Source organism: Alligator mississippiensis, chromosome 5, assembly GCF_030867095.1.
Source record: "Alligator mississippiensis isolate rAllMis1 chromosome 5, rAllMis1, whole genome shotgun sequence".
NCBI classification, from domain to species: Eukaryota; Metazoa; Chordata; order Crocodylia; family Alligatoridae; genus Alligator; species Alligator mississippiensis.
In genome coordinates, this window is record NC_081828.1 from 51,943,807 (window position 1) to 52,183,202 (window position 239,396).

The following is a 239,396-nucleotide window of genomic DNA, read 5'->3' on the forward strand; positions in this document are numbered from 1 at the left end:
GTACCATGGGCTAGATGACATTGCTCCACATGCCTGATCTGGGTTGAGCACCCCTGCCCTGGAGAAAAACTGAGCACTTGATTGTCACAGAGGACTTGATATGGGATCTACACTGCAGCCTAAGAAGTGGCATTAAAGCAACCTGACAGTTTCACTGAATCTGGAGAATTAATCATAGAAGGAGAGATTGTATTGGTCAGACAGGTTAGACTAGATTCTACCCTGACAGTGTTGCAGATGCTAGAAATGGCAGCCATAAACAGTTGTTAATTTCGGTAGAAATCTTTCTAGAAGTGGGAGCAGTATAGGCATTCCAACCTGCAGCCACCCATGCGCCTCATGCCTTTTCCAGATGGGGAAGCAGCATTCTCCACTCTATTCCCAGTCTCTGGGAGTAGGGTAGAGGAAGTGGTAAGGCAACTCCCCCAGCCTGTTCCCCAAACTGGCCATTCTCTGATTTGGGGATGAGGAGGGGGCTTCCTTCCCCTCTTGGACCAGGCTGGTGGGAGTAGTAGGGCAAAGCCCCCAGTCAGTTCCCCAAACAGGGATCAGGACCCCTATTTAGGGAGAGGGCAGTGGGCAGCTGCTCCTACCCTCCTCTCCTGGTCTATGGGAGGGGTGGGAGCAGCAGGGCAATGCTCCCCACCCTGCTCCCTGTGTCTTCTCCACAGACTGGAGTCATGGCCATTCTGGTTTACTGCTGGGCAAAGGCACTGGCACAGCAGCCATGAGGAGTAAAAACTGCTGTGTTAATCCAATAGTTGCAGCAAAAGTGGTGACCTTTCATCCTCTGTAGCTACTGTCTCTTCCCTGTCTCCTGAACAGTTTCAGGGGTACGTGGGCAAGTTAGACTCCCTGCCAATGCAAGTCTTGGCTTCTCTTGCTGAGACTGCCAGCTAGTGCTAGTTGTAACGGCGTAACTACATGAGATGCTTAATGTGCAGCAGCCTAATTCTACTGTGCATTAGCACAGCAGGCAAAAACCATGCCAATGCACAATAGAATTAGTCTACTATGCATTAGCATCACACAAAAGTGCGCTCCAGTGCTACTGTACAGTAGCGCCGGTTACTGTGCACTGCATTAGTACCTGTTATTACAGGTACTAAAGATAATGCACAATAAATACAGCACATTAATACACATGGAGATGTGGCCACTTTGTGGGCACTTGTCCCCTAGAGAGTGGACTAAGAACAATTTACTCCTTTTGCTGAAGCTACCAAACAGTTGCAAGGTGCCTGTTTGCATTCATTGCTGACCTGGGCTGGACATGAGCCAGTAACCTGAAAAGGAAAGTCTCCATAGTCTACTGCCAACCCTTTGAGTCATTCACTCTCCATTGTCAGAGTTGGCTGAAGCTTTGGATGGGTCTATGCAGAAGCGGAGACAGGATTTAGAGGCTCTGTAGGCGTGTGCCGGGGTGGATTCTGAAGGAGAATGGAAAAAACATGGTGTCACAGAAAAAGTGTGAGCTCAGCACTGCCAGGCAGGTCTGCTCAGATTAGCATCATTGACAGGCAGAGCAGAGAGATTTACAGAGTGAGGGAGATAAAGTGTATGCAGAAAAAAGAGAGTCCAATAAACAGACTTTCTGTAATCCTATTTGATGCCTTCCCAATCCTTCTGAGAATCTGGCCCAGGCTTTCCTCAAGGCAAAAGCAACTTGCCTGACTCAACCAAATTCTCCCCCCCACATGGAACCCCAACTTTCAGACACAGGATGTTCCCATCCTTGCTTATCGGCACACCCCAGTCCCACCCACAATTCTCTGAATCGAACTTACTCTCAATTTCCCTCTGTTCTCCCAGCAACCAACCCTTATTTAATATGAATGAAGCAGTGGCAAAAGCCCCTTTCATTGGCTCCCTCAGTAGATCCCTGCTGCTTCTCTTTCCTATTAGGTGCCTGAGCTATCTCTTCTTCCTTCTCCCATAGGATTGGAGAAGGGGGGCATCAACTCCATCATCAACACCATCCAGCCACCTTTGTGAGCAGTGTTGGGATCTGGCAGTGAGAACCACTCTTGCTTACTGCCACTGCAGTCACTTGACACATGTAATGGCCCTGAGCCCAGAGATCTTGGCTAGGGGGTTCACAGAGGCTGATGGGCTTACAGACTGGCAATCTCTGCAGTAGCTCTCCAGATGGGGTCAAGTCTTCCTTTCTTGAGACCCCAGAACAGAACAAAGGAATCAGGGAGTTTTGCCCATGGCCCAAAACTTGTTAGTTTGGGCTCATGTTGCATGACAGCATAGACCAGATGAGGAAAGAAAGGAATTTTTGTGCATCAAACAGGTCAGGTCAGAGTGTGGTGGCTGAGTGGTTAAAACCTTGTGCTGCCAATGCAGAGAGGTGAATTTGCCCCTGATCTGAACATCTTCAAGAGGAGACTGGACAGTCACCTTGCTGGGGTCACCTAACCCCCAGTTATCTTGGTGCAAGGGGCTGGACCCAATGATCTTCCAAGGTCCCTTCCAGCCTTACAATCTATGAATGTGTCTAAACGGTGCTTGCCTTTGACCCAGCTGTAAATGGATACCTGGTCATTAGGCATAGTCAAAGGTGGCCAACTAAGAATGCTAGCCATTGGCTAAAGAAACAGGTGTAAATTAATTATGTTAGCCCAATAGGCTGCTAGGCTTGGGAGCAGGTTTGGCCCTGTTGACAAAGGTCAGGCACAAGTTGAGATAAAAGAAGAGGTGGGTGTGACAGGGAGGAATTTGGGTCTGCCATAAGGCACAAATGAGAAGGATACAGCGATTAATGCTATCTCCAGGTCTATGCAAATTCAGAGCTCCAGTGAGGTGTGAGAGAGTGCAGTGTAACAGCAGACCTGTGCAGGATCTGGGCTTCGACAAAGCCTGGGTGGGAAGCAGGAGCATAGCTGGGCAGATCTGCACCCTGACAGTCATGTGATGCCCAGGGCAGCGCTGGCTACCACAGTGCTCATTGCAGCAGGATGGTAAGCTGTAAATGCAGTTGCAGCTATTTTTGTTCCCACTCCTCAACAGAAGTAATGCCCAGGGCTGCTGACCCAGTCACTACCCCCTCATTTACACTGCTGGTGAGAAGCAAGTCAGAGCAGGATCTTGGCATGTCTGCATGAGTCCCCTCCAACTTGTGTGCTGCAGGCGAAACACCCCAGAACAACTCCTGGAGGGAGCTTTCTGGCCTGCAACTAATTACCTAAATGGACACAGGCTGTTGAGAGAGTTGCTATTCCCTAATAGAATTTGCCCTCAAGTGCAATTTAATTTTCTCTGAGGTTGTTTTCCAGCCCCCACTCCTCCCCTGACACACACAGAGTCACTTTCTCAGCTCCAGACTGGGATCAAAGTACCTTCTCTTCAGGGAGACCTGCCACCTTCATCTCTCCCTTCTACTTTCTTCCTCATTTTTTTTCCTATTTACCTTAGTTTCTTTGGTTGGTTTTGAGGGTGGGGCATTTATTTAAGCTGCTAAATAATTTGTTTAAATGAAATCAGTTCCCTCTATGTGCTTTGGTTTGAGAAAATACTGTGGGTTCAGTTAACATTTAACTTTTTTCCCCTTAAAATAACCATTGTCTCTTCTACAATTCCTGAAATGGAAGACGATTTCTTCTACCCCTGGTAAGTACACAAGCTCCTCCTTTTTTTGCAGATCCTCTGTACCTGTCCCTAGCCTTAATTTCTTCCCTCTAGTTAGACAGATCTCTCCCTGGATAGACAAAGGGTAGATTCACTCTTCGTGTATCTCTATGTGAGTGGGGGAGGGTATTGCCACGTTCTGTACAGACATCAGTTTTATCTGTCACTTATGGGATGGCTAAGTCACAGCATGAATACATACCTGTGTACTCAAAGAAGGGGCCTGAGCTGGGCCAGCAAAAGCTGGGAGGCTGCACACATGGCAAATCCTGTTTCTACAGTCAGCAGAGTCCTTATTTCAAAACTGTCCCCCATGCAATTTCACTCTTAAAGGGATAAGGGGTAGAGGCTGCTTGTTTTTGGCATCTCTTTAGCTCTGACCTTTGAGGATGTTCTTCTCTGGGCTAGCAGGTCTTTCTCCTTAGTTCTGAGCTTCTGTCTTTTGGTGTTGGTTTGGTTTTTCAGCTGATTGCTTATCCCCTAAGCTCCTCTTAAAAGAAAAGTTTCTCCTTACAAAAGGCTTTGTGTGTGTGTGTGTGTGTGTGTGTAGTAAACCCAAGGGCCATTGCACTGACTACCCTCTTTGCTCTCAGCATCACTGGGAGCTCTGGTTTGGCTTGAAAACATTTAATGGGCTTCCCTGATTTCTAGGTATCTGGAGACAGAGGAGAGAGAGGCTGAAAGCCCAAGGGGATGTGTGCATGGGGGTCCTTCAGGCATCTTGGCCCAGCTTTGGCTTTAGAATTGAACTGATTTAAAGCTGGTGTAAGGAGATAAGCTGACAGCCCTGGTGGCTAAGTTCTGTATATATCACCAAACCAGATGCAGCCCTGGTGCTGGCTCTCTGTGCTTCTCAACACTGCCCCACCAGTGTGTCTCAAGCACAGCGTGGAGAGGAACCTCATGAACAGATTGAATTTTATTAGTGGATGTTAAGAGTCATGAACCAAAAAAATGACAAAGCCAGCAGGGAAATACAGAGTGTCCGAGCGAGGGACTGACATAAGAGGGATGGGGGTGAGGAGGGGAACCAACTAGGTTACAGAAGATACAGTGTTAGCCAACTAAGCCTTGGGGGGTGGGAGGGAGAATTGGGTTTCCAGAGGTGTGGACAGTTGTCAGTCTACTGTTTTGCCAATCACATCATACCTCTTGGAGGTGCTAAATTAGTTCACATAGGGCAGAAAATAGCTATTGATGATGTGGAATCTTTTGACTCAGCCTGATCTGGCAGCAAAAGGGGAGTCTGTCTTAGCCTTTCTGCAATGGAGAGAAGGCCCTGATTTCTCTTCAGCGGTGTGTGACAATATACCCTTTGTGTGGCAGTGGGATATTTACAGGAATGCAAAGCCTCATGTCTCCTGCTTGTTCCCCACCAGAAGATACAATCTCTGCTTGTATTCTCATAATCCTCCCTTTGTAATATCACCTCCTTAGGAGGAGATTTGACCTTTTTGATAAATGTCAGGCATGGCTTGAGATAAAAGCAGATCTTTTGGTTTGTGATGTCACAGGGAGAGCTGGATGAGATCACAAGCAGAAGACTGAAACTTTTGGTGGGAGAATAGACAGGAAGAGCCAGTGAAGTCCTAATAGTAGGTCATGTTCTGATACAAACCTTCTTAGCAATTTCCAAAAATGTGAAGGAAGGGAATTCCCCTAGGACTTGTACCTGAAAATGGGTATGTTTGCCCCTTTCCTAAGAGTCAAGGTCTATGCACCACTTCAATCTCACTTGGTCCTAATTTTGAGGCATTTGGATAGAAGCTTGTGTAAATTATCTTAAATCCCCAATGAAAGCCACTCTTTGCAGAGATCAGCACTATGGATCTTCCCCATAGTGCTGGTTTCCTGAAAAGAGTGGCTTTCATCTTAAGTGGTTTTATAGTAATGCAGTATATCCTTTAGGTTATACACATACCTGGGGTATCATTATGTACTCCTCCACACAGTGCACTCTTGGAGAACACCTCCTAAAGAAAGCTACTTGAAATGGGTGTCCTCCCTTTTGGGGAGCAGAGTTGGCTATAAGATACCAATTTTACTTTTACAACTATTTGTATGCAAAACAGGAGATACTGATACCACTTTGCTAATGAGGCAGCAGGTTAAATGTTCTGCTGGTTTATTTCTCTTTTCGATGGATAAGAATCTCACATGCTTGACAAGTATTTAAAATCATCATCAGTACAGACAGAAAGGAACCAGCAAAAATCCTGAAAAGTACAGGGACTGCCCTGGCTCTGCTCTTGAGGTTTGACCAGATGCTGATGACTGTTACAAACCCACTAAAACTAAACAAAGAGCAAAACTCCGAATGTACAGGGTGCTTTCTCTGGGGGAAAACCAGTATGGTGTTTGATGGGAGGGACAGATTTCCACTTTTAAAATCTGCCCTTTGGCTTTCATATCTTCCTCACTTTGATGTTTCTAAAAACAAAACAAAAATCCTTACAAAAAATGCAGTCTTCCCAGTATTCTCTCTTTCTCATATATTTTGTTACATATAGATAGCTACACATGTATATTTGTTACATATATATACACACACATATTATATAATAATATATACATATATAATATATATGTATATATTATTGTTATATATATTGTATATGTATATACTATTATATAAAATATATATGTAACTATATATGTGTGTAACAAAATACATATATGTAAATATATATGTAACAAATATATATGTGTAGCTATATTTATATGTAACAAAATATATATATATGGGAGAGAGAGATTACTGGGGAGATTGCATTTTTGTAAGGATTTTTATTTTGTTTTTAGAAACAATATGTGTGTGTGTGTGTGTGTGTGTGTGTGTGTGTGTGTGACTTTGTTGACAGGGGTCAGATGAGATGGACTGGAGGGAAGAGAGACATGGCCAAAAGGCCATTTTTGCTAGGGGACTTTCTTTCCTCCAGGAGAACTATATTATATCTATGTATGTGTAGATATATAAACCATACATATACATGTATCCCCAGTACATACATACATACAAATATCTATACATATAAATATGAGCACTGGGAATACATGCTGTATATTATATTATATTATATTATATTATATTATATTAGACTGCATGTATTCCCAGTGCTCATATTTATATGTATGTATGTACTGGGGATACATGTATGATTTATATATCTACACATACACAGATATAATACAGTTCTCCTGGAGGAAAGAAAGTCCCCTAGCAAAAATGGCCTTTTGGCCATGTCTCTCTTCCCTTCAGCCCATCTCATTTGACCCCTGTCAACAAAGTCATATATTTTCTGTGTCCTGGCACCAGGATTATTCCAGAAAGACTTTGAGGAAACAAGGGCACAAACAGCAGAGGAACAGAGGGAAAGTAAAGAGACAAAAGCAGTGATCGTCAGGCAGGGCGAAAAAAAAAGGATGACTGATGACTGGAAAGAGTCAGAGAGCAAGAGAGCAAAGAGATCCTGCTCTTTCTCTGGGAAGCACCTTGCTGCTCCCCCTGCTAGAGGGAGGATCCCTTGAGGTTTGGCTCTGTGTTGCGCTCTCCGGGTTTTCTTTTCTGCAGTGAGTAATATGGGCCAGGGCAGAGGGTGCATATCCATCTAGCAAAGCAGAAAAATGAAAGAAGATTCAGTGAGGAGAAAGGGGTGGGGGAAGCTGCTACCCGCACAGAAAGATAAATCAGAGGGTGCAGGAAGGGAAGAATGAACTGGCTTCCAACAGCAGGGGAATCATTAGGGAAATAGCTTCAAAATGCAAAGAGGAAGGCTGCAGTAGAGGCAGCCCTGATGTGCAGAGAGAGGAGGAGGGAGGTCCCGGTCTTGTGTGTGCCTATTCGGCTCTGCTTTGATACAGGACACTTGGCTGTAAAGCTGCCGTGTGAAACTGCCTGTCCCCGTCCCAGCAGCCTGACTCGTCCTGGAGCCGCCCTCCAGAGACCGCGCTGGCAGGGCCGTGCTGGAAGGGCACGAAGCCTGCCCCCGGCGCGGCGATCTCCCGCCCCTGGGTGCTGCCCGGCCCGCCTGCCGGCCGCTGCGCTTCAGTGCTCCGGCAGGGATGTGCTTGCCTTGGGCAGCCGGGGGCTTGATTCCCACGTGTTGATTAGAAGACACGAGAAGGGAAAGCTCCAGCGAGCAGAGATAATTCCTCAGAGAGCGATTAAATAGAGATCCAGCGGACGTGGGCGAGTGCACGTGTGTGTGCGCATTAGCGGGCAGCAAGCGGCTGGCGGGGGCCCTCGGAGGGGTTGTGCTGGTGCCCCCGGGGCTGGGCTGGTTGTGCCGCACGTGCCCCTGCATGGCCTTCGCGCGGGCACGGGGCGGCCGAGATGGAGCCGATCGGGGGGAGCCGACAAAAGGCTCTGACGTTGTCAAGCGCCTCGTTTCGGTGTGTCCTGGGGGGAGACGGCGTGTGCGCGGGGCGCCGGGGGCTGCCAGGGCACGAAGGAAGGGTGTAAGCGCGGACGTGTGCGTCAGGAGGGCCGAAATGAAACGAGATATTCATTAATCTGAACCCGGGTTAATTTTTGGATCTTCGATTGGTGATGGTTTGAGATCCCGACTTTTCATCTCAGGTCGGGAGAGTGTGTGTGTGTGTGTGTGTGTACACATATATGTATATATGTCTATGTATATATACGTGTGTATACACATGTATGTATGTATGTATGTGTGTGTGTATGTGTGTGTGTTACAAGGATATATATAGCCTCTCTCGAACTGGAGAGGATAATATTATATAGTATACAATATTATATATTATAATATGTAGTAGACTACAATAATATTGCACAGAATTAATAATATACTGTTAATATAACAGTTCTATTCTATAATATGTAATAATATTGTATCTATATAGTGTATGCCTGTGTGTATATATTATATGCAGTTATATTATATTTCATATTTATCTATTATATAATATTAATATATCTCCTTGTAACACGTGCGGACATATATCACGCACTTCTGTTTCACACACGCACATTTTTTTTCAGTGTGTGTGTGTACATGCATGTGTGTGTGTGCGGACGTGCGTGTAGCGGACAAGAGAACTCGTGCCAGTGTCAGGTGCACCAGGCGAAGACACCGAGTTCCGCTTTCCCTTGCCGGCCCTCCCGCGCTTCCTCCCCTCCGCCCAGCAAGGTCCTCAAGGTTTCGGGAGAAACCCACCGGTCCTCTGCGAGGCGCGGAGCCGGCGGGCACGGCGGGGCCGGCGATCAGGATGTGCCGGGAGTGCCGCCGGTCCCGGAGCTGCTCTCGGCGCGGGGTCCAGCCCGGAGCGGAGCGCTCGCCGCTCTCCCCGGCCTGGGCAGGCCGTGCGGGCCCGCGCTCTGCCTCCCGCGGGTGCCAGCCCCCGGCTCTGCGCCCCATGACGCACTGGTGCGGCGGCTTCTTACTCCCTGTCTCTTACGGCCCGAGTGTTTTATCTGCCACACTTTGAGGGACTCCATCTCCACCCAGTAGCTAACTGGAGCTGTCCCGGGAAGCGTGGGGGTGCATCCTGCCTCCCCCCCCCCCCCGCTCTCGCTGTGACGATCACACAGAGCTGCGTGTGTACATTGCATCTTCCCCCGCGATTAGCTGCCCGGGGTGAGCGGGGTTTCGGAGCAGAGGAGCGATCTGTCTGGACTGGCCGTGTTCCTGTTCCCGGGCTCCGTGAGGAAGAGCGGACCCTGCTGCCCCGGACAGACCGTCCAGGTGTTTGGGGACCCCCGTCCAACCCACTTAAACCCCCGCAGCGCGCGAGCCGTGGCATCGTGGGGAATGGGGCTGCAGACCCGTGCCGTGGCAGAGCACAGGGAGAGTCGTGATCAGAGGCACCGGCCAAGGGAGATCAGCCCTGTGCCTCAGCGCCTCATCTTTAAAGTGAGGACCACGATCCGCTTATTGGATCCACCTATCGCCCTGCCTCCCGGCGGCGTGGCGAGAATAACCGCGCTGCCCGTTGTGGAGCCCTGGGTTAGGTGGCGATGGAGCTATCGAAGCAGAGCGATGCAGGAGATAGATTTGTTTGATCTCCGTTGCTCCTGCTTTGAGTTTAGGGGAAAACAGGAGTATGGACGGACGCCCGCAGCCTCGGAAGCCCTGTCTGGAGGCAACGAGGTTGAATAACAGCGCAGCCAAAGAGCAAGTGCTCTTGCAGGCTAGCGCTTGTCGCGGTTCTTCGCAGTCCTTTCCTCGCCTTGGTCTCATCGCCGCCTATCTCACCTCGGCTGGGGTTGTTCCTTAAAATCCGTTGCATCTCTCTCCATGCATACACCCCTTTTCTCTCCCTCCGTGCCCGGCTTTCTGCTCAGCCTTTGCCAGTCCGAAATCACCCGAAGTGACCTGACACCCTCCCAGCTGAGAGAAGTGCCAATGCCCATATTTCTGTGTGGATCCGTAAGTCTGCTCCTCTAGAAATCTGGACACCCCGCTCCACCCCTCCCCCCCCACACACACACAAACCTCCCTTCTGAAATCTTCCCCACCCGTGGCCTAGGAATCTAAAATCAAGATTTTAGATCCCTAATGTATCGAGTTTGCATTTCGCCATGATCATCTCTCCCCAACACCAGTTGAACGTGATCACTACATTTGTGTGTAGAACTGGTATGCGATAAAGAGAGAGAAGTTATGTAGGTATAGAAACGGAGTCGTTGTCTGCAATGAAGACTCTCCTTGGGTTCCTTTCTTGCGATCTTCGGCAGTTGGTTTGCTCTCATTTGCTCCAGAAAAGATGATTTCGTAGAGGAATCGTTCAACCATCTATGTCCTCTTCCATGGAGAAGATTGCACTGAAGATTGCACATCCACCCATCCATCCACCCATGCATCCATCTATCCATCCATCTCTCCACCCACCCACCCTTTCACTGGTGTGCGCGCGTGTGAAATTTTGGGGGAAAAAATATGGGTAGCGCCGGGCAGTAAGTGCCAGTGTGAAGGGGCAGCTCGCCTGCCTTGGCTCGGAGGCACCAAGGCGGTGGCAGGAGGTGCCCGTCCCGTGATTTCTTCTGCCCAGTTACTCTCTCCGCAGGGCTCCTGGCGGCTGATCCCGCCGCTGTCTGCCAGGAAACATTCTTACCCGCTGCTCTTTGCTGGGTGGGTGGATGGATGGATTCACCCATCTCAGACACGCGAATGTCAGGATCTTCCTCCCTCTAGCCCCTGCAAGTCCTGCAGGATGTGGGAGCATTGCTGATGTGGACAGTGTCTGCCTTGTCCCCACGTGCAGGCTCTTTCTTTAAAGCTGCGGGGCCGGATTCACCCTCGGGCATACCTGGCTTGCTCAGTTGCACGGGGTTACTCTGGCTCCAGCGGTGGGTAGGAGCACCCGGCAAAGTGCTTCTCTTGCCCGGCTACAAAACGAGCCCCGTCGCTTCTTCCCAACTCACTGCTCCGGAGTCCTTTCCCCTTCTCCCCTTTGCGCTGGATCTTGTCCTCCGCAAATGATTCCTGTTAATGGCTTTCATGATCGCTTGGTGCCCAGTGGGGGCATCCCTGCAGCCCCGGTTAAGTGACCGGCTTAGACCCCCCCAGCGGTTTGTCACTGATGCGCCTTGTCACCAACAGCGGGTCACTTCACTGTGTCCTGCTTCGATTTCTCCAGTGGCCAGTTGCAGTGCCACCTCCTCTCCCGTGTAAAACGCCTTGGCCAAAAAGACAGACGGTGGATTTCTCTCGGGACAAAGCCTGGGAGCCTAACAGATCCCCCCCCTCCCCCCGGAGGGCAGGTGCTATGGGTACGCCCCCAGATTGCGGCCGTCCTTGCTGGGGTCCTGATTAAAGACCCCCTACAATCAAGCAGGATTCGATGAAAGGAAACAAAACGCCTACAACAAAAAGCTGCAGGTGCTCGGGGGAGGGGGGGTCTCGGCCGGTGCAAGTGCTTGTCTAGGTTCTCGTCGCCCCCATGGCGGGGTTGGGGTCTAAGGCACTTTCCCCCGTGGATTTGATTTGTTGCCCCCTTTGCTCCTGTCTCGTGTGTCGGGGCCGGGGCCGCCGCTGCCGGCTGCTCGTGTTCAGCCTTCGGGGGGCTTGCATTACTCGCTCATTGAAGCCCCCCGCCTCCGAGCCGAGGTGCGGGTCGGATCGGTGCGATCAAGGCAGGAATAATTCAAGGGGGTGGAGGGAGACGCCCCTGACCTTGTTGTGACCGTTTGGAAACTCGCCCCAGCTCGGAAGCGAGGCACAAGCGGGGCGCTACAGTGGTAACGAAGGTCGGTGGCTGGGGTGAAACTGACACGGGTGAGTGGCGGGTAGCGAGCGGGCAGGGGCGCGCCCCGATGGGGAGCTCCCGCCGCCTGGGGCCGTGCTTGCGGCGGCTGCGGGCGGCATCACGCGGCAGATGCGCGGCTGGCGCTGGCGGAGGTGAGGACCCGCCGCCGAGAGCTCGCCCCGTGCGCGCTGCCCGCGGTGGGGGCTGATCGCTCCGGCCGCGGGGCATTTCTCAGGGCAGCGCCCTGGCCGGGAGCCCCCGCGCCGCGGGGTTTGCAGGCAGAGGAGGCAGCTCGGAGGAGCTGCAGGTGCCGGCAAGAATCGCCCCCACGATCGCGGAGCGGCGCAGGGACAGCGCCAACGCGGGGCGTGCAGACAGCGGCCGGGGACAGGACGGGTCTCCCCGGCCCGGAGCAAGGCGAAGCGGCGGAGCAGGGGGAGGGGGCGGCCCGGCCCAGGTCGACGGCGCAGGGCGATCCCAAGGGTGATATTCCCCGTCCCGCCGGCAGACGCGGACGACCCGCAGTCGCTTTGCACGCCAGCAGGCCGGGCTGGCCCTGCAGCGTGGGCGGCCACCGAAACAACGGCAAGGACTTGGCTCGGGGGAGCTCGGCAGGAGAGCGCGTGACCAGCCCGGAGAGAAGGAGGCTGTCACAGGGCCGGGCCGGGCCGGGCCGGGCCGGGCCCCAGCTGCCACGTGGGGCTGGCCCGTGTCTTGTCCTAGCAGGGCTGGCTGCCCCGGCGCAGAGCACCCGGCTGGGTCCCTGCCCGGAGCGGCGCCGGGGCAGTGGTGGCTGAGGACGAAACAAGACATCCGCGCGGGCTGGGGGGAGCCAGGCTCGGCGGGATGCAGAGGGGAGGGAAGGGGCCAGGAGGGGGAGCCCGGGGGCCTTGGGGCCAAGACCGGGGTGCGGCTGGACTCAGGGCATCTGCCGGGCTAGAGAGCCACGGCCGCAGCTAAAACGGGTCGAGGCCACGGGCAGCAGGCAGAGAAAAGCCGCTCGCTGCCACCTGCTGCTGCCGCCTTTATAGGCCTCTGCCGGGCGGGGAAAGCAGAGTGGCCCCGCCCAGGAGGGGCAGGCCCCGCCCCCCACCCGGCGGCCCCGCCCCCTCCGCCGTACCTGGGCCCTGTCCTCTGCGTGTCCCCGCCCCAGGGGCCGAAATGATATAAGGGGATTGGCTGGAGGGGGCGGGGCCTCCCTGCGGAAAGTGACGTCACGATCACTCCCTGCAGTGTGAATGAATCAAACCTGCCTTCCGCGCAGCGGCACTCGGGCGAGCAGAGCTGCTGCAGCCTCCCTTAGCCCAGGATACACTAACCCGGGATAGCGGGCTCTCAGGGACAGGGAAGGGAGCAGGGCTCCAGCAGGGCCGCGCCTGCAAGGATCAGCCTTGTCTGCCCTTTCCTTTCCCGAGTCCTGGTGGTTTTCTTTTCCTTTGCTCCAGAGAGACAAGAAGAGCCGCTTTGCTTGGCTTTGCTCTGATTTGAATTCTTTTGCTGTCGATTGAAATAAAATGATGCAGAGCTCAGCACTGGCGGCCGAAGGCTCTGTCAAGGGGCTTCCAGAGATTCTCGGTGTGCCAATGCAACGTAAGGAAAAAAAATTTTTTTTTCTCCCTCATTGATTTAATCATAAAGAAAACGGGCAGCCTTAAAAGCGTAACTGCTGCAGGGAGGATGGTTCACTGCACAGTGAGAGGTGGAAAGGAGGAAAAAGAGCCACCCTGTGCCTGGGAGAGGCTGCATAAATGTAAGCTGGACGGGTGTTTTTTAGGGCTAGCTGGGATCTGCAGGGCTGATGGATGGGGCGTGCTGTCTGCCTTGGAGAAGTGCCTGGGAGGGACAGGCAAGCGTGGGGTGGGAGAAGGGGGAAGCGAGGCAGAGATCCCCGGCAGGATGCGGGGCTGGTGGGGAAAGGCGAGGGATAGGGAAGTAAAGAAGCTCCCAGCTGGGAGCGGGAGGCCGGGCCAGCTCTGCCCAACTTTCCAGCTTCTTGCAGGAAGTTGGAGACCTCCCAAGTGGGCGCCCAGCTCGGAGACCCTGTTGCTGGAGGGCCATGGGGCAGTCTCGGGGCAAGGCGGGGGGGGGGGCATGTGCCATGTGCCAGATGTCATGTGCCATGGTGCCATGTGCCAGGAGAGCGAGGGCCCGATTATATGCGCGGCCTTTCCCCACTCCCCCTGAAACACCCTCCTTGGCACTGCAGGGCAGCAGGGGGACGTCTCTGTGCGCTGCCCGGCTCCGGCTGGGGGGCGGGGGTAGGACGGGACGTGCTTTGTTTGGACACGCGTGTGCCGAGGAACGTGAGCCACAGCCGCCGCGTGTGCATCGCGCGTGGCTGTGCGGGAGCGGCGGTCGCGTGCCAGCGTGTGCGTGTGCCTGCTGCTGTGTGCCCGCCCGGCCTGGGCTATGCTGGGTTGCCCGGCGCGTGTACACAGCGCGCGTGTGTACACGGACGGTGTGGGAGGCACGTCCCCCGGGAGCGGCGGGGCCCGGGCTTGGCTGCCCCGGGGTCGGGCCGCGAGTGTCCGCCCGCCGCTGCCTGCCCGCATCGCCCGCGGCCTCCCTCTGCGGTGGGGGCGTCCAGGCCTCCGGGGCACAAGCCGGGGCGTGGGCCCTGCTTTGGACGGGAACAAACCCCGAGACCTGCCTGGCCTGTAGCTGCCCCAGCCCCGCGCCCCGGCTTGTGCACCGCGGGGCAGGCAGAGCGCACGTGTGTACGCGCGTGTCCCCGCGCGGGCGAGATGGCAGCGGGTGCGAGGCGGCAGGAGGCGAGGCGGGCGGCCGGAGGGAAGGGTCGGGGGGTGTGTACGCGTGGGAGTATGCATATGTGTCTGTGTGCGCATATGTTGATATGTATGTGTGTGTGTGTGGCGCGTGTGTATCATATGTATACACACACATATATGTGTGTATGTGTGTGTCCGTGTGTATGTGTTCGCGTGTGCATTTATATATATATGTGTGTGTGCGTGCGAGTATGCATATTTGTGTGTGCGCATGTGTACGTGTGTATATATATGTATACATACACACGTGTATATGTGTGCGTGTGCCTCCGTGCGTGCGTGTGGCCCCAGGCCCGGCGGCAGGGCTCGGCCGCGGCCAGGCCGGGCGGTCGGACCGGATCCCGCGGGCCCCGGCTCTCGCTCTCCTTGGCTTTGGGGCCTCGGCCCCCCGGGCCGGCCCGGTCGCTGTGCGCCGGGCGCGGTGCTGGCCCCGACCGCCCGCCACAAGGTCACGGTCACCGCTGGCCCGGGCGGGGCGGGGCGGGCCGGGGGCGGCCCCGGGGCTCCGCGATCGCCGCTGCGGGGTGCCGTGGCCGCGCGGCGCCCCGTCGGGGCCCTGCTTCCAAGGGCAGGAGTTGCCGTGGGGTGGCCCCAGGGCCGGGTGCGAGTGGAGGCCTGGCAGCGCCCACGGGCAGGCGGCAGGGGGCACCTCGTGGCCCGGTCCAGCACAAACAGCCGAGGAGGTGAGCCCGAGCCCGAGCCCGAGTCCGCGGGAGCCCGTGGTGCCTCGCCGTGCCCGGTCAGCTCTGTGCGCCCTGCCTGCCCCTGCACCTACTGCTGTAGCTGTAGCCGCGTGTGCGCCTCTGCGCACATCTGTGTACACGTACCTGCATATATACGTACACAGAGAGACGGATAAATACAGACAGACAGACTTGCATATACCGTATATCCAGATAGATATCTGTAGATAGCTAAATAGACACATATACATATATCGTATATACAGAGAGAGAGAGATTTGCATATACCGTATATACGGATAGATAGGTAGATAGATACACACACTTTCATACACAGTATATACCGATAGATATGTAGATAGCTAAATTGATACACATACATATACCACATATACAGAGACAGAGACGCACACCTGCATATACTGTATGCACAGATACTTAGAAACACATACATATACCGTATAGACAGACAGACAGATAGATACACCTACACGTATGGTATATATAGATAGATACGTAGATATATATGCATCCATATACCGTATTTATAGACAGATACACACCGTCATATATGTTATATACCGATAGATAGCTAAATAGATACACATCTATATCTATATCTATGGATATATTGATATCTATCTATCTATCTATCTATCTATCTAGATATATACACCTGCATATATCGTATATATAAATAGATACTTAGATACATACATATACATATACCAGATAGATAGATAGACAGACAGATAGATAGATAGATACGCCTACATATACGGCATATACAGATAGATACTCAGGTAGATAAATATATACACATACATATACCGTATATGCAGACATAAAAAGAGAGATAGGTACACTTACATATACCGATGGGTAGATAGACAGATACGTAGATAGCTAGAAAGATACACAGATATATATACCGTACGATACTGATAGATAGATAGATAGATAGATAGATAGATAGATAGATAGATAGATAGATAGATAGACGCACACTTTAGGCAGTCTATAACGTGTACATCTCCTCTGCCTTCTTCACAAGGACTCCGTGTGAATGGGCACGTGGGACAGTCACAGTGAATGACCCCGGAGCCGGGCTCTGCACGTGCAGGCAGGGCAGGGGCAGGGGCACTGGCCTCCCCCTGCGCCGCAGCCCCGGGCGGTGGCAGAGCCCTTGGCCGGGTACTGGCCTCCTCCCTGCAGAGCCCGGTGCGCTCCTCCTCCCACCGCGATCCTTTCTTCGGAGACACGTCCGTCCAGCCCATCCAGCTTCCCAAATAATCCCGGCGTTTAGGAGACCCTGCCATAGTTCAACCTCAGGTGGTCTATGCGGCCAGGGATCGCAGATCATTTCAAAGTCCTGGCTAATCCCACGCGTGATGGGGGAGCCTGTACCCTAGGTATTTATACAGGGGTTGGAGAATTAAACGGATTTGTTCTCAATCCATGTCAGCTAGCGGTGGGCAAAGTCTGACTCTGCCCTTGCCCCTGTTTCCTACCCCGATCACAGCCTCGTAGTGCTGTGGTGCTGCTGGCCGCGCTCGGCCGTGCTGACAGTGAAGCTCCAGCCCTTCGTACGTGGCCGCGGGGCGGTCACAGCAGCCTGCGGCTTGGAGCCCGTGAGTTCCCGCACAACCAACGTCGCCCCCATTTCTACATGCGGGTGCTGTTCGGTGGCAGGGCACCCGCGGGACCTCACCTGCCTTTCCCAGCCCTGCTTTACCGCCCGAGTTAATCCCGATCCCGCCCTGAACAGTGTCCACTTGAGGCAGACGCACAGTATTCATGCAAGGATCGGGAATCCGGTTGCACAAGGAGCTTTTCTCTTGTCTTCTCCTTTATATTTATGCTTATTTTTTTCTCTCTATAAGATTGTCCTTTTGTCTGTGTTCTGGTGCTAAGGACATACCTAGGGCTATTTGAAGATCGTTTGGAGCAATATAGGAACTGGAATTAGCTTTAAAAATGCAGCCAAATCTGAGCATAGTGTAAATCAGCGTATCTCTATTTATATTGACCGAATTTCTGTAGTTCACCGCGGTTGAGGGTTTGAGTCATTAGCTTTAATCCTGCCTTCACCTCTGGTAACAGCGTAGGGCTCGTTCTGCCACAAAACTCTCCTACCTTTTAATTCGGATGTCACTAAGGTCTGCCTATACAAATGACATCACTGTTTCCATAGTAACTAATGTACTTTAAGGAGGAAATAGCAAATCAGTTTTTTTTTTTTTAAAGGACAAAAATTAGTGGCATAAACAAAATATGTGATGGCAGTGATGCTATAAAGTTTTCATTGCTGCTTATTTGGGAAAAGCCTCATAATTCATTCACAGAAGTAGAATGGTCACTGCAAACTCATGGCAATAAATTCTTTATAGTGGCCCACCTGATGGGCCCAGTCCTGCATTAATTAGGTGCACACAGTTCTCTCTGCAGTGAGCAGGAGTTCAGTTCTGGGGATGGAGGTTTGGACTCAGCTGTACCTGTGAGGGTATCTTTCAGTATGGTGTTAAAAACTATTCCTGTCTGTTCTTCATGAATATTAGAGTCCCAAACACTGTCCTTGCTTTTCTTTTTGTTTTCTTTTTTTTTATGTCCACCCCTCTGTTCCTGTACAGTGCTCTGTGCACCAGTCAGCCAGGGCTCTCTACCCCTGAGGCGGTTGCATTCCAGTGGTGCTGCATGTGTGTAGTCTGTGAAACTCTTTGGTATAAAATAAATAATGTAAAATATGTGAATGTAATATCATATTCATAAAGACTGATCATTTTGACCCAGATATTTTGGGTCTAATGTCTAGGTTCAGAGCAGGTGGGATTAGTTGGCACTTATTTTATTTAAAAAAAAGTGACAGTGCAAATTGATACTTGTCTTTAAATACTGTTGGCAGACAAGATTCTTTGGGTAAATGTGATATCTTTTATTAGACCAACTAAATAGTTGGAAAAATTTAAACACTGTTGATATTTGACTGAACCCTTCCCCCTGCAGGAACTATGTCTTCTGGCAACCAGCACAATGGGACCATGATCCTCATTTTCAGGGTGATATTATCATGTTCATGCTGAATAACCAAGCTTCCCAGAAGAGCTGAGCCACAGCTCACTGAGTAGATGGAAAGTCTTCAAGGGGCTCTGTAGTAGGTTTGGAGTTAACTTCAGTGTACGAGTGATGTTGTAGCTGATGGTCCAGAAATTACAGACATCCAGAAATGATGTAGCTGTGATGGTCCAGGAATGTGTGGGGCAATGATTTCTTAGGGTGATCTGCTTTATTGGACCAACTATGTGGTTGGGATAAAGCTTTCAAATGCAAGTCATTCTCCCGGTCAGGTCTCTGATCACAGGGAGCCAAGCAAGTTATTTCACCCCCCCCCATCCCCTTCCTTTGGAGACTGATTTTGCAGTTCTCACTCAAGCGAAACTTTCATTGGAACTTGTGGGAAAAGACTGAGCAAAAGATCCAGGAAAGCAAATTGCACTTTGTGATGTAATAAAACAATGTGGGGCTTTGTCTGCTTCAGCTGGAGTTACCTTTTTATATCCCCATAAAGGCTTTTTATTTATTTTTAAAGGAGCAGCTCCATTAGCTGGTACTGTCATTATATCTGTGCTCACTAAAAGCAGGTTCCATTGCCTATGTGTTCCATGTGTGTGGTTGTGCTACAAATGTGAGATGCAGGATGAGAAAGGAGCATGGCTGGAAATGCATTCTTGCTCCAAAACTAAGATCCCCAAATCTGAGAAATGTTTGAATTTGAAGGATTTGTTTTCATCTTGTCTTAAAAAAAAAAGTAAGGACCATCTGGAAAATTCACATTTGGATGTTGTACTTCCTTGAAGATTAGGGGGCCAGGCTCTGAGATTTGCCTTGGGACCACATCCATTCAGGGGTCTCTTGGATTATGTCTGCATTTTCATTTCTGACATTCTTGGTGACAAACTGATATTAAGAATTTTCTGCAGTCTTTCAGAATCCGTTTTGTTTCAATAATTATTTTTTTCTGACGGGAGATGGTGATCTAAAGATGAAGCTGGGTGTGATAAATCATTCTAACCACTGATCTGATATCAGATGTGCTGCCGGCAAGTGGCATTGATACAGACCACAGAGAATCTGTCAATCCATCATTTCAAAACCCTAGTGGGCAGGGCAAGGAGTAGTACCGAACCTGAAGTGTGAGCTACATTTTTTTTTAAATTTTAATAGTACAGTAGTTATAGAGAGAGCAGGGATGCACACGCAGCAGGGTATCCTTGACTCCCAAAAGCCTGATCCCATGCAGCCAACAAGGCTGGGGGAATTCTGGAACCAGGCACAACTTATTGCTTGCCTGAAAAGCAGCATCATGTACCCCTGGTTTTTAAATGCTGTACATCACAGCATGTGTAAAATTCAGCTGAGGTTTAGTCATATATTACTTCTTAGCCAGAGCTTTTTTAATGTCCTGGTGTATAAGTCTGTTCAGAAAATCTGATGATGCTCTAAAGCTCTTTCCTGCATACCGAGAGGGATCTTGTTTTGCTGTATGCACTGGGGGATGTCTCTCCGGTTTTTCTTTCACTCTTGAATGAAGCCACACACAGAGGGGGTACAGCCTAGCCTTTAGATGCACTTAAGTTAGTAATAGATTTTCAGATGTGATAGGTTTTTACAGTGCCTGGTTTGAGGCATTTTCAAACTGTTTCATTTTCAGGGCAGTGAGTTCTCAGTATCTTCTGTAAATCAGGCATGTGTCTGCAAAAATCAAAACACCCCAGATCCCTTTTTGCTTTTGAGAATCCTGATCAGAAACTAATTGGTAGCTAATATTTGGAGTCAAACATTATATCCCACTATTTTATATTTTTTTCTGAACAGTAGTTGAAAATCATACCTGAAAACAATTGGGCACAGAGGAATTTTAAGATTATTTTTATTATAAAATGTTGTGTTTTTTCCCTCTCCAAGTTAATGTCCATGATTAAAATAGCTAAAATCAGTAAGAAGCTTCAGTGTGTAGATTTTAATGTTATCATGGTGTAATGCTACCTATGTGGGTTGCTCTGAACAAGGGCTTTTAGCAGTAAAAATGGGTACCTTTAGCACTTGTTGCAAACAGTAGTAGACTCTAATCCCTTCATATGGTCCAGCTGCTAAAGGAAGATAAAGGAAAGCACCATGCAAGTAAGATATGGCTCTGATGTGTGTTTAGTGAGTGCCCGGTGCAAAAGCATTCTGTAACCCAAGCCCTGTGGTGTGGTATCCTACGATTCATTGTATTTAAGGCTGATTTTTCCATATAGGATCTAAATTATTTTGTCCTATCATTTGGCTGACCCTTTTGTAGATTGCAAGCTCACGTGGTCCTATCTCATCCTGTAGTTGTGGCCAGTAGTAATTCCCTCTAAAAACAATTGATCATGTATAGTGGAAAAGTGACAGGGCAAGAATATTCTAAAGATATTAAGAATAAGAAAAGACATATATCTCTCTTTTCTTATTGGACTGTATTTTCTGTACATGTTAGATATTCATGTAGGTAGAGGCATAAGAACAAATGGGGAATGAATTTGTACAGATAGATATGCAGTCAATTAAGCAGGACCACTAATCTAATTACTTATTGTGCTGGATAGCTGTCATTGAAAGACAAATGCTGAGGTAAAGTATTTATCAAAAATACTGCAAGCAGAGAGGTGAAGCTGAGACATTTGTTGTTAAAAAGCTAGACAGTAATCTAGTCACAGTGTATAATTCCATTAACATTATTCTTATTATACCAAATAATTTAGTTAAAATAAATTAAATAAATGAAAGCCATTCTGCAGGCATATGACAGTAGTGGGAGAGCTGACCCAAACAAAGACAATTCCATTTTAAAAGACAAAGCAGGCATATTGATTATATTTAATATCTTTCTCTTATTCTTTCATCTTTGATGAGAAGGACAATTTTCCATCTGATCCTCATTGCCTTGTGTCATGTGGATTTTGGAGGTGGCTGGGTAGGATGCTCTTTGGAACCCATCAGTGATTCTCCTTAGCTAGTCACTGGGTCACTAAAGGAGAAAGAGACTGAGATGAAGGAAGTATGCTCTAGCTGTAATCACCATCAGGTCAGGACACATGTAGTTGAAAAATTGCTTTCAGAGAATAGTTATCAGTAGTCCCCTGTCAAATATGGAGGGCATTTCAAGTGAGATCCCAAAGGGGTCTATCCTGGATTCAGCTCTATTCAATATTTTCATTAACAATGTGAACAATGGTGCAGAGAGCCTACTTTCAAAATATGCCGCTGACATCAAGCTGGCGAGAGGGGAGTTGCAAGTGCCTGCAAGGACAGGATCTAAATTCAAAATGATCATGAAAAATTGGAGAAATGGTCTGAAATCGACGAGGTGAAACTCAATAAAGACAAGTGAAAAGCACTTAGAAAAGAAAAGCAAAATGGGGACTATCTGGTTAGGCAGCAATACTACAGAAAAGGTTCTGGGGTTTATAATGGATCAAAAAATAAATATGAGTCAACAATGTGATGCTGTTATAAAAAGACAAATCTAATTCAGGGATATATTAACAGGAGTGTCATATATGAGACATCAGAGGTAAATTACTCTGTTCAATGTGTACCAAGGATGCCTCAGCTGGCATGCTGTACTGAGAGAGAAAAAAATTTGAGGAGGGTTCAGAGAGGAGCAATACAAATGCTACAAAGTTTGGGGAACATGAACTGTGAAGAAAGCTTGAAGGAACGGGATTTGTTTAGTCTAGGAAAGAGTGGACAGAGGAAGGACATGATTACAATCCTCCAATATGTAAAAGTTTGTCATAAAGAGGACAGTGATCAATTTGTCTCACCAGCCATTTGGGAAAGGACAAGGTAAAATCATCTTAATTTGCAGCAAAGAAGATGTTAGGCTGGATATTAGGAAAACAACTTTCTGTTAGCATGGTAAGACACAGTACCAGACTACCTGGGGAGGTTGAAGAGCAGGTTAGACAAACATCTGTCAGAGGTGGTCTAAGCAGGTTTGATTCTGCCTCAGTGCAGCAGGATGAGCTAGATGATTTCTCAAAGTTCCTTCCGGCCCTACATTACTATGAAGAATTTAAAAAAGAGCTTTGTATTAGTGTTGCTATTATGATAGAGCCATGCAGGCTGCACCCCTCAAGATTGTGCTACAAGCTCTACATACAAATAGAATGATGCAGTCCCTGTATGAAAAGCTTAGAAGCTCCAAAGACAAAAAAAATATCTTTTTTTTGAAAGGAGTTGGTACAGGAAGCTGTTAAGTGGCTTGCCCATGGTTACACATGTGGTCAGTGGCAGAGCCTATCCAGCTCTAGTCTAATGTCTTGCCTGCAAGAGCTGCCCTCCTTCCCAGACAGCATTGCTCCAAACCAGAGCTGAAGACAAATTGGAGGGTCCACTTGACCACATCAGAGAAGCCATACTTTGCTTGGCCCAGAAGCTGATTACCTGCTTCTGCCAATCAGGAAATGGCTTTAAGAGGTATAGGGTTGATTTTTTTGTGTTAGTGAAGTCTATTTCAGAGGGTATACTGGCTTCAGACTGGCTGATGCCCATGAGTTTTAAAACACTTATCAATAAGCCAATCAGCTTGGCTATACCATTTTGCTAAAATAGGGTAACTCCTGATCATTATCAGGATTTGTGGCAGCATGAAAATGCCCAAATATTTACTACCAGTCAGTCTCCTGATACCACCAAATTATCCAATAGGAGTCTGAGAGAAAGGAAGACCTGATGCATAAACATCTTCAGTGATATTACATTCCTGCTATGGGGCATGTTTCTTCAGAAATCAATCTTTTTTCATGCATGCATGTCAGCATTATGTGCATTGCTTTTACTGGGCAATCTTCTCCTGCAGACTTTTACAGCGCGTTCCATTTATTCTGAACTATAGTCAGATAGAAATAGAGATAAATATCTGGCAATCTAGATCTATATAAGCTGCCTATCTATAGACAGACATCTTATATGAATCTAGATAGCTAGATATATATCTTGCATTTATATAGACTCTCTCACCCCAAAGCATCTTAAAAGCCCTTTACAAAGCATAAATACTGTACCAGTGGGATCATTTCAGACGCCAGTGAAATGCAACCACCTTTGGCGGGGAACAAGGTAGCAATTTAACAGGGCTCAGGAACACGGCACAGCAGTTTAGGAGGGAAAGCAAAGTAGTTACCCAGTATCCAAATGAAACTGCAGAGGACGTGAAATGAATGAATAAACAGCGCACAGACTCCATGATCTGACTTGGTGGCTGTTTTTGGATTGCTATACAGGCCTAGGTGGTAGAGGAGAATTTTTGCAAGCCAGACCCCTGGAACAGCCACTTCTACTGATAAACAAGGATGGGGGGTGCATAGGGGAAAGATGGGAAGAGAGGAGACCAGTCAGTTTGACTGGAGTCAGTAAGACAACGAGCCATATGACCTTGCTCCTCGTACTAGTTTTGCTCTTCTGCTGTCACTTCACTCTTTTTTTCACATACCACATCACATACTCTGTAGATGCCTTTACGCTCATCAGCTGGTCATGTACTCTGTAATAGCATAGTGTGTATTTTAGTGACTCCTTGGTCTGCTAAGGAGGGAAAGAAGCTTCCACAGCTGCCAGCTGAAGGTGCTAGTATTTTATTTAAGCCAGGGTTGGCCAACCTATGGCATGCATAGGCAACCTATGGCATGCACAGGGCAGCCTGTGCGTGTGGCACGTGGCAGGTTGGGGAGGGAGCAGGCAGCACATAGGGCAAGGAGCAGAAAAAAGATCAGCAGATGGGGCAGGGAGCGCAGGGTAGAAAGTAGAAAGCAGAGCAGCAGATTGCACAAGGAGCACAGAAGGGAGCAGAAAGTAGAGCAGCAAACTAGGCAAGGGAAGGGGACTAGAGTGGTACTTGGGGAGGGTGTGGGGCTTAATTTGTGGCATGCCCGCCAAAAAAGGTTGGTGCTGATTTAAACAGCAGAGGCTCTAACTTTTACCAGAACTTCTCCCAGATTCTTCTGTTTCAGGTATTATCTTACCTAGTCCTACTCCTTGCAGGCTGTGGTATTAGAAGTGGGACTGGTAACACTGCCTATTATTAAGGTTTCTGGACCCTTCCTAACATGTGCCCCAGCTTTCAGTAGCTTACCATCATGCCAGAATTTAACGGCTTGGATTGTCCTTAGTGCATCTACCTTTTCTTGGAAAATTTAAGCAAAAAAGAAAAATCTGTTTCTTAAGACAAGGCTAAGAAAAACATCCTTATGCTTTTGCTCAGGTTAAAAAATGTTGGCAAATGTTCTTTGAGCAGTCTTTGTGACCTCATGCTTTGGAGCTGGGACTTGCAATCTAACATGAGGGATGACCTTAGGGTCACAGGCACACTTTTTCCTTTCCCCTTGGAAATGCACCCAGCTTTGGCCAGGCTATAAACCTTTGAGCAATTACAGTTCACTTCTTCACAGTGAAGATTTTGCAGAACTTGGAGACTTAATCCCCTGCAAATTTCATGCCTCAGCCTGGGGCTGCTGGGGGCTGTGCCAGATTTCCCTGTAACTGCAGTTCCTTGTTGGGCCAGGCTGCTGCTTGGTCTAAGTATCCAAACCAAGAGCAGGGAGCTCTCTTTGGGAGTCTGAGTGCTTCTGCGTCTGGACCCAAGCAGCATGGAGGAAGAATATGTCTGGATCTAATGCAGATGGGACAAGAGCTGGATATGGTGGGACTGGAGCAACTATATTGATACAAACTAGAAGAATGAACATGCAGGCTGGTGGAGAGTGGAAAGGTTAAACTGGGATGGGGAGCTGGTGGGGAAGACTGGGAAAGGAACCAAGGAATGGAGAAAAGGTTGTAATTGACTAGGCAAGGAAATTGGAGCCCTTTGGGCAAGGGGCCTAGGAATCAGTAGGCTGGGAAAAAAGATGGGAGAGTAGTGGAAATGGCTCTGCTAAGAAGTCAGAGGGTTGAGAGGGTCCTGGAACTGGCTGAGCAAAGAGACTGATGAAGAAAGTGGGTGAAGGGGGTAGGACACTGAAATCAGACAAGAAGCCCAGCTAGAGACTGGGAGTGAGGGGCAACAGGGATGGGGAAATTAGATGAGAGATTTACTAGGGTTAGAAAGATAATTTCCTAGATTTACTAGGGGTAGAAAGTTCATTTCCATTTTCTGAGTGCTTTATTTTTGCAACCATAATAATGTCCTTTTGCACAGTGTTGTATGCATGGTCTGGATATGTGCAACCTGACCTATGCTTGTATGTCAAATTCAATACAAAGACACAGTAACTGCAAGGGGGAGTAGTTAGGTGGGGTATTGGCATTGGGATGAACATTTGACCAGGACACGAGACAGGCGCTCCTCTTGATATGGGAGTTTTGCTGACCACAGAAAATTAGGACCACTTAGCCCATTCAGAAGCTATCATTTCCAGCAGCATGAGCCATTTCTAACAGAACCTTTTGTAGTGCAACCCGCAATTTAGCATTAGCTGCTCTCCATCGCCTAAATGCCTCATATTCCTCACACACTTCACCAGGGTTGGCCAGGGATGGTGTGCAATCTGCTCCCTCTTCCATTTATTGGGCACAGGAAGCCAAAGAGAGAGCAAGAGGAAAGGGAAGTTGAGAGGGTGAAGTTGTGCAGGTCCTTGAGGATGACATCAGTGAGGAAGGGGAGATGAAGCACTGAAGGGGTGTCTCTCACTAGGTGGCACAACAGGGTCCTGATACCTCCGTATCTGGTTGACAATGAGTTATAACAAATAATACTGTGCCGAGGGAAGTGGGTGATATTGCTGGAGCAGCAGAAGAGGGCCATCAGCAGGGGGAAGTGGGAGTGTGAAGTGCTCACACTGAGGGTACAGGGCCACAACATGAGCTTAGCTTCATGGATATTAGACCTTCAGTCAGTGGCCTGTTCCCATCCACATATCTTCACCAGGTACAGCAAAGGACTCTGAGTCCTCACTTGCTGCTGATTTCTTCCTCAAAGGGTGCTGTGTTCACTGACGCTGCTCTTCTCCTTTCTTTCTTCCAATTGCTGCCCCTTCAGAGATTCCCCAGTGTGCTGGCTGCAACCAGCACATCCTGGATAAATTCATCCTGAAAGTCCTAGACAGGCACTGGCACAGCTCCTGCCTCAAGTGTGCGGACTGCCAAATGCAGCTGGCAGACAGGTGCTTCTCCAGAGCTGGCAGCGTCTACTGCAAGGAAGACTTCTTCAAGTAAGTACAACTGTCTCCTTTGTTTTGGGAGAGGCAGGAGGCAATGCTCAGCCTTTTCTGGGAGCTCACGCCAGGCTCTTGATAAAGCTCCCAACAGCCTACCCAACCTGATTTTGAATCCTGTTTTAGCTTAATTTTTCTCCGAATCAAATCCCAGCCTGTCCCAGGCACAGTTAGAGTTAGATAAAACCAGCACGTGGCTCATTTTGAACTCCTCTCCTAGGGTCATCTAGGAGTAACTTGATTGCCCAGATCACAAGAGGTACCAGGCTGAAGAGGCTGGTTAATCCCATGGTGCTTTAATTCTGGGAGACATCAGAAGGGGAACTGTTTGGCCTGGTAGACATGCTAGCCGCTCAGGGCCTCAGCGCATGCTGAGATGGATGGAAATGGAGAAGAAAGGGGGAGACAGATGATAATTGTGAAAATGCAGACATGAGGGTCTTAAGCAGGCACCGCTACAGACAGACATGGGAACAATCGGACAGTTTTTAAGCATAATTTCTCTGAAATCTTCTTATAATTTTTTTTTAAGCTCAAGTGTTTAAATAAAGGGAATTTTGCTGGTTTAGAGCTGCCACAGGCTGAAGGCTATTTGTGGGGATTTAACCTTCTTAGAGACCCAAATCTCTCTAATACTCCCCTGCCCCCACAGCCTCCCGTCCTATTACATTTTTAAACCCAAATTGGACTAAAGATTCGTCTTGTTAATCACCCTGCATGCACATCTGTTCAGATCAGAGCTAGAGGGCAGGAGAAACCCACACAAACACACAGACTCCAACTCCCTGCTGCTGTTCAAGGGCTCTTCTGTTTGTTTGTATTTCCCTGTCATCTTTGTGTTTTTTTTCCTGGTAGTGTAAAACCTTATTTAATTTGCACTCTGGTTGTTTGTCATATACTCATTAGCCTCTAAGCTATCTGCTATACCAGAAATAGCACAATCTTTGGCTTGCCTGTGGACTTTAGCAGCACATTTTGTTCCATGGCTGCTGGCAAAATTCTGTCATTTTATAAAAGCTAGATGATACTGGGCCACATCCTCAGCTGGTGTAAATGGGTGTAACTTCATGGGAGTCAACAGAACGGTGCTTACTTACACTGAGGATCTGTCTAGGTGTGTATGGGCCATATCCTTGATGTAAATTGCTGTAAGTCCATCAAAATCTATGAATTGAAGTTTATTGGTACAAGGTGGGGATTTGGCCCAGTACATCTTTTATGACTTAAAGAAAAAAGAGTTAATGAGGGGCGTTTGGAGGACAGAGCCATTGTAATTTAGGACTTTCAGTGTGTTTCCTGAGGAGGCACAAGGGCTGTGTAATATAAATGGCTTCCCCTCACTGTTGCTGCATGTTACCATTCTCTGTTTTACCTGGTCCCAGACAGGACCATTCTGTAGCATCCTGACACCACTGGTAGTTGAGATAGTCCCCTTGCTTTGTAAGAGCCCCAGGTCACACCGTTCTTTTCCAGCCCACCGCCAAGGTACTTATAAAAATCTCCCTTCTAAAGTAATCCTGGATAAGGCTGCAGTAGGGGATTGGCAACAGATCTATCCTTTTCTACAGGAGTCTCACAGACAGCAGTCAGGAATGTTTGACTTGAAAAATGCAAGAAGCTCCAAGTGCTATGCTCATTGCCCAACTCAGCTGGGGTATCACAAAGCCAATGCTTGTTTAGCATTCATCTCCCAAATACTGTGGCATTGGTCAAATGCACTGTGAAATTATTCATTCAGCTTTTCCCAGCATAGGACTTGCCTGCCACCCAGTGCATTCAGTTTAACAGGGCGTGGAGTGTTGGTTTTGTCTTCTGGTTTCTCTAAACACAGGTGACTGGTAGGGGGTGCACAGGGGTGCACGTGCCTCCCTGAAGAGGCTGGTGCCCCCCCTGACAGCCAACATGGATGCTGTCAGTAGGGCTGGTGCCCCGCCCCCCCCACAGGGCTGCCACCAGCAGCAGCTTCTGCGGTTGCTCCCCTAGATTCAGGAGGCACCAGTCACTCATGTCTCTAAAGATGAGAGACTAATCATAGATTCACCTCTAGTGAATCCATTGTCCCCACCACCATGAACGTTGTGTGCCTCCTGTGGCTGGGGGGGCACAGTGAGCTCCCGCAGGCGGCCACAGCAGTGTCAGTGGTGGGGGAGTGGTGGCGGTGACTGGGGAGCTCCTGCATGCAGCTGCGGTGGTGTCAGCGGCAGGGGTGGGCCGAGTGGGGCGCTCCCGCAGGCAGCCGTGGCAGTGGAAGCGGTGGGGAGGGGGTGCCGGGTGGTGAAAAATAGAGGACATAAAGGCATCTAATTTCATATCAATAGAGGACAGAGGACCAGAAAACTGGACTGTCCTCTCTAAAACTGGATGAATGGCCACCCTATTTTAGACACAGGTTTTCAGATCCACAGGGATGCAGACAATGGACAGCCCCTGCTTTGTTATGCCAGACAGTTCTCTGATTTTTGTATAGTTCTGCTGGTGTTGCTATTCCCATGCCAGATGCTCCAGGCCTAATTTTCACAGCAGGGCGGTATAGTAGGTGCTGTGAACTATTGTGTGAGAAGCTTCAGTGCCTCAGCATGGGGACAGGCTCTTCAGAAAAGAACTGGGGGAAAGGATGAGGCTGGTGAGAGGCTGTCTCTGCCCCAACCCATTAGGCATGCTTGCATCCTTTGCTCCATTGGTTAAAGCAGATGAAGATGTGGTAAGGAGGGCATCCATTTTAATAGCTGTTGCTGTGGCTTTTGAGTGGAGAGACACAAGGAGGCACCATGTTCCCACAGTGAGAGTATACAACAAGGGGAGGAGAATGGGGATGAGAAGAAAACTGTCCAAGCAGCATACCAGCCAAGCATGTGCAGTGATGAAGAAGGCTGGTGAGGGGCATGTCCCCCAGCCCCCTATTCCAGTCTTTATCAGGCAGAAGAAATGACAAAACACATTCAAAGCAACCACACGGTCTTCTGACTTCTAGAGAATATTAAGGCTTCTGCACAGAATTGCTATAAACCCTGCCCAGAGGAAAAGCATGGGGAGTGAGGTAAGGAGAGCATCCCCTCCCTCCTGAAGGAGGGGCTGTGTGTGACTTGGGGTGAGGAAGGGCACAGAGGAAGCGCTGGGAGTGGGGACAAAAGGGGCTGCCCCTTCTCCCCCCACAAGTGCAGCATTGCAGGACTTGCTGGTCTGCTTGGGTTTTTTTTGTTGACAATGTAACAGCTCAGAGCAGTGTTGTGGCACTGTAAGGCACCCATTGTTATTAACTGAGCTGCTCAGATGCGCCACCCTATCTTGTAGGAGTAGCACGCTTGTGTTCAGACATAGGGAGCATGAGAAATGCGGGAGTTAGGACACCTGGGTTCTTGTCCCAACTCTATCTTAAGGCAAGAAACTTAATTTTTCTGTCTTCATTTGCCTGGCTTTAGAATAGGGGCGAAACTCTGCCTTGCAGGATTATCTTGACGTGCAATGAATTAACGTCTGTGGTGTGTTCAGAGCTCCTCAGATGGAAGGTGTCAGGGTGCTAACTGTTAGTGCCAGTACCTTTAAGTGAGGCTCTTAAATCTCCATTGTGCTGCCATAACACTGTGGCCAGCTGTCTGCTGGTGCAAATCCACAGCCTCCTATCTCTCATCTTTTAATTTTTAAGCATGAGCCTGGTGAGTAGCTGAGCATTTTTCACTGCTGTTGCTGGATCTGGATAGCTTGGCTGATTCATCATCACTCTGTATTTCAGCATCTGGTTTTGTGAATGCAGCCTGTCAGACAGCTGCCTTTGTTACAAAGTACAGTCACCATCATCAGTATAGGCAACATCCTCTGCTTCAAAAGTGACTTGGGTTTGCTTCAGGTGTTACCCATTTTCATAGGACATAAATCCATCATGCCTCTCTAGTAATTGTTCCCAATTGTTTTAATTGCATTAATAGGCTTCCCTCAGTGATCCATGGTAGCAGCTTTACTCTCTTGCTTCTGTAAGGACAATGACTGTAATATTAGAACCCCCACGGTCTATGCAGGAATGAAAACTCCATTGTGCAAGGCATCACGAGCACACTTGTCAGTAAGTCAGGCTGTGCTTGGAGAGTTGAGGTCAGAAGACACCTACTGGACAGGACAAGACAATTCAGGGAAGGGAAGAGGTGGAGGATGAGGTAGTGGTGAATCAAGTGCGGTGTGTATTACTCCTGTCTTACTACATGCCTGCCATTGGCAATGACTTAATAGCCCTTCTCTTTTTTTCCTTTGCCTTATCATTCTCTTAATTCCTGCTAAATCCTTTACCATAGGTAATAACAACTATCCACTGGCACTTGGCAGCAGTACCCAGCTATCTTTGCAGTTTCAAGCTCCACATTTCATCCCACAACACATTTCTGTAGACCACCAGGGTCAAATAAGGATCTTTTTTTTTTTTTACCCACTTTTAAAAGCAATTTTCCAGCTCACTGCAAACAGGAGTCTCCAGGAGTTTACAGGCAAGATAGGGGATGAGTGAGGGAACACAGATGTGGTGACTTGCCAAGGTTCCCCAGCCTATCAGCAGCAAAGCCAGGAGTTTAGTACAGGTGTGCTGAGTCCAACTGCATGCCCCCATTGCAGGGCTGTGGTGCTTTTTTTTTGTCATAAACTAGCATTTCTCTGTAAAAGTAATTTCTATTGCTAGCCCTGCAACGGACTAACTGCCTATCTTGGACAAGTCTCTTAACTATGCTATACCTCATTAAGCTAGGTACAAATGGAGCTAATGCTTACCTACTCTGCAGGCATGTTGTGAGGCATGTAGTTTATTAATATTTGCTCTGGCACCATGATGTAAAATATTATTAACATAACTATATTCATATTAGAAAACCCACAGACTTCAAAAAATTAATATGGGATTCTGTGATTATTCACCTGGTAAAAGCATTTCATTTCTGATATTTTCCAAACTATTCATCTCAAAGTAATTTCAGCAGTCGTCAAGAAGGTTCAAGTTATCAGTGTTAATTAGAGTTGAAAAAGCAGTGGTTTCCTTAGATTACAGGTGGTCTGGGTTACTGTGTGATGACCATTAGCTTTAGGGTATTCACTCAGTCATTTCTCTTATCTTTATTTCAGATTATTTCAATCATCCGTTCATTGCTCTTATTACATTAAATATATATAACATGCAGAAAATGTGATGATTCAGAAATTAATTCAGTGCTGAGTTCTAGATTTGCAGGATAAGACACAGGTTAACATTTTGTAACAAAGATGCATGCCTGTAATTCAGATCAAGATTTAAAAAAACAAATGCCTTATGATTTTTGGTGTCTCAGTCTTTGGATTATCATCTTGAGACACCTTCAAAGGGACCCTGCTTTTCAGAAAACACTTGAGTTTCTGCCCTCTGTATGAGGAGACTGTTTTACAGAGAGGTTCAAGACAAGCACCTTAAAATGAAGACACAGAATATCACAAGTCACTATGGAAAATCTTGGCTTCCAACCATTTCTTTCAACCTAGCAAACAAATTTGATGCTTGATTGAGAATCAGTCTGGCAGTGTATAGACCTAAGGAGGGTGATGCTGCAAGGGTGGAAAATTATGGGACAACTGTAAATAAAGAGGCTATGAATTTTGACACCATACTTGCACTGGATCCTGCATCTTCAGAGTCATTTATCCATATTCTTTTTGTTGGTTGCCTTGTGTTATGAATAAAAAGATCCCAGTGGAATGAGAGGGAATTGCAGAAAGGCTAAGCTGGGAGTATCTTGTATCCTTTTCTCTCACCTTTTGTCTCTCTTGCCTACTTAGAGCTTAGCATCCCCAGGTTAAAGATGATCTCAGTCAGAGATGTATATGCAGTGCCTAGCAGAGTGGGCACCAGCTGTTTGGTATGTCTGCACATGACTGTAACACAGTCGATAACCATGCAGCACTGATAGGCAATGAGCATCTTTGTGGAATGAAAGGCAGGTCTCAGGCTGACTGGTTAGGAGAAACCTATGGTGGCCTGTCGCAGGAAGCTGAAAAGCCAGTTTATAGTTCATCACAGAGAAGTAAGGTTGGAAGGGACCTCAAGAGATCATGTAGTCCAACCTGGGATCAAGCCAAGTTCCTTATCCCCTTTCCATTGCACTGCAAGACAGGCCAGACAAGTCATGCCATGCCATAACCATAACTCCTCTTCACCATGCAGCTGTGTGACATGCACATTATGCTCACCAATGTCACAAAGGTGCCTTGGCCTCCTCTCTCTAACCAGCCCTGGCACCCCCTGCCAGGCAGATAGCATAGTCACATAACCTGTCATTTCTCTGCAGGGGACAGTTTCAAAACATACTACAGTTGGGGATAGGGAAGAATTACGCACAGTGCTGGCTTCAAGTACCTCCTCCTTCTGCATGTTGTACTTCCTCCTGTTTCTTTCTTCAAGCTTACAATTAGAGGGAAAATATCAAGCTTTACAAACTGGAACTCCCAGGACTTTCAGGAGGAAGGGACAGGGTTTCACGGAGGTTTGTGTTGATTTGGCAGCTCAAGGCTGAGAGTCTGAGAGGCAAGACACTTTCTTGGAAACCTTTAAAAATACGCAAACCCCGAGTCGCATCCTTTCACTAGCTGCCCCTTCCACAGCCCCCTCTTCTTCACTAGCTGAGTCTGCTTTGTGTTGTTGCATTCAAAATGGAGGAAAGAGCTTCAGAGCACAAGTCCCAGCTCCCTATATAAATCATATAAGTCCAGGGGAGAAAGGCCTTAGGGGCTGAGAGCCTGGGTATCAGTAGAGAAGTGCCAGCAGGATCAAGTTTGATTTTTCTGATGGCTCTGCTAGGCTCTCTCTGTGAGCCTGTGCAGGGCCTGTGATCTTTCTGCCACAGAAGATGGTGGCCAAAATTTCACTTCATATATTCCCAGACTGTCTCAACAAGTTGGTGGTAAATCAGCACCCTGCACTAGAGGACACCTGCTGTGGGTTTCCAGTGCCAGTCTCCTCCACATAGTGCCCACTGAGCAGTGATCCAAACAGTGGACTGTGATCAGCTTATGGCTGTGCCAAAAGGAGAAGGGGCTTAATGGCTTAAGAGGTGGGCTGTGAATGGGTCATGTAGCTACAGTAATGGTTGAAACAGGGAAGCAGAGCCAATGTGGGGCGTGGCTTTCAGCTAGTTGCATTGCCATGACTTCATGGAGCAGAAGCACGTTTGAGGCTTTGGAGAGTTTATAATTTTGGCCAAGCAGAGGGTGGGGAATTTGCAAAGAAGAGTGTGGCTCCTATCACAGTCTAGTGGGGTTTTAGGAAAATGGGATTTTGCAAGCATGTAAAATTGTTCCTGAAGATCTTCACCTCAGTCAAAGCCTCTTGCTTCTTGTATCACTCAGATACCCCAGCTGCCTATAAGCCAGCTACCTTGGGTATGCTAACAGCGTAGCTGCAACAGTATAGAGCTCAGTGTGAGCAGTTTTGCAGCCAACACTGAGCTCCATGCTGCTACATGCTGCCATGGGTACTTAAGTATACTTGCGTATAGCTACATGAACTGCAGTCACCTTGACTGTAGACTTTGTAGATGTACCATTAATCTAAGGTGGTCTTCACAATGGCTGCAGCATTCTTTGTGCATATGTTCAAGGCCTTGCTAGAGACAGATGAATAGGTGAACGTGCAGGAGGCATTCCTAGATGGAGGAAAATGGTGTTGGACATCTTCTGACAGTTGGCCACTCTCAGAGTCAGGACATGGGCTTACATGTGTCACTGTTTTGTTCACGTGTGGTAAGTAATGTGTTGCTTGATGTGGTGGTAGACAGACATGGGCATGGCTTATTTCTCATTGCTGGTGGCCATGTCACTTTGGGCTGTTGGGAGATCAAGATAAACCCAAACTGTGGCAGAGTGAAAATGATGGTGATATTGCTTATGCCCCCTCCTTTGTGGGTTTGTAATGAGCAATGCCCCTGTGTATTAGTGGGTTACTTAGCTGTCAGAAGTGCCATCTTTACATGGCACTGGGGTCCTGACCATGTTGTGTCATTAAGGGTATATTTACCCAGTGCAATGACTGCTGGGCAGAGATACCCATTCTGGCTCTAAGTCATGTTAGTACAGCCTGCATGGACCGCAGAGATGCAGGAGCTGTTTTTGCAAGAAAAAGGCTGTGCACCTTGCTGTTGCGGCTGAACCCAAGCTCAGGTGGTCTCATTCTGGATCCCCAAGTTTCTTGGTCACAGAAAACAGTCACCACATTTTAATGAATTGCTTGCATGTTGTGGTGTTGTGGTGCAAGTGAATGTGGCTGGCGTGGCTGAATGCTGGTGATGGGTGAGCCTCTGTTGTGTCCTGTGATACAGCGATGATTTATTAATAAATAGATTTTTTATTCTGTACCTCACCTGATGGGTGAGAAATATACTGTATAAATCATTCACAGATAATATGAGACAAGGCCATTGGGTGCAAATTCATGTAGGAATTGCTCTGTGAATGTGAGTTCAAGAGCACTGTGAACCCTTTGTACAGTGGACATTATGGGCTGACTGTGTAGGGCAGTTCTGCTAAACACAGGGGCCAGCAGAAGAAGGGACAGTGGTGAGGTGGGTGTCTGTACAAAGGTGAGGCCAGGGCAGAGTGCTGCGAAGGAAGTGATTGTTGCAGGACATGCTTGTGTATGAAAATGGAGGCACTGCCATATGGATGTGACAATGGGGTAGAGCATCCTGCTACATTGTGCATGGTAGGATGATCTGTTCCCATGTGTGCAAGCAGTTTATTGCTTCCCAGGCTTGTGTTAGGAATCCTCGTGTGCCTGCAGCACTGAGTATTACAGACAGTCAGCAAAACTGATACCCCACCAGGTTATTCTCTTCCAGAAGGGGCAGCATATCTTAATTTCTTGTGCTCAACAAGAAATCTGTGTTAACCAATGTCGTGGAAACACACACAGAGTACTTTTGGGTCAGGTCAGCAGAAGCTTTTATTCAAAAGAAACTACAGCTGTAGGGGGAGTTCCAAAGTGACATGGATTTCCCAAGCACTTGGAAGGGGTCCCCCCCCAAGAGCAAAATCAGGAGGCTTATATACTTTTTAACAGTCGCTTACAACTCACGTGATCATATAGTGAAATTAGCATGAAAAGCGGCTATAATATTACTTCATTATTTCTTTGCTGTTATCAGGATGGGAATTATGGGGGAGATAGGGTTAGTTCACAAACCTCCTTCTTGCACCTGGAAATCTACTTTGTACATACTTTTTTTTTTTTTTTTTCTACCTTCAAGGCCGCGGTGAGCGAAGCATTTGCAGAAGAGTTACAAAGAACAAACACTTGCCCTTATCTGTTCTACTGTACCGAGCCAGCAATTCTACACAAAGCGGTTATGTCATCTTATAACTAAAATAATCAAAGTTTAAGGCATATATTTTTTCTGATTCCACAGCCCCCCCCTTTGAGACTATTTAGTCTCACTTTAGCCTTAAATTTCCATTCTCATGAGCCCCTCTATTTCATCATGCAGCCTTTCATGTTTTCTTTCAATCTGCTCACACTTTTGTAACACCATTATTCTAGACTCTGCTGTGGGTTTTCTTGCCTTGCTAAAGCTTCCCCTGCTGGCTTTCACGCAGCAGAGGATCAGTTGCATTAAGACATAGAACATTATCAGAACTATCAAGACAAACAATATTCCATACAGGATTTTCTTGCCAAGGGCCCCGAAATCTGGGAGCCAGGAGGTTAGCCAAGACCACATTTCTTCTAGACCCCAGTCAGTATTTTCTGAGGCCACTTGATGTAGGACCCTTAACTGATTTCGGATTTTGCGAATGTCAGTTTCGATTCGCATGTCCTGATTGACATAGACACAACAGGTGGAGTTTACTAAGGCACATACTCCTCCCTGGGATACCAATAGGTAATCTAGGGCTATGCGGTGTTGTATAGTTACTTGTGAGATCTGGGAGATCTCTTTTTGCAGAGCCTGAATTGCATCCGCAGTGGCATTTCCCATAGCTTCCATTGTGGCTGAAATGTTAATTATGGCTAGTTCCAATTCTCTTACTCCAAGCCACGGTATGAAGGTTCTCACAAATCGATGGAACCCTGTGTTTCTGGTAGCTAAGGGGTTAACCGCCCTTTTCATGTGATGGTTGAAATTTTTTACTTGTTCCAGATATATTGCACTATGCATTTCGAAACCAGGGATAACACGTCCAAGAGTGCATGCCCCCACCCAATTCCAGGGCAAGATTTTATGAGCCCTGTTTCCGCAGAGCCAGTAAAGGCCTGGGGCAGAAAGGGTACTCAAATCTCGGCAGTTGTTGTGCCCTATCCGGCACTTTCGATTGATATGCATCGTATAGGACGGTCCACGTTCAGCTGTTATTCTGCTGGACCGAGATATATTACAAGAAGTAAAATTGGAGTGAATGTAAAATTCTGATCTGTTTGCAATGAGAGCAACATGAGGTTCCTTAGAAAAGTTGTAGACCATGAATCCTGTACAATTGAGAGAGGGTACGTTACCCAACAGGATTCCACTGGTGCTACTAGGGCTATAATCTAGAGTAGTTAGGCAATGAGGGTAGTGTCCTACAGGTGTGGCTTTATTATAAGCTCCGGTGTTGTTGGATCTGTAACAGAAAGGCGCCTCTACTCTTGGGGAGATTATCCAGTTAGCAGGGGCGGCCCTCCATTCTTTAGGAGCGGATCGATGGGCAGCTAACGAGTAGTGTCTAACGAAGCCGCCGTTTATTGTTCCCCATTGCTGGAGGGATATTGGTACTCCGATCATTGGGATTCCTTGGTGTAGGTGTGCTGGGCTGTGAGAGCATATCCAGCAGTCACTTTTATTTCCAGCTTGAGCCACCGCATGGGAGATCTGCAAATACAAATTTTTCTCCCACCCCCCTTGGGTGATACTGAGATACCCAAGTGTGATATATAAGGATATCAGTGCCATTTTTAGATACAGGAGGGACAAAGAATCTTAACAACAAACATAACCAGCACCAGTAAGAAAAAGAACACTACCAGCCAAACCCAGGATGGCAGCCAAAGTCTTTCTTCGTCCTCTGGGCTCAAGTTACCTAAAGGACTGATAATGTCGGCTCTTGGTCTTGATCGAGGTGGTGATCTTCCGAATGGGAGCATTCACTTTCTTCGAGGCCGAAGATGATATCTTCGTTCTTCAACTGATGAATCCGGCTGGGCTGAGGTGTTGGGTGCAGGGGAGAGGTTACTAGCACTTGCACCCTGATGCTCCTCACTTGCCTGAGTGAGGTCCTGAGGGTCTTTGTCCTTGGCCTCAGGGAAAGATCCCAACCTTGGTTGGAATACAGCTGCTTCGGGGTCCAATGGAGGTGATACCTTCTTGCAGTGCGAGGCGTGAGTCCACGTTTGGTGACCTTGGCAACGAACAGCAGAATTAGTGGTCAGAAGTACCTGGAAAGGTCCTTTCCATCTGGGTTGAAGTGCGTTTTTCCGTTGATAGACCTTTACGTAGATCCAATCCCCTGGTTCGAGGTTGTGACAGGGAACATCCGGTGGTTGAGGTAAGGCTTCTTGGACCTGTGAATGAACAGACCTGGCATACTTCATTAATGCCTTGCAATAATTTAGTACAGTTTCATCAGTTAATTGTAGGTCTGTTTGGTGAGGGGCAACAGGTGGTGTAGCTGGCATCCTCATGGGTCGTGCCATGAGTATTTCATAAGGGGTTAGGCCATGTTTTCTGTTAACAGTGTTTCTAATGTGCATAAGAGCAATGGGCAGTGCATCAGGCCATTTGAGGCCTGTTTCAGCACAAATCTTCGAAATGCGCGTTTTTAAATCAGAGTTTTTACGTTCTACAGCACCACTTGACTGTGGATGATAACTACAGTGTAGGTGTTGCTGTATGTTGAGTGCTTGGCAGATGTTTTTTACTATCTGTCCTGTGAAATGGGTGCCACGGTCACTATCTATTGTGAGAGGCAATCCAAATCTAGGGATGAATTCTTTGAGCAATTTCTTTGCTACAGTGATGGAATCAGCACGTACGCATGGGTAGGCTTCCACCCATCCAGAGAACACATCAATAATAACAAGAATGTATTCATAAGAACAGCACTTAGGTAGCTGCACAAAATCAATTTGCAGATTTACAAACGGTCCCCATGGAGGGGGATGGGCTGCGGGTGTCGTTTTTACCCGTTGCCCAATGTTGTGAGCTAAGCAGATGGGACAGGAGCTACAGTACTGTTGTGCCATGGAAGGAAAATTTGGGGCAAACCAATTTCTTTGTACTGTAGCAATCATTCCTCCTTTGCTCGTATGGGCCACAGAGTGGGTTAAACGAGCAAGATGTGGCAAAAGCTCTCTAGGCGCCACCAGGCGGCCGTCCGGGGAGCGCCAGAGAGAGTCGGGGTGCAGTGAACATCCTGCACGCAGCCAGTCATTTATTTCCTTTTTTGGGGCCTGATTTTGAAGAAGGGCCAGACTTGAAAGGCTAGCCAAAGGAGACTGGTCTGCTGAAAAACAAACAAAAACAGAGTTAGGAGCCTGTGGGCCAGAAAGGGCCGCATTTCTGGCAGAACGGTCTGCCAGATCATTTCCTCGTGTGACATCATCAAACGGTTTCTCATGAGCTTTACATTTAACAATAGCAATAGCAAGAGGCAATTGAACAGCTTCTAAGAGCGCTTTTACATAACAACCATGACTGATTTGGGTCCCTGATGAAGTGAGGAACCCTCTTTGTTTCCAGATTTGTCCAAAATCATGAACAACACCAAAAGCATACTTAGAGTCAGTATAAATGGTTGTGGTTTGATTTTTTGCAAGAATGCAAGCACGTGTTAAAGCAATGAGTTCAGCAACTTGAGCAGAACGAGCTTGGGGTAAAGAATAGGCTTCCAAAACAGCATACTGAGTGCATACTGCATATCCCGCAACTAATTTGCCTGCATCATTTCTAAGACAGGAACCATCAACAAACAAAACAAGGTCAGAGTTCGGGATAGGAATGTCCTTGAGGTCAGTTCGAGGGGTTAACAATTGAGTTGTGATAGACAGGCAATCATGAGGCTCACCATCAGAGGCAATAGGCAGAAGTGACGCAGGATTCAGAATTGAACAGCGATTTAAGGTTACATTTGCAGCTGACAGTAGAAGTTTCTCATATTTAGTAAGACGGGAATTGGAAATGTGCTGAGTTTTGCCCTTGAGCAGAAGGGCCATCACAGCATGTGGAACTGCAACGGTTAAAGAGTGTCCCAAAACTAGAGAATCTGCCTTTTCAACCAACAAGGCAGCAGCTGCAACTGAACGGAGGCAAGGAGGAAGTCCCGCAGCTACGGGATCAAGGGCAGAGCTGTAATATGCAATTGGGCGATGCTTTTCACCATGCAGCTGAGTGAGTACTCCTAAAGCGATTCCTTCCCGTTCATGACAAAACAAGGTAAAGGGTTTCTTATAATTAGGAAGTCCAAGAGCAGGAGCAAGAGTGAGGGCTTGCTTAAGGACCACAAATGCTTGTTCGGCTTCAGGAGTCCAAGGGAGGGGTTCCGGGGTGGTATCATGAGTGAATGCTTGCAAGGGTTTTGCGAAAGCAGCATAACCCAGGATCCACTGTCTACAATAACCCGTTGCACCTAAGAATCCCCTCATCTGTTTTCTAGTCATAGGTTTGGGAATGTTGAGGATAGCTTCAACTCTACTAGGGGAAAGGTGTCGTTCTCCTGCTGAGATATCATGCCCTAAATAATGTACCTTAGACTTGCAGAGCTGCAATTTAGATTTTGAGGCCTTGTGGCCTTTCTGAGCTAAAGCTGTGAGGAGTGTCAAAGTATCTTGCTCACAGGCCTCTAAAGTGGGCGAGGCTAACAATAGATCATCAACGTACTGAACAAGGGTGGACCCCCCTTTGAACGTGATAGGATCCAAATCTTTTTTTAGGATCTGGGAAAACAGGGTTGGGGACTCTGTATATCCCTGAGGGAGTCTTGTCCAGGTATATTGAAATCCCTGATAAGTAAATGCAAACAGATACTGGCTATCCTTATGAACGGGGATAGAGAAAAAAGCAGAACAAAGATCCACTACTGTGAAATATGTAGCATCTGAAGGGATACAGGAAAGAATAGTGGCAGGGTTAGGGACCACGGGGAAAGCGGGTAACACAGCGGCATTTACAGCTCGAAGATCTTGCACAAAGCGATACGTATCTTTACCAGGTTTTTTGACAGGTAGGATAGGTGTGTTGCAAGGGGAGCGTATTGGGACAATAATCCCTTGCTCAAGGAGTGAGGAAATGACAGGCTTGATCCCTTCCTCAGCTTCCTTTGAGATGGGGTACTGCGGGACACGAGGAAGTGGCTTGGCAGGGTTCAGGATGATACGCACTGGTTCAGCACTCAGCATGTGCCCCACTTCATTCGCATGGGTGGACCACAGCTGTGGAGGTACTCGTGCCAACAGTTCCTCTTGCAAGAAGGAAGTGTCAGAATCAGAGTACTCCTGGGTTAGCAAAGCCACAAGCTCGGTTTCCCTATGTTCCGGTACCTCAAGGTAAACACCATCTGGGCTACAATAAATCACGCATCCCAGTTTACACAGCAAGTCCTTACCAAGAAGGTTGACAGGTGCACAGGGGCTAAGAAGAAAGGCATGATTTTCAGACAAAGGGCCAATAGAGATGGAGACAGGTTCAGAGACGGGATGTGGGATAGGTTGTCCGCCTATACCGACAGCATTTACAGTTTCAGGAGAATAAGGTAGAAAAGGAAACTCAGCAGCCTTTAGTGTGGAGCGGGACGCTCCGGTGTCGACCAGACAGGAGACAGGTTTACCAGAAATAAGGCATTCAACAAACGGACCAGATTGGTCAGTAGCAAGCAAAGGAGCAATGATGTCACTGTCCCTCAGGCTGTCCTATTCAACACTGGGAAAATTGACAGGAAGTGGAGGTGGGGGCTGGGGTCTGGGTCCTTGGCCGGGGCGGTTGGGGCATTCTGATTTCCAATGTCCTTCTTGCTTGCAATAATGACATTGGTTCCCATAGCCTGGGTTTTGTGGGCTCAAGGATCTATCTCTTCCCCTGAATCTACCCGGGCCTCCCCTTCCCCGTCCTCGTCCCCTTCCTCTACCTGGACCCTGCAACTGAGAAATCTGTAAGGCCATTAACTTAAACTCGGCACTGTCTTTAGACCGTTCCAATTTGTTATGAAAATGGTTAGCCGCAGCAAGGACTTCGGTCAAATCTTTAGTTTCCCAGCCAATAATTACTGTTTGAATTTTCTCAGCAATTTTAGGGTTAAGTCCCTGGACGAATGCTGCCACTATTGCTTGTTTAGCATTTCCGACTGGGTTATCCATTCCTGAGTATCGTTCAAATGCCTGTTTGAGGCGTTCTAAATAGTCACTGGGGTGTTCATTTTTGTTTTGTTTACAGGTATTTATTTTGGTCCAGTCTGCCTTTTTTGGGCAAATTGTGAGAACTGCCTGAACCAAAGCATTTCTCTTGTCAATAAAGTCTTGGCCAATCCCTGGGTTTTGATCTGGCCAAGTACAGGCAGCGTACAGACGTAGCATAGTCTCCTTGGGCAAAATGGATCGCATGAGCTGATTAATGTCAGCCCATGTTGGATTATAACAATTTATAACAGTCTGCAATTCTTCCTGAAATTTTTCTGGGTCTTCCCTGATTTTTGGGAACTTTTGAGTTAAATTGTAGAGATCACCTGGAGTCCAGGGTGCATGCACAGTTACTATATTTTGTCCATCGTTGCCAATGCCTGGCATTTGTCTTAGGGGGTAAACTTGTGCAGTTCGGGATCTCAGATTGATGGGAGATCTTTCCATGCCTATTCCCATTCTTCTAAATACACCTGTGGTGGGTTGTGACCCAGGAGTAAATTGCCACACTGGTGATGATTGAGTGGCAGATATGGTGGATGAGTCCGGACTATTAAGCTCCGTGGATGGATTTACTGAAGGAGCTTCAGCTAATGGGTCACTAGCCTGGGCTGCAGCCTGATGTTGAACCGGTTGTTGCTGATGTGGGAGTCCCAGGAGAGCCGGGTTCGAACAAAGGTCAAGGATATCCTCTGCTGGCTCCGGTGGTGGGGGCGCCCCGGGCAATGCTGGATACATTGGAGCGGTGGCCAGCGTGTAATTTGGGGGAGCAGCCAATTTCTCCCGAACAGCTTTTAACTGCTGTTTTAATTTTTCTTGAGAGTCTTTTAGGCTCCTAGTTTGAGATTCTGTCCGCCTTTTGGACATTTCATCATACCAATAAAAGAACGCGTCCCACTGGTTTTGTGGTGTTTTGGATCCACGGGACTCTAACGCCCCTCTCAAGTGCACTATTTTATCCTGATCAAATGTTCCTTCCTGTGGAAAATGTTTCACAGGATCATCCCTAGTATACCAGTTCCACTTATCCAGGTACTTGCAAGTCTCGGGAGAATAGTGTGTGTACATAAAGTACGCCGGAGTCCCCTTAGGGGGGACAGGAATCTGTTTAGACTGACTTGTTCCCATTTTCAGTCACACAGGGAGACGTAGGAGAGGCTTATTTAGGATGTCCGGGCCGCTCAGTGCCTTGCCTCGCAGTTTTTCACTGCCCAGACAAAAGGCTTCTGACCCGACACCGGCTCATAAAATGGAAATGGGGAGGGAAACACTAGAGGGATCCTTTCACTCCTGCTTTCGGCAGAAGCTACTGGGACGAGGGGTTTGGAAAAGACAAAATCACTCAGACGCCCTGTCCACTGGGTCACGAGGTTCCAGTTGGGTCCCCTTGCTTTCAAAACTGCCCTGTCAGGCAGAATTGGGGCGGCTGAACCCAACCGTAGTCTCAGTCCTGGTCAGTGGCTCATATTTCTAAATACACACACACATTCATTCAATAAGCCCTGTCCACTGGGTCACGAGGTTCCAGTTGGGCCCCCTTGCTTTCAAAACTGCCCTGTCAGGCAGAATTGGGGCGGCTGAGCCCAACCGTAGTCTCAGTCCTGGTCAGTGGCTCATATTTCTAAATACACACACACATGCACATTTATTCAGTCAGCCAGACCTCCTACCCCACACCGCCTTAGTTAATTAACTACAAGCCCGATGTGCTGTTGGATGAAGGTGCCTCAAACAGTTTCTCCCTAAAACGTACGTTACCAGACACAAAATGGGATCCTTTACCAGACAGAAAATTTTAGCCGGCAGTAAGGTTCAGACTGACCTGTTTTAACAAGGTTCAGATCCAGTTACCACGGCCAAGTTGGGAGCCTACAGGCAGTCCTCCTCCGAAACCCCAATAGAGATTTTGAATTAGGTCTCTTACCTCTCAAGTTTGGCGCCTCAGGGTTCGGGGGGGGGTAGCCTGCGGTCCTCCTTCCTCAGCCTGTGTTCTGGATCCGAGTCACGGCACCAGGAATTGTCGTGGAAACACACACAGAGTACTTTTGGGTCAGGTCAGCAGAAGCTTTTATTCAAAAGAAACTACAGCTGTAGGGGGAGTTCCAAAGTGACATGGATTTCCCAAGCACTTGGAAGGGGTCCCCCCCCAAGAGCAAAATCAGGAGGCTTATATACTTTTTAACAGTCGCTTACAACTCACGTGATCATATAGTGAAATTAGCATGAAAAGCGGCTATAATATTACTTCATTATTTCTTTGCTGTTATCAGGATGGGAATTATGGGGGAGATAGGGTTAGTTCACAAACCTCCTTCTTGCACCTGGAAATCTACTTTGTACATACTTTTTTTTTTTTTTTTTCTACCTTCAAGGCCGCGGTGAGCGAAGCATTTGCAGAAGAGTTACAAAGAACAAACACTTGCCCTTATCTGTTCTACTGTACCGAGCCAGCAATTCTACACAAAGCGGTTATGTCATCTTATAACTAAAATAATCAAAGTTTAAGGCATATATTTTTTCTGATTCCACACCAACATGATACTGGGTCATACCCCCAATGCATTCTGAAGTGTTTCACACAGCTTGAGGTCAGCCTGGATAGAAAATCATTTTGCCCGGTCCTGAAATGTAGCCACCCCTGAGGTGGAATCTGGCAGCTGTTCAGCGGCACACAACCATACTTCAGCACAGCCAGTGAACAGTGAAATATCCAACCGCAACGTCAAGGAGAGTTTAGGGAAGCAGAATGCATTTGCTCAACATAGGGTTTGTGCAAGACACCAGAGCTAGCACTTTCACCCTGGTGGGACTACTGTTGAATGTGCATTTCTAGTAGTTACCCTTTGCTGAAGCCACTGAATACACTCTAGGTCATGAACGCTTTACTTCCCATTGTTATTTCACCTGTCTGGGGTCTTGTGAACCCAGCATTCATTCCTGCCTGTGGCAGGGGGTCAGGCTAGATGATCTGTTCAGGTCTCTCCTGACCCTACCTACTATGAAACTGTTATTGTTAAGTATAGCTGGGGCTTTCTTGTTAAGCAAGAGAGTGAAAGCAGAGTAAGCACTCTCCAAGCCGTGGCTCTTACAAATGGGGCATTGTCCTGTTTCAACAAGGAGCTCTAGTGTCACCCCAAAGCATTGTCAGCACAAGCTGGCTTGTCATTCATAGCGGGCAGGGCTGGAGCAGGAGCAGGTTGAGTCATCCTGGTACTTCTCTCTGATGCTGGAGGGGCAGAGCCTCTGAATGCCAAGGAACTGCCAGCCACTGCAAGTAAAGCCATTTGGCAAGCACCACACCTGCAGTTTGTGCCTGTGCCGGGCTGATGTAAAGGCTGTGAATTGCTGAGCTGAGTGGAGGCGGGGGGTGGAATCTATTCAAGTTGCTTCTCCTACATTTTGTGTGATAGTCCAGAGCCCATGTGGCGGGCTTAGCTTATAGATCCTAGCCAGATAAATAAGAATCCCTTTAGTTTTATCTTATTTCCTCCTAACTAGAAGCTCACTATACTTTCCGTCTGCACTGTGTGTGCATTAACCAGGGAGTTAAGTGTCCCCCTCAATCCACCAGCTGCTTGCATCTCTTCCCAGGGGATCACATAAATGGCCATGCAATCTGCCTTGCAGAAATACCAGCCAGTGTTTTGTTTGCTTCAAATCTCTTTAACGGTGTTACGTAAAGAGGGTTTTAATGAAGCATTTGAGATGCTCAGTGTGCTCATCCCAGGCGTATGAGGCCAGACTCTACTGAAAAGATGTTCCACTTAGGTGTTGCGATACCTAAGATGTAGGTGCCTTGTTTTAATTAACAAGGTTAGGCATTTACTAGCAGCTCATCAGAGAGGCACCAATTGCTCACCAGCAGGAAGCCTAGGTGCAGGTGGGTCTGCATTTTAGCTTCTCCTGCCTCAGGACTTCAAGTGAAGTCCATTATGTCAGGTCCCAGGCTGCTCAGCGGGTCTGAATCAGAATGCTCTAATGGACAATTTCTTTTCGTCTTGCAGAGGCTTCTCAGGGGCCTTTGATGGTGTTGTAGGCACCTCTTTGAGAGACAGTTTGAATGATCATAGAGGTCAAGCAGGAGTTAGGTGCTGTAGTACACCTAGGTACACCATGTAGGTCACTTCTGTGTGTGAGCAGAAACGTCAGGTAGATGCCCCAGGAACCTTGCAGTCCAAAACTGAGCTCTCTGATGAATTCAGGCATCTTATGAACTTTGTGGCTGCTGGTATGGGGCTAGTTTGAATTGGTCTTTGGACTTAGGTACCTAAACTCCACCTTCCCCAAGAGTGCTATAGCTCCAAGTCATTCCAGCAGTAGTGGGTCCCAGGATCCTAGCCTTGTGCCACTGCCTGTTACAGGCTTCAGTTTGGGTGTTATTTTCCCAAACAGTAGGGATATTAATGGTGACACGGTGGCTGTTGGACCCGGCTTGCCATTGATGTCTTGGCTCGTGATGCCAAGCCCAGATTTCAAGGGCATGGACATGTGTCTAGTTTAAATGCTGTCTTAGTCATGCCAAGATGGCATTTGAAAATGTAGTGCCTCCAGAAGAGTGAAGGGTGGGTGAGAGGCCTCTTAAGGTGGAATGACCATGAACTGAGGCACTCTGGGCTGCATGCTTCATAATATCACTGAGCAGAATGGGGGCACGAGGGCTGGACCCAGTGATTTCATGAGGTCTCTTCCAGCCCTAAACTTCTGTGAATCTGTGACAGCAGTGAGGGCTCCTGACAGCCTTGCGACTAAGATGCTGGGCTGGGTCTCAGTAGGGGAGGCTTCCACTCATGGTGCTGCCGTGGGCTCGGCCTGTCCTTTCAATGAAAGCTTTCTGGCTACCCCATGTATTTTACTTTTTTTCTTCACCTTAAACTGCAAGGCGTAGATCCAGCTCTCCCTTTGGCTGGGAAGTGGCACTAACACAGCTAACCTGAGCCACATAGGCAGATTTTTAGACCTTACTCCCCACAACACAGATCACTAGATTTTTCTGAACAGTTTTCAAAGGCCCTTATGCATTGGTGCTATCCACCCAGGAAGGTGTGCAAACTCTCTGCATGTCTCTGAAATGTTAAGTACAAAGAAGCCTTGGCCAGAAACTGTTTAGTGATGTTGGCAACAGTGGCAGGATGTGGCCTCTTATCTTTTAGCCCAGAGCCCTAGTGGTGAAGTCACCTGCCAAGGGATTCATAGATGTTAGGGTGTTAGATGTTAGGGTCAGAAGGGACCTCAATAGATCATCGAGTCCAACCCCCTGCATAGACAGGAAAGAGTGCTGGGTTTAGATGATCTCAGCTATGTGCCTATCTAACCTCCTCTTGAAGACCCCCAGGGTAGGGGAGAGCACCACCTCCCTTGGGAGCCCGTTCCAGACCTTGGCTACTCTAACTGTGAAGAAGTTCTTCCTAATGTCCAGTCTAAATCTGCTCTCTGCTAGGTTATGGCCATTATTTCTTGTAACCCCTGGGGGTGTCTTGGTGAATAAATCCTCACCAATTCCCTTCTGTGCCCCCGTGATGAACTTATAGGCAGCCACAAGGTTGCCTCTCAACCTTGTCTTGCGGAGGCTGAAGAGGTCCAGGTGACCCAGTCTCTCCTCATAGGGCTTGGCCTGCAAGCCCTTAACCATATGAGTAGCCCTTCTCTGGACCCTCTCCAGGTTATCCACATCCCTCTTGAAGTGCGGTGCCCAAAATTGCACACAGTATTCCAACTGCAGTCTGACCAGCGCCTGATAGAGGGGAAGTATCACCTCCTTGGATCTGTTCATCATGCATCTGCTGATGCACGATGAAGTGCTATTAGCTTTTCTGATGACTTCGTCACACTGACGACTCATGTTCATCTTGGAGTCCACTAGGACTCCAAGATCCCTTTCCGCTTCCGTGCCTCCAAGCAGGTCATTTCCTAGGCAGTAGGTATGCTGGACATTTTTCCTCCCTAGGTGCAGCACTTTGCATTTCTCCTTGTTGAACTGCATTCTGTTGTTTTCCGCCCATATGTCCAACCTGTCCAGGTCTGCTTGCAGCTGTTCCCTGCCCTCCGGTGTGTCCACTTCTCCCCACAGTTTTGTGTCATCCGCAAACTTGGGCAGAATACACTTCACACCCTCGTCCAAGTCGCTGATGAAGACATTAAAGAGTATCGGTCCAAGGACCGAGCCCTGCGGGACCCCACTGCCCACACCCTTCCAGGTCGATACTGACCCATCCACCACGACTCTCTGGGTGCGACCCTCTAGCCAATTCGCCACCCACCGGACTGTGCAGTCATCCAAGTCACAGCTTCTTAACTTGTTCACCAGTATGGGGTGGGATACCATATCGAAGGCCTTCCTGAAGTCTAAGCAAACGACGTCAACCCCTACTCCTGCGTCCAGGTGTTTTGTAACCTGGTCATAAAAAGAGACTAGATTAGTCAGGCATGATCTACCTGCTACGAACCCATGCTGGTTTCCCCTCAGCATAATTTGTCCTGCCGGGCTCTCGCAAATGTGAGCCTTGATAATTTTTTCAAAGACTTTGCCTAGGATGTAGGTGAGACTGACTGGCCTATAGTTGCCCAGGTCCTCCTTCCTCCCCTTCTTGAAAATGGGGACCACATTGGTCCTTTTCCAGTCCTCTGGGACCTGGCCCGTGCACTACGAGTGTTCAAATATTCCTGCCAATGGCTGTGCAATGACGTCAGCCAGTGCCTTCAGCACCCTCGGATGGGGTGGAAGACTCAGGTTCTGGGGTCCAGAGGGGATCAGAGTCTGCATCTCCCACTTAGCAAAGTCTTCTAGTCAGCAGGTCATAGGTTAGACATGGTCAAAAGCACCCTTCACCCCTACATTTGAAGCTGGCTCACTTGTACAGGCAAGAAGGGAAAGTGTATGAGGCCAGAAGGAGAGCATTGTGGAGGGACTGTTAACACTTCAGTGAAATGGGCATTGTCTTGGTAAGGAAAGGGTCTTGGGTTCTGGCCTCTGCCCCTAAATGGACAGGAGCTGCCCTGGTGCTGTCTAACCATTGTATCCAATAACTCCTAAATGCAACAGCACCCCTAGGGGCAGAACCAAATCCCTTTTCGGGTAGGGGTGGCAAACCTCCGGCCCATGGACCTAATCTGGCATGCAGAGCCATGGCATCCAATCTGTGGGACTCCCCATGGGTTGGGAAATTTGATGGAAGAGAGTGGCTGCAATTAATAGCACCATTCTCCACACTGCTGAATTCCCAAGTCCTGTGTGGCATGTTGGAGCTGGACCATGCCCTCTCCCCCTGCACGGCCAGATCAGAATCAGGCCGCACCCCCTCCCTTTGCATGGCTGAATCAGGGTCAGTTTTCCTCCCATCTTCGTCTGCACGGCTAGATGGAGCTCTGCTGCATCCCCGGGTGCTAGATTGAGACCCCCAGCTGGATCTAGCTCACAGATGGCCTGAGCACTGCCCATTTGGCCCACTGGGTAAAAATGTTGAGCACCACTGGTCTAGGACATTACCCATCTTATGGAGCCACACTGCTCCATAGGAGTGTGGGGTGCTCTGGATAATCCCTGCTTGTAGTCTGGTGGCTGGAGCACTTTGCTGGAAAGGAGAAGATACAGGTTCAGCTCCCCTAAGGTGGGAGGGGTGCCTAGAACCTGGGCATCCCACTCCCTGGGTACATGCTCAAAGCAATAGGATATTGGAATAAAGGGTGGGAGACTCAAAAGGGGGAGCGATCGCGCCACTGCACCCCCTCTGGATCCATCCCTGCTCTTGGACAGTTCTGCAGTTATAGCAACACATCTTTAGGGGAAATCCAAAATCAGGCATTTCTCAGGATTGATTAATGGCAGGACTGATTATCTGCTTGTGAACTGGCCTATCTATATTATACACAACCCAAGTGAGACCAGAGACCTATTGTGCAAGGAATGTCCCCCTTCTCCTTGTTATGTTGATGAAATTGCTCACCTTCCCAGGGGAATAGGATCTTACATGGCTAATCTAGCTGTGTAAATGTGACTTCCTATCTAAAGGTGGCATTGGATTTGAGTCTAGCCACTTTGGGGCTGGGGGCTGTTTCTCGTTCTGTAAGGGTACAGCACCTAGCACAGTCGGCTTGCAGCCTTGGCTGCAGCCTTGGTTCTACCACAGTAGGACTACCAGTGCTGTTAGTATGGCACAGACAGGTTTTGTTGCTGCTCCAGAGTGGCCATCTGCTGTTACCTCTGCATCTCTTGTAGCAACACAAGTGAACTAAATCCCTGTAATCTCAACCCTGAATGAAGCCCGTATGGGTTACATCCAGCCATTTATACCAGTATCCTGGACAGGACTGACCTGTTACTGCTGTTGATAACCACAGTGGTGTAAGGCACACTGGGGATGGTCTCTTGCTCTGTGTAGGTAGAGCACCTAGTGCAATAGGTTTCTGACCTTGGCTATGGCCTTGGTACCACCACAGTAAAACTGCTGCTAGTGTGAGGCAGGCGATACTATAAGGGAAGCTCTGTGCTATATGTAGGCTCACACTGACACACGGGGAAAGGAAGAGGACACAGAATGAAATCTCCAGGTTTATATCACGTCCCCATTGTTCATTCTCCTTTTTAAAACCAGTCAGATCTGGTGTCAGGTGCTTATCGCTGCATATGATTGCTTAGCAGGGTTTTCCCACCATTTGATATACTCCAACAAGTGCTATTAAAGGGCATAATTATTTAATAGGTTAGAAAAAGTGCTTGTGTGTGGTGCAAACAGGGCAGTAGTATAACTTGGGGTGGGGAGAGGAAACCTTTGGTGGGGGGACAATGCTGAAGCTTCCTTGTTATGCCTCTGAAACAGAGGCAAGAAGATACAGTCAAGGGAAATTGTGGTCTGTGTTTTCTGGCTTTTCACCACACCAAATGGAAGATCTGGGCCTTTGCGATACTCCTAGAAACCAGTTCTGAGCATGGGCACAGGGCATTAGCTTGAGAGGAGAGGAACTGGAAATTGTTGTCATAGCTCATGGGCAGGCTGCAGAGGAGAGAGGGGACTTGAGCATATAAGAAGCTCATCTACAGTCAGGGAGCAAAGCTGTGAACATCTCCATTATTTCTGGCTTATTGTCTCAATGTTGCAACCTACTGATATCATCTTTTGTAAGGCTCCATATCACCTATTCTGCTTCCCCTGTCTTGGGCATGTCTTCCACTTTTCTCCTTCATTGCACTTCTGGCCCAAAAAGGCAAACACCAGCATTTCCTACTGCCCATCAGGGACAATATGGACCCAAGAATAAGTTCCTTCCTGATCTTTGTGTTTCAAATTTATCAGGTTTCTGCAGGTCTTTCACTTGTACCAACACCTGCAGTGCCTGACCTGTGTGCTGTGCTTGGCATGGTATTATCACCAGGCTGCCTTTCATGGGCAAAACCCAAAACTAATGGCTGAGACTTCCCCTGCTTTGTGCAGCAGGGCAGCTTCAGCCCAGACACCACTTAACATCCACATCAGTGGGTGGAGCCCTCGGCATGAGGGTAAGTATCAGCCTGAGCCCCTCTCCCATGAGCCGCTGTTCATCTGCTCAGACCTGCAGTGCTTGCTTTTTTATCTTTATTTGCCATGAGCTAAGCCAGCCAGAGTTCTCTGTGACTTCCAAGGGGGTGGTTGTAACTTAGAGTTTCTATGACATCGCCAGGCATTCCTGTAGATACTAGGGGTGTACGAAATGGATCCTATTCAATTTGGATTCGGCCCGAACTGGGGACAGCGATTCGATTTGTTGATTCGGATCACTGTCCCCAATTCAATTTGGCTGAATCCGAATCTGAGGATTCAATGCTGATTCAGAGAATCAGTGATTCGGACACAGACACAGCTTTAAATGTTTTTTTCTACATACCTCGTGGTACCAGGCAAGGCTTGTGAATGCTGCAATGGTGGGGCGGATGGAGCGTCCCACAGGAGTGCAAGGGTGGGGAGCCTCCACATGCTTGGCAACGAACCTGGAACTGGACCGGAAGTACTTTCGAATCGGAGGGTTCCGATTCAATGTGGAGAGATTAAAGGGTTCTCTGGTTTGATTCAGATTCAGAGATTCAGCCACTGAATTGGTTGAATCTTCACACTGCCCTAGTAGGTACCATTTGCCTAATAAACCATCAGGCTGCCAAGAAACCAGACTACTTCCTATTTGGACTGTTCAGGGTTATGATGACCCATGGAGTCATGTGTGCTTGGAGGGCAACATATTGTCATCGACAGGTTCTGTTTTGAAATGGTTGCTACCTGTGGTCCGAGAGCACAAGTCAGAAGAGTGAGGTGAAACATGCTATGTGTGGTCTGACACAGCTCAGATGTGACATGCTATGGTTATTTCCTATATGGCCCAGGTCAGTGTGTGTGTGTGTGTGGGGGGGGGGGCAACCTTCTAGACAGACATAATTAGCCCTGCACCCTCCCCACATGTCACTCCAGTCCCCTTCTCTTGCCTAAACTGCTGCTCTGCTTTCTGCTCCCTGCCTGATGTGCTGTCCTGTTTTTCTGCTTCTTGCTCAGTCTGCCACCATGCTGCCTGTCCCCTACCTGATTGCAGGTAGGCTGCCCCTGGCCTAGATCACCTAGACTAATACCAGAGTGATGCAGAGACTGCAACTCTGAAAGGAAAAGGGCTGTGGAGGTGCAGTTAGCTAAAATCGAGGGTGTGTCCAGAACGGGTGCAGTGACAACCCCTTTTCATTTGATGCTGTCAGGGGAGCAGCAGCCAAGGACTTCTGATGTCTTTGAATTGGGTAAGAATTCACCCCTTCCCTTCTCCTCCATAGTCAGAGCCACTTTCCCTCCCCTTCCCTCCTCCCACTGCCCACCACTGCCACTGTCTCTGGCTTCCCAGAGCCAGGGGCAGAGGGAGGCTCCACAACTGCTCCTGCTCTGCTTTAGCTGGGCTTTGTGAGGAGCTGGGCTCAGCCCCGACAGTGACAGCAGCAGGCGGGTTCCTCCTCCCTGCCTGATCCTCTCGCTCCCCCCACCCCCAGTGTTGCCCACCAGATCAGACACTGCAGCCAACTTTGTAGCAATGCTTGCTTCTCCTGCCCCTTCCCCTGCCCCACTTTTCAACAACTTGGATCTGTAATTTGTGGCTTGCTTTTGCCATTATGGGAATCAGCTTTGTAGGGCCTTCTTCCTGCCTGCAGTTGCTTACCTTTGTGGGTGTAAAATCCTATCCAGGCAGCAAGGTGTAAGCGACTAAGCAACCTGGGGAGAAGCCAGTCTGCAGTGTCAGGCACAAAGGGGCAGAATGTCCTTTACAGAGGCTGCTTTTGCCATTGCAAGCATCAAGGGAAGCTGTTTGGTGCAGAGTCAGTTTTCTAACTCTGAATTTTGGTGGCAGGAGAGAGGAGTGTTTTAGCACCTTAATACGGCTAATCCCTGTACAGCTTCATAGTGAAGAGAAGAGGCACTCGGGGACAGGGCAGAGTTTTATGGCCTAGGAGCACATTACAGGTTGGGCGTAGATGGGAAGATGATGGCTACGTCAGTGTACATGCACCCCACATGGTTTGGCTCCCTGCTATCTACAAGATGAGTGACTCTGGTGATCTGACCAGTCACAAACATTCGATCCAGCTCAGTGGACTCAGGGAAGGCTGTCTGCTGGGGGTAGGCAACCTAAATGGAGTCCTTTACACAATTGCATTGCATCTCTGTGGACTTTGGTGGGGGGGGTTGCATTGCTGTCCATGGTATCCTGCTCTCAGCCAGCAATCAGAGACCTGCTGCTGCTGCTGCTACCCCTTCTGACTACCTCTGGCTGAATTCCTAGGAGCCAGCAGGGTCTTAAACTCTGTCTTGGACCAGCTGTAATGTCTCAGCTTTTCCATAGTGGAGGAGCAATAAATCTGGTTTCTATGTAGCTCATGGTGTTCAGACACTGGAACAACGAGGTGAGTGCTATATCCAGCAAAAAATGTGCTATAAATTTTAAGTAGGTCTTTGTCTTTTGAATAATGCAGCCCAGAAAACCCCTGGATCATCTGATGCCCCATGGTATGGGATACTTAGGAGTGGCATCCAGCAAGCTGGGTTTGGTCCAGAGCCCACAAGCTCAATAGAAAGGCTGAGCTTGACTTCAAAATGGGTGTGAGAACCTACGAGGCAGGACTCCCCTGTTGTGCAGGGGAGTGCTTGCTGGGGCAGCTCACTGCACACTGCAAGGCTATAAGAGGAGGGAGAGCTGACTGCACAGATGTGGTGGCATGGTGACAAGTGCCTATGCACAGCAGCATACCCTAGTGCTTCACCAATGGTAGAGGCATAGCTGTGTGCCAGACTAGCAACTGGCTGGGGGTGGGGGCTGAATCACCAGCTAGTACCTGCTAATTGACAGGTGACTGTGTGTCACCCACCCTGTGGCACAGCAAGCTGGTGCTGTGTAGCTGGGTCTAGAGGCAGAGCAGGTGGGGATTGAGAGGAGACAGCCATTTCAGTGACAGTTGTGTCTGTGGAGCATCCTGCAGCCATTCACTGGGTCACTGACCATTCTGCATTGCAGTGCGCCGTGGCTCAGGGGTCTAATTCACTTGCTTTTTCTCCACTGCAGAGCTGAGTTCAAAGTGTTCCTGTTGTCAGAAGCTAAAAGACGTCTGGCATTTCATCCTCTTAGACATTTGCTGACAGCCCACAAGTCTGACACAGGTCAGCCCAGCTGGCAGCCTCCAATGCAGGGAAGTGTTCGTGGCTGGGAATGAGCCGGAAAGGGGAAGGGAGGGGCTGCAGGTCTGGAACAACCTGCACTAGCAGGGCTGGGGGGAGGCCGAGGGCTGGCACTGCAATTGTTGCTGCTGGGCAGAGTTTAAATGCCTTGGCAGAGCTATGTGGGGAGATGGGCTTATTTCCCACCCACACAAAGGCTTGCTCTGGTCCCTTCCACCTGCTTGTCAGCTTCCTGAGCATCTCTCCCCTTCTTTCTTATACAACACTGTCTTGCTCTCACTAGCCACCTCAGGAAACAGAAATAAGCCAAATGCCTCACTCTAGCTATGAGGAAGTTACCCCAGACACTTTATAAGCCAACAATTAGACCACAGCCCCAACTAAATGCTATGGTCCATGGACAGGGACAGTAAGTGCCTCACAATACGGGGTTACTGAAAAGGATTTCTCTGGGGGTTGCAGTGAGTTTATTTCAGTGAAGCTATAACTGGACACTTTGCCTGAGACCAAGGGTTTGCTTTATTTATTTATAAGCCTCTTTAAGAACATCCGGGGCTTGGGAGCTGGTATCCCCAGGAGTGCTGCACCCCCATTATCATGTCTTCATCATGCACACTCTGCTATCCTTATCTCTCTGTCAATGCATGGGGTTTGATGTTTGTCTGAGCAGCAGCCTTCTTAATCTTTCTCTATGCTAGCTGTCTTATAAGGTGCCACAGCTATAGTATTTAAGTACTGGGTATCTCTTTGTTACTGTCAGGCAGCAGCTGTTGCTGCTGTTACTGAAGATTGCTATTGTGGTGGATACTATGCAAACACATGTGAATGCAGAGAAGCATCCTGTGGAGTGTGTAACATGCTGGAAGTTACAACCTAGCCCAGGGGCCTGTACCACGCAGCATCACCTGGTAGAGTGCAATGGAGAGGGTATTCCAGGCACTGACTGAGCACCTTCTCCCATGAGAGCTTCCTGATGCCCAAGTGTGGAGAATGGGCATGTGCCCCCACCTCACTGCCAGCCCCCAGAGCACGGGGCGGCTGTTCTACGTGGCCCCCACTGAACCATTCAAGTGAGGATCCATAAGAATTTTCCACCTGGATTGGAACCACGATCCAGCTAATTTAGTGGTGGACACTGACTACTGCCTCAGGGAAAGGTGAACGAAGAAACTTTAGAGTAGGTTGCTGAAGGGCGATCTGTCCCTCTGGGAGATCTCAGCTAAACTGTTAGCAGTTATGGATTGGCTTATGTCCTGGGGTAGACAATTTTGTTTCCCTTCCAAAATCTCTTAGCACCAACTATGGAAGCTCTGGGTACCATGGTCTCTGCATCCAAACCCTCTCTGCAGGAGAGGAGACTAAATTTTTAAACACATTGTTCCCTTCTTAGGGCTAATCACTGGCACAGGTAACCCCAGGGACAGGGCTGCACTGCCCTTTTATCTCCTGCAATGCTTATTAAATGTAGCGCTGCATCAATATGACTGAGCATATAGAGCATAAATGCTGAGAGGAGTAGCTCAGCAACAGAGAGACAAGCCAGACTGCACATCCACCCAAAGCATGGTCCCAGATCAGGCAGTGCCACCCAAGGCCAAGGTCTGCGCAGGCAGGAGTCAGATGTCAATAATGCAAAAAAAAAAAAAGCATGTGAACATAAAGCACGCTGGCTGTGAGGGAGTCCAGCTCTTGCTTTCCCCATCTATCTCCTCTGTCTCTTTAATGCCACCCGCTCAATTGGGCCTGGTAAGAGATTTTTCTGCAGTCTGCAATACAACACAGGTTTTGCTGAGTTGAGTAAAATTCCTCCCATGTCACTCTCTCTTCCTGTCCCATGATCTTAGCCATAACTAAGGGAGAGATAGAGTCACGCAACCCAAGCTTTTCTTTCTCCCTTCCAAATGGTACATGGTTCCCTTTGTGCCTGTTGGCATTCAGGTTATAATAGCACTGAGATAACCCAGATGAGCATGTGGTTATTTTGGTAAAGTGCTGTCCAAACACACGAGAGACGCTGGGAAGCTTACAGTCATATCAGAGAAGAATGCGAGGGGAAACAGAGAGGCAAAGAGAAGCAAAGGGATCTGGCCATGGTCACCCAGCAGGTCAGTGGCAGAGCTGGGAAGTCAGATTTCTCCACTCCCCTATGGATTTAGGAACCTAATTGTACATGTGCAAATTTGTCCAGTGTGGAGTGGAACTTTCAATTAAACAAGAATATAGTCCTCATGGTGCCTTTGCTGAGTTGGGGGGGGGAGTGTTTAATTAATTAAAATGAAAAGTAAATTAATGATTGAAGACTGTTCCTTTTGGTGAGATTCTGTGGAGATTATTGAGAGAGAGGAATGGGCCTATAAGACTTAGCTGAAGACACCAGGCTTGTTATTAACAGGCTAGCTATAAGTAACCCACTGAAATGCACAATTGAGGAGGAACCTCCTTCCCCCAAGCTTGCAGTAAGGGAATTAAATTCATAACCTACATTAGCATGATGTAGCATTTGCACAGACAACATTTTATCTGTAAGGTTCCAACAGCAACACAAAGGCGCTGTGTGCAGGCAGGGGCTGTTATCTGGTCCAGCAGCTCAGTACCTCCTGTTTTATGTTGTTGAAACCACTAGGACCTATGCAACAGGGCTGAGTTACTGTTGCTGTTGAAACCTTAAATGTGTGTTTCCTGACTTCTGATTCTTTCAAGGGTTGCAAAACTGAAGTTGCATTACTTCCACTTTACATGGATATGACACCTAGAAGAAAAGTATTTAATTCACACCTGCTGCTATAGAAGGGGAATAAGAACAACTCTTGTGTAAACTTTCCACCAGTGGGGGCATTCCCTCTTCCCGAGTCCACCCCCCTTTTTGTTGGGCAGGAGGAGAGGGTACCTTTACATGGAGATGAGAACCGTAGAAGCTCTGCTGTCTGACATTGCCTGGGGGAGGTATCGACCCAGCACTCATCTTCCATGTGCCTTGGCCTGTATGGGCCTGGCTCACTCTCTAGGCTCTGTTTATCTGTCGGTTCTGGAACTAAAGGCAGGACTGTAGAGGGGTAAGTGTCTCTTGTCCCTCACTTGAAACTGGATTTAGTGTGTGTGTGTGAGACTGGTTTTAGGGGTGGGGTGGGGTGTGTGTGTGTGTGTGTGTGTGTGTGTGTGTTGAAAACAGTGGCCTTCCTCACACAGCAGCTGCAGTAAGGGTACACTGAGAAAGAGAGAGAGCACCCTGTTTGCAGGTGGGACATGAAAGACAACATAGAGCTGCTTTCATTAGTCCCTGGTGTGAATCCCACAATCAGGGAAATTGCTGCTATTACTAAAAACCGTGGCAGAGAAGTCCATTTATTTTTCATTTTTCTTGGGCACTTGCAACCCAGCAGCATGAATCACTGTCCGTATGTAGAATAAATTTACGCCACACATTAGCTTTCATGTCTCTAGTGCATGTATGTCAGCTAGGGCTCCTGGCCAGTAAAATTCAATAGCAGAGTGACTGTTGCATGCTGCAGCTAGGACAACATTAGCTCTCATGAGAGAACATCCCTTTGCTATAGAATATCTCCCTGGACATGAATAATGTGTGATGTCTGTGAGTGCCTTGAGCCGTGGATCTCAGCACTCTTTGGTAATGCCTAGTGCTAGAGATCAGAAGGACTAGAAGGTATAAGACAGTATTTCCTTGTATCAGGCTGATTTGTTCATGCATATGGGAAAGGTTTGGGTTTGTCCATTGGTTATTTATTTAAAAACAATATGGGCAGCTGTGCATCTGTATGCAGATAAGAGGTATTATGGTCTCGTGGACATGGTGCTGGGCTGTGAGGCAGGAGACCGGGGTCTAAGTTTACCTCTGCTACTTACTTGCTGTGGGACCTGTGGCAAGTTGTGTCACCTCCAGTTTTTCATCTTCATGTCTGTTAGAGTGTTCATTCCTTAAGGCAGGTCTGTCTGATTAAGTATATGTCAATTCCTTGCACAATAGGTCTCTGGTCTCACTTGGGTTGTGTGTAATAGATAGGCCAGTTCACAAGCTGATAATCAGTCCTGCCATTAATCAATCCTGAGAAATGCCTGATTTTGGATTTCCCCTAAAGATGTGTTGCTACAACTGCAGAACTGTCCAAGAGCAGGGATGGATCCAGAGGGGGTGCAGTGGTGCGATCACTCCCCCTTTTGAGTCTCTAAGTCTCTGAAACAGGTAAGATCTCCTCCTCTTCCCTCTGTGCTCAGCAGCACATCCTTCCCCTCCTCTGCCCACTTCTGCCACCATCCCTACTGACCCAGGGGCAGGGAGATCTCCAGACCTGCTCCTGACCCGCTCCAGCTAGGTTGCACAGGGATCTAGGCTCAGCCAGGAACAGTGGCAGTGATGGTGGTGAGCGGGTTCCTCCTCACTGCCCGGTCCCCCCTGGTGTTCCCTGCCAGCTTGGGAGCAGACATGGGGAGCGGGGATGCACCCACTGCTGTCATTACCGATGCTGTCCCTAGCTGATCAGGCTCCTGTTCACCTGACTGGAGCAGGGCAGGAGCATCTCTGGGCCCCCCCCACCCCCAAGGTAGCCAGGGACTGTGGGGACAGTGGCAGTTGTAGGTGGGGAAGGAACAAGATGGGAGGGTGGCAAAATATTTACCTGCTTTGGGGACTTAAAAATAAGTCCCTGGCTGCAGCTCCCATAGTGCAGTCTGCCCAGCAGGGGGGTATGCAGGGAAGCTGGGAGCACAGGTGCAATCACCTCTGCAGTGCTGGTAGCTGTTCCTGCACCCCCCTTTACAAAATCCTAGATCCACCCATGGCCAAGAGGGTGTTGTTTTGAGTTTATTTTAGAACGTGCCTCTGAGATCATGATTCATCTCACTAATTCTCATGTAAACAGGGAACAGATCCCATGATGTCAGGGATCTGACGTTATGCATTGGAATGGCATAACAGTGATCTGGGGAATGTAATCATCTTGAAATTAAGTGATTGAACATGTGAATAACAAACTGCCTTGAACAATGTTCTGTCCCAGGTAATACAAAAGACATACCCAAGTAATGCATATCTGCATGGTACTGAATTTGAAGCGCTCTGGGATTCAGAGCACTTCAAATGCATGTCTGTCCAGACCTTCAGAGCCGTATACTTTACAGGAACACGCAGACATACACGCACACATTAAAACAGACTTGCTCTCAGGCAGGAAAACACAAATACATTGTACAAAGGACATGCGCACACACAAATGCATTTTATACCGGGGCTTACAAATACACACAGGTACTTGCTCTCAGACACACAGAGATGCAAGCTGTCACGTGTATACCCCGCTGCACACTTGCAGAGCTCTGCTTAGCATGCCTACTCCCTTAGCTGCCCTCTGCTGTGCACTGAGGCAAGGATGCTTATCTGCACACTCATTCAGTCCCACCTGCAAGGAGCTCACTCATTATGATACATTCCAGCCTCAAGATTAGTACATTACATAGCTGTGTGCTGTCAGTAGCACAGCTACTCAGAAGCACACACTGGGAGGTGTACGCTTATAGTTGGGTATACTCAGTATTTCAGATACATTTGCCCACCCTTAGACACCCGTCAGTGTGGCAGATGCATACTGCCAGCTATCATTACTGTGTAAGAGCCCTATCATTTTGAATTAATCTGGGATTCATCATGCTAGCAGTGAGTGTAATTAATTTATTTGGTATTAATGTGGATGAAATATGTACTGTCCTTGCAGGGGAAATCACACTGCCTCTAAGCATTAGTTAAAAGGACCATTAAAATCAAACCTTTCTGAGAGCCATTAAGCCAGTCTTTCATGCTGAAGAAGATAAAGCCCTGCTGTGTGAAATGTCATGCATAATTAGGTTGATTGCTGTTTTAAACTCTGCCCCTTCTTCCCTGCTCCCCCACCCTCATCCCCAGTCCTTGCCTCCTGGCAGCACACACTCACCTGCTCAAGAGATTCCCATCGGCTCTAGCAGTTTATTTCTCACCATTACTCCATCCATGTCAGAGCTGCTGCTTGTCCTCTTTGCAGGCGTTTTGGTACCAAATGCACGGCCTGCCAGCAGGGAATTCCTCCAACCCAGGTGGTACGGAAAGCCCAGGACTTTGTCTATCATCTGCATTGCTTTGCCTGTATCATCTGCAACCGTCAACTGGCCACGGGTGATGAATTCTACCTCATGGAAGACGGGCGCCTGGTCTGCAAAGAGGACTACGAGACAGCCAAACAGAATGGTAGGTGTTGAGCAATTAGCTAGCTACACCAAAAAAGGTAGGGGGGGTGGGGTCCATGCCTGGAAGATGCCATATGTAAAACTGAGTTTCAGATTATGACCCATCATAAGGAAAGTCTGGGTAATAAGGATGTTGATGGTTGCTTAAAGCATGCAAGTGTTTAGTGGGCCTGCCCAGGATTTGCTGTGAAAATTCTGGGAAATGTGGATCTAAATTCTGGACTAGATAATGCTTACAGGGTGGTTGGATCTTGGTTATGCTTGGCCTCTCATCCAGGTCTGAGTGTGTTTATCCCCTTGCTCTGCTGTGTCCCTTAGTACATGCATAACATCGAGTACACAAATAGTCTCACTGGCACGACTAGGATTGCTCACATGTATAAAGTTGAACCTGTCCTTAAGGGCTGGGCTGTCTTGGGGTTAGGCCGTATATTTCCCTTTTTCCTTTTCTTTTTTTGTATTCGTCTTCCTCCATTTTTTGTTCCTGAGATCACCAGCAAGAGACCAGGATCTCCTTGCAGCTTTTCAGCTGTCTGTTGCCCACCTGACATTGCACTCTTCTGTGAGAGTGAACATCCTGTTGAAAGGATTAATCCACCAACCTCATGTGGGAAATAAACAGCTGAAGCAGGCGGACCCTTAGGAAAAAAGATGCTGTTTCACAAAGAAATGCACCTATGACCAGGTTTCCAAAGAGGTTTAAACACCAACAGGTTCAAGTAATTGTGAGTTAGGCACCTAAATGCTTCTGAAAATCCCACTAGACACCTATCTTCACCTTTAAAAATATCTTTAAAACTCAATCCCTAGTACAGTAGAGTCAATTATCCAGACTAAATGGGACCAAAGCCCATTTATAAAATCAATATTTGGTTAATGCATTAAATGAGCATTTATGTACATAATATATGCAAACTTTCTTCAGTTTGTTAATTATTTCCCAGTCTTTTCCTCAGTCATCAAAATGGTTCTCTTTTTTCTTTTAGTCTCCCTTGCTCTCACTTCTACCACACACTGTGCAGATCAGTGGCATGTCCTGGGTTTGGAAAACTGAGTGGTCTGGATAATTGGTGTTTGGATGATTAACACTGAATTAAAATTTAAGAATACTGGGGAATAGAAATATGGCGGGGGGCGGGGGGGACCATGAAAAAGGAATTTCTGGCACAGGAGGTTAGGAAAAGGTGATGCCAGGAAGATAGGTAACTCCCTTCTAGTCAGGCCAGGCATTCCTGAGAGGCATTAGAGTGGAGATCCACATCACAAACCTAGTTGTCACCACCATGATTCCTTGCTAGTAGCCTCCAAGGAAGCACTAGCCCCCTCCTGCCCATACCTGCCACCTAGGGTAGGATGAGGCAGATCAGTAGTCCAGTATGAGGGAAGCTTTTCTTGCCACTCCTTTTGCTGTACCTGTTCTGCAGAGATGTGAATCACAAAGCTTGTCCATCCAGCTCTCTTTCACAACCATTAAGGAAAGAAAGGATAAAGTATCTAATTGGCATGAGCTTGTATAGGATGCAAGAAAAGCTATGGCAGTTTTTATAGCAGTTTCTTTATCATGTCTTGTTGTTAGTTCAGCTTCACTGGAAATTAGAAGGTTTCTAACCAGCAGAGCAAGGAGGCTCTGCAACAGTCTTCTAAAAGCAGTAGGGACAAGTACCCAGACATGTGTTAGGATGGAGTTTGGTATGTCACACAGCCCTGGTCATGATATGGTACCTGCGATAAAAGCACACTGGTTTTGATAAGCTGGAAGGTCTCTTCCAGTTCTTTGTCCCTAGGCTCCTATTATTTCTATATTATCATCTTGTTTCTATTGTAATTTGAGATTGGCCCATATAGGAATCTGGGTCCAAATTTTGCATACTATGGGAAGGTTGGAATCCAGATCTGATCAGCACTTCAGCTTAGATTAATTGGACGGGTCTATATGTGATGCTACGTTGCTGTTATGGTGTGCTATGGTAGCTTAGCATCCACCAGTGTCTACACGTGACCAGCAGCTACTTTGCCGTAGTGGCATCCTCTCCCATTATAGCACACTGCTACAGCGAAGTAGCTGCTAAAAATAACTGTGCTACATGTGTGGTGCAGTATGGGTGGTTACCATGCTGTGCTTTCATACTTCCAAAAGGAAGTACGAAAGCACAGCGCAGTAATAAAGTCACCATAGGGCGACGTGTAGATGTGCCCATTATTTAGTAGTAGTAGTAGGAAGTGAACTGATTTTCAGTCTCCCATTAAAAACAATATGTGTTTCTCTGTTATGGGATGGTTGAGATGAGAATATTCCATCAGTTCCTCTGGGTCTGCCCTTCCATAGAAAAACTAGCTCAGAAAGGCCGTGTCAGAATAAAGTGAAAGGGCTTTACCCTGCTCCCATTGGAGGCAATAGAAATTTTGCCATTGACTTCACTGAGAGCAGGACAGAGCTCTTCCTGCTCTTCTACTACAGTAAGTTTATTCCAACCTGGATCAATCTACGCAGAAATTGAATGAACTTGGAGAATGAATATCCATTCATAGAAAGTGGCTGTCACTACACAAGACACTGACTATGTAGTTGTTACTGCACAGTCATTTAGTACTTGCGTTAGTGTACAGTAGCTTCCCCGCATGGCTTCCAGGGGACATTTACTGTGCTGTAACTCATTACTACTGTGCAGTAGCTTGTTACTGCTGCACAGCAGTGTCACATCATGGTTCATGCCCTGCAACTCTTCTGCACAGTACTAACAAGCTACTACACAGTAGTAATTTGCTACGGCGCAGTAAGCACCTTGTTTAGACATGGCCAGGGACTATTCCAGGGCTGGAATATCAGAGTGTGTTAGTGACAGAGGATTCACCAGACTCATAGAACTAAGTGCCCCCTCTCCAGAGGATATTGGTTCTTCCAGGTCAGATCCATATGTATCTTGCATTTTCCCAAACTAACATGTTCGAGCCTAACCATTAATTTGAGGGAACATGTTCAAGGAGAAGCTACTTCTTGTACAAAGCAGAGCTGGTGTGATTTACTTCAGTCCAGGGGTGGCAAAGATTCAGCCTGTGGAACCCTGTCATCTGGCCCACAGTGCTGCCTAGGTCTCAGACTGGATCCACACACTGCATGTTGTGTGCCCCACACCAGGCCACATGCCACATGTAGGGCACAGGCCTGGGCTCCCACACTGAGTGCAGTACATGGAGCTGGTCCAGGGTGTGTGGTATACATGGCCCTCATGATTGGACCCGACCCACATGCTGGACTCAGCATGTGGGGCTGGTCTGACCCATGGGACCCCCTGTTCTAACTCATAATAGAGCCAACCCTTAACAGGGTGGTAAGAGGTGCTGGGATGCTGTCCACGAAGCCTACTGCATGAGATGTATCATGAGTCTCAACTAGTTGTGGCCAGTACAGGCCCCATAACACTTTGACCTCCTGGCCAAAACTCCACTAAAGGGTAGTGACAGTTTGCATCTCTGAATTCTCCTTGCCTGATGTGGGTGTAGTTTTCTGACTCATTCCCTATGCCTAGACAGTTCTCTATTATGCAGTGTTAAAGAGCTGCTACATTTCACTCAGCACCTGCTGAACTGCACTGCTTAGAGAAGTTATTTTTTCATGTAGGTAAAGGCCAAATCCTGGCCATTAGTTATCTTCATGCAAATATGCTCAAGTCAGCAAGTTTCCCTGGAAGTAACCAGGGGAGAATTTGTCAATTATTGTTGAAGTTTGTAAAATAAAATAATAGTTAGTTCACTGAGATCCCAATTCCCTGTCCTCTGCTCCCCTCCCATCTTGTGGCAAGTGATCTGTCTAGAGCAGAACTGAGGTATGTTGTCAGTAGACCAATACATACAAGATTCAGTTTTAGCATTGACAGGACTGTGATAAAAAAACAACATAAATGAAATTCTGCCCTGGTGTAGGCAGGCTTAGCTCTACTAAAGGGGATGTGTTGCACCTTACATTGGTGCTGGACATGGCCCTCAGTTCACAAAGTGTGTGTAGAGGAGCCAAATGGGGACCTAAATAGCCAATACAGAATAATCTGAAAAACAAGGATGAAGGGAGGGAGAGGAAGAGACTATAGATCAGAAAACAGTAATGAATCCACAGAGACTTCCCAACTGCGCCTGACTGAAATTAAAACCCGAACAGGTCTTTAATGGATTTCATGTTGACAAGCCCTGACTTCTCATTAATTAAGGACTCTATTTTGACCTAATCAATTTGGTTAGGGTGATGCAATGCCTATTTGTGCTGTGGGGAGGGGGAGGGGGGGCATGGATTTAATATTACTCAAATTCCATTATTGACTCCCAGAGCTATTGATGGCCTTAGTGTCATGGCATCTGACAGGCCAGAGAGCCAGTTGGAAAGAGATGAGCACAAATTTTCCTCTCTGTGATAAAGGTGCATCAGAACTGATTTCAGTGGCAATTTGCTTGTGCAACTGAAAGGATGGCTTAGCCAGATGTGGAAGTGATTTTGTTGAGAAAGTGAGGCTGAAAACAATTCATGCCACAGCGCAGTTTCAAACAAGTTCTGCCAAGACCAAGCCACTGATTTCACCAGAGTTGAGTCTTACAATCCGCCCCCACCCCCAGCTCTTCAGGTAGAAGGCTTGTTTGGGCTGCTGTCAGTTAAGGTACCTAAATGCTAGTCCCTGCCAGCTGCGCAGGTCCACAGGCCACTTATGAATGGTTTTACAGACAAAACTAAATACAGCCTCTCCCAGCTTGCAAATTGACTTCTGGAGGCTTCAGGGGTGCTCTCTTTGAAGAATGTGTAGCTGAGCTTTAAGAATGAAGCCTTTAAATGGCGGGGCTCAGGGGGCTGAACAGGGACTGAACTCCCTGCTTGTCACAGGCAAGTCCCTTTATGACCTCAGGCACTTCATGTAGACTGAGTTTTTGGTTTTTCTTTTCAAATCAGTGGAAATTAAACACAGGAATACATTTAAATATCTGGCATTTAATGTCTGTATTTAAGTTCCTCTTTGTGAAATGGCTGCTACAGCACTGATCACCATCCTTGCCCTCCTCTCCCCCCCAGAAGGTACAATGACAAGAAATTAATTGCTAACTGTAAGGAACTCAGGTAGTCTAGTAATGTTGACCCCCAGACTATTTTGAGGAGGCAGCACTGTCCCACCTCAGTACAGTTTCTACCAAGGTCTACCAGGACAGAGCCACTGATTACACCAGGGCTGAGTCTTGCAAACACTCTTCTTTCCTTGCTCCTCAGAGCCAATGTATCATACTTTAGATTTTGACAGAGCTTCTGTGCTGCTCGTTGGCAGGTCTGCATTTCATGCTGTCTGTTCCAAAATGGTAAGAAATTGTTCTATTGCAGATGATTCAGAAGCTGGAGCTAAGCGGCCACGAACCACCATCACAGCCAAACAGTTGGAAACGTTAAAAAATGCCTATAAGAACTCCCCCAAACCTGCCAGGCACGTACGGGAGCAGTTGTCCTCAGAAACAGGTCTGGACATGAGGGTGGTGCAGGTGAGAGAACTGCAGGCTGAATGATTGCTTTCATTTCCTCCTCTTCCCACCAAGCAGAATGGTGCCATGCAACGTAAGCGATCCCGGAGCTGTTGCGCATACCGCCCATGAGTCAACTGTCTTGCATAGGCCCGTTCCACCCCAAAACATAGGTCGATGGGTAACCAGGGTTTTTACCCAAACATGAGCAAATACGGGCTAACCCCCATAGCATCACTTTGGGTGGAGTTGTGTGTACCAGATACGCTGTGTGCTGGCTTCAGGTGGCCTTCTGCTCATGCTGAAGTGTGCCCAGCATGTTCAAGCGTGTTCAGTTGAAACACTCTGGTTGTAGGTCCCCTTGGGGGTGGTAGGGCATAGTCCAAGATTTCTTTATCCCCACCAGGGTTAGTACTTCCCACAGTAGCCGGCTTTCAAAATCTCACCCTTGATCGGAATGGATTCTAGCCAGCAGGCCGAATACAGAGAAATATTTCTCCCACAGTACCTTGGCAACCATCTGCACCGTCTGGTCTTGCATAGGAAAGGCTTGGGGATACTGGGTGAGGTGATCTGTCACCACCAGCACATTCCCTTCCGGTGCCCCTCTCCTTCTATGGATAGGAAGTCCATGCACACGAGCTCCAGGGGTTTGGAGCTCTGAATGGTGTGTAGGCAGGCGGTTCAAGTGGGCAAAGTTATTCGTCGCACACATCAGTCACAAGTCAGGCACTTGGCCTTTACATCTTCAGCCATCTTTGGCCAAAAGGACCGCTTATGCACCAAGGCCAAGGTGTGGTCCACCCCCATATGCCCAAAGTCATCATGTAGTATCCGTAATACAAGGGCCCTATACTTCTGATATCACTACTTCCTCTTGTACCACACAAGCCCTGCACTTCATGCATGGAGTAGTGAGTGCAGTGTTTCCATGTCAAAGAAACCAGGGCAGGAAAATCTGGGAAGCATTAAGGCCCTCATTCTGTTACTAATGGGAATGACTAGGCAGCTGAGTCTCTGCAGAGCCTTACTGACTTCCATGAAGCTGCCTTGGGTGTTGCCATCCACCCACATGGATCACAGTGCAGGATCCAGACCTGAGGTTTTAAATTTTTCTTTTTATGATCTAGGAGTGCATTAGACGTGAGTATGCAATGGCAGAAAGATAAATTAGGCTGCATGTTTGGGGTGTTAATGCCAAGACAGTGTATCCTGGAACTTGAGATAACTGGCCTGACCTCTCTGTGGGGGCAAACCAAAGCTGGCTGGATTTAGTTAAGTTCTTTCCACTGACTTCAGTGGACATCAGTCAGGTGTGTCTAACTGCAGTGGAGGCCTCCCTTGGAAGTGTTGTTTCTTGGCTGATTAGAGGTTTCGCAGAGGGCAGATGCTTGCTGGAGATGTCTTCTGTGAAAATCAAGGAGGTTTCCTTTGAGCTTACTGCCCCAGAGATGGCCCCGGTCCTGGAAACTGAGTAGGAGTTTTAGGGAAGTTTGGATGCAGCCTTTGTGGCTTGGACCTGTGCTATAGCTACCTCCAAACTGCAACCCCTTGGAGTTGGAGGAGATTCAGGATCTGGACTATCTTGAACTCTGGAAGGATCCAAGCCAGCCCTGAATATCCCTGCCCAGGCTTTTCACTTTGCCCTTCAGTTCTGCTCATGACTCTGTCTCTTACTTTGTGGCAGTGTGTTGGGTTTTTTTCTTCTTTTTGTGGCTCCAGGTTTGGTTTCAAAATAGGAGAGCCAAAGAGAAACGTCTGAAGAAGGATGCCGGGCGGCACCGTTGGGGACAGTTCTACAAGACTGTGAAGAGGAACCGCAGTGGCAGCAAACATGAGAAGGAGAGCTCCGCGGAGGACTGTGGGGTTAGCGACAGCGAGCTGAGCTTCCGAGGTGAGTGTGGAAGCAGGGACTGCATGCAGGAGTGGCACTGAGGATTGAGGGTGGGGAATATAGTGTCCAGAGCAAAGGGCAGATTCTTGGGATTCCCACATATAAACTCAGAAAGAGGGGATTCCTGTCACCTACAAGCTGGAATGATTTTTGTAACCAATACTCCTTCTTCGGACAGAGAGGCTGGTGGTGTGGCGGCCTTTAAATAAGAGAGAGGTAAAGGAATAATTACTACTATGTCATGCAGTGCCAAAATAGCGCAGTGATCCGTCTTCCAGGGTAGAGGTTGCTAATGCTTCAGGGCAGGTCATGACAACCCAAGAAGGCATCACCCTGTGGCATGTGATATCACAAAGTTGGACCTTTCCTCCATCTCATCTGCTGATCGGTTAGGCCCTAAAAGGGTTCATACCCTACACTTGTGAGGAGTGATATCCCATTACATTTCTTATTCTCTTTCATGTCACTGGCAATGGGATTCGTACCAACATGAATTTTCAGTCCCCTGTTGGAAGCTCACCATACTCTAGGGCTCAATAAGCTAGTAACCTATCTCTAGGGAAAACACGCAGCTATCAGCAACCAGAGTCCTCCTCGAACAGACCCTCTTTAGGATGGCTGAATCTGGCCATTGGAAGCCAAATATTTCTGACCACAGCTTCCTTCAAGACTGATAGTTAAAGGAGGGGCTCTACAGAAGCATTTTAAAGGCAATGCATGTATGCCACCCACTGTCTTGGGTGATACATTAGAGATTGAAGCTGGAAGCTCCACAGCTGAAAACATAAATCTCTGCAGTTTGAACTAAGCAGCCAGACTTCCTTACTGGGAGTTGACATAAACCAATGCCCTGTACACTAGGCACAGAAGAAGTGTGGTTCATAGGCAACGTACCACTGTGCTTTCTTGTGTGAGTTTTCTACCCACGTCTCAAAATTTAATTAAAGGTTTATAATATCAATGAAACTATAACCTTGTCCTGCTTAGGTCCTTGTACTGTGACTGGGTGGATTACATATAAAGAAAAAATCATTGGTAATGAATAGGCCTGGATAGGAATGTATTCTTGGTTGTGCCAACAGTTTGGATTGGGAAGAACCAAGTATTTTAATGGAAATAATTTTAAAAAATCCTTAAATAAATATTATCAAATTCTTATAATGCTCCCAGTGAGAACTATGGCAGCAAATACAAAACCCACAGGCAATAACTAAATTATTTACAGTCCAGCAAGGATCAACTGTGGTTCTAAATCCAGCCTCTCATACAGCCTGAATACAAAACTTGTTTTTTAGTCAGTTTAGAAATAATGCCCTTTATGTAAGTGAATGCACCAAGCTTGAACCCAGTGAGTACTCCCAAAAGTAGCTGCTATCTACCAGCAGTTTTGTTCTGACCAAAGGGTTAAAACATTAAAAATAATAATGGCTCATAGGTAGGGATGTATAAAAGTGTCCCTTTCAAGTAGAAATAAGTTTTTTAAATTAAAAAAAAGCCTGCTTTAGGCATAGTTCCATTTAGATTTTATTCTTCATTAGTTGTAGTATATAGCATGGTTACCCACCAGAGTCAAATGAACAAAATCCTCAGCTAGAGGACATCTGCTCTGTTGCGAGGGCACTATGCTGGTTGACATCAGCTGAGAATTTGCCTTAATGTACTTACAACTGGCCTGTAATAGCTAGTGTCCATTCATGTGCATTTTGGTGGCCAGGCTAATTCTTGGAGTTATCCCATTTATTTCACTAGGGTCACCCAAGACGTCATTTGCTCTGCATGATGCGTTATCCATGACTGTGGTGTTCCTACACTCATAATTTGATCTTCCTTCTTTCATTCACAGAAGATCAGATCCTCTCAGAGCTTGGCCACACCAATAGAATTTACGGCAATGTTGGGGATGTTGCTAGTGGACAGTTAATGAATGGAAGCTTCTCCATGGATGGGACAGGACAATCTTATCAGGACTTGAGGGATGGAAGTCCCTATGGAATTCCTCAGTCTCCGTCCTCTATATCATCCCTTCCTTCCCATACTCCCTTGCTTAATGGTCTGGATTACACAATGGACAATAATTTAGGAATTATAGCACATGGAGGGCAGGGGGTGAGCCAGACGCTAAGGGCAATGGCTGGGGGACCAACCTCTGATATTTCTACAGGAAGCAGTGTAGGCTACCCAGACTTTCCAACGAGCCCTGCCTCTTGGCTGGATGACATGGATCATCCTCCTTTTTAAGCACCTCCCACTTCTCCAGCCCACCCCTACCAATGCATTCTTTTGGCCCAAAAGTGTGCTCAAAATATCAAGAGGCAACCATCGACCTTCAAGAATCCTAGACATACAGCACTGAGAAATTTCCATTATTTTCAATGGGAATCCTGGTTCCTGGAGGCTTGTAAGATGATAGTGTGGTATTTGTTTCCTTTCTATTTGGAGAATGGGAGGGTAGGAGAAATCCTTCCTTGTACACAGCACACTGGTATATAGTATCTGGTTCTAGGTTTGCAGATTGGTAGTAAACACAAACTCACTGACACTCTCCACTTTGTTGTTGAAGACTCTGCTGATGAGTGCTTTTGAAGTGCATGTTGACTGGCTCGGCAAGCATTGGCCATTGGGATCAGCTGGCATTTCCTTACTTGGAGTTAAGTATGTTGCAAAGCCTCCAAACCCACTGTTTTTCACAAGAATTGCTTGAGTGCAGGCAGCCAAACTTATCTTCCATTGAAATGAAAATGCAGCATTTCCAGAACTGTGCCATGGTTAAGCAAGTGCAATACCCTCACCAAGCACAGGGCTCTGTCTCTAAAGGTCACAGACAATATGGACAGTCACAGGGTGGAAAAGCTATCAGGATTTCTCAAGGTGAAAAACATGATTTCCTACCACTGAATAGCCACATAGAATATTAATGTTTCCTGAATGTGGCTGGATGTCTCTCAAGCCAAATTCCTACTCCTGAGTGTAGCCCTGCTGCCATCTTTGGGTCAAACACTCAGCAAGTGCTAAGGATCTGACAAGACCTAGGATGCACAGACTCTGTTCTGACCCTCTACACAAAGATGAATTCCTGTGCCGGAGAATTACATTGCATTAGCGTCTGTGTTAACCTCCCCTGGTAGACAAGGACTATCCAGTGTAGAACCATGTCAATGGTTATGGTTAATCCAAATGTGGAGTTTCTCAGATTCAGCTGACATGATTTTTACACCAACAGCTCTTCTCCACACTGGGTGCTAACTCAGGCTTTACACTGCTGTTATCTATATTACAGTAGTGGCCAGAGGTCTCATTGCGCTGGGTGCTTGAGACACGCAGAATCTTGGGCCTGTTGAACTCACAGCCTAATGAGGCCAGACAAAGAGAGAAGAGAAGGCAAAGTTACTTACCCAAGGTGGCAAAGCCAGAATGAGACCCCAGGTCTCCTGACTTCCAGGCATGTACCACAAGAGCAGGCTCTCTTCCCAGGTTACCAAACATATGTTATACCATAGCACATTTTCCTAGTGTAGACAGCCCCTAACCATTGCAGCTTGCATGCCATTGAGTAAGAACAGCAGGATTTGGCCTATAGGCCATAATTCAAGACATGGCAATAATTTATGCTTCCCAGCTAGCTGGTTGAAGCACAATCTGGGTTTTTTTTTTTTACCTCCTTTGGTAAAAGTCCATTTGTTCACACCCTTTTAAAAAGTCCCTCAGCTCCTGCTGATCAGGCTGCAAGTCACAGATAGGAAGAACATAAACTAGGGAGAAAATGTAATGGAAAGACAATCAATAAAGCAAAATGTTGGTCGGAATAAAGCCGCTCAAACAGGTTCTCAAATCAACCCAGCCAGCTAGCAGGAGAGTCCCTTGACTAAGTGTGCTCTACAAAAGGAATGACAATGCAATCTTCTATTTCCAAGAGTTATTTTAGGACACTGGGTTGAAAATGTTACTCTGAGCTGCCAAGATCGTCACATAAAAGAAAAGCTTATATATTGGAAAGTGGTTTATGTTAGTGCAAGAGAGACCAGACTCCAATTCACACACAACTTTTTCCCCTCAGTTCTCTTCGTGGCAGTAAGTGTTGCTTGAAGTGGCCTAAGAAACAGCTGGGTTCAAGTCATTTGGAGACTTTCTTTCCCCCTCCAAACAGTGAATGCCACAGTGGTGGGGGGTGGGTTGGGGAGGGAATTTATTTACAGCTAATATTTCTATATCTAGCATTTTGATCAGAAGCCTGCCTCAGATGAAAGGTGAAAACTGGTCTTATCTGCAGCATCCCCTTGCCCCTGCCCCCAGGTGTCTTTCATCAAGGTTCATGTGCATATAAACAGGATGGAATGCTGGCTCCATGGAAGGCAATAGCAAAGCTCCTCTTGGCTCCCAGAGGGGCTAAGATTTTCCTTCTCAGAGGTACATGGGCTGGGGGTATCTGCCTCAGTGAGGGATCAGGACTATTTAAGATGGCCCCACTCAACTACTGTCACCTGCAGTGCCCTTCACTGTTTGAAAAAAATGCTGATAGTGAACCAGAACCTGGAGGAAACAAGCTAATCTGAGAAGTCACCCTGAGCCAGGCATGCAGCCCTGTGCCAATCTGAACAATTTGACAAACTGGTGTTTTCCCAGGCTCTTGCCAACACCCACATCCTCTAGAGGAGCAGTGTCCCTTTCTCCTCCAGCATCCTGTACTTACCAGAAGCTGGAAGTCCCTCTCCTCTCTCTCTGCCTGGGGATCTATGACCATGAGTCACAGCCCTGAACACTCATGCACTCAGCTCCAGGCCAAGGACACTCAGTGATGAGTATTCTCCTGAGATTCTTCCCTCATTGTAACTCAAGGTGGTTGTGTTCAAGCTTTCCCCTGGATTCTGCACAGGTGCAGGCAGGATTTTACTGCTCTTGTTGGAGATACTGATTTAGAGGAAGAGGCAAAGACTTTATTGGCACAGTGCTCTGCATCATTAGACTGCAGGGACTGTGTCTTGCTGGGGCTCTGTACAGCACTTAGTGCACACAAATGATTAGTCATAATGCTCGGAGGCAGCTCCTGTTGTTAACTAGACCCTCACTTAGAACCTGGAAAGCCTGCTTCCCACTGAGCTCCCCTATCACCTGGGCTCTGAAGCCTGTCCTGAGGTCTACACATGCCTGTTGAGTGCCTTGCACGCCCGGCTTTCATGGCTGGCAAAGTTTGCGGGGAAGCAGGGGTGGGGGGCATGGAACAGGTTGTTACTGCAATAGCTCCTTTCTACTTGCAGTCCAGGTTCTGATCTTAAATCAGCCCTCTAGGCCTATCCACAGAATGGCTGAGGGGGAGAAACTCAGTGTTTCTTACTTCAGAGTATCCTTAGTTAGGTGAGGCCAAGAGTGACAGCAGCTCAGGGTCAGATCCCTTCATACTGCCATAGCAGCTGGATTTTCCCAGCTAAGAATGCAAACCTGGTAGCCCCATCTGATGCACCATCACCCCAAATAATTCTGGGGCAGGGGCCATAGGGGCAGAAGGCAGGGTACAGCTGCACCACACTGCCCTCTGATTCAGACTAGCTGATGAGTGGGCCCACTGGCAAATACCTAAGTTAGAGCAGCCAGCAGGCAGGACTGGTTTACCCTGAGAAGCAAGAATCACAGCAAAAGAAAGGCTTTGACTTTTAGAGGAGGGCCTTGGCACCTTCCTCCAGCTCAGCCCCAACTACATGTTTGCATTACTTAAGTCTTACAACCCTCCTCCACAACCTCTACATGCACTACTGGGGGTTTGACTAGATGACCTCCTGAAGTCCCTTTCAGCCCTAATTTTCTATGATCACTCTTTCCTCAGCCCAGTGAGTGTAACAGTCTAAGCTGTAGTAACTCAGACCCACGAGCTAGCATGGAGGAGGAACACAGCTGGTAGAGGGCATGTCCATGTGGACGTTACAAGGGCCCCTTCCCTCCCTCCTCTTACTTACACCATCTAATACTACCTCCAAGCCTCCACACACAGGTTACTCTCACTTATACTTCATTCTCTAGCAATGAGTCATGTGCAAGTAGGTCTAAAGGACTAAGTCTAGCTGCCACAAAGACATTTATTGACTTCAGTGGAAGCTAGACTGGGGCATACAATTGACTGTCAAAGAGACTAACTTAGGCCCACCCTCTCCCTCCCATGGCTTCCATAGTCAAGGTGCTTAGTTTACAGGGGCAACACCAGTGCTGAACTCTCCACCTACTTTCTAAAATTGAGTATGTCGTAACAGCCCTGGAAACCAGGCTGGACTTTTCCTGCCTCTTCCACACTGTGATTGATCCTGCCTCTTGAACAGAATTGAAGAATGGCATGATGCCAGCTTAAGAAACCAGTTCCCTTGGTCCACACTGATCTGAACCTACACCTTAATAGGAAACAAACAAAATATTTAGGAGCTATGACCTGATGACTCTGGTTGGCTGTTCGAGTCAGTGTCATTTTTACAGTCACTTTTTGAAACATACAAACGTTAAAAAAAATGCTTTCCTTTCGTCTTCTAAAGGACAGGGTATCTGCAACATTTAGTCACTGTAGCTCAACACATCCTTGTACTGAGAAACATGCTGTCTTCTTGCTAAAGAACTCATCACTCTGATGCTAAAAGGGTAAGCCAAAATGCAGTTGTTATGATGATTTATCATTGGCTTTGCAGTAGTGCTTAGATTGCATTATTGCAGTTTTACCTTGTTAGCTTGGCAAGGATGAATTTAAATATCAAAAATCAGAGCTTTCCCGAACAGCCAATCTTGTTCTCTACTGGCTACCTGGCTGCAAAGTATGACAGATTCAGCAGAGGTAGTCTGGTACAGCTCATCGTATTGGTGACTCAAGAAAAAAGTCACCCACCAACCACCTAGTCAGCCGTAGTGAGGAGAAATGGCCCCAGAAGAGCAAGGAAGAGAGGAGAACTGTTTGTGGTGAATAGAAAAGATCAATAGCAGAAAAGACAGTTAGCTTTAAATGCATTACAAGCAGTGACAAATTATACTCATGTAGTGGGCAGTGCGGTCTTATGATGAGAACTGAAGAAGCTTAAAGCAAGTGCTGGCTGCTGCACAAAGTACAGGGAAGTATCAGAAAACAGTCCGCATGGCTGAGATTTTCAGACCTGACAAAGTGGATTTAGGCACACACCTTCTAATATTAAGTGGTGTCTTAATCTCTTTTTTGGCTTTGAAAAGGCTCAGCCGACAAACATGATATAGCATTAGGCACAACTGCAAGATGGCACAACTGCCAGTGATGCAAAGGGTGCTGTCAGCTGCAGGACAAGATGGTTGGAAACATGAGCATAAGTCACTTCAGTTTGATATGCCTTGTAGGTCAAGTTCAGCTCTGGATATGCCACCACTGAAGTCAAAGGGCAGTGGGCATAGTTATGTCAGGGCTGATTTTGATTTGAAGCATGCTGGAGTTCAGTTGACATTAGTGCCTTTGTGTGCGCCCAGGACTGCATACTGTGATGAGCTAGTTTTCCTTGGTCTCCTCTTTTCCTCCAGGGTTCTATTGACATTCCCATAAAACCCTATAACATCTAATGAAGAATGTTACCCTTTCTACAGTCTATTTAAAACCCTCAAATAGCTTTGCATGCAGGGGTACCTTCCCTATGAAATGGTACAGGGGAGTTCTAAAACACTGATAGCAAGAACTCTTATTTTCTAGTGAATCCTATAGGACTTGCCCACAAAGGCTTAAGCAATGGGATTTTTCAAAAAGCACTCAGGAGTGACCTAGAAACACAAGATCTGTGGAGAGCCACTGGGATTTGTGCTCCCAAATCACATTGTGGTGCCCCAGTAAAGGAGCCCTAGTCTGTAAAACACAGCCCTTGGCACCTCAGGCCTGTTTTGTACAACCAAAATGCCACCTCAGTGTAGAGTCACTCCAGTGCAAGTCACTTGCCTGGTTTGTGACCAGTTGATCCCAGTATGCAATTTATACATTTAGGCCACAACCAAATTGATCCCAAGAGAATCCCCTGGGCATCGCCCCTTCCTAATCCAGGCTGCATTTATTTGAATTTTGCCTGGTGCTTGGAGAAAGGAGCATGGCCTGGTATCAATGCCTCTTGCCAAGAAAGTATTGGCTTAGCATCGAAAAAGCGCTTTCTCCCACAGTGATCCCTCAAGAACTTGTTTTCGTGTGTTTATTGTATGCTGGCCCTATGTAGGGTACCTGCTGTTCACAGTTCCTTGCCCTAAGTCAGACAAACATGCACCCCTTTCCATTAAGCTAGTGACATCACAGAAGCTGTTGCTATAGCATTGCTAATCAGTGGAGGTTGGTGTGTGCGTGTGCATGTGTGCGTGTGTGCGTATGGGGGGGGGGAGATGCTCATGTTTAAACATTGCACTTTAAAAGCTGGAAACAGTAGGCTGAAGAATTCAATTAAGCGGAAATGAGCTGTGTTTTATTGCCGGCTGTCGAAGGCCTCTGGGCACGCTGAAAGCTAAATAAAAAGCACATTGCTAGCGCTTGCCCCTCTCGGATTTGTCGGTCGGTTATTGCAGGAGTTGCTCCTGCTGCACTGACACAGCAACTGGCGCAAAAACAGAGCTCAGCAATGCCACATTCAGGCTGCTTGGCAGCACAAAGCACATCAGTGACACTTCTCGCTCATGCTGGTGAATGAGACGGCTTCCCGCAGTAAGGCTCGGACTGTGAATGTTAGCTCTTGGAGCTCATCAGGCATTCCACTGGATTAGCTACGCTGTGCAGACCCGCAAGCACAGACCCCTGCCCTGCAGCAGAAGGGAGCGCAAGAGCGTGCAGAGCTTCTTCTGCAACACAGAGGCTGCTTGTATTTTGTTTTCTGAATGCAGTTTCCACTGCAGGCCAGGTCACCAAGCTCTCTTGTCCGTGGCTCAGTGATCCTCCAATCCCCTCCTGACCACCCCTTGCAGTGTAAATTTTGTACAGTTCCAAAGTGAAGTCTTGTTTCCTGAGAAAAAGAAAATTAATAATAAAAACTTATTTATTGCCATGTGTCTTTGGAAAACAGAACAGAACCTGGTGCGTTTCTTTGTATTATGCCTTCTGTGCGTTGGCATGAGATGTGTATGGTCAAAACAAAATCTATGTAAAATAAAACATGGAAAGTTCTTTAGCAGCCTGTTTGTCCTGCCTTCTCTTCTTTTGTATTGGAAACAGATGAGAGCCATGAGAACACTTGCCCTTCCACAGTACTTTTCATACACGGATTGTTAAGACCTCTGATGTTGGTGACTATGAGAGCTGGGGCACCAGACTAGATGGACCACTTACTAATAAAATATAGGATAATACTCATCAATGCCTGCATTCCTAAACCTTACTATCTGAAGTAGCACATGAAACATGAGTATGAGCTGCCCCATATTACAGGTGGGGAAACAAGCCTAGAGAAATTAAGTCCAAGATTTTCAGAAGTGAAGGAAGTTTGGCGCACAATTCCCATTGCATCCTAGCCAGAAGTGGGCATCCAAACTCATTCTAATTCTTTGCAAAGCTCCACCTCTTGCTCAGATCCTCAAAGATACTTAGGCAGTTGACTCCTCTTGTTCAGGCAGAGATTAGATAGGCAGCTGCCTAAATACGAGTCCAAGCCTTCGCTCACCCAAAATCCCAACATTCCACCCCCTGCTGCACTTATCTAAAAGCACTTTTCCCACAGATGAGGTTTTACTGAACTCTCTCTACGCTGCTTAAGAGCCACCTGGAGTAACAGGTAGAGCCAGCATGGAGGATGCTGCTGGAAGGGCAGGCTTGGAAAAATGGAAGAGAAGAGTTTAAAGAAAGAGGGTGCTTGGTGGCTCAGGACTGGGCTGAGATGACAGAAAATGGCAAGGATATAATTGCAGCAAAGTGAAAGCACTGGAAGGCCTCTGCTGTACCCCTCCCCTTTCTGCATCTCTCTTGCTGCGAGGGCCAGCTTAAAGGGTTAAATAAATGGACACTCTATCTAATGTGTTTGTACAATGCCTAGCACAAAGGGCCCTGAGCCCATATTAGGGCCTTCTGTATTCCTACTATAATCCTTAGTATCAGGCTCCAATGCACAGCCTTCCTCCTAACTTCCAGTCTGGGAGAAGCTCACTGGAGTCCAAATACCTATTGCAGAAACTGCTCTGAGAGCTCCCCTTATGCCACAGGAAATCCTCAAAGCTACACATGCCCCAGCTGGCATTGCTGAAGGAGGTGATGTACAGAAAGGGAAGAAGAGAGATAGCAAACATGGGTTTCTGCCAAATGGGAGACCTGTTGGTAGACACAAATAGGTAAACAGAGTCTTTCCTCATCAGGCACGTCTGAAAGCGTTACAAGCTGGGATCTCTCAGTGTGAGTGGGAGAACAGGAGTGAAAACAACTGGAGAACAGAGAGAAATGACATTTCATAAGCTACTGTATAGCATCCTTGGACATGACCAGATCCTCTACCATAACAGCACTTGTGTTTTAGCAGCACCCACTAGGGCTGGGTTTTCGCAACCGCCCTGCTCTAACCTGGCTTTATATTTTTGAATTTGCCTTAACTGTCACTTACCAACACCCTTCTCCTGCAGTGAACACCAAGGCCTGCTCAACCTTATCTTAGCCCAGCCTTGTACATCAGGTAAGCAGCGAACTTTCTAGTAAGCAGAGTGGGGGATGCTATGGAAGAGTACGGCTCCTTAGTCCTTGGCTCACTGAGTGACATTGACCATGCAGGAGAACTGGCATGTTGGAGGTCCTAGCACATCCGCATCAGGGCAGAGTTTCCACACGTTAAGCAATCCAGGAGCACTGGGAATGGAGGGGAGTCTTTACTGCTATGATGCATGTTGCTTTTTGAATAGCCAGTTGCTTTCCCTTCATCCTGGGCCAGACTGAGCTCTCGGCTACACTGCTGCAATCATATTGACTGCAGTCAAATCGGCATGGATGCAGAACTGGGCTTCTACTACGTGCGATAGGAAAGGAGCTTTGGAAGCCAGAATCCCCTTTGCTTACAGAGCCCCTCAGCACATGGCTGCTTTTGCAAATGTCACAGAAGAAGTGGCCCAGGCATAAATGTGCTTGAAGAAACAGAAAAGATCCATTAAAAATGAGCACCTCTTTCCCTCTCCTGCCCCCGCTCGCTCTTTTAGCACATATGTACAGGCACACAGCTCAGATCCTCAAGGCTGGCTAGCGTGCTAACAAATTGATGCAGCCTCTCACCTTCAGCCATAGAGCAGAGCTGCATGCATACTAAACTGGAGATGACATCCTGTAGCATCAAAGAGATGACCCAGGAAACAAATGCCTCGTAGATTCCAGATAACTACTCATGGTAGCATTTAAAGCTCACGCTTGCTGGAGGATTTAGAGATGGAGATAGTACTTATGGAGTTAGGCCCTTCGTACACTATGGTGTGTTGGCTTTATATATTTTAATCATTTTAACATTTAATGCTTCTCAATTAAAGTGATTTCCTGGAGTGGATGCCAAGCTTAGTTTGAATGCGCATTAACCACTTTCTGTATCGGTAGTTAAAGGCACTGAGGGATTTAAACAGCAATCCACAGGGCTGCAGGGGAAAGGTTTGGCTGAATAAAGCAGATTACAAACAATAATATATGTCTTTCTCATTTTTTTTCTTCTCTTTTTGGAAGGGCTCCAAGCTCACAAACAGACCTAAAGTGCTATAAACATATCCAGGCCTAAGCTGAATGTACTTCATGAAAGCTGTGGGCACTGCTGCCACTTTTCATCTATGCGCGTGTGTATTTTAAGAGAGTATTTTATTACACAAAATGTCCATCAAACTCAACTTCCCTTTGCCATATTAAAACACAAGCAGGGATAACCTTCAACGTGAAGAGAAAAATAAATCCTGGGTGAGGGCAAGGTGGCTGTTGTCTGGGAAGACAATACATGAAGGTGACCTCCCTATTATTTTTTAACCTCTCTCACCCCTTGTTGGCACAAACTGGAAACTGGTTACTGGTACTGAATCCAGTTGAACATCTTCATTTCTGACCACAAGGGATTCAATCAGAAATAAGCAACCGCGTAACAAAAATTACTTTGGTTTTGTACATTCCCTCCATACAGCTGGACCCAAAAGCAATCAATAAGCTCTCTGCATTATACAACAGGATGCACGTTCAAAATCTTTCTATTTTATGTATATATCCTGCATATATGGAATTAATATCCATGTAAAAAACTGCAGAGTCCAGTGATAAACTGTGGAACCGGGTGCTAATTTTGTCATTTCTGACCATACCAGCTTACTAAAATACACATTTATTAGTAAACTATCAACACCTGATACAGGCAATACTTGCATGGGTGGAGTTATTAACATTCCAGACAGGAAGAGAAAAAATATCACATTCCCCTACAGAGCACAATCAAAGAAAGAGTCTTTGTTAGCCAGCTGAGTGTTCAGATTCCCATAGCTAAGTTAGTGGAAGGGCATTAAGAGTAGTCTTACAATTCATTTTAGCTGTGACCAACTTCAGACTTAGCTGTACTCCCAGCAAGACATTGTCCTATACACCATCGTGTTCTGCAAGGTTGTCATCAGAATGCAGTTCAGGAGAAAAAGGGGACATGGCCTAATGTCTGTTATAACACCTACCTTGTATGGTGGGAAGCAGCTTATCAATTTTAAACAGCAGCCGTCTTAGTCCTTGCTTCTGTAGATCCAGAGATAGGGGGTGAGGGGTGCTTTCAGTGGCATTCCTTTAACATACCACTGAATAGGATGGAGCATCAGTAGTTACCTGCCAACACTCAGCTGCACATTGCACACATCACCTGAACACATTGGCCTCCAGTGCTTTTCTGACATTAGGTGATAAAGCCAGGCAGAAAGTTCAACCCTTCCTTTTACAAGCACAGGATTCATGACCTTCTACATGCAGAGTTCAGTTAATCAGAAAATAATTGTGTGCAACTCCTCCTGCTGTTCTTCTGTGCGACATGCACCATTCACATCTTCCAGGGTTTCATAAAAGATACAGAGTCTGAAGCAACAAGCTAACATTCTTATTCTGTACAGTAACCACCAGTTACATTTGTGAGGCCACAAGACTATGCAAGCCATTGCTGCATCTGGGCTATAGTAGATACTGATGTTCCTGATCTGATAGCATGCATGCACATTGCCATGTTACTAAAGCCATCCTGGGCTGTTGTTTTGAAAGCTCATATTTGTATCCACAAGTAGGCAGAGCACAGAGCTGCACAAGCAATTTCTTCATTTTGTCTTCCAAAATAGGTATATAAATTCTCTAATAAATATGTTTGTATCAACAAGTGCATCTGTTTCAGTATTTTAAATGGGTCAATTGGGTATTAACTAACACAGAGACAAAAAGGAATCTTTTTTGGTCAACCACACTTTAAAAATGTACAAGAACATGCTATTTATAAATGAAATTTTTTAAAGTGTTAAATTAGGGCAGCTACAAATCTCGCAAAAGACAATGGAAAGATTCCCCTTTCCTTCAGTAGATGTTGGGTCACCACCTCAGATCCGATGTCAGCTGAAGAATGAAGTCAGTTTAGTTAGAAAACAGGTAAACCGTTGGAAACAACTGGGCACAAACTTCAGTCATAATGTTCCATCCATGTGTCTGTACAGGTCACACCGTAAGCATGAGTAGGGACTATATTCACTGTGTGTTCTGTTCTTCCAGGGGTCAAAAAAACCCAGAGAAAAAAGGTGGAGCAGTGTCCACACAGGTAGTGTGCGCTGCTCAAAAGTAGAGCCAGGCCACCCAGAGCCACACTATGGCTGCCAGCCAGGTTCCACATCGCAGGATCACTGCTGCTGCAGTCCCAGGTGCCCCCCCAAGAAAGGCTGCCCTTGGGGGTATCTTGCCACGCACCAGAGCACGGTGCATTTCCTGGGGACAAGTAGTAGCAGCAGCGCAAGGTGAGCTGCTGCTAGTTGTCCCTGGGGAACCAAACATCTGCACCATGTGTGGATGCGACCATTGTTACTATGTTCAGTGAGTCAAAATAACATCTTCTGTAGTCAGGCCTTAACAGAAAGGGCTCGACTCAATGTCAAATGGATTTATACTTCAGTTACATTTGCACAATTCCATCCACCTTCTAAAATCCCCTGCATCAAATGACTATTAACAGCACAGCAATCTCTGACACTAACAAACACGGTTTGGCTTTGCTGTACAGATAAGTCTGAACTGTGTGGGTTTTAATCCTGTCCTGACCAGTGCTAGGTCCCTGTATTTTGAAAGAGCCTTAACACTGGTTGAGGACATGGTTAACACAGAGTAGCACTCTCCAACCCGGCTAAAAAGAAACTGCAGTTATATGCACATCTGATGCACCTCTACAATCCTGTCCACTGGACTATTAACTAACCAAACGGTAATCACTCCTAACAGCAGTCTAGATGTTCACAGCTCCCTCCAGGGTCATTTAGTCCCTAAGAGGTTCTTGGTGGCTGTCACAAATCACTATCAGTGGCATCTGACCTCAGAGAGTTATCCTTAAAGACTTCCCCATGATAAGGAGCTGGAAAAACAAAAACAAAAACAACTGAGACTGAAGAAAAGATTCTTATTCCTATGTTTAACTATAAGAACATATGAGAAACAGTCATACAAATGGCAAAATAATTCCTTAAGATTTCACACTAGGCATGGAGAGTGAGAGTTCAATGTAGACAGACGTCTGTCCTCCTTTCATATAATTTTTCAGGCCCTAGGATACTTTATATTTGTGATACAGCAGGACCCAAGCAAAAGAAAATGCTTATTTCCCTGAGCTGATCAGAAGAATGCTCAGGCTTTGTTTGCAGGGTAAGGGTTTGTGAAAGGCCTCCATTCCACCAGCTTTGCAGGAGTCTGGTCATCCCCCCGCAAAAAAGTCAGACCATTTTCATATTCTGCTCTTGCTTTTATTTATGGCATTTGGTCAGGCCCAGGGAAAATCAGCTTGGCTTCCTGACAGGACTAAACAAACCTTACCATACCTGATCTCCCCATGGATCCCATTTGGTCACACCTGAACCTTCAGAGCTGATCTGTTCAACAGTCACTAATCATATACATTTTCCAAATGAGCAGCCATGTTTAATACAATAAAATGTTGTTTAGAGTCCCCTCCCCCCAAGAACAGTGATAAATTCCAGAGCATGCAAACCTGAATCCTTTTATGCACAATACATATCCAATACCATCGCCAGTCCAAAGACGTAAGCCAGACTTGCCAGACCCCAACCACCTGACTATTATGTGCCTTTCTCAAAAAAACCCAATGCATATGGAAGAGGATCGTGAAGGACAGAGTGGGGGGTATTGCAGAGTTCGTCCATTCTCAAAGCACTGAGCTGATGTTGTCCACAGTCACCCAGCCTTTTGGCTAGGTTTTGCCAGTTGTGTGCTGCTGCAGCATGGATGTAATCGCTTTACAGTCTGTCACTTCCTCCGGCAGGCAGCCGTCTTGGTCCTGGAGAGTGGGGTCTGCCCCAGACGTCAGCAGCAGCTCCACAATGTCAATGAACTCGCAGGCAGAGGCTGGAGGAGAAGGCAGAGTCAGTATGGGGTTACCAACAAATGGGAATTCTAATTCAGCAGGGGCTGGCATTTACAAACTGGAAGATAAAACAGTGGTCACCTCAAGGGAGATTTCACAACGCTCCACAATGGTGCTAGGCATCCTATCCATATATTTGATGGACATTTACTGGTGCTAGGATCTGTCACTTCAGCTTCTGGCAGCGCAAAGCAAATCCTTGTTTGGGATAGTATTCAGCACTAATTTATTACTTGGATTTGGAGTGAATACTGCTAAGTAAAGGGAAAATACAGCCTTGAAGATTCCTGTTGTCCTGAACCCTTGACCTGTACTTTGGAACAGCACAGCTAACTGGCTGAGGCCAGCAGCAGTGGGATCTAGCAGCAAACATGAGCCCTCTGGTGTAGACACCAATGTAGAAGTACTGCATTAAGGGGTCCAGGGAAGGCAGGTAGATTTGGTCAGCTGGAAGGAGGAGGAATGAAAGGAAATATGGTTTTGAAAGTCATAACCTATTTGGTCTTATTTGCATTACTGCTGAACCAACGTGGCCTGGGCATGGACCAGAGCACCTTGGTGCTCAGTATTGTATAAACACAAAGCAGAAAACCAATCCTTGTCCATAAAAGCTAACAATCTAAGCATAAAACAGGGCATAGAAGATGCTTACAGATGGCCTGGGGACATGGGGAACCTGGACACCATGCTGGGCAGTGGGTCTCAGCAGCTTAGCCATCATCCAGGATTTTTGTAGGTGCTCCAGAAAAGGCAAGAGTTTTGAAGAGCACTGGAGAAGGAAAATATAGTTTTCCAGGTTCTTACAGGGAAGTCCTCACCAGTGTAAGGGGCAGTGTGGGAAAGAAGTCACAAAAGTTCAGTTTTCAGGTATGTACAAGTGAGTGATGGAGGCTGGTATCAGGCGATCCAGTACTTGTCACTTAACTGTCTTGGTTTCTAGCTGTTTCTGTGCAACCTTCATTAGTAAAATAATCTCAATTTACTGCAACTTTCTGGAGCTGCCTTTGCTTTTTTTTTTAAACAAACACAAATGGTAGAAAAATCCTTTAACATTGAAGTGTTTGTTAACCAGCTTCACACCCCTGGCCTGTACTCTGAGCTTGAGCAAGACTCCAAGAAGGCCCCTTTTGCTGCTCCCCTACCAGAAAATGGTTTACAGGCTGCCCCAAAAGCCTAGATCAATCCTCAGCTGGTGCCAAGTTGTGCTGGCTCTAGGCCACCCCTTCCTTTCCTTTCAGCACAGAGACCTGGCCAGGTAAAAGCTGGCATGGATGAAACATCCTCTCCCTCCTAATCCCCAGCCAACATAATGGCCCTCGAGGGACGGTTATAAACTACAGTAATTGAAAGTAGCATTTAGCTCATTTAAGATTAGACTAGAGGCCAATGCAGGTCCAGCTGCCCCCTTCTGGAGACTGCAAAGCACATCCTTGCTACTTGCACTCCTCAACTCACCCTCCCTGCTCCAGCCCAGCCGAGCTGGCCAGAACTGAATATCAGGGTCAAGCTGTGCTCAACTCAGGGGCTCCTACAGTATCTTACCTTGGTGAGTGCCTGCTTTCACACGTGGAACTGGGCAGGGTTTGTGTAGTTCCCTGCTTCCTTTTGTACACATCATAACCAATCAGGGCTTCTTTGGAGTCAGGTCTATTTCAGGGTCTCTGCTACTTGCTCACTACCTTGCCTTTGTCTGTGAATTTCCCATTCAACAGACACTGAGATGCCAGAATGGCATGTGAGCCCAAGTATGCATGCCAGCAGCTTGGTGCCCTTACACTTAGCGTGCAAAGATCACCAGGGAGCACAATCACTATTTAAATATTACCATGCATGCCCAGCTGCCATTTTCAAATTCTCATCGTTTTGCCAAATCCAAGCCAAACATAATCCAGACATCACTAACTCCTTGCCAAGTTCCAGCTACTTATCCACACCTAACTTAACATGAGGGCTGTTAAAAAAAAAAAAAAAGCTTTATTTAAAAATGGTAAAAAGGCTGAATGAAGCTCTGGCACCTGGATTTTAACTTAAAGCATCCTGGTAACACAGACTTTTAGCACATCCTGAAATGTCTCAGTCCTGATCTGCCTCCTGAGAGTCAAGATGGCAGCTTCCTGCCCGATTGTTAATTATTGGTGTTAATTATATTTCAGGCACTTTAACAACTTTAGAGACTTACACTTCTTTGCCATTAAATGCCGTAATTAGAGTATCTTTTACATTACACTGCAGTTTTCTACTGACCCAAAGGGACAAGCAGCAAAGTTTAATTAAAATAAATTTAAGTGTGATTGGAGCATCTATTTAAAAAAAAAAAAAAAAAGGAGAGAGAGAGACTTATGGGACTGATGACAAAGCAAGCAGCAGGTTGGATGTGACTTTGGAGAGAGAGAGAATGAAGCTGTACAGAGATAGCAATGCCCGACAGGGCTGCCAGGAGCCTCTAAGAAGAAAGAAATTTCCAAAAAAATCAAAGTTAGCCACACAAAGGCAGCCAACCTCATGGCTTCTCAGGTGATCCTGAGCAGCTTGTACAAAACCTAAGCCACCTCAGATCCTGCCTCTCCAAAGAAATGACAGATCTTTGTTCACTCTTGTTTTCACAAACACACACTGGAAAGGACTAAGATGGACTTTGGCACTGACTATGGGCTTGATCAGTGGAGGTGTTCAGCACCAACCAAGTGCCTGAGATCCCTCACTGCTTAGCTGGTATCCAGCACCACTCAGGAACGGCCCTAAATAAAGGGATGAGTTTGTGCTGTTGCTGTGCCGGGAAATCCAAATGGTCATCAACCCATCTCTGAAAAGCACAAACAAGTCCCTGGAGATTAGAACAGCTGCTGAATTTATGGCACCCTGGGAACCTCTATTTGTCAAGTGCCAGAGAGGCAGCCCTGACACTGGCACAGGTGAAGATGAATTTTCATTCAGCACAGTTCGCCTTCCGACTCCATTAATCCTCTGGGTTTTGATGATGAATTTCATTTTTTTTTTTTTTATTTTCACTACAGCATCCCCTCCCACAGCACTGAGAGTACAGAACAGATGGTGCTTTACAAGGATGACAGAGCACCCATGAGGATACAGAGCCTGCCCACTCTGAAGTCACGTGCCTGCAATGGCTAGGAGAAGCCTTGATTTCCTCTGGGAGACGCAGAGGCAATGATTTTAGTATTCCCGGTGGGTAGGTGAGTAGATGGATGGATGAAGGGGAGTTTGGTGAGGGGGAGCAGAGGACTAACAGACCATTTATGAGGGAGATCATGCTCATACTGATCAACTCTGCAAATAAGCATCACATTTAGCCACAAGTACCAATATCCAGAAGACAGTGGGGCAGAGGCAGGTGGGTGCTTTCAGTTCTCATAAATGCAGCCTGTTTAGGAAGGACAGACTGGAGTGCTGGCCTCCACTTAACCTCCGATTAAACCCAGGGTCAGAGCCAATCGGAACAAGCCAGGATTTATAACCCATCTAAGGGGGTAGTTTGACACCTGCTGTAATCAGGAGAGCTGTCACTACAAGGACAGCTGTCAGGCCAAACTCACTCATAAAAGTGGATGGATAAGCCTGAAAAGCAGCTCCTGCCTTACTGTCCTCACTTTGTGGGATTTAACCATTTTGGTAAGGCTGCAAGAAAAAGGAAGGCCATGGAAAGGAGATCCTGCACTCAAAGCCCGGAGGAGACCATTTTACTCGCATTCCTGTATGTCTTTGCTGCAACTACCAGCCCCATGCTGGACCATTAGCAGGAATCATAATGGTAGTGAAGTTTATCAGTAAATTTTAGGTCTGATTAATTTTAATTGATCAACAACTCAAGTCAAATTAATTTATTAAATTAGCCAGGTATTTTAAAGCCTCAGCTAACTTATTAGAAGTGATAGGGAATGGGAGAGGGAAATGAAGAGAAAAACATTTCACAGGCTGGGTTCAGTGATGTGCAGATTGTGATGCTGCTGAGGGGATGACATATAGAGCTGGAGTGGACCTCCGTGGCAAGGATCCCAGGCAGCATTCCTACCGATCAGTTGTAGCAAGGAAGGATGAGAGAATCCCCAAATGGAGGGGGAAGAGGTGAGAGGAGGAATAAACACTGAGTCAATAAAGTGGCCAAAGGTAAAATGTGCGTCACACTTGAAAGTACTTTTTCTTTCAGCATTACAAGTTAAAATATGACTCTCAAGTTGCACATAGAGTGGCTTTTACTCAAGGGACACCAGCACCTCAATCACACAGCCAGCTGAAATTCGTTTCCCCACCATTGTTACTGTAACTTCAACAAAGAGGAAAGAAAAATCTCCCCGCCTTTTTTCCAATTACGATGTACCTCTGAGGGCGTTTTGTGCACAGTCATTTTCACTGTTTCTCTGACAGCATCTTCCTTTGTGTGTGGGTGGGTGTTTCCGAAAGCAAGAGGAAAACTGTGATTATAAATTAACAAAACTGGCAGACCGATGCTGGGACATGAAGAAACTGAAACCAGGTTAGTTTTGTTTTTCTTTTGCAAACAACCAGATTGCAGGTTGACCCTTTAATTCAATCCCCAGCCATTGTGACCAAAAGTCTGAGAACAAAAAGTCTGCATACATGTAATACAATTTTCATTTACTGCTTCAGACAGATTATCACTGGACAGTTCAATCATACTAAAAAAAAAATAAATTACCATTCAACTGGGAAAAAACCTGTGATTAGTTCAGGCACCTTAGCTGGGTACATGGGGTAGCATGAGGATCCTCCCCTTTAGAAGAGACACTGCATGGAAGTGACTCCAGCCATGGTGGGAGAATTTTGCCCTCGGTAAGGAAAATGGAAACATTTGAATGAGAAAAGACAAAACACAATGTGGTGCTGAAAGGCATTATTTTGACATCATAAGCACCACCGTCTCCTGCAGCAAACAATGAGATATTTCAGTCAGAATGACTGAATGTCTGAAATAAAAGGAACAATGACCCAAACATGAGAAACACGCTGAGAAAAGTCGCATGTTGCTTTACAAAATAAACCAGAGGTCCAGATGCCCGGAAGTTGCATATGTTTAGATCCAGAGGCAAACACTGCATCTCGGGCTGACCTCCACAAAGTAATTTTGCCAACCTGCTAATGTTATTGCAGCATGAGATGGAGAGAAGAGGCACAAAACATGACAAGACTGACCACATGAGAGTATAAAATAATGGGAAATTACTTAACTTAGGGAAACATTCTAGTATATTTGTCAATCTTTGTTGCATTTCCCTTGCGCAACAGCTCTGTTTCTATAATTTTAGTCACTTTGATTTTTCTCTTGTACATATAACAATCTTCAGTTAAGATTACTGCAGAAGATTTACTTTAAAACCTTCAGTTTTCATAACTCAAGTCAAGTTAATTAGTTTAGCTGTAGGAGAGACAATTCTATAATTTCAAGAGATGTAAGAAACTGCTTGTTTGGCCAAGTGAAGTATCTGTTCAGTTGCTGCTGCTGGTGTAAGCTAGACATGTATTTTGTACGGTTAAAGTACAGGACATGTCAGTCTGCAAAAACTGTCCTGGGATAAATCCTAAAAAAAAGTTTCCCAGATGAGATGTAGTAACAGTTTATCCTAGGATATTACAGTATGTATTTATACAGTTATCCCAGGACTGCACCATTAATAGCAGAAAAGCAGCATTTCATTCAGTCACTCACTAAATCCTGATTAGAAGGGTAATGTGTGTACATGCCAATCCTGGACAAACACAGGCCTGACTTATCCAGGGACAAATAATGCAATGTCTATTCCTGGCCTATCATACAGTTCCCCCCACACACTATTTCTAACAGGTCGAACTTCAACCGTTCTGGTAAGCGAGGACATTCCTGTGTATAGCTCAGAGTATCCTGTACACAAAGCAGTACTGCAAACTGCTTTATATAGAAAGGGAATTATTATCTAAAGGGAAAAGTTCAGAAAATAAAGAAAAGTCAGTAAACACATGAAAGACGACAACCAAGGCCCTCTAGGGGACGACAAGAAACAATGGGCACAAACTGATTGAAGATTGCTTCAGACTGGACATAAGGAAAAAGAGTAAGGTCCCTTCCAGCCCCTAACATCTATGAAACTATGATACTCTGGACACTAGTAGACAGAACAGCCCATTTGAAGAGAGATTGTTTTGGCAAAGTTCAGATAGGTGTGAGAGGATGGTAAAGGTTAGGGATGATGGGGCATTCTTCATCATACCTCAGGGGTGTGGTCAGCCTACATGTTAGTATGAGAGATTCCCAAGGTCACTTGCTGTAACCTCTGCACACTGCTTTCCCACTGGACTCTTGGAGTTAGCTGGCCTTGCTAATGCAGCTCCAGTTCCTGGACAGCTCCCTGCTTTTACTGACATTGTTTTTCTGTCAGCCTATTTATTCAGTCTGCAAATTCACGTAGTCAGTAGGGAACAAACTCAAACCCAACTTACCATAATGCAGTGCTGTCTGGCCTTCATTATCCTGAAAAACAAGCACATCTAGTTTTAGAGTGGCAAACAGGTTTTAAGGACAAAAATAAATTCTAGTTTTAAATAAACAACTCAACTCAGAACAGTTTACTAAATAACTAGATAAACAGCACAAAACAGTATGCTACACAGTAGTCAGATTTTCCTGAATGTATCTGTTATAGGCTCAGGAAGCAGCGAATGTACATCAATACGTCCTAAGAATGCCTGCGTTACATCACAGGTGTCAGTGCAACTGAGTTCACAGCATCGCCATTCCCAAGCACACCAAAATCAATTATTTGAGTCCTACAGCCACACACTGGTCTCTAGCCAGGTCTGCAACAGCAACATGACACTGGAATGAGGTGGGGTGCATTACAAGAGGTGCTCTGCAGACAAGACCGTCAGTAGCTACTTCAGGAGAAGCAGAACTCCCAGACAATATTTCAGAATTACTAAGGGTAGCCTCAGCATTCAAAAGACTATTTCTTCTTCCAGTAAAACAGGCTCTAATATCAACTATTACATGTGTGTAGCTCTTGTAGCCTCAGAACTGTTCATAATGAAAGGTAAAATTTTCAAAATAACCAAAACGATGTAGGACCTTTTCCTGTGGTTCAAGCACTTCTGAAAACTGTGGAATAAATAAAAAAAAACAATGCCCCGGACATGAAGGAACATGTTGGGAAGGATCACACTTTGTTTTTCTAAATAAATCCTATGTCTGAGCACCCTGCAATTTTGTAAGTTTAGATTTAGATTCGAACCTTTGCATCTTTAGCTAATTTCTACAAGGTAATTATGCCAACCTGCTAATGCCACTGCAGTATAAGCATGAAAGGAAAGACACAAATATGACAGGCATGTCAAGTTACTGATTGCTCTGATATGAAGTGCTCTGAGATATCTGTGGTATAAATAATAAAAATAAATTCTATTGCAGTGCTTTAAGGAGTTAATGTGTGATTTTACCCCCATAAGCAAACCTGTGCTCTATTTCAGTCACATTCTGTGGGTTCAGTCCTACCCTGTACTGGACTGTGTAAGAGGAAGGGGGAAAGGTATAAGCAGTCTCTTTGCTTTGAACAAGAAAGGAAGGCAGGATCCCTCCTTAGTGCATCTAAAGCAGTAGGAAGCATATTGATTTATTACACCAGCCCAAGCAGCACACTCCAAAGGAACCCAGCCAGCAGGTTGGGAGGAACATACGGTACTCTAATCTGACAAGCACAAATGCTGCTATCAGAAGCAAGTACTTGCCAACAGGAGGTGATGTGTTACTCCTGCTAGAAAGTGCAGCAACAAACACGACAAGGTGCTGGATCCTGAATGGCAGATTTTGTGTGGCAAAATCACACTAAATGATAGAAGGAAGAACTAGCTGCTCCTTTGCTTTGCTTTACATTGCATTGGCAGATTTTGGCTTTATGGAACTCCCTCCTTCCCTCATCAATTGGCCGATTTAATATTAATTTGGTCAATTTTTAATCATCATCTTCTTTAGGATGAAATTAAGTTCTACAGGCTGCCATGACCCCTGAAACAAAAGGGTGGGGGGGAAGAGAGTTGTAAAACAGGTAGAAAACATGTCTGAAGATTTGTGGTTTCCAAGCTTTGGTTAACAGAACATACACTGTTCAGTATTTAACCTTTTTCAATCCAACTGACTAGGAATTGCATTTTAAAAGATTCATTTTAAAGCTGCATTTTAAAAGATTCTAGGCACCTAATATTTGTGTACCAGAAACAATATTGCTGAAGCTTCGCCATGGGATAGGGCCTTCCTTAGTGAGTGAAAATTTCTGGCTAGGATTTGTAAATTGATATCTAAGTAGATACCACAAACCAAACAAGAGGGAATCAAGAACAGCGATAATTGACAATTCAACACGAATAAGACATCAGATCAGATCCAGAGCCACAGCGTAGTTCCCAAGCACATGCTTGCCTTGAAAACTACAGCTACAAAGACAGCACTGACTTCAGCAAGAGACTGAAAATGGCTGGCGCTGGAGAGGCGGGTACAGTACACATGAATTATTGGAAAGGCAGAATTTAAAATATGCAGATTGCACGCGTGTTGGAGGAGGGGATGTGGATTCCATCCTGCATTTTTCCTTTTTAAATTGTAACAGAACAAAAAAGAAGAGAACTGAAGATTCATAATAAGCATCCTAGAAGGGCAGGTATAAATAATCTTAGCCTCAAAACTGCAGTACACGTCCCATTCTTACAGAAATTCTGTATATATTTTTGTTCTTGTTCCAAAGATTTATATAAATGTAGCTCCAAGTACTCATATAATCAAATACTCATTCATGAGCTTCATGCAAAATCTATATGCTAAAGACACACATTTCTGATATTTAATACTCTCAGAATTAAGTTTAAGTCCCAGGATAAGACAGGCTTTTCATTTAATAAGAATTAGAAACGAGTTATGTTATTGTTTGCACTTTGATTTTTCCTGTCACCTGAATGCTAGATGGAAGCTAGTCCAGGCTACATTGTTTAGATGTTATGCTTCTTATTTCTGCTTATCCCATGACAAATTTTAAATTGAGCTAAACCAAAAAGCTCAAGTTGTAGCCATTCACTAATGGCCCTGAAATGGTCTGATGGGGCTGCTGCTCCCAATATCTTTTTTGATTCGGAGCACCATGGCTAATACAATACTTATGTGTCCAGTTGCTGTGCATTGGAGAGGCATAGTGCTTGACTCAAGAATGATACAGTGACCCTGATGCTTCAATTTAAGATTTTCCCACCTGAAACCTAATTAGAAACATGGCATGCACATAAGCATCACAGTTCCAGTTGTGGAAATTACATGACATAACTGCCACACAATTCTTACAGTTATCCTGAAACTCTCATTGCTTTACAATGAAACACGAGGTACAGAAGCATTCTTAAAGAAGACACTAGCATGCCTTCATACAGAAATGTGAACATTTTTCCAGTAGTGGGGCCACATCTCAATCTTCTGTTATGTGCAAGCACAAAGAAGTCATTAGATAATCAGTGTAATAACACAAATATAAACTGTGCTGCTTGTCTCCTGCTGTGATGTCAGTGCTAGAACCTGCTCTCTCCATTTATACACCCAAAACAATGTCCAAGGAAACAGCAGCTCCAATTCTCTTCAGATTCCTCTGGACCCTGCACAGGGTCAACAATGACCTCCCAAAGAAATAGGAGCAGAGAGTTTGGTTTCGAGGAGTGGTGCTCAACACTTTTGCCCAGCAAGCCAAATGGGCACTATCTAGTTTGTCCATGAGCCAGAACTGACCAGTGGTCCCAAGCCAGCACCCAGGGGGTCCCCATTACACCATGCGGAGAGTGTTGGAGGGCAGGCCAGCCCCAATCCAGCTGCATGGGGAAAGGGGAGTTGGCCCAGCTCTGCAGGGAAAGGTCATGACTTGGCCCTGATCCAGCTGTGCAGGGAAAGGCAGCATAGCCTGGCCCTGTGGGTCAAAGGGGGCGCAGCCCAACCCCAACACAGCCACGTGGAGGAAAGGGGGGTCTGGCCCATCCCCGATTTGGTTGTATGGGGGGAGAGGGCACAGCCTGGCCCCAATCCAGCCGTATGGCGCTTAGGAATCTGGCAGCAGGCAAGTGGCAGTATTAGTAGCCACTGCTCCCCTGCCACCAAATCTCCCAACCCTTGGGAAGCCCCATGGGCCAGATGTCATGCCTCTGCAGGCCGCATCTGGCCCATGGGCTAGAGGTTAAGCACCCCTGGTTTAGGCTCAATCCAAAAGTTTTTATCCATCATGCTTCCTGGGGCTCTAATAGTTACTGTGCCTAGTAAGCTACAATCTCTTCAAGTGCTTTCTTGAGGTAGAAGGGCCTCAATATACCCATATTTCTGGCCCTGGATAAAGGTAAAAAAAATAGCCCAAACTGCTTTTGAATCACCAGCCATTTAGCAATCCTCTCTGTGAACTCTGCTAATAACTTTTAAACACTTCTGCAGTTACGATTCATTGGGATATTTTTTGCTTGCAGAATTTCCAGAAAAGGGACCTAAGGAACTCCAGATTGGCTTCCAAAAATATTTGAACATCTGTAACCAAACAAAGCTGAATAGAAAGGGTGTGCAAGTGAAATATTTTGCTTATTTGGTTTGAAACAAGACCAGTTAATTTTCCCCCATTTCAACTGATTAGAATTTTGGTTGGTTGATTTTACAAAATGACTGAGCCAGAGGAGGGGTGTGGGTCATGGATATTTATACTCCATTCTTTGCACTTTATCTCAAAGGATTTCCTATATTTAATTCACATGCAACCATAACTAAGAACAAGGCCTAGCATTTACTGTTGTATGCTGAAACTAATCCATGGAAAGCTGCCTGATCACATGGCACTGATGCCCATTATTTCTATCTGTTAAAGAGCATTAAAAGAGCTAAAAATATACAGCTTTCCTAATATTCATTCTCCTTGTAAGCAACTGTTGCCACCAGTATATTACATGAATACAAACTGAAGGGGGGATGACCCAGACAATCCCAAAAGGGAGGGGAAATGGTATGCGTGATTGCACAACGGAAAGGTGATGGATGGTCCATGAGACATCCACTGTTCAGTTGAGGCCCCCCCGCTATGATATCTTTGAGAACTTCTAACTACCTCATTATATAATGTTTTAGTGGAGTAAAGGGAACATCTGAAAGACATAAATGTATACAACAAAGTAATGTTACATACAAAAGGGAGAAAAATAAAATAAGTTATTATTTAGCGCTCCTTTGCATCTTTGCTAGGTTTTCAAAACACCACACCCTGGAGAACAATGTCACCACTTTACGGATAGGGAAATGAGAGAGAGATTGAGTTACTGCACTCAAGTTAATCAATGACATGGCCCATAAAGGAACATGAGAAAAACAGGAAAACTGCAGAAATGAATTAAAAAACCTTGCACCAAAGTATAAGAGAAAACCAATGATTTTGGAACTGCCCCCAACTTCTTCATATATGAGTTACTGAAAACATTATGTTCAATTCCAAGCTTCCACCTGCACTACTTAACATCATGTCTAACACTGAGAATCCACATGACACCTTTTACAACCTCTTGTTGCATTTAGTCATGGCAGCTTGAGAGCTATGGCTGCATGCACTTGATGGGAGATAAAAACATTTCATTCTAGTAAAACTATGCATTATGACAACAATAAACCATGCTGTCTATATGGTTACCTATCAGCTGAAACATTTTAAGTGCCTTATAGAAATACACTGCAGATAAGACTAGATGTAAAATCTTACAATTTGCCACATTCTTCAACAAACAAGGACTAAGAATCATTTTTTAAGGAAGCAAATTCTATGGTATCTCTCAAAGCAGATGAAAGGATAGCCCAGAGATCAAGAACTGCTGACATGACTTAGGCAACAGCTACCCATACATACTATGTGATCAAATATTCTCACTCATCCCTTCTACTTTAGGAGAGTAAAGGCTTGACTGCAAGGGCCCAAGCAGTGGGAAATGAAGACAGGTGATCAATGTCTCAAGAAAAGCAGTTGGCTCCTCCTCAGATTCAGACCACAAAACAGTACATCAGTACTGGCACCAATAGAAGGTATATGGGACCTTTTGTGTTTAGAATGTGCTTCCTGAACACAAACCACAAACTTTTGAACAAAAGTACCCTTCAAACCTCTAGTAAATTAAATATCACCAATTCTTTCTATAATCAGCCACAATACTAATAATGTACAGACCTTTAAACAATTGGAGAGGATAGTACATTTCTGATATAAAACTAGAGAATAAGCATCCACTCTCCTTATAAAGAGAAACTATAACATAGGAAAATTAATTGGAGGACAAGACACAGCTGCCTGGATCAGTCACCTGCACAGAAATATTACAAATTATATTAAGTAACAGAAATCACTTGTCCTGAAAGGTCTCATACTGTACACACTTAACAACTTTCCTTCCAAACAAACTTCTGCGACAGAACGTTACTGAAAATGTATGGTATGAAAGACAAATGCATATTGCCAGTCACCACGATGAACCGCTAAACTAAAGGAGATAATTGAGAAAGGAAGTTATATTAATGGACTACCTATTATTACCCATTGAACAAAATATATATTACAGATCCTAGTGCCAGACTATGATTATTCCCTTGCAATCAGAATGCTCTATCTGCTCTCTTAAAAATGCTATCTACAAGAATTAGCTAGACAAAGACACAGGTGCTGGGAATTTTTGTGTGTGTCCAGCCTCTGCAACAGATGTCATCCAAAGAAAATCCAACCAGCAATGAGCAACTTATTGGATAACAGGATTCTGTTGTAATGTAAGCACGAAAACAAGAGAAGATGATGTTTAAAGTGCAGATGGGCTGACCGTCTTATCCAGTAAATGGTTCCACAAATATTGCACAGCAGGGGATAGGGTTTTACGAGCATTTCCAACCCTTGTTCATCTGTGGGAATTTCTGCAAAAGATACAACTTAAGCACACATACCAAAGTTATGGAAGCTACCTGTGGTCTGAAAGGCAGAGACAGGAGCTTTTGGGTGAACTCAGGCAATCCTAAGGTACTTAGGGATTCGGAGTGACAGGTATCCACTTTGCAAAATACAGAAGGCTTAGCTCTTGCCAAATGTGCAACACGAAAATGACTGGCTGTCTCGACATGGGCACTTGCTGATTTTTCAGTGTTTGATCCTAACACTTCCCTAGTATACTTTTTAATGGAATATCAGAACAATAACTTTCTTCAGAAATCTGCATCAGTTACCCCGAGTAATCTCTGAAACATGGAAAGTGATTTTCAAGTGGAGAAGACACGATTAACTGCCCTGAAATAAACAATCTAAAACCAGTCTCTCCATAAATTCAATTTGTTTGATTTGACCAGAATTATTAAAAAGTTTTCCAGGACGCAGAAAAATGGAATGCTATCCACAGGATCACCCGCAGAATGACCTGCACCCACACTCTAAGGTGCTAAATTTGGGTTGGATCAACACTAACCCAAAGTTGGAGTGAAGGGAAAAGATGCATGAGTTTAATTGGCAGTTTGGTATGGACTTGCTTTTAATTGCTGAGCCATTCACACACCTGGGTGGGTAATACATGCATACAGACACTGGCAACTGAGAAGTACCATTGCAGCATATGTAGGCCCACCTAAGTCTAGCTGGGGTTTCATTCAGTAAGATGCAGGTCAGGGGTGTCAAACACATCAGACCCCAGGGGCTGGATGAGTGGCATGAGGCCAATCTGATGGCCAAATTAGGCCCACAGATATCCCCTCAGTCCCTCTCCCGCAGCATCCCTGATCTGGTGGCTGCTTTGGTAGGTCTGGAACCCATGGTGCATGTGGTGTCAATCCTGGAGTGGCTGGAATGCATGCTGCATGCAGCACCTGCCTCAGCAGCTCTGGGATTGTGTCACATGTAGCACCTGCTCCAGCCGATCTGGGACCCATGCTGCATTTGGTGCCTGCTCCAGCCGATATGGAATCTAAACCGTACATGGTACCTGATCCAGCTGATCTGGGATCTGTGCTGCACATCGTGCCTGTACAAGTGGTGAGTGCAATGTGGGTACAGGGTGTGCTGGATTGGGTGCCAGATCAGTTGTGCTGGGAGAGGGGGAGAGGTAAGGGGTCTGTGGGCTGGATCCCACAGACCAGCCCTATACCACACTGTGTTCCATGTGGGTCTGATCAGACTCAGTGGCAGCACCATGGGCTAAACAGCAGGGCTCCATAGGCCAGATCTGGTCCATGGGCCATATGTTTGACACCTCAATGTAGGGCATACGTGCCCCATGGAGAGACTGTGACTGTCCATGAAAAAGTCTGCTCCACCACATGTTTACTGCTATTGGTACCTGAGCCAGGTAGATCAAAGCTCTCAGGAGGTGCTTACATGTACTATTGTCATAATGTCACACTCATGACTGCATTGTAGACATACCCTGGGAGTTATAAACACAGCCCAAAACATACATTTTGACTTCTCCCATTTGATGAACATACTCTTTGCTAAGTCAGAGTATCACAATGTCTCTGTAGAAAGCACTCCCCCTTTTCTGTTTGTTAAATGGGGAGCTAAGAGAGGCATGCTTGTTCCCATTTACAGATTTTAGACGTTGCCAGGGATGAGATAAGGGATGAGATAGCATGAGATAATACCTATGAGGTGATAAGAGCATTTCAAAAGCATGGGAAAAGAGTCAACTGTGGATTGGCTGGTGGGAAGATAAATATTTACTCTACATCTCTAGAAGGCAAGTGTATAAAATGGGTAATAAGAATGGTAGTGAAAAAGCAATGATACTTCAGAGCTACGAGTATAAATGTTTGCAACCACATGGCACAAAAGTACTCAAGTCAAGTGAAAAATAGTAAGGAAAATATTTTTCTGTACTTTTAAAAATTACTTTATTTTTCATTTATTTCCACTGCGGACTGTAGCTTGCCAACAATTTACTTTAAACTCACTTTCTTGTCTCTAATATTCCTATGTCCTTGTTTGAAATTACTAGTACCAAAATTTACAGGCAATTGTATACTAATAAGTAAAATGAGACAACACAGGCTAAGGCAATAGATGTGAACTCTATGGGCCATATTTTCAGCAGAATTCAACAGAACATTTATCTCCATGCTCTTATTTTACATACAACAGATACTGTCTGGAAATGTATGGGCAAAACCCAAACTTCACCTAGTCAAGTGGTTGAGTGATCAATTATAGATGCCAATATAGGCTCCTAAAAACAATGGTATCAAGTTTACCGCTTTAGATAGAATCTAAAGCGGTAAACTTGATATAATTGTTTTTAAATCCATTTATAAGTAAGTGTACAGAGACATGCTACACAAAGAACCATAATTACACTTTTCTCTTTTATCTTCTACTAATTCTTCAACAGGCTTCTGCAGATTTATCCATGCCACACAATCAGTGTAACTGGTAAATTTCAGTGAAGAGACTAAAGGGCTTTCAAGACGAATGGAATGATCTTCTCTCATTGTTAGACAGGATCCCTTCAGCTCAAAGTTAACCACTGATTGGATGCAGAAACTATACCATTTTTTTCCAGGCCATCCCTTTTCAGTGGATAAATTCTCTTAAGGCAAGAATAAACAGTCTACGCCTCATCAGTATGGTGTGAGACCCTTGACTGTAGGCCTCACTAAGCACATACCTTCTAACATAGTACAGGCAATCCCCGCTTAATGCTGTTTTGCTTAGTGCTATAACGCTCATTTAAAATTGATTCCTGATTCCATTTAGCGTTCAGCGAGTTTTGTTATAATGCTTGCGGTCATCATCTTGTTTCATTAAAAACACTTGCAGTTACCTTGTTGGATTGTCAAAAACTTTCAGTTTCGCTTAACGCTCGTTTTGCTTAATGCTCGTTTTTTCAGGAAACAATTAAGAGTGTTAAGCGGGGGTTGCCTGTATTCCTTACTTAAGGGAGTCTTCTTTAATCTAAAATGCTTCAAAATCCCTTGGAATATGAAGCAGAACTTCTAGTATTTATCCATTTTTTGATTTAACAAAAGCAAACTCCATTTTTGACTGCTTTGTTTTACTTTTGTTTTTAATGAGTCAATGTTTGTGAAGAGTTATAATGCTAAAGATGATTACAAGATGCCCTCAAGACTGCTGGCCTTTGGAATAGGCATGATAATAATCTGGGTGTTTCATGGTGTTCTTGTAATATGTGCAAGCATGGCAGAAGCTCTGGTAGAGTTGGTGGGGGCTAGATGCATCTAACATTAGCAGCATCAAAACTAACCTCCCAATCAGCATTTATTTGCATCCTAAGCATGTTTTTGGGGTATAGACCACAAACAAACTAAATAATCTAATACACAGCACATATGTGCCAAAAGAGGCACATATCAGTGAAAGCTTTTTGCTACCTGGCCTCTGGAAAACCAAGATGAGACTGTTCATTTCTCCCTATGCTGTCCAGTTGCTTCTTTTCTAAATAGTTCTTGCCTGAACCTGTATCCCCACAATTAGCCTGTTCAAAGGCAGCATACTGTGTGGGCCGGGAACGATCCGAGGCCCTTTTTTGCGCTGTGGGCTGTGGCCAGCAGCCCGGACACGCCGGGTCGGGGAAGGCAGGCGGCGCGCTAGACTTAGGCACGGACGCTTAATGGTTGTTTAAGATTGTTTACTTACACCAAAGATGGTCATGGTGTAGGCTGGAACGTTTCCAGGAATACTTCGCTTAAATCCTAGTTTAAGGACTCGGAAAGAACTCCGATTCACTCACACGAAGTTTTTGAGGCTCCGTGGAACTTTGCGTGCAGGGAAGGGTACGTCGAGGGATCGTTCGGCAACAGGGAGAAGAATCGATAGGTGATCAGTCTATCGATCAGCTAGCCGCAAGTCAAATCTCCTTAGAGGCACTCTGCAGTGTGCTCAAAGTTCTCCGACTTGGGCGGAAACCACTCAAGCCTCTTATACGGCTAGCAAGCCAATCGCTAGCCGCCACGTAGGAATAATTTAGAACTGACCAATAGTGGGGCACAAATTTAAATACAAATGGCGGGAACTCCTTGCAACGTGCATTTCTGTCTTGCAACGAAGAAATGCACCCTGCAAAGAAAGCTACAAACGGCGGGAAAATAATTCAGCAGTGCCGAAGCACACACAAAAAAAAATAAAAAAATCACACCCTTGGGTTGTGACACATACCTCCTTCACTGTGCATGAATCAAGTACTTTCAGAATTCTACAGTTTCAAGATGCGAGATAAATCTATATAATCCACCTCTAAAGTTGTTCTACAAAGCCTACTGCTGGAGCATCTAAGTACTTCACAGGTTAACCAGGTCTGCACAGAGAGGTAATTATTGCAAGGGTCAACAAAGGCCCATGGGCCAGATCCAGCCACAGATATGGGGCTTCTGTGGTATAGGAGGTTTTAGCTGTGGGCACCTTCCCCATCTGACAGCATGGAAAAGTGGCAGTGGTGGTTGGATCCTAATGCCTGCTTGCCTCTGACCTGAACTGGGTCAGTCTGGTCCACAGGCTTTAAAAAGTTTGCTGACCGCTGAACTACTGTATTTTAAATGGTTGTGACCCTTACAACAGAAGTTGCTATTAAAAAGAAAACAATCAGAGTTTGCTTGTGTTAGAAGCGTAATATAGGGAAGAGGATGTTGAAACTTTTTACCCTCAAACCCATGGGCTGGGTTACCTTCATTCTGGGGACTTCTGGTTTCATAATTCTTCTTTTAGTCACATATTTCTGCTCATTCAGGTGCTTTATTTTAAGGGTCACTCTTTTCAAAGCAGTTCTGAAAAGTAGATGCAAGGAAGGCTAGAAAAAATGCCATGCCCAATATCCTTCTATCACCTCTTCCTGAATCCAGGGTCCACTGGCCCGAGGAGCTGGATTTCTAGGGTTTATGCTAATCCAAACCTTAGATTCCCAAACTGATAATAAACTCTTCATCATAGCACTTGAATTTCTGTGCATCATTTCAGAGGGATATTAGTTATCATCACTGAACACAAAATGCATGTACACTACTAAACAGCTACCAAGTTTTACCTTCGAGATGGATGCACTTAATTGGCAGGCAAAATGTTTTCTGAACACATATAGCAGTTTTTTTAAGCACCTCAAAAAGCTTTTGGGAGTGATTTAAAAGGACATACCTGGTATTTTTATACTAATTTGTATTAATTATCAAGAATGTATTTAGATATTTGGATGAGGGGCAGAATATGAAGACTGTGTAAGGCTCAAGCTGCAAAACTGCATTTTGTATCGCCTGCTATCTACAACACCATGTATCATCACACCTCAAGGCATCTCACTGGTCATCAGGCAAAGCGTGTTAATGTGATATAAAAGCAACCTGAGTAGCCCTGTGTTTCATTACTCTTTGAGAGAAGGGAATTCTAAATATACTTGGAGTGATACCAGAATCCAAAAGCTATAACAACAGCCTCCAAAGGCTGCAGAAGATGCCAAGCTTCTATAGAACCGCATAAGCACAATTACTGAGCAGTAATATGTTAGCTCCAAATTATACTGAAAAAATTAATAAGCTTTTCTCTTTCTTTTGAAGTAATATAGTAATGAACAGGAAGACTTGGATCTCACTTCTCAGGGTGCTTCCCTACCCCCATCAATGTAAAGCTAGTGGCTCCCAATTGCATTCTCCTATTGCTGATCACTTTAGTATGGATGAGGCAGATACCTGGTTATTTAAGGAGCAGGATAAATGGGCTGAGACAGCCTTCCCCATCCCCAATTCACCAGGGAACGCTTGAGAATTCCACCTGACACTGGGACAGCGTTGTGCTCTTAAACAATCTACCGTCTGATCCGATTGTTCCCCAGTGGGGGAGGCAGGCTGCAGCTCACTCAAGAGTCATTGATTGGATTAACAGCCTAATTCCCAACAGATGAATAGAATACTGATGTCTTGTCAGCCCAGATCATAGAAGGAAAACACAATCTGCTTCTACAGCTTGGAAATTTAACCCTTAGTTTCACCAGCAGTTTGGGTTTGAACTCAGGGTCCCAGAGTTTCAACTCAAAATCTTATGTGTTTGAGTGACAATTGGCATTTATGGGTACAGCTGGACTAATCAACCTGTGCTACCAGAGCATGTTTATCTTTCTTACAGGTGGATTCCTGTCTATACTTTTTCTCCCCTTTTAAATAGGTGCCTTGAAAGATACTTACATTGAGATCTTGATTTTTTTATTTTACTGAATCCTGATTAAGGAAGTACTATATGCAGCCCAAGAAGTTGTTGAAATTCATTAGCTTTATGGTGATTACACTAAGTTATACAGACATTAAGTGTCTTCCTAGTATGCCATTTTAGCTGGATGACAGAATCTGCCTGGTGGGAAGCATCAGACTACACATTTTGAAACAGAAACTAGTGAAGCTCTTCTTTTCCTCTCTCTCTGATTTCTGGAAAGCATCAAGACAGGGGAGAAAGACTGATCTTTTGGCATGCACCTGGGGCACAACAGAGATAACTTAACTCCAGTGTCCACCTCACCTCTGTCATAGACTTTCTGTTACCTTGAACAAATCATTCACTCTTTTAGAGACTCAGTTCTCTAACTAAAACAGGCTATTAATATTGCAAAAAGACATTAATTAGTACTTGTGAAGTGCTTAGATACTACTGTAATAGGGCCATGTAAGTGCCAAAACAGACTCTCCAAGAGCAGATTTAAATCACTGAATCCTAAATAGGGTATTTCTTTCTTTGGTTTAAGGGTCAGCCAGGGACAAGAACAAACACCAAATATCAGTTTTATAAGAAACTTATCCAAGGACTTCATTTTCATAAAATCACTGGGATCAATAGTACCATAGCAGATAGTCACTAAAATACTTTTTTAAATTGTCTCCTATTTTTGTATTTACTAATTAATATTACTGCACCAAACAATTCAATGAATGCCATGCTAAAATTATTCATACTTCAAAATCACTTCAATTATTAGCTCCTTCTATCATCATGAAACATAATGTTTCATTTTTAGCCCCAGATGCAGACTATCCAGAATGCCAATAAATAAATAAATAAATGAAATCAAGCCCACCCAGCCTCTCTTATAATACAAGTGCATTGTATATTTGTGAAACCAGGTTAAGGATAGGCACTCAGACAGTTGTGCCCTGGGACAAGCAGACTGCAGGTTTTATAAATACATACAGAAATAATTAAAATCTAAGGGGTTTAGAAGGGTTAATCTCCTTTAAATAATCTCTGCCACAAAGCCTGTAAAGTCACTGCTGGCTCCGTGCCTACATCAGACCGGCTGTCGTATATCAGGGCAGCACGTGCTGATTGGAGCAGAGAGATTAACTGAAACCCTGCCATGCTGGCCTAGCAGACTAGTACAGTTCCCCTGAATATGGCTCTCCCCAGTCACTACCAAGACTACCAAACAGTGGTGAAACCTGAGCAGGACATCCACCACCAACAGGTCAACAGTCCACCTCCTTTACCTAATCAAAAACAGAGGAGGAGAGGTAGATGTTAAACTGGCTGCTAAATTTAGCAGGTTTTTCTTTTAAGTAAAGGACAAAGAAAGCCAAATGGGATGAGGGCTTACAGCCATCACCATCCAATCCAGCTCAACCAATTTTGAAGCAAACTGCAGTCATTTGAAATACATTTTAGAAAAATCCACCACTTTGTAGGGAGCTACCTCTGCTTCATGAGAGTCAACCCACAGCGCTATGTAAGTGCAACAGAGATGTTATGCATTTTTAATTATTAAATTACAACACAATCATTGCTTTACATCTTCAGAGAACTTCCTCTTACTTTAAACCTGCATGTTACCACAGCGTAGACAAAGACTGAGTTTGAACTGGCTGTATTCTAATGAAACTATGCTGTATATGAATCTTCGAGTTTGCTGAGGACTCAGGTTCTAACCATATATACCCACAAGAAGCTTGGGCAAAGACAGGATTATCTGAAAGCCTATAACTGAACTAAGAGCTGGACAAAAGCCTTTGAAAAACCTGAGTTGCATTATATACCTTTCAAACTAATCATCAAAAAGGGTTAGGAACCACATTTTGATGTCCTAAACCTTCTTCAATTAGGCCTTACAAAATTGCAATTAAGACTGCTTTATACATGCTCTAATTTATTCAAACTACATAACTGTGAAGGTTTGGATAAAAAGACTTGGGTTTAGTAATGCAAAGCCTCATACAGTCAGATCTAGGTTCTGCAAAACAACAAGCTCAGGACTATCTTAGGTCCCCCTTCCACATATCTGAAACAAAGTTTGTGGGCAGTGGAATTAAGGTACTAACATGACCATTCTCTAAAATGAACAATTTCTACGGGAATACACATAATCACTGTACAAGATTAAATGAGCTACACTGTACAGATTCCTTGTATTCTTCCACTTCAATAAATACTTACAAACAAGTGTGGTAATCTTTTCTCCCAGTTAATCTTGCATTAGAGAAAGATATTCAGATGCTTATGTTCTTCTGGCAGAGATGTGAAGGCATAGATCCAGATCTTGCACTTCTGCAAGGCTGACAATGTACACAGATCTGAGGCAGAATTTAGTTGCAATGTGCTTCCTGAGTTAACCATAGAGTTTCAATTCCTCTACTTAATACTCTAAAGTTTTTATGCGACACCTAATGGAATTTTATCAAACAGAGTGAACAGTATTTGTTAATCTATAATTCACCATTTTATACTGGCATTTATGAATGTAGCTGCTCTTTTATTTTATTGCCCATCAGTGATTACAAACACATGCTATGGGCTCTGGAAACTGCCCTATTATCTAACTTTGTTGAGGTGGTAACGAGGTGGGGAAAGAAGGGTTATCACTGTATTTGCTCATGGACAATAAGGGCTTGCATAGCTATTGATAAAATACAAATATTGGATAGTAAAGGTAAAAAGGTGTAGGAAAGCTGCCCAGGGCTTTAAATCAAGACAAACGCTTCACTGTCAATAACTGGAATTTCTCAATGGAACCACAATACTACCAAAGCAGTGATTTCTCAACCTCTTTAGACTCAAAACGCCCCTTGGAAAATGCTAGCTCTTAGCCTTTCACTTGATTTTTGACAGCAAAAAAAAAATAACAGAGCAATTCTTGTTGCAGGAAGCCAGAAAGACTACAGCAGGTCAGAGTGTTTCACACTATGAATTTCTATTAGAAATCTCTGGGTTTATCTTGTGAATCATGTGTAGGTCTCTGCACACCTAACAGTGCTAATATTGAGCAGCACCCTTGAAAGAACCTCACAGCACCCTAGGCTGTGAAGGCACTGTAGCTGAGAATCACTATTCTAAAGTGGAAGTAAACTCAATATGAGGTCCAGATTGTTTTTACGTTTTTACTAAAATCCATAAGAGAATACCCAGATATTGTACCTAGCCTGCAGCTGTATTCTGTAAAAGACTAATGGAATTCAAGAGGCTTGGAAGGGAACCAGGGCACATTACAGGTAGTTCCCCTGTATATAAGAAAAGAACCACCCAGACAGCAACTAAACCAAACAGCATGACACCTTAAATGTAGAATTCAGGAGTCTTTCCCTACATCTCACTAATATCAAAACAAGTTTCTCTTAGAAGAGGCACTCAGCATTTGTGCTAGCAATACCAGAGGACTGGAACAGCTCTCATAAATTTGCATTTGAGTGACAAATGCAAGCTTTCTAAAATATTTTTTTTTCTTAAATGAAGTGCTCATGGAAAGGTGCTGGATTAACAACAGAAGAAGCTGCAGTCTTGTAATAACCAAAGTAGGTACAGAGACATTAGAAGTGCAAATTTCCCCAGTGTTGCCTCAAAAGCATGCCTGAAACCCTAACATTGGAACCGAGGTCCACTGCAAGCACTGTTGTAAAAAAAAAAAAAAAAAAAAGACCCTTGACTTTTCTACCGAAGCAGTAAAACAAGGGATCCTGTTGTAGGACGGACATCTGTCCACAATGTACAGGGCTAAGACCAACTCATTACACATACTGTGGACCAGTGAACAGTAGCAGATGGCAACTACTTAAAGTCACTATTAACTTGGGCCGAAGTTGAACCAGTGACCTGGAGGTGAAAGGCTCTGTATCTCTCAGCACTGATCCCCAGAGCTGCATAGGCCTGTCTAAGTGTTGATACGTTAATCTTTTTGACTGAAATAAACAAATAAGTGTTCAGCAGAGAGAAAAAATTACCAAAATAATATTCACAAAAAGTAAATCTAAGAGCATCCTCGGGGTCCCATTCTAAGATAAAAAAATATTTTGCCCCGATACATCATCTTTTTCTGAAGGTATAATTCAAATGTTATAAAGCACTATACTATGCTTTTATTGTATCAGTGCAGATGATGTACGGGTGGGTGTTGCAATGCTGCAGTTAATAATAAACTATCTGTGTGGCTTCCTTTCTTGTAACTTTACTGATGTAGCATTTTACTAGTAGGGAACAGTCCAGATGTCCTGCTAAAATAGTTCAGTAACAAACTAACATTTTTACTGGGGCCTGGAGGATGTAGTCTTCCAAAAAAAAAAGTGCCAGAGTAATGTAAGTGTGCTGTATTGGGTAAATACCTACACATCAGGATACTTTTCAGAGCCATCAGGCAGAGGGGTCAGCCATTTTTTTTAAACTGCACAAGCTAATGCTTTAAGAGTGTCTTGATGGAATCAGGGAAATTGGATTGTCCCCCCATTTGCTGGTCTAAAACAAGCCTTTTTTTATTTATCCCATTAGAGGAACCCAAGAGAAACCTTTTAAATGTCACTAAAATTTTCCATGTATTGCAAAACCCAGTCAAAAGGGTTTTAATTCTCCTCAAGAACTCTTAAGTAATGCAGTATGTCAGGGTTTAATAAATTGTGTAAGAGATCTTTTTTATTCTGTGCTGTGCTGTTTATGTTATTTCACTCAAGGTGGTTTTGTTTGCTTAAATTTCTAGGCATGAAGTCAGCTCCTGCCACAGTTAGCTGTGAACTCCAAAACAATGGGTTAGATTCAGCTCTGGTATTAATCTACAGAGCTGAACCATGCATGAAAATGATGGCAGGATGCCTTCTGCACCCCACCCCAAGTATTTTCTGCATGTATTTTTTGCACCTGACTTCCACAAATCTATTTAAGCTTAATGGCACTGACCTTTCTCCCTAATTTTGGTATGCGATCCCTAATTTAGGCTTATCACTTTCATAAAAGACTACTCTGGCACCCAGGACAGTTAACTGAACTTGGTAGGATGCAATTATATACAGTGGTATTAGATTACAAGTTTCCTACGAGTCTTTAAAAACATACATGTTAGCTTAATACTTAGGCAGAATGTGGGGATTTAAAAGGAAATATATAAAAATGTGGTTCACAAGCAAATAAAATGTTGATAGCACTGTTTCAGGAGAGATGTCATGTAGAATGTTACATAAAAATTCCCCTTCCTGAAGAGTTCTTCCAATGCAACTCAAAATTATTTGTAATGCTTCCAATCATTTCAGCCCTAAGCCTCTGCAAAGCGAACACTGACAATGCTGATGAAACATTAAAGAATGTGTGTATATATAAATATGGCCCCTAGAGACCAAGATGAGACCAGAAACATTGTTTTCACATCTGACAATCAACATACAAACCAAGGCGAGTCTATCAAGGTGAGTAGTTAGTACATTCCTCTCCCAGGAAAATAATTAGAAATCGTTCATTAGGAGTTGGGCCAGTGTAAATGTAACTGCTGCTCTCTGAGGTACTGTGGGGTTTAATGCCAAATCTACTTCTTCCATCCACTGCAAACTCCTCCTGTCCTGGTCATTGCCATGGGGAGTAGAACTGCAGATTACTTATCCCAGACCAACTCAAATTATTTATTTTTGACTACAGTTGAAATGGGCCATTTTCAGATCTTATCAGTACTTAAAAATGCCCTCTATAAAGCAACGTGAGCAAAAGATTTTCAAAAGGAGGATATGAAGTCTAGAGTCCTCAATCAATATTAGTCTTGATTGTTTGGAAAGAAGAAACATGACATTACTAGAAGAAAAGTGATAAGAAAAAAAGGGGGGGGGGTTTAAGAGTGATCCTACAGTCTGAAGACACTGACAGACAAATCTGCTTTTCCTGGCAGGACATGTCAATATGCTTCTAGTAGCACTTTTAAGTCTGGAGATACTAATACATTTCCTCCTTCCCGACAGCCACGCAAGTCTCAGAACATTTTGGGGGGGGATAAATACAGCTCTCCACCACATTTACTAACTAGGTCACTTCAGTGGTGTGGAGGGACCACAATGTACCAAAGATTGTTTCACTAGAGGCAGCAGTGAAAGCACTAACAGTAGCTGTCACTTTGAATAGCTCCCTTCAGCAAGGTTAAAGCCCTCTCACACCTCTCCCCCCCGTCTGTTTTTGCAGCAAAAAGAGGGCTGAGGGAGAGAGGGGTCTGGCTTGTAGTTGGGTGCTCATGTACAACATGTCCACATATGCATCTGGTTATGAATCATGTGCAACATTATGGAGGTGAAGAAAAGGAAAGGGAAGCAGACTTTCCGTGAGTGGCAACAAAAGCACCTATGGAACAAAAGATACTGCCTCTTCATCCCTGCTTTAGGGTTTCTTAATCTATTTCACAAAATGTTGAAATTCAGCATGAAATTAAGAAAAAGGGGGAAAAATCCAAATGTATGGTTACTCGCCCTAGGGCTGTGTTAAAAGGATCAGGAGGTGGTAGGATGGGGGGGAGCACAGGGGATAAAGTAGTGGTTCTAATCAAATCAGTTTAAAAAGCTGCAGCCTCTCAGCTCCTCTCAGAGTTAACCTTGCCAATCAGAGCGCAAGCAGGAGCATGCCTGTGCACATTAAACTGGGAGCGTGTCCTTGAACCCACAGCGCACTTCATCCTTCTACAAGCATCCTATGAAGGCTGCGTAATGAGCACCCTTAGAACAAGCCTTGAATTCCATTAGGAGTGCTCTTTAGGAATAAGCCACCCTCAAGTGGCAGCCAACACAGCAAAGGCAACTCATACCCTTTCCTGTTATTAGAGGTGAGCTCACGGGATTAACCAGCACTAGCTTGGCAAATTAACAAAAAATAAAAAAAAGACACACACCGACAAATACAGGTGCACCATGTCCAGCTTTGAGGTGCATTGCTATTTTTTGCTCATGGTTAAAGGCACAGAAATCACTTTAAAATAAATGTGCACCAGGAATTACCTGAGTAATCTAAAGGGATTATCTTGTTGCTTTAACAGTTTCATAAACCAAGGATGATGCAGCTCTCTCAGAAGTCCTGCACTCCATGTAGGGCTGCCTTTGAAAATGGTCTGGAAGCTGCAGCTGGTGCAGAACACGACAGCCCGCCTTCTGATGCAGGTTGCCAGGGACACAACTTCAGTGCTGCAGGGCAGGGGTGCTCAACCCCTCAACCCATGGACCACACCTAGCCTGCAGGGCAATGTCATCCAGCCCACAAGGGCCCCCACAAGCCCAAGAATTTGGTGACAGGAAAGCAGTGGCAGCTAACCATGGCTCCCCTGCTGTCAAATTTCCAGACCAAAGGGAAGCCCTGCAGGCTGGATAGTGCAGCCCTGCACGATAAGTGGAGCTGAGTATAGCAACGCAGGGCAGCAAGGAGCCAAGTGTGTCAGCAGGGAGCAGAGCCAGGAAGTATAGGGTGGCAGGAGGCTAAGTGGGGTGGCAAGGAGCACAGTAAGGTAAGGAAGAAAGCAAAGTAGTGCAGTGCCCAACTTAGATCACAGATGAGTCCCATGCCACTTATCTGGCCTATGCAACCAAAAGATTGAGCACCACTGCTTTAGAATATGCACCAGCTCCCACTAGCTTTTCAGTTGGAATTCAAGGTGCTGGTTTTGGCCTGGAAGACCCTAAATGATCTGGGACTTATGTACCTATGGGGCGTTTTTTTCCCCTTAAGGAAGCACTGTGATCCTGAGGGACAGCACAGCAACCTCCTACAAGCACCGCCAGTACACCAAGTCCACTTGGAAAAACACATGGGAGGTCATTCTCTGCAGCTGTTCCTCAGCTCTGGAACTCCCTTCCTTCTAAAGCTTGCCAGAACTTGAGCCTGGATATCTTCTGGAGGCACTGTAAGACCTTCCTATTGGGCAGGAGTTTACTAAACAAAGCTAGAGATGCTGTTTAGGTGGTCTCTGTTTTATCTGGATATTTAGTTTCTCTTTAAATAGCTTGTTCTTTTGTCACTCTCCTGTTTAAGTTCTTTTGTTTTCTTAGTAAAAGTCACCCTGAGCCTTTGTTGGGACCCACAGCATAGAAACTGAATAAGTGAATGAATGAATAAAAGACTAAATAAATGACCCCTATCGACTACTTTTCTCGAGTTGGGGGAAGCATAGAGATCTGTGCGCTCTATGTATGTATGTTAATGTGTTTGTCTCCACTTTTACAAAGGCCTGCAGTGCTTCTTTTAAAAATTTAGTAAAATCACCTTTCTCCACACCCCTTCAGGGAGAACTGTAATTCTTATTTGCTTTTTCATTTTTGGCTTTCAATGTTGTCTTTTTCCTGCGAGTTCCTTTACTTTTTTTTTCTTTTTTCCCCATCAGATTCATTTTGTTTCAGAGCTCTATATATTTTTCTCAACATCTAACTCTGCTCCCATTTTCTGACATCTTTGCTCAAATTTTATCACTCTTTACTTCTATGAAGGATTTGAGAGACCTGAATTCTAATAGCAATTCACCAAAGTTGTCTGCGGTGACAACAGATACTTGGGCCTTCCATTGTTATGACATGCCTGCTTTTTTTTCTCCAACTCCAGCAACCATCTTTAATGCCTCAGGCCCTACTTATTGCTTTACAGTTTGTTCTTCTTGTGAGACCCTATGAGGGAGACAGCTTCACATACCAGTCTCCTTACTTGTGGCTGCCCACTAACATTTAGATTCCATGGCTTTCTGTGAAAGGGGTTAGGGAGAAGCAATTCATTTGGATTATACTAGATTATGCCAGATTTAAAAAACAGATTACAATCACTTTCTTTGGGCCCTTGTCAATGACCTATCCATAAAATTACAGTGGCAAGACTAAGATTTAGGCCAGAGGTTCCTAAACTGTGGTACACATAGCCCTGTGGGTATGCAAGACATCTCTAAGTTGGTATGCAGGAGAAATTGTGTAATGGCAGATTTAATTTTCATTGTAATAATAACTGGCATTCAAGGGGTTAAAATATAAAATGCATGTTGGTAGGAGCATGCAGGCAGCTGGTAAATCTAGGAGGGGGTATGTAATAACAAAAAGTTTGAGAACCTTTGATTTAGGCAAAGCTCCTTCTGAATAAAGTTGAACCGTTACCATAATGACATGTCAGGAGAACAGGAAGACAGGAAAGATGTTAGAGAAAGTTCAGAAGAGATAAAAACCATTCATTTTCAAACTCAAAATCCAGTCACTGAATAAGCTGTTGTTTGTTGAATAACATGCATCCTAACAACATACAAATGCCTCAAAATTATGAATGTGCAAGGCATGGACTGTACACGTTTCAAATGATCATATCAGAGGCAGACTGAACAATCTAAAACTTGCTAAATCTATCCCTTAAAACACAGCAATGCTGAGAGAATGGAGGAACTAAGCAAATCTGAAAAAAACTTTTGATTGTGTTCTTTTGTAAATATCTGTAACCAAGACCCAATTATCCTGGGATAACAACCGATACAGTTTGGTGAAGCAGGGAAAAAAAAGGTACATGATTTACATACAGAGATATGCCAGAGAAGCAAGTTCAAATCAAGTTGGGAGTTTGAAGCCCTCTCTGGTGGTTCACTGTATGAAAGGCTTTCACCTTTCATACAGTGAAGTTGGGATAGAAGGAACAGTCCATGAAATGCTTACTATTTTAAAGGGTCACATTCAAAAATGGAGGGAAGAAGAGGGGATTAGGGTTTCTAACTTTTTCTAGGGTTTCTAACTTTTTAAAAACTTTTTCCTGATGTTCAAATAAGGCCTGAAAGCTGAAAATTTCAAGTCCTCTTTCTCTCTCTCAACTTATTTTCCTGGAGGGGTCTCTCTTTTGGAAGATACAGAGATACTGTTTGAAAGCTTCATCTGCCAGCAGCTAAAGGTGCTAGGGGTTGGGTGCTAAATCTGATTTCAACAGAAGTCCACTAGCAGGGAATTTGGCCCATGGTCTGTAGAATAAAATATGTAAGAGAACACTGTTCTGAACTTCACTGAACTTGACTCTAAGATGAAAAGGAAACAGCAATAAAAGTAACATTATACTTCCTATCCTATATTGATGGATAGAGTTGAACAGTTGACATGGTGCTTAGGCTGCAGATATTTTCTGTATACACTGACTGATTTGGCAAACTTTACTCATGCAAACGGTCTTAGTACTGCAACAAGACTATTCATGTGATGGGGAGTTGCATCAAGAGTTGGGCTTACAGTGTTTGTAGTGTTTTGCGGATGAAAGACACTATAGTAAAGCAAGATGTTATTAACCTTAAAGTAAAATGCTAAGGTTCAATGACTTCCGCAGGAACAAAAAGCACACTGCAGGATTAAAAGTATTTAAAAACCCCATTAAAATAAAAGAATGAAAACTTGAATTCTGACACGGAGAAGTACAGGATATGGTATTTTAAGTTTCTCTGCAATTTCGTTATCGAATCACTCAGCTGGAAAGGGAAAATGCTTTGAGAAGCCAATCAAAACACTTTCTCCACTGAAGGCACAAAGCTCCATTCCTCAAAGTGCGTGAAGTCTTAGCATCCCCTTTTGATTCCTCTCTAAGCTTGGATGATCAGGTATTACCAGTTTCCAAAAATGCTCTGTTCCATCCCTGGCTTTCTAAGAAACATCATCCCTTCTCTCCTCAAAGTGGACCTGGCCACAACAATCCAGGCATTTGTAACCTTCTGATTGGATTACTGTAATTCACTGGGTGCGTCCACATGTGCACATTAACTGAGCAGTAACTGAAATAACCTCACACTACAGGAGCACATGTACATGTGCACATCCATACTGCACAGTAAATATAGAGACTTACACCAACTTGCGTGTAAATTTGATACCTGCAACATGTAGGTATCAAATTTACACCCAATTAGTTACTGTACAGTAATGCAGGTGTAGACGCCTTCTGCGCAGTAATGCTGTGTGTGCAGACTGACTTGGAACTAACTTTAGTTCCAAGTCAGTCCACACACAGTGTTAATGCACTTTAATACCTACACGTGTAGACACCAGCCTATTCCCACTTACTGCTCAATAAATTTAAGCTGGCATAAATGCACATGTAGACATGTACTATATCCCACTGTATCTGAAGTTGACAGCAGAGAATACACAGGCTCCAACAGGTACTGAATGCAGCTACTCACATTTTTTAGCTCCAGATGTGAGCAAATCTAAGTTATAATCATATCCTCCCATTAGCACTAATCAGTTTCTGATGTTGGAGAGCCTAAGGTCCTAATTTTCAAAGCAATTAATGGATCAAACCCTTGCTACATCAAAGATCAAATTTTAATCTGTGAATCTTGATGAGAGGGGTCTACTCCTTTGGGACAATACAGAACTAAAAGCAAAGGAGGAAGCATGTGAAAGTTGGGTGTGAAGCAGTCTCGATCCAGGACATCCAGCTATGGAACAATCTTCCAGGAGAGTGTGCACATTCAGAACCTTACCAGAAAGGTCATAAAGCTTTTTTGTTCAACCAAATCTCACTACCACAAGTGACTAACATCCCGTATATTTCTGTGTTGGTGCCATCTCCATCAACTTTTTTTTGCGCAATTCCAATTCCATGTAAGAAGTGCCAGAGACACTATAAAGTTCACTAGGGATTTTGCTACTGCTACTGATTTTACCTAGCTGCTATTCAGGTTGATAGGTTATGTTCTGAGGTCTATGGGCCAAAAAGGGAAAGATTGTTTGGGGGATTTTTTTCCAAGGTACTGTTGTTTCAATACTAGGGGTGCACCAATAAAGATTTTTTGGGCTGATACCAATGGCCGATTATTAATGAGCTATATCAGCCAATACCGATGCGATTGCTGATATGCAAGCCCAGCAGCTTGGAGAGCAGTGCCTGACTGTTAAGTCTGGGGCATGGGGGGGCCTATCGAGGCCCCTGTGGTGAGGGAGGGAGTGGGGCTGGGGTTAAGGCAGTGGCAGACACTGCCCAGCTGGGGCAAGGCAGTGCATGGGAAGGAGCCCCGAGTGTGGCTCCTTGTGCCCCCCAGATCTGTGTGCAGGGCAAGGGTGGGCTGCCACTGCAGGCTGGGGCTGGGGGTGGTGGGCAGCAGCAGTGCCTGGGAAGAGATGCGAATCCTGGTAGGGGATTTCGGCTGGGGCTGCACTTGGGGTAGGCAGCAGCAGTGCTGGGAAGAGATGCCATGGGGAGCTACAGTGAATTTCAGGTGGCCATAGCCCACCCCGTAGGCCCCCTTCTACTGCTGCCATGGCTACCTCGAGCACAGCTCTGGCCCAACCCCTCCACTGGGAAGAGCCAGGAGCTGCCCCCAGCCCCAGCCTACAGTGGCAGCCCACCCTCATCCCACACACAGATCTGGGGGGGGTATGTGCTCCCCATGTCTCCCCCAGAGTGCACGCAGTGGTGGGAACCTCCCCCCCCTTCCTGTGGCCCCCGTATAAGCCACTCAGGGCTCCATCCTATGTCCTGCCACTGCTGGGCAGCATCTGCCCCTGCCTCAGCCCCAGCCCTACTGCCTCCCTCACAATGGGGGCCTCAATTTTTGCCCCCATGCCCCTTCTCTCCAGCAGACTTACCAGCCAGACATTGTTCTCCCACCTGTCAGGCTGGCCATGTGTATGCTGTGCTGCGCCCATGCACGCAGCATTTATTGGTGATATTATTGGTCACATCAGGCAAAAAAGCCAACTGCTGATAATGTCACTTTCCCTTTATCAGTGCCAATACAATATAAACCAATGCATCAGTGCACCTCTATTCAATTCTGTTGTTTCAATACTACAACGACGGGTAACATCATGAAATTCTAAGACAGCTTCACTTGGTGGTTTTTACACCTTGTGTGCTCAGGAGACAATATCCTTCTCTGATAAGAGAAACAGCACTACGGAGCTGTGGTACATATTAATTTCTAAAAGAGGGTTTTAATCAGGCAACGTCCTCTGCAGTAGCACAGAATTTAATCTCATTGCCTACTGTAGGTGGTGGGGAGCATGTTAAGCAGAGAAGTTGTATTAAAAGCCATTTCACAGAAATGTGACACAGACAGTCCCTTGGAAAAAAAAAAACCCCAAGCAATCTTTCCTTTTCTGGCCACTTCTGGCCTATAGACCTCAGAACATAACCCATCAAACTGAATAGCAGTTATGCAGATCCATGTCCAATGTCATGCAAATTCAAGTACTTTTATTAATACTGTTAGCACTTACATAGCTGTAGTTTGCCAACACTGATTTGTTAGTCCAGGCAACAGTTCTATTAATTCCAGCAACAACCTGAGCTACATGCATCTATTATCCCCAAGTCACAGATACCAAAACTGAGACAAAGGTTATGAGATCTGACAAAGGTCATACAAGGAGTAAGCATACAACTGGGATAAATCTCAGGAGGCAGAGCTCCTAATCCTATGAACCTCACACTGCACTGGTCTGAACTTTTCTATGGAAGTCCTTGGTGCTCCACCTTTTCCACACCTGGGATCCCCTTCCCCAAAATGGGACCTCCCCACAAGTAAATTAAATCCTCCTCCCAATGCACATTATAGGAAGAGCAGGTGGTGAAGACCCCTACGTCAAATACTCATTTTGTAAACTGAAACTCTCTAGGGGGTCCTAAGCATAGTTCTTGTAAGTATGACTAATATATTCTATCATAGTTTTGAAATATTCATCTTAATCTTTTCTTTTCAATCCTTGTACTTTGCTAGGCACAACTAATATTACTGAGAATGACCCAGAGACAGCCCTATAAGTTTTGCTTAAATGTTTGTAACTTCATTTAGAGCTGAGAAAAGCTTTATTTGTGATTTGGGGAAGCTGTTATGTAACACAAAGCTAGCATACTAGTAAAGTGTTACGTACATCCAAAAATCTTTTATTTTTAAAAACCCACTATAAAATTAAATTTTGAAATCCTGGCAACCAATATTAAAGGTTTAAGTTTATAATAACGCATTACAATTTAGTAAATTAAATTAAAATATTCAAGCAGTGAATGTTTGCTGCTCACTTTTTAAAGAAAATCAAACCACCGCAGTGGTACAAGTCACTGGCTAAGTATCTGCAACAAGAGTTTGCTGATGTAATAAAATCAGCTTTTGACAGTCACAGACTGTTCTGTCCTTGCAGAGTAAATATTTTACTCATCTCACTTTACTAAATATTCAAATGTGAAACCAACTAGGAGCTGACATTTCCCCCCCCCACAAAAAAAATTGTTTTCCTCTTTCAACCTATGGCTAAAAATGAGGTATCAGAAGATAAGATCCCATATTTCTAAAATCTTGAAGGGGAAGAAAAAGCAGCAAATACTGTTTCAATTAACTGACTTCAAATAATATTTCCTCTGTTTAACAAACCTGTTAGTTTTAAAAGCAAAGCATGTTTTGTTACTTTTCTTTAATTTCTATATACTTATCACATTTAAGGTAGCATTTTAAACTAACAGAAAACAAACAATTTTAAAAGATCTTTCTTGGTGCATTTGAATTGAACTGCAATTTCCATCTGAATCTATTTTAACACAAGTCATAAGTAAATAAACATGTATCACCATCAATTTCTAACATAATTAAAAGAATAAAAAATAAGAACCTGATTAAATGCATGTTATACTATATAACTGATTAAATAAATGAGTAAAAACATAATTTATTTACAAATAAAGTGCATCTTTCTGGTTAGCAAAAAAAAAAGTATAAAAAATTATTGTAAAGGGTAAATTTAGCTGCAAATCCACCTATTTGAATTATCAACAGTGAATGAGAATAAACCTTTCTTTAGAATAATAACTATGGACAAACACAAAACAAGATTAAAATAATTTATATAAATCAGTGATTTAAATCAATCCATCCTGCCAGAGTCTCTGTCAGTGGTATCAGGTATAGATGCAAAATTGCTACCAAATGGAAATACCAACCTGAGCCAAACAAAACACATTTCACAGTATCAAGAATATAACTACAGCATATCACTCTCAACAAGGGAAGGTAAATAGCCACAAACAGCTATCTAGCCTAAATTATTCGATACACTGTGTAACACTAATGAAGCAACAGATCTTTCCCAAGCAGATCGAGTCCATTAATACACTGAACCCAATAATACATTCTAGCTTCCTGTATTACCAAAACAAACATTCAAAAAGTGGGTTCCCTATAATAGCCTGATGTATTTTTTCAGAGTCAAATAAAGTCAAACTGCATGAATTTTCTCTCTCTCTCTCATTTTTTTATTGTGTTAAAATGTAAAGCTACTGGTTGCAATACTGGAGGATTAATTGGATGAATCTCTGTACAGGTATAATCATCTTAATGGCAACAAGGATCAGAGCACAGTTAGTAGAGCTGTGACAGTCAAAAAAACCCCCCATTTGATGAAGAGGAAGGCTTTCACAAGGCTGAATTTATGCCTGTTATTTTTAGTCATTTCTACAACAGGGCAACAAGACAACAGTCCTGTAGGCTATATTAGTATAAAAGAATTAAGATGGGAAATGATCTGGATGGTGTACTTCTCTAGATCAGAATATTTTGACAGCATCATATAATTCAGTTAGATATACAAATAAAGTGACGCTGGTTATTTCCTGAACTCACAGTAATTTTAACTAACCTCCCATTCTGCTGTGGGCTTGAAGGCCTGCCTGTTGTTCACTGATAGCTGATACACATCTAAAGCAGTGTCAATTTAACATAAATATTATGGGAAAAGGTTTAATAAAAACCTATCAGCATTCTTAGCTCTTTGCTGTTCTCATAAAAAAAAAAATTAATTTATTAAGAATAAGAGGCCCAGATTCCCCTGTATACAAATGTATTTGCACAAGGAAATTCACTGTAACAAAGATAATATTATGGCATGTATCACAATTATTCAATTAATAATGGACTCAAACATAAGAGATATACCGGTAAAAAAAAAAATGTAGTCTGCTCACTAAAAGAGAATGGGGAGCTGTAATTTCTAGTATGCCATACTAAGACCTTCATCTTTTAAAAAATGTGACTAGATACAGAAATAAATAACCTCATTTTAAATATCAACATCAGCGAATACTGTGATTCTAGGCTTTCGGTATTGTACCTCTAGGTTCTTGATGTCAAAATCCAGGTGGATGGAATAAAAAATGAAAATGGCTGATGACAAATGCAGGAAGAATCCTTCACAGCCAGAAGAGGCAATGTGTTCTTACCAGCTGCGGGAGCAACAGTTTGGAACAGAGATGCTCCACACTATGTATCTAATCCATTCAGACTGTTAGCTTTCCAAGCTAGCAAACAGCTAGTCCCATACAACTGGGTCTTTTGAATGAGACCTTAAAAATTGACTTCTGATCTGCTTGTAATTAAAGACTTAATTTTCACAAGCAGCCTGTTTGAATAAGTGCAATGTTTAAGCCTTTTAAAACAAATAAAACTCAGCCCATAAATACTCAGTGGCACTTTTCTGTAAGAACGTAGGTTTGCCTTAGTTTCTTCTGCCAAAATTTTTTCCCTAGTCACCCAATAAAACCACCTGGCTACGACCCCCTAAGCTAGAAATAGCTGCATTTCAGTGGGATTAGAAGTATACAATTTGTAAAGTGCTATGTGAATATAGTATGCTATTAAATGCAAAATGTTATTGACGGAATACCTGGCACTGAGCTCACAAACCCATTCGAGAACTTCAAAGGGCCAGATTCGCACACGTCAAGCGCATCATCTCAGGATGCTTTCAAAGTTTTCCTTTCGTGGTTCCGTGAAACACATCTCTTAAGCCATTAAATCAATTAGATGGAGAGGGAGTGGGAGGGGTAGAGAATGGATAAAAGCAGCAAAACACTCCTATGAAGACACTGAGAAGCTTCAGGCTCAGCGATATTAAGAAAGGAAAGAAAAATCAATCATGCTGCCTGAAAAAAAAGGCACTAGCACAGCCACCTTGTCATAACTCAGATATCAATAATATAAACCCCAAAGGGAACTTCAACTGTCTAAAGGATCCACTCACTAGCTACCAGAAAGGAGGCACGTTTAAGATATCTTTAAACTAGAGATGCATCGATATATTGGCTGGCGATCAGATCAGCGCTGATAAAAGGAGAAATGACATTATTGGCTATTGACTTTTTTGGTTGTTTTAGCTAATAATTCTGGCCACGTGCCTGGTGCAGCCTGGTGAGCATAGTCCGGTACCCATGTCCTGCCACCAGCTTGAGCCTGCCGCAGATTACACGTCCCAACAAGCAGCGGGAATGGAAGAGGTTGCCAAGCAGCAGTCACAGGGTGCTGTGCTTGGCAACAATGGGACTGTTACCAGCTCCTGCTGCTATGGCCACAGTAACACCGCGTGCACAGCAGGGGCTTGAATGCCAGGGCTGCCATGGAAACGTTGGGCTGTGGGTGGCTGGGGTAAGTGCTGCGCCAGGGGCATTCTGCTCCACTGGGCACCAGGTACCTTTACAAAAGTGGCTTCTCCCTGGCAACTGCAGGAGCTCAGCTGTGCAGGGCCCACAGCGCTGAGGCAGCAGTGTGCTCTGGAGCTTCCAAACACGCCTGGTGCCACTGTCCACACAAGGATCCGCTCCACACACCTCAGACAGCAGGATGGGCTGCATGGGGAGCAGGGCTGCAGGTAGGAGCTGTGGGCAAGGGGGTGATGTGAGTGGGAATGAGGTGGTCACCACCTTCCTCGTCGAGGGCTGGAGCAGGCAGGAGGTGGGCTTGTGTGTGTGTTATCGGATCAGCATTGGCCAATATGGTTGGTTAATCACTGGCCATCACTATTGGCCAGAAAATCTTTATCGGTGCACCCTGCTTTAAACCATTCTGAACTTCAGTCTAATGCACTGCTAAGGAATTTTCTACAGCAAAAAGAGTAGCCCAAAGCCAAAGGTCAAATATTTATTTCATTACCCTCCCCTCTATTTTCTCCCTGGAAATTACTAGTGAAGCCAACATGAGGGAGTGAAAATGAACATGCTGCTTAAAAGTCAAGACAATAGTGGACAATCTGCTGCAAAGATTTGGGAAGCAGAAAAGCAGTTGCTCATTAAGAGGGTGGTACAAAAAGTTAAAGGCTGGACAATGAAGCTGCAGAGAATGTCTGAATAGAGCTGCAGGAAGAGAAAAACTAATGCCCAGATCTACCGAGGCATTTAGGTATTTGATTTCAATGGGATTTAGGTGCCTAAGTAGGCATCAAGTGCCTAAAAACTTTTGTGGACCTGAAACTATGAGTCAGAGTTAGCCAAGAGAGTTTTGAAAGAGACCAGGGGAGAAAGTGAAGTGATAACTGGTTGGCATATTTCAGAAACATGAGATGCAAAATTGATTTCAATGGAAAGGAGCTTAGCAGATAATAAAAATGGAAGTTCAAAGATACAGATTTGCACTGATGATCTATATCAGCAATTCTCAACCAGGGTGCCACCCTTGAGATCCTTTCAAGGGTGCTGTAGGGTGCCAGGCAATGTTAGCACTGTTAGATGTGCACATGATTCATACGTTAAACACAGAAATTTAAAATAGGAATCCATAGTGCTAAAATCATTCTGCCCTATTGTGGTCTTTCTGAGCTCTTGGCAACAGAAGAATTACTCCATTATTTTTCTGTAATAAAAAATGAGTGAAAACTAAGAGCTGGTATTTTCCAAGGTGGGTCTTGAATCTATCCAGGGGTGCCTCAAGTCTCAAAAAGTTGAGAACCACTAACCTATACAGAACTTAAATGGCTATGTTCAGATCAGAATAGGAATTTAGTACATAATAGAGAACATTATTAAGGAACAAATGAGCTGTGATTATACATAAAACCCATACTTCTGATAGCATTTATTTGTTCAACAGGATATGACTACTCTTTTGCTCCAGTTTCTATTCTGTCTCAGATAACTACAGCAGTTTTTCTTGCCCGTAAGCAATGGAAGGCAAATGTTAACAGAATTCCAGAACTGCTGACTTGCTCATGCATGGGGCACAAAACTGTTGCTTAAACAACAGACATACAAAAAGATCCTCTACGTACTCTATTGACAGTTAGAACCACCAAATGAGCATCCACAACTCCAAGCTCATAAGTATTAGCTGGAGATTTCACAATGTACTTGGTACTCCAATAGAAACTAACGTCAGCCATAAATTAAAATTCAAGAACAGTCAAGACACTGAACAGAAGGAACAAATAGGCCAAAAGATTAGAGCAATGAGTTTATATACTATTATGAGAATACAAGAGGTGTTCCTTTGGAAGCTAACGAGTGGTCACATCATTCAAAGTGAATGCGAGTTGGTGAGCCCAAACCGACAATTCCATAACTTCTAGCAACTGAAGAACACAAATGAAGTACACCTACAATAATCATCCACAGTATCCTCATCACAAGGTCAATTAAAACCATAAAACATATTTCAGGGAAGAGCTGGTATCCTCTAGCACAACGAAGGAAAACCTTTTTTAGCACACATGGCAAAAATTAGCCCTGCACCCTCCCCAAGTGCCAATTCAATCCCCTTTCTCTGCCTAATCTGCCATTTTGCTTTCTGCTCCCTGCCCTGTGGCTCTTTGCCCAATCTGCAGCTCTGATTTCTGCTTCCTGCCCTATCTACTGCTGTGCAGCCTGTCCCCTCCCCAATCTGTCATGTGCCATACACAGAGGCTGCCCATGCCATTCATGGCACGTCTGCTGCAGGTTGGCCACCCCGCTTCAGCACAGTATCAAACTAAAGGTAACGTCAGCCATAAATGCTGATTATTAAAATTCTCTCTTCCCAGTAAAAAACATCCATTTTGTTTTCTTTTATCCTCCCTGCTATATCTGGCCACTGGAGCAGAAGTAGGGTATAAGACTGCAAGGTACATTCTTCCAGAAATGCTCAGCCACTATTCATACATTTAAATTGAAAATAATTTTGCAGTCCAATGTCTGAATTATGAGGCCACCCTGTCCCAAGAGGAAACTTTTTCTGTAGTGGGTACAGCTGTGATATATTCCTATGCAAATGAACCAATTTTCTCATCTCTTTCTCTTTATGAAAAGTCTCCCATTTCTTCCCCATCACTGAATCCATTCCTCAATGAGCTTGATTAATATCAACACTTGAAGTTTTCTTTTTAAGGATCACAAAGAGTGCTAAATTCAACTATCAGATATGCACTGCGATTCCCATTAATGTAAATGGGGATTCATGTGTACAGTCAAAAATAGTAAGGTTGCCATCTTTTCCTCTTTTAAATCTCTCATTAAGCCTCGCCTTACAAGCCTCTGCTCCCTGGCTCTAGTTGGGCAGGTGACAAGCCTAGAATTCTGTTTTTCTGCTAATCTCTATATTGTTACCTCATTCTTTCACCCAATCAACCTCTCTCTTTGGTCTACCTGTCACATCTCCTCTGACAGCTCATAGAAATATTTCTGGAACAGGGATGATCTTTATTATGACTCCAATTCTTGATTAGGGTTCCCAGGTATTACCATGAATACAAACAAATAACAAGAATATGAGGGCAAACTGAACCCATAATGACTTTGTGTGCATGTTGATTTGTTCTCTCTCCAACCTGCCAAACCAAAATATTGCGCTATTTGGCATTAACTGTCAAGAATTCCATATGACTGTAGTAGATATTTTGGATTTAGAAATGTCATGGTTTACTTGACAGATACATAAGTTAATATAAGAGGACCTAAACTGGTGCCATCTACAAATTAAGGTATTAAAATAGATGGGTACAGCAAAAAAGAAGAAAATGCAGGAGGTTTTAAGAAATCCCCCAGATTTTTGCCATGTATATTATACCAGTTTAGTTTCTCTTACTTATACATCCCTTCTGAATTTGTCCCTTAGAATTTAGAGTACAATACACAGCTTCTAACAATTTTAGAAGTAAAAAACTAACTTGATTGAAAGTGTCCACAAAAAATGGTTTAACAATGTGTTAGGAATGGGACATCACAACGAAAAAGCTCAGTGATGCAAAAACAGCTGCTTCTATCTGAAAGTACAATATGGTGGCTCAGATCCTAAGTGGTATTTAGGTATATAACTCCCACTGATTTCAATTCCTAAATATTTTTGGAGGATCTGGGTCAGAGCTCAAGGTAATTCCTTTGAATTAGCAATTAATTTTGCAAAAAGCTACTATGAAACAATCCCACATTAGAAGAAAAGTTTTCCCTTGCAACTGGATTCCAAAGGATTTCCTGATCACTGCCCAATCTGATCTGTTCTTATTACCAGAGATGTTCCAAACAATTTCCTTACTCTTTGTTCGGTAGAAGCTCCTCTTCTCCATAACTAAGTACAGACATTTGGGGGCATTAGGGGGAGGTTAAGACAGTTCAATGGCTGCCCCATATCAGGTAAGTCAGGATGGGGAGATTAGCAGGGGGGCTGGGGATCCAGCAGGCTGGGGGGCGGGAAAATCAAAGGTCTGCCAGAGGATGGGGGGAGGCATGACCCATGACAGGTGGGGGACAGGCGTGACCCGTGGGTGGGGCAGACATGACCCATGAGGGATGGGGGGGGCAGGCGCAACCTGCAGGTAGGGTGGGAGGGCAGGCATGACCCATGGTTGGGGGCAGATATGACCTGTGATGGGTGTGGGGGCAGGTGTGACCCACAGTTAGGGTGGGTAGGCCAATGCAACCCATGGGGTGGGCGGCACTGTCATGACCTGCGGGCAGGGTGGGTGGGGCCAAAGAGACCTGCAGCTGAGCTGGGTGGGGTTGGTGTGCTCTGCAGGCAGAGTGACCTGGGCCAGTGGAACCCATGTGGGGGGGGGGGGGGGCTGGCATGAACCGCAGGCAGGGTGGATAGGGCTGGCGAGACCTGCAGGTGGGGGTGGGTACAGGTGGCGTGGCCAGCAGGCTGGGTGCAGGGACAGTCATGACAGGATGGGGTGTGGCAGGCATGACCTGTGAGAGGTATGGGGGCAGGCATGACCCACAGGTGGGGTGGGAAGGGCTGGCATGACCCGTATGTGGGGTGGCGGGCAGGTATGACTCATGGGTGGTGTGGGGTCCCCCCAGCAAACCTACACCCCCATCCCTCCTGCTCATCCCCCCACCAGGACTTACTTGCTCACCTCCAGCAGCAGTGAACACTGATAAAAGTGGCTTCACCTGGAAGTGGCCTGTGGGATGGAGGTTGAGGGCTGGCTGGTCGGGGGGTGGGAAGAACAGGGGGAGTTGGGCAGGGCTAAAATGAGCAGTCCTGGGCCTGGGGCCACTGGCTGCTTTTTCCCAGCCCCAGGTCTGCACAAGGAAAGTATACAGAAATTCCATGCACCAGTTTGACCTAAATCAAGGAAATTCGATATTACATAGATTCAAGGTTATCATCTTAAACCATGTTCTGCAATTTTTAGACTGGTTTGTGCATATGGAACTTCTGTACAGTTACTGGTTTAGACTAATTGCTGGTCACTGAGACCAGGTCTGTAAATGTAAGGTTGGCACCAAGATGAGCCAAATTTAAATTGGGCAGCCATTCTGAACCCAACTTAATCTCCCAAAATGTCTGTACTTAGCCCATGAGGTTTTCTGAAGAGGGAGAAGACCAAAATGTATTCCATCTCTGCTTCAAGAAAGCCATTACTACACTAGTGCCAGCTGGATGCAACTACTTCAGGTTTGCAAATAAGCAGAGTGATTGATCAGGACAAATTTGATGACACCTTTATTGTGGCTAATGACAAGTACAGTCGCCCACCCAGAAAAGGCCTTATAAGATCCTTTCATTAAAACTTCAATGCTGAGAAGTTTTTGATTCTTAACTAGAGACCAGGCTGCCTTCCAACTACTTGGTAAACACAAAAAAAGCTCTTGGAAGTATTACTATCGTTAATAGATACCGTTGTCACGTCTAGATCTGAGCTTTATATACATAATCGTGATGAAAGGGAAGGAGCACACCTGAACTCCTCTCTCTACTGAAATTTTAACTTTTAACATTATCCCACAGATATGATAAGGAAACCAGTAATGATTCCTTTTCAAAACATTCCCAGAAGAATGGTGTCTGGTGTATTATAAACAAAGAGGAGATTTCTGATTTGTTAATTGTTTTCAGTACCAAAAGGATCAAAGTCAAGAGAACTATTTCAGAAAGCAACATATTAACAGAGGAGGCTGAAAATGACACAAATATGGACCTGAGTAAAAAGCATGGTTATTGGTTTTCAGGAAATTTCAAATTTTTTATTTTTTAAAATTTGGTTTTGGTCTGAACCAGACCAGGTTATTGGAGTCTGAATCTGAAGCCAGTTGTGCCAAAGCTTCCAGGGCCAGGTACAGACATTGCACTTTTACCCATATAAGTGATCAGAAACCACTCTATACCTGTAACAGAACAGAAGTTCAGCACATGTAGATGGGTTTAAAAATGGCCAAACCCAGTCTAAGATTTGTTCCCCTCACCAAAGGGTAAATGTGTTGTTTCCTACTGATCTAAATTATACCTCTTACAAAAAGATGTATAACTTAGCTTGATTCCAACTCAGGGGTTTTTTGATCTGTACCTAACCCAGGAGTCCCACCACACAGGCAGGAAGTACTGAGAACCTGGAATCCCAAGATCCCCAAACATGAGAAAGTCTTCCTGGCAGGTCTGCCCTGGAAATGTGGACCCTGGAAAATGCTGCACCCTTGCACTGGGGCAGTCTTGAGGAATCCAGGCAGACAGCCAGCTGCAAAGTTCACTGACCCCCAAAATTTACCAACAAACCATTTAAAACTCAAACTGGTTCTTGGACAAAACTTAGGGAATTTCAACCAGCGCTACACATGCTAGAGATGTGTGGCTCACAGCTATGTTAAAATCAGACAACAGGAAGACGACTCATTTGTCAGAAGTATTAAGACATTTGGAAGAAGCAGCCCGGGAAATGCTCTCCGCAGCAGAGTGGCAGACGGTCACCTCCAGGACCGGAGCTGCTCGCAGCGAACAGATACCAGTTCCTCCAGTCCGACTGGAGGACAGGTACGAGGCCCTGGAGACCCTGCAGGAGATGGAAGGAGGAAACCCTTGGGCAGGAAGCAACACCACATTCTCCATGCTCTGAACAGGACAAGAGACCCAAGCGGACCCAGAGGAGGAGGTGACGAGTGCTCGTCATAGGCGACTCCATCCTGAGAGGTAGGGAAGGGCCCATCTGTCGCCAGGACCCCTCAACACGAGAGGTCTACTGCCTGCCCGGAGCAAAGATTCGGGATGTGAAGGAAGTAATCCAGGCCAGGATCAAGACCATCGATTACTACCCCATGGTCCTAGTCCATGTGGGTACTAATGATGCGGCCAGGAGAACCCCCGATCACCTGATGGTGGACTACAGTGCTCTGGGCGGCATGCTGAAGGAGTTCGGTGCACAGGTGGTATTCTCTTCCATCCTACCAGTGAACGGACGCGGAAGACAGCATGAGAACTGCATCAGAGAGACCAACTGGTGGCTTGGGCAGTGGTGTCTCGAGGCAGGTTTCGGCTTCCTGGACAACGACCCGCACATTACGACGAGGGACATGCTCAGTTGGGATGGGCTTCACCTGTCCCCCAAAGGTAAGCATGTGTTTTCTTCTAGGTTGGCGGATCTCCTACGGCGGGCTTTAAACTAGGCTCGTCAGGGGGAGGGGAAGATGAGGGCAGGGGAAGCTGTGGACCACCAAACCATGTGGCACCCACAAGGACAGACCAGTCTGAAGAAGGAGAACATTGGGAACCTGCAAGCCATGGGGAGACCAGCACTATGGCACAGGTAAGGAACGAGAAGGTAAGAAATAAGGGGCCCCTTGGGATTCAGAGCGGGGGGCCAGCAAAGGCACCAGTCACAGGGCTCAAGTGCCTATATACTAATGCTAGGAGCATGGGGAACAAGCAGGATGAACTAGCGCTCCTGCTTGCACAAAACACCTATGACTTAGTAGGGCTAACGGAAACCTGGTGGGATTTGTCCCACGATTGGGCAGTACATACTGAGGGCTACAGATTGTACAGAAAGGACAGGGTGGGGAAAAAAGGGGGAGGGGTTGCGCTCTATGTCAATGAGCAATATACATCAACCCTCATCAAGAAGGAATCAAAGGACGAGGAAGTAGCAGGATTGTGGGTTAGGCTACATGGGGGGCAAGGAGAAAGGGATTTGGTGGTAGGGGTCTGCTACAGACCCCCACACCAAGAGGAAGAAATAGATTCGGGGCTCCTGAGGCAGCTCTCGGAGACCATAAAAGCTAAAGAGGCGGTAGTCATGGGGGACCTAAACTACCCAGACATCTGCTGGGAGACGCAGACGGCAAAGTCCCACCGTTCACGCAGGCTTCTAACCTGTGTACAGGACCTCCACCTGACACAGGAGGTACATGGTCCCACTAGGGGGAATGCCATACTGGATCTGGTATTGGCAACGGGGGATGACATGGTAGGGGATCTACAGATCAGTAGCCGTCTGGGGGACAGTGATCACCAAATAATAGAATTCTTTATAAAACGTCGAGTGGGTAAGGTAACTAGTAGGGTGAAAGTGCTAGACTTTAGGAAAGCTGATTTCAATGAACTCAGACGATTAGTCAAAGACGCACTGCAGAGTAGGAGTTTTGAAGTGATGGGAGCCCAAGAAGGGTGGCTGTGCCTTAAGGAAATGATCCTTCAGGCACAAAGCGAGACGATCCCGATGCGAGGGAAAAGAGGGAAAGGGGCCAGGAGGCTTCCTTGGCTGACCAGAGAAATCCAGGGCAGCCTAAGGGCCAAAAGGGGAGCACATAAAAAGTGGAAACAGGGAGAAATCACCAAAGACGAATATACCTCCTCTGCTTGCACTTGTAGGGAGGCAGTTAGACAGGCCAAAGCTACCATGGAGCTGAGGATGGCATCCCAAGTAAAGGACAACAAGAAATTGTTTTTTAGATATATAGGGAGTAAAAGGAAGGCCCAGGGAGGAATAGGACCCCTGCTAAATGGGCAGAAGCAATTGGTGACGGACAGAGGGGACAAGGCTGAACTCCTCAATGAGTTCTTTGCCTCAGTGTTCCTAAGCGAGGGGCACGACAAGTCTCTCACTGGGGTTGTAGAGAGGCAGCAGCAAGGCGCCAGACTTCCATGCGTAGACCCTGAGATGGTGCAGAGTCACTTGGAAGAACTGGATGCCTTTAAGTCCGCAGGCCCGGATGAGCTCCATCCGAGGGTGCTGAAGGCACTGGCCGACATCATTGCAGAGCCACTGGCGGGAATATTTGAAAGCTCGTGGTGCATGGGCCAAGTCCCAGAAGACTGGAAAAGGGCCAATGTGGACCCCATTTTCAAGAAGGGGAGGAAGGAGGACCCGGGCAACTATAGGCCAGTCAGTCTCACCTCCATCCTCGGCAAAATCTTTGAAAAAATTATCAAGGCTCACATTTGCGAGAGCCCGGCAGGAAAAATTGTTCTGAGGGGAAACCAGCACGGGTTCGTAGCAGGCAGATTGTGCCTGACTAATCTAGTCTCTTTTTATGACCAGGTTACGAAACGCCTGGATACAGGAGGAGGGGTGGATGTCGTGTACTTAGACTTCAGGAAGGCCTTCGATACGGTATCCCACCCCATACTGGTAAACAAGTTAAGAGGCTGTGACTTGGATGACTACACAGTCCGGTGGGTGGTGAATTGGCTAGAGGGTCGCACCCGGAGAGTTGTGGTGGATGGGTCGGTTTCGACCTGGAAGGGTGTGGGCAGCGGGGTCCCGCAGGGCTCGGTCCTTGGACCGATATTCTTTAATGTCTTCATCAGCGACTTGGACGAGGGAGTGAAACGTACTCTGTCCAAGTTTGCAGACCACACAAAGCTATGGGGAGAAGTGGACACGCCGGAGGGCAGGGAACAGCTGCAGGCAGACCTGGACAGGTTGGACAAGTGGGCAGAAAACAACAGAATGCAGTTCAACAAGGAGAAATGCAAAGTGCTGCACCTAGGTAGGAAAAATGTCCGGCACACCTACAGCCTAGGGAATGACCTGCTGGGTGGCACGGAAGTGGAAAGGGACCTTGGAGTCCTAGTGGACTCCAAGATGAACATGAGTCGGCAGTGTGACGAAGCCATCAGAAAAGCCAATGGCACTTTATCGTGCATCAGCAGATGCATGACGAATAGATCCAAGGAGGTGATACTTCCCCTCTATCAGGCGCTGGTCAGACCGCAGTTGGAGTACTGCATGCAATTCTGGGCGCCGCACTTCAAGAAGGATGCGGATAACCTGGAGAGAGTCCAGAGAAGGGCCACTCATATGGTTAAGGGCTTGCAGACCAAGCCCTACGAGGAGAGACTAGAGAACCTGGACCTTTTCAGCCTCCGCAAGAGAAGGTTGAGAGGCGACCTTGTGGCTGCCTATAAGTTCATCACGGGAGCACAGAAGGGAATTGGTGAGGATTTATTCACCAAGGCGCCCCCGGGGGTTACAAGAAATAATGGCCACAAACTAGCAGAGAGCAGATTTAGATTGGACATTAGGAAGAACTTCTTCACAGTTCGAGTGGCCAAGGTCTGGAACGGGCTCCCAAGGGAGGTGGTGCTCTCCCCTACCCTGGGGGTCTTCAAGAGGAGGTTAGATAAGCATCTAGCTGGGGTCATCTAGACCCAGCACTCTTTCCTGCCTATGCAGGGGGTCGGATTCGATGATCTATTGAGGTCCCTTCTGACCCTAACATCTAACATCTGTGAATCTATTTCTCTACCTACCATATGGTCTCATGACAGCAAATACATACCACCACCTTTCTTTGGCTGCAGGTGACCACTGCATGTCCTCACTACTTGGAATACTATTAGGATTCTGGTCTTTGCCTCATATAACGCATAACCTTAATTGAAGGGATACATCTCATTTCTCTTTTGCATTACAGTTTAGTTACACGGTCTTCAAGAAGGGAAACCTGATGGACTTGATATTTTAACACAATTTAGAGTTGCCAAATTTTGGTCACAGAATACGTGAGCAAAGCACTATGACAACAAACTCATGACCCACCACAGATCACAAAAACGTCAGCTATTAATTGAAATATATGAAATACAGGATTGTTTTTTGTGCCCTGCCAACAGACTTTCAGAAGCCTAGCAGACCTCAGAGTGAGATGACTGCAGCTAACAGTACTAACAGAGCAAAACACCCTATTAACCATGTATGTTTTCTCCTACATTATTCTTTGAAGAAAGAATTATCTCTTTCTCTAACAGTTTTCTGTCTGCTCCACTCTCAGCAACTTCCTTTGGAGCTGGATTAAAACCTTTAGTCTCCTTCCTCTTTTGACACATTTCATGAGGCATGCAAATTCACAACTTAGGAAATGATCTTACAAGTCCTTTCTCCATGAAGCATATTTATTATTTAATTTAATTTGAAGACTACTTGAATGGTGCCTCTGACTATAGAATCTTGTCCCCGATGCGAGGGAAAAGAGGGAAAGGGGCCAGGAGGATTATTTTCCCTTCCATTTTACAGATGAGAAACCAGGGCAGAAAGAAATGAAGGACTTACCAAGAGTTATGCATCAGAACTGGAAACATAAGCCAGATCTTTTAATTTTCAATACGGACACAAGTGTACCTTCCATCCAAAGGCTATGGGAGGTCTATATGTAGAAGATTTTTGTGATCTGGCCTATGTCTTATTAATTTCTTTTGCACACAAGTAACTGATGCTGATATGCCCAGCTCTGCAAACAGTAATACCTATTTCAGATCAGAATAATAAATTCTGTTATTAGTGGGAAAATTGCAGTAATTTTACTGACACCAACACTGAGACCGTTGGGACACGTGGAAGGATGCTTGAAATTTAGCCTGAGGACTGGGTCTGATTTTAAAAATTATTTAGGTGCCCAAACGGTACTGGTTTCATTGGAGTTAAGCAACTAAATCTTTAAAAAAATAGTACCTCAGATCCTGAAGTCTCGTATGTGTCTTTATGTGGCTCAGAAAGAAAGTGGCCTACATGTATTTTCCTTAAAATATATATACTTTACTCAAGCACTAGTTGTATCATCTTTTCATTCCTAACATTTTCCAACCTTTTATTGACCCTGCACAAACACCATTATGTAGGTTAAGTAGAATTTTTCATTCATCAGCATGTCCTACTGGTTCACTAAATGTGCATGAATGAGTTCAGTTACTTCTTGGTAAACAGTTCCCGAGGGTGGATTTTTTTTTCACATTATCTCCCTTTAAGTAGGAAGTACCATTAAAAAAAAACCCTGTTAAACTAATGTTCAAGTTGCAACTTAATATACTCGGAAGTAAGGAAAAGCCAAATGAAGATTGTCAATGAAACTTTATTTTGGCTCCCTCCGAGTGTATCACAATGTCTTTAATTGCCACAAGATCTCTGCATCATTTGGTGCATAGTATGGGGGGCTAAATGAGAGAGAGATGCATAATAACCAGATGCAGAAGACCAGAAGTTGTAGCCACAGATCTCAGAATTAGGAGACTGGATATTGTTCAGTGAATGAAGTAAAGATCCATATACTGAACAGTGAGGATAAATGTTGAACTCTGTACTGTCCCTTGCGCATCAGATGAAAGGGTATGGTTGCATAAAACAGTATGTAGTTTTTGGAGTCAGGGTCAAGGTAGCATGAGAGTATAGTGGCTATTTATGTAGACAGTTTTTGTACTGGTTTGTCAAGTCAGACTCATACTAATCTTAATCAGATGGAATGGACAAAGATCCTGATCTCTTCAACCCGTAGAGTAGAACTTCTAAAACAGTGCTGAGGCACGCTGGTAACACCAACTATATCACAGACTACTTGCAGTACCTACCATGTAAACAGAGGACAAACCAGGCAACATCTGTTGGCTCTACATTAAAAATAACTTAAAAGAATAAATATTATGCCTTAATATTTAACAGCATCTGAAATACACAGTTACTTCAAAGACCAGAACAATTTCTTTGGTAAACCGTTGTTGGTCTACATTTCACAATAAACGTCTAAGACAAATCAATATCCTGGATGTCTCAGTTTAGCACCTGATTCTTTTATCCCTGGTTTTGATATTAGTGGGGTCGAAGTTACTAAAGTAAGTATTTATCATTAAAGTAACTAGCCAAAACAATTCTACAATATAACTGCTGCAAACAGGCATTACTGTAGAATACTGTAATATTTTACTATCAGGACATATGAAAAGTAGGAAAGTTTGGGAGATTACACTGGAAACTTTGACTGCTATTCTAAAGAGTAGGTGAAATCCTATATCCCCTTTTCAGGACTGTGTAATGTTACTGAGAGAAACCTAATTTAATAATTATTTACCCTCTACTCACTTTCCTCTCCACCCCCATACAGACATACTATAAATGTACAGTTGGCATAAAGCCCATCAATCCACTTTCTAGTTCCTCCCTGATCCTAAAGGTTCTTGTCTGGAAAGGCTGGTGATTCCACATTCTGGTAAACTTTAGGACTTCTTAATCTCAGTCAGTATTAAGATGAGACCTTACACTACATAAGGAGTCACATATCTCAAGAAACTGAATCCATGCTCGTGCCATTTCCGCAGAAGTTACTACAGTTCTTTATAAATTGAATTTTTCCACAGCTCTCAGGAGCCCTCTGTGTATTCCATGGGTCTCTTTTCTTGGTACCTGAGGGCTTGCAACGAGCATCAGCAAGAGTCATGCAATACTGTACATGCCTAAGGACTCTGCCCTTAACAAGACCAAGACCTCTGGCCAGTGTCAGATAATCTGTCACTATAAACCACTTGCATCCAAGCCAGATATTTATTGCTATTGATCTCTCTGGTCCTAGAGAAAGACTTTTGTTCTCTCAACCCAGGACTTTGACCTCAATTAAGTTATGAATTTCAATCCGATAGACTGCTCCACTTACCCTGCTGCTCTCCCTGACTGGATTAATTAGAATTAGCTAGGCCAAGAGTCACCCCGAGTGCCTCATGGATCATGTTATTTTAATAATAAATAAAGAGACGGCAGCAGCATACAAGGAAGGATTTTGAAAGATTGCTCATCCAGGAGCATCATTCAGAACCTGCCAATATCAATTTCACTGTGTTTGATTACCTCATTTACTTCTTTTTATTTCTACTCATTAATTGAGTTTTATCCCCCCATTACTTCAGTTCCCAAAATATGCCTTTCCTATCCAGGAGTCAGAGAGGCACTTTGCTTTCTAGAACCCTTTTCCTATTGCTGTTCTGAAGTTTTATTACTGGTGCTCATCAAAACTATAGTTATCAGGAATGGAACAGTTATTAAGCATTTAATAATCTAAGAGTATTGAGAAAATATATACTATCAAGAGGGAGGGAAATGGAAAGGGGATAGGACAGCATTGTCTGTAGCCATAAAGCATCCAATATAGACTTCATACAGTTAGTTAATTGGCTGATGGACAAAACTGAATGTCTCCAAAAAACTAACGTCTAACCCTGGAGAAAATGCATATATCAACCAGCGGATTTTCTGACATCTGCAATAATGCCTATGGAATGCTCATAAAATGGGCTGAATACTAAAGGAATGTGATTGGCCAGTAGAAGTTTTGAACCAGATGGGTCAAGACCTGTTAGCTACATTATCCTTATTACATATTTCTTTCTATATAAAAGCAATTACATACTTGAAGTAGTCAGGTTATACTGGATTACAATGAAATAGAATCATCTCAGCCAGTCAGATGATAGACGTGCTCCACAGTAACAAACCCAATAAAATTCATGCTTATTCATCTATCATGCAATTCTTTGCACTCTGATTGGCTGAGAGGGGGAAATACTGATTTGGGAGGTCACACATCTCTATAGAAATGCTGTCCTGGGATAAAGGCTGCTAAACAGTTCACTTCAGAATGTATCTATCTTTCTCAGACAGCATGTGGAAGCTGTTACTCCTTGCACAACATAGGGCAGCTGACACATGGTGTTTCACAATGCAGGCCTCCACATATTATTGCTTCCGTCAGACCACCTTCATGTATGAACCAAACACCCAAGGATGCATTAGGACTAACAATAATCAGTGGTCTACCCAACTTGAGGAGGTGGCCGACTGATTTCATGGGCAGATCACAGGGTCAGCTGCCATTTTCATGAACTTATCATGGTGCAGTCCCCCACACCTGTTAAGGGGCCCTGGTGCCCTGTCACCCACTGTTTGGTGGAGAGGACTGTCCATCGTGTGGCCTTGCCTTTTGCTGCTGATTGGTTGAAAGGGTTGTCTATCATGCAGCCATTGATTGGTGGAGAGTGGCAGGACTGAATGGCAGGCAGCCCTTTCAGTCAATCAGCGGTGAGGGGCGGGGGGAGGGGGCAGCCATCATCTTGCCTGCTCACCTTCATGCCAGCAGCCCCCTTTGTGCCAGGCTGCATGGCCGGGGGAGCCAGCATCTTATTTTTAATATGCTTTTCTCCTCTCCCCCATGGATACTGTGATTTGAGTAAGTCCCTAGCCATAACCTAGAAGAAAAATCTACAATATTAAAACTGTAGAAGCAACCAGCATGAATAAGGATCCTTCCTACATTTAAGGCATTGTTTTTAAAATATTACACTAATTAAAATGAAGATCCAAGGCCTATATGAAAAAAATAAACTCAAAGAGATCTGTATGGCCTTAACCCAATAGGGCTTCCTGAATCAAACATTTCTTTGATGCAAACATTCAAGGAGGAAAGTCAATCATAGATAGAAATGAGAGACTACACTGACTACACTAACCATACTCACCTACACTGGGAATCTTTGGGGAGTTAAAAAGTGACATTATCTCTATCTGAATTCTTCTGTCAAGGAAGAGCTTTTCTGGAAGGCCCGGGTGCAAACGGGATTCATGTTCTAAGGACGGCCCCTCCTAAATAACGAGGACCGGGCACATATGGCAAAGGCTCATCCTTTTAGGACTGTGAAGTGAAGCTCAGGATTAAGGAAACAATTTGAGGCTGGAGGCTGTCTATGACAATGCACTCACCTGGAAAAATGGCTCACCTGTCAGTTTTGTCCTCTATTGTTCATAGAGAACAATCTTTGTTTTCACACCTGACTTTCCCTAAGCTGGGAATACCTGAATGAGAGGCCAAACCATTTTAAACAATGACCTCACAAATTAGCCGGCTGATTTAACACATTAGCCACATGTTTTTTTCAGATGACCCTGACACTAGAAAAGGGCAAGGGGGGGGGGGGGGAGGGAAGAAGACCCGGACCCCTTTCAGCACTGTTAGATTAAGCATGTAAAAAGGTTTTAAACTTTCACTTTATTTAGACTAAATAAATCCCAACCCCACACAGCCCATAATGTATTTTAATGAATTTAATAGCAATGCTTAATTTAAGACCTTGATCCTGAATTCCTTACCCTGTGGTCAATATGGTATTACTCCAGCCCAAATGCATTCGAGCGGGAGTAAATTCTAGACATAGCTCAGAGTACCAAACAATAGTAAGTGTCAAGCTTTATAGGCCCAATATCTTACATGTATAGAGGAAAAAATGGGCTGGGTGTGAGTGAATAACAGGCATAATTGAGGGTACATCTCCCGCTAGGCTCTTCTGCCTCTAAGCATCAGTAATGCGACAGCCAGGCAGCATCTCTCATTAGCATACCATGAGCTTTCATGTCTCCATCATAGCCCACTATCTTGGACCATACCTTGCACTCACTAGTGCTGTAGTCCAAGTCAATCCTTAGCAGCAAGACCGCTTTCTGCCTTTGCATGGCACGTGGAAGGAATAGGGGTACAAGGATCCTTTTCTCCTTGCTGTGTGCCACACCATGCAAAACACAACAGAACACTAGTACTTTCAGCTGCACAAGCTTAACACCATCGCTGGTAGCATTGGATTGAGAGAGGCCAAGGCCCTTTGACCATTATGTACCAAGACAGCAATGCTGTCCAGGCACAGAAGCGGACACACCACACAGTTCAAGTGCAGAGAGAGGTCATGCTCTGTGGTGCCTCAAGAGAAGGGGTGGGCAAAGTGGCAGATCCGGCCACCAGCTGGACTCCATTTCTCAGAAGTCCCTACCCGCACAGCTCCTGGCCAGTCTCCTTGGAGACTAGGGTTGCCAACTCTGAACCTATTCCAGGATGTTTCCAGAACACCAACGTGCCCACGACACACAACACAAATGTGCCAGCATGCTTGTGTATATTAGTTATGGATTCCAGTGTGTAGACTTTACAACAGGAAGGCAAATGCATATTACTATTACATTTTAAAACCCCACTGGAATACTGTATAAATCGGATTCAACATTTAATATTTATTTGAATGAATGCCCTATCATTTATTTCCTAAGTGACTCTCAGCTGTCTCCTGGAGATTATATCTAATTTCTGGAGAGTCCAGGGAAATCCTGGAGGGTTGGCAATCCTATTGGAGACCCCGAGAGCACAGGACCATGATAGCGTGGGGCTGTTCTTCCCCAACCCAGCCCCGCACTGTCATGGTGTCCTACAGTCCCAGAAGTCATGTGGGCAGGGCGTGTGGCTGGGCAGGAAGCTGCTCTGGGGCCGGGGCTGGGATCTTGTCGTGGTGCCAGCATGGGGTGGAGATGCTGGGAAATGGAGTTTCTCACGGGCCTGATCCAGCCCATGCACTGGACTTTGCCCACCCTTGCTTGTGAGGCGTCTTTCCTGCCTGCCTGAGATATTATGCTACTGGACCTATTCCTGCAGTATTTTCAGCTATGGAAAGTGCCTCAAAAGACCCAATACAAATTAAATAAAAGTCCTGCAAAACCAGCAATCAGTCCTCACAACATACATGTAAAGTGAGCAGTGTGATCCCTGTGTGACATGGAGAAAGCAAAACAAAGTAAAACACCTTGTCCAATGCCACCCAGCAAGTCAGTGGCTGAGCTGGCAACAAAATTCTGGAAGCTGTGGCTCCTCATCTCATTGTATTTTAATTCTGCTGTATAAAACTTCCCACTTTCACTATGATTTCCAATGGCATTTTTACTTAGCTAGTCTTCTTAACGTGTTCATTTTAATACATCTGGATAAAACAAGTTTGATAATTAACATATTAATCTTAAACATAAGTCCCCAAAAAGGGAATACAATGCTTTGCCGTCACCAGACTGAGTAACTGCTCCTGCTCTCTATCCCTAAAAAACCCCACGGTTTCACAGGATTTATTCCAAGACACCCCCCACCCCAATATTGGCAATTGTATGCTCTATGTAAGCGACAAGCAAGGAGGAAGGTGTGGATACCTAAATCACCACTAAAACAATTAAAAACAAGTAATCTCTCTTTCAAGGGCCAGCAAGTTTGCTTTGCAGCAATGCTGCATGTTGCACACATGCTGCCCAATCAGTGATGCCAACAGTTCTGCTGCGCCCAGCAGTGAGGCAATGATTTATATAAGTAAAAGGAGCAGGAAGAACAAGCACACGCTGAGCTTCAAGATATAAAGAAAGAACTGAACAAAAATGCAGCAATTTGGAAGGAGGGAAGACCCTTTTGACCAAACAATTTACATTCTCTGTAGATATTAGGGGTGCACCAATTAAGATTTTCTTGGCCGATACTGATAGCCGATTATTAATCAGGCACATTGGCTGATACCAAGCCGACAGCTGATTTACAGGAATGCAGCCGGGTAGCGTGGACAGCAGATCCCTGCAGGTAAGACTGTGGAGGGAAAAGGGTGTGGGAGAGGGAAGGGGTGTGTGTTCGGCAGATCAAGACCCCCACGGTGAGGGAGAGAATGGGGCAGGGGCTGGGAGTACTGCTCAGCCAAGACAGTGAATGGGACCCAGGGCTGGGGCCAGGTCGGGGAGTGGGACAAAGTCACAGGTGGCTCATCCAGGGGGTCAGAGTCTTGGCGCTTAAAAATGGTGGCAGCAGCACTTGAACTAAAGCATGTCAAAGGAACTTTAGTTCAAGCATCACCACCACTATTTTTAAGTGTGGAGACACTTAACCGGAGCAGAGCTGAGCGGGGTGAGGGCAGATGCGGGCTGCCCACTGCGGGCTTGGAGCAATCCACTCTGCTGCCTTTCTCTTGGGAGCCCCACATGTGTGTCCCCTGCCCACCTGGCAGCAGGAGACACAACTCACCTAACCCCACCACTGCCAAGTGGGCAGGAGACACACGACCAGCATGGGACTCCTGAGGGAAAGGCAGCAGAGAGGACAGCCCCGAACCTGCAGCGAGCAGCCTGCATCTGCCCTGCCACAAATCTGGGGGGAGGCACATGTGCCCCCATGCCTCCCTCTGGGGTGTGTTCACAGCAGCAGGGAGCTGCTTTCCCCATCCCGTTCCCTCTGGATGAGCTGCCCACAGCTCCGTCCTGCTCCCTCCTCGGGTCCCATTCATTGTCCTGGCTGGGCAGCCCTAGCCCCACTCCGTCCCTCACTGTCGGGGTCTCGATCTCCCTCCCCAACCCCCCACGCTCCTTCCCTTCCCCACAGACTTACCTGCAGGGCGCTGCTCTCCACACTGCATGGCTGCATTCTTGTGTGTGGCTGCACACAGGCATGTGGTGTCCTGGGGGCCCAGGCCAGAAGACATATTGTATTTAATCTGTGACATTATCAGCTACACAGGCCAAAAAAAGCTGATAAAGTTAATTTTCCTTTATTGGTGCTGATCTGATATGCAACCAGTATATCAGTGCACCTCTAGTAGATATCATATGGTTCAAGCCACACTCAGAAGCTGGAAAATGAACTATGATAAATCTCTGCATCTCCCAGCAGATATTTAAAGTTCTAGCAGAAACTTGTGAGCATTTTGTAAATATTTCTGCTGAAAGGGAAATGTTCTCTTAGTGGGTAAAAGCAGCATCTGCTGACTGGTGACCACTTAACATTCAACCTGCTGCCAACCTACATTCTACAGGGAGACCTGCAGGATTGACATGGAGCTGTGCCACTTCTAATAACTGTGTGACTGGCACCAAGTCAATGCTTTAATGTAGAAAGCCACCCTCTGTCACTAAGCAGATCCTTCCTTTCTTTTGGCTAATGGATTTCACACCCATTGGCAACAATATGAAGAGTGCAGGAATATAATCCTGCAGAGTCTTCTAAGAGCTGTTTGGCAGGGTTTGTTTCAAACTGGTACAGAAAAGGGGACAGAAAAAGAAATAAACTGTCTTGGATAATAATTTTGCAGGTACAGGTTGCCCTCCTTATTGCCACAGGAAAAAACCTCCTCTTTGCTCATCCTTTCGCCTTCCTGTAGTTTCTTTATTTGCTATCACGGCATCTCTCACTGATAACGATAAACGGTAATAGTAGTACCCTCTTCTAGTAACTGACACTGTCATGCCCTAACAAACTTAGTCTACAGTACATTTCTTGAGAGACCTACACATGTGATAGCAACAGCAGATGCTTGAGTACATACAAGGCTCAGGACCATTTTTACCACTGTCATCTAGACATGGCTAAAGCAGGGTTAAATGGCACAGTGGTTACACTGATGTCATCTTATCTACACTAGCACACTGATGGAGCTATACTGAAAAGAGTGGAATAGCTGGATATTCCCACAAATCCTTGGGATAAACAGCTTACTGCCTCTGGCCCTTCACCAGAAGGTTCAAGATATACAAAACAATTTCCTCTTTCTTGCCTGTAGTTGCATGGAAAGGGAAGGCATGCATTACACAGAGTTCAGTACTTTCAGGAAGAGGTGCATCCTTCTCAGTACCACTTATACTTTAAAAATCTACTGAGAGCCTCTAATACCTGTATAGGCCACTACAAGGTTTGAATTTTAAGTAGCTTTCCAATATCGCTGCTGTACAATCTAAAGAAGCAGGAGTGAAAACAGACATACATACAAGGGCATCTTAGAGCCATGCAATAAAAAAGAAAAACATAACAAAAAATACCAAACAATCTTTGACATATCCATAATTTCTACTTCATTTCTGGCTAATAGTGGAAATTAGTCTTCAGATAGTTGATAAAATAAACCTGTCTATTCTGGGTTAGTACCATGATCTGTGGCCAGGCAACTACTTCTACTAAAATTGATTTTCCTTTTTGGCAACCAATAGGCCAGTCAATAATAATGTTGTTTGAGAAAGATTGAGTCATGAGGGAGATGAACCTTCCCTGCCATTTATTATGTTTGTATTGTCTCCATTTGAAAAGGGTTTTTCAATAAGAATGCGCAAAAAGGTATTACAAGGGAACAGCTACTCTGTGTTCTGGTCTCTGGAAGCCCTCTGACTCACAAGCATGCTAGCATCTAAATTGACAGAAGAGAGAAAGCTGCTGTCTGTTAAAGAAAGGTGGCAGGGGTAGTAGCAGCCAAAGAGCTTTTCTTTTATAAAATTAAATTGGTAATAAATAAAGCTCAGTGATCTGCCCAAAGTGTCCTGCCCCAACATAGGATGGGGAGAAGACAGAAGGGGGGGGGGGGGGGAGGGGGGGCTCTTGCTAAAAAGTCTTTTAAAGGCAAAATCCATGCATGACTCCTGCAAGATATATGAAACTGGGCACGTCTACACCTGTATTAACGCATAGCAGCCTATTTTACTGAACATTAAAACATCACATAAAAAACTGTGGTAATACACTAACATGCAGTAAAAATAGGCTACTGCACCTTAAGCATCACTAAAAAAAGCGTGCTTTCACTCGCAGTAGAGCAGCCTAATGCGCACTTATTTAGTAACTCATATGAGAGGACGCATCTATACATGTGAATTAAGGGTGCATGTCTACATGTGCGTGCCCTTAATGTGCATTACAAATGGTGAATTTAGACTATTTGCACTTAACTTGGAAGCTGGAAATGCAGGTATCAAATTTTGGTGTGGATAGTTAAAGTGCATTAATGCACATGTAGACACATTAAAAAACATTAATGCTGTGTGTGTGGGCTGACTTGAGACTAACTTGAGTCCCAAGTCAGTCCACACACAGCATTAATGTGATTTAATGCCTGCACATATAGGCGCCTGCCTAAAACCACTTAATGATTAAGATAATGCGGATTAAATTTAGGCTTGCTTAAATCCACATGTAGACATGCCTACTGGTATTAAATTTAATGAACATTAGGAAAAGTGCATTAACGAATGTGTAGACATGCACACTGAGGGGGAAAGTGTCATCCTCTGTAGTGAGATACTAAGAGGCATGATTTCACCCATCATGCTGTTCAGTGGCAGTGCTTTGACATGCCACACAGAAGACCTGCATTGAATCTCAATCTCCCAGGTTAGTAAAACCCTGAACATTCCAGATAGCGCACTTAGGTCCTTGGTGAGAAAGAAAAAAAAAGTATCTGTTGAGGCATCCACAAACAACAACTCTGTCTAATTAAAGGATTGCTGCTAGTGGATGGAGTGTGTCACAGTTCTGGTTGGGAAGTGGCAAAACATCTGAAAAGTGTGATCTCATAGAAGAGATTTCACTACTGAGCCTTCAGGAATGACTCCAGCCAAGCAGAAACTACAAAGAACAAAAAGAAAGAGAGATTTCCCTCAAGTGAGCATTTCATTAGCATTATAGCAATCTGTAAATAGCATTATTAGCAAGAAAAGCCACAAATTGCCACTTCACACAGAAAAGACCCTAAGGTACATTTCAATGAAACTGTAAAAAGATTTAAAAAAAGTAGAAAACAATTTAAACCATCCCATGTAGAAAAACAAAGAAACAAAAACACACAAATATGTCAAAATTCAAAATCTATTCATGCTAGAAGCAGCCTAGATATACAACTTACCTGTTATCATGTGCAATTGTTATAAAAATACAACATTAAAGCTGCACAGTGAAACACTTCACCATCCAAAAATGCAAACATAAAAAGATGCAACTTCAATTCTGGCTCTACTGGGCCTGGACTGATACAATACAGTGTTTATTATATGATCATATTCTGTAGCCCAAGTAATACAATTTTATCTGTAACCACAGACATGTAACATATTTGCTTGAATCCCAAATTACATTGAATTTAAGATGACCCCCAATAATGAGATTCTATGCATGGAGAATTATAAATTTGCTATAATTTTCCATACATGGAATCGAATTACTAGAGGGTTGTCTTAAATTTGTCACCTCCACTATTGTGGTGGGGAAAGCAGACCTCTGCCTCTTACTCCCCACCATGTCTGCCCCTTGCCCTTCTCCAGTGCCTGCCTCCCCACAGGCACTTGCTCCCCTTGCCACCACTTACCGTGTGTGGTGGCTCTGGCTCTTGCCCTGGCCTGGTCAGGCAGCAGTGGCAGTAGCAGCAGCCCCAGCCCAGAGAAGACAGCAGTAGCTTCAGCCCCACCATCAGGCCCAGGTCAGAGCTTCAGCAGCTCCCCTATTACTGTGCGAAAACCCTGTGCTTCCCCCATTGCGTGCCACCCTTCCCCACAGTCTCCCCTTCAATCCCCACTCCATATGCCCCTCTCCCACATCCCCGCAAGAGCCACCCCAGACCCAAGCCAGAGCCACAGCTGCCGAATGCTTGAATCCAAGCAGGCCATTACTTGAATCCAAGATGAGGGCATGTATGACCTGAAAAACTAACTGTGAAATATGCTAGTCTTCCATAGCTATTCCAGAATAATGCCTCATGTATTCCTGCCCAAACATTTTATTCCAGATCATGCAGTCTACTCAAAGTGTCCACCAATTATGCTATTGCTGAGTAGCTACTACAGAAATGACTCCTTACTGAACGTACATTAAGCAACTGACAAGGTTTTAACTATGTACTTAACCTTAATTTTCCTTTTCCTGATTTCTAAGTATTGACTTACACTATTCTACCTTAATATGTTGCATAAGCATACAGCCTTGCATTTATTTTCCTACTTTTCTTCTTTAAACCTCATGAGCAAAGACCAACCAATTCCTTTGATTATTTATCAGTAGTCTGTAAGTTTGTATTCAGAGAATAATCAGCAGGGATCCGGGTTTTCCGTTTCCCATGGAAAAACAGAAAACCACGGATTTCCCATTTTTATCAGAGAAAACGCGGATTTCTCCTTTTAGCAGAGAAACCCGCGGATTCCCTGCTTTTGCAAACAGCTCTGCAGGCTGGCTGAACTCCAGCCTGCAAAAGCTGTTTGCGAACAGGGCAGGAAACTCCAGCCCTGCCTGGAGGGGAAGGGGAAGGGGGAGGGAAAGAATGGGACCTGAGACTCTCAGTCTGCCAAAGCTCCACTCGACTCAGCTCAGTCTCACTCTTCTCCGGGAGCCTGAGGTAAGTGGGGCTTGCAGGGGGCTAGAGGGGTTGCAGGTCATGGCTGGGGGGCACCGGCAGGGCTGGGGAGAGTCAGATTTGAGGGGTTTTGTCAGAGAATTTGTGATTTTTTTTTTTATCAGAGAAAACCAGGATCCCTGATAATCAGACATCAGTCAGGCAAATCTCAACTAGTGTCAATTAGTAACTCAAGCTAACTATGTAGGGGGTAGGACTTGATGATCTGCTCAGATCCCTTCCGACCCTACCAACTATGAAACTAGGCAAACAACTAGGGAAGAGTATAAGAGTATTGCTTGGGTATGCAGCAATGAGGCCAGGAAGACCAAAGCTCAATTGGGAATTGCAGCTAGCAGGGACATGAAGGGTAACAGGAAGGGTTTCTACAAGTATGTCAGTAACAACAGGAGGATCAGGGAAAGTGTGGGTTAGGAAAAGTGTTAGATCCCTTACTGAATGGGGAGGCAACCTAGTGACAGAGGACACAGAAAAGACTGAAGTACTCAGTACCTTTTTTACCTCAGTCTTCACAGACAAGGTCAGCTCCCAGACTACTGCACCTGGCAGCACAGTTTGAGGAGGCAAACAGCAGCCAACTGTGACAAAAGAACAAATTAGGGACTATTTAGAAAAGCTGGACATATACAAGTCCATGGGGCTGGACGGGATGCACTTGAGGGTACTGAGGGAGTTGGCTGATGTGATTGCAGAGCCTCTGAAAACTCATGGCAATCAGGAGAGGTCCCAGACAATTGGAAAAGGGCAAATATAGTGCCCAACTTGAAGAAAGGGAAAAAGGAGGCTCTAGGGAACTATAAGCCAATCAGCTTCACCTCGGTCCCTGGAAAAATCATGAAATAGGTTCTCAAGGAATCCCTTTTAAGAACTGGGAGAAGGAGGAGGTAAGCAGGAACAATCAGCATGGATTCACCATGGGCAAGTCATACCTAACCAATCTGATTGTCTTCTATGATGAGATGACTGGCTCTGAGAATGCAGGAAGACCAGTGGATGTGGTATAACTTGACTTTAGCCAGACTTTTGACACGGTCTTCCATGACATTCTTGCAGGCAAGCTACGGAAGTATGGGTTGAATGAATGGACTGTGATGTGGACAGAAAACTGGCTGGATCATTGGGCTCAGATGGTAGTAGTCAATGACTCAATGTCTAGTTGGCAGCCGGTATCAGGTGGAGTGCCCCAGGGGTTGGTCCTGGAGCTGGCTTTGTTCAATATCTTCATCAATTACCTGGAAGATGGTACAGAGTACACCCCTCAGCAAGTCTGCAGATGACACCAAACTGTCGGAAGTAGTAGATACGCTGGAGGGTAGGGTTAGGATTCAGAGAGACCTAGACAAAATGGAGGATTGGACCAAAAGAAATCTCACGAGGTTCAATAAGTACAAAGTCCTGCACTTAGGATGGAACAATCACATGCACCAGTACAGGCTAGGGGCTAACTGGCTGGGCAGCAGCTCTGCAAAAAAGGACCTGGCGGTTACAGTGGACAAAAAGTTGAATGAGCCAACAGTGTGCCCTTGTTGCCAAGAAGGCTAAAAGCGTAGTGGGCTGCATTGGTAGGGATGCTGCCAGCAGATCAAGGGAAGTGATTATTCCCTTCTATTCAGTACTGGTGAGGCCACATCTGGAGTACTGAGTCCAATTTTGGGCCCTCCTACAGCAAGGATGTGAACAAATTGCAGAAAGTCCAGCAGAAGAAAATGGAAATGGTAAGGGGGATGGGGCACATGACTTACGAGGAGAGGCTGAGGGAATTGGGCTTATTCAGTCTAGAGAACAGAAGACAAAGGGGATGTAATAATAGTCTTCAACTACCTGGAAGGTGGCTCCAAAGAGGATGGAGCTAGACTGTTCTCAGTGGTGGCAGATGACAGAACAAGGAGCAATGGTCTCAAGTTGCAGCAAGGGAAGTTTAGGTTAGATATTAGAAAGAACTTTGCCACTAGTAAGGTAGTAGAGCACTGGAACAGGCTACCCAGGGAGGTTGTGGAAACTCCATCCTTGGAGGTTTTTAAGACCCAACTAGACAAACCGTTGGCTGGGATGATCTGGTTGGGGGTGGCGCTGCTTTGAGAAGGGGGTTGGACTAGATGACCTCCTGAGGTCCCTTCCACCCCTAACTTTTTATGATTCTATGCATTCCCATGGCTATCATTGCTCTGCTGTATCAACACAATAAACAAATGCTCACAGAGTTTAAAATCAAATTAACTGATATTATTCAAGTTTGGCATGGTTTTACATCTCAGTGAGATCCATCAGAAAGTGAATTTTCAGGAAAATATGTTCAATAGTTTTAAAGTTATAAAATTTCAGGTATATAAAAACAGTCCTGAAAACCAAGGTCTTTATGTGCTGTGCATTCATCAACTATATGTGATTAAGTGTACAAAATATTTTATATTAAAAATATTGCAATTTTAAATAAGTTAGAATTCTGGGAAATTGAAGCCACTATAAAGAAACACAAATGATAAAGATTGTAAATACTGTAGCATTATGGCAAAAGTGAAGGTCCAATACCAAGTTTCACACTCCAAGCCAATCAGCACTGCCGTACTACTTCCTAAAATGCATTACTGACTGACTTTTCTTAAGCAAGAACGATGTGTTTTTTACACTTGCCAGGCTCACAAGTCAATCTAAAGGACTTCACTTAGAACTTTCACATACTTAACTTAAAATTAACCTTTGTGCAGAAGATAAAGATGAAGATTTCAACTTAGAAGATGGATGCACGCTTTGGGAAGTCATCAGCATATGAAAATTGGAATATAACTATAAAACATCAGTCTTAACAATCTGGACATGAGAATGACCTCTTCACTCCATTAGAGGAGACAGTTTATAGAGAAACCAAACTGGAAGCCTAGAAGGTGAGTCTATAAATTACTATTTTCACAGTACAGCTAGCTGTACACTACATTTTCTCAGAAAAGTATATAAGGAATATTTGCCCAGTAAAGTCTTATCAGCTGAACAACAAATTCCCCATTTTTATTGTATTTATAATTCAAGCACAGAGCTGCTTGTCATACTCTCTATATCATTTGGCCGATAATTAGATCAGAGTTTACTTAATCTTCTTGAAAACAAACAGCAGTAATTCCTATATGCCTCCTATATTGCTCTACATGAATAATGGCAAAATCAGGTATGACCTCAGGCACAGAGGCTTCATACATACAGAATCTACATTTTCTAAACATTCCCATATATATCTCATTGAAGAGTGATTCTCAATCTTTCCCATACCAGGACTTTCCCAAGTCTAGTCTCCCAATTTCATCAGCTTTCCCCCCCCTAGTTGGGGTAGCTGCAACCTCCTGCACCTTGCTTGCAACCCTCAGGCTGAGAATCTCAGTACTGGAAATAAGACATTCTACAAACAATAATACTGTACAAGGATAAGGCACTTTTGTGGCTTACATGGCAATCGGGTTTTGTTAGAAAAAGAACACTTTGTGTTACTTGCAGATAAAGAAGAATACAGTGCATTTACAGATTCATATATTCAAACATTGTAAGGCCAGAAAAGACCATAATGATCATGTGGTCTCACCTCCTGGACAATCGCACCGTTAAGAACAGGTGTCCCTTCCTTCGTTATGCTGTTCGAAAGACACATTTCTAGCCTAAATCTTTCCAACCTAAAAACAGCACTACAAAGCTGTCCTTAGACAGATTTCTGAGGGTGTTTCCAGCACAGTTCCAAAATACCACACAACCACCCACTTAGAAATGGCCTCTGGCTCTGAGCATTTAGGTAATTTGATTATATAAAGGTCCCTTTTCAAAAAAAGCAAAAAATTTAGTTGCGTTTTTGCATCTCCTTTCCTATTGTGATCACTTACCACTTCTTTTCAAACTTACTGTAAAGGTAATTATGCATACTCAAACAACTGAATGGACACGGCTTTTCACTGGACACCAATTACCTCCTTAAAATCCCATGTTTCCCACTCTGCTATCAGTTGTTGTCACTCTCATGGTTCCTAATCTATATTTTATCATTGATGTTGCCTTTATTTCAGTTGTGCTTCATGAGTGAATGAAACACCTGACGACATGTACAGAGGAGGTTTATTACAGAACTGTTCCCTTGGCAGACTGACCGCTGTGCCTACACTGAAATATAAACTCTTAGGGAAGGCAACTGATTAAAACAGTAGTTCCACTAATTCAAGCCATTAATGATTCTCTTATGCTTAACCCCCAATTCTTTAGAATCCCACACATTAACTGATAAAACATTTGGTGTACACACATACACACGCACACACACGCACGCACGCACGCACGCGGAGCTTTTTGAGTGTTTATGACCTATTTGGAAGCTATTTTTTCCCCACTCTTACTTCCTTTTGGTTAAACTTAAAAAAATTCTCAATTCTGGGTTTGAGATATTATCTCCTTCATGACAGAGGTCAAGATAAAAAAAAGCTTAAAAAATAAATGCTGGGTCAGGAAATCTTGGAAATATTATTACAATTTATATATGACTGAGGAGGAGGGGGAAAAAAAAGAAAGCGAGAGAGATAGATTGACCGACCAACCAAAAAATTGTCTGCCTTCTCTGGGAATACATCTGTGTGCAAACCAAGACCTTTAAAAAAAAAAAAAATCTCCTTTATTACTTTGGTGGAAAAAAATCAAAGATTGATTTTCTTTTTATAGCTATTATTAACCTTTTGTTACTGGCCAAAAATAATCTGGTTAGAAAACAGCAATACATCAAAAAGAAAGAGCGAGAGAGAGAGAGAACATTTAATTGAAAATGAATGTACAGAAAAAATAAAGTTTATCTCCCCTAAGTCCCGTCTTCTCAAAGTCAGATTTTTATAACTAGAGAAATGAGATACAAACATAACAAAGAGGTTAATTTTCAGTTTGATATTTTTGTAATCCAAGCAGAACACATTCACCTGAGACCTCAGCAAAAATAGACAGATGTGCGATACCATTTCTGCTGGCCTCAAGACAACAGTGTTTATGAACAATCACAACCAAACTGGACAGTAAACTGGTGGGTGGGTATCTATTCTCACTGTGAAACAAAAAGCCACAGACAAATCCTGCATCATTCAAATAAATATTGGTCCCTCTTTGAAAAAAATCTTCAAGTATGCTATATAACAGAATCCCTGTGAATCATGAACATACTCCCACATATCTATCTACTATACTGGACAAGGAAGAAATGCAAGCAAGAGCTATTTTAAAAAACAACTATCAATCATAGTTCCAGCATAACAATGTTTGACTATTTCTGAACCTGATCACAGGTAGCAAGGCTCAGCCATTAATTGCTACCGTGTAATGTGTCCAGTCTACACTAAGATCCTGTTCTGCCACTTGTCAACAACACTGACATCCAAAGCATAGACTGACCCAACCCAAGACACTTTGTTTAAAAAGTGCTTTTACTAATACATTAATTTTCTATTATGCTTTATTGTTTGGCAAACAGAAGTTTCTTCCAGTGATGGAATTTTGTTTCTATCACTGTGAAGTCTTTGAATGATCTATGGAGATGAAAAGATGCTTAAAAAGTTGACAGAGGAAACTAATTTATTGTGTATAACAACTACAAAACATCAAGTAGGTAGGAAATATCTCTGAACATTAATACTGGAAGTCAGATGTAAATTAATAACCAATAGATGAAAAGACTGCACTGCAGGAAGAAGTTTCATTGTAAACTACAAGGCTCATTTCATATGTGTAAGCGTCTATACATGTACTCCGGGGTGGAAGGGGGCCCTTACAGCAGCTCTAATTGAAGTGTGCACAGCATCACGTGCATTCAGCATCCCATGCTTCAAAATAGTGGCAGAGGTGCATGAATGAAAGCTCGTTCAACAAGCTTTCATTCAAGCGCCCCCTCCGCCATTTTGAAGTGCAGGGACACTGAATAGATGTGACATGGAGGTTTCTGGAACGCGTTAATTAACACCCTCCCGCAGACTCAATTAATTGAGTCTACTCCAATGTGCATTGATTAGCATGCGTTCTAGCAGACATCTGATGTGTATAGGTGCCCCCTATTTGCTTTGATGGCAATTTCTAATGGAACTGTTCTCTTTGCATGCGTCTCATGTTAGGTGGCCCCCTTCATAAGAAATGCACTGAAAAAATTTACTCTGGTATCTCAAGGGGTTCATACTTTAGTATAAAGTGTTTTGTAAAGAGACAACACTATACTGTATCCTCTCAGCACTATCTTCCATTCATTGCTTACCTGGCTGTTAACATCAGCTGCATGATGCAGCAGTACCGAGACCAGCTCCTTGTGTCCTCTGTCACAAGCCCAATGGAGCAGAGCCCTGCCCTAGAAATATCCACAAGAAAATGAACAAAGTCAGCTGAAACGATCATAGAGAGTTCAACATCCTATAATGGGAACTCTAGATGTCATAAACAACTAAATACTGAACATTTAAAAAAGCACATTAAGACTGGTCTATAACATGCCATACCCATATTTTTATACAGCAAAACCAGGAACTTAAATCCATGTTAGAAGACTGACATATACCCTGATGCTGCAATCATTCAGCACCTAAAACTTCAACTGAAATCCATGAGAGTTAAAGGGTGAATATAAAATAGGAAACAAAACATGGCTTTTGCCTTGGTTTCAGGTTTAGGGTTTTACTTGATACCACTAATTTAATGGCAGCAGGGTTTCAAATGGTAAGGCTAAGATCTTCAGAGATGTCTGAGGCATTTGGACTCTGGATTCTCTATCAAAATTAGTGTAAAGTGGATGTCCAAATCCCATAGCAGCTTTGAAACTCTCAGCTTAGGTCACTAAGATTTGAGTAAATAAAATAGCATCAAATGTGAAAAAGTCATTCAAACCTTGCTGTTGTTGACTACACAATCCTTCCCAATCCCTTTCCCAAACTGTTCTGCATATGAAGTCACTGACTGCACTCCCAGAAAAAATTGCAATGTTCCACCCTCCAGATTACTGAGGCTGTGATCACTAGTAGAAGTTTAGTTCTACCTATCTGTCAAGGACATTGGAAATAAGTAGCTAAGCGCTGTTCTGAGGGCTGATTGACAAAACAGCTTAACACCCTGCTGTGGGGAGGGTGAGGCTGTCATGTTCAGAGGATGGAATGTTTTTTTCCACATTAAACTCAAATCCCTGCTTTATGCCAATTTTAGCAGGGATTAAAGCAGATAGAAGCTGGGGTAAAAGATGGCATTAGAGCAAAGAATGCCTCAAGAAAGCCTTTTTTCCCCTTTCTCTCTCATTCAAACTCTTCCCTTGATTTACATCTTAATTCACTTAATTAAAGGAGAGGCTCTTTGGGAAAAATGTATGTCTGAAAAGGAGGGCATCCAGCAATTTAAAAATCTTATAAAGTATCCTCATTGCCTTTTGTAGGATGTTTGACACCCCTCTCAGCCTGCAAAAACCTGCTTCAAATGATCAAGCAAAAGATGTCTTGGGGAGCGGGGGTGGGGGCAGAAGATTCTGATGTACAAGTATCCTATACAGGCCCCCCTTAAAAAGATATGATAGCACACACCCACTCATTGCAATTTTACCATCTTTTTTCATCCCATCACCCCTGCTAAAGGTGAGCTTATACCTCAAAGTTTGCTTCCAGTTCAGAACATTTCCAAAGTGTGGGGTACTCTTAATAGGGAGTTTTGCCTTTGCACTGTAAAGAGGAGAGGGAATGGCTGCGAAGTCTTGGGCATACAAGCTCAGTTTTGACTTCTCTCTCCTCACATAGGTCTAAATGAATGTCCAAGCCTGACAACTATTTTAATGTAGCTGGAGACCACAGTACAGTTCTACTGTCACAGTGTCACATGTTATATTGTGGCAACTACACTGTACACTGAAATTGGAACTAGTTATCCTCTTATGTACATGCAGAGTCCAGTTTATCCAATACAGATGGTAAGAGAAACTTTCAGTGAGTAGCTCTAAAACATTTCCTATGAATTACAGTAGATTTTATATCTTATCTCTTCATTTAAAAAAATGTAAGCAAGAAACATTTGTAGATAGAAGTTGTTCTAGCTTGTCAATCATCTGTAGTTCTAAAATAACATGTACACTTTATAGCTGTTCATTTAAGAGACCTGTTAACATACATTTCTCTAGATTTAATCTAGTGTTTGACATGCTTGCAAAATTTATTTAGAACTCACATTACCAAAAAGCTGGAAATCATAATGTAACCTCTAATATTTTCACATCAATTTGTATTTTCCAATGTGCTATCCAAATATCTGCAGTCCTTCTAAACTTAAATCAGGCTATGCCTTGTCATATATCCTCTAACACTGTAGTGTTGAACAAGGTAAGTAAATCGTTAATCTATTAATAGGAACTGTATGCCAAATTTCCAAGCCACTGTGCCAAATTTTAGAGGCGGGGCAGGAAGACACCTGTGACAATCTCATTCTCACTTTTCATGTTGGATATTTTTCAGTGGGGTGGCGGATGTAGAACATTATTTTGAGTACGGAAATGCAAATCACAGGCATTAGGCATTAAGCATTTTAGCACACTTTTTGACCTGGCAAGTAATTATTTTTGTAACACATTATTTTAATGCAACACTAATTAACCTTGAATTAGAATGAATTTTCTGACAATAACTTTCTATAGAAGTGCAGATGACATCCGCATTAGTACTTTTTAATGATTAATGCTCTTGCACTGAACATCACAGAGAACATCTGAAAAGAGGAAAGTAGAACTTTATACATTGGTAAATACTGACAGACAAAGCATCTTAAAATTAATCTCTGAACCACTAACACTTTACATTTTTGGTTTGGACTGTGTAGCTGCACAAGCTTCTATTTGGTATAGAAGTTTATTCCAGAAGACAGAAGCACTTTATTTACAACATGCCAAAGGTCTATGAGTACTTCTCATGCATAACGTAAATTAGATTCTTTTACTATAAAGGAATAGTATTGTAATTACACAGAAATTATTGTGCAACTACAGGACAAATATATGAAGATTTTCAACCTTTAAAATCGAATTACTGCTTTAGATGTGGAGCCCTATCATGTTGGTATGTCACCTTTAAAAAGAAAAGTATATTATGGCTTTGTGAATACTCAGTTTTGGATGAACCCATTAAGTAACAACCCAAAGTATAGCAACAGTACTGCCTTTGGACACAGAAGTCAACAGTTTTGAACCACTACAGAACTGATGCCTTTGCATGGTAGAAGAGGGCTGGTGCTGCTGGAGATGCTGTCTTCTGGATGAGACAAGAAAATGAAGTCTGATCATGTGTAGTCATTAAAAATCCCCTTGTGCTTTTTGCAAGATTATGGATTTAAGGTCTTGGGCCAATTCCACTTTGGGTAATTACAGTCTGCTTACCTATATATTTCCTCTGCAATTCCAAATGGATACAATATTTTTCAATTAGTGTCCTAAACTGTTCTGCACTGTAGCTGTGTGCTATTAAAAAGCTGTCATATTCCACCTGAGGAATAGCTGCATTTTAGTAGCAGGTGAGTGATCTCTAAATACAGCCTGTAGAACACATTGAGACCTGAAAAATACTATATGAATGTAAATTATTAACATGTAGTAATTAGCTTGTGACCTACAAAAGAATAATGAATGAGTAATTTGAAGCAATATATAATTGATAAGGAGGTGGACTGTTCCCATGGAAAACTCCCAATACTGTTACTGTATTTTAAAGAGTGATTCCAAGGTATTTGTGTATTATAAAATAAATCATTATCCACAGTGCAAATTCAAAATGATAGGCATGTTGACACACTTAAAATGTATAGCAAATTGGATGAAAGACCTTAAGTCTATTTGTTTCCTTTGTCTACCACCAAAACATTTAGAGATAGATGAACACAGCATCCCACATACAGCCTGTGTGCACCTTGGTAAATCATCCAGTCCACATAGCAAATAATTTATATATGCTGTTAAAGTGCTTGCCCCACACCACAGGAGGATTTGCAAAACCACAGATTGAGATTTCTTGAAGTGCCTCTACCATTACAACCTGATTACAACAAAAGTGTTCATCAGGTAATAATAGTTAACCACAGATGTGATTGAATCAGCATGAGCAGTTTAGTATGTAAGAGTGCTACAGTGACATCCTCCTTTGATTAAATGCAAACAAAACCGAAGATGCTCATTTCAGTTCCTGTTATAGTCTGGAGCATACAATGTTGCTGCAGAAGTTATCTGAGACGGTGCATTTTTCCTGCCATACAAGTCTTGAATAAAAAGCATAAATTTAGCCCCAATGCATTCATTGACCCTGCCTCTTAAATCTTCCATGTCTTACTTGGGTTATCATTGCCAGCTTGGCCACCTTTTGTAACAATCTCTCAAGCCAAGAGCATATAAATTTTGCTCTGCTAAGAGTCACAATTTGTTCAAAAACAAAGTGGGGGAAGGGCCATTGCCTCAATTTTTTTTTAAGTCCCAGTAGAAGCACAGAGAGAAACAGGATTAAACTTGATAGAGACAAAAGGGGAGCACTTCTCAGTATATAGACACCTCTCAGGATAAAACTGCACCTATAGGTATTTGATTCAGAATCTTATTTGCTTTCATAGATCAATCATTTTGTGAATGTGTTAGGGGCATGAGGCTGGTGAGAATAAATATGAAATAATATTTCTTAACTGCCCTTTCTCCTATTCTTCCTAGTATTAAGTATTTATTTATGCTGAAAGCAGAAAACAAATCATTAACATTTACGGTTCCAAACCTTCACTGACAATCTCACAGGAGCACCCACAGGGCTCTCAATGCAAGTCTCCTCCTGTGCAGGACACTTTGTTGAAAGTTTTGTAAATGCTTAAATGCACTGCACCGTTAATGCATTTGGTTTTTCATTTGGATCTCTATAACAGACATAACAGCAATAATTTTAAGAGGGTGTCCACTCAGAGCTTAATGTGATCCTGACATGTTACAAACTATAAAATTAAAACAGAGGACCTGTTCTAGAGAGATATATATTAAAATGTTTATTTTTTGTACTTTTTCTGAAATAGCTTTGGTTCCAATAAGGAGGATTTCTCACACTGGATTTTTTCGATTTGGATCTTTTTTCTTAAAAGTTTAGAATAGAATGAAAAAGAATGAGCTTCACAAAATGCAAGTGAATGTAATTATACATAGTACTAATACAGTAAACAAAGAAAACTGAACATTTTAAAAACCCAGTAAAGCCTGTATCATACCCACTGAGGATATGCACAGACTCATGTAGAGTTTAGCACAGACCTATGTAGGGTTTTAGCAAATCCTGGCCCATAACAAGTTACTATATTTACTCAAATCTAACTCAGCCCTGAATTTAAGCCAACCCCCATAGTAGAGGTGCACTCATATATCGGTTGCAGATCAGACTGGCACTGATAAAAGGAAAATTAACATTATCGGCTATTGGCTTTTTTTGACCAGCGTAGCCTATAATGTCACTGATAAATACAATATGTCTTCTGGCCAGGGACCCCAGATGCCACATGCCTGCACGCAGCCACACGCACGCATGTGGCCAGGAATGCAACCAGGCAGCATGGAGAGCAGTGCCCTGCAGGTAAATCTGTCAAGGAAAAGAGGCATGGAGGTGGGGGGTAAGGGGCATTGGGACACAGACTGAGGCCACCACAGTGAGGAAGGGAGTGAGGCAGGGGCAGACGCTGGGGTTGGAGGCGCTGCCCAGCCAGGGCAGTGGATGGGACCCAGGGTCAGGAGCAGGATGGAGCTGTGGAAAGCTCTTCCCGGGAGGGGGCGGCAGCTCCCTGTCGCTGTGTTCATCCTGCAAGGGAAGCATGGGGGTGGGGGGTGCCCTCCCCAGATTTGTGCATGGGGTAGATACGAGCTGCCCATTGTGACCTTGGGACTCTCCACTCTGCTGCCTTTTCCTCTGGAGCCCCACACTGGCCACAGATCCCCTGCCCGCCCAACAGCTATAGGGGTGGCAAGTTATAGATCCTGCTGCTGGGTGGGTAGGGGACACGTGACCAGCACAGGGCCTCCGGGGCAAAGGCAGCAGGGCGGAAAGCCCCAAGTCCACAGCGGGCAGCCTGCATCTGCCCTCACCCTGCTCAGCTCCGCTATGGTTAAAAGCATCCCCATGCTTAAAAATGACGGCAGCTTTAGTTCATCATTTGACAAGCTTTAGTTCAAATACCACCACTGACATCTTTAAGCACCAGGATGCTGATCCCCTGGACAAGCCGCCCGCAGCAGTCACGCTCTACACCCTGGCCCTGGGTCTCATTCACTGCCCTGGCTGGGCAGTGCCCCCAGCTCCAGCCCTTGCTCCACTCCTTCCCTCACCGTGGGGGCCTCGATATGCCCCTGCCATGCCCCTTCCCCCTCCACAGACTTACCTGCAGGGGGCTGCTCTACACACTGCCCAGCTGCATTGCTGTAAATCGGTTATCAAATTGGTATAAGTCGATATAGCTGGTTCATAATCACTTGTGGGTAATGGCCAGGAAAAACTTTATCAGTGCACCCCTACCCCATAGTTAGATTCTATACATGAAAAATTTATAAAATGTGTTATAATTTTCCCACTATAGAATCTAATTACTGGAGGTTTGTCTCAAATTTGTCCCTCCCCGCATGCTACAATTGGGAAAGCAGTGGCTGGTGGGGGGTGTTAATAAAGTATTAAGATTACACCTGCAGATGCTGTACACTACACAAAGTTCACAGTAGGGCACGTCTCTTAAGACAGACTCTATTAGAAAAAGGGTTCAATTGACTTTTTGTGGAAAAGGGTTATGGTTTTCCAACACTAGCACTGGAAGTGTCATCCCATTAAATATATAGTGACAATTTATATTCATGAAAATGAGGGGCTAATAGTGTATTTACTCACATACCACACAACGTTTTCCCCAGAAAAAGCCATCCAAAATTGGGGTGCGTGTTTTAAGTGAAGGAGCCAATTTCCATGCCAAAATGGAGGTACGAGGATGCAGGAATGGGTGTTGGGGCTGGCTCTCTCCAGCTGCAACGAGTTGGTGCAGAACCTATGGCTCAGCCAAAAGCTAGAGATACAACTCTCTCATGGGTATTGCCAAATTGGAGGTAACTTTTGGCTGACCAGCCAAAAGCTACTACCAGTTCAGCAGCTGTTTTATACCTCTAGTTTTTTAGCTGAGCAGGAAAGGAAAATTGTGCGATGCAGAGGAGTAGGTTCTGCACCAGGTCCCTGCAGCCGGAATTCACCTATTTCCAAATCTTGGAAAAATCCTTTTTCTTTATTCTGCTTTCCCAAACAAGATGTGTGTCTTATTTGGGGGCATGTGATATGCAAGAAAATACGGTGGTACCAAGTAGAACACAAGTTCATTTTTAACTGGAGCTAGCCAGACTTCCTAACAATCTGCCAAAACATTTGCAGACATACAGAACTTCAATGCCTGAAGTTGTCAAAGACTTTTCTGTAATGGGGTTTGCACTGGCAGGAATTTTTTAGTGACATTCCTTCAAGTAGACCTTTTGAAGAGCTTACATCATGGCACTGAAAGAAGATGAACAGCAGATAGTGTTGCTCACCAACTGCCATATACAAAGAGCTGTATTACTTTAAAAACATTCTTGTCTCTCATGCATCCTCCTTGAGAATTAAGACATTGACAGTTTGAAGTATTAAAATAAACAGTTTCTAACACAGGCAAAACACTTAAACAAACAACTGAAAAAGAAAATTTCTACAGCAAGATAATTACTGTGGGTCACAGTTCTAGTTGCTCAGATATGTTCAAGCTTGGCTGGGGTTTGAACATATCCCAGACAAAACTGGGGCTATCTAGCAGCAAGGGAGCTGTCTCCCTTCAACACATCTTAGAGCAGCCTTTGGCTGAGAATGTGTCCCTATGCATTAACATTGATCTAACCCAGTGATGCTCAACCGTTTGCCCCTCAAAGGAGTCAGAGTCAGAGGAGTGGTGCAGGGCCAGTCCACGAGCCAGACTGAGCCCCATGCACCTGGATTGAGCCCTAGGGGCTGAGCATCACTCCCTCCCACCCCATGCACCAGAACTGGGCCCCAGGGCCTGGCACCATCCACTCTTGGTCCCCCACAGGGGACTGGCCCCAGCAGTCAGGCATCGTCCCCTCCAGGCCCTGTGTGCTGGGGTTGAGTGCACAGGGCCTGATGCTCCCCATGGGTCTGGAAATATGGCAGCAGGGAAATGGTGGTACCACTCCCCTGCCATTCAATTTCTGGATCTGTGAGTGTCCCATGGTGCTGGATGATATGTCACTGTTGGCTGAACATGGCCTTCAGGTTGGGGGTTGAGAACCCCTGATCTAACCAAAAAATGGTCCAACAAAATTATATCAAGCTTTAATGAAATTATCATCTTTTTGAAAAAAAAATAAGCATCTGGCTAAAAACAACCACAAAAAATTTAAACCCAAATGAGAATTTTCCAGAAGGTCACAAACTTCTGAAGGATTGTGGCTATAAAAGAGTGCTTTAAGTCAAAACCAAACAATGTTACCGTGAAGCCACGAGATACACACTGCTCATAAACATGAAAGTACATGATCTCAAAAGGAAACATTTATTATGACGATATACTGTGGACAGTAAGAATAAATGCTCCTCTGGATTTAAAACTTTTACTGAATGACTATTCTGGTTATTTAATTGTGTAACTATTGGTCAGTAGCAGCATTGATGGGGCTTAGTAGTGCGGTTGCTAAAGAGCCTCTGTCATATCTCTGTTCATTTATGATGTGAAATTCCAACCCTGATTTTAAACTCCCTCCCTTTCCCCCTAAAAATTAATTCAGATGAATTCCTGATTAATAATAAAAGGCCTTGCTATCAGCATTCAGAGCCCCAGCCGGGGATGTCATGGCTCAGAGGGCAGAAATCTGCTTAGAGCTACAAGAGAACCCAACTGAATTTGTGGCGTCTCAGTCTATGAATGTGTAAGCACTTCATCTGTTCACCAAAATACAATGTGCTGAGAAGCAGGGGTGAAGGTAGCTGTATGTATTATGGACAAAGAGCAGAGATAGGTGGCAGTGTGCAAGAGCTGAAATCACCGTGGCAAAGCTGGGACATCATTAGTTACATACTGATTGAACAACAGAGTGTATGTGTGTCCATTCAAGTGTTTGCTTTTACCATAAGGGCTTGCACTGAAAAATAATACCAATTTGTAATTTAGATGCACATTTCTTTCTTGATGCTTCCATCAAATTTTGTCATTTCTTCCCCAGCTCAGTGATTCTGACTCTGAGAAATAGAAAAAGTACTGGATAATGATCACACTTTTTTGTCAAGCTGGCAAATCCAGTGTTTCTCTTTAGCTATCTGTCTGGCTAATCAGAAAGAAGCAATAACACAATCCAAATGAAACACCACCCAACCTATCTGGTCTGAGGCAACAGAGCTTCGGATGGACTCACAATAACCTGATTAGCTTATCCTTGAACAGCGAGGCAGAGAGCACTCACTTTCCTAACCAAAATACATTTTACCTTACTTGTCCTTAACCCAGCTAAGTGCACAACAAAGGGAAACATGGCTGCCAGACATCAATGTAAGATCCATTAAGCTCTTACTTCACAAACCTCAGCTGGCACTTGTAGCAGGGCACTGGGGAGTGCCTCCTCCTTTAAGGGAGCTAGCAGCCTGCAATGCTGCTTGCAGGTGGTGCAGGGAGCTAATGAGAGGCTCATCTGACTGGAAGAGGGCTCAGACTGGAGCTACATAAGCTCAAAGCCCAAGTCTGTCAGGGAGTGTAGCCCTGCCAGCCGCAGGGTTAGGAGCTCCAGCCCAGGAGAGCTACCCAGGGCTGCTAGACTGACTTTTCTGTTGCCTGCAGGAACAGTGAGGCTTGAGAGCCCTACCTGGGAAGTTTGCCAGCACAAAAAGAGAAGGGAAGGCTTTCCCTCTTAAAGGGGCAGAGGGTTTGTTTCCCCTTTGGTGTTTCTGTTATAGCCCAGGGACTTATGATTTGAGTTACAGTTTTACACTGGTGGTTTGGGTTAGGACTGTAGGGGTGCTATACAGAGGTCCCATTAGTGCTCAAGGGGCACATGATCACCTTCAGCTCTGCCAGAGACAGGCTCAAGGCATGAGCAGTTCTAGACCCTGGAGCGGGCAGTGTGTAAGGCCAGAGAGGCAGACAGGGACCAGGGGTCTGGTGTCTGAAAGGGCCAAACCAGAGCTAGTGCCTCAAAGCCAGGTCTGATACAGTGGGCCAAGGCTAGAAGGCCTAACTGAGAGTACAGGTGTGGATGTCAGGGAGCCCAAAGCCCCAACAAGAGAACACTATTACCATAACACCCATGAGGCTTGGGGTGTGATGTAGGGAAGGATTGGAGCCAGGCAATTAGTCCCTAAGGCTTGAAGTGCCCTGCGGTGGCACTGTTATAGAGTGAGGCCCAGAGAGGGGCCTGGGGAATACTGAAGAACAGTAGGGTGCTGGGGAACCCTAGCAGGGATTCAGCCAAACTGAGGCCCACGGGAAAGCCCAGGAGCAACCTCTCTTTTAGAATCATAAGGAACATCAAGGCGTGGCAGACAAGATAGAAGGGAGGGCACCCTATAGGCAGAGTGAGCCACAGTCACAGAGCCACCAGGGGGCATCATGGCTGCCCCTGGGACCTCAATGTGCTAGTGTTGCCAAGATCTATAGGAAAAAAAAGAAACTTCCTGGTACTGTTATGCTGTTATTTTTAGTGGTCCATCCACCAGAAACCTAGTTAAAACTAGCAAGGTGGTATTATTTGCTTGGATGGATTACACTGCTGCCTCAATTAATAGATGTCTGATCAAATATTTAGTACCTGGATTATAAAAATTCTAAAACAGGAATTCAAAAAAAAAAATCTAGGGTCATGAATTAACATGCAAAACCATCAAAGGATCAACATATGCTTTTCTTTTCATACCTCCTCATCTTTCAAATTCACATCCACTTTTTTTGATTGGATAGCTTTAGTTACATGGTCAATGTTGTTTTCTCTGCAGTAATCAAAGATGTTCTTATCCTCCTCCCTAATTAGGAAACAAAAGTGGAAAAATATGTTGTCTTACTATGTAACACACAAACTACACACATTAGATGCTACCTTTACTTGCAGATACATTAATTTCAACATCCTCACTGGAGTGGAACAGATTTCCAAAGCTGTCATGCAGAATAATGTTTCTCAAAGACAAGACAGCACAGCCTGTTTCCCTAGAAAGTAAAAGTTAGTTTGAACAATATTGTACAAGAGAAAGAGAGAAAAAGAGAGAGACTTTGCTTACACTAATAAACTCCCATATGAAATCCAGAAAGTTAGGCTATACAAGACAAACTCAACCCAGGCATAAGTCATTGTAAATCCTGCAAATGAAAATAAGGCTAAATTTGGTCCCTCCTCTTATATATATAGGAAAGCCTTCATTCAACATTCATTCACATTTTCTAGTCTTCCTTTCTCATAAATGGTGGCAAAGATATATCTATATATCTATATCTATAAAATCTTCTTCAAAATCAATTTCCTCTTTGCCAGATTCCTCCACAGAGGCTCTGGTGTTTGGAACATTACAGAAGCACTACAGAAACACTGGATATCTCAGAAAAGAGCCTCCATCCATTGACACAGTTCTCTACAAACAAAAAGAGTTATTAGAAAGGAGATTCAAGATATTTTAATACTATTCTATTTTTCCATCCAGGGGTGGGTGGGTGGGTAAGTGTGCGCGCACATGTGTGTGTTTGAATAAGAAGAGATTATTCAAGGCAGCACTAAAGACCCTTCACTCTCCTAAAGAACCAGGTGTACTGCCCTTGCCAAAGCTCCCAGGAGGGGTTGCAGGGGGCTAAAGACTGAACTCAGAACACTAAGTGAGATCATGCCTGGTTGCCTGGTGCAGCTGTGCTCAAACACGGTTTAATGTTATGGTAACATATCCTTTGGGGTGAAGTTTGAAAAGGGATGTGGTATAAGGATTTCAGATTTTACCTGCAAATCCCACTGATGCACAATGGGAGTTGCACAAATAAATCTAAAACCATTACTAAGAACATTTATCTCTCTAAGTCTAATGCACACTGAAGACCCAGCTGTCATCCTCCAGCATACAAGCTACACTGCTGGGCATGATAAAGCTGTTCCATGATGTCATAAGGAATCTTATATACAATGTCTATAAAATGTCTTGTTACCTTTATGTTAAAGATGTTGTTTCATGTTGGCTGGTAAAAACAGAAGGTTTAACATGTTGCAACAGAGCACTGCATCACTCCTCACTGAAAGATCCATTTTTAACTCCAACATCTGCAGCACCTTAACCTGCCAATTTCCCAGCAGGAGAACAGGGCTGAATGAATGTGTATCTGCAAACTGCTGTACAGGATACCCCTCATCAAATTTCAGCCTGGTGCTCTGATATATGAATACAAGCTTTATGTCAATCTGACCCTGGACAAGAGTTTAAGTAATTGTTTGTGGACTGACTGAAAGTAAAATAAAACACCGGTCCTCAGCCTTTATGGACTTTCAAGGACTTCACAAAAGCTGTGTCAACACACGAAAGTTCTACCAGATTAACAGGACTGGTCTGGTTACAGAAGCATAAAGGTCTAGTATAGCTGCAGTTATATCAGTATAAAAGTGCCTATACAAGTATAGCTTATTCTCTTATGTAAAAAGGGATATGCTACACCAATTTAAGACCCCTTCACACTGCCATAACTCTTTTCACTAAGAGGTTACCAACTCTAAGTATTTGTTGGTAAAAAAAGAAAAAAATTACAACAAACCAAAACAGTTGTAGTGGGGGAAAAAAATCTGTAAGGAGGCCAAAGTAACCTCTCCATTACAAAATGCATGACAGTGCCACACAATTTAAGAAAAGCATCTGGTTAGCTCTCCCACTGTGCATTCTGATTTTCTGTAACTCAGTTCTATTATGCCACAGTATATGATTAATCTAGAGCAGTAATTCTCAATTGGGTTGTCACAGGATCTTAAAGAGGGTGATGTGGGTGGAGAAGGTAAGCACTCGCTCTTCCCCTCTCCTCCTTTTGCCCTCTCCACTGCCTGGCCCCTGTGTAAAGACAAAAGCACTGTAATAAACAAAAGTTTAAATGGGGTGGCATTATATTTAGAAAAGTTATGGACTGAGGGGGAATGAAGTCTAAAAAGTTTGAGAACCACTGATCTAGACAAACAGCAGAACCCACAGTTCATAATCTTTAAGGAAGTCTTCTATGAGAATGGAGAACTTGCTGGTGTAGGTTCACAACCAACAGGGAGTTTATTAGACCAGGAAGAAATAGGATGCAGAATGTGACAAAACAAATTTCAGGAAGACTGACTCCATGTTATCAAAATACAAAAGAACTTATCTTATTTGGGAATACACTGACCTTACTTTGCCTTGGAAGGTTAAGATAAACACTAACAAAATGAAGCAGAAACTAAAGATGATGATCCTTGCCATCCAATGAGGGATGAAGAGAAGCCCTTGGCAAAAGAATTGTGACTGGTGCTTCAACAGAAATGAGACTATGGGAAAAATGCTGGTAGCATAAATAAGTATTATCTGTTTACATTCTGCTACTAAAACTTAGAGATATTAACCTAGAGATTTACATATGGAGTTTTATACAAAACTTTGTCCCACCTATTTGGCTTGTCTGTATCATCTTCTTTCCTAGAGACCTAAGGAAGGGTACTGTGGTACCTGAAAATACTGTTTAAATCTATCCCAACCATGAAGTTAGTCCAATAAAAAAATATCAACCACAGATATCTTTGCCTCTTGCACACTTACTGGACCATCATGGCTACATCACTTCAACAGTACTCAAGAGTACATACCTTTTTATGAAAAACCCTCCTTTCTCCTATAACTGAAGGAAAGGGGTCTACACTAGAAAACTTGCACCCCTGATCATTGTAACTGGTGTATTTTTTTATCTGAACCAAGATAAACCAGAACAATGTAGAGTACAGTTGGTAGGATTATACAGGATACCAGGAATATTAACATCTTAACTTGCGAAGCACTTGTACTATGCACATAGCTATACTAGCAAGTGTGCTTCATAGTGGCATGGGTAAAAACATCCCATGGGTGAAACAAGCTATCCCAGAAAAAAGAAGTGTTGTCAGCATAACTCTGGCAGAAGCCTAAGGTGTAGCCAACACAGTTATACCAATCATGAACCACTACTGCTCTCAAAGCCCACAGTATTCAAAAAATAAAAGCTCAGTTCCAAGAAACCCAATCTGTTTTCAGAAATTTTAGAAAAGCAGGTCCAACCTTACATGCTTATACACATTCTGACACACAGGAAGTAAATATAGGTATCTTTGGATTTACAGAAACCGAGTTCTTAAGAGATTAACAGAATAGTCTTTTCGCAATCTGATTCAAAAGAGATGAAGACTAATATTATCAATCTGTAGTATAACAATTAAGACTGCTCAAGACACAGGTAAAAAATACCGGGAGCCCCAAGTAGAGAAACTTGGAATGATGAGGGGGATTTTTTTCCTAATGATTTATCTTAATAAAAAACAGTGTTTGTCAGAGTATTGTGTAATATGTAGATATTACCGGTCCAATTTTTGGTGGATACTCTGCAAATGGCTCGGAAACCTCTTTGTGATGGATTCAACAGAAGCTAAAAAATGAGCAGCAGAGAGGAAGAGATAGCTGGGGAACACTGTAAGGCTGCTGTCTGCATGGCATTAAAGGAAAAAGGAAGATTTAAAATGATTACCTCTATCAAATGACTTTGACCAAAACTGAGTTAAAACATACATGTTATCTGTCTTATTTAAGATATCTACAAATGGTAAAGACCACAAAACTTCAAGCTAATGAAATATACAAGGTTTATTATTAAAGAGAAGTAGGAATGCACTGGAGATAGAAAAGATGTGAAAAGGCAAATCTTGTTTTGTTTCCTTTATAGATTATTTCTATAGTGCTATAATCCATTTTTCATTTTACTGACCCAACGTAAAAGAGAGGTAGAATTAGTATTTTATTTAAAGATCACCTACCAAGAGGGAAAACTGTGTCTGTGCCCTTGGCTTTTTTGGGTTTTTTTGATGACAGCCGAAAGGTTTTGTTCCCTACAGACAAACACAGTAGCCAAAAATGTTTCTCTGCTCTCTGCCAATAGCTCTGAAAGAGGAATATGAAGTCCGGTTTCCCTCCATTTTGCTGAAATCACTGGAAGCAGCAGACCTGGAATGGGGGCTTCCTTGAACCTTAACTGAAGGTAAACTGAATTTTGAATGGGCAGATCCTTCCTTCTACCCACGCAGAATATGCAAGTTAAACAGTTTTAAACCAAAGATTCTGAAGTAGCTTTAATTTTTAAATATTGTTAATCAATTAAACCTTAATTTCTCTCTAACTGTACCATTATAAACCAACTGGCTCTTTAGTCTTTCACAAAGAGTTCCAGGAAAGGCAAAGTAGGGAGAAAAAAAACCCATTAATTTCTAAATTTTAAAAAGAAAAGGGAAAGGAATTATTTTCTTTACCTTTAAAACAAAGCAGTGAACAGATGCCTATGCTCCATCACTATCAGCAACCTTTTCCCTTTCTTTGGATTGATCCTAAATGGTTTTGTGCAGAAGGATTTGGCTGAAGAATGCCACCTTGCCCAGGAAGGGCCTGTGTGCTGCAAACAGGTGGCTTTGCCCGTCTGCTTGGCACAGTGCCGCCAAGCATACTGAAACTCAATGAAGCGCAGCACAGGAGGCAAGCATGGAGCCAGGAGACACTTGCAACAGCTACTGTTTATGTCAAGGCCTTCTCCCCCCAAGGGACCCATTTTCACATAATCTATAATTATCTCTTCGCTTTAATCGCCTCGTCACTTCTGAGGCTCTCCTGGGCACAGGAAAAGGAAAAGCTCATTAACTGAACCTTTTCTCCTCTCTCCAGCCACCCATAGCTTTTAATTGCTTGGTGTTGTTATTATCTATCAGTGCAACTGGGATCATTTTCATAAGAAAGGGAGGTGGGAGGGAGGGAGGAAGGCATGTGTCCCCGAGGTATGCACCACAGACAAACCTTTGCTTTCTCAATTATTTATGCCAGCTGAGGTTTTACAGGCTGAATAAATCCATAACTCAAGTTTATTTTGAACAGTCAGGTTTCCTCAAGGGAAGTGTTGCCCACTTGCCTACACACTTGTGTGCTGTCCTCAGAGAGTACCTGGGACATAATAAGACATGTGTCATCCAGTTCTCCACCCATCACAAAAATGCATGTGCAATTTGGAAGATTAGCAGCATTGTATGATAAGGGGCAGCAGGGAAACAGTCACTCCCATTCATAGATGTTAAATCTCCTTAAGGTGGAGGGCAGTGACCTAAAGAAAACATATGCCAGGTCAATGTTTGAAGAAGGAAAAAAAAACACAATCCAGATAGAAAGGACAGACACACACATGTGCACGTGCATACAGACTAAAATGAAAAACAAAACAAGTTGTTGCAATAGCCATGACAAAATAATTTTCTTAAAATTAACATAAGCAAAAGACTGGCTATTCCTAGATGCCACCAAGAGTAAGAAGTGCCTGAATTTTTAAGTGTTTTGTTTCCAAGCAATTGTGCTTATTTGCAGTAGCTGTACATAGTGCAGCCTGCTTGGTTTTCTCCAATCAGAGGAGCTCTTTCAAAGGGTTTTATAGCCCAACATGTGTGCGACAGACATCTGTGGTGCACCCACTCTGCATGCACGTACATACATAATACCAATCAGAGTTCTTTATTCCCAAACCAAGAACACTCGGTCCCATTTTTATACCTAATTCTGCAGCTTTGTGATCAGTTAGGACTAAAGCATTCCCAGGGAAGGAAAAAAAACACTCTTAATCACTACGATGTTTTCAAAATCCATTATTGTTTAGAAACAGCAACTTTACAAGTGCATAGTGGAAGCAGCTCTTTAAAATTCTGCAGGCCTTTATGCCTGACCACACGCAGTGACCTCTGGTATTTTCTGCCAAAACAGTTCATTTGTCTCAGAACAACTAATCAATTCCAGAGCCCATCAATCATTCCAGTTTTGCACTAGTCTAGTCTAGCTCAGAGGGGACCAGATGGCTGACTGTGTTAGTGGGATTAATAAAATTCTGAAAGATTACATGGCATCAAACGGACTACAAAACATGATGGGAACTATCAAATCTTTGCACAGGAGAAGGTGGGGGGAGGGGAATGAGGGTATAGCCCATCATTTGTTGACATTTTAGTTCTTGCTTTATGTCTAGCTCCTAAATTTATCCCCTAGAGCTTAATCAGGGCCTCCTCAGAAGTACATGTGGCTCAAAGGGCTCTTCCTTTCTTCAGAACATATTGAAGTGGTTGGGTGGAAATTTGCATTAGAGAAGGGCATCTTTCTTAAATGATCCCCAACACAACCAATTTAACTCAGCTCAGAACTCTCTCGGCATTATCTAACTTGGATCACCAATTTAATCTAATCAGAAATATAAATAAGGAGAATGAAGTCTGAGAAACCCAAGATTTAAGGAACAAATCTTACATAATTTTAGGTTGCCTGAACTATTATAGAAGAATTGTTTATGTTAAATCAAAAAGAAAATGGCCTGCTAGCAGCATTATATTATTGCACACTCACAGAATCATAGAAAAGTAAAGTAGGGCTTCCTACTTTGAATGGATCCTCCAAGTCCATTGTCTAACCCCACACTGATGAGCATAGGGCCAATCCACAGGCCAGATCAGGCCCACAGGCACATGCTATGTCCCGTGTGGGTCTGATTAGATGGAGGGGCAGCACTGGAGTCCAGATAGTGGGTCTTTGCTGGCCCAATCTAGCCCACTGGCTGTATGTTTGACACTCCTGGTCTATTAACAAAACTACAAAGTCAAACCTGCCACAACCACAAGACAGCACTTAACTGACCATAGCAAAGTAGGGGGACCACAGCAGCGAATGCCCTGCTGCTATACAGGTTGTTAAAATATGCTCAAGAGATCCCAGAAAGAGGGCCACACCTCCAACTACAGAGGAAGCAAAGCCCCACAGAACGCTCACCAATTTACCCAAAAGGTAAAAATACTTCCTAACCCCAAACAAGGTGACTGGTCTGACCCTGAGTGGAGGGACAAGATCCCCCTAGCTAAGAATCTACAGTATTAAGTCCCAGCAGGACCTCTAGCACCCCCTGGTCAAAATCCTCAGCCTTGGCTGCAGCCAACATTCAGTGCTTGAAGAAGGCAACCCCTCAACCCCCACCCAAACATGTAGCAGCAGCAGAGGAAAAAAAATCCTTCCCAGTCCTGTGTTGTAACCAGCAAAGCTCAGAAGCCTGGGAAATATCCATAGAAGAACACAGGCATCTCTATTCCTGGATCAGCATTTCCCAAACTTTTGGTTCCAGCAGCATGCTTACCGGGCCTCTCCCAGCCTGCAGCACACCAGCCGGCCAAATGTGTAGTGGGGCAGGGGGGGAGTGGCCGGGCACAGACCGGGAGTGAGGGTGATGGCGAGCGGCCAAACAGGGAAGGGGGGGGGGGGGACTGAACACAGCATGTGGATACAAATCACTAGCTGGAGCCACACCCTGCACCTGTCTGTGTGACCCTAGCAGCAGCGGGGGGGGCGCGGCTCCAGCCAGCAGGGGGTACGGCTCCAGCCCAAAATTCTGCAGCACACCTGGACATGCCTCATGGCACACCAGTGTGCCACGGCATACCGGTTGGGAAACGCTGTCCTAGATCATCTCTGACCCCTGCTTATCCAACCTCTTCTTGAACATTTCCAATGATGGAGATTCCACAACCTCCCTAGGCAGACTATTCCACTGCCTCACTATTCTAACAGTGACATTTTTCCTGATATCCAATGTAAACCTACTTTGCTGCACCTGCAAGCCATTAGTCTGTGTCCTACTCTCTGCAGCAAGAAAGAGAAGGCATTTCCCCTCTTCTTTATTGGCCACTCTACAGCTATTTGAAGACTGCAATCAAGTCCTCTCTTAAACACCTTTTCCACAAATTGAACATGGCTATTTCCTTCAAACTCTTCTCATATGACTTGCCTTCTAAGTCCTTTATCATTATTGTTGCCTACCTCTGGACCCTCCCTAACTTCACCATGTCCTTTTTAAAATTTGGAGCCAAAACCTGCGCATAGTAGTCTAAGATGAGGCCTAACTAGTTTGAGTCGTGAGGTATGATCACCTTCCAGTGTTCTGCACCTAATGCTTCTATAGCTGCATCCCAAAATCACATTCACCCTTTGAGCAGCTACATTAGCTCCAGCCCCAATATCCAATCTGTAAGATCCTTATGAACTGCACTCCTATCCTCCAACATGTTTGCAGTCCTTCCTAGTTTCGTGTGATCTGCAAAGTTGCTCAGGAAGCTTTCAATTCCAGTATCCAAATCATTAACGAATAGGCAGAACAGCACTGGTCCCAGGACACAACTGTGGCACTCCACTCAAAACTTCCTGCCATTCTAACACAATCCATCCCTTTGCTTGTAGCTAGTGAACCAGTTGTCTATCCATGTTATAGTATTGCCCAACCCACATTTCTCTAATTTGTTTAGGCGAGGGTCACGTGAGAATTTCAAAAGCCTTGATGAAGTCCAGAGCACTGAATCTACAGCATTCTGTTCATCTGCCCAAGTTGTTACTGTGTCAAAGGAGGAGATCAAGTTTGTTTGGCATCTGTTCTTAGTAAATTCATGCGGGCTGCTTGTAATCAGACTTTCCTCCTCCAGATGCTTACAAGTGGACTTTCTTAGGATATGCTCTAGTAACTTCCCAGGGAGGTAGGGTTAACCAGTCTGTAGTCCTCCTTTTTGCCTTTTATAGAGGGGCACATTGGCTCTTTTCCAGTCCACTGGTACCCTGTCCACCTCCCACATCTTCATAAATATTATTGCCAAGGGTCTTGTTCAACTTCTGTTATGTGAATGTTTCCACCTGTCTATTGTAATACTTGTAGAATACTTGTTATCAATTAAAAAAGAAAAATAACAACACATTATTTCTGGTTCAACAGTATTTTGTGCATCTCCTTGTTATGTAGCATATATGAGACTTGGCTGGTGAAGCAGCAGGCAATCTTATCTCGTCGTTTATTAAGTTCCAGTTCCAACTGTTTATTCACAAAATGATTAAACTATTTATACTCTTTGTACTTGTAATGAGATCACCAGATTAAAATAATACTTTCACTGTGAGGAAGCAAAAATGTCATTCATTATACTCATTGTTTTATGTAGTTTGAAATTACAAATCATTTCTAAAGCTTTCCTTCAAGAGAAACTTTAAAAAGTTCAACTACCCTTTAAAAATGCATATTATTTTGATATGATGCCTGAAGCAAGCAGGACAAATTTACAAATAAGAGATAAAATTTCTGTCCCTGAAGGGTGCTTGACCTTGACAACACTGGGTTATGGCAAGCAATTGTTCTACATTAGTTATGGGGCCACTTACTGGCAAGATTATGAATGCCTCCTTAATTGATGACAAGTTCCTTACTACCCCAAAGCACATAAACTGGGTCTTAAGTCAGAAAAACTTTTGACATTAAAGACTGAACTGTATATTCACAAATTGCACTGATTTAATTGAGTTTCTAAATGTGTTAGTCACATCAGTATAACCTATTTGTATGGATGCTCTTAAATATTACAAACAGACTGAAATCAATGCCAGTTAAATCAAACCTAACACTTTTGCTCTATTTCCACTGTGTTCCAAATTATCCCTTTGAGAATTACTGACAAGGTGGGATCATACCACCTCCACAAAACTTCTGCTCTTGCAACTTCTAGAGCTCTACCTAGCTTTAGACATAGGTACAACATGGCAATTGCACTTTGGCCAAAATCTGCAAATCTGAATCCCTAAAATTTGGCGCTTAGCATATTCACTCAAGTATAAGACTACTCTGAATACAAGACTCCCGATATTTAGATTCTGTACAGGGAAGACTTATACATTTGTTATAACTTTCCAAGTACAGAATCTAATTACTGAACGTTTACTTTGAATTCATTCCCCTTCCACTGCTACAGCAGGGAAAATAAATTGCAGGGCTAGGGAGAATCAGGTAGCCCCCTTGCCCTCGGCCCCACCCCCCAGTTTATTCCCTCACAGCCCATTTCCATCCCTTACTGTCAGACCCTACTCTCCTTAAGAGCATGGAAGTGAAGAGCAAATTTGAGACCATTGACTGAAATAAACATGCCTGTAGTAATTTAGTTAGTCCAGATATTGATGCATTTTGGTTTTTTTTTTTTGTTTTTTTTTTTGGTTTTTTTTTTTTTAAGTGCTGCAAATATTAGCACAGGTACCCATAAACACAATTTTAAGTAGAACTTCTGTACCTACCTATATATAGTACAAACTATGCATGATATTAGTTCAAAACCAAAAAGTTTATGGTTCACTGGGCTTATAGGTCATTGGGCTGGACCCCAGCAGAGTCAACAGCATTTCAAGCCTTGGTGATCCCATAACTCAGCAGTGCTCTGTATGTGTATGTACTCCAGATATGCCCCACAAAGGATCCATGATCCCCACAAAGGATCTATACGTAGCCTCCTACTCACGAAACTGGGTATTTTTGCTACAAGTCCAGGGATGCTACACAAATTTACATACAGATGATATGCAGGGGCAACCTGACCCAGCTCGACCTAATGGAGGATAGGACCACACTAATCTTATGCTCCAGATTGAGAAAAGGGGTGACAGAGGAAATCTGGGTGAACTGTTTGGGGCCCCATTTGGTGATATTTGCTAGTCCTTCAAGGCTCGTGAAGAAACAGGAATAATTGAAAATGGGAAAGAAAGGCACAACTCAGTTCAGGAAGTAAAGAAGTAGCCAAATATATATACTATGTAGTGGCTCACCATGACTTAAAAGGAGTCAGCACTGAGGACAACTGAACAGAATTCACACAACCACATAAGTTATTCAGATGGGCTTTACTAGCTTAATGTTGTGGTAGGTTCCCATCAGCATGTCAAATGTAGCAATTTTGGCACCAAGGTAAAGGTACCAAAGGTGTGGGTCCAAGGCATCAAGGAAGGTGTGGGTCAGGGTAGACTCTGGTCTTCCTCATATTACAGTACCTCTAGGCCCAATGCCAGTTCTTTGTGGAGGAAATACCCCTCCCCCTTTTTAAAGGGCCAAAAAAAAAGGTTCCCATCAGCATCTTAGCCTTTTGGGTTAAGATCAAGCATAGCATTTCTGGCACCAAGGAGAGGGTGTCAGAGCTGGCTCTGGCCTTCCTGGTGTCAAGCCAGGTACTGCAATACCTGTAAGTCCAGTGCCAGTTCCCCATGGGGGGAACGCCAACTCATTTCTTTAAGGGCCAGACAAAAAGTGCCCATCAATGTATCTGCCTAATATGAGCCATGTGTTTTACAGTCATACTCAGTATTGACTGCATTTAATCAGCTTCACAGCTGGTTTCCATTACTGAGCACATGATGTTTTTAGCAGCAGTTAAATGATAAACAATTTATTTAATGAAGTTTCCTTGTCTGTGAATGTAAGAGTAGGGGGGAATCTCGGCTTATATTCAAGTACATACGGTATGTTCTGTATTAGGAACATAAACATGTATTTTGACATACAATTCTAAACACACAGGTTTGAAAACACTGGTACTGGTTCCTTGAATGTTGATCACTTGTTGATGTACAGCAGATGATTGTTAGCTCTTTCAGCAGCTTCATATATAGTAGACCACAAAATGCTACTGATTTGCCAGTAGTTCCTATTAGCTGCAGATCAGATGAACTTATTACTATTCCCACTCATTCCTTCGTAGAAAATTGTAACAGACCATTCATTCTTCCTCAGGGATCTTATAAGTAGGCTTCCACAGGGTTCCATCTTGCCATGGATATTTCTTGGAGAGATTGTAAGAATTTGGGCTTCAGAGTCATTGGCTTGCTCTCAATAGTCAGCTCCCTAACGGTTTCTGCCTCAACTTCGTATTCCTGATTTTCCAAGCACCATGGCCAGGCTAGAGTCCTGTAAAGGCTAAAACAGCTTGTCTGAATTGATCCCAAGTTAGAAGTGATATCAATAGATGGACTAATGCAACCTGAGTAACATGGAAGTAGTTTAAACTGCTTTGTCTACAGAATTTATGACTGAATGCAGTCTCAATGGCATGCAGAAGCTATAATCACTGTTCCTGGATTGCCAAGTAGCATCAGTAAACTTTCAAGTGTCATGTGTTCTTGACTACATGTTGTTATCCTCATGCTGGACTATCACAGTGTATTCTAATGGGACTTCCTTTGAAGACCATTCCTAAGCTTCTGAAAAGGCAGAATGCAACCACCTGCCTCCTAACTGAGCACTAAGTTCTATGCTAGCAGCACCCAATTTATTGGGTGTAACTCAAAGTGTTCATTATGTATGAGGTGCTGAAAAAGTCTGGCTGTGATTGCCTTTATCCTGTCTCCCATAGCAGCTGAATTATCTTAGGAGGGCACATGATGAGAAACAATTCGGCAGAGGTCTCTCTATTCTAAAATTCATTGCTTCCAGCACTCTGCCATAGCCCAGGTGTGCTGAGGTCTTTTCTGACCATGAAGCAGGACATATTTGTGCACTTGAGCTTCCTCAATTGGATTCATAGCTAGAAAGTATTTAGCCCATCAATTGCCAAAGGAAATAGAGGCTAAAATGGGTTTGATTATTTGTGCCAAATGTTGACAAGTTCGTTTTACTGTCTGGATTCATCCCAAAAATGACTATGAATATAATTTCAAAAAACATGACCACACAAAAGAATATAATTTTTCTCTACATCTAGGGCTCTGGGCTTGATTTTTTTGTGTGTGTGTTAAGTGCTGAGTATGTGAGGAGCCCCAATATCCCCAAAGTCCATGTCCATGTGCACATAAGCGGGAATGTGCATTTCCCCAGGGACAAACAGCAGCAGCACATATTTGTGCTGCTGCTACCTGTCCCTGGGCATGCCCCTGCAGATGCGCTATAGTACATAGCAAATTGCCCTGAGTGGGGTAGGGGAGGCGGGGGCTGGTATTTAGTACAGCATGCAGCCCCCAGGATCTGAGAAGTTGGATAGACCTGGTCTAGGGAACAATCCAGTGCTCTTAGTTTAGATACACTGGCTTCAGCTTAAAAGCCAGCAAACCCAATTCTTAGGTAAAGTGGTATAACACTATTCATATACAAGCCTGTTAAACTAGTTTAAAGCTGCCTGGAGAGGTTCAAAAGTACACCTAGATAATGAAGTACTCTTTTGAACCAGGTCAATGTTATATGTATTCAGCAAGCATTCCAAGATACAGGTCTAGTCAGTCTTCCAGGCATCCGACACAATACAACACTGACTGCTTCCCTTCCCCCTGCTGACTGTTGTAACTGGCCACTCTGGTATATGACCAGAACTCTGCTGCCCCCTTTTCTTCTTCCAACTTTTGTTGACGTTTTTTAAATCAGTAAGCTCCTTTGTCCTGTTTGTTCAGCAAGGGCTGTCTTTCTAACAACCAGCTGTGCCTTCACTTCATACTCAACCATAGGCCCTTGTCATGCCCCTACCCTAGCCTCTTAGGAACCCAAAGTGTGGGTTCAAGTATGACCCCCATTCCAGGCACCAAGAGACAGGCAAGCACACTGAAAAATATGGTCAAGTGCAGGCTAATGAACTTCACTGAACTCATGTTTAAGGGAGAAGGCACAGGTCATCTATCCCCTGACACCTTGACAAAGCATGGGTGCAAGCACTCTCCCCCACCCACCCAGGGCAAGGCATACTAGGCTGGCTTCTCTCCCCCCTGCCCATCCCATGGTGTCAGAGCCACACACTTCAAATGTCCAAAAAATGACCATTCTACCTGGATTGCACTGTATACATGGATCCCTCTGATCCATGACAACTGTGAACTAGGTCCCAATTAATGATGTTTTGGAACAGTTCAATTGTTGTGTGTCCATGTTCTTATTGCGTACTCCCTTTCAGATTCACCAGCTGCCCACATACACCTGCCAGCATGTTTTATATTTTAACCCCTGAAATGCCAATTATTATAATTAAAATTAAATAGCCATTACACAATTTCTCCCACGTACCCCCCAGAGATGTCTTGTGTACCCCCAGGGGTAAGCATACCAGTTTGGGAACCCCTGCTCTACCATATCATCTTGATAAATTCAGTAGTCAAGATCTCACCAGTGTCACCTGTATTGGGGCTAGTCTAACAACACTTTTTACAGCAATACAATCATGACATAAAAGTATGGTACTTTTTTTCTATTAATATAATTATACTAGTATAATCTTTAACATGGATGCTGTTATACTGGTATGCATATGCTTTTACTCACAAAGCTTATTCTTATATGGGGAGAGGAATACAGGAGTAATCGCATTTATTTGAGCGTAACCTCATCCAAACTAGGTGCCTATATTGTTTAACTATAGCAGCATGGCTAAAATGATGCAACATTGTATGCACACATAAGGGTTTAAATTGGTGAGAATTAAGGATTTGCTATATAAGATCTGGCAAAGCCTTCTAGAAGCACAACTATCAGCATGCTGCTTATTATATGCACCTCAGAAAACAGTTCTCCAGGTAACTTTGAAAATATTTAAGCGTTCTATGTAAAATGTTCTTGTAAATACTATTCAAATAAGGTATTCTTGGAAATAAACAAAACTTGCTTCACAAGTAGCAAGAAGAAATTTAGAATAATTAAATAAACGAAAATAAATTTTCAATGATATTCTGCAGCACTGAGCAAAGAACAGGCCTAAAATGGGAATAGGTGTACTAATCCATTCAGCCTATTATGGTAACAAAATTATGGAGATGAACCTTTATGAAATTCAGTACTCAGCACTACCTAGTTGGTTTAAGAAACTACTGTGCTGATATGGCTCAGTTAGCAGTATTTTCACTCCTAGGTTAAAAGTAGCAAATTCAAGGACTTGAGTTCAAACCTAATGCTGATGGTGTGGCATTGCTGGCTTCTGGAAGTACTATTTCTTAGATCACATGCTAAACCAAGATTACCCCTACCCACATTTGCTGAATGTTCAAGTGGAAGCTATAGATTTGTTGTACTTTTCAAAAAGAAGAGGGGGATAGCCCCAGATTCCTGGCCAATCTTTCCAGCTCAGTTAAACAGGTTGTAACGTTCAGTGGAAAAGTTTGAACTACAGGTGACGGAGAAACTGTTGCAGCATTTCTTATTCAATCACCCTACCTTAATGTGTGGAATAGTTCATGTCTGTGTTCATGAACGCAGTACCCCTGGCAGATGTGGGGGGGGGGGGGGGGGGGGGGGGGGCATGGCTGCGCTGAAGGTGGCGGGAACATGGCAGCAGAAGCGCAGCAGCAGCAAGTGCAGAGCTCCCGAGGAGTTCCTCTGTGTATTTAAACATGGGGAAAAAACAGAAGGAACTTGCCCTCCTGCGAGCTAGGAAAAACTCAGACCTAGTGGGGCTCAAGGAAACCTGGTGGGATTCTACCCACCACTGGGCAGTAGACATCGAGGGACACAGGCTGTACAGGTGAGACAAAGCAGGGAAAAGGGGGGGGGGGTAGGGTGTAGCGCTATATGTCAAAGAGCAATACACATCTCCAATGATCAGGATGGGGTCAGAGGAGGGGCAAAATGAGGTGCTCTGGATAAGAATGCAAGCGGGGCACAGGGAAAAGGGACTTGATAGTGGGCGTCTACTACAGAGAGCCTCAGAGGAACAAGCTGGACCCAGAATTCTCAGGTAAGCTCATGGAGGCAGTTAAGTCAAGGCATGTGGTTATCATGGGTGACCTAAACTACCCAGACATCTGCTGGGAGGAGCAGTCAGCCAGGTCTGACCGCTCATGTAGGTTCCTAGCTGGATACAGGACCTCCACCTAACCCAGGAGGTGCACAATCCCACCAGGGGAAATGTCTTGCTGGACTTGGTGCTTGCCACAGGCGACAACCTGGTGATGGGGTCTGCGGGTACTCCACCACCTAGGTGACAGTGATCAGTGCCTGCTAGAATTTACTATCCAGCGCAGGGTGGTGAAAGCAAGCAGCAAGGCAGAGGTCCTCGACTTCAGGAGGGCCGACTTCTGTAAACTAAGAAGGCTAGTAGGAGAGGCACTGGGGTCTTGGAGCGTCAATGAGATGGGAGTTCAAGACGGGTGGTTGTTCCTCAAGGAGATGATCCTCTGAGCTCAAAGGGAGTCAGTCCCAATGTGCACCAAAGGAGGCAAGAGTGCTAAGAAGCCCCCATGGCTTGGCAAAGGCATCCAGGGATGCTTGAGGGCAAAAAAGGGAGGCATCCAAACAGTAGAAGCAAGGGGCTATCACCAAGGAGGATTACACCTCCATTGCTTGGGACTGCAGGGAGGCTGTTAGGAAGGCCAAGGCAGAGATGGAGCTAGGGCAAGCAACCAGCATTAAGGATAATAAGAAGTCCATTTTCAAACACATAGGAAATAAGAAGGCAATGGGTAACATGGGGCACCTACAGATAGGCTTGGCAGTCTAGTGATTGTGGCAAATGAAAAAGCTGACCTCTTTAATGAATTCTTTGCCTCCATATTCCTGAACAGGGACCGGGACATCTCTCCCACTAGAACTGCAGATGGACCCAGGGGAGGCACCGCCATGCCTAAGGTCAGGGATGACCTAGTTAGGGAACTTTTGGAGGGGCTGGACGTGTTTAAATCAGTAGGTCCAGATGCTCTTCACTTGAAGGTGCTGAGGGAATTGGCGGGGGTCATAGTGGGGCCCTGGCACGGCTCTATAAGCACTCATGAGGCACTGGCCAGGTACTGGAGGATTGGAAAAGGTTCAACGTGGTCCCCATTTACAAAAAGGGGAGAAAGGAGGACCCCAGCAATTATAGGCCAGTCAGTCTTACCTCGGTCCTTGGGAAGACCTTTGAAAAAATTATCAAGGAGCACATCTGCAAGAGCCCAGCATGGGAGCTAATGCTCAGGGGCAACCAACATGGGTTCACTGAGGGCAGGTCCTGCCTGACTAAACTTGTTTCTTTTTATGATCAGGTCACAAAGTCCCTGGACGAGGGTGTCGGGGTGGATGTCATCTTCCTGGACTTTAAGAAGGCCTTTGGCATGGTTTCCCACCACATTCTCTTAAAAAAACTAGGTGGCTGTAGCATTGATGCCTACACAGTCAGATGGGTGTCAGATTGGCTAGATGGTCGCACCCAGAGAGTAGTGGTGGATGAGTCATTTTCGACCTGGAGGGATGTGGGCAGTGGTTCAACATCTTTATCAGCGATCTGGATGTGGGTGTGGAATGCATACTGTCCAAATTCGCTGATGACACTAAGTTGTGCGGCAATGTAGGCATGCTGGAGGGGAGGGACAGAATCCAGCTAGATTTAGACAAATTACACAGGTGGGCAGATGAGAATAGGATGAAATTCAATGCAAACAAATACAAGGTGTTGCATCTAGGGAGAAGGAACTAGTAACACACCTATAGGCTGGGGAACACCCTTCTTATCAACACAGTGGCAGAAAGGGATCTTGGAGTCACTGTTGACTCCAGGATAAACATAAGCCACCAATGCAAGGAAGTGGTTAGTAAGGCTAACCACACCTTGTCATGCATCTACAAGCAGGTCCAGGGAGGTGATCCTTCCCCTCTATGCAGCACTGGTTAGGCCACAGTTGGAGTACTGTGTCCAGTTCTGGGTACTGCACTTTAAGAGGGATGTGGCTAGCATTGAGACGGTTCAGAGCAGGGCCACTTGCATGGTCAAGGGGCAGCGGGGCAGGCCCTACAAAGAGAGGCTAAAGGGCCTGAACCTATTCAGCCTCCACAAGAGAAGGCTGAGAAGGGATCTGGTAGCCATTTGCCAACTCACCAGCAGGGGGACCAGCAGGAAATTGGGGGAGGCTCTGTTCCCCCAGCCACCACTCGGGGTTACTAGGAATAACGGTCACAAATTGTTAGACAGAAGGTTCAGGCTGGACATCAGGAGACATTACTTTACTGTTAGGGCTGCCAGGCTCTGGAATGGGCTCCCAACTGAGATGGTACTCTCTCCTACCTTGGGGGTCTTCAAGAAGAGGCTGGACAGAGATTTGGCTGGGCTGATATAACCCCTGTACCCATTCCTGCCTGGGGCAGGGGGTGGGACCTGTTGATTTGTTTAGGTCCCTCCGACCCTAAGCACTATGATACTAAGACGTAAGTTTGGCATTTGCGAATATTTGAAACCATGAATGCTGAACCTGCACATAGTGAGGGTTTCTTGTATTTAAAACAGGGGGGGCGGGGGAGGGAGCGGGTGGCAGGCAATATGTGACCATAAAAATATAAATCTGTGAACTTCTGCTTCACTACGACTGTGTGTACGTGTCCATGTGCATATGTGTATATAAAGATCAATAACACATTATTAGTGTTGTGATTTCTTGATCAAAATGATGCAAGATATATAAACATGACAAGGAAAACGTGCAACTGTTTCTACAAAATGAGACCACAATACTACTGAAGGAAACTTTCATTTCACATTTCCTTCTTTCTTTCTAAGTAGAAATATAATGTTGCATTCTCACTGATTTCCCAGTTACGTCTTTTCTATCTTCATTCATACACTGCACCCCCCCATCAGCAATCTCACCTTTATCGTGCAATTTTAAAAAACATTGTCCTCATTTAGTAACTAACCTAGTTTAAAAGCTGTCCCTTTATCACAGATTTCAAACACCAGCCATTCTTGTTAAGTAAGGGCATTTTTACTATGGAAGCTGTAGAGGGAAGAAATTGTATTTAACACAAGGCACAAATTCTATATTAAGACAAACATATAATTGTAAAGCCTTTATTCCAATACACAAATTCTATATTTTTCAACTAAATAACTGTATATGAAAGAGCTACTTCTGAAGGGGCATTGATAAAAGAAGAAAATCCTTGAGTTGTACAAATACAAGAGAGAAAACCCTACCCTTCCCCGACATCTCCCACGAAAGAAAGATTAGTACCTGGCAGCTATGCAGACAGTTATTGATTTAAATGATTATGGACCCAAAAAGTTCTTTCCTGTCATTTATTATCCTGTTATAGTTGCCACTGCACTTGTACAATGTTAAAAAGATGCTTAGCAAAATTACACTTCAAAATACTGTTGATAACTAAAGACCGGAGGAGGTAGTCACCTGATGGTTTCTTCTTGATACAGTGAGCTGACAACTGGGCCTCCAAATGTGGTTTTTCCTCCTTTTCCTTTCTTCTCTGTGGTCTGAAAGAAAAAATTGGTAGGGTGGACTGCTTTATACTGTAACTTGGGGGGGGGGAGGCAAGGGAGATGGGGGGGATGAAGAGGTGGGGCTGGATGAAAATGCTGCTGTGGGATCCTTCCCCTTATTTCCTACCAACTTGCTCCAATACTTTATGTCTCTGCGCCCCTCATTCTACACAAAAGGTGGAGGCCTCTCTCCGAAAAAACCCCAATCAATGCTCTTCTGAGCAAACTACAGCTGGGAGTTGCTTGAGAGGTACACAACGTACCTCTTCTTTCACCTCCTCCACTCAAAAGAATGAGTGTACCGCCTTCCCAGCAGCTTTGGCTACTTAGGACCCAAATGCTGATCCTTTGTGAGACAGCATAACATTATATTACTAGACTGCAAAGCTCGCCTTTATAAATCTATTTAATATAGATTTAAATTAAATTCTATCATGAGCAGCCTTTCCAAATGATTTACTCCAAGGAACTCTAGGAATCTTAATTATTTCTACCAGAATAGAAAAGAAGAATTAGAATACCAATTGATCAATATATAGCCCAAGGCCTAGATTAAAAAAAAAATTACTAGCAATTTTGGGTGCTCAATTTAACATGCCATAAAAAGTGGCTTAATTATCAAAAAGTGCTAAGCATTTACTCCCTGAAAATCAGACCACTTCAAAAATGTCAACTGGTACATCAAAAGCCATATTTATTTTTAAAAATGTGAAGCCAAAATTTGTATTACCAGTTAAAACAATTCTCAATTTACAGTGGTAACATTTTGCAAACATTATCAACTGAAAATGTGAATTATTACTACTAGACCAAGGGTGGCCAACCTGTGGCACGTGTGCCACAAGTGGCATAGGTAGCCTCTGCATGGCATGTTGCAGATCAAGAAGGGAGCAAGGAACACAATTGCAGATAAAGCAGGGAGAAGGCAGAGCAGCAGATCTGGCAGGGGAAGGGGACTGGAGTAGTCCTTGGGGAGGGTGTGGTGCTTAATTTGGGGGAGGCATGCCAAAAAAAGTTGGCCCCCACTGTATTAGGCAAATGCCATGTTTCTCAGCCACCCTGCTTCAATCAAAAAAGGGGAAAGATGCATCTCACTCCAAAACCAATTACCTTTAATGATTAACTTACAATCATTCTGGGAACTATGTAATATCCTAAAACAACAACAACAATACAGGGAAGGTCATATCCACTATACAAGTTATAAATAACGGATGTAATTTACCATTGATAAGATCCAAAGTACATTGTTGTACTGGAGAAGCTACAGTGAAGGGATACCATTGTGCTCAAATGCATTTGAAAAAGCAAAGGCCTTCCCCTCTATTGCTACCAGCAGCTTAGATTATTCAAAGTAAACAAAAAATACATTTCAGCACGTTTACTTTTTCTATCTATTAATAAATAGAAATACATAGGATTAATACATTCTATTTTCAAACTTTCCTATATTATGACAATGCTGTAATATTTGAACTGAGACTTGAAGAAGGGTACTTGGTACCCAAAAGTTAGTCTACATTCCTTTCAACTATACAGTTTGCCTAACCAAAAGACATCACCTACAAAAACCCTTTCCTAAATGTTACAGGCATGCTTGTTCAAAGAATTAAATGGTAAGTAAACATTTTAATTGGCTTTAGGGTTTGTAAAAAGCTGTCTCCAAAACTTAATTTTTTGTCAAATTTCATCCAACAATGAGCCAAGTGCTCTCTCTTCTATTCTCAAAAACAGTCTTGTTAAAATTATGGCAAAAGGAACTGCCCCACTGTTACTTTCATTTTTGATATGGAGAAACACTGAAGAATGATTGCACACAACTCACAGACAGAAATATCTTTGAATTTCCACTATAAATAATCAAGCCTCATGAAAAACATTTTCTCCTAAGTTTCTTCTCATCATTATGATCTAATTTCAGATGCCACCATGACTGCATACCTCAGAGATCATCACCTAGTACCCGAGTCCAGACATGAGAGAAGATCAAAAGGACTTCTACCGATACAAGAATTTTGCTAACTAGATGTACCTACATGCATGACATTTACTACTACAAATTACTTTTAAAAGGAAAAGAATGTCACATGTATAAACATCTTTAACATTTCTCACACACAAATTAAATGTTGAAACACCAAAGACAACACTCTCCTAGGATTAACATGGTTTCCAGAAAACAGCTTGAAAGTTATAAGCAGCTAGGCTTTGCAATCTTTATGGTAACTTTTATATGCATTGTTCTCTTAGTTGAATTTCTTCATGCTTAACAAGTAAAGATCATCTACAGGCATCTTCCCTACTTTTATATGATCCTAGTTTAAGAAGGTACTTAAGTATGTGCTTAACTATAAAGCATATGGGTAGTCCCATTTCTTTCAATGGGAACACCTATACTTAAGCCACAGTTGTACAACTGGAGGCCTGTAAGAGGTTAACATGCAGCCTGTGGGCTCCTGTCCACCCACCACTTTTCCCACCATTCCTGCTGCTATGGTGGTTAGAGATACTGGGTTCCCCCTCTCTCCCGGTTTCTGCCCCTGCCCCTGCACGGGGAACAGGACCAGAGAGGAGTCTGTATTGCCTAAGCTCTACACACAGCTGAGGGAAGAGGAGTCAGGCTAGGCTGCCCAAGGGGAGGGAAGGGGAGAAGACTGCTTGCACGGTGAGGGAGGGGAAGGAGGAGAAGAGAAGATGAAAGACCCAGGAGGGCGTTTCCTGCAGTGTACAGTCCATGCAATATGTGGCCCAGGGGTCTGCAACACTCCCCCCCTCCCCACTTCCCCTAATGCCCAGAAGTTGAATATCTGACTTAAGCCTATATACATGCTTGTTGAGTCTTTTGACAAACCAAGGTATTATTGTAATGGCAATGTGGAATTTGGGAGTTCTGGTATCTTCCCTTGATAGGTTTCACACAGGCAAATACCCAGTCCTCTAAAAAAAATTCAAATCCTATGACAAAGCTGTTCATTAATATTATTATTCTTTATTTCATGTCAAGAGAGGGTGGCTATCCTGACACACACTGTTTTGATATCCAAATCTTTGGTGTATTCCTTTTCAAAATATATATTTCTTATTCCTAGTCTTCACATAAATGTATACAAGTTTTAGAATATAATTCTTAAGGTTCCATATATGAGTGATGTCACTTTATAATAATTACTTTATTCTTCCAACCAGAGCAGATAGTATATCTCCTTCCAGTCTCACCCAATTGCAACTTGTGTTTACTTTTAATTTTTACTTTAAAAAAAGATAAAAAATATTTTATCTTCAATACTAGGCCCTGTTAATTAGCGGTGTGGGTCCCCCTGAAGCCCAAGTCTCACAGTTCAAGCTTCATGCATTGTTAACATTTACATTTATAAGCAATCATTGGAATATGTGGAATTGCACAGGTATTTAGAAGACTATGTCTCAGGCCCAGAAAGTTCAGTGTAAATTCTCTCCAGATGTAAAAAAGCTACAATAACCTGAACAGAAGGACAATAAAAGCCAAGTTCAGTGGAAGAGCAACACAATAATAGAAGAAAAGATGAGGAAATGATTACATTTGATCTACTTGTTAAAAACTATGAGAAATGGTAATTTTTAAGAGCAAAGAGAAAAAGAAAGTCTGACAGACAGCACTAGTGTGTTCTAAGCATGAGAGAAGCATGTAAGGTGGGTACAGAGGAGACAAAAGAAGACCAGATGCTCCAAGTTAAAGGCCATGTTAAAATGTTAACACCTCTATTTTGGTGCCTGAAGATTGCTCCCTCCATGCTTAGTGACTTATAAGCACAACCATCTAACCTCTGAGTTACCAAGAGCCACAGGCTTTGTGGGATGCATGCCCTCACAGCTGCATCATGCAGCACCCTCCTCCAGCCCCCTGCAAGTTAAACGACAATTACATTTATACCGTTTGCTACTTACCTTCTACTGTTTAGTGACCAGGGAATAGCTCTGGCTTCAGCCCCTTATGTCTTCACTGTGTGCCCAGTGCTGCACAGGCCCCAGGCCACTGGCAAGAAGCTGTGGATGGAGAGCAGCGGTCGTGGCCAACCTGCTAGGGGGCTCACCATGCGAGGATCCAGCGGTGACCTATCAAACCCAGCACCACCTGCTCCAGCTGCCATGATACCTCCTCAGGCTGAGCCAGCTGCACGCTCAGTCCCATCTCAGAGCTGGGCCAGGGCCTGCATGGCCCCAGCACCACCAGCAGGAGGGGGAAGGGTGCAGCATACTGGGCAAAGGCCACCCTATAGGGACTGGCCACTGCTCCCCCTGGGGCAAGCAGGGGAGGGTCCAGCCCGGCACTGTGGAAAAGATTTCTAGGTCTAGGCCATGATGGCAAAAGTGCAGTGGCCAGTGCAGGGAGCCCATTGCCTGTTTTCCTGCCTAGGCCCTGCCACTGCAGGGGTGCCAGGCAGGCCCACCATAGGGCTAGAAGTCTCGCTGCTGTGGCAGGAACGCCCCAACTGACCCTTGCAGGGGGGCCCAGCACCGCCCGCCCTCCCTCCTTGTGATGGCGGGATCCAGGCACAGTAGAGGTCCACAGCCTCTGCCCCATGCACAGCCCCAGCCCCAGCCTGCAGAGGTGAGGGGAAGCAGCGGCTCCACAGCTGAGCTGTGCTCTCTAGTGGCTCAGCTGCACCCTCCACCCCCCACCAGTGACCTGGTGCCCACACAGCGCTGGACACCCAGTAAAAACTTAAGGGACCAGGGCCATTTTCTGTTGCAGGTCACTAAACTAGGTAGCTAGCTATTGGTTAACCAATTAACCAATTTAAATTAAAGGAGATTAGGCAGATAATTTTTTTTAATGATATTTACACATCCCTATCATGCAGGCGACCCTGAGCCATGGGACATGACTTCCATGTGACACACACCCTCTCCACCATATGGAAGGTGCCCACTGCACTGCACTTCACTGCACCAAAACCTCTTTGCTGCACAGGGTCTCCAGGTTCCTCTGAGCCCAAGGGCTGCACTCAGCCCTGTGGGCCAGGCTGCCCCACACCATCCTACCCCCAGGGGCAGGGACAAAGAGGAGGCTAGAGGAGGAAGGGGGAGCCTGGAGACCCCAGCAGTAGTAGAAAGTAATAAGGAGAGCAGGACCCAAACCAGGAGCCGGAGGGGGAGGGGGTTGTGCAGGTTAACCCCTTAGAACTGGGATGTGAGCTGTCGGCTGCCTGTTGAACAGTCATGACTTACAAGTATCAGCCTCAATTTTGAATTTCCAGGCTTTGATCGTTTCTGCTCTTATACCTTTGGAAGCCAAAAGACAACTTGCACTGGAGCCACTTTGCAGTTTGTACCCCTGCATCATTCCAGCTCTCTGTACTGCAGGAGGGAACCGATTCTCAAAGGAGGGAAGGATACTTCTATTCATTGCCACTGTCCTATCAGGTTCCTTTATTTGTCTGCCCCTACCCCAGGGGCACTGAGGCTCTACTAAATTAGCATAATCACCAATTACTCTTTTAATGCAACACTTGGACTTGCCAGCTACAACCATCTACTTTTCAACAAGAGCTGGTCCCCAGCTGCTCTCAGTGGAAGGTAGATATTGGCCACCATATACCACTGAACCTACCTCCCTCTTAAAAACTTTGGCTTATTATGCATGAATTAAGAGGCATTGCATGCTCTCTGCTCTATTTATATACAGTATACTACTAGCAAATTGCCTGTCAAGCATGAGGAAGGGGAGGGGTGGGAACAGAGGCCTAGGTCGCCCTCCCTTCCACCGCCTCGGGTCTGGGCCCGCTCCCTCCCTTCCCTGCCCACTGCTTCAGGCCCTTGCTCATTTCCCTCCCTCCCCGTATTGTTTCAGGCCCGGTTCCCCCCTGCTGCTTCGGATGCAGCCCTGTGCACCCCCCTCACCTCTGCCTCCCAGGACCAGGGCAGGGGGAGGAAGGGGGGAGCTTACATATGGCGGCAGGCAGCGGTGGCGGGTGGCTGCAGTGTGGCCGCAGCTGGCCACAGAGGGTGGCCGCAGCCAGCCATGCACGGCTACCAGTAACCACCCTCCCCGCCTTCCTGCTTCCCTCCCTCCCCTCTTTCTTGCTGCCTAGCCCTCCGTGCTGGCTGTTGTTGGGGGGTAAGGGGGCCTGCTCTGGCTCCAAGAAGCAGGTCCAGGGTGGACAGCCAGCACTGCTGGCCTCACCCCCCTGCTCTGGCCCCTCAGTCTCCGCTGTCACGGCAGCGCTCCGCCATGTGTCTCTGTTTGCGCAGAGCACTCTGACTGGCTGCCGAGACAACCAATCAGAGTGTGAATAAAGCATTACGGACAGACAGACAAAGGCTTTTATAAGATTAGAAGTCTAAAATCTACTAAACCCATAAACTATTGGACAACACTAAATATGTAGAATTCTAGAAGCAAAGCAAATGTTTTCTTGCAACATAAAGACAGCAAAGTCCTCATTCCTGCCTCAGTACAATGTATTTGTCAATAAAGACCAGCTCGATTCAAGGTACAATCAGATCTTGACTGGCTGTCACCTACAATACTGTTCTGGAGGTCTGAACACCTGACAGCCACATTCTGAATGGAACAGAAATACAGGGACTAATATTTGCTAACATTATTAATTCATTTTTTTCTCCACTCCCCCTTACTCCTTTATAAGTGATGTCAAGATATATACCTTTAAGCTGCTGTCAGCCATAAAAGAGGTGTCGTGTCCCAGCTCAGAGGTTAACATATAATGACAGACACATTAAAAAACCCGTCCAATGCCTCACTGACAATTTCAGCTCCATCTTCTCTTCGATGAGACAGTAATTCAAACTTAGTTACAAGCTTTAACAACATAAAAGTCTAATCATGATTGAAAAATAAAAGAGCTGAAGAGGATGGCTTTATCATGCTAAGCATTCTGTAAAAGGAAAAACAATTTATAGATCAGACACAAATATTTTCTCTTCAAGGGGCACTGGTCTTTAGAGCTCAAAAAACCCTTACATTTCCTGACACTGAGAGCGTGCAGAAAAGCCCACTTATCTGTCCGAGCTTTTGAAGAGTGGGGTAAGAGTTTGTCTTACAGTGGAAAAGAGGGCAGTTTATAGTTGTAATATCATCATCATCATAATCCTTATCAAACTCTTTGAAAAAATTATCAAGGCTCACGTTTGTGAGAGCCCAGCAGGGCAAATTATGCTGAGGGGAAACCAGCATGGGTTTGTGGCGGGCAGATCATGCCTGACCAATCTAGTCTCTTTCTATGACCAGGTTACGAAACGCCTGGACACAGGAGGAGGGGTGGATGTCGTATACTTAGACTTCAGGAAGGCCTTCGATACGGTATCCCACCCCATACTGGTGAACAAGTTAAGAGGCTGTGACGTGGATGACTGCACAGTCCGGTGGGTGGCGAATTGGCTAGAGGGCCGCACCCAGAGAGTCGTGGTGGATGGGTCGGTCTCGACCTGGAAGGGTGTGGGCAGTGGGGTCCCGCAGGGCTCGGTCCTTGGACCGATACTCTTTAATGTCTTCATCAGCGACTTGGACGAGGGAGTCAAATGTACTCTGTCCAAGTTTGCAGATGACACAAAGCTATGGGGAGAAGTGGACATGCTGGAGGGCAGGGAACAGCTGCAGGCAGACCTGGACAGGTTGCACAAGTGGGCAGAAAACAACAGGATGCAGTTCAACAAGGAGAAATGCAAAGTGCTGCACCTAGGGAGGAAAAATGTCCAGCACACCTACAGCCTAGGGAATGACCTGCTGGGTGGCACAGAGGTGGAAAGGGATCTTGGAGTACTAGTGGACTCCAAGATGAACATGAGCCGGCAGTGTGACGAAGCCATCAAAAAAGCCAATGGCACTTTATCGTGCATCAGCAGATGCATGACGAATAGGTCCAAGGAGGTGATACTTCCCCTCTATCGGGCGCTGGTCAGACCGCAGTTGGAGTACTGCATGCAATTCTGGGCGCCACACTTCAAGAAGGATGCGGATAACCTGGAGAGGGTCCAGAGAAGGGCAACTCGTATGGTCAAGGGCCTGCAGACCAAGCCCTACGAGGAGAGACTAGAGAAACTGGACCTTTTCAGCCTCCGCAAGAGAAGGTTGAGAGGCGACCTTGTGGCTGCCTTTAAGTTCATCACGGGGGCACAGAAGGGAATTGGTGAGTATTTATTCACCAAGGCGCCCCCGGGGGTTACAAGAAACAATGGCCACAAGCTAGCAGAGAGCAGATTTAGACTGGACATTAGGAAGAACTTCTTCACAGTTCGAGTGGCCAAGGTCTGGAACGGGCTCCCAAGGGAGGTGGTGCTCTCCCCTACCCTGGGGGTCTTCAAGAGGAGGTTAGATGAGTATCTAGCTGGGGTCATCTAGACCCAGCACTCTTTCCTGCTCATGCAGGGGGTCGGACTCGATGATCTATTGAGGTCCCTTCTGACCCTAACATCTATGAATCTATGAAAACGCTAGCTACTTGGCTGAGAACGAGCATCTAAGATTCGTTATTTTAGCTTAGATTCTCTTAAGTACTCATCAGAAGAACAAAGAGTTTGAGGCAAGCATTTTTATTTGGGTGTATGTTCAAAAAAATAAGGAAACATACATCTGCATACAAACAGCAATTCTAAAATATTTTCTTTTCATTTGCTAGAAGACCTTTGAAATGAACTCAGTAATAAATATACCTGGTTTTACAAGATAAAGGTTGGCGATGTGTAGGGGGTATACATGCACCCCCTGAGATTGGCAGTCACTGCCAGTGCAGGAGGCCACCAATTGCGAGTCAGCGCTCGCCACACATACCCCCTTGCCGCAGCCGCCTGCAGAAGCTCCCCGCTCACCACTGCCACATCCCCGCTGCCAACACTTCCGTCACCGCCGCCTGTGGGTGGTCGCTGTGCACCCCAAGCCTCAGGAGGCACACGAAATTCATGAAGATAAATCTAGAAAAAACCCACTTTGCTCCCCCCTGGCCTCCCCCAGAAAGGATTAAAATTAAAACCTTTCTAAAATAGTTTTTGTACCACAAAGTAGATTATAATGTAATATTAAGGTTTCATAGATACTTATTTTTGATCAGCTGCAGATTTCACATGTGGCCACATCACTTAAGAGAGTCATGTCTCATGTGGCCATCCTATGCACTTGCTCAACCTTTATATCAGGCCCACAGTCTGTAGCAAAATGTGGCCCGTGAGCCACATCCGGCCCACCAGGCACTTTCATCTAGCAACTCCTCCATCCCCACCCCCATCACACGCACACGCACAACAAGATTAAGACTTTATTTTTGAGTTTTTATGCAACCCTGCCTTCCAAAAGGAATATTTCTGGGGGGTAAGGGAAGGGACTTCTGGGGGCACAAGTCAGGGGTTAGTGGTTGGACTTCTGGTCTCAAGATGGCAACCAAGGGGCGGGGCAACTGTCAAGGGGCGGGGCTACCCCTGTAGCCCTCGAAAGCTCAAACCTCATTAAGCAGCGCTCCAGCTGAAATAACTGCCCGCCCCTGGCCGACAGCATGCATCAGTAGTGGTACCTATGAAGAAATGATAAGAGCCACAGGGCCATAATAGAAAAGACTGCCTTTTGCCCTGACAAATTACACCTGGGGACAGTCCATAGTTTCCTCACCATCTGACACCATGCTGGGAGACAAAATGACACGCTAACCCTTCAGGTGTGGCATTAAACTTGTAAAAATAAGTCCTATATGTGTGCTTCATAAAACACTGGTATAAGAATCATAAGACACTGGTATAATTTCAGAGGACAGGAATATATAGAAGATATTTCAAAATTTTAATTCAGCCAGTGGCTTTTTAATCCTGCTTCACTTGCCACCATGGCTCCACAATCCTCTGATTGACATTTCTGGACACAATAAGAGGAGGGGGGAACATTATCAGACCGGCAGCATGACCATGTAAGCCTTCCTAAAGTTTCAGCCACTCTGTCTCTGTGTTGTGGCCTGGCTGCCCCGCCCGGGAAGGGAACTCGGGCAGACACTAATTGTATTTGACAGCAGCAATTACACGCAAGGCTGGAGATTAGAAGCCTGTTAATTGTGTGTGCTGTAATTGCTGCCATCTTTTCCTTTAGTAGTTAAGGCCAGTGCTAGAAGAGTGAATAGGAGGAGGGTAGGCTCCACCTCAAATGCAGGTGGTCCAGAGACCAAAGCCCCCAAGAAAGTAGTGAGACATACTGCTTATCTTTCGTGTCTAGACCACCTGCATTTGAGGTAAAGCCTGTTCTACGCCTGCTGACTCTCCTAGCACTTGCCTTAACTAGCGAAGGAAGAGATGGCAGAATTGCGGCACACACAATTAAAAGGCTTTCCCTCTCAGATTATGTAAATATAAAAAAAACGTTCCTCTCTGATACAGAAAGGGTCAACACAGCAACCATGTCAAAGGGATGTCCTATAAGGCAGCTAATGAAGCATGAAACAGAAACAAAAAATGTGCAATTCTAATAGTATTTTCCACCTGTATTTACAGAGTTGGGCGCCAACAAATTTCATACTGCTATGCAACCTGAGTGAAGATAAAACATTAACCCTTACAATTCAGTATAAGGAATTTTTAATGTTTATAAAATCCAGACGTGTTAAATACTTAAACAGTATTCAGAAATCCTTGCTCACCAGAGTCTAAGCACCTCAGCATTTTTTTTCCTTTTACTTTCTTTATCGACTAGCCTAGTTTAATTACCCTCAAACATGATGAAACTGCACTCACACAGAAGGCAGCCTCCCTACCAGACACCTTTCATGAAAGGCTATTGTACCCTCACCACCAACTCTATAAAATGTCTATCATAAACATCCTACTTTAATATTCCTCTCTCAAAAATATTTCTTGGCTATGAACAGCAGCCTTGGTGAGTGCATGCACATGACTCAGCACCTGGAATACTGTCAAAAGACCACTGAAGATCTGTGCAATTTGAGCAAACTGTCCTATTAAAATAACCTCTTCATGTTGTCCAGCACAGAATGACTTCTTTTTTCTTTTACAGTGACAATTTACTTAAGGCTCTGTTAATTGTCTCACTAAATAAATCCACAATTCTCTGGTGCTTATAAATCTCACTTGTAAAACTTCACCTTGAAAACAAGATCTAGAACCGAGAAGAATATATTCAGAATGATATAATTTAGGGTCAAGATGCACACAGTAGGGCTGTGCAAAGCTTTGGTTGCCGACTGAATTCAGCGGCAATTCGGCCTGATTCAGCGGCCGAATCTTCAATTCTGAATCAAATCACAAGACCCTTTAATCTCTCCAAATTGAATCAAACCCCTCCGAATTGATTCAGAGAGATTCGAGGATTCGGACATAGACACAGCTTTAAATGTTTTTTCTACATACTGCCCTGTACCAGGCGGCTCGTGAATGCTGAGATGCTGGGGCGGATGAAGTGTCTCATGGGAGTGCGGGGGGGGGGGGGGGGGGGTCGGTACCCAGCATGCTTGGTGGTGGACCTGGAAGTGGACAAGAAGCACTTCTGGTCTGCCACGGAGCGCACAGGGGGGTCCCCTCCCCTGCGACAGGTGCCTCCTGGGTCTGGGGGGTTACCTGGGGTCCCTTCATGGTTGATTGTACTTCTCCGCAGCCGAAGTACTTCCAGGTCTGCTGCTGAGCATGTGGGTCCCCCCGCACTGTGCTCCTGTGGGACGCTCCATCTGCCCCACCATCCAAGTGTTCAGGAACCGCGCCTGGTACCTCGGGGTATGTAGAAAAAACATTTAAAGCTGTGTCTATGGCCAAATCAGCATCGGATCTTCAGATTCGGCCGAATCAAATCAGGACAATGATCCAAATCAACTAATTGAATCACTGTCCCTCGATTCGGGCCAAATCCAAATCAAATATGGCCCGTTTCACATACCCCTAGCATACAGTACAAACAGACAGAAGTTTGCAAATTGAACGATGCTTTCAAGATAGTAAAATTCAAAAATACCTCTGATTTATATACAACAATATTTGACAATCACTTATTCCAAGAGTGCTCAACTCCTGGCTTCTGGGCCAGATCCAGCCCCTGGCACCATGTCATCCAACCCATGAAGCTCCCTACAGGTCCTTGGGGATCCCTTCGGGCTGTAGCCCTGAATGCTGCTGGGCACGCACGGCAGTGTGGAGCTCAATCCCAGCACATGGGTCTGGCTGGAAGGTGCGCAGTGCTCCTGGATACCGATTCCGACACAAGGGGCCAGGCAAAGGTGGTATGGAGCCCCAATCCCAGCACATGGGACTGGGCAGAGATGGCAAGGGGGCCCAATCCAGGCACAGGGAGCCAGCCTGATGAATGGGGTCCCACTCAGCCCCCTGTGCCATTCATTTGGTCCATCTAGCCAGAAGTTTGAGCATCACTGACTTGATCCCTGCTGCACTGGTTAATCACCGTTCTGTTAATTCACTTAATAGGTAGTAATTAGAAGTTTGGGGAGGAGGGAAGGTAAAACAGCAACTTCTGTAGTTTACAGTAACTATGCTTATTATATTCATTATTTACAGAAGCATGAAACAGAAGCATCAAAAGGTTAGCATACATTTTAAAAAGCACTCTCATGACATGCTTTGCACAAGCCAGGACTTCCTCCAAGGGAAGCACAGGGCATTACTACTGGCCAACAGTGTATCTAATCAATCATTTTTCCCCGTTGTCTATGTAAAATCCCAAAATATCTTGGCACAGTAGGACAAGCTATAAATGCAAATAGCTTTAACCCTAAATTGTCTGGATTTTGTCAGTTCAATAAATATGTACAAATTAAACATCTTTATATAAACTTATAAATGTCTACATGCACAACAGGAATATTATGAACTGTGGCCATCAATATTAGAAGGGTAAATGAGAACTTTGCATAGGTTAGAAAATTGCAAGCGTCATACCATAAACCTTCAACTGTTGGGAGAAAAGAAGAGACTTGCCCTAGAAGGACTGTATAACTGTCTGCTGCAGTTCTTCCTCTGAAACAAGTGGGACTGTGAGAAACAGAATATTTGATTATATGCACAAGTGATATAATAATGAGGCAATTCCTACATTCATAAAAATGACCCTCTGAGATTATTATACAGTAATTCTGCTACTAGGTTTCTTTAACCAGAAAGGAATATAAAATTTTCCTAATTAAAAATTTCAACTTTTGAAAAACTATTGTACATGCAACAGAAACCTTTTGAATAAAATTACTTTAGGAATGGTCTCCCACTGGACTTGCCACAGAAAAGTGTGTATGTGGGCTTACATGCATATAAGTATTAGGGCTGTGCGAAATTTCGACGAGTGTTTCGTTTTGAAGCTGTTTCAACACATTTTGAACTCAAAACAGTGAAATTGAAACAAAACAAAAGACTTTGAAACAGCTTTGAAATGAAACGTTTCGAAAGGTTTCAAGTTTTGAAGCAGCCCGGTGGTGGGAGGCAGGGGTAACCAGGGCAGCGCTCTAAGCGGCTCCACCAGCCCCGCGGAGCTCAACCTGCTTTCCCAGCACTACTAGACTTCTCCTGGGGGCACGGGCCCCCAGATCTGTGCGTGGGGTGACAGGAGGCTGCCACTGCTACCTGGGGCCAGCAGCAGCACCAGTCTTCCCAGAGCTGGGCACGAGCTGCACCCAGTGGCAGTCCCAGGCAGCAGCAGCACCCTGCTGTCATCCCACACACAGATTCAGGGGCCCACATCCCCGAGAGGAGTCCAGCATAACCCCACAGCCCTCCTGGGGCTGCAGGCCTCCAGATCTGCTTGCAGGATGACAGGAGGCTGCTGCAGTTGTTAAGTGACACAAGTTTTGCTTGTCAGCACCTTGAGGTGCAGTTTCCCAGAAACCCCTGCACCTATCTCCTTGAAACTCAGCAGACTTCAAGCCCGCAGAAGGGGCTACCATCCCTGCAATTTTCATCCAAATCAGGCACAAAATGACAAAGTTATTGGCATTTTCATGATTCCCCATTATAGCCTATGGGCAAAATGGCAAAAAGCGTCAAATCAGAGAAACAGTTGTGACAGAAGGAAACAGAACAGTGCGAAATGAGACATTGTCCCTTCGAAATGGCAAAACAAAAGTCAAAACTAAACGGTGCTGTTTTGCACAGCCTTAACAAATATCACAGCAGTTACATGCCTGCAGAGAACTTGGAGCCCTGACAGTTTCACAGAAATTTTACTGTTTAAGATGTTTTCTTTTAAATTATTCTTCAGTTTCACAATGTTAAAAATTTTTATAACACATGTATTGAGGAAGCCAAAAGGAAAAGATTATATATGCTTCAGTGGAACTGTTTATTTATCAGCAACTGTATAGTAGGATACAATTAAAACAACTAGCAATACCCTGCATAAAAATGCAGAGCCCTACTGTTGAGTTTTCCATGTATACACGTATCTCTGCTCATGCACCAGAAATCCAGCGTGTTGGAGCACTCGACTAATTGAGTCTGTGGAGCACGCAAACTGACGTGCTGCATCGCATGTATTTGTATAAATGGCAAAATGAGCATCAGCACTAAGAAAATGGTAGCAGTGAGCTTTTGAACTAATGCACCTTTAATGTGTTTTAGTTCAAAAGCCCACCACCGCCATTTTCTCAGTACTGACGTGCACTTTGCCATTTATACAAATGCACACGACACAGCACTGGGGGCTTTTAAAAGCACCCAGAGCCATGTCGCATGCATGTGAACAAATACCCAAGCACACATGCTAAAAATGCTACCTAGAAATACATGACAATAACTGGACATAACTGTTCAGCCCTGCTAGCAGGTAAGTCAAAACTGGTATAAAAACCAGTCACACACAGTCATACAGGGGAAATCCAAATTCAGTGAAGAGGTTTAGGTCTTTGGTTTGTTATGTTATTATTTACAAGTCACCAAAGCTCATCCTCAAAGGAAGGATGAGTTTGAACACTAAATCACCAGTGTCTGGGTGCGCTGTTGAAAACAGGGAAGGAACTCAGCCCTTCCACACTAGAGAATGCGTTTTCAGTCATGACACTAACACTGCAATTCTCTGGAACCACTTTCATTCCCTCCATTACATTTAAGATTATCCTTAAATGAGCACACTAGGAAGCGATACAAAAAAAGCAGAAGTTTCACACTTGCCTGGAACCCGAATTCATTATTAAATCTGAGAATCAAGATGCAGGGCATCCTAAACCTGGCTATGCTATATAGCAGTTCACTCAGCAATAACTAAGCACTAGGTTTAAAACCAGTCTCTTAATATATTCTAGCCAACCCACGAGACCATTGTAAATTAATGAGATCAAGTTTTACAAATGAATTCAGCTGAATTCATTTCAACACCCAGAAAGAAAAAAAATATTCATTTTCCCCTATCAGTTTAACTAAAAATCACCGCTTCTAATTTAACCTTAATCGCCTCTAGAAAGCTCTGTGGTAATGTACAATGTATCCTCTTTGGAGAGCCAGTTAGATTGCTGAGGTGCCTGCAGTATGTTTCCAGACAGGATCAGATAGAAAATAAATGTGAAAATGCTCTCTTTCTATATTATTTCATGTCTGTTCCTTAGATCATGTTTGCCTGAAACAACCACGTTCCTTAATTCCCAAGGAAGTGGCCCCCCATGAATGGTTTCAGCACGTGGAAACAAAGAAAGCCACTATCTAGGAACAGTATTCTAATGAAGGAAGTTTCCAGCAGCCTTGATCTGGACAACAGTTTATGCTGCTGATTTGCTTTTCAACTTCAAACATTTATAAAATGCATGGTATAGTTTGGCAGTGCTGTATTTCAATCAATCGCCTGAATGAAGGCTGCGATGTCATAAATAAGAGGCGAGGAGACCATAAATTTCTACAGAGACATAAAATCAAAGACAACACAAAACAGCCCACAAATTCATGCAAAAAATTCAAGCCAAATACTCCCAGTAGTGTTGATATTTACTATTTAAGACATTTGTTCATTGTTTAACTTTTCTTATCCACCCGGAGCTTGGGGTGACACCCAGACTTCAGAGAAGCTGGAATCCTTGCTTCAGAACTGGCATTTTGTTTTTCTGCCTCATGACAAATTGCAGATGCAGTGAAAAAATGTCTGTCATTTGCTGAGGGATATTAAACAAAAACCAAGAACTGAACTACTCAGAGCCCTGCAAATAAAAGCACTTTGTTCATTAGACAATATTCACTTGCTAAAATCATGCACCCTCAGCCCAGGATACCAGACTGTGCCAGACTGCAGATTCACAAAGCATAACCTGGATAAAACAGGATGGATGAACTTTGTCCTCTCACAAATCACTCCTGAAACAGCATTTTTAGACAAGATAAGGAATTTTCAGAAGTATCAATACATACTACTATTTTTTACAAATAAGGAATTCTTTGCACAGCTATGACATCTAAAACATCCAAGGGCATCATCTTCACATTGAGCTGGGCCACTTCAAATGATTTTAACCAAAACCTGCCTCCGTTCTACAAGCTGAAGCGTTAGTGAAATGTCTCCCGTTCTTCTAGAGTTGTGTGGTAAAGTACACAATGCTGCACTGTGAACTCCCCCTTTATTTCAGCCCCATTTGGTGCCCTTCCCTGGTGCCCCCTTTCCTGGTATTTAGGGGTATAGGTTGTTACTGTGGTGGTCTAAGGACATAGACTGACAAAGCTCTTTGGGTAAATCTGATCTCTCAAATAGTTGGAAAAAATTTTCTTTGCAAGTCTTTCCTGGTATTTAAAAAAAAAAAAAAAAAAAAGCTTCCATGTACTGCTTGCTCTTCAAGTACCTACACACACACCACCTTTCTAAAATACTCCCTGTTAACAACTATGACCTTCAGCATGACTCAGGAAGCTGCTATAACATACTGGAGATGAAGAATCACATGACGCACTAAAATCTCGGTCCTTGTGGCAAGTGAAAGACCTCATCATGGCACTGAATCATAAAATATCAGTTCAGTCAAAGAGCTTATGAATACAGGAGAATGAGAGCAGAACCACAAATCTGAATCAACTTGAAGAGCATGCCCCATGAAGTCTGGTGGGGGTTACTTCTACATTGCCAATTCTACTGAAACCCTTTGGAGGGAGTCTGCTCCCCAAAACCTGCCACAACCCTTATTTCTATAGGATTTAAATTCATTCATTTTCATTTAAAATTGGAACAAAATTAGCCTATAAAAATCCAGCATACCTTCTGATTTGATACAAGAGGACTAAAAAGAGACAAGGGATGGCTGTTAATACAGCGCACTGTTGGTAGATTCTGATGCTTCCCACCCAGCTGTCACTCTTACTTGTTGAAAGGGGAAAATTTGTTTTTTTAGCAGGTTTAGGGATTTTTTTAAAGCACTAGCATGAGTTATTTCACTTTTTAAAAGATATTATTATTTATTATGCTAATGATACTATCATGGAAGAGGGACTGATCAGTGCCTTGTAATGTTGATAAGATCTTTACAAAATACTTAATTCAGTACATTTGAAATGCTGAAAAAAATTACAGTGATTTTGTTTACTGCGATATCTATTTAATTTTCATGTAAAAATATGAAAGCATATTATCATTACAACAGAGAATTCAATACAAGAGGTTATGCATTACACTATAAATCCAAGCAGTTAAGAAACTGTTCTTAAGTAAGGTTTTTCAAGCATTTCACAGCACTGGTGAGACTTCAAAAAACAATACTTTGAGCAGTAAAAGGTGTCACACCTTATTCCTTTAGTCTCCACTTCAGCATATTCAAGTTAGATAATTACTTTACAACTGGAAAATAGCAAGTTTCTTTTTTTTTTTTTAAAGGTTTTACAGGCATAGAATGTAAAGGTGTTTACCGTAGTCTTTCCTTCTTACAAATTGAGACACTGTATTCAATTCCTGCCAAAATAAATGTATTACATTATACGAACAGCCACACCACATATTTCCCTTACTTCTGCCATCCCCTTTACACCCCACCAGAATCCTGCCCAAATCACTGTATCACTCTCCTAACTGCAAACTGTATTTTACTTGACAGATTAAAGTACAACTTTTTGAGTGACAAACTGGAAAAGCATAATAGGTGCTCTGGTTTTGTTTATGGGCCACAGCTCCTCCAATATATTCCATTTATTTATTTTCTCCTGGTGAAAAAATTCTCTCTACCTATAATACCCAGGAAGAAATGTGTATATTCAGGATGGCAACTTTAGTCTGATTTACCATTGTTAATAAAGTGTAAGAAATGGGCTCAATATAAAACTTTGGAGTTGAAACTGATGGGGCATGTCTACATGTGCAATTAATGCTACTGGATACACTCTGGCTCAAACTGAGCTGCAGTAAACCAATCCTGACGTCACTATCTACACATGCATTTAAATGCAGTAATTTACTGCGCTACTGAATACCACTTGTATCTGACAGGACTATCCAGCAGCACCATAAATCAGTCCACTGTGCCCCATTTGCTGCACACGTGTAGACGGTGACGCTTTACTGCACAAGAAATTAGTCTGCTGCACAGTAAAGTGTCTCATGTAGGTACACACCAGTACTTGTTGCTCAAGCCTGCCTCTAATAATCCAATCTTGAGGATCAAAACCAAGCTTTGGAAAAACTCAGGTCTGGATTTCTAACTTCTAGTCTTGCAATATTTGGATACCGACTTGCTGTTTGTTGTTATATAGATTTTAAGCTTGGTTCTGGACCAAACCTACAAATATAAAATACTAAGCAATTTAAGAATCAACCTATATCATTTGCAACTAGATTACATCAAGAATATCCAAATGGACAATAACCCATGAACACCATGAGCTATGCTGCAAATCTAGAAACTACTTTTCCTAATTTTTAGTCTCTTTGAATTGTGAATCTCCCTTATATATTTTAAATAAAAGCAAGTTAACATTTCAAATGCGAAGGAGAAATGTTACTTGAACAGTATGAAGCACACAGGGATGCAGACAGCTGAACCGTCAATGACTGGATGCCCATGTTATGAAATACTGCCCCCTGCCGTACCCTCTGCAAAAACACAGGCTGACAGCTATGCCAGACTAATTCCATTCATGTCATTCCCTCTAAGCTCTCTGTCCCTGCAGCTACAGTCTTAAAAGCAAATGAAGTTGCAAAAATAAGCTTGTTTTTGTTTTATGAGATAAGCTCTGCATCCTCAACTGGCATCTCTGAATTTGGTGCTCTATTCTACTCTGACACCACCACAAGAGTAGTAGTATTTTGTGTACGTTTCAATTACTCTGCCATGAAATGCATAAAAGCAATTTTTAAAACAGCAGAGAAGAGCAGTTACAAAAATACATGTACATTTATTCCCTTCAGAACTCAGCAATGGGGAAGTTCAAACATCACAAGAATCTAAGGGGTGGGGATACAAATCTATCTCTGCAAGTCTGGGAGTCCTCATCCTCTTTGAACTCAAGTTCCATTTTCTGGGTTTACCCAAGAGTTGTGTAGATATTACTGAGGCTCTAGTGACTGTTTTCTTATTATAGGGGTTTTCAGACTTTTTGGATCAGCGTACCCCCGGCGGCTGGATGTAGAGAAGTGTGCGGCAGCAGCTGCCACATGCGAGCTTCCCCCACCCCTCATGTCCGGGCGGTTGGCATCTGGGCAGCAGCACGGGAAGTTGCATGGTAGCACTCCATCCCCGCCCGCGCATATGCCCTACGGCACTCGTGTACCCCCAGTTGACAACCCCTGCCTTATAACTATGTTTACTCAAATATAAGACAACCCTGAATATAAGATGACCCCCAATTGTCAGATTCTATATAAGGAAAATGTATATATTTGTTATAATTTTCCAGGTATAGAATCTAATCATTGGAGATTTGCCTTGAATTTGTCCCACTCCCAATGCTACAGGGGAGAAAATTCAGGGGGGGGGGGGGGGAAGGGGAAGCTTTGCCCTCTGAACCCCAACTTCTTCCTGCAGCCCCTTTCCCCACTCACTACTCTCAGACGCAGCTCTCTCTGAACACACGGATGTGTGGAGCAAATTTGAAAACACTGACCTATACCCAGAGACCTACTTCATCCAGAATTGATGTGTTTTACCTTTTTCAGAACTTCTGCAAGTTTTAGCACAGGTCTTCTATAAACACACATTTAAGCACCATTTCTGTACCTACTTACATATAGCCTAAATGATGCACCATATTAATCCAAAGCCAAAAAGATCATGATTTATCATATAGTTCACTGAGCTGGGCCCCAGCAAAGTTAATACCATTTCAAGCCATGGTGACCCCATAGCTCAGGACTGTTCAGTACACGTGTACTCCAGATACCCCACCACAAAGGATTCATGCCCTAATTAGCCCCCAACTTATGACTGCAACCGAATAATTTTGTCATGAATCCTGGGATCCTACAAAAATGTATATGCAGATGAACCTGGCCCAGCTTCATCTCCTGGAGGGCAGGGGCACACTAATCATGAACAACAGGCTGAGAGGGTGTATCAGAGAGCAAGTGTTACTTTTGAGTGGAAAACAGTAGTAAACAGTGCTCAGGCAACCTAGTAAAAGTGACCTGCAAGGGCACAGGCAGCCAAAGTACCCATTGTTGTGCTAGTTGCATAGCAATCATATGATAGGACGTAGCCTGTCTAAGCAAGAGACAAATGGCTATAGGTGTGTCAGGGTAGCAACAGCAAGATGCCCATCAGAAGTGGATAGAGAGAGCTGGGCCAGGGCTAGAAAGTCACCAGAAGTGGGCAGGGCTTGAATGAAATATAAGCCAGGGCTGGAGCCAGGGCAGTCAGTGTGGTCCTGCAAGCTGCAAGGGAAGGAGCTCAGGAGCAGGAGGCTAAAGAAGACTACCTGGATGACAGAAGAGGCACCAAGACCTGCTAACTAGATACCTACAGCCTACAGGGAAGCAGGGAGACTGCGGGGTGGTCAAGTTGGGAAGTGGGTGTTTATGTTGAGACCCAGTGTGGGGGATAGTTCTCTGTTGTAGCCAGAGAGCTTTTTACATAGTCTTGTGGTTTGAACCAGTGGTTTTGCTGTGATTGTGAGGGGTGGTTTTGGAGGTCCCATTAGTGCCTAGAAGACATGTAATCACCTTGAGTCTTGGCTCAGGGTCAGGCTCAGGGTGCCATCAGAGGCCTGAGACCAGAGGGCCCAGGGAAGGGCAGAGCTTGGAGACCAGGGGGCCAGAGCCCAGAAAGGGGCAGAGCTTGGGGACTAGGAAGCCTGGAGAGCTGAAGCAGACTCAGTGCCCAAAGTGGGGCTGAGGCAGAGCCAATGCAGGGTCAGTGCTGAAAGACAAAAGGCAGAGACCCCAAGAGACTCAACTGATGGGGCTGGGACCCAGGAGCTTGGCCTGGTATGGTGGGACTAGGCAGCAAGGGGCCATTTAAAGGAATGGGGCAGAGGTCCTGATGAGTGTGTGAGGGCCTGGAGTGGCCAGACATTGGCTTGAGGGCAAAATGCCCCACCTAAGTGTGAGTTGGTAACATCTGTGAAGCATGGGCATGGCTGTCAGGGAGGTTTGCAGCCTGATTAGCCCATAAAGCATCAGGTGTCCTTGGGGACACATAGAGGCCAGGAGGGCATACCTAGCAGGAAGGCTGGTTGAGGATCAGGAGAGATTGAGAGAGATCTGCTGATAGAAGGCTGAGTTTGCTCTAGAAACCTGGGGCAGCTTCCTTTTTCAAAGGTAACAGAGCACATCAAGGCATGACAGGGTTAAAGGGGTAGGTAACCTAGAGCCAGAACGGAGCAGGAGCCAGGTCACTACCAAGGGGTGTAAAGGCCCCCATCTGGTGATGTTTGCCAGACACTTAAGACCGGGGAAGAAACAAGAACCACTGGAAATGGGAAAGAAAGTGCAACTCAGCTGCAGCAGTGAAGAGGAAATCGAAATATATTCAATGTAGTGATTCAACATGACTTGAAAAGGAGTTGGTGCCGAGGAGGACTGAATGCAACAGGCACTACCACATATCTTATTTAGATGGGCTGCACTAATTTTGTGGTAGGTGCCCATCAGTATGTTTGTCCAAAATGGGCCATGTGTTTTATAGTCATGCTCAGTGTTAGCTTCATTTAATCAACTTCATAGTTGGTTTTCATTACTGAGCACATGCTGATCTTTGGCAACAGTTTACTGATAGGCTGTGTATTTAATAAGGTTTCCTTGTATCTGGATATATGATGAGGGACTTTTTTCCATGTGCTGATTAGAGAAAAAAAGACCTCATGTTGTATTCATGTAAATATGGTATAGGGAAGAATTCAACTTTTTGTATTATTGGTAAAATTTTATTCACAAGCCACTGAATCACAAGGTTAATAAAAAATGGTAATTTAGTTAGTGACATTGAAGCTCCTCCACAAAGTCTCCACTGCAAGGACAGACAATTTTGCTTAAGTCTTAAATTTTCCTTTCAAATACTTCAGCATCAAACCCAAGCTGTGTAAATGTCATTCTCATTTCAAAAATGGATCCTGTAATGAAGATAAAGAAATGCAGCTCCTGTCGCCAGTAAGAAGTACATGCCAGTGTTCTGTGCCTGGTTGAGATTTTAGAGACCATAAGGAAATGCCCATAGGCAAGGCAAAAGGAAGGCTGGTTGAAGATCTGGGTAAAAATGAAGTTGGGAATCTAGGTAGAATAAATAGGAGCAACGGGACCAGGCAAATTTACAAACGTAAGACCTGGGACAAGAGGACTAAATGGCATGTTTGCACTGCCCCTGTGGCAAGCCAGGAGCACTGTCATCTACCCATTTCTGTTCAATATACATTAAATCCCGCAAGTCGTGCAGTGAGCTGGTGCAGAGCAGCCCTGGGCACACAACCCAGACATGCCTAAGCATGGCTTTGGGCACATGCTCAAGGACACAGGGCCAATTTTTTTGACAGACATCACAAATTAGCCCTGCACCTTCCCCAAGTGCCACTCTGATCTTCTTTCTCTGCCCAGTCTGCTGCTCTATTTTCTGCTACCTACTCTATGCCCCCTGCCTGATCTCCTCCTCTGCTTCCTGCCCTATCTATTGCTATGCTGCCGGTTCCCTCCCCAATTTGCCTCATGTTATACAGGTTGCCCATGCCACTTGTGGTAATTGTGCAACAGGTTAACCATCCCTGCCCTAGGCTATGCTAAATTGACTACACTGCCTAATTTCTGGGCTTTGGTGTGGGAGTCGCTGGGTAAGGCATGCTTGTTGGTGGCATTCAGAGGTAGCCCCCATATGCTCTTTTAGTCAGTGTGCCAAAGTTACAGTCAGTGGATACGCATGGAAGTTCTGAACTAAAGAGAGAGCTAAATGAATTCAAGTTGTTTTTTATTATTATTTTTACTGAATTGACTGTGCCGAGGCTTAGCATGTCAATATTCATGATATGGGGAAACAATAACTGGGAATACTTCCTTGTCCTATTTCTCTACAGAGGCATACATACTATAATTTGTGTCTATAATCTGCAGAAAATAACAATCCCTCACAAAATCTATACAGTTTATATCATGTGCACAGTATCAATTTCAGTGCTTCAGGTAAGCACTAAGGGGAACATGTGCCATCAAGGCAAAGGGACACCAAGAGCACCCACTGGGGGGCTAAAATGTCTTTACACGAATGCCAGGAGTATGGGGAACAAGTAGGAGGAGCTCACACTCCTGCTCACTAGCGCGCTGTACGACCTAGTCATCTTAACCGAAACATGGTGGGATTCTACACACGACTGGGCGGTAGACATTGAGGGGTACAGGTTATATAGATGAGACAGAGTGGGGAAAAAAGGCGGGGGTGTAGCTTTCTATGTTAATGAGCAGTACACATCTTCTATCAAGGCAGGAGTGCAGGAGGGGAATACCAAGGCATTGTGGGTCAGGATCCAGGGGGGGCCAGGGGAGAAGGACTTGGTAGTGGGGGTCTACTACAGACCTCCTCACCAGGATGACGAGCTAGACGAGGTATTCTCCAAGCAGCTCTCAGATGCCATACAGGTGAGGGAGGCAGTGGTCATGGGGGACCTAAATTACCCAGACATCAGCTGGGAGGAACAGGCAGTCAAAACAAGCCGCTCAAGGAGGTTCTTACACTGTGTGCAGGACCTCCACCTAACCCAGATGGTGTCCAGTACACCAGGGGTAGCCCCTTGCTAGACCTGGTCCTAGCAACAGGGGACGATTTCATGGGGGACCTGCGGGTACACAGTAACCTGGGTGATAGTGACCACCACTTGGTAGAGTTCACTACCCAGCAAAGGGGGACAGAAATATCCAGTGATGCTACAGTTTTAGACTTCAGAAGGGCCAACTTTACTAAACTTAGGAACCTAGTTAGTGAGGTGGCCGAACTCAAGAGCATTGGGCTAATGGGGGTCCAAGAGGGTTGGAAGTTTCTCAAGGGAGTGATCCTTGTCACACAAAAGGAGTCTATCCCCTTACACAGGAGAGGGACTAAGGGGATAAAAAGCCCCCTTGGCTGAACAGGGAGCTTCAGGAAAGACTGGGGGCAAAGAAAGTGATATATAGGCAGTGGAAGCAGGGGGCAGCCACCAACGAGGCATACACCACCCTGGCGCGCTATTGCAGGGAGTCAGTTAGGCAGGCCAAGGCAGGACTGGAGCTTAGGTTGGCTACAACAATCAAGGGCAATAAAAAGTCCTTCTACAGATATATAGAGAGCAAAAAGAAGGTGCAGAGTAGCATAGGGCCCCTGCAGGACAAATCAAATCAGTTGGTGGTTGACACAGACAAAAAGGTAAAGCTCTTCAATGAGTTCTTCGCTTCAGTATTCCTTAATACTGACCAAGACAATCCCCACACCATGAGCATAGGCAGATGTCCAAAAGGCACCAGACTGCCAAAGGTTAGTGCTGACTTAGTTAAGGAGCACTTGGAAGGGCTGGATGGGTACAAGTCAGCTGGCATGGATGACTTCCATCCACGGGTGCTGAAGGAATTGGCCAGCGTCATTGCTGAGCCGCTGGCACAGCTGTTTGAGCTCTCATGGTGCTCCAGACAGCTCCCTGAGGACTGGAAAAAGGCCAATGTGGTCGCCATTTTTAAGAAGGGGAGAAGGGAGGAGCTGGGTAACTTTAGGCCAGTCAGTCTTACCTCTATCCCTGGAAAAGTACTAGAAAAAAATCATCAAAGACCGTATTTGTGAAAGCCCAGCAGGAGAAGTGATGCTGAAAGGAAACCAGCATGGGTTTATCGCAGGTAGATCCTGCCTGACAAACCTTATAGCCTTTTATGATCAGGTCACACACTGCCTTGACACAGGAGTGGGGGCTGATGTCATCTACCTGGATTTTAGGAAGGCCTTCGACACAGTTTCGCATCCTATTCTATGGAAGCTAATGGGCTGTGGAGTGGACGCCTACACAGTCAGGTGGGTGGCTAACTGGCCTAGGGACCGTACCCAGAGAGTGATGGCTGACAGGTCATTTTCAACCTGGAAGGAGGTGGGCAGTGGGGTCCCACAGGGTTCGGTCCTTGGGCTGGTATTATTTAATAACTTAATTAGCGATTTGGACAAGGATGTGTTAAGCACCTTCTCCAAGTTTGCAGACGATACCAAATTATGGGGCAAAGTTAATACACCAGAGGGCAGGGAGCAGTTACAGGTCAACCTGGACAGGTTAGATCAATGGGCAGAATGTAATAGGATGCAATTCAACAAGATAAATGCAAGGTACGCCACCTAGGAAGGAGGAATCCCCAGCACATCTACAGGTCGGGGGATGTCCTCCTCAGCAGCTCAGAGGCTGAGAGAGAACTTGGAGTCATAGCTGACTCCAAGATGAACATGAGCCGGCGGTGCAACAAGGCCATCAACAAAGCCAATCACTTGTCATGTATTAGCAGATGCATGACCAACAGACTGAGGGAGGTGATGCTCCCTCTCTATGCAGCATTGGTCACGCCGCAGTTGGAGTACTGTGTCCAGTTTTGGGCGCCGCACTTGAAGAGGGATACGGAGGACCTGGAAAGGGTTCAGAGGAGGGCCACCCGCATGATCAGTGGTCTCCGTGAAAGACCCTACGAGGACAGGTTGAGAGATCTAGATCTCTTCAGCCTATACAAAAGACGGCTGAGGGGTGACCTTGTGGCCACCTATAAATTCATCAGGGGAGGACAGCAGGGAATTGGTGATGCGCTGTTTACCAAAGCGCCCCAGGGAATAATGGGTGCAAACTAGTGGAGAGTAGCTTTAGGTTAGACATTAGGAAGAATTTTTTTTCCAATAAGGGTGGCCAGAGTCTGGAATGGGCTTCCAAGAGAGGTGGTACTGTCACCTAACTTGGAGGTCTTCAAGAGGAGGCTTGACAATCACCTGGCTGGGGTCGTCTGACCTCGGACCTCTTTCCTGCCAGGGGCAGGGGGTAGAACACGATGATCCATTGGGTCCCTTCCGACTATAATCTATGAATCAACAATACTGGCACAAAAGAGGCCCCTTTTTTACCTCTCCCTATTCCTGCTCATAGCAGCATGCAACTGGAGACTGTGAAAGTTTTAAATGCTTCATCTTTGATTTTAAACCAACTGCATTTTAAATCTGAAGGGAATTTTTATGATGGCAAAATAAACTCCTGGGAGCAGAGGATGAAATTAAGAAGGGTATAACTCCACAAAACCAATTTGGGTATGTTTTGTGTCTCAAGTATTAAGAGAAATAAATACATAAACAAATATATAGATGTATGATGCCTTGCTCCCTACTCAACCACAGCCTCTCATGCCCTCTCAGCTCATAAAAACCCCAAACCTTGTCCCACAGCAACTGCCAACCTGTTCAACCAATGATATTACTGTTGTGTGTGGTTGTGTAGCAGAAAGCCCCTTTTCCTCTTGCCTGCAGTTGCTCCCCCCTACTTGGATAAGTTTTTCCTCTTCTACCTTTTCTTCCTTCCTTCCTCCTTCTTTCACTTTAAGATAAGGAATTGTGTTTTGAAATTTGTATGTGTGCATTTTGTATCTCCCCTTGTATTTTGGTATTTTTATCTATTTGTGCGCCATGGCATTTGTAGCTTATATTTTATACTCCTCACCTTTCAACTTTCAACTAAATGTGTTTTAGTAAGTTATACATTGTAACAGTGTTAACAAGGGTAGGAATCAAACTGTCCTTCACTGTATCAGGCTGGCCCCTGAAAGAGCCAGTGAATCAGTGATTGAATGTGTAACAAGGTAGCACACAGCAATTATCACCTGGAAGCTGCAGATCAACCAACCGAAGAACTCAATAGAAGACAATGTAACAACCGGGAAATCTCTAAACGTCACTGATCAAGGGCTAGAAGCCCTGGCCTGAGTTAATCAACACCAGAGACCAACTTTTGGGCTGAATATCTCCAGATCGACCACTCCCAGAGCCCTATTCTAAATTCATCAACAGACTCCCAAACCTGCACGTACATGCGGACGACCCCTGGGGCTGACAGATGCCGTCCAGTAGCCACCAAGGGGGGGGAAGTCCCACGAGGGTCAATGACCCCTGGGTTGGGCAAACCTGAAAACTGGGGAGTCACCAAAGTCTGCCAAGGACAGATAAAAGGCAGTGAAAAGTGACCCTCAGTGGCACCCTCTTGATCTCCAACTCGACCAGACCTGTCCAGCCAGAAGGACCAGCCGGTGACCCCCTTCTGGAAGATAACAAACACCACACTGAAAGAAGCCTCAACGACAGACTCCAGCGCTTGTAGGATAGGTATACCTGACTCTGTAGCCTGCTACTGTGTGTGTGTACGTGTATGCATGTGTGCATGTGTGGGGACCAGCCCCAAGGTTTATGATTACAGTGTTTCAATCTGCCTAAAAAACTAGAATTTTAAGGATCCCGAGCTGGACATTTGTAGCAGCTGCACCCTAAAACACGAAAAGCCTTACACAATAATGTGACAATAAATAGTACAGAAATAGAACATGGAAGTGGAGAAGGAGAAAAGAATGCATCTAGGGACTGATTAAATATATGGCTGTCTGGGATACAGATGGGCAAACCTTAGACACATACCAGTAACACCAACAGAAGGCAAAATTTCAGATGCTGCCAATGAAGCAGGAAGAAGAGAAGTGAAACAGTTTTTCTGAGATAGGAAGCAAGAACTGGATATGCAATACTATGGTGTCCAGGGAAATATTATGATAAGGTACATGAAACATTTATATTTAAAAGAATAAGCACATTTTAAGTTATTCCTTTGTGGTAAGTTACTACCTGAATAGGAGAAGAATATAGATAGACTTAAATGATGGAAGATATCACTGAAGCATGCAAGCAAAGTCAAGTTGGACGAAGAAATTATTTTCAAATTTACTAGAACCTTAACTTAAAGAGACTAAACAAAGAGAGCAAGGTGAAATGATGGATGCAATAGAGGCAGAAGATGAAGGGAAGTGGAGGAATCTGGCATTATATAGAACGGAGACAGGTATGGAGGGATTTAGCCTTGACATTAGTTGCAGGTATTCTGCTCGAAGAGAAAGCATAAAAAAATCCTGAAACCAAGGAAAGGGTAGAAGTCAAACTACTGATCATTAGCTAAGCAGTAAATAACCACTAAGACAGGGGCAGGGAAAATACGCCCCTGGCCAGGCCATTCTATCCAGCCCGCGGAGCCCCTAAAAAAAATCAGAAAAGTAATATTTATCTGCTCCTGGCTCCCTGTCAAAGATGACAGTTACCCAGGGTGGTAGGACCCAGGTGAAGCCAGCAGGACTCAGGAGCAAGGCCGGCCCAGCCCTCCCCCCCAACAAGAAGCCTCTGCCTGCCGTAGCTTTCACTGCTTCCTTGCCTGCTTGCCCACCTGCGGCTCCAGCACAACATGAACCCCCGCTGCACTGCCAGACCATGGAAGCACAGGGCTGGAAGCAGGAGGTTGGGGGGGGGGTGTGTGTGTGTGTGCGTGTGTGACCATGCAATAAGAGGGAGAGACAGAGAGACAGGCACAGGTGTGTGTGTGGGGGAGGGTATGAAAAGAGTAAGCACTCAAACAATAAAGAAATTATTTCAAATAATACAAATAAGATTCATGAGAAGTAACAGGATGAAATTATTAAGGGGAAAATATATGACCATACTGTCTCACATATAACACACACACACCTTTTCTCCAAAACCCAGTTCATAGAAATTAGTGTGTGCATTATATTCAAGGAAATATAGTAAGAGCAGGGTATGTCAGTAGTGCTCAAAAGGTCCTGAAGGCCACATCTGGCCTGCAGAGCCAAGCCATCCAGCCCATGGGGCTACCTCTGACCCAAGAAATTTGGAAGCAGGGGAGCAATTTCAGCATGAATTGCCATGGCTCTGGGAGCCACAGCAAGTAATGCTCTTACTGCTCCCACACTGTCAAACTTTTAGACATGTGGGAAGCCTCCTGGCATACAACTTGGCCTTGAACACTGCCTCAGACCTGGTATATGGAGCTGGCAGCAAGCACAGGAGCTGGCTCAGCTCCTTAGCTACTGCTACTCAGTTACTACAAGGAACAATCTATTTTTCTTCATGCTGCTTTTAAAAAAGCAAGATGTGCATTATATACAGGGGCATGCTGCACGTGAGAAAATATGGTAATACCAAGGTATCTTATTAACAACAGATGCCTGAAGTTAAGAAGTAGTTTTGCAAAGGACATTTAAAACCCAGTAGCACATTCTAATTATGTTTTTAAAGTACTAGCAATTTTAATCCATTCCAAAGAGCTAAATCTGTCAAGTTACTAACAAGAGCCCCACTTTTTATTCTCAAAAAATCCCACCAGGCACATAACTACTGTTTTATTCATAATCTACTGACTGCATGGGGGTAAAAAAACAAACAAACAAACAAAACACATAAGAAAATCCTAAAACGTCATGACCCAGTAGTAGATCAGGTAAAGAAAGAGATAGCAACAGAGCACCCAGGAGTGTCCCCACAAATCTTTTCTTTAAATTCAATTTAAAATGTGAAGACTACAATGACTTACCTTTTACTATCATTTTACGACAAGTATACCTTAGTTATTATAATGAATACAGCTCCCTCTTGTGGCTGCAAGATAGTGGAACTCATGCAATTAAATGAAAGTAGAGATAATACAAAATCACAATCATAGAAGTTTAAAAAGACAAATACTGTAGGTAGTTTTTCTTTACCATTGTTTTTACATTGGCTCTGCTCTTGCACAAAGGGCTCCAGAACTAGATTACCTTCTCCTTTTCAGCAGTTGGTGTGTGCTCTTCCTGGATGGAATGGAAAGTAAAGAAGCCAGAGGCTGGGCTGGTGTGCATACAAGACAGGTAGTCAGTGAAAATGTAGACTGAGGAGTCAATGGGTGAGAGACAGGCTGGAAGAGTACACACCAACTGCCGAAACTTCCTTAGCCTGACAAAGGGTTTTTGAACCCAAAAGCTTGCTTAATAATTGTTTTCCAACTATTTATGTTGGTCTAATAAAGGATATCAGATTCACCCAAAGAAGCTTGTCTGCCTATGTCCTTAGACCAACACAGCTACAACCTACACCCCCGTAACCTCTTTCAGTACATTTCTAGCTCTCTTGCAGAACAAGGATTCTAGTTAAGGTCTGAAATTTGGAGTCTAAGCTCTGGAGACTGCACATCAAACAAGACAACTTTTATTATTATCCTTATATACTTTTCATCACTATTACAGTTGGAACATTGGAAACATGCAGAAAAGTTGCTTGCCATTATCTTTAAACCTTTGAGAAAAAGAGTGTACATCTACGCAAATGAAAATCCATACAAGACCTCCTGAAATGTGATGTTAAATATTCTGTAGGGGAAAATTCTTAATTCCTCAAACAGACACTTCCTGTGGTTTCATATACAAGAACAATAAAACCTGCTGGTAACAAGTATTCCCTTCTGAATGGAGATGACACACAAGGACATTTAAGGCCCTGCTGACTGAACACTGACTCCCTTTTTGGCTTGATCCATGTGTGCAGGCACACACGGTTTGTGGTGCTGCAAACCTCTTTGCAGTGCTATAAACCGTATGAGTTGCACATTAATCAGTGTGAAGCACTGCTAATTTTGCAGCACCAGTGCAAAATTTGCTACTGGGATTTCCGCATGCTGCGGAGCCCCCCTGCTGAGGCACCCCTACACCCCAGCCAGTCGCTCCCTGGCTAGCTGGGGCGCAGCGTGCCTTGAGACAGAAGGCAGCTCTGGGCTGGCTCTATGTACCTCAGCATGGGGGCTCTACTGCTCCCCTGTCTCAAGGTACAATGCGCCCAAGCCAGCCCCCTGCTACAGCACACTGAGCAGCAGAACAAGTGTCCCTCTGCAAAGCACACGGGCAGGGGTGTGCACTGTGGCACAAAGTAGCGGCACAAATTTGTACTGCTACTATTTGTGACGCTGCAAAGACATACCCCTGCTCGTGCGGACCTGGCCTTACAGTCTATCCAGAATCCCAGAAACAAATATTTCTTGGACTAAAAATATAATACAAAAATAAAGGGGGAAAAAAAGAGTCATTGAGTATGAAACCCACAACAAGCAAGCTAGTGTGTCTGATATTGCTGCTGCTGATATTGCTCTGAACTACTATGCTAGAGCTCTCAAAGTTGCACGGAATTTACAAACAAAAATGTTATAAATTAAAGACTAAAATTTGACTGGGCATCGATCTCAGCTCACTTCCCTATAGAAAAAAAGTGTCCACATTGCAGAAATTGCCCCCAATATTTAATAGCTCTAGAAGCACTAAGGTTTGAATGAACTTGGAGATTGAACATCCTATTACGGTCAAAAAGTTGAATAAGGGAGGATGCCTGGCTTCTGTATGTATTGTGAACCAAAGAATTCAACGCCTAGGGAGACCCATTCCACACTAAGTTCATAAGCTTTTTTAAAAACATTTTTTGAACTAAAACAGAAGAAAAGATAATGATCAACTCCTCAAGGTAAGAACACTGATTTGGCACAGTCCAGGTAAATCTATTTTCAGGCCTATCACTTTTGACAGTGCCTCTGTTTCTTTAGCTTGTAAACTCTGCAATCCTCTTACAACTGAATTAGCACGAGACCATCTGTTGGCCTACTTATCTACCTTCCAATGAAGTCAATGGGACAGGTGAAGGACATAAACACTCAATGTCTGATGAGAAGTGTACTAGAGTGTGCTGCCTAATTTGCTGTGTGGTTCCATTTTTTAAATATGAAACAAGTTTTGAAAAGCAAAATAGATTCTTGAATTTATGTCCTAATTTCTTATTTCAGAGAATAAATACCCATATTTGAACTTGTCACCTCCAGACAGCAGATATGGACAGATCCCATTTCAAGTTACAGATAGGAACTGCATGAAATGATGCATCCATAAGGGTGAAGAAAATGTATATCCCATTTGATGAGTACTTGATGAACTTCAGGCATCAAGGCATTTTCATGTATTCATTCTTTTTCTGGATTTTTTTCTAGCAAGTCACAGACTTTTTTGCATGTTAACTGGATTGAACAACACGGTCATTTCTTCATTGGTACTATATATGTGATACATACATACACTTTTCATCCTCTCAACATTTTGCAAATATAAACTTATGCTGCAAGAGTCTACTATGGCAGAAGTACTAATATCCTTGTTTTACAGATGAGGAAACTAAGGTAGAGAAGTTTCATGAGTAACCAAAGGCCATATAAGATATCAAAACTGGAAATGGATATCAAATTCTCGTGCTGAAATGAAGTCTCTCTTTTCTAAGCTGAAGTAGCCATAGAACTGCAAATATGCTTACTGTTAGATAGTCAACATGAATTTATTTCACAGAAATAAGTATTTTTTAAATCATACATGAGACAGATGTTCCACAGTGTCCTTGTAATTCTACAAACACTTGGTAAGTACCATATCTTGTTGTTATAATGCAGCCCAGTTAAAAGGAAAGAAGTTACATAAACACATTCCTAAAAGGAGGCAGTGCTTAAACACTAGTTACATAGAGAGACTACCTCTCAAAATAAAAAGGTGGGCAAAACATGCTTTGTGGGTTATTTAAAACTAATATGCCTGAAGTTAAGCTTCCTAGTCACTGAATTATAATTTCATTAATAACCCGGAGCTCTCTTAGATGAAGACCCATCAAATACTTACCCATGCAATAAAAAAAAAACAACACCTCTTTAATTGTTATTTTATTTAATGTTATTTTAATTTATCCTACCTGAGGATTCCAGCTGGGATCCAGTTTTCTCACTGTGGCAATGTACTCCTGCATAGCCTGGTGAGGACTTGAATCTCCCAGTGCTTTCCACGCTTCCCTGGGGTACAAAGCAAAAGATAAATGACTAATTCAAAATAACTAATAAAACCATTCTTATTCTCTGTTACCGAAGTGAAACATTCTGATCAGGAACAGCAAACAGATCTTTTACCCAACTTAAAATCCTCAATCCTTTAGTCAGGCCTAAAATCAATATGCCGCACAGCATCACCACGGAAATTCTTAGTAATTACAGCTGCCTAGGACATGTACAGTTTTATTAAAGCCAAAATGTTCCACAGAGATGTCCTTCTTTCCACAAAAAATGTCATTAGAAAAGTTTTGGGATCCAGCAGACAAGAGAAATTCTATAGCTGGGTAGACAAGATACTAGCCTGGGAAGTGAGAGACCTACATTCAAGTCACTGCTCTGACCAATACAGAATGACCTGGGATGTAAAGCTCTGCTCAAAATTGAGTTACAGTGATTTAAACCTCAACTGTCCATATTCCAAGATTAGCATGTTATTGATGACAACACAACCTATCTCTTTAGACATTCCAGCAATGAAATGACAACAAATTTCAAAACCTGTTTTGCAGCAACTTTTGAGAGCTGTTATCCTGTGGTCAGCTCTATCAATTGTTAAGAAAGGGAACAAGAGAGAGTAAATGTAGAGCAACATTCTAGGTCCCCCCGACTGCAAACCATCTAAAAGAAATGACAAAAACTACCAAACATTTTTAGGAATTGCAAGGATTTCCTCTTACCATTTCTGCTTCCCCTCAAAATCAAAGAAGCTGGGCTTTGGAGTGTTACAGGTCCCAAATTTGACCTAAAGAGGATAAAATGTCCTTTGTTAGAACAAATAGTTGAGAGAGGCAAGTTTAACATAGGATTATAATTAGTTAGCCAATTCATGTCAGCAGGTTTAAAGATCTGTTAGCCTCTTGATCTCAGAGTAAATTTATACTCTTATCAGATTAAGAGTTGTACACCTCAGGTCTTTCCTGAAAAACCTTCAACCCCCTTTTATATTTAAACCATCTCCCACAGACAATGGCACCTCTGCTTCCTGTTGTTTTCTGTAAAGGATGTAAGGGAAAATTCTGATATGCAGCTCATTTTTTCTGCATACATTTTTACTCAACATTACCTTGATTACCAATCTGAATATTTCATCCTCCACCAGACTAGAAAGAAATCCCATTGTTTGGAGTAGCTACACAGCTAAAACAGTGGAGGATGAAATTTACTTCCTCCTGCACAAAGCCTAATGGAACAGGCTTTATTTAATTACCTTTGATGGTCATGTTGAATAAAAGAGGACAAACTTGTAGTGGAGAAAGGCCACTTGCTTTCTCAATTTCCTCCAGAGGCATCCAGCAGCACAGGAGCAGGAAGAGAAGCACCAGACATTGAAAAGTGAGTCCAGGCTGCAGCATGGTGGGATGAACCAATTGGTCAGAAACAAAGTGTTAAAGTAGGAGTAGATAGGAACAACAAACTCCATTCAGGAAGGGAGGCAAGAAAAAAAAGAAAAGAAAAGGAAACTAGCAACCAGAAAAATGTTAATGGATGGGTGCTAATCAGAACAACATGTTGGGGTGGAGAGAACAAATACTGAAGATGAGATGGTGGTGATCTCACATTTTGGAGAGGGTTAGCAAATTCTACATGTAGACACAAGGGCTCAATGCTCATTTGCATTAAGACCCTCTTAAATAGACCACTCATGTAAAAAAAGACCTAAGCCTACTCAACACTACAAAGTTTTGCTAGCAGAACTCATAACTCTTCTCTAGCAGAACCCTCTCTTTTGCAGGCAGTTATACCACCTCTGCCAAGCAGACTACAGGTTCTGCCACTGTCCAGAAGGACACAGATACAGACACTGCTACGTTCTCTACCAGCTGCTATCGTCCCTTCAGTTGTTGGTGTCTTTCTGGAAAGGAAGAAGGTTCTACTGAAGTCAGCAGGTAAATATGAACAAGACGGTAGTGTAAATAGAGACCGGACCCAGGATATTTTTCCAGACAATAGCATATTCACTAATGTAAGGAAAGCCAAGTCCTTCACTTTCTTGCCTTTATTGGAAGAAATCCAATAGCCACTCTTCTGTTCACCTGCAATGGTATAAATGGGATGCCTAAAGACCATCCCAGCACGAGCTAGCCATGCTGCTTCTCTGCCTAGAGCTCACACCCCAATGGTAGGAGTGGTAATTAGTGTTCCAAGCATAGAACAATGCTAGAACTGGGACCTGAGTCAGGAACAAAGGTTGAGAGGCCAACGTTCTTTGAAGAGCAGCTCAGGAAGAGTTCAATGCTGAATTTTACCTTAAAGGATCAAGTAAGTACCATAGAAAATAAAGACAGATAGTAAACAACTTAGCACCTGTTGGCTACTTCTCTGTAAATTATTTAAAGGCACATATTAGTATGTTGCAGTAGGATTTACAGCCCCCACAGTTATGGAGTCATGACACTAGACAGAGCGCATCAGTGCCCCTTCCTCCGGATTCATCTTACCTGCATGCACATACAGGACTCATTTCACATACTTTAAAGATAATCTTGATGGACAATGGATTTACAAAAAAAAAAAAAAAAAAGGCACATGAAATTATTTTTAAAGAAAGTGCATAAGTATGCCTGCACAGGTAACTGACTGGAGTCCTTAAATGTGTGACTGAGAGGCCATTCTTTAGTCATTCATAAATTACTATATATCCGACTCAGATTCCCAGTTAGTACCCACTAACATGCCAGAGGCCCACTTAGAGCAAGACTGCTGCTGACATTGCTCCAAATGAAATAATCCTCTTGAAAGCAATGTTATAGTAAGTCTCCCATAATGCATGGTTCAAATAGCACACAAGAACTATGGCAGCAACTGTGAGGTTTAAATGAATCTGAAAAAATACACATGGGCATTTGTTTTGTAGAGAAAAGTGACAGTTTGTTACTCTGACATCACTAGCTGAGAAGAATCAAGACATATCCAAACTACAAGAAAGTGTTCTTGGCTGTTCAAACAGTTAAACTGCTTGATTACCTAACATCACTTCAAGGAGATGTTTTTATTTTTAGCATAATCATTTAAACCATTTCAGCTCTTCTAAAAGGATGCAAATTTGGAGGATATGCTATTTTTTATTCAGAATTTTACCAGAGGAATGAGCTACTTTTACTTTAAATGAAAAAAGTTTTACATTTACTCTTTCACAGTAAATGTTTTACCTGTTTAAATCATGACATTTCTCAGTTGGCCCCAGTGCCCTCTTAAAGCAGATTTTTTTCTCCGATGCGGAGCAGGCTCCAAAGCTTAAATATTACTATGCTTTTCTAGTCATTTTGATTCTTTTTATGTCACTTTAAATATTTTCTTTTGCACTCAGAAACTGAGCATAATGCATTTTAACAAAGTGATAAATGTAAATGAAACATGATCTACTATCATCACAGAACAACTTGGCCTAGCAATTTTCTAATTCAGTTTCCAAAACGCATACAAAATGCCCAATAATCGCAGGAGTCGTTTATCTTTCTTACAAATTATCCTTGATCCTCTGCAAAACCTGACTCTATCCTCCCCAACCCCTCTGCAATTGACATTCACCAATTTTCTCATACTGACCAATAGCATAACCACCACTGATACCAGCACAGATTTAGAAATAATGCCTTACCATGATCTATAGAAAAAAAACACAGTGTGAACACCCTGCTTTCCATTTTATGATGCATCGAGAAGAAGTATTAACACCACTAGTAATTAGTAAGAGGCTTAGCTGTAAATGACCAGAGAGGAATAGGTTAGCTTCCCTATTCACTCATAGGAAAAATATCACTCTTACCAAGCCTTATCCAATGTGGCAACAATGGTCTGTGGTACAGTAAGCTGCAAAACAAAATACCCGTACTTATCTTCTAGACTGATGGATTAATGCTCATATATTTATATATATAAGGCATATAGAAACCTAGGATTAAACAAAATTAAACACCTACAGGTCGAAAGCCCTCTTTCACTAATAGTGTTGGAGTTCTAGATTTGCCTTGACTCATCATTTAGATCAACATTTTTCAACTCATGGGTCACAATAATATTTCAAAGGACCACAAGCAGGGGAAGGGGCTGGGGGAGCTGTGTGGGCAGGCTGGTAATACAAGGGCTGGTGCCTGTGCTCACAGGGGTGGGATGGCCAGGAGATGCTCTTCAGGGGGTGAGAGGGGCTGTCACCAGACTGCCTGGCGCGGGATAGGAGCCCCAGCTCAGCGCGCCGGGGGGGGGGGGGGGGGGGGGGAGGGGGGAGGGTGCCACAGGCCTCCCCTCCTCCTCCCTCCAGCCTATACTAGGCCAGACTTCTCCACTGCCACCCAGGTTGGCTGGGGGCAGCTGAGCCTTTGGTGGGGTGGGGGGCAGCAGGGGACTGTGGGTCAGGACAAGCCATTGATCTTGGCAAATGGGTTCTGGTACGAAAAAGGTTGAGAACCACTGATTTAGATAGATACTATGAACTCCTCCAAATATTACAGATCATGCACAATAAAGTACTGGTCTCTTCTTTGATCTCCTCTATATGCACCATGGTAACTTGTATAGCCCCATCACTGCAGTATCTGAGAGTCACATAATCTAAGGTGTTTATCACCCCAGTAACCATATGACATAAGAAAGTATGACTGTCCTTATTTTATTGATGGGGCCTTGAAGCAGGGGATTTAATGACCTACCAAAAGTCAAACAAAGTCTATGGCAAGGCAGAGATTTCAACTCAGGTCTCTAGAGCCCTAGGATAGCAATCTCACCACTAAACCGTTTATCTTTCCTTACTGAGGCTGAGCCCTAATGATCCTTAGTAACAAGCTCTGAAAAGCTCATTAAAGACGGCAACTAAGTAACTTCACTCTCTTACTGTCAGGTCTCCCACACAAACAAACTCACAGCTAAGGGCAATAAAAATCTGAAATGGTTTCCAATAAAACACTGTGAAAATTAAAAAAAAAAAAAATGTACATACCTAAATAGTTTTAGATAAATCAAGTACAGCATTTGAACAGATTTCTCTTTATTTACTGTTACCTCTTTTATGATTTTGTTTCATCTTAAATCAAAGCCTTTAGCAACAAGAAACATTAAACTGAGGAATGCCAGGGATACCAAATGGTGAACAGATCTGAGTCGGCACCTATGCACTAGCAGTACCACTGTCCACTGGAGTAATATATGTGTATCCTATTATGTACATGGATACAACTTCTATAATTAGTGAGAGTAACACTGGGTTAAGTCCTACCCATTTTGATTTAAATCCGCAAATGCCACAAAATTTAAAATTAACGGAGCCCAATCCTGCAGCACCCATCCATGCAAAAACCTCTCTAACAGAAGTGATGTTCCCATAGGGATCACAGGATGCAGGCTCTGTCCGTAACCAGTGTGTTTAGGCAGTGCAAATAGAGTCTTCTGCAAGGCTAAATAATCATCACAAAAGGGTGATGCAAAAACAGAGTGGGACATCCTTGCTTTTGCAGCAGTAACCTAAAAACTTCAGTTACTGAAACGTCTGATGCCTTAATGAGCTTAACAAACCTTTTTTGCTTGGAACAAACAGGTTTTGTGAAAAAAAACAAACAAACAGCTCCTAGTTATTTCAAGGCAATCATTAAGCTCTTCATTTCCCCTCTCACAACTAGCAACCCCCTGGAATCTGATATCAAATGTCAATGCAATCATAAAGTTGATAAATTATGCTACCACGCTTTTCCCCTGTCACTTTAGCCATGAGACACCTAAAGATATAGAGAAAAGGCTAGGTTGTAGGCAAAAGAAATCTTTTGAGACACTAAAAGATAAAAGGACTACGTGACAGGCAACAGAAACTTCCTAGGCATAAAAAAGGCTTGTCAAACATTTGATGCAGTAGCTATTCTGTCATATATATATCGAAAGATGTATATAAACCTTTTAAAGATACAGTATATATATTTTATATAGATATAGATAGAGTGATAGATCAAGTGATAGACAGATAAACCTCTCTCCTCCAAAGTTCCTTTGGTCACAATTCTCTGCCTCCCAATCATCTTCTACCTCCCCCAGCAAAATTCCTGGCACTTGGGGCTGAATCCACAAAGGGGTTTGGGAATGAGAACACTGATTTTTTGCAATATCCAATTACGAACTTGGCTCCTGAGTGAAAACCACTGAGGCAGGCACACAAACTCCCTATACAATGCATGAGGAGAGTCAAGCGCAGATTTACACCTTACAGACTAACCAAAGTAGATCACACGCACGCACATTCTATACATAATCTCACACACAAACACATGCAGCACAAGCTTTTGTGAGCTGAAGCTCACTTCTTTGGATGCTGATCAGTTAGGTGGCTCATAACAGAATGCAAAGCAATCAGCACGGAGGAGGGAACCACCTAGGTTACTCAACAGGAAATGCTGTAGAGAGAGGCATGTCCTAAATTCTGGTTGTGCTTAAGGTCCTTTTTTCCTCTGAATACAGTTAATGGTGGCCTTGGTCCCTTCCCCCTCCCCACCCTAGACATTCATCTCCTGCTGGCAGATGGCAGCTTTGGCCCTGCAAAAAGTTCCAGAGAAGAGATCCTCTCATTCTCTAACACTGTAGCTTCTTTGTTTGCTTCCCTTTCTACAATTCTCCATGTACTTCTTTACATTAAAGAAAAAGAAAGACATTTTTAGAAACAGCAGAGAACATGAAAACCAAGCATCATGTGGCATCCAGCTCACTACAAACTACAATTAATGATCCACAAGATATAATTTGGGAAAAATTGACCTATGACCTAGTAAAACACCTTCCCTTTTATCAAAGAATTCAAGGGCTAGCAGCGAGACAAGTGTTTTCACTTTGGAAGGAAAATCAGTGGGAAAGTGTATGTGGCTAAGCCAAAATGACTGAGGCCATGGAAAGACATAACTTTTAAAATGCATCAAATGCCACTGTACTTCAAAGTGCTTCAAAAATGAAGCACTTCAGCTAACACACCTCCCAAAGAGAACATTTCAAAATCACTGCAAAGGCTTGCATCACCCTACTCTCCAGCTAGCACAATAGGGGGTTGCTCAGTCCTGTAGCTTCACTCCCCACCACACCCCCAACACATATTGGAGAGCACTACTGATTTACTCTACACTTCGCTTTGCCTCTTCATGGAGTGAAGGGGAAAGAGTTGAGCCCTGTGGGACACTGGGAAACCATGCAACCCCCTGTTGCACTCCATACAGTATTCACACGTAACATTTTGAAGAACTTCAAAAAAGTTGCTTCTTGATCAAGGGTTGCTGCTTTCTGTTTTCAAAGAAGTTGCTGTTCTCTGAAGCGCATTTTCGGAGCACTTCATAGGGTGTGTACTTCTGTCTGCTCACCATCTGAAGAGTGCTCTAAATGTTATGTCTGTCCATGACCCAAGCATAGCCATTTTCACTTACAACTTTTAGGTCAAGCCACGCATCTCTAGCCAAACCTTGAAAAATAATCTGACAGATACATGACTGGAATAAGTTGAACTGAAAGAATAACAAAAAAGACATTTCCAATTCACCGACTTTAAGCACCTGTGTCCAGTCAATTTCTGTGTTACATTTTTGTACATGTAGGTTCTTAACACAACAGAGAAGGGAAAATCACGTACGAAGATGGGAAAACAGGACTTTAGAACTGGAAAATATCAGCAGGAGTATCCCAGAGCAGGCATACTACCTGAAGCCACTATTAAAGGGACTAGGTTTCAAACTGATGAACATTTAATAAGGAAAATATTGGGATATGTAGTTCAACTAATTATTCCGATCAAATGGAAGATACTTCAGGGTCTTGCCATAAATGGTACAAAGTACTCAGTTACAAAATAGCTGCAAATCATCCCAGGGTCAGATACATAACTGGAGTATCAGAGACTGGGGCCGTATCTCCAACTTCATACCTATTAAAATTTCCCTTGTGTGGTTTTTAATTTAATTTTAATTTAATTTTCCCTGGAGTGACCACAGTCTATTCTCCCCTTGCGTCTTTTTAAGACCCTGCATGTACAAAAAAAAAGCAACACAGAAATTAACGACACAACGTGTTGTCAGGTGCACAAAGTCAGCAAATTGGAAATGTCTTTTTCGTTAATCTTCCAGTCAGACTTATTCCAGTCACATATCTGTCTGATTATTGCTTTTTATAATAAAAAGCTGTTGATTTTAGGAAAAGTGTCTTGAAAATAATACTATCAAATGTTTAAGAGGCTCCTTTAAACGTTTTTTAGATGAAAGGAATCCAGTTGCACGTACCTGGGGTCAGCACATGCAAACTGATTGTGAAACGGATCAGAAAGTCTGAACCTGACATGAAACTCTCCAATCTGTTTTCAGAGACCGATCTATGCCCCGGCCCTGCAATCAGCCAAGCAGGGACAGGTCCTTGAGGGCAGCCCCACTAAACTACGCAGCGCTGTACGGGGCAGGACCCCCTTGCAGGATGGGGGCCTCCCCAGGGAAGAGCAGAAGCAGCATTAGCCCAGTGGCACAGAAGCGTTTCTCAACAGGTTGCGGGAGTTACCCAGGAGGAGGAGGCTGCACCCCCATACTTACCGCCCGTGCTCTGGAGCAAGGGGAGGAAGAAGGCACGGGTGAAACAGCAGTTGTCATGAGAGGGAGCCCTGCCTCCTGGCCCAGGGGCACCTCAGCTCAGCCCTGCGCCCGCCACCCTCTGCACTGGCAGCGCCAGCGGCACAAGTGCTTGAGGCAGAGGTGCAGCCCGGTCCTGCCCGACGCGGAGCGGGGGGAGGGGATCGCTCATCCGGGGGCGCCCGTCACTCAGAGCCCCGAGCCGCCGTAAGTAGCCTAAGAGCCGCGCAGCCACCCGGCTCCCGGGGGGCTCGCGTGTCCCAGAGCCGCCCCCACCCCGGCGGCGGGAACCCGCTCTCACCTGCTTGTATCGCGCGTACAGGTAGAGCAGCTGCTCCTTGCTGGCCGCCCCCACCAGCCCCAGCAGGCGCGCCGCCGCCCGCTCGAACAGCTCCGCCAGCGCTTCCACCTCCTCCGCGCCCGAGCTGAGCTCCCCGCCGCTGTCGCCCAGCCCCGCCGCCGGCTCCGGGGATGCCATGGCCGCGCCGCGCCGCTCACTCCCGCCCCATCCCGCGCCCGCCGGGCTGTGACGTGAGGCCCCCTCCCCACCCACGTGGGAGGCGCGGCGCGAAATCCGGTCCCCGCTCCCGGCAGCAGCCGTTGGCAGCCGCTCCGTGCCGCGCGGTGCAGCGCTGTTGGCGGCGCGGGCGAAACACGGGCAGAGGCAGGAAGGTTCCGGCCGAGAAAGGTTCCCCCGCCCCCCGCGGGGCTGCCTGGTAGAGGGGCGTGGAGCGGGGCTGCGGGGTAGCGGGCGGCGGCGGCGGCGCAGTAGGGGGCTCTGAGCCCGGGGGGGAATGTGGGCATAGGCTGGGCTTGCTCAGGGTCAGGGCAGCGCCGCGTTGTGTGCGCTTCTTCCAATGCTTCCACCTGCCTTGGCTGTCCTAGCGAGACAATTCCCCCCAGTACCCAACCTAAGTTTCCGGTGCTGTAATTTAAGACCATTGATCCCCTAAGATCAATGATCAATGGCTGTTAATCAAATAATTTAATTAACTAACTAATTAATATATTATTAATTATACTATATTGTTAGTCGTAATGTAATTATTAATACAATACTTTAATAGTACATTTAATTAATTAAATGCTTTAAAATCGCTTACAGCCACAGAAAATGGTGCATCTTCAGCTCCCACATCACTATCCTTCAGGTATTTGAAGCCCTCAACACCCGCCTCCCTCTCAGTCTTTCTTTCTTCCTACTAAATAATCCTAGCTCTTTCAGCCTGTTCTCCTAAATTATGCTGGGGATTTATGCTTATATTTAAGCCTCAATAACCAGAAGCTCTAGCTTATGGGCTGCTGGGCTAGATGTCTTAACAACAAACCCAATTCCAACTGAATCAAAAATGTTGACTTTGCTTGGCTTCTTTGGTGATTTTTTTGTGTATGTGGTTTTTCTTTGATTGTCCGTTGAGGCATCTGCAAAATACAGTTACTTATGTACACTAAAAAATAGGCATTTCACATATAGCAGCTCTTTTTGGTGCAAAAATTTCAGATTCCCAGCCACAAAGCAAAGTAAATATTTTGCCAGTGAAGTTTGCTTGCTGAGGAAAATGGCACTGAGTCTGCCTAGATTAAATTCCTGAACCATGTTTGCACACAAAACTTTTAATAGTTTTGTACTATTAAAGCAGTACTTTTCTATGTCAGTACTCTTCTACAGTGCTAATGGCACAAACCTCTCAGCATCTCACCTTATCTACAGAAGCAGAATTCAGTCCACTAATCCACACTGGGTTCAGTGTTCCCTCTCTTATCCATCCCACTGAAATCAGTGAGAGTTTTGAATAAAAAAGGCAGGCAGGATTGAGTCCTTAATAACAATGATGCAGTTACCTTATTATCCTCAGTCAGATAGTAATGCAGAGTGGTGCATTTGCAGATTGCAAATGGTTGGCTCAAAAATGTGTTCTCTGCATAGGATCTCCTTTGTGTGAATAACATCTATATGTTTTTTAGCCTGCTCTGAAACCAGAAAGGGACAAGTTTTGAAATAATAAGCAAGTGCAAATCTATTGACTTGAGTGGAACAGCTCACACTTCTGCAATGTCTCATTTTGCCCCAGGACGTTTACAAATGGGAAGTGAACTGGCTAGAGAGCTCTACATCTCTTCAAAAAAGAATCAAATAATTTTAATATGAAAACTACCTCAGGCTATTCCTGCTAATGCTAATCAGTGTGGGGAGCTGGTTGGAAGGTAATTTTTGAGGCAAGATGGGGAAAAGAAAAGCATTTATATCACAGTAGAAACATAATTTGATGTGGATATTCACTTGAGTAAAGAAATTGAATTTATCTAATTTAAATACACCATGCTCTTTCTGTTTGCTTTCCATTCATATTCTAGCAAAGGGATATTCTGGCAGGAATAATCCCCAGAAGAACTTTAGAGAGTATTCATAGGAAGCAATTTCCATCTTTAAATTTTAGCATTTTGCCTTGAAACCTCAGTTCTAACATTTATGCTCATTCAGTCAGGGAATAAAGCAATGTCATGCGAGACAGGTTTATGACACACATTTCAGATTCTGAATATCCAATACCAAGTCAACCCAAGGATTACTCACAGAAAATATGCAGCAAATCATAGTTAACAAACACAAAAACTGCTAAAACTATCCAATACATTATTGACAAGGAATCAGTTGCTCGCACAGCTTTGCTTATGTAAGGTCCTCAATAGAGATGCTCTCCTGAATAGTGTCTTAGATGACTGCCGGACAAAAAGGATTTAAAGCCCCAGTGAAATACTCAGATAATACCACCACTAAAAATTTAGTTTTCAGGCCACACTTTTCCAGTTGCCTAGAAGAACAAAGTTGTCATTTAGCTAAATTAGTGAATCCAATTTTGAACAGAAAAAATCTCCAGCTATAGAACAAAAAGTCTATAGATCAGACATATGTGCATACATAGTTATTAGAGCAAGGCTGTAAGTGTTCAATCATGATACTATGCAGTATTATTTATTGACATAGCACCTATGAAGCCTATGCTCTTTACACTATAAATATATAATAAAAAAGACAGCCCCTACACCAAACCCTGAAAGATTTTGTAGGATCCCCCAAAAGTGGTGCACATCATCTTACTACAGCTACTTATAGTTAAAGCACACCTTACAAAGGAAGGAGACTCAAAGACTTACAAGTCTACCATAATCTCCTGAATCTAAAATCTTCTGGGACTTGATACTCTGTTCTCCTCTGGTTCATCATATCACTTAAATTCCTAAATATTTTACTGGGGAAGCCTAACAGCCACAAACATTAATATCTGTGGCTATGAGAACCCTATAATATGTCTTTATGTAATTACATTTTTCATTTCTATTAAATGGACAAATACCTATTCAAGGGGGATGTATTTGAAGGCAGGCATGTATGTGTATTTTTTGTATAAAAACAAATAAAGGATATTTTTAATGTAAAAATAACTAGTTCCCAGAAACAATCTTACATTTATATTGCACCTTTCAACCCAAAAGAATTTCAGAAGTACATAATCAGAAATCACCTCTGCCATTATAGAATCATAGAGAAGTAGGTCTGGAAGAGACCTCCAGAGGTCATCTAGTGCAACCCCCTGCCTGAAGCAGGATCATCTCTATCCAAACTATTCTATACAAATCCATTATCTAACCTATTAGGAAAACTATACAGTAAACTCTGACACAACTACAAGACATAACACCTTATTCTGCCACAGGTAAAGCAGGAGTACCATGGCAGCAAAGTCCTGCTGATGTAAAGGTTATTAAAAAACCTTTAAGAGATCCAAAGAAGAGGGTCATGTCTCCTGCTATGAAGGAATGCAACCCCCTGCTCCTCCCCCACCACAGTCCACACCAATCTGATCATGTTTTTGCCATATACAGAACAGTTATAAACAATAGCAAGACTCATACTGAAGAAGCAGCTACAGGACAGATCTTCATTTGGCTAGAATTCAGAATAGTAACCCCTAGCACCCACTAAATAAAAGCCGACTAACAAAAAAACAAATTATTCCAGTTTCTTATATAAGAAGGTTAAATCCTAACTGAAACAAAAAAGATCATGGCCATATGCTTTTCTGTGGCCCTCCAGCTGGCAAGCAGTTAACAGACAACCCTTAGACTGAGCAGCAATAGTACAGTTTCTCAACATAGCACATCCTCCCCTTTAAATTTCTTAAATAATTACTCTTCCCCACACTCTGTTATTTTCTGATCCCACTTCTTTCTCCTCTGTCCAACGAGAACAGCAACCATTTTTATTACCTTCACAGGCCACATCAGGTATCTGTCCTGATCTTTTATATACTAATGTTATCTCCCCTTTCATCTCTATTGGGTGTGTCTGCAAGCACATTTGATGTGGCACCAGTTTAGTCACAAGTAAATTACTTGCAAATAAATGGTGCCCAGCACATGTCTACACATGCAGAGAAGCAGGAACAGATTTGCTGCTAATTTACTGCTGCTTCCTGGGGCACTGCAATGGACCCCTGCTACCATCAGGGGGAGCTCCAGACTCTGGCAGCCTTCTTTCAGGGCCAGGGGCTTCTGGAGGCAGCAAAGGACTTCCTCCTCCTCTAGCTTCTGCTATAGCTTTGAACTTACAAGCTGTTGGTTGTCAACCACATGCCTTAGCACCTGTGCCACCCCAGTCCTCAAAAGTATATTCAGTTTTGAATGATGAGGAAGAGAGTCAAACTGATGTGCACAGATCACAAAGTAGTAACACTCCATTGCCTTAGCTACTTGGCCACCTTGTCACCGAAGTCAAATGCTCCAGGTGAGGCTTGAAATCACAACCTTAGCATCACTTCTCCAGTACTGCCCTGTAAGTACCACATGCTAAAACATTGCAATCAAAGATCCCTTTGAGGTTAAGATAGGAATTAAACAAGGCTGCATCATCATTCCAACACTCTTCTCAATATTCCTTGTTGCGATGCTACATTTGACCACCAACAAGCTTCCAGCTGGAGTGGAGCTAAACTAGGGAATGGTAGTGGAGCTAAACTACTGAATGGTATGATGTTTAACCTCAGCCAACTCCAAGCCAAAACCAAGACCACCCGACCTCAATCACCAAGCTCCAGTACACTGATGATGCTCTTCTAGTGTGTGCTCACTCAGAAGCAGACCTTCAGGCAATCGTCAATGTCTTTTCCAAGGCATACAAGAAAATGGAACTGGCACTTAACTTTCAGAGGAATAAGGTCCTTCATCAACAAGCTCTTAATGAGTTATCCCCAGCTCTGGTCATTCAGATTCAAGGTGAGGCTGGAAAACATTTGAGTATTTCCCATACCTCAGAAGCCATCTTTCACAGAAGGCTGACATTGACTAAGAAATTCAACATCGCCTCAAATGTGCAAGTGCAGCCTTCAGTTGCCTGAAGAAATGGGTGTTCAAAGATTGCAACATCAGATCCAAAACCAAGCTCATGGTTTATCTTGCAGTTGTGATCCCCACTTTATTGTACGGAGGTGATATGTGGACAATATACAGGAGACACCTCAAGTTGCTGGAGAAGTACCATCAACACTGTCTGCGAAAGATCCTTTGAATCCAGTGGGAAAATAGATGCACCAACATTAGCATTCTCTTGCAAGCTAACACTACAAAGATCAAGGTGGTGATCATCTGACATCAGCTTCACTGACTCAGCCACATCATCCAGATGTCTGACTCCAAACTCCGGAAGCAAGTTTTGCTTGCCCAGCTCAGTCAAGGTATATGCTCATGTTACCTGTCAGCTCTGTGTTCCTGAGGGAAGCCTGGCACCCACCTTGCTGGACTTACAAAGGACTTTTTCTTCCCCACCCCCACCCCAAACAGAACCAAGTAGAAGAAAAGTTTAATAGGCATCTCGGGCCGTACATTCCCCGGTCTCAGTATGGGAGGCCTATTTAAACTTAATTTACTAAAACTCGGTTGCCAGGCTAAGGAAAGCTGAGGCAAGAGACCGAGTCAGAGCACGTATGGGCGACATTTGAACAATGGTTAAGGGGGCATCACAACTTCCGGCCCATTGGAGCCCTGATCACAAATGCTGTCATACTTTTCCCAGGATGACTGGTGGAAGTCTTCCCCATTAAGTTTATGAACACTCCAAGTAATCCCCTTAAGTATGTCAAAAGCCTACAGTAAGATCTGAAAGTCATGCTAAGCTGAGGCTTATTCACAACAGGTAAAATACAAAACACTGATGCTGACTTCACAGTGCAAGCATAGCTAGGCCATCTGAAAAGAAACACTGTGGTATCCCTCCCAGTATATCTTCTATATTCATAATAATTTCAGCTGGCTCCTAGGTGTCTGGTTACTCCTTAAAATTTTATGTTTTTCCTGGTTGTTAATCAGTTTCTTGAGATATCAGATAACCCCTTGTCACTGAAAACGGTAATTCATTTACATTGAAACTGTTTAAATGACATGATTTGCCCTATCAATTACGGCTTGGGACCCTCTTGATTTACACAAAAGAATGCTTTGAAGAGGTCGAACTAAGGGTATAAGAAAACTGTAAAGCAGCAAACAGCATGCTTTAAGAGGGAGAAATCTCTCTGACATCATCCGCTGTTGTTCTTGAGAAGCTGAGACAAACAGATCGTCTCTTTCCGTCGCCTGTTTAATCTTCAACAATTGTGCTAGGAACTTTGCCTGTCAACAGAATACCTGAGTGCTTTGGAACAGTGAGATCTCAGCTTTCGCGCTCTCTCTCTCTCTCTCTCTCTCTTTTCTCTTTAGGCATAGCTTTCTGAACCTGAATTTTATTAGTTAAGTTTGAGCTAGGTTTCCCCAAATACTCAATTGAACCGGGCTAATATTGTAATTGTTTTTGTTTGTTTTTTCCTTGCATGGCTATTACTACTAGTGCCATCATAAATTTCATATACTTAGCAATAAATAACTTTTATTGTCAAACTGGTGGTAACTGAATGAATTTTTCCTTCTCTACTTCCCCTTCCCCACTTGCTCTGCAGCAATGCTTCTTTTACCTAAGTCAAAGATTCCTGTAAAGCCCCAAAATACTGTGGGGTCCACTCATCAAGAGGCTACCACTACTAGGACAGTTAGGGCAAAAGATTGGGACGTGCTGAGTTTGAGACACATAAGGGGATCAACTTGTATAGGCTGATTGACCCAGTTTGGCTCAGATGAGCCCTAATGAACTGAATGCTGGCCTGTGAGGGTGTCAGCTGAACACCCAGCCTGATTCCGAGGTATTCTGTTCACCTGTGTGCTTGTGTCTGACTGCATTTTATTGTTACCTTAATGAACTGATTCCTGGCATATGAGTGTCAGCCTGTACATGCTGATCAACCTAGCCGTGTCAGGCATGTCACATTAATGTGTGTGTGTGTGTGTGTGTGTGTGTGTGTGTGTATTTGACTGATTTGGTGGCTGGAGGAACCCAGCCCCATTGAAACTGAGTCCTTCAAGATAGCTCCATTGGGGGTGAGGATTTGCAGAAGGGAGAAATACAGCTTCCGTATAGAAACACAAGCAGCACATTCATAGAAATACTGAAACCCCAGAAACATACTCGTAATAAATGAGCGCACCCCCAAAGTGATGGGCAAATCTGGTAACACTCAAGAGGAGGGCAGAGAAAAGACTTCAAGGATGTCCTCAAGGCCAAATGAAAAAATGCAACATTGGCATCAACTCATGGGAGACTATCTTGCCCAGGACTAGTCCAAATGGAGGAAGTCTGCTGCAGGGATCTCAGTACTTTGCAACCTTATGATGACAACAGGAGATGGAAAAGTGAGAGTGGTAAAAACAGCATGTCATGGACTGAATCAAGAATCCAGAGCCACCCAGGGCTCATCAGCCATGAGCCATCTTCAGACCCATAGATTAGACAATTATGGAAAATGATCGTACTCAACTGAGAGGGATTGCTGAAGAAGAAGACTAATGGGGTCTAATCCTTTTTTCACTAAATCAGTGGAAAAGTTCCACTTACTTAAGTGGGAGGAAGGCAGACTATATAGACAAACTTAACAAAAAAAGAAAAATCTTCCCACCCAGACAGAGGACATGGGTGCTAATCTGTTTGCTTCAGTGCCACATGGTAAAACCTATGTTGATTAGGTTTAATCTAGTATTAACAGAGAGCAAAGAAGAATGCTTGAGTCAAGGGACAAAATTGCGTTTGGAGATTTATGTAAAAGTAATTGTAAAGAAGAACACTAACAATAAAGAAGAAAACATCTAAACAGATAACAATGCAGCTGTTAAATATCTGTCCTCAGGTTTTAATTTGTTCTTCAGCATAACTGTTCAGCCTTTTGTTAATGGGGCAAACCTAGTTTACATGTGTTGTATGCATGATTAAAACAGAAGTCCCAAATTGCCTTATAATCAGAAGCAAAACACTACTTAATTATGGCTATTATTAACATTACAGTGGTGCCTCCAGGCCCCATTGTGCCAGGTGCTGAACAAACACATAATAAGAGACGTCCTTCCCCTGAAGAGTTTACAGCTGAACTAGTCAAAACTGACAAAGGATGGGAGAAAGGAAGATTTATCTCCATTTTATAGATAGGGATTCTGTACCCAGGAAGATTAAGCAGGTGACTGTAGGTCACAAGGAAAGATGGTTATAGTTTTAAGGAGAAAACAATAGAAGGGGTGTTACAGCCTAGATCTTATGATTTAACGTGAAGATTTTTTTTCCCTTTCCAAGAGATTGGACCCAACCTACTTATGTGTGAATGGAATAAAAATACATTCTAGGTAAGAATAAATAGATAGGTCCTGATTCTCTGTTCCTTACTCACCCCGAATGTCTGTTGGCTGTTGGGAGCCACAAGCCATGGTTTTAAAGCAATTGATGAGACCTGGGTATTGTCTTTTTTAAATTCCTGTAACAGCCTTTATTTTAGGTGAATATATACCTTGGAAATAAAGTTTCAATTTTAATGGAAAACAAAAAGAACTAGAGACACCAGTGCAGCAAGCAGCCTGCTCTCAACCTGTTGGTCTGAGTTTATTCACATCAAAGTCTCTGAGAATTCTACCCAGTACTTCGGAAAAATATCTCACATTTAATTTGAATTTAGAGAATTACTGTATTTTCTTGCATACAACATGTCCCGAATAAGGTAGTTTACCATATTTTCTTGAATATAAGATGACCCTGAATATAAGCCAACTGCCCCCAATAATTAGATTCTATATATGGGAAATTTATACATGTATTATAATTTTCCAGGTATAGAATCGAATTATTGGAGGCTTGCTTTGAATTTGTCCCCCTCCCCCTGCTACAGCAGGAAAAATAAATCTGGGGAGTCAAATAGCCCCCTTGCCCCATGGACTTTTTCCCACTGCAACCACCCCCTCCCCCTCACCCTTTAGTACCAGAACATGCTCTCTCTAAGCACATGGAAGTGAGGGGCACATTTGAAAACACAGATTTTGAAATAAACATGCTTGTAATAATTTGTATCTAGGCAAATTACTGTGGGTATTCATAGTATTCATGACTTAGTTCACCCAGAACTGATGCATTTTATATTTTTTGAAACTGCTGCAGGAAGCACAGGTACTTCATAAACACACTTTTAAGCACCATTTCTGTACCTAATTACTCGGGGGGGGGGGGGGGGGGGGTTGGAAATTTTTTCATGTTCCAGGTCAAATTGGCCAGATCAGTTCCAAATGCTTTCAATCATTCAAAAGCCATATGTTGCCCTGCTACCAGCAAGTATCCTCCATCCTGAACTTTTCAGCTTGGGGCTTCAGATACTTCTATATCCATTGGCAGGCATTCTACGTGCAGGCCCAAGCCCAGAAGCTTGGGGTTCAGACCCCCCTACCCCGAGTTTTGCTTGCCCTCAGCCGACAGCCACAGGAGTAAGCTAGGGAGGAGTCCCTCGTTTCCATAAAGTCAGCGTGTAGTCAAGATCCTCCCACTGGAAGCTGGCTAGAGGGAAGCTAACTATGAAGCGCTTATAGGGAGTCCTGTCTGCATTTGAACTGGGGTGTACCCTCCACTACATAGTGCCATTTTAAATCCATGTTGGCTCGGGTATCAGACCAGTGCATAATAATCCAAAGCCAAAAGACTCATCATTTACCATATAGTTCGAATGGGCCCCAGCAGAATCAACAGCATTTCAGCCATGGGGACCCTACAGCTCAGCACTGCTCAGTATGTGCATGTACTTCAAATACCCCTCACAAAGGATCCGTGGGCTAACTAGCTCCTGACTCATGGCTGGAACTGGGTGTTCCTGTCCTGAGTCCTGGGATCATCGGAAAATTTATATGCAGATGAGGTGCAGGGAAACCTGGTCTGGCTCCAACTCATGGATGGCTGGGCCATACTATGTTTACATCCCCTTGGTTATGCTCCCCTCTGTACTTCTGCCAGAACTGGCTGGGAAATGCTTTTTGTTCTATGAAATGTTGCTGTGAAATTTCAATAAACACCCAAAGCAGGATTTGTTAGGTAATTTTTTACTAGTTTAGCTATATAGCTGGGAGTCATGTTACACACGTTTTTGGGCACAAGATGCATAGACTATTCTTGTATATTCCCTGGCCCCTTGTGGTTACAAAAACATTACTACAAATTGAAAATGTAGACTTTTTTTTTCTTTAAAAATGTTGGAGTTTTCTCAAGGGGAAAAAAAGGAAAACACAAAACTTTTCTTGATTTCCAGCCACTATAATTTGAAACCATTCCTATTTTCTTCCTTTTTGTTTTTTCTGATTGAAAAAAAGTAGAATATTTGTGCACTGAGACATTGCCTAGGAAAATTTCCAGTTTTACAGTTATTTTTCACCATCAAAAATGTTTTAAACAAGAAACTCTAACCTGCACTGCTTTATTTTTCTGTTGTATAAGATTTTACCTTAGTATTTATCTTCCTCTTCTTTCCTGCAGCTTCCAGCTCTGCGATCTCTCCAGACAGTGTTGCAGTTTGGTCCTGTCCTTCCCATTTTCTGTCCATTCCAATTCTTCATTTCAATTTTGATCCTGTTTAAATCTACAATAAGGAACCAAACTCACATCTGCAATTCTAACTGTGTATAAGGCAGTAAAGCACTTCGTGTCCAGACTTCTCACATAGACCACACAGGACCCAGCCTGCATTCAGTAGATCTCTCCAAATGGTCCATCCAAATGGTCCATGATTTAGTCTCAACAGACTACCCTGGAGGGACTTCTAGGCTGCTCTCAGGGGCTATTAATGATGGTCTGAGAGACTTTTCTCCTTACAGCACAATTCCAGATTGCCATGTTGTTTCCATCAGAATTTCAGACCACTTCTAGCTCTGCTTGAAGATTGAAGGAAAGGTTATTTTTAAACTTAAAAGTACTAAAAATTTCCAGGGCAAAGAAACCTCTGCCCTGGAGCCTTAAGTGAGGAAGCCAGGCATGGTCACTCTGTGAGCCAGCTGGGAGTAATGGGACTTCCGGGGCTGAAGGAACCAGAGTGCAGCTGTAGGAAAAAACTTATGAATATATTATAAAGCTGCAATAAAATGATTGGTGCTTTATAACATATTTATGAGGGCACCCCAGGCTCTTTCTGCTCATATGAAGTGCCCTCGTTCTGTATTTGGTGATATGGAGAATGAATCCATGCATTCCCTCAAGCACTTCATAGGGGTACTTTATAGTGACACAAGGAGATACCTGGGGAGCCCTTATAACTGTATAATCAAGGGTAACAAATGATAATATTTTTCTTCTGTTATCATTTATGGCTCCCAACTACTGTCTGCCTCTGTGCTTCTTAGCTCTATTTTCTCTTTCCCTTTTCTTTCTCCTTCCTGCTGCTGGCTTGTCTCTTTCTTTTCTTTCTACTTCTGAGTCTGTCCATCTGGTAGTGGGGTCCAGTCATAGTTATCAGCACTACCACTTATTTATCCATCTGCTATTCAAGTGCTAAATGGACCCAAATCCAGACATGACCCTTGAGTGCATAATGCTCTGATCTTTGTGTTTGTGTAGCTGTAATTTCAACACTTCTTTTCTTGTTATAGAATCATAAGCGTGGATGGGACCTCAAGGTTTATCCAACGGTAACTAAACTAATAACAACAGTTACTGACTGTTCTTCTGGCAGCATACAATGCCAACATGGAGTGGTAGGCAGTGCTGGATTATGATATGCTGAGGCCCTAGGCTATGCCCAGTTTAAGAGGCCCCATACAATAAAAATTATCCAGTGTATGTATATTTTTGTCATATTAGAACAAAAATGTCCATATTTAGAGAGTCATTTTCCCATATCTCCTTTATCTCCTTTATTTACCAACTGATTATTATAGAACTTTATATTAAATCAGGTTTTTTTTCTTATTTAGAGGCCCCTCATGTTGTGAGGCCCTAAATTATAGCTTAAGTAGTTTAAGGGAATGGGAGAGTCTCTGAACAGGAGGAACGGGAGAGTCCCTGTTCCCCTGAGCACTACCAGGAGTAACTAGGAATAACGGCCACAAGTTGACTGAGAGTAGGTTCAGGCTAGACATCAGGAAACACTACTTCACAGTCAGGGCAGCTAGGATCTGGAACGAACTTCCAAGGGAAGTGGTGCTCGCTCCTACCCTGGGGGTCTTCAAAAGGAGGCTGGATGAACACCTTGCCGGGGTCGTTTGACCCCAGCATTCTTTCCTGCCCATGGCAGGGGGTTGGACTTGGTGATCTGCTCAGGTCCCTTCCAACCCTACTAACTATGAAACTATGAAACTGTAAGGCTAAGTCTGGCACTGGTGGTAGGATTATACTACCTTCGGGTCAGCAGGAAATGCAGCTTCTACACAAAAATGAGCCTGAAAACTCCAGGGCTAAGTACAAACAGTCAAAAAGCCTGAGGCTGAATCAATTCAATCTTTGCATGTTAACCTAAACTGTGTAGATTAAACCGGTAAGCAAATGAACAGACATTCACTTCTGATTCTGGAAATGCAGCCACACGCTTGCAGTGGCACTGGCCAAAAGCCATCCAGCGTTAGATCACGCCTCCCTGCTCGACTGAAGCAGACAGCTTGGGCCAAAGCTAAACCACCCACCCTGCAAGGAGTGATAAGCATGAGGAGTGCAAGGAGGATCTGTAAGCAAGATGCGAAGCATCTTGGGGTGCTGGGGGACTGTGAGTTAACTTAAATCTGGAGAGGATCTGGGACAAAAGTTCAATACACCGATTTAACCTAAATCAGTTAAGTCTGATACTACATCCAACCAGGTTTACCTTAAGTGGGTTTCAGCCATTTTGAAAGTGATTTATGTGCACTGAACTTTTGTTGTGTTACAGATTTGAACTGGTTTCTGATCACTTATACTAGTTTATGTGTGATTTCTGTCCCTAGCCCAGATCTGGCTAGCACCCGTCTGTTTAACAGGCCACGCCAAAACCCCCATTTGACCTCAGCCTATGATTCAAGGATCAAACTTTGCAGTTTAGGTTTTTTTTCTCCTTTTATCATCATAGTGATTTATTTCATTTTATGCAAAAAAACCTAATAAACAGGTAAGAAACTTCCAGGCTATTGGTATGTAGAAATCCAATACCTCTTCCCATTTCACTGAGCAGCCCACATAGCTCCCAAAATGTTGGTGCAATGTGACCACCCACAAGTTAACCTACTCCACAAGTAAGAGGCTACCATTCATAGCTGCTTCAATTGCCCAGTAGGTCTGAGTGCATCTCCACCAAGAGAAATCTCAGCTTGTGACAGCTAAATTAGAGGGAACAGTAACAAGGGCTGTCTCAGAAAGGAATAGGGACACAGGAAAGAAGGTGGTCCGGTGGTCAGGTCATAAGGTGAAGAGCTGAGTGACCAGATATCAAGTTTGCCACTGACTTTCTGGATGTCCTTAGGCAAGTCACTTGGGGCACGTTGACACATGCTCTGGGGGATGGAGTGCTTTAACTAGAGCAGCTTGAAGCTGCGCTAATCAAAGTGCTGCATATCTTGTGTATTATCATCCTTGCACTTCAAAATGACGATGGGGGCACTTGAACTAAAGCTGAAAGATTGGAGCATAGTTACCATGCTCCAGCAGACTCAACTGAGTCTGATCCAACACACTGTAATTACAGCACATCAGAGCATCTCTGAAGCACATCTACAGGAACCTTGCTTTTTTCTGGGCCTCACTTTCCCACTTCTAAAATGTGGATAGTGGCACCTCCATACTTTACAGGGGCATCATAAGGATAAACAGGTTAAAGATTTTGAGATGCTCAGACACTATGGTTATAGGAGCCATGGAGTACCTCACACAAAATTCCAGCCAGAGGCAGATGAGAAATTATGGGTTGTTCACTAATTGTCTAATACAATGATTCTCATCCAGGGTGCCAAGACATCCTGGGGCATTGTGAGATCTTTTGAAGGGTGCCACAGAGTGTGAGGAAACAAGCAGGTGTGAAGAGATAAGTCAGGCATGAGGAGTTAAGTGCCTCCCTGCCTGGCAGCTGCCTCACCCCCACTGCCGGACCCTTCTGCAAGGAGGTAAGCACTGTAATAAATAAATTAGTGTTTTGAAATGGTGTGCTGCTCAATTCAGACAAGGGGTAGCGGGGTGCTTGGGGGCAAACAAGCTTGAGAACCTCTGGTCTAATAACTGCTGAGGAACAAATGATAAGCATTGCTCTTGCATCTGGGTGACAAACTTTAACTGAAACTGGAATATTTGAGATAATAACAATTTTTATTATGATATATTATGATTCCACCTAGAAGCCCCAACTGAGCTGAGGGTGTCCTTCAAATATGTAATGCAGCACAGTCCCAACCCTGAAGAACTTACAGTTTACACAGATGGAAGCAAAACAGGCACAAGGAGGTAAAGTGATTTGCCCAAGTTTACACACCTGGTTGGAGCACAACCTGGACTAAAACCCAGGTCTTTTGAGGGACAAGCCCGGTCTACGACCCAGGCAATGTTGCCTCCCTAAATTACTGCAGATTAGCTATATCAAGCAGTGATTTATTGAGCAGTAGCCACATCAGTGCTTTTTGCTGCATACTCCGTCATCCCTAAGGGAACCGCTGACAGCCTACTGTGTTGGAGGCAACACTTACTCATTTACCTAACCAAGAAGGAAATGAGTCCATATCACAAGTTCGCTCATTACTTCCTGTACCACAGCAAGCAAAACCAGCCAAAAGTCCAGCAGAGAAGACTCAGCCTCTGTTCTCTGAAGCTATTGTTTTGTTTCATCTGACACACGTAGCTCAGTATGAACCCAAGCCCTTTACTCTGCAGAATAGCTCTGCTAGCTATGAGGTTCAGCTATGTTGCTGCTACCAAGTTACTGACTGTTTGGTACCCAGCCCCCAGTTGAGATTTTGTGGATGCTACAATGGAGGCAAAGAATCTTCTCTGCTTTTCTACGACAATGTCATAAGATCTTAATGGATCTTTAAAGCCCAGGTTTGGCTGCGCCTACACAGAAGTTCCCTGCATTCTCACCTCGGTTGTAGCAGGTCTGGCTGGGTTGACTGCAAAGTGGCTTGAAGACGACCTTTGGTTGCAAAAACACAAACTGCTGTGGCTAGAAAACAGGGTCTTAAATTACTGCTGAAAACAGCCAGCTCTCTTACTTCAGGGACAAACAGTGGTCTGTTTGAGTCTACAAGTCCCATAAGGCTAGCATGCTTAAGATACACTAGTTTCTGTAGCCAATACCACATAAGAGAATCATGTGCCTGGCATCACATCCAACTGCCTCTGGCTCCCAAGCCTAAATGACCAGGTATTCATTTACAGCTGGATGAATTGGGGGAAGCAACTTTCACTATGGGTTTGGAGCATGGCTCAAAGTTGCACCATGGGAGACATAGTAATACATCTTAATTGCTCTGCTACCATACCTCTACCCATAGCCCAGAGTAGACCTACAAACCTCCAGTCACAAGGGATGCAAGGATCTGTAAATGGTGTTTCAATATTTTATTTTTATTCTGAGACTTGGAATTCTTCCCAGAGGCAAGTAAAGCCTGTAAAAGCCTGTGCTGGTTGCAGCACTTCTAGCTGTATCTGTTCACAAGGCTCTCAGATTCTGGCATTTCTCAAGCAGCTTGCCACTGGAGGGCAGTCTAAGGCTTTCTTTTTCTTGTACAGTGATTGCTATACAATGGCAGACGTACTCAGAGCTTCTTTAAAAAAGTCTGTCAAGGTGTTCAGGTCCACTTCCTTTTTAAAGATGTCATATCATAAGAAATGGGTTTCCTCTTCCACTTTCACAGGGTGCATTCAATTTTTCAATGATGGCTTAGGCAATAAAGTTGAATACTGTAGAGCCATTGAAAACAGTAGAGAGGACCTTTGCTAACTGTGCCCTAGGCCCACACTCAAAGGGGTGAGGATACTTCTTATCATCATTACATATTCAGTCTAGCCAGCTCACACAGTTGCAGTGTGTCTCATGCAATATTGGTGTTTTTCAGTGTCCGAGGATGCAATTCTTTAGGAATCTCAGCTTTTGATTTTCTTTGAAGAAAAGAGGTTTCTACAGAAAAACACTTGAAAATGTGAACCTTAAGGCTAGGGACAGACATTCAAACAGCCTGAGCCTGAATTGATTCAATCGTTGCAGGTTAGTCTAACCTGGCTAGGCTGAATCAGTTTGTAACTGTACAGACATCCCAGACATGCAGGCACATGCCTGCAGTGGCTCAGGCTAGAAGCCAGGGGGCATTAGAGCAGCCCTCCCTTCCCTTCCACAGTGTTGAGCTGAGGGAAGCGTGGCCAGGCCCCAGCAGGACCTCTGATTAGGGAGGGGTTTAAACCCCCACCCTGCCTGCCATGGTCCCAGGATTTTCCCTGCTCGCTGCTCATGGGGCAGGAGTGTTGCCAGCCCCCAGCCCCTGGCTAGCACTCTGAGGCAAAGCAGGTATGTGCAGTGCGTGCATCTGTTGATGATACTGAGCTTTTCAGTCTCCCTCTCCCTGCTTCTTCATACTGTCTGCAAACCTGACAGGCAAGGGAGCCAGCAGGGAGCTGATAACACAGCTTTTATCAGCACTATCAACAAAACAAAAGCCTCTCTCATTAGTTCAAGCTCGTCTTAAACATCTTTTTCCAAGGAAGGACTGAAGGGACATTACCAACTGACCTATCGATTAACTCCAAAAGCCCTAAGTGGACACTGTGCTGTTTGCCTATCCCAGTGAAATTGGAGACACATGCACACAGACACCTCTCAGCATTAGCTAGCATACCACATGCCTAG

General features: G+C 44.4%; 2 protein-coding genes across 4 annotated transcripts; one reads left to right on the forward strand and one right to left on the reverse strand.

The window, feature by feature from the left end:
* Nucleotides 1–59,571: 59,571 nt before the first annotated feature.
* Nucleotides 59,572–70,417, forward strand: LHX4 (LIM homeobox 4). Its single transcript, XM_059727661.1, has 5 exons — nt 59,572–59,585; nt 60,600–60,802; nt 66,152–66,306; nt 68,008–68,179; nt 70,023–70,417. Exons 1-5 carry the CDS (start codon nt 59,572–59,574, stop codon nt 70,415–70,417), a joined length of 939 nt encoding a protein of 312 aa, XP_059583644.1.
* A 12,294-nt stretch (nt 70,418–82,711) lies between these two features.
* On the reverse strand, nt 82,712–222,794 carry ACBD6 (acyl-CoA binding domain containing 6). Of its 3 annotated transcripts, XR_009462442.1 has the most exons (9): nt 222,482–222,794; nt 214,294–214,358; nt 213,484–213,580; nt 180,285–180,367; nt 161,015–161,120; nt 150,332–150,421; nt 90,157–90,187; nt 88,382–88,511; nt 83,568–83,690 (listed from the first exon to the last, which is right to left on the reverse strand). XR_009462442.1 is itself a non-coding variant. In XM_006272407.4 (8 exons), exons 1-8 carry the CDS (start codon nt 222,656–222,658, stop codon nt 83,536–83,538), a joined length of 804 nt encoding a protein of 267 aa, XP_006272469.1. In that variant the 5' UTR covers nt 222,659–222,780; the 3' UTR covers nt 82,712–83,535. The 3 variants fall into 3 exon arrangements, 2 of the variants coding, with proteins under 2 accessions (XP_006272469.1, XP_014451527.1); XM_006272407.4 differs by lacking the exon at nt 88,382–88,511 and having other exon boundaries at nt 82,712–83,690; nt 222,482–222,780; XM_014596041.3 differs by lacking the exons at nt 88,382–88,511; nt 222,482–222,794 and adding an exon at nt 222,145–222,300 and having other exon boundaries at nt 82,712–83,690.
* Nucleotides 222,795–239,396: the final 16,602 nt, after the last annotated feature.

What these genes read in the sequence shown, in the direction of transcription:
- ACBD6 (XM_006272407.4), bottom strand. Translation starts at nt 222,658, where the DNA reads ATGGCATCCCCGGAGCCGGCGGCGGGGCTGGGCGACAGCGGCGGGGAG. An exon ending in ATCCCAGCTGGAATCCTCAG is followed by an intron (nt 180,368 to 213,483) that starts GTAGGATAAATT and finishes TTTTTCTTTCAG; the next exon opens with ACCACAGAGAAGAAAGGAAA. An exon ending in TATCAAGAAGAAACCATCAG is followed by an intron (nt 161,121 to 180,284) that starts GTGACTACCTCC and finishes TTTCCTAATTAG; the next exon opens with GGAGGAGGATAAGAACATCT.
- LHX4 (XM_059727661.1), top strand. An exon ending in CGAGACAGCCAAACAGAATG is followed by an intron (nt 60,803 to 66,151) that starts GTAGGTGTTGAG and finishes GTTCTATTGCAG; the next exon opens with ATGATTCAGAAGCTGGAGCT. An exon ending in CAGCGAGCTGAGCTTCCGAG is followed by an intron (nt 68,180 to 70,022) that starts GTGAGTGTGGAA and finishes TTTCATTCACAG; the next exon opens with AAGATCAGATCCTCTCAGAG.